This window comes from Telopea speciosissima, chromosome 8 (assembly GCF_018873765.1).
Source record: "Telopea speciosissima isolate NSW1024214 ecotype Mountain lineage chromosome 8, Tspe_v1, whole genome shotgun sequence".
NCBI lineage: Eukaryota > Viridiplantae > Streptophyta > Magnoliopsida > Proteales > Proteaceae > Telopea > Telopea speciosissima.
The window spans coordinates 25,859,391-26,112,089 of record NC_057923.1 but is presented as its reverse complement, the minus strand read 5'-3'; the positions used below and the strand labels follow the sequence as shown (position 1 = coordinate 26,112,089).

The 252,699-nt window shown below is 41.0% G+C and overlaps 4 protein-coding genes across 6 annotated transcripts; 2 read left to right on the top strand and 2 right to left on the bottom strand.

The window, feature by feature from the left end:
- Positions 1–18,599: 18,599 nt before the first annotated feature.
- On the bottom strand, positions 18,600–20,158 carry LOC122672203. The gene is made up of 3 exons (XM_043869701.1): positions 19,973–20,158; positions 19,692–19,829; positions 18,600–19,583 (listed from the first exon to the last, which is right to left on the bottom strand). Exons 1-3 carry the CDS (start codon positions 20,156–20,158, stop codon positions 18,600–18,602), a joined length of 1,308 nt encoding a protein of 435 aa, XP_043725636.1.
- Positions 20,159–38,812: 18,654 nt separating this feature from the next.
- On the bottom strand, positions 38,813–42,042 carry LOC122672846 (pentatricopeptide repeat-containing protein At1g15510, chloroplastic-like). The gene has a single exon (XM_043870342.1). It carries the CDS (start codon positions 42,019–42,021, stop codon positions 39,397–39,399), a length of 2,625 nt encoding a protein of 874 aa, XP_043726277.1. The 5' UTR covers positions 42,022–42,042; the 3' UTR covers positions 38,813–39,396.
- A 7,604-nt stretch (positions 42,043–49,646) lies between these two features.
- LOC122672890 (glutathione S-transferase zeta class-like) lies at positions 49,647–170,707 on the top strand. 3 transcript variants are annotated; one of them, XM_043870398.1, is made up of 11 exons: positions 49,647–49,688; positions 49,866–49,974; positions 50,336–50,392; positions 51,104–51,189; positions 51,326–51,397; positions 85,803–85,856; positions 85,948–86,023; positions 131,052–131,113; positions 155,330–155,389; positions 169,869–169,970; positions 170,539–170,707. In XM_043870398.1, the coding sequence occupies exons 1-10, from the start codon at positions 49,686–49,688 to the stop codon at positions 169,968–169,970; spliced, it is 681 nt and encodes a 226-aa protein (XP_043726333.1). In that variant the 5' UTR covers positions 49,647–49,685; the 3' UTR covers positions 170,539–170,707. The 3 variants fall into 3 exon arrangements, 2 of the variants coding, with proteins under 2 accessions (XP_043726333.1, XP_043726335.1); XR_006334503.1 differs by lacking the exon at positions 170,539–170,707 and having other exon boundaries at positions 131,052–131,150; XM_043870400.1 differs by lacking the exon at positions 155,330–155,389.
- Positions 170,708–227,286: 56,579 nt separating this feature from the next.
- On the top strand, positions 227,287–227,976 carry LOC122672202. The gene has a single exon (XM_043869700.1). The coding sequence runs from the start codon at positions 227,287–227,289 to the stop codon at positions 227,974–227,976; it is 690 nt and encodes a 229-aa protein (XP_043725635.1).
- Positions 227,977–252,699: the final 24,723 nt, after the last annotated feature.

Below are 252,699 nucleotides of genomic sequence, written 5' to 3'. Positions count from 1 at the left end.
ATTTTACCCGTTATATTTGATTTTATCCCCTTAAGGCTAAATTCGATGCCTTCAATATGTTTAAAGAATTTCAGGCTTTGGTTGAACGTCAATTTTCCACTCAAATTAAAAGTGTGCAAACTGATTGGGGGGGAGAGTTCCGCTCTCTTCATTCTTATTTTGCAAACCTTGGTATTCACCATCGGATCTCCTGCCCTCATACCCATGAACAACAGGGCACCGTTGAAAGGCGTAATCGCCATATTGTTAAGACTGGGCTAGCTCTTCTGCATCACGCCTCAGTCCCTCAACTTTATTAGGATTATGCCTTTGAAACGGCGGTCTACTCAATAAATCGAATGCCCACTCCCACTCTTGGGACCCTTTCCCCCTATCAGCTCCTCTCATCCCATCCACCCAATTACAGTTTTCTCAAGGTGTTCGGATGTCTCTGTTTCTCTTTTCTTCGTCCTTATAATAAACAAAAAATAGATCCACGCTCCGCTCCTTGTGTCTTTCTTGGGTATAGTTTTCATCACCACGGCTACCATTGCATGCATCTTACATCACATCGCATTTATATTGCACGACATGTACGGTTTGATGAGCATAGATTCCCATTTCATGAATCCCAATTAAACCCCCCTCCCATATCACCCACACCCACATGGGCTTCTTTACCCCTCATTGTCTTACCCGACCCACCTGCTCCAACTATCTATCCGGCCACTCCATCAACCCAGCAAACACCTATACCCCACACCCCCATACCTGAGACCGATCCCATGTCCCCTAGCCCACTACCCTACCCTAGCCCGCTACCCTCCTCATCCCCTACCCCTCCATCTCCCCCACATCGCACACGTCTTCTAAGTGACCTGTATGCCGACCCAACCACAGCTCCTCATGCCCATTTTACACCACTCACCTCAAAACCTTCCCCACCCATTGAACCAATATGTTACACTCAGGCTGTGACAGATTCCAATTGGCGCCAGGCCATGTCTGATGAGTTTGCGGCCTCGCTTAAAAATGGCACATGGTCATTGGTGCCTCTCCCTACTAATGCAAATTTGGTTGGTTGTAAGTGGGTGTACAGGATCAAAGGAAAGGTTGATGGGTCTATTGAAAGGTACAAGGCGAGACTAGTGGCAAAGGGGTTTCACCAACAGCTAGGCTTGGACTATGATGAGACATTCAGTCCTGTTGTCAAACCTACAACCATACGATCAGTGCTAACCTTGGCTGTCTGTAATGGATGGGGTGTTCGACAACTTGATGTACAAAACGCCTTCCTACACAGTGTTCCAAATGAGGACGTTTATATGACTCAGCCTCAGGGGTTTGAGGATGCCACTCGACCAGCCCATGTATGCCGCCTACACAAATCTTTATATGGCCTCAAACAGGCCCCTCGGGCCTGGTTCAGTCGACTGTCCCAGTTCTTGATCCAATCTGGTTTCCGGTCTTCACAGACGGACCCATCACTATTCATCTATACACAAGGTCCCACGACCTCCTTTGTACTGGTGTACGTCGATGATATTTTGGTTACTGGAAAAGCCCGTATACATTGACACTTTACTACAGCAGCTTGCGTCGGAGTTCTCAATCAAGGATCTAGGCCGGTTGAGTTTCTTTTTAGGGATCGAGGCCTCTTATCAGCCCGATGGGCTCACATTATGTCAATCCCGCTACATCAATGACCTTCTACAACGGGCTGGCATATCCGATTGCAAGCCGGTCCTTACCCCAATGGCCACAACCTTCAAAGCATCTGCTACAGGAGGTGTTCAATTCTCTGATCCTACCAAGTACAGGTCAATAGTGGGGGCACTATAGTATATCACTCTTACACGCTCGGACGTGGCGTTCTCTATGAATCGTGCATGCCAATACATGCACAATCCAACTGAGGAACATTGGACCATGGTCAACCGTATTCTACGCTGCCTCAAACATAGTAAAGATTACGGGCTGCATATATCCAAGTCCTCTTCACTGGATCTACAGGCCTTCTCTGATGCTGACTGGGCCGGTGATGGTGATGACCGTAAGTCCACTGGCAGCTATGTCATCTACATGGGGACAAATCTGATTTCTTGGGAATCCAAAAATCAGAAGACCGTGGCCCGGTCCTCGACTGAGTCCGAGTACAAGGCCCTTGCTGATGCCTGCACTGAGCTCACCTGGCTCCAGTCCCTCTTTGGCGAACTTGGGCTGACTACATCTTCAGCCCCTGTATTGTGGTATGATAATATCGGCGCCACGTATCTCTCAGAAAATCCGGTTTTCCATGCCCGGACCAAGCACATGGAAATCGATTTTCATTTTGTACGGGACAAGGTTGCCAAACGTGATCTTCAGGTCCGATTTATTTCCACTAAGGATCAAATTGTGGATATCTTGACCAAGGGTCTTGGTACGGCAAGATTCACTTTTCTTAGAGACAAGCTAAAGATTCGCCCGCTCACATCTTCATCTTGAGGGGGTGTAACAGACCATATCAACCGTACCCGATTTCTTTCTTACCTATCATTGCTTGGGAATCAAGTTCACAATCTCATGCAATCCCATGCAATCTTCTATGATATCTCTCTCAATCTTCCACGCATAGTATAATATAATATTGTAATCCTTTATTCTTGGAATGTGTATTATAGGTGATTGAGTTTCCAACATGTGGATTCCTTCACCTATATATACACATATTATTGCCTTTCAAATGTAATGAATCATCACATAAAATCATAAGATCTCAACCTATTAACATCAAAAAAAATAAAATGATAAACCAAAAGCAATGGCCATTTTTCTTCAAGATACATCAAATTTTAAACTCAAATTCAAATAACAAGATTGTTACCTCGTCATTGGTAACATGTTCATCTAGAAACAATCTGGAATACTTAACATACAGAGTTTGGAGATGAAAACCGCAAATCAGATTGACAGATGAAGACAAAGAGAAACCCCAAATCAAAGAGCGCTGAAAAATTGAAGCTGAAAAAACCCCCCTTTCAGATCAACATTAAAGAAGCAGAGAGAGAGAGGAGTGACTTACCTCTGCTAACTCTCATACTCGACAACGCCCAACAACTGAGATCAAACAAGGGGGAAGATATCACTCTGTGACTGACCAACGAAGCTGTCTCTGCAAAGATGGAGGACGGAAAGGGGGAGGGAAAGAGGAAGAAATAAAAAGAGAAAATGAGACCTACAGAGATGAGCAACTGTGAGAAGGAGTGCTGGGTTCCATGAGAGGGAGATGAGAGAGTGGAGGAAGAAGAGGGGTTACAGGAAGAATGTATGTGTGTGTGTGTTTGTGCATGCATGCCTGAATGTGCGTGTGAGAGAGAGAGAGAGAGAGAAATTGTTTTTCTCCTCTTTTTTCCCCTAGAACATGACAGTTTTTTCATGACAGTTTTTTAATCACATCTACCTAAACCTTTGAAACATAATGTGGTTTGTAACCTACCCGAGAAAATTGGCTAGTTAGATAAAGTGATAAACATGAATGTACTCGATCAATATTTAAATCTGTATACAGACATTTTCCAAGAACAGGGAATTGTCTATTTCTTTTTTGATTCCTTTTTTCTTTTGGGAGTGGGGTTAGATCAGATAATATCTTATCATGTGGATATTTACACTGGAGAGTCAATAAAATAAGCTTAGATCACTACCACATTGAAGGATAACCTAGAAAAGGATAAGAAGATCGTTAGATACGTAACTAATAAAATATAAGAAACCCATATCTGTCTCCGTTTCAAATATCATGAGATAAGCCTCTAATATATGTACTGCACTATATGTATTATCTGTTAGTCAGTGAAATAGCAGCCCAAAACAGCAAGAACAGAATAATGTAATCATGAAAGTAAAACCTAGTCAGTAAACTTAAACTAATTAAATAGAAGTAATCCATATTTGTCTTCCTTTCAAAGATCATGAGATAAACCTCTATTACATGTATTAAATGTTACAGAGACTCAATCCAATATATCAATCAATATCCATTTGTGAAAATTCCACCAAAAAGAGTTACAATGAAATTAAAATCTTAACAAACCATTATATCTCCACCAAGAAGTTGTCATTAAATCCAGCAAATTAAAATTGAGCTGATGGTAGTTGCCAAAGAGCTAGAAAATCCCATGTACGTGTGGTCCTACATTCTTATCCACTGTCGCATCCATTCTTGAAAAGTGATTTTCTTGATAAGGCTATATGATAAGGGAGAGGATTCTCTGAGCAAGCAGCATAGAGGAGCGCACCAATGAGATGTGACAAAATGGTTTTGTACTTAGGAGGGCACTGAAGTCCTCATGTGAAGAGAGAAAGAGAGAGAGAGAGACCCTATAGTCCAACTTTGAGGGGGGAAGATGTAGGATATGTGTATCCATCAAACCTGGTTTGTTCAAGTTTATTCCGGTTTATACTTTATTGAACCATTTATACATTTTAGTTTAATGTTATCACATACGATATAAACTTTTTGAGCAATGTATGTCCGTAAGTTTACACTTAAAATGGTAGGCACGACTAGGGTTTGGACTGGGCACCCTTATCACATGGTCGTCACATGTTGATATCAGGGTACAAATGCGAGTATACATATTGTTGTGTATCGGCAAAGAATCTGCTTGTGTCAATTCCCTCATGTATTACTGCTAGATGTAGGTTTGGGATAGACATGTGTCACCGAGACCCAGTAACTGAGAGGGCCTTGTCACTACAAAATGTGAACACATTCTTTGGTTCATCAATGACTAAGGTTCAAGGGAACCAAAGCCGGTGTTCTGGGAGTACGCGAACATTTTGTGAGTGAAAGAGTCATTCAACATGGTCTCCATTGCCCGATTGGGGAACATCAAGGACTGTAGATGGTCGAATGAGAATCAGGATCCTGTATCGTTTTGGAAATGGTTTTGCAAAACTTATATTTACGTAAAATGATATATTATATATATGTTTTGATTAAAATATTTAAACGTGTTTTACGGATTCCGATCACGTACACAGATGCTCTGATATGGACATGTACTATGGAATGGGGTTTGACAGTATTAATATACATGCTCTACATTCCATAACAATGATGTTGATTAGTAGAGGGTTAGTGCATAATATGCAAGGGTATTTTTAGGATTTGTTAATTAATAATTGATTTATTTAATTTTCTTACATGTGATGCAATTATTTAATTATCCATTAAAAATTAAGTTAATTAATTATTTACTTTCCCTTTTAGATTCTACTTCTTCACAAATTAGAAGCACATCAGGAAAGCCTTTATGATTTCAAGTCAAAGTTGAGGAGAGAGAGTTACGCTCTCACAAGGATTACATGGGGGCTCTTTAGAACCCCAACTATTTAAACACAAGGGGGGAGTTGGCTAACATGCTTGGCTGAATTTTCTCCCCTCCCCCTTGTACCCGAATTCTCTCTCCTCCCTCTTCTCTCTTGCTCTCATACTAGGTGGTGAGGTTTTGGCTTTTGTGAAACCCTAGTTTTTGAAATGATTGGATCTTAAATCTTTTCGTCGAGAAGTTTGTTGCTTTGACTTGGGGAGTCTTCGGTTGCATCAAGAAGGTTCAAGAACCGTTTTCTTGAAGTGCTCATTGGGAGAAGAACAATTATCTGGAGGAGGAGCAACACTTGAGGATCTCCAGGTTAGCGAATCTTGATGTTTTATTATCATGGATTAAGGTTTTAATTATTTGTATTCATGGGATGTGAAAGGGAACCCAAATCGATCTCTTTCCACTGCGCATTCGGGTATGGGATGGTTTCCTCTTTTCATGTGATGGAAAGAGATGATTCTTTCTTTTCTTGTCGCTTTCCTGAATTGACATGGTACAAGAAAGAGAGGTTCTTTCCAAGGAATTAAAACTCGGAACTCGACCAGGTTTCAACCTTGGGAAAAACCGAGTTGACTCGAGCGAGATCTCAGTGTTGAGTTGGTTATGCTAACCTCCCCTAAGGTTTGACGTAATATTAAGAACCTCCCCTTCTGTTTCAAAATTAACCCTACCTCCCCTACTTTCGAAAATTAATTAACACTGCACCTAATCAATTAGTGAATTATTGTGAAGTGGTGACGTGGAAGGAGTAAATTTTATTGAAACCCGAAAACACCCTTTTGATGTAGTTAAGTACCAATTCTACCCTTGTACACTATAATCAGCCTTCCTTCTCTTCTCCGTCCCAACCGAAAAACTCTTCCCAGACGAAGAACCACCAACCTACAACCTTACCTCCGCTGCTATGATACACTCTGGCCACAACTGAAGAGGCTTCACCCCGGCGACCATCGTAATCACTCCGGTGAACACCGACGGCGGCCCAAGAACCGTGAATCCTTGAGAAGGTAAGTGACGAACCTTCTTTGCTATCTGCCATTCGCTCTGAAGTCTTCATTACACAATTTTTCTTTTTCTTTTTTCCTATTTTCTTATCTTCATTCTTCGCCTTCTTTAAGGTTTCTTCTCCGGTTCTTTCTTCTTACCAATTACCATACCAAACCTTGAGGAGACAAAGCTAGAAGACCTGTTAGATATGGGCCAGAATACCGTGGGGGTATTCTGGACCTTTTTCCCTTTATTTATTTGATTGTTTTGTATATGGGTTTAGCCCCACATTGCTCATGTACAACCTTTTATGTTTTATTTACTCTTATAAATAAAGTGAAGCTTGGAGTGAATTAATCATTCAAGCCTTTCCCTAATTTTAAATCTCTCTTCATGGTATCAGAGCAGATTTCGAATTAGGGACCTATAAATTTCGATTTCAGTTTTTTTTTTCTCCCTCTCTCTTGATCTCCTTCCTCTCTCTTTCTCTCAGTTTCTTCCCACTCCCTTTCTTTCTCTCTCTTTCTCCCTTGTTCTCTATCCCATATAGGGCAGCACTAATGAGGTGATCATGCGATCCAGTTGCTGCCCCCATTACCTCAATTATGCTCCATGATTCTGCTGCTGCTCGATAGGAACAAACCAGACTTGCCTGCGATATTGGTCCTTCAGCCTTTTTTTGGGGATTGCCTCTACAACAAAGGAATCACCACCTATCTTTGAAGACCACCACCTGCTGCAAGATATTTTTATTGGTTCTGTTCTTATCCCACAGATTTGAAGATTTCCTTAAGATAGATTTCACCATTACAGGGTTTTTTTCAAAACCCTGACAATTATCGATCTTAGGGTTCCTGCTGTCTTTTGGACCTGAATTTCTGCAGGCCGCTTCTCCACTTCTAAAGCTCCACTCAACAGCAATTGGACTTCATCAGTTCAGTTTTTTTGAAGACCCCTGAGATCGATCCTCCACCATCACAGGGTTTTTTAAAACCCTAACACATCGATCTTAGGGCAGCTGCTGCTTCTCTGGATCTGATTTTTACAGGTGTTTTTCTCAGTTTTAGAGGCTTCATCGACTTCAATTTCAGTCCATTCACTGCAGTTTTTTGGCCACTTGTTTCCTTCATCGATTTCAGCCATTCAGGGTCTCTTCAACACCTTGACAGAATCGATTAGGGTTTTTTCACTTGGTTGCTGGTTCTGTTTTTGGAGACTTATTTAGTCAATATAAGGGGCTTCTCCTCCATTTTTCAGCCTGTAACTTGGAGGATTATTGGACTTCTTTGCTGCCGGTATGGGGGATTCTTCCAATTCCACAGCCACCTCAGATCATGATGGCCACAGCAAGCTAGACTACCACAGTTTTTCACCCAAAACTATTAAATTGGATGGCTCAAATTATCTCCTATGGTCCAGATTTGCCTCCTTTGCTATTGCTGGCCGTGGTCTCACCAGCCATATTAATGGCACTAGTGTTATGCCCACTGACACAGGGCCTGCTCAGGAAAAGTGGCTTGCTAATAATGGTGTTCTAATGTCTTACCTGATAGGCTCTATGACTTCAGATTTACAGCATAACTTCCCTCTCCTGGACACTGCCTCCCAGATTTGGACCGCTTGCAAGGAAACGTATGGGCAGCTTGGCAATGATGCCCAAGTATATGAACTTCGGCAGAAGGTTCTTTACACCACTCAGGGAGACCTTTCAGTCTCCAAGTACTATGCTACTCTCCGTAGTTTGTGGCAACAGTTGGACCATTTCTCTGACTTCCACCCTACTACAGTGATTGATATTGCTTCCTACAAGAAGCACGTGGACAAGATCAGGGTATATGACTTTTTGGTTGGATTGAATGTGGAGTATGATCAGATCCGTGTTCAGGTGTTGGGCCATAAGCCTTTTCCCACACTTGAACAATCTTATGCATTGGTGTCATCTGAGGAGAACCGTAGGGCTGCCATGTTGCACCCTCCTATTACCGATAGATCGGCTCTCAAGGCTGTTGCCCTTGCCACTCCTGCTCCTAGTGGCAATGCTTCTCTTGGTGATTCTGCTACAGGGACTGTTGTTTGTGTGCACTGTCACAAACCCTATCATACCAAAGAGAAGTGCTGGAAACTCCATGGGAAACCAGCTGATTTTGAGGCTAAAAGGGCTGCCAAGAACCAGAATAAGACAAAGACAAAGGCCCATCATCAGACTGAGACTGTTACTGCAACCCCTGCCACTGACCCTGGTCTATCCCAGGATGATCTACAGGCACTCCTACGTATGCTAAGGTCTTCCGCTACTGCGGCCTCTACTACATCAGCTACTACCAGTTCCCCTGCTCCTTCAGGTTCACACTTTGCCCGGTCAGGTATTGCATTTGGGGGTCATTGTGCTTCTGTAGCTTCCCATCCTTGGATCACAGATTCTGAAGCTACAGATCATATGACCGGTTCCTCTAGTTTGTTTCATAGATACTCTCCCACTTCTGGGAAAGACAAGGTCTAGGTGGCTGATGAATCTCTTTCTTCCATATCTGGAAAGGGGATCATCAACTGCACTTCCTCTCTTCCCTTGTCTTCTGTTTTGCACATTCCTAACTAATCCCTCTCCTTTCGACCTACCTATTGCTCATCGCAAAGGTACTAGGACTTGCACTTTACATCCCATATCTCGCTTTGTTTCGTATAGTTCTCTTTCTCCTTCTTTCCGTGCTTTTGTATCCTCTCTTTCTTTTGTCTCTATTCCGAAAAATTGGCAGGAAGCATATACAGATGGAAAGTGGAAGGCTGCAATGTTGGAAGAAATGAGAGTACTACACAAAAATAACACGTGGGATCTTATGGCTCTTCCTCCAGGGAAAAAACCAGTGGGATGTAAATGGGTCTTCGTAGTCAAACAGAAGGCTAATGGTTCAGTGGATCGGTATAAGGCACGTCTGGGTTCAAAGGGGTTTACACAGACTTATGGAGTTGACTACCAAGAGACCTTTGCACCAGTGGCAAAGCTCAATACTATCAGAGTGTTATTATCTTATGTTACAAATCTTGGGTGGGATCTTCATCAGTTAGATGTAAAGAATGCCTTCCTCCATGGGGAGCTTGAGGAGGAGGTACTTATGGACATTCCACCAGGCTTCTTTGATGACAGGACTAGGGGCAAAGTCTGTAAGTTGAAATGTGCTCTCTATGGGTTGAAGCAGTCACCTAGGGCCTGGTTCGGCAAATTTCATAAGGCTATGATTTCAGCAGGTTATAAGCAGAGCAATGTTGATCACACCATGTTCATCAGACGAGTTGGTGACAAGGTTACTCGACTCATAGTCTATGTGGATGATATAGTGGTGACTGGTAATGATGATGCTGCTATCAGGGATTTGAAGCTTCTCCTTAGCCGTGAGTTTGAGGTCAAAGATCTAGGCTCTCTAAAATATTTTCTAGGGATAGAAGTTGCTCGCTCTTCAAAGGGCATCTTTCTTTCTCAAAGAAAATATGTCCTTAATCTATTGACTGAGACAGGGCTGCGAGGTTGTCATCCTTCAAATACTCCTATGGATGCTACTACAAAACTAAAGGAGAAAGAAGGTGAACCTGTTGACAAGGGTGGTTATCAGCGGTTAGTGGGCAAACTAATCTATCTTTCTCACACCAGACCTGACATAGCAGTTGCTGTAAGTATGGTGAGCCAATTCATGCATGACCCCTATTCCTCTCATATGGATGCAGTTCGTCGTATTTTGAGGTATTTGAAGTCTGCTCCAGGAAAGGGAATTCTCTTATCTCCCAATGGTCATCTCAAGGTTGAAGCTTATACTGATGCCAATTGGGCTAGTTCTCCTGACATAAAATCTATCTCTGGTTACTGTTCCTTTGTGGGTGGGAACCTTGTCACATGGCGTAGCAAAAAGCAGAATGTTGTGGCAAGGTCCAGTGCTGAAGCCGAGTTTCGTGCGATGGCCCAAGGCATTTGTGAACTTCTATGGCTTAGAGGGTTATTACAGGATATTGGTGTGGCTGTCCATCTTCCAATCTGGTCACAATAAAGCTGCCATTAGCATTGCTCATAACCCTGTCCAGCATTATCGCACTAAACACGTGGAGGTTGACAGACATTTCATCAAGGAAAAGCTTGAAGCTGGCCTCATTTGTGTTCCCTTTGTGAAGTCTACTGATCAACTAGCGGATGTGTTCATTAAGGGGTTGAATGGCAAGTTGTTTCATCCTATCTTAGTCAAGTTGGGCATGCATGATATATATGCTCCAACTTGAGGGGGAGTGTTAGATATGGGCCAGAATACCGTGGGGGGTATTCTGGACCTTTTTCCCTTTATTTATTTGATTGTTTTGTATATGGGTTTAGTCCCACATTGCTCATGTACAACCTTTTATGTTTTATTTACTCATATAAATAAAGTGAAGCTTGGGGTGAATTAATCATCCAAGCCTTTCCCTAATTTTAAATCTCTCTTCAACCTTCATGTCAAAATCTTATGCAGAGAGAGCAACTTAGGCGAGCATCTATGCTGGGCAAGGCGACTACGCCTGCAACCTCAAGAAAACTATGGAATAACTGCAAGGCTTGTTTGGCTTTATCAACAGTCCAATCCTACCGTGAAACACACTTTCCATTCACAGCCTTTCCCCCACCTGATCTGTACTTTAATCTAGCGATAAACCTCATAGACTGAAGTCTTTAAGGGACATAGAAAATGCTTCGATCGGTACTGACTTCAAGAAATCAGAGCCATTAACATTCAAAATATGGTCCACTACAAACGCCATCCGATTCGACAATGGGTTTGATCGCACTGCTCTCACAGATTTTTTGAGTGGGTTCCGTCAGAAAAAGGTCGAGGGAGCGGGGGAGTTGAGTGAGTTAAGAGAGGACTGAGGGTTTCAGTTGGGTGAGATTTCAAAATGAAAACAATAATTAAAAAACAGAACAGAGATGACTAGAAGGGATTAGATGAGAGAGAATGGGAAATGGTGGTTATGATTATGGGTGAAGAATGGGGAAAAAAAATGGAGATGGTTGGGTCAGTTAGGGCGTAGCAGCTCAAGAATCCAGAGAAATGGTGGTTGATTTGTTGTAAAAGCTTTCCAACAAATCCAAGATTGCTTAACTCTGATTTATATTGAAGGAGTTATGTACCTGTCAAACTTAATTTGGTGTGCGCAAATGCTGTCAAAATCGCTCTGAATGAAAATGTTTTTTTGGACATCAAAACAAATGAATATTTTACCATACTTTTGGTTTTTAGCAATGTTTTACCATATTAAGATTTATGGAAATTTTAGATTTGAGAAAAACCCCAGCATTAGAAAGTTGAAAATTGCACCTACCACCACAGTTATCAAGGCATCGCCATGGCGGCCGGTGTCACCTTGATTTTTTACCCTCTAAAACGCCATGGCCACCTTCCCGCCTTGATAACTATGCCCACCGCCGAAAATCCAATTTTTGTTCCTGAACTGGGGGGCTGACTTTTTTTCCTTTTGAAGTTTGATTTTTAACTATTTTTATTGGATTCAAATAGGGAGTATTTGCTTATTTATGAATAATATCTTAAGTAAATGAAATACAAATACAAAAACATTTATTTAGCTGATATTAGGCATCAATAAGTATCTGTCCTGGTTTCTGGCATAAATAAGTGTCTGTATACCAAGGTTTGCATAGATAAGTGTCTATATACTAAGATTTCTCACTGAGATCTCGAGATCTAACACTCATATAAAGGAGTTTGGGTCGAGATCTCGCCAGCATAAATAAGTTTCTGTTCTGGTTTCTGGCATAAATGTCTATCATAGAACTAAATCTCGCGAGATCTCAATTTTTTCCAAAGTCGAGACGAGATCCCATCCGAAACAAAAAGTGCAATATCTCGTCACCCGAGATCTAGGGTCGACCCAGATCTCGACCCAACTCACTTTATAAAACTTCCAGGTCTCGAGATATCTCAACCTGTCTCGAGCTATCTCGACCAAGAGGCTATTCCATGAGCTGCTATTACTGGTTTTTCACCAGCCATACTCATAAATGCCTCAGTATGACAGTAGCAGTGGATCTCACACCTCATGGCAACCGGCTCTTCTATACCCTAGGATAGGGGACATGGCATATGTTGATGACAACACTTAACTTATGTGCAACACTACAACAACACTATTCCATGGGAAGACTATATGGCACAAGTTGGGACTAAATGCATGATTCAATCAAATTTTATGGGATGATAGATGTAACATTGTTAAACAGATTGATGTATTGAGCATGTAACAGAACAAAACCTTAAGTCTGATCAGCAGTAAAGAACAAAGAAGAAGAAGAAGGTAGAGAAGAGAAGAAAAGAAGAAGAAAGAGAGAGATCGATTGAGAGGGTAAACTCCCTTACAATTTTGTTGAGAACAAATTGTGGGAGGACAATCTTATTTATAATATCAGTAGCAAAGGAATTACATATAAACTCCCCAAAATACCCCTAAGACAATAGAATAAACTAGAAACATAAATAAGACTAAAATACCCCCAGAAACCTATAAACCTAATCGACAACTCTTAACACTCCCCCTCAAGTTGGAGCGTAGACATCGCCGAGATCCAGCTTGGAACAACCACTCAAGAACTGAGGTTGAAATAAAGCCTTAGTAAACATATCTCCAAGCTGAAACTGGGAACAAACAAAAGGAGTAGTAATTAGCTTCTTCTGAACAGCATCTCGAACAAAATGACAGTCAACCTCAATGTGCTTAGTCCGTTCATGAAAAACGGGGTTGTTGACAATATAGATGGCAGCTTGGTTATCACAGTATATCTCCATGGGCTAATCACTGGAATAACCAAGCTCCCGAGCGAAAGAATGAACCCACATCAATTCTGCAGCTGTATGAGCCATAGCTCTGTACTCAGCCTCAGCACTGGAACGAGCAACAGTGGTTTGTTTCTTGCTCTTCCAAGTAACCAAATTACCTCCAAAGAAAGTACAATAACCTGCAGTTGATCTTCTATTGCCATCAGAACCAGCCCAATTAGCATCAGAGTATCCAACAATGTTGGTATGACCATGGCGACAATAAACCAGCCCCGTACCTAGTGCACCCTTGAGGTAGCGTAAAATGTGACAAGCAGCATCCCAATGTACTTGCTAAGGTGTCTGCATGAATTGATTGACAACACCCACAGCAAAAGAGATATCGGGACGAGTAACTATAAGGTAGATAAGTTTACCAACCACGCGTCGATACTGATGTGGTTCACTAAATTCCTTGTCATCAGAAGCACCAAACTTGAAATGGGGATCCATAGGAGTATCAATAGGTTTGCAACCCAACATTCCTCTCTCATCAGGTAAATCAAGGACATACTTCCTCTAGGATAGGCTAAGACCTCGAGAACTGCGAACTACCTCAATACCAAGAAAGTACCTGAGATTACCTAAATCCCTGATCTGGAAGTTATCATGTAAATACGTCTTCACCTGTGCAATTCCAGAAGCATCATTACCGGTAACAATAATGTCATCGACATAGACTGCTAAGATGACCACGTTAGACCCTTGACATCTAACAAAGATAGAGTAATCAAAATAGCACTGATAAAAACCCACAATCAGCCACAACACTGTTGAATTTGTCAAACCATGCACGGGTAGACTATTTCAGTCCATAAATTGCCTTATAAAGACGACAAACCTAGACACTATCCTCCCCCTGAGCAACATAATTAGGAGGTTGCTCCATGTACACCTCCTCCTGTAGATCACCATATAAGAAGGCGTTCTTCACATCCATCTGAAAGAGAGGCCAATCAAGATTGACCGCCAAGGAAAGCAAAATACGAACAGAATTCAATCTTGCAACAGCAGAGAAGGTCTCGAAATAGTCGACCCCATAGATCTGTGTAAACCCCTTGGCAACTAAACGGGCTTTGACCCGCTCCACAGTGCCATCTGGATTGTACTTAACCGTGTACACCCAACGACACTTCACAAGATCATTACCAAGCAGTAGATCAACTAATGACCAAGTCTTACGAGAGACTACGGCATCCATCTCCACATCCATAGCATGTTTCCACTCAGGGTGGGATAAGGCAATCGTATCAGAGGTGGGAATAAAAGTAGAATGTAATGCAGTAGCAAAAGTACGATATTGGGGTGGGAGATGAGAAACAGAAACATAATTGGCCAACGGGTAAAGGGGATTCTAAGTGCAAGTGTGAGTACCTTTCCTCTTTGCAATAGGTAGATCATCAATGTCTAAAGTTGCATCCGTAGGCGAGGAGTCAGCTGGTGGCGATGGAGGGGCAGCCAAAATAGGTTGAGGTGGTAGTGGCGGCCGCTGCTGTTGGGTACAGCGCGTATAGAGTTGTATTTCCGGGGAACCAGGATTGGCAACAAAGGGAATAGGAGGAGGGACAGGCTCAACAACAACACGACCAACATCACCAATATCAATATCAAGATCAACACCAATGGAAGGACTAGCAAAATAAGGAGAGTTTTTGAAGAAGGTAACATCAGCAGAAACAAACTGTTGGCAAGAGACAGGATCAAAACACCTATAACCCTTCTGGGTACGAGAATAACCAAGAAATAAACACTTGATAGCCCTAGGAGATAATTTACCAAAACCAGGGCGAAGTACATGAACAAAACATTGGCAACCAAAAACACGAGGGGGGAGAGAGAAAACAGCCCGATCAGGAAAAACAATATTAAATGGAATTTGATTATTAAAAACAGAAGATGGCATACGATTAATCAAGAAACAAGCAGTTAATACTGCATCAGCCCAATAGAGTTTAAGGACATTCATATGAAACATCAAGGACCTAGTAATGTCTAACAAATGGCGGGTTTTGAGCTCGGCCACACCATTTTGTTGCGGGGTGTAAGAGCAACTAGTTTGGTGAAGGATGCCATTGACAGAACAAAAGGAGGATACCTCACGTTGAATTATCTCTAAGGCATTGTCAGTACACAGAATTTTTAAATGAACACCAAATTGAACACGAATTTCATTATAAATTTGTTTGAAAATAGAAACAAATTCAGATCGATCCTTTAAGAGGTACAGCCATGCCATACGAGAATGATCATCAATAAAGCTAACAAAATAATAAAAACCTAACCGACTCTTGGCGCTACAAGGACCCCAAATATCAGAATGAACTAACTAAAACAAAGAAGTACTGCTAGACTCTGGACTCAAAGGAAATACAGTACGATGATGCTTACCAAGCTCACAAGCTTCACACTGAATGCGAGAGACAGATTTACAGCTAGGAACTAGATGACACAGCTTGGATAAGGAAGGATGTCCTAGCCGATAGTGCCAATGTAAAGGAGATACACCAGAAGAAGTAGCAACCGTTGAATTGGAAGTAGATGCCAAATCAAAATAATAGAGGCCCCTTCTCATGCCCGCCACCAATCGTCGTCTTTGTTGGAAGATCCTGACAGACACAATGCGCAGGATGAAAGATTATAGAACAATTTAAAGTCTTAGTTAATTGACTAACAGATAGGAGGTTAATAGGAAGCTTAGGTACATAAAGGACATTAGACAACGAAAGATCAGAAGATAAGGCGATGTCCCCATAACTAGTGACAGGTATAAAAGACCCATCGGCAATAGAAATCCGAGATGGGATAGTAGATTGTGTAAAAGATGAAAATAAATTAGGCTTACCAGTTGTAACAGAACAGAACCCTAAGCTTGATCAGCAATGAAGAGCAAAGAAGAAGAAAATAAAGAACAGAAGAGGAGAAGAAGGGAGAGATCGATTTAGAGAATGAGACTCCCTCACGATTTGATTAATTCCAAATCATGTGGAGGGGGATCTTATTTATAATATCAGCAATAAGTAATTACAACCAAACACCCCAAAATACCCCTAAGACAATAGAATAACAAGACCAAAATACCCCCAGAATTTGGTAAACATAAAATGGTAACTCCTAACACTCCCCCTCAAGCTGGAGCGTAGACATCACCAAGATCCAGCTTGGAACAACCATTCAAGAACTGAGGTTGAAATAGAGCCTTCGTAAACATATCTCCAAGTTCAAACTGGGAACGAACAAAAGGAGTAGTAATTAGCTTCTTCTGAACAGCATCTCGAACAAAATGACAGTCAACTTCAATGTGCTTGGTCCGTTCATGAAAAGCGGGGTTGTTGGCAATAAAGATGGCAGCTTGGTTATCACAGTACATCTCCATGGGCTGATCACTAGAATAACCAAGCTCACGAGCAAAAGAACGAACCCACATCAATTCTGTAGCTGTATGAGCCATAGCTCTGTACTTAGCTTCAGCACTGGAACGAGCAACAGTCGTCTGTTTCTTGCTCTTCCAAGTAACCAAATAACCTCCAAAGAAAGTACAATAACCTGTATTCGATCTTCTATCGCCATCAGAACCAGCCCAATCAGCATCAGAGAACCCAACAATGCTGGTATGACCATGGCGACAATAAACCAGCCCCTTACCTGGAGCATTCTTGAGGTAGCGTAAAATGCAACAAGCAGCATCCCAATGTATTTGCTTAGGTGTCTACATGAACTGACCAACAACACCCACAGCAAAGGAAATATCGGGACAAGTAACTGTGAGAGAGATAAGTTTACCGACCAGGCGTCGATACTGATGTGGGTCACCAAATTCCTTGTCATCATCAGAAGTACCAAACTTAAGTACTTAACATGGGGATCCATAGGAGTATCAATAGGTTTGCAACCCAACATTCCTGTCTCATCAAGTAAATTAAGGACATATTTCCTCTGGGATAAGCTAAGACCTCAAGAACTGCGAACAACCTCAATACCAAGAAAGTACCTGAGATTACCAAAATCCCTGATCTGGAAGTTATCATGTAAATACGTCTTCACCTGTGCAATTCCAGAAGCATCAATACCGGTAACAATAATGTCATCGACATAGACTGCTAAGATGACCACGTTAGATCCCTGACGCCTAACAAAGATAGAGTGGTCAGAATAGCACTGAGAAAACCCACAACCAACCACAATACTGCTGAATTTATCAAACCACGCAGGTCTTACGAGAAACCAAGGCATCCATAGCATGTTTCCACCCAGGGTAGGACAAGGCAGACATATAAGAGGTGGGAATAAAAGTAGAATGTAATGCAGTAGCAAAAGCACGGTAACGGAGTGGAAGATGAGAAACAGAAACATAATTGGCCAATGGGTAAAGAGGATTCTGAGTACAAGTGCGAGTACCTTTTCCCTTTGCAATGGGGAGATCATCAGTGTCAAAAGTTGGATCCGCAGGCAAGGAGTCAGCTGGTGGTGGTGGAGGGGCAGCCACAATAGGTTGAGGTGGCAGTAATGGCGGCTACTGTTGGGTACGGCGCGTGTAGACCTGAATGTGCATGGAACCAGGATTTGCAAATAATGGGATAGGAGGAGGAACAGTGGCAGCAACAATACGACCAACACCACCAGTATCAATATCAAGACCAAAGTCAACAGAAGAACCAGCAAAATAAGGATAATTTTCAAAAAAGGTAAATCAGCGGAAACAAACTGCTGGCAAGAGACGGGATCAAAACACCTGTAACCCTTTTGGGTACGAGAATAGCCAAGAAACAAACACTTGATAGCCCTAGGAGATAGTTTATCAAGACCAGGACGAAGCACATGAACAAAACATTGGCAACCAAAGACACGAGGGGGAAGAGAGAAAACAGCCCGATCAGGAAAAACAATATTAAAAGGAATTTGATTATTAAGAACAGAGGAAGGCATACAATTAATTAAGAAACAAGCGGTTAATACTGCATCAGCCCAATAGAACTTAGAGACATTCATATGAAACATCAATGACCTAGTAATGTCTAACAAATGGCGGTTTTTGCGCTCTACCACACCATTTTGTTGCGGTGTAAGAGCAACTTGTTTGGTGAAGGATGCCATTGTCAAAACAAAAGGAGGAAACATCACGTTGGATTATTTCTAGGGCATTGTCAATGCGCAGAATTTTTAAATGAACACCAAATTGAACACGAATTTCATTATAAAACTGTTTGAAAAATAAATACAAATTCAGATCGATCCTTCAAGAGGTACAGCCATGTCATACGAGAATGATCATCAATAAAACTAACAAAATAGTAAAAACCTGACTCTTGACCCTACAAGGGCCCCAAATATCAAAATGAACTAACTAAAACAAAGAAGTACTCCTAGACTTCGGACTCAAAGGAAAAATAGTATGATGATGCTTGCCAAGCTCACAAGCTTCACACTAAATGCGGGAGATAGATTTGCAGCTAGGAACAAGATGACGCAGCATGGATAATGAAGGATGTCCTAGCCGATAATGCCAATGTAAAGGAGATACACCAGAAGAAGTAGCAACCGCTGCCGTAGAAGTAGATGCCAAATCAAAATAATAAAGGTCACCCTTCTCATGCCCGCCACCAATCGTCATCTTTGTTGCAAGATCTTGAATGACACAATGAGAAGGATGAAAGGTTATAGAACAATTCAAAGTCTTAGTTAATTGACTAATAGATAGAAGATTAGGAGGAAGCTTAGGTACATGAAGGACATCAGACAAAGAAAGATCAGAAGATAAGGGGATGTCCTCATGACCAGTGACAGGTATAAAGGACCCATCGGCAATAGAAATCCGAGATGGGACAGCGGACTGTGTAAAAGACGAACATAAATTAGGCTTACCAGTCATGTAAGAGGAGGCACCGGAGTCAATGACCCACGGAGAGGATGAGGAGGCAAAACATGCAGTAGATGTACCTGGGTGAGCAAGAACAGCTGTAGATGTAGAGGAGGATGCCTCAAGTTTCTGAACTCGTTGTAATAGCTGAGAAACCAAGTCATTAGAGGAACTACCACTACCAGTGGAAGACCCATGAGTAGTGTCAGGAGGATGCACAGAATCAACCGCTCCATCAGAAACTGCAGCGTTTGCAAATTGCTCTCGTGCCCATTGTGGTTTGCCGTGTTTCAGCCAACATTTGTAAATAGTGTGGTTAGGACGACCACAATGAGAGCACCATCGAGAGCCACTATCACCAGAAAATGAACCAGCAAGGTGAGAACCAGTTCCACGACCACCAGAACCAGCTCCACAACCAGATCCAGAACCACAACCTCGAGAAGAGGTACCACCACCACGACCATGCCCTCCAGTAGAAATAAAGAGGGCAGAATTATCCTTGGAAACAAGAGTAGGATCAGATTTCACCACCGAAAGGGAAACAACTCTCTGGATTCAACAATATGCTTCATTCATAGATGGGATCGTCTCACCAGCCAATAATTGGCTTTTGATGGATTGAAGATCAGAGTCCAATCCAGAGAGAAACTTAGCAACCAAAAATTCAGAACGTTGGGATTTAATCACAGAGGCATCAGTAGATATAGGCTGGTACACATTGAGTTCTTCCCACATCCGCTTCAGTGAACTGTAATATTCGCCAATAGACTTTCCTTCTTGATTGAAAGAGAAAAACTTCTCATACAAATCATAAATTCGAGACAGATTGGTATCTTGAGAATAGCTCTCCTTGAGTTCTTCCCAAACTCCCTTGGCAGTGAGGCTATGGAAGGTTCCATGCTATTCCAAAGCCAACAAAGAAGGGTTGCATTTTCGGCCTTCCAATCGTCATATTTGTCATCAGTAGGATCTGGTGGTGTCATAGCGAGATAAGACATCTTCCGGCGAGCAGTAACGTAAACTTCAAAGGCTTGAGACCAAAGGACGTAGTTGGAGGCACCATTCAATTTGATGGTAGTAATCTGAACATTAAAGTTGTCCGTAGGAGGCTTAGAATCAGCCATGAGATCAAATAAATATTGTTAAACAATACCTGGGATAGGTAGAGAGCAGAGACAGCCAACAATAACAGGGATAAGGCACAAAATCGATTTCAGCCTAAACCCAGATTAGGGTAAAAATCGACAAACTTCAGAAGGAGGCTAAACAGCCCAATATGCGATCAATAATTGGTGTAGACAATCACCAAAAATAAAAAGGAATAAAGATCCCCAAACTAGCAGCCAATATGAAGAAGAAATCCCAGGAGAAGAAGAAACTAGATTTCACAGGGTTTTGAGAAATCGATTCCTCAGATGGAGACAAACATCATTTCAATCTGCAGTAATCTCGAACAGCATCAGGTGCAAGATAAACACGATCAATCTTCAGCATATCAGGGAACTCTAGTCCTTCATTAGTGTATGACTAGGGTTCAGACAAGAATATACAGCATTTGGTTGTTGTGGACCACGGCAAGAGAGCAAGGGGAAGGAGAAACCTTCAAAACCGCAACACCAGGAAGAACTGTGGATCAGAATTAGGGCTTTGATACCATGTAAAAGAACAGAACCCTAAGCTTGATCAGCAATGAAGAGCAAAAAAGAAGAAAATAGTGAACAGAAGAGGAGAAGAAGGGAGAGATCGATTTAGAGAATGAGACTCCCTAACGATTTGATTAATTCCAATAATTCCAAATCGTGGGGAGGGGGATCTTATTTATAATATCAGCAATAAGTAATTACAACCAAACACCCCAAAATACCCCTAAGACAATAGAACCAACTAGAAACATAAACAAGACCAAAATACCCCCAGAATTTGGTAAACGTAAAACGGTAACTCTTCACACCAGTCATGTGAGAAGAGGCACCGGAGTCAATGACCCACGGAGAGGATGAGGAGGTGAAACATGCAGTAGTACCTGAGTGGGCAAGAATAGTTGTAGATGTAGAAGAGGATGCCTCAAGTTGCTAAACTCCTTGTAATAGTTGAGAAACCAAGTCATTAGAAGAACCACCACCATTAGTGGAAGACCCATGAGTAGTGTCAGGAGGATGCACAGTGTAAATCAAGTAGTAGAAAATAGAGAAGGAAGAAGAGGAGAAAAGGAGGAGAAGAGATGAGAGTTTGAGAGCCAAGAGCAGCTCACTCAATTAATGAGAGAGGGCTGCAATATCTTTACTCATAGGGTTAGAGATTTATAAGGGTAAAAAGGGGAAAACAAAAAGCATAAAGCAAAAAGCGTAAAGTAAATAGGAGAGAGAATATCTCTCGGTATTAGCGCCAGAATGCTGACGCTAATCCCGAGAGTGATATTCCTCTCTCTTAACACTCCCCCTCAAGCTGGAGCATATATATCAATCATGCCCAGCTTGTTACATATATAATCAACCCTCCCACTTCCTAAAGACTTAGTAAAAAGATCTGCAAGTTGCTCTCCTGTCTTGATATGCTTCGTAGAGATTACTCCTTGCTGAAGTTTTTCTCGAACAAAGTGACAATCTACCTCAATATGTTTGGTTCTTTCATGGAACACTGGGTTGGAAGCAATGTGTATTGCTGCTTGGTTATCACACCATAGTTGCATTGGTGAAGAATCCTCAAACCCAAGCTCCATCAATAACATTTTCAACCAAACAAGTTCAGAGGTTGCATGTGCCATGGCTCGATATTCGGACTCCGCACTTGATCGAGCCACTACACTTTGTTTCTTACTCTTCCAGGAGATAAGATTACCTCCCACAAACACACAGTAACCTGTAGTTGATCTCCTATCAATAGGTGACCCAGCCCAATCTGCATCTGAAAAACCTTCTACTCTCCCATGTCCATGATCAGCATAGACTAATCCTCGTCCTGGAGCCTTCTTAAGATATCTCAAAATTCTGATAACAGCATCCCAATGAGAAGTGCGAGGAGATGACAAGAACTGACTTACAACACTCACCGGAAAGGCAATGTCGGGTCTGGTGAAAGTCAAATAGTTGAGCTTTCCAACAAGTCTTCTATACTTCTCTGGGTCTACAAGGACATCTCCCTCATCAGCAACAAGTTTGACATTAGGATCCATCGGGTTATCAAGAGGTCTACACCTTAACATCCCAGTCTCTGTAAGCAAGGTTCGAGAACTCGCGAGATCTCGCCGAGTTTCTCAGTTTTGGGCCATACCGAGTCGAGTTAGCAGTCGGTTCCTAGAAGTACGGTGATATCTCGAGGCTCAAAAACTCATTATTTTCAATGCAAAAAAAGCAATATCTCGCCGAGATATCGGTTGGGCCCAAAAGTGCTATTTACTTGTATTCAGCCCATTTTTCACCCAAAAACCCATTTCCAAAGTAAGAGAGAGCAGGGACAGAACTCGATAGGCTCTAAACCAAGGGGAAAAACACCTCTCCTTCAAATTTCTTCTTCTTTCTTTCGATTCTTGGCTGGAATGCACTGTTTGGAGTTAGATTCAAGTGCCAATTTGGAGCATCATCACCTATTTGCAAGATTTCGAAGGTATTTTCTATTTCTTCCCCAAATCTATTTTTTCCAAAAAAAAATTTGTAATCCTTGTTAGATTCATGTGGTTTTAATATATGTTGAACATCTTTGCCCGATCTATCACTTGATGGAGTCGGATTTTTTTTTCAGTTAATAAATTATTTATTATAAATTCTGAAAAAATAAATGATTTATTTGAAAAAAGAAAATGAAAAAAATAGGATGAATAGTGATTGTTTGAAAATGATTTTGATATATGTTAAACTACTTGGGTGCTCTACAGCCCCATGGATTAATTTTTTATTTTCACCCATTAAAAAAATTATTTTATTTTTTAGATTTAATAAATATATTATAAAAAATATATATAATATTAAGGAAAAATACTTATTGCATATGAAAAATTATGTACAACATATGTACATAATATTCAACTTCAAATGGTGTCAAATTCATCATTACATTATATTTTTCTTATACTTTAAGGTATAAATAGTTTTATAAAAAATTCAAAATATTATTTTTACTTAACAAATAAATACTAGGGTTAGGGGATAAATAAGAGATAGATATTTCATAGTTCTAGTAGCTTGACATTACGTTTAAGAGTTATGAATAGCATTTTAAGTCTTGAATACCTTACTTTAAGTGATTCATGGTTATTAATACATGCTTTTTTATGTAACAGTGTAAAACATAAGACATTTTGTATACAATATCTGATATAGCATGGCAACATGGAGTCCCTATGTCCGCAGACAAAAAGAAGTCCAAATGCAATTATTGTGGGAAGTTGCTATCTGGAGGAGCCACCAGGTTAAAGCAACACTTTTCTGGTACAGGCAAGGATGTTTCCTCATGCCCAAATGTTCCTATCCAAGTGAGAGTGGCAATGGCACAACATTTGAAATGAGGAAGATTAAAAAAATCTGAGAGGGAAAAAATGCAACAAGAGTTTAATGAGGCAATACTAGAGGGTTGGTGTAGAGGTTCGTGGCGGAGATGATACTGACATTGGGCCTCCACCTGGTGAGTTTCAATCAGAGGCTGAATAGAGAATTCACCAGCAGACTTTGGCTGAGAGTAGACAAAGTTTTCATTTTGATAATATAAGAGCATATGAGCAAGCAAGAGAAGCTGGTGGATCTGGCTCAGCTGCACCAATGCAAGAAGATGAGAGGAGGAGAAGCACTGGGACAAGAAATATACCACGACCCCAAACCCGACCACGAGTACAAGGTCCCGATCCCATTTTTGAGCAGGATCCTACAACTTTTAGGCAACAAGATGCCTACCAGCCAACCATCCCACAAGTATTTGGTGGTAAACAAGAGGAAGCACGAAAAGCCTTCAGCAAGTTCATGCTTTACCATGGCATTCCAGCCAATGTAGCACAAGGAACATATACTATAATGCATTCCTTGATGCTGCAGGGAGGGCTGGTGCAGGATGGAAGGGACCTTCACCATTTGAATTATACAATGTATATTTGCCTCAGGAGGTAGAGGAGCTAAAAGAATACATTGATGGTTTGAAGCCAATGTGGGAGACATATGGGGTTACTCTTATGGCTAATGGTTGGACTGGACCTACTAGGCTGTCCATTATAAATTTCATGGTGAGTTGCAATGGAAAGACTATATTCTTGAAGTCTATCGATGCATCAAAGCATATAAAGGATGCATCATACTTGTATAAGGAGTTGAAGCAAGTGGTGGAGGAGGTAGGACCAAGGAACGTTATCCAAATTGTGACGGACAACGGTTCCAACTATAAAAAGGCTGGAGAGAAGTTGATGAAGAAGAAGAGTAAAAGGATCCGGCTCTTTTGGACCCCATGTGCAGCCCATTCTATTGATTTAATGCTGAAGGACACGGGAAAAAAGACTTTGGTGGCGGGTATGGTAAATAGGGCAAGACAAGTGACAACTTTTGTGTACAACCATTCTTATGCTTTAGCCTTGATGAGGGAGAAATGCAATGGAGATTTAGTGAAGCATAGTGTCACTTGATTTGCCACCAATTACATTGCATTGAAGAGCTTTCAGAGTAAGGCGATAGGTCTAAGGTGTATGTTTGCAAGTCAAGAATGGTTTGGTTAGCAAGGTTCTAAGTCAAAAGAAGCAAAGGCAGCACAACAGACCATTGCAAATGATGGATTTTGGAAGGACTTGGGGAAAGTGGTTGGCATATTAGAGCCAGTGGTGGCAGTACTGAGGATGGTTGATACAGAGAAGAAGCTTACTTTGGGCCACATTTATGTTGCCATCCAAAAAATGAAGGAAATGGTTAGAGCTGCTATACCTCGAAGTGCAAAATCCTACACTACCATCATTGATGAGCGGTGGGAGAAGCACTTGAGTCATCCATTGCATAAAGCTGGTGAGTTCAACATACTTTATACTTTAAATGTTATAACTTTTTTACATTTACATATTCAAAACCCTAAAGGCATTAAAGCCATTAAGTCACTAACAAATCATATTTGTGGTGTTTACTTTACCAGCATACTATTTGAATCCAAAGTATCACTACTCCCATGATCTTGGGTTAGACATAGAATTGTTAGAGGCAGTTCAAGCTGTTACTCAGAAGTTGAAGCCCCATCCAAAGACACAAGCTGCTTGCAATGATGAGGTGAGAGTATGGGACTTTGGTACTTTGGTAGTTAGTTTATGAATGTAATTACTAAATAGGAAATACTAATGCCTCAAATTGAAAATAGATCAAATACTTCAGAGAGGCCTCAGCAAGTTTCGATCGACTAGCTGCAGTGGAGGGTAAACAAAAGTCAGACCCTGGTAGGTGCATGATATTACATTTTTGAATTATAATTTTATCTCTTTAGAATGTACATATTCTTACTATTCAATATTTGTAATGCAGCCGACTGGTGGGTGCTTTATGGTACAAGTTCACCCAACCTGAGGAAGGTAGCAATGGAGTGCTCTCACAAACTTGTTCATCCTCTGGATGTGAGCGCAACTAGAGTACATTCTCATTGATACATTCAAAGAGGTGGAACAGGTTGGGTAGCGAACGACTGGAGCAACTTATGTATGTGCACTACAATATGAGATTAAGGATGAGGCACATACGTGAAAGAATTAAGGCCAATTATAAAGAACCCATTGAACTATCCAACATTTTTCAAGAGGACTCTGATGACGATGAGGATCCCCTATTCCAGTGGGTGAGGGATGGTGGTACACCTGATATGGATCAGCCTGGGGGTAGGCCCGACCCCACCATTGCGTCTATAACCGGCACTGACGTTGATGAATACATGTCGACGCAAGAGGGGCGTGCACATGCAGAGTCACCGAAACCTTTTGAGCCTGCTGTAGGAAGTCCTGCTGATGATGATGGTGGTGGTGGTGGTGGTGATGACACTGGTGATGCTAGTGATGGTGATGGTGGTGGTGGTGGTGGTGAGGTTGCTGCTGCTAGTGGCATACGGAGTAGCGGTTATTATGATGATCGTCATGAGGGGATGCGCGAGCAGTACGAGCAAGAAGTTGGAACGCAAGGGGACCCTATGCGTTTCACCGGTGAGTCTCAGTTTACGCATGCCACTCAAGATCAAGACCATGGTGGCCACTCTAAAACATACAACAGAAAGAAGGGTCGCAAACACTTACATCAGTCATATGCTCAGGAGGAGGATAGCAGCAGTATGAACACCAAGCTTACAAGTTTCGGAAGCATGAGTATAGATACTACTAGTGAGCATCAGTCATGGCAATCATCTCAGCATCATCATGGCTATGACTATGGCCAGCAGAGCACCAGTTCTGATTATAGTGCCTATGGTCAGTATGGGCAGTCAGCAGCTAAGTATGACAGTCAAAGCTTTGGGTCAGGTGTTGGGTACACATTCCTAGTCCCAAACCAGCCATACATGCCTCAAACTCAATATGACAGTAGCAGTAGATCTTACACCTCATACCAACAGCCTCCCATGTATCCTAAGATAGGGAGATTGGTATATGTTGATCAGAAGACTTATATGGAAGCCTTGTCACACTATCTGCAACACTATAGCAATTCCATGACATGGGAATTCTATGTGGATCGATATAGGGATGAATTTCTTGTTCAATCTCATTTTATGTAACAAATTAAGTGAGCATTGATGTAATGTACATTTTATTTGAATGTTTTGATTGATGTGTACTAATTAGAATGTTTTGATTGCTAATTTGCAATGTTTTACTAAATTATATATAGATTAGGTTGTTTTAGTACGACTCATCGCCTACCAACCTATGGTCCAAAGTGAAACTCATATTTGGACTTGTTTTTTGGCAAATCTGGGCATGCCATTGTGTTTAAATGGCTTTAAATAGGCTGGATACCAAGTTTCAGACCCAAAATATGTGTACAACCCACCGAGTTGGGGGTCCGAGTCCAAAAAAAAAAAAATGCAACAACTCGCCGAGATCTCGGCTCGACTCGGTTTCTGGCCTGGCCGAGATGCCTCCGAGACCCGAGTTTTCGAACCTTGTCCGTAAGTAGATCAAGAGTGTACTTCCGCTGCGAGAGAGATATAACTTTCCTTGACTAAGCCACTTCAGCCCCCAAAAAATAATTTAATTTTCCCAAATCCTTAGTTTGAAACCTCTGTTACAAGTGAGACTTCAAACTCTGAATGCCTTGAAAGTCATCTCCAGTAATGACAATATCATCCACATACACAAGAAGGAAAATTCTGGCTGTGGTGGTCTGACGATAAAAAAGGGAATGGTCACTGTTACATCGAGATAGACCAAACTCAAGAACTACTTCTGTGAACCGACCAAACCAGGCCCTGGGAGACTGTTTCAGGCCGTACAAGGACTTCTTCAACTTACAAACCATGCCACACTCCACCTGAGCAACAAACCCGGGAGGTTGCTCCATATAAACCTCCTCTTGGAGATCTCCACGAAGGAACGCATTCTTGACATCAAGCTGGTGTAAAGGCCACCTATGAGTAGCCGCAATAGAGATCAAAACCCGAACAAAAGTGTGCTTAGCAACAGGAGAAAAGGTGTCGGAATAATCCACACCCATAAATCTGAGCATAGCCTTTAGCCACCAGGCGGGCTTTAAGGCGAGCAAGAGAGCCATCTGCATTAACCTTGACAACATACACCTATCGACAACCTATAGCAGACTTCCCAGGAGGCAATGGAACAAGATCCCAAGTGTGGTTATGTTCCAAAGCCTGCAATTCCTCCTCCATAGCTTCCCTCCAGCCAAAACTAGACAATGCCTCTGTAGTGGTCTTAGGAACAGGATGAGATGCAACAGTAGATAAACAAGTGCTAAAAGAAGTAGACAAACCAAAATAGGAAACATGAGCAGAAAGAGGATGGCGAACACAGCGACGCTTACCTTTGCGCTGAGCAATGGGAAGGTCCAAATCGAAAAGTGGAGTAACCAGGGTAGGACCTCCAGACGGTAAAGACGTGGCAGCAGGGAGAGGAACAAAAGGGGCAGCGGCTTCTTCTCTTGAACGACGGCCATAAACTTTGTGAATTTCAGGCCGAGCTTGTGTAAGGACAATAGCAGGTGGAGGAGGTACCGGCACATGAGTATGAATAATATAAATGGGAATATCCTCATCCAAATCAGATGAAGTAACTGGTGTGGTGGAATACGGCCGAGACTCAAAGAAAGAGACATCAGCAGTAATAAAATATTTCCGAAGAGTTGGAGAATAACACCGATACCCCTTCTAAAGACAGGAGTAGCCAACAAAAATGCACTTAAGAGATTTAGGGTCCAACTTGGACAACCCAGGGGTGTGATCCCGAATAAAACAAACACACCCAAAGACCCGTGGAGGCAAAGGAAACAAAGAGTCAGAAAGAAAGAGCAAGGAATGCCCCCTTTCAACAAAGAATAGGGCATTCGATTGATGAGAAAACATGCAGTCAAAACAGCATCCGCCCAAAAGGGTTTGGTCACCTTCAATTCAAAGAGAAGGGACCGAGTAACCTCCATTAAATGACGATTCTTCCGTTCTGCCACACCACTTTGTTGAGGTGTGTCAGGACAAGAAGACTGATGAATAATGCCATAAGTGGTCATGAAAACATTAAAGGGAGCAGAAAAATATTCGCGGGCATTGTCACTACGCAAAATCTTAATAGAATAACCAAACTGATTTCTTATTTCAGCAACAAAAGTGGAAAAGAGAGAAAACAATTCAGATCGACTTCTCATTAAATATAACCAGGTAACACGAGAATAGTCATCAACAAAAGTAACAAAATACTTAAATCCAAGAGTGGATGTTACAGGACAAGGACCCCATATATTAGAATGAACCAAAGAAAAAGGGGCAGTGGCCCGTTGATTGACTCTAGGAGGATAGCTCACACGGTGGAGCTTTTCAAACTGACAAGATTCACAATCTAAAACTGCAAGAGAACGAAAACTAGGATAAAGTTTCTGCAAACTCTGTAAAGAAGGATGTCCCAGCCGACAATGTATCTGGTGAGGGGATGAAGTACTTGAACAAGCAACAGAAGCCGTGTCCTCAAGAAGATATAGCCCCTCTAATACCCTGCCTCTACCAATCGTCTTCTTCGTCTGGAGATCCTGAAAGACACAACCATCAGGGAAAAAGGTTACAGAACAATTATAAGCCTTAGTTAGTTGGCTAACAAACAAAAGGTTAAATGGGAACTGAGGCAAATATAAAACTGAAAATAAAGAAATGGTAGGAGTGGGTTGAACAGTACCAATACCCTTAACTGTAGCAAAGGAACCATCAGCAAGGGTAACAGTAGAAGAGGAGTTATGTAAAGAGGAAAAGATACCGACATCCCGCATATATGATCGACGCCCCGTAATCAATAATCCAGGGCCTAGAGGTGGAGAAGCACACAGTGGCATTACCTGTCTGGACAAAAGTAGCAGTGGAGGAAGCCTCCTGAGAGGCCTTTCCCTAGCTGTACTAAGCATACTCCTCCTCTGTCATGGTTAAAGAGACCCGGCGCTCCTCCGTAGGTACAAACGAGGCAGCGGGGTCAACACTAGCAGTGTTGGCTGTCCTGGGCTGAGATGGTTTGCCATGTAACTTCCAACAAAACCGCTGGATATGCCCAGGTCTACCACAGTGGTGACACACCATTCTTGTAGAGCCACTCTTCTCGATTTATCGGGCAAGCCTCGGAGAATGAGCGAAGAAGAAACAACAGAGGTGGACTTAGGAGGACCACGTCCCCCTGCACGGCTACTGCTCACAAGGGCAGTACTATCAATAGTACTCGAGTCTCAGGTAGTGTCTCGTGACACACGAAGAACCCTAGAAAATGTGTCTGCAAGAGATGGAACCTTGTCACCACCAAGGATTTGAGAGCGAACTGAATCAAATTCGGGTCCCAAGCTACCCAAAAAGCTCATAACAGCTAACTGTTCCCGCTGGTTCTGCATATGTGTCACATCAGAAGTAATGGGCAGCAATGTATTCAACTCCTCATACATACGCTTGAAATCAGCAAAGTGTTGGGTAAGTGGATTACCCTTCCTATCAACCCGATAAAATTCCTGAGATAACTCATAAATCCTCGAAAGGTTGTTGTGTCCAGAATACAACACAGCCAAGTAGTCCCACAGTTCCTTGACAGTGTTGATATGGGTGACTAAATCAACAACATGGCTGTCCATGGAATTCAGCATTTGTCCCAAAATTCGAGCATCAGTAATTTCCCATGAAGAGTCATCAGTACCCGCAGGCTTCACCCCGGTCAAGTGATTTTTGTCCCCCCTTCCAGTCAAAACTAAGGACACAATCTTCTGCCACTGTTGGAAGTTGTGACTCCCTTCCAACCTCTTAGACGTAAGATATGTGGATGAGGAGGATACAACCTCAGTCATCAATTTAGGAGTGGCATCTTTTGGGGTTTCTCCCATTCCGATCAATATAAAGAGAAACCAGAAATATCACTTAACAAAGGCCAAAAACAGTAGGAAAGTAGGTCAAAGCACTCTAATAAAGGCCAATATGCTGCAGCCAATAAACCACCAAAACAAATCCAAACAGCAGAAAAATAGTCCAAGATGCTTCAACCAATAAAACCACAAGACAGATCCGAATAGCAGAATAATAATCTCAATCAAATAGACAGATATCCATAAACATAAAGCTCAATCAGCCCAACCGAGAACCAGGCAGCCATAGGAATGAATCTAAGAATATTCTTCCTTTAATATCGAATGCAAACCACTCTCAGAGTGTAAAAGAGCAGCAAAAATCGAGTCCCACAAGCACCAACAGAAACAGAGCATAGAATCGAGTATTATGCTTCAGAAATCAGCCAAAAAGGGAAAGAGAACATCAAACCTGAACAAGATGTCATCAATCCATCATAAAAACAGTCCTTAACCACACTAAAAATGGGGTGAAAGCACCCCCTGCTTCAGAAACTGAGTCGAGAGCCCAAAAGAAGTCGATTACAGCTGCACCTTCTTATTTCGTGGGGATGAAGGAAGCTATGGAGAACCAGGTGAAGAAGCTTAAGCTTGTATCCAGTAATCGAACAGCTCTGATACCATGTAAATCAAGTAGCAGAAAATAGAGAAGGAAGAAGAGGAGAAGATATGAGAGTGAGAGCCAAGAGTAGCTCACTCAATTAATGAGAGAGGGCTGCAATATCTTTACTAATAGGGTTAGAGATTTACAAGGGTAAAAAGGGGAAAACAAAAAGCATAAAGTAAATAGGAGAGAGAATATCTCTCGGTATTAGCGCCAGAATGCTGACGCTAATCCCGAGAGGGATATTCCTCTCTCTTAACACACAGGATCAACCGCTCCATCAGAGACTGCATAATTTGCAAATTACTCTCGTGCCCATTATGGTTTGCCATGTTTCAGCCAACATTTGTCAATAGTGTGGTTAGGATGACCACAATGAGAGCACCATCGAGAGCCACCATCACCAGAAGATGAACCAGCAGGGTTGGAAACAGCCCCACGACCACGACCACGACCACGACCTCGAGAAGAGGTGCCACCACCGCGACCACGCCCTCCAGTAGAAGTAGAGAGGGCAGAATTTTCCTTAGAGACAGGAGCTGGATCAGATTTCACCACCGAAGGAGAAACAATTCTCTGGATTCGACAATATGCTTCATTCATAGGGGGGATCTTCTCACCAGCCAATAATTGGCTTTTGACGGATTGAAGATCAGAATCCAATCCAGAGAGAAACTTAGCAACCAGGTTTTCAGAATGTTGGGATTTAATCACAGAAGCATCAGTAGAGATAGGCTGGTGCACATTGAGTTCTTCCCACATCCCCTTCAATGAATTGTAATATTCGCCAAGGGACTTTCCTTCTAGCTTAAAAGAGAAAAATTTCTCATATAAATCATAAATTCAAGACAAATTGGTATCTTGAGAATAGCTCTCTTTGAGTTCTTCCCAAACACCCTTGGCAATTTTATGAAACATAACATTAGAGGCTATGGAGGGTTCCATGCTATTCCAAAGCCAACAAAGAAGAGTTGCATTTTCAGCCTTCCAATCTTCATATTTGTCATCAGTAGGAGCCGGTGTCATAGTAAGATAAGACATCTTCCGGCGAGCAATAACATAAACTTCAAAGGCTTGCGACCAAAGGAGGTAGTTGGAGGCACCATTCAACTTGATGGTAGTAATCTGAATATGAAAGTTATCCGTAGGAGGCTTAGAATCAGCCATGAAATCAAGTAAATATTGTCAAAAAAAAAAACCCTTGGATAGGTAGAGAGCAGAGACAGCCAACAAATAAGGAAGACAAGGCAAAATCGATTTCAGCCCAAACCCAGATCAGGGTAAAATTGATAAACTCGAGGAAAAAGGCTGAACAGCCCAATATGTGATCAGTTTTTGGTGTAGACAGTCATCAAATAATGAGGAATAAAATCCCCAAGCCAGCAGCCAATATGGAAGAAGAAATCTCAGGAGAAAGAGAAAATCGATTTTCACAGGGTATTGAGAAATCGATTTCTCAGATGGAGGCAAACATCACTTAAATCATCAGAAATTCCGTACAGCATCAGGCACAAGTACAAATACGACCAATCTTCAGCATATCAGAGAACCCTAGTCCTTCATTAGGGTACGACTAGGGTTCAGACAAGAAGGTACAGCATCTGGTTGCTGTGGACCACGATAAGAGAGCAAGAGGAAGGAGAAGACTTCAAAACAGTAATAAAAGGGATAACTGTTGATTTAATTGAATGTTTTAATAAAAAGGAGAAGCCTTTAACAATACACTTTAACATTTCTAATGCTTATTTAAGTTGTTACATTAATTGATGTTTTGATTGCTTTCTATTATTAAATTATGTGTAGAGTAGGGTATTTTAGTACATCATCGCCCACCAACCTAGGGTCTAAAGTGAAACTCCTATTTGGACTTTTTTTTTGCAAAATTTGATAGTGCCATTGTGTTTAAATGGCCTAAAATAGGCTGAGTACCAAGTTTCAGACCCAAACTAGGTCTAAAACCCACCGAAACCAGCCTTCGAGTTGGGAGAAAAAAAAAATACACCAACTTCGAGTTCAACTCGGTTTTTCTCAAGGTTGAAACCTGGTCAAGTTGCAAGTTTTAGTTCCTTGGTGCCTGTATACCAAGGTTTGCATAGATAGGTGTCTGTATACCAAGATTTCCCACTGAGATCTCAAGATCTGGCACTCATATAAAAGAGTTTGGGTCGAGATCTTGCCAGCATAAATAAGTGTCTGCCATGGTTTCTAGCATAAATAAGTGTTTTGTATACCAAGGTTTGCATAGATAGGTTTTTGCATAGCAAGATTTCCCACCGAGATCTCGAGATTTGGCACTCATATAAAGGAGTTTGGGTCGAGATCTCGCTCAAGTTGGGGTACTTTGTCGTATTGCATGAGATCTCGTCTCGAGGTCTTGAAAAACCAAGATCTCGCGACTTTTAGTTCTATGGTTCTTTCTCTCATTGTTTTTGCCCTAATTCTTGTGGGATGACAAAAGAGATCGGTGTAATAAATTTTTATCATACCATAAATTTTCTTTGATTGATTTCCCATGGGCAACCATAGAGATGATCCCATGACTACAAAACAAAATAATCATAACCATAGAACTGTAGCTATGCCTGTTTTCTCCCTGCCACCTAATAAATGTCCAAACGTGAAAATATACCCAAAGTTCGGGGGAAAATGTTGCAAATTCTAATTGTGATGCTCATCTTGTCCTCTACCCCAAAATACATTTGCAAGAGACCCAAAGTTTGGGAAAATATTCAAAAGCAACTCTAGAAGAAAGCCAGAAAGTAGGGGGGAGGGGGTGGGAGGTGATGCAGGTTCGTCACCAAAATAGGCTTATTTTAATGGGAATAAGTCTAGGGTTGGGTTATATACATGTTGGGCCTTTGATCCCATACGTTTTTTATGTAATAGGTCACTTTTAAGGGCCTAAAATATGGGTAATTAGGTTGCAGGAGGGATTAGTTGTTTTAGTTTCATAGTTAGTTTTATTTTGGTGTTTTTGTTCATAAATTGAACCGGTTCAACCAATGGTTCTATTTAAGTGATTTTCATAGTTTTCTTTTAAGTGTTTAGTGGGGCTAGATTAGGACTCTGTTTTGAGTCTATTTCAGTTTCCTAGTCAATTTAAGTTACCTAATAAGTTAAGATTAGGTTATGTCTTTCCTTTTAACTATAGGAGTCTACTTTTTAGTCTTTTATACAAGGTTGTAAGGGGGGCAAGTATTGAACACGAATTTAACATTAATGTTTGACACCTTGCGGTGGGAAGCCCGGGTGGTTCGTTGGTGGGATTGGTGTTTGATCCAATCAATACCTTGTGGTGTGAAGCCCGGGTGGTTCTTTTGAAGCACTCCTTCAAATTCTAGTTAAAGATTCAATTTTTATTCAAGTTTCTCAATCAAACAAGCTGCTGCCAAGGAAATTCTGCAACAACAGTGAGTTTGATTCATCCCAACCCTAACCGTTCTTCTTCTAATCCTCTAAACTACCAAGCCCTTGTTATTGCTGAAGCCTGATCAGTAGTCCAGAAAGTGTTGTGGTGATTCTTCGGCGAGCCGTTTCGCCTTCAAAACGCACCAGAATGGCCAAAAAGTACATACATCAGCTCTGTAGCCCTGTAGAGCTCGTTGAGATCTTCGAATTGATATGTATTTCGCCCTATGTTGGTTCAGGTCTGAACCAAACCGGGTGGGTCTCTAGGGGCAGTTTTGTACTTTTTGGGTTAGGGTTTTCCTATATATTGTAGTTATCTCTTTGAAAGATGGGAGAGTGAGGGTTTGTATTTGCTTCACAGAAATAGTGGATTCGTTCTATCGCTTGGCCATGGATGTATCTTTCCTTCTTGGGGGTGAACCACGTAAATCTTGTCTTGTGTGCTTGATTTCTCTTTCTCTTTGCATTTCTTCTACAAAATCACCATTTTGATGCATTGTTTTTCTAACAACCCTAACATCCCCTCCATCTCTGAACATCATTCCCATAACCCAAATTCTACTGACCAAACCAGCCCACAAAATCCCTCCTTTTTTGGATCAAATTTCCCTCTCATTCTCAGGAGAACTCGATCCAAACCCCTGCCCTAATCTCCCATTCTAAACCCTAGATTCCACGATTATTCCTTTTTCAAAAACCCGAATCCCTAACCTTGCTGCTGATTCTAATTAAAGACCTAAACTTGTTAAAACTTAATGTAACCTTCACTGATAGACTTCCCACCATTAACCTAGCATAACCCTACAATCAAACCCTAACCCTAACCCTAATTTGACCAAAAACACTATTTTTGGCCTATCTGATTGGTGTTTATAACAGATCCTGGTTGATTGGCTCCTAGTTTGACCTTTCAAATCTAGGACTACATTAGGAGGACTGTAAATGGTAACCACTGAAGATGGATACCATAGCTGAGCTATCAAATGTCAACCACCTGACCCCGTTCTGCAAGCTTCCCTTGAATCCATCTCTTCAGCATCTCCAAGGCAGCTGTGGGCTAATCCATTGGGACCATGTAACCAGCATCATGGACATGTTATAGTCATCACAATGACCGACTCTTAAGCAGTAAAGAAAAACTATTGATATAAATAATCAATTTATGGAGGGAAATTTCAGCAGCAATGTGAGATAACAAGCTAAGAGAGTGACCTTGAGGGAAGTGAGAAGCATGTGGTTTCTCATTAGTCCTGCTTCTCCACCATCAACCACGAAAGAGACAGTTGAGCCGCGACAAATTCTTTCTGACCAGAACATTCCATGGCATGAATCCAAATTGAGTTCCCTACACAGCAGAAACATATATACAAATGGTGTGAGAATTTGGGTACTCAGAACTCATAATGAATAAGCTAATAAACTGAACCCATAAAACTCACCATATATGATGGATCACATATATAATGGATCACATAGTACAAAATTAAGAAAGGGAAAAGAACATTTTCAATATAAGATGGATCACATAGTTGAGGCATACAAAATAACTTGAAGTGCAGATGGCCCTTATGGATGATGTGATTAGCTAAATCGTACCCCCAACACTGCATGAACTCTAAATTGAAGATCACCTCACGTAGAAATTTAAGTCACCCACCTAAAAAATAATCCCCCAAATACATGCATCATTTTATGAATCAAAATATGTTAGAACCAGGAGAAGGGGACATATCTATATCAATACATATATAAGAATAACAAACCACCCTCACCCTGAGTGCTGCCCGCCCAGTGGGTGGAAAATGTTTGTGTTTATCTTTAGGGATCCCATAAATTATTTAATATAAATATTCATTATGAATATAATATCAGAGGATTAATACTTCATAAAAATGGCAAAACTATGCAAAACCATGCCTGTGAGTACACATGAAACAGAAAGCAGATTTTACATACAAGTGGTCTTAGCTGATTCCAGCAACAAGATATATAAATATGTACACTACATTGCATGAAAGGAAAACTTTTATGCGCACTAACCTGAAGAGGTTTCTTTCGACGGTCTTGGTTTTGTACTTTTGTCACGTGATAGGTGAGACGGGGCCACAACTTGTTTAAACCAATAGAGAAGGAGAGAAACTGACAGACTAACTAACGTGTTTCTCTTATTTGGCTGTGTCAATAGGTGAGATCAAGAAGTTTCCTATTGCTGTAGCAAATCTAAGAAACAGAGCAACAGAAACAAATTTTGATTTCAGGTAGCAACAGATAATTGCTTGGTTTAATGGACAATATCAATCAACATCTAAGAGCTAAATATCCCAAATGGAATCAAATTGTAACTACAATATTTTACTAAAGGAAATAGCAGAAATCAACAGAAAATTAAATCGCAAGTTTTTTTTTTTTTTTTGGGTAAATAATTTGATCGCAAGTTACTTACTTGAGCTCAGGTTGCAACGAAGGAAGAATAAGATAAGTAAAAATACAAGGACTGGTTACATATTCTAAGAGAAGGTTAATGAGTGAGTGGAGGATTTAATTACCTGCTGGGGTTTGCAATAGGGGCGATACCTGAAACAGCACGGTTGAAGAGAGCAGCGAAGAGAGAGATGCCTCCAACGTAGATGGGGAAGCTGCAAACAAATCAAACTCCAATATTAAGAATAACATAGAAAATACTGAAATTACTGAAATCAAACTCCAGTATTCAGCACATGGAACTTTCAATTAAAAAAAAAAAAGGAAATTACTGAAATCACACTCAAAAAGAATAACTTACAAAATACTGAAAATCTGAAATTACTGTCTACAGATTTGTAAAACAAATCAGCACATGGTCCTTTCAATTAAAAAAAAAGGAAATGAAGCATGTAAATATGCAGAAATCAAATTTCAGTTGCTTACCTTGATGAAATCAGGTAGATCGTCCAGTTGCAGAAATCATATAATTATGCAGAAGTCAAACAGAGGAAATTACTGAAGGATGAAACCAGGTAGATCGTCCAGTTGCTTACATTGATGCGAAATAGAGATGTAAGGACGGAGGCAGGGATTGACTATTATGAAAGAGAGAGAGAGTTAGGAACATTCAGCAGCGATGATGGAGACTTCACTGTGATCCAAGGCTTCTGTTCATGCTGAGAGAGAGAAGAATACAGTGGGAGAAAAGAGAGAAGAAGGAATCAGGACGTTAGAGATGGGATCGAGGGCTTCTGTTCACACAGGAGAAGAATAAGATTTTTCATTGAGAATGGAAGGAGTTTAATGGAAAAAGGTTTCTAGGAAAGGGTAAAATAGTGAACAAAAGGGATTTTATTGAAAAAAGCTACCAAAAAATAGAAAATGATATAGAAAAACAATAACGAGGGAGAGAGAATAATGAGGGGCACTAATGAAGTTTTAGATAAAAGTAAAGAACAAAGAAGGTAAAGGAAAAATTTGCCACGAAACATGAGTTAATGATTTTATATAATAGTATGATATATTTATATATGATCATCACTTATATTCAATGCTCCCTCATGGCTCTCTCTCTCCCTTAGACAAAGAAACCTTAGCAAGTATATATTCATTAAGCAACCCAACCCCCCCCCCCCCAAAAAAAAAAAAACAAAACAAATATATACACCCACCCACCTACACACACATGTAGTATTTAACTGAACTTTGGAGCTTCTATCTCAGGCATGTCACCTAGTTTCCACAGCCAAGGATACCTGCAATTTATGCATACTATTGCATCGTGAATTCTCAAGAGTTTGGAGTCCCTGAGCCTTGGCTCCATTTAATACTTTCTTGATACTGACCAGCCAATCCATGCATTGATCGGGTTGTTCCAGCTGTGCCAAAAAGAACTGCCCAACATCCATGAGGAAACACCTGCAATTTGCAACTGGTTACCATTAAGGAGCTAGAAGGGTTTAGGTAGTGAGAACCCATCTCAGAACGTAGAAAATGACCCAAATACTTCACGATGGCAAGCAATCTCTACTTGTGGAGTAACAAAAACGGTGTCTGACAAGCAAGCACACCTGTTTGGTCATGCAGTGACAAGCAAATCTAGGCACCACTTATTGAACATGACAATTATGTCTCCATGGGGAAGGGAGTATTGTTTAAAGATGTTTTAGCACACGACAATGCCTTGGGTCTTCATTAGCAGGAATATATGGATGAAGTATTAACTAGTTGAAATGCTTCACACGGATAAATATCTCTCAAAAATGTGATCATGGAAGTACAAGTGGAGATAACAAAAGCTATAGAAGGACCCTGCTACCTGCTAACTTCATAAGGTTCGAACAAGAGTCAATCAGTACATTCATTTCTCCCAAATACAAGTAAATCTGTCATGCCCATGTGCAACAATAAATATAATTTTCCTTTTATTCTCTGTTCTCCCCTAATATATTCCCCTTCAAATAAAACATAAATATATCAGAAGCAGAGATCAATTAGCAGTAAATTGATGCTGGTGTTTGTTATGTGTCATAAAAGAGAGTGAAGTCGAGGTAGAATCATACAACAACAATACAACGCAGTTTTTATGAGAGAAGCGATAGGCCGCCTTTCCTTCCCTGTCTTACCAGTCACAGTAATGGAAAGTGAACATCCAAGCATCCCGGTTCTTTGATTGCATGGCATACGATTCTGTAGCATCTTTCACAACCAAGCTGTAGGAGGTGTCAGTGTTAAAATCCTATAATTCTCTCACCAGGCTATAGGTAAACCATAGGAATCTCTCTTTTTCCTGTTTCTTAATTCTCATTTTGTTTCACAACCTTGATACCATTGGAAGGGGTGCAAACGGAGGATGGGGATTTCATCCAATTCTCTAGTTCTGTAGCCCCCAACAACCCTTGTCTCTACATGAGCAGATTCCATCTTTGAAATGATGAAATTGTTCGGTATCTCTAACAGTTATCTCCCGCCGAACAATCTTAGAGATAAACTTGACGATATTATGGCAGCTAGTACACATGTAGAGGTTCTTTGTGACCCAAATAGGGACCCCAGGCAAAGTATTGATGAGCCCAAACGCAATGGCTAGTCTTTCACTGTGCCCACAAAAGATATCTGCCTTTGATGTTCCAGTATCATTTACTGAACTGCTCTCAAGCATATTAAGATTAATAGTTTTTATTCTCTCATACAAGCCATTTAGAACTGCATTAATCTCTTTAATTTGTGGATGGGAACTATCACCACTAAGGAATGCGTGAACTTTTCCCTTAACCTCCACCCAACTGCAGCCAGGATCAAACATAACGTCTCTTTCTCTCATTGTCCTTCTCACTCTCGAAACTTCATCCCATCGACCATTGTCAGCATAGAGGTTACATAATAGAACATAATACCCAATACTCTCTGAATCCATTTTGAATATGAAGCGAGCAGCAAGCTCACCAAGCTCAACCTGTCGATGTATCCTGCATGCATTCAACAAGGCTCCCCAGACAGCGGAGTCTGGCTCCAAGGGCATGTTTTCTATAAACTCATAGGCAACTTCCACTTGCCCAGCGCGACCAAGTAAATCCACCATGCACGCATAGTGCTTCAGATTTGGTGTGACACCATAACTCCGTTCCATGCCATTAAAATACTCCAAACCTTCACTCACCATTCCAGATCTACTACAAGCACATAGGAGGGCAATGAATGTGATTTCATTAGGATCCTCTCCTTCATCTATCATTCTATGAAACAGATCAATAGAAAGTGTTCCACATCCCCGGCGGGCATAGCCGGTTAACATAATATTCCAAGATGAAACATCCTTGTCTTTATAGCTGTCAAACTGGGTCCTTGCATATTCTATCCTTCCACACCTTGTGTACATGTCTAAAAGTGCATTTGGCAGGAACCCCTCAAATCTAACTCCACTCCTTAGCGCATGGGCATGAATCTCCTTTCCACACATCAAGGCTCCTATCTTAGCACATGTGGAAAGAGCAGCAATCAGTGTAACTGAATTAGGTTTTAGACTGAATCTCATCTGCCGAAAGAAGCTCAAGGCCTCCAAGCTCCGGTTGTTGATCCGAAATCCGAAGATGATGGATGTCCAAGATATCACGTTCTTCTCGGGTATCTGTTTGAAGACCTCCAAAGCCTTATCAATGCAGCCACATTTGGAATACATGTCAATAAGGGTGTTCCCAACTTCTGTGTATGCAATAAGGCCCATCTTATTAGCAAACTCATGGAGCTTGATTCCCAAATCAGGATGTCGTAGAGAAGCGCAAGCAGAAAGAACACTGACAATAGTGATCTCATCAGGCTTCACACCCTTTAACTCCATCTGCTGATAAGCTTCCACGGCTTTGTGAGGTAGCCCATTTTTCTCATAACCAGAAATCATTGCAGTCCATGACACCACATCCTTGAAACCCATCCTGCAGAAAACTTTCTCCGCTTCTGACAAATTCCCAGCACTAGAGTACATCTGAATCAAAGCATTACAAATTGAAACATCTTCCCTGAATTCCTTTGTGCTCACATACCCATGAATCACCTTCCCTAATCTGGCATTATCGAGAATCTCACACGCAGAAATTATATTGGTCATGGTAATCAAATCTGGGTCTATAGAACGATCTCTCATCATAAAGAACAACTTCAAGCCCTCCAAACACTCCTCATTCTCAACATATCCTGATATCATAGCATTCCACGAGATTTGATCCCTGCTGGGCATTCTATCAAACAATAACCTTGCACTACGAACATCCCCACACTTAGCATACATAGTAATTAAAGCATTAGTTACATCAACATCTGCTTCAAACCCAAATCTAATAACATGAACGTGAACCTCCATACCCCTAGCCAAATCGGGAACACCACCGCACGTCCTCAGAACACAAGGAAACGTATACATATCGGGTTTGACTCCGACCCACAACATCCTATGGTACAAATTCAACGCATCATCAAAGAAACCCGATTTAGCGTACCCACCGACCATGACGTTCCATGAAAAGACATCCCTCTCCTCCATTTTGCCAAATACGTACCAGGCGTCGAGCAAGTTACCCAGCCGCACGAACATGCTCAACAGAGCATTTCCCAATCGAATGCTTAAATGGGCCGTCGAACTAGAGACATGAGCATAAACACGAGCTCCCTGGGAGGCTGCTCGCTTCCACTCGCACAACTTTACCAAAGCTATGTACGTGTCCTCCTCGACAGGAAACCCGCGTTCTTCCATAGAGTCTAAGTGACGCAGAGCTTGCTCTAAGTTCCCGTGGAGGCATAGTACACATATATCTGAATTCAAATTTACGGTATCAATGGAGTTGGTGTTGAGAGCAGAGATTTCTGGGATTCTTTTCAGGGATATGTGGAGGTTTTGGCGACTCGCAGAAGAATTTATAGTTTTGGACTGGAACGGTTTTAAGCGAAGACGGTAGATAATGTCTGTTAGGAGTGGGAGTCGAGGATTTCTAGCAGAGACCGACATTTTTTAAGGAATAGAGCATTATTTCCGCCTTTCCTTAAGGTGTCTCGCCAAGGCCTTCGGTGTGAGGTCGTTCAAGTTCCAACTGTACTGCTACTGCTACTCATCATTGTCCGGTATAATCGGTTTCTTATCCGCAAAAAATTTTGCGGCGTCTGTAGCAGGAGTGCAGGACCGTTCCTGTTACCCTGCTGGCAGCCAAGGAAATGGTATCTTAATGGGTATTTTAGAAAATACTAAACCACAATGGTCGGAACCCTCTACTGCCGAGCTGCCCATACTGCAGCATGTGTCCCAGACACAGCAAGGCGGCGAAAAGACCATCTAACCCTTGCCCGAGCAGGGGTAAGGTGGTCTTTCCTGCCTTGCTATGTGTGGGGCACACAGAAGTAGGGGCAGCTTGGAAGTAGAGGATCCAGATCCCGAACCAAAGAGGGTATTTCCTTGACAGCCAGTAGAGTACCACAAACATTCTTGCTACAAGTGTAGCAACAAAATTCCGTCCATCTTATCCAGTCGTTTAAAACCCGAGAAGACCCAACAACTCGCGAATTGATCCGACGTATCAATTGGGAAGGACTTCGCAGGGGGAGCAGATCACCTCATTATGCCACATGGGAGGTGATGTGGCTATTTCACCCAATGAATAGAGAGGACATAAACAGTAAAATTCACATTCAAATTCCTGATAATCAACTGCCTTCCCATATATGGGCAAGGGACTCGGCTCCTGTCTAGCACCCTGCCTGGGCTGCATGTGCAGCACCGGACACAGTGTGGCAAGAAAAGACTACCTTACCCCTGCCTGAGCGCCTTGCCCGAGCAGGGGTGAGGCGGTCTTTTCACCCCTCACCAAGTTCGGCGTTGCACATGCAGCCCAAGCAGGGTGCTGGCACCTAATGGTAATCAATGCTTTAATGTGTTACATTTTGGCAATTCTGAATTTTTAATGCTTCAAACCTGCCACGCGCCGATCAATGACTAGCAAATGCATTTTTTTTCTCCTCCCTGTGAGTGGTGTTCCCCTCCTCTGGTAGTGAGTGCTCCAACTCAATTCCCAAAGCCCCACCTGCTCCAGCTCTCTTCCCAACCCCCTCTCTCATTTCCACTATACAAAGTGGGGTATGGCATAAGTACACCATCACAACAAAGGGCGAAATAGTGCTCAACACCTAAGATAGCCGGATGAGGATCCTCCTGATAGAAGGAACGAAGATGGTCTAGATGAGGGCGAAGATGAAGACATTGTGGTCAGTGACAGGAGTGAAGATGGAGAGATGTTGTCATGGAGCAATACCCTGGTGGGTTACATTTTACCTGGAAAACCATTTCGAAAGCAAGCCGTTTCTAAAGCCTTAACAGCCACCTGGAACACCAAACACCCAGTGGATATCTCTCCATCATCGAAAAACCGATACATATTTCGTTTCCACCACCCACTGACTTGTAGAATGTTATCATTGAAGGGCCATGGACAGTATCAGACAACCTTCTACTTCTTGAGCGATGGCGGGACGATGAACAATGGGCGTTTAATCAAGTGGACTTTTGGGTCCAGATGCACGATATACCACCTGATCTTATGACCCTGGCTTTAGCTCATCAACTGGGGGCTAAACTAGGTATTCCAACCATCGCGATGGTGATTCAGGGAAACCAATTTGGGAAAAAGGTTCAATACCTCCGGTGTTGGACTATGCTAGATATTACCAAGCCTCTGAAACCCTTACTCCCCATTAAACGTAAATCCAAATCTCGTATGACGGTCGCGATGAAATACAAAAGGTTACCCCTCTTCTACTATATTTGCGGCCATATAGGACATAAAGAGACCAGATGTGGAGCATTTTTTTAATACAGAGAAATCTAGATCCCTGTCAGTTGCCATTGGTCACCATTTGTTCCAACTGAGTTGCGAAAGTTTGGTCCGTGGCTAAGAGAATCTCCTCCAGACACCAGACTATTGCAACAAGCTCTAAGGCAGTTATTTGCCACACCTGCAGAAGATTAGCATGTTTCTAGTGGGGCAGCTAGCTATCCGCCGGGGCGGAGTAATACCGATGATGGTGAGGATGCCTCAACCCTTCCAGATGTGACAAACTCCCTGACAATCGTGCCACTTCCTTGTGTCTTCTCCCAATTGAATCGCACCTTCCCACCTTACCAAGACCGCCATGTCTCCTCTGACATTCAGCTGGCAACCCTTACCACGCGAGGTAACCGCTTTTCCCCTACAAATCTGGCCACACAGAGCCCAAATCAGGTACCATCTCTGAATCTTCTGCAGTAGCTCCGAGGCACAACCATCCATCCTCCTACCTTTCACCAATAGTAACCCACGTCTAATTGCATTCCTGCTCTCCCAGCTAAACAACAATCCCAGCGACCCCACCACTTCACCTCCTTCTCATTCTTCACAAAATGACCTCTCTAACCTGCTCTTAGCCATCATTCCCCATCTCTCTAATGTTTCCTTAAATAGCCCAACCTTAGAATCCCCAAACCAAACCGGGTTGAACCTGTCTTCAAACAGTTCCTCTATCCTAGAAGCCTAAAACTCAAACCACATCACAATTCTCACTCAAGGCCCATCTACTCTGAACACAATTAGCCAACTTCCCCAACAGGCCCATAGCCCACCCCCTATACAAGCCCATACCCCACCCCAACCGATCATTGAAGGCCAAGGCCCACTCCCTAATGTAGATACAAACTACTCTCCCAAGTAGGCCTCATCCCCTGTTACCTAAGGTAACCAAGTCCCAAACCGCGGCACCTGGAACAAGGACCACAACATTCTCCCCCTCACAGATACTCCACCAATCCCCCTACCCTCAAGCTCCGCTTTTCCTCAAGCAAGAAAATTGCCCGTGAACAACTCAATCACAAGGAACCATCCTCAAGGGCGTCAAGTAAATCCAAGCCCATAAGGTAGCAGCTTGCCAGCACTTCCTTGCAGATGAAAGCCAAAACGAAGAAGCAAAAGAGTATTGAGGACTTCCATCAATCACAGAATATCAAAGAGCAGGTCTTAGAGCATTTTTTAATGGACACCCCCGTGGAAGCTACAGACTTGTAGCCCCACAGGAAGCAATGAGAATTTTGAGCTGTAACTACAGAGGAATGGGGAGGCCTCTGACAGTTTGGTCCCTCAAGCACCTTGATGAGCACATTTATGTGTGAAATTTTAGGGCATAAAGCATACATTTTATCACATTGGACAGAGTTACTCGGTGCTTTCTTGTGCTTTTCAGGTTGTAGGTGATTTCTTGTGAAAATGGAGGAGATGATGCTAAGAAAATGTTTTTAAGCTGTTTAAAGGTGTTAATGGCTTGGATGTGTAGCCCATCGAGTCAGCTTCGTAACGGTTCAAACGGCACATGATTCCGAGTTGAAACGAAGAAGTTATGGCCGTTTCCGTAACGACGCGTGAAAATGGTCTGTAGGGGTTTATTTATAATTATTGACAGTCGGATGGGGACAAAGTGAAACGGAAGTTCGGATTTTAGGGGTCTTAATGAAATTATCAAAAGTTACTTTACTGTACCCGAAAGATTCCATTTGGAAGGCTCTGGACAGTCCAACTTCAACTTGAGATATCTTGGGCTCCCCAACTCCGAATTGGATGAAATTTGGGTCTATTTTGTGTGATTTTTCGCAAGGAACACAATGGTGAGACCTATATAAGCACCCCATGCTCCACGTTTTCTGAAGGATAGAATGGGTATTTTATTTATTCTTGAAGGAATCCTAGTCATCACCCTTACTCTCTCTCTCCTCCAACTTCTCAAGGGCACTTCTGGAATTCTACTTGGGATAGACTTATTTTGAAAGATATTCTCACCTATGGAAAGTTGAAAAATCAAAGATGCTTTGATTTTATTGCTTGGAGAAGATATCTACAAAGAAAAGGAAGCACTTGTTAGAATTGAAAGTTTACTTTTCTGAAATAGAAGTCTATGTAAACAATTTTCTCTTCTTCTTCTTTCTATTTTTTTCTTTTTTCTTAGGATTCAATGCATTGTAAAAGAGGAAGGAGAAGAGAATATTCTCTTTTCTTAGGGAATATTTCTCCTACACTTCCCTCTTCTCTCTTCTCCTCTCTTCCTCTTATAAATACCCTTTACCCTCTGGGTTGTAAGGAGTGAGTAGTTTTTTAGTTCAGTTTTTAGTTAGTTTCTAGTTCAATTTTAATTCAGTTTTTTAGTGTAATTTTTATTTCATTCACTTAGTGAAATTTTCTCTTCTTTTCCTATTTTTGGCTTAAGTTCTTAGTTTTGATTTCATAAGTCTAGTTTAATGGTTGTAATAGTTTTAGTTTAAAACTTCCTAGTCTAAGTTCCTATGTTGATGACAAGACATGGAGATTTAGAAGAGGAAGCCATGGTGAGTTTATTCAAGTATTCAAGCACATCAAGGTATCTCATTCTCTAAACCCTTAATCTCATTCTCCCTTTCCTCTATCTCTCTCTATCCTCTTCTTCTTCTCCCTCTATTTCTTTTATTTTTTTTATATGGTTGTAGTATGTGGATGCACTTTTATTCCCTTATTTATTTTTATGTGATTATGAAGTGTGGTTGTGTTTTTGTTATTCCTTTCAATTCGCTTTAGTTTGATAGGTTAGATGTTCATGTGTTAGGACGTCAATTTAATCCCTTAATTTTGTTAGATGCTTATGAGTTAGGATGCATTAATTTTCATTAATTTAATTAGTTTAATTTAACACTTTAATTTGGTTCACTTTGCATTACTTTTAAGTTAGTTAAATAGAGTGGCACATATCTCCTCGTGTTCGACCCGTAGCTACGATTGACCCGTACGCTTGCGGTATTATTTTAACTCAAACACACCTCTCCAAATCGGAGAAGGCAGAGGTGATTTTTTTAATGGAAACAAAGAGTGATGACCGAAAGATGGAGCGGATCAGGAGGAGTCTCAACTTGAATGGTATTTTTACTGTCCCTCCCACTAGAGCAAAAGGTGGCCTGTGCATTCTGTGGAAAGATTATTTTAAGATGCAGGTTTTGTTTTCTAATTCTAGAGTGATCGACTGCTTAGTCTCTTATTGTTACGTCCCCATTCCAATAAAGGATAAAGTATAAGAAAAGGGGTGACTAGGACGACAAATGTCATCCAAAAAACTACCAGGATCATAGATACAGTGTCCCAATCCATAGTCTATAACCAATATTAAAAACATAATAATATCAGAGTGCGAAAACCAACGGAATGACACATTCCAAGATAGATCAAAGTCAGCGAAAGCGTAAATCAATTTAAAATCAATTAGTTACAAGGTGTTTATTGGCTAATGATAGCGTATACAGTAGTTACAATTTTCCTTTAACCATCAAGTAATTACTCCAAGGTATGCACAGACTTTGTACACGACGAAGATAAACATGGCAAAGAGTAAGATTATGCCCCAAGGGCACCATCCTTGTTCATCAACATCCAAGTCCAATCACTAGCTCCACTCGATTCACATAAAAAAGAGCACATCAAAAGATTACTTGCATATCAACTAAAAGAGGTTGCGCAACGAGGTTAGCTCCACAAGCTAGTGAGAGAGCAAAGGGGAATGCACATAGACACCACACACAATTACAAACAATTTATGATGCATGCTCACGTTAAAATTCATTTTTTCCACATAGCACACAAATCTAAGTTAGGTATATGCTACTATGATAACTTGGGAGACACTGTGAGTCACTTAACTTATCGCGACAATGAAACTTTAATTATCACAAGGGAGATTACACCGGTCGAAGCCACCAAAATCACCCAGTGACGGACCCCGATAGCCATTACTACCCCTGACCTAGCCTCTCTCCCCCCACAGGCAACAGGTGCTCTGACTATCCAACACATAAACATCTGTTGGTAAGGGTTGTAGCATAAGGGAGCACAAATCCTAACCACAAATATACTACACGCGAGTCCTATCGCCCCGAGAGGTATTTCGAGTGCATCAATGTTCCATTCCATCTAGTACCCGGATACCAGCATGGCATGGCACATATAGAGCAGGATGACAGTCAATGATTTCCATAAACATTTCAGGGGTTCCAGTACCGGTACACCCGACACCGTAACCCGATACAGTTAAAGCTATTCACATATCCATATTCGAATTAGTTCACACAATTTAGACAAATAATGCAATTATGCAAGATGTTTAGTAATCATGGTATGAAAATGAATATTTACTATTTAACAAACCCAAATAATCACCCAAAACCCACTCACAATAATTCGGATATTGTTCGATGTGTTTGGTATGGATTGCCGCTAAATGCCAGTAAAAGAAAGATGTTATATTGAAATGAGGATGGGTGCCTCGTATGTTAATCCCAAAGGGTTGGTCGGGTTGATCTTGGTGACTGATGTGGGAGCTAATCGGTCCTCTTTGACAACTCAATGGGTGTATCGCGGGAAGGGGTTAAAAGCCCGCACCAGGGATACATGTATCGGGGATTGTAGTAGCACTTTACCCGCCTTAGTTGTGATGTTAGGTGGCTAATAGATAAAATGAACTGCATTTCATGTAAGACTCATATGGTTGTGCTTGCCTGTGCATGCATGGTTATGTTTCATTCACGAGCTCGGTGGAGCTCACACTCTTTTGTATATGCTTTTGTTAGATGATCCTACAGGTGGATGTCTTTGTGGTGGGGAGGCTCATCTCGCGGAGACGGGCCATGGTTATTATGACAGTATTGGTGTGGACACAGACGGAGGTCATACCACTGGTGCAAGTCTTTTAGGTGATAGTTGATGAGGACCTATGATGGGTAGGCAGTTGACTCTATTTCTGACCATGGGATTCTTTTTGGTTATATTAGGGATCCCTCTTTTATATAGCTTTGTTTTGGGGTTCGGGTTGCCTTGTCCTATTTATATTCTTTTATAAAGCTTGGTTGGATAGAGTTGGGACTGCTATTGTTGAGAGAGAGAGAGAACTAAGACAATGATGGTTGTATATATGCTTTCCTTTTAGTTTCCTTAAAAGCTTAATATAAATATTAGTTTTCCGCAACACTTTGTGTTTTACATTTTGCATTATTGTGGATGTGTGTATGTTTGTGAATGGATTAACAACTTTTAGATCTTTGGGGTTTGGCGGATCGCTACTGTGTAATTCGGGTCACCTACCTAATCCTCCTAGGGAATGGTTTGGGGTGTAATAAGAGTGGATCCCAGCAATAAAGGAGGGAAGCTCAAGACCTCACATGAGTGACGACAAACAAAAAACCCTAAAGAAACAAAAAAAGATAAAGAGGACCGCCATTCCCAAAAGTCGGTTAACCTTTTGGGATTGGTGTGTGGTATGTGTGATTACACTTTGTTTCATAAAAAAAAAAAAAAAGAAAGAACGAAAGAAAGAAAACAATTAAACGGAAAGGTGGCTACACAATGAGAGAGGAAAAGCTGGTTAAGGGTGAGCTAAGCAAAAAGGGAGGGGGGATATCTGGGCAGTACACAGACACAGCCAACTTTGAGGATCAGAAGTAGGGAGGAGGGAGGAAGACGGTAAGGGAGAACATGGTTCATAATGAAAGTTTTTAAGCGCTTGAAATAGCTGACAATCTCGATTTAACTTCTATATCGTTTCCATTGATCCCTTCCAGGTAGCCGCAGGCCTGCAGCAGAGGAAATCACCATGGTACGTTATACTCTCACTCTTATTATCTCTCTCGCTCGCTAGCGTTCCTTTTCCCGCTATCGAGCTGCGGCTTAGGTTTCCTTAGATTAAATTCTAAGATTTGAATGTCTAGTTTGTTATTCCCTCTCGTTGCTCATTATCAGGCCGTATATATGGTTTCTTGTTGCTTCTCCTTAGGCCAAGAACGCTGGCGTTTCGATACTTCAAGAGCAGACGAAGCTGAAGCTCTATTCCTACTGGCGGAGCTCGTGCTCCTGGCGCGTGCGCATCGCACTTAACTTAAAAGGTGAAAAACCTCTCCTCGGCACCACTAATCTACGCTTGGTGGTCCACTACATATGTTTTCCAGTGGGAAACTCTTCGTTTCGCGACACCAATTGATAGCCATACTGCACAATCGACCAGATTGTTAGCTTTTAACTAAGAAGAACCCTAGTTTTGGTCCATTTGTCTGTTAATATTTATCTCAATCGTTTGTTTGATTAATGATCATTTTTCTTTAGCCTTGACACTATCCTGTTATTCTTTTTCCTCTTCTCCCTTTTCTCACGGAGAAGAGAAAAGGAAGATTGACTTCTTTTCTTCTTTTACTGGGTTATGATGACTAAGTTTGGTTCTTTTCTTTTCTCTATTTCGGGCGGATAAAGGGTTGAAGTACGAGTACAAGGCAGTGAACCTGTTGAAAGGAGAGCAATTCAGTTCTGGTGAGGAACTTATATGTTTCTTTCATTCAAGTGTGTTGCATTCGCGTATGTATTTATGCATGTAAGAATGCCTGGCCTGCATGAGCATTGACTTCTCAACCTATGAAGGGTAAAAGCATTTCAATGTGGTGTCAAAAGAATCAATGTTGAAAATTGTTACAATTATATCCATTTCTCCTCCCGCACTATAGAGCTCCAGTTTCCTCTGAAACTTAGCCCATTACTTCCTTGCATACACATGCCAGTCTGTCAGGAGAATAGATGGATGCGTGAAACGTTATTGTAATTGTGATTGGTCATAGAAAAATCTGCTGCTGCAGTCTTTTGAAACCCCCCCATCTGATATGAAAAGCAGCATTCCCCATAAAATGTATCCATAAGTGCTGTTTGAAAATCAGGCCAGACCCTAAAAGTTAAAGAAGTTTATCTTGGAGTCACCTGCATTATTTTAGAATGATTCTGAAAGTAAATCCATGTTATTGCTCATTTGCACCAATGATGCGAAGACATGGTATGTTTATGTTAGCACTTATTATGCATGGATATCTTGGTCATACTCATTTTTTGAGGTTGTTTCTGTTTCAACTTCACATTGCATGATTGGAAGTTATGGCTTGAACTTATTGGATACACGCTGGTTCCTTTTGCTTTATTTATTTATTTCTCATTTCATATAAGTTTCTGAGTAATTATTCCTGTGCTCAAGTGTAGATTATTCGAAGTTAAATCCTCTTAATTATGTGCCGGTGCTGGTGGATGAGGACATAGTACTTGCCGACTCTTTTGCCATCTTAATGGTCAGTGGACACTAATATTCTCGTCTTACTTTAATTGTACCCTGCTTTTTTGCCATATTTATCTTAATACTTTGTCATGAATGTAGGCTCTGACACTTCCATTGGAATTTATCATGGTTATCCTTGTGTTTTACAGTATTTGGATGAGAAATACCATCAGCATCCACTGTTGCCTCAGGATCTTCAGAAAAGAGCTATCAATTTCCAGGTAAGGATGCAATTGAAATGGTCTATATTATGTTGATGTGAAGCATTAATTTTTCAGTTTTTTAGTGGTGAGGGGGTTTGGGGTGGAGCTGCTAGTCTGTGATACTCTAGTCTCTAGCTTGCTTCTGGAACTCACTGTTGTTAAATTAGCAAGAGTAGGCTTTCAATCCCAGAGGCTAGCTGAAAAACTTCATGCATGCTGAGACATATCGGCTTAACTATATTCTACCCAATCGGAAAACCTAGCCAAAACTATTAAGGAAGAACGTACAATTACAAGCACTTACTTCCTTCCCACCATCTTCTAAATTAATTTCAAAACATTACTAAATGGCATTTACGATTTTAAAGTTGTCGCTATTCGATAGGTAAAATCTTAACTAAAGGATTTTTTAAGCATGGAAAATTTTATTATGATTCACTTTACCATTTAGGTTCCCCGCCATAATGCTGTCTGCTACGGTGCTACCTCTATAGAATTTGTAGCATTTTGAATATGCCAAATCTCATTTACCCATCAGAAGATTTTCAAAGTTACTTAGATCTCAATCCAAAGCATATTGTTCAAGGCAATTCCCATGCAAGAAATTTCTACATGACTTCCCCCCTTTAAATTTCTCAAATGACAGCTTCACAACCAGGTAGTATGGATCATAGTTGTCAAGGCGTCGCCTAGGCGCCGCCTTGGCGTCCAAGCGGGAATCCAAACGGCTAAGCTATGGTACGCTTAATTAGAGTCACGAAAGGCATCCGCCTTGACCAACTAGGCGTCGCCAAGGCGGTTAAAGCGACGCCTTGGTGCGCCATGTGGTCAAGTCGGCTGCCTCTCTTGAGTGGTTTTTTTTTCATGCATTATTCCTTTATTCTGTTTCTTTGCTTTTTATTTGTTGATGTAAAAGTATTTCGTGTAATGCTGCTACATGGGATCATACAAAACTGAAATCCCTAAAAAGCTAAAAGTTAAAAAAAAGTGAAAATCCTCAACCAGTTTTTTCTCTCTGCGAAATCTGCGCAAACGAAGGCGGCAAAGCTTCTTCCTAGTTCCTCTATTCCGGCACTATTCCGGCAACTAGACTTAGACAAAGGCGGCAAAGCTTCTTTCATCTCTGGCAAGGTAAGCTTCTTCCAACTCCATAGTCGTCGTCTTCTTCTTCTACTCTTTTTTTTTTTTTTTTGGTATCGCCGGCTGCTGCTTCTCTTTTTCTTTTTTGCCTTGATAGCTGCTCTGCTTCTTCTTCACTTTAAAGCACTAACCTGCTGCTGCTTCTCTGTTTTTTTTTTTTTGCTTGAATGCTTGGTTAACTGCTCTTGTTCTTCTCTGTAGTTTGTAACGCATGCTGCTGCTGCTTCTCTGTTTTTTTTTCTTTGCATAACTGCTGCTTCTTCTTCTCTGTTTTGTTTAATTTTTTTTCTTTGTTTAACTGCAGCTTCTTCTTCTCTGTAGTCTGTAACGCCTCCTGCTGCAGCTGCTTCTCTGTTTTTTTTTTTTGCTTTGTTGAACTGCTGCTTCTTCTTCTTCTCTGTAGTACTAACACCTGCTGCAACTATGTCTTTTATGAAATGATGATAATTGTTAGTTTTTTATCTAGGACTTAGTGATTATTGATTAGTGATTAACTGATTAATATATAAGAGAATGCTGATTATTCATTTTTGACTTTGTGTTTTTTCTTTTAGATTTTTAAATAATTTATGATGTTTGATTATTCTGAATTTTAATGTATCATGTATTATTTTTCATTTTGATGACTTGAGGTGGCTTAAATTTAATTTTTAATGATATAAGGCACATCATGCCATCATGTATTGAGTGTTTGGGGGGGGGGGGGAGGGGGAAAACTAACACTGGACTGCCTTTACCGCTTAGGCGCCGCTTAGGTGGCTGCTTTACCGCCTAAGCGCATAGACATGCCTCCACCGCCTTGGACCGCCATGCCGCCGTGACAACTATGGTATGGATACAAACCATCCACCTCTTGAATCCATTCAATTTTTGTTCTATATCATTCTCATGCATACAACAACAACAAACTCAGCCTTATCCCAACTTAATGGGGTCGGCTACATGGTGTTAGAGTTTAGGTAACAAGGGTAGTTTGGGTACTAATTTAGTATTTTGTTGTCTTATGTTGTAATTTACTTTTTTTACCTTTTACCTCCTTAGGGAGCTGTCTGTAATTCTCTCTTGATGTGAATAAATCAAATATGGGAGATGAATCTTCTCTCCCTAACATTCGGTGCACATCTTCTTCTCTTCTTCTCTTCTCACCTTCTACCTTCTCCTCTCCTCTCTTGATTCGATCCTCACACCATTTCTAACTTGGTATCAGAGCACTCTCTGGTTCTGGTTTGAGAGTCGTCCTACAAGCTCTCCGCCTCCTCTATCTCTTTGGAACCCTAGGTTACAAAGGGGTTCCAAGGAAGGGGCTGCTATGTTAAAACATTGAAGGGATCATGCCATATGTCTTGATGAAGACTATGGTAGCACAGGTATTCATGCGAAGATTTGGCTGTTTGAAGCTCAAATCAACAAGGAACAACAGTTCAAACTGGGTTACCGCCAGCTCTTGAGTTCACAGCTTCTTTCTCTTTCATCCTGCATCTGTTGAAGTTGGGTCTTGGTTCATTGTAGTCACCATAGGCTTCTTTTTCAACCCCCCAAAAGCTTGCTTGCTAGGGAGGAAAGCTCAAGGACTGCAACTCCTTTTTATACTGCTGCTACAGTACCACCAGTTCTGGGAAATTATTCTGATTTCTCCTCCATCGAGCAATATATGGGAATGGGTCTAGGCTTGCTAGAGTCGCCCAAGGGGTGGCTTTCAACCCCCCATGGCCTAGGTTACTGAAGAGGTGAGTTGGTGGAGAACAACTCATCCTCCTCCAAGCTGCCAGGTAGGGATGTAAGCAGATCGGATTCGGCTCGGATAGTGCTATATCCGCATCCGCATCCGCATCCGATTAGCTTTCGGACGGATTCGGATAATGCTAAACGGATACGGATCAGATATCTTATCCGTTTACATGTAAATATAGCTTTTCGGATAGCAATAGCCTATTCGTATCCGCATCCATTTAGCTTTCGGACGGATTCGGATAGTACTAAACGGATACGGACACGGATTCGGAAACGGATTTCGGCTATTCATTTACACCCCTACTACTAGGTACTGCCAGATTTGTATTTTTGCCCAACATTTTGCTCAAAACATTTTTTATGGTGAGTTTAGTTGCTATTGGTTGGTGATCATTTGGGACCTATATATGGTCATGGAATGAAGTTAAATCGTGAAGGGTATGTGTGAGTTGTTTTTCTTCAAGTTTTTATGGTTACCTATTTGCTGGAGTTTTTTTTCTGCATATTGAGAAGAATTTTTTGGGTAGAGTGTACTTCCCATTTGGTTGGGTATCATCCCCACTTTCTACGTGTGTTCCTACATTATGTCAAAGGTCAGAGGAAGAGGCCAAGTGCCATCCCGAGGGATGTGATCACTATGGGAAATCTGGGCACACTAGAGAGAGAGAGAGATGTTGGATACTTTATGGCTTCCCCCTTAGTATGCATGGCAGCAAGAGAGGGGGAACTAGAGCACACACTATGATAACTGAGGTTGAACCTATGGGATATCCATTTGGACTACAAACAAGCGCCAGTTCTCTCAGTCAGGATGATATTTCAACATTTCGCAAGGTTATGTCATATCTGAATGGCTGTTCTTCTACACCGACAGTGCCAGATTCTTTAGCTTCCACCTTACAAGCCTCTACATCTGCTCCTTCCGTTGCCTCTTCGTGGGTCATTGACTCCGGAGCCATTAACCATATGACCGACATATCCCAATGTTGTGACTCCTACTTTATCTGTTATGGTAAGGAAAAGGTTAGGGTCGTTGATGGTTCTCTTTATTTTATCTCTGGTATGGGTAGTGTCCGCGTTTCTTTTTCTACTTCCCTCGACTCCGTTCTTCATGTTCCTAAGTTTAACACTAACCTTTTATCTGTGAGCCACCTAATCAGATCCTTATATTGTTGTGTTACTTTTTTTTTTCCATCTTATTTTGTTTTTCAGGATTTGGTGACAAAGAGGATTATTGGCAGTAGACGTGAGAAAAAGGGACTCTACCTTCTTGATCCAGGAACATCCCCTTTACCTATTGCTCAGTCCTACGCGTCTGGGCTTAGTGACTCTCGTTCCATTGACTCTGTGATGTTGTGGCATCAACGTTTGGGCCACCTTTCTTTTGGTGTTATGAGGAAAAAATTGCCACACTTGTTTTCTTCCATTCCTCCTTCCCATGTATTTAAATGCGAACCCTGTTTGTTTGCTAAACATTGTCGTTTTCCTTATTCCTATCCATAGTACTATATCTCGCGATATATCGCTATCTCGGGCCTACCGAGATATCCGAAATATCCGAGATATCGCGAAATATGACCGAAATATTGCATTTTTTCTGCAATATTTCGGGGGTCCATCTCGGGGGTTTTTGGCCATATCTAGGCCTGAAACTTCATGGACAGCCTTATTGAAGCTTAATAAACACATTTAAACCATAAAATTGTAAAAATGTGAATTCAAATTGGTGTTTTGGGCTTGCACCCTTGATTGACATACGGTCGCCGACCCTAATGTATAAATAGTTAAATACACATAGATTAGGCAATTAATATTTAATAATAGTATTTAACTTCATCACATATCAAGTTAAAGCCAATACACATTGATGAGTACCATGATTCTCATAAACTCCATAATATTCAATAACTCGCTTAAAGCCTTAAAGGCAATACACTAAGTGTCAAAGTTAGTAAGTCACAAGACTCGCAACTTGCAAGTCACAACTCACAAGTTCATAGATCAATGAAATCACAACTTAAGTTACAAATTACAAGTGCTAAATCGCTAATAGTAGTTCTTGTGCCTCCCTGGATCAATCCCACTCATGCCTCGCTGGAGTCGACGTCCATTGCTCTCTCTGTTTCAAGGACATATGTGGACCACGATATAGAATCGGAGAAGAAACAAGTCTAGTCATCCACAAGTGTCACGTAAATGGAATCAACATACTGTAGGTAACCTATCCTAGGATATAAACTAGGGTTACCAATCGATCCAGTCCGTGAAGAAGATGATCCACTGTGATATGATGTTGGCGCCGGCGCAAGAGGCGATGGCATTGGCTGCATGTATGGCTGGTGAGGTTGGTAGCTAGGTCCGCTAGGGTATGCAAAGATGTTATCTACAAAAGATGATCCAATATGTCCCTGGGACTGGGACTGGTAGTCATAGTCCCCTACCCCACTAAACTGCCCATATGATGATGATCCATATCCATATCCACCGTAAGGTTGTGATGCACCATAATCCGATGCCAATGGAGTGGTTTGTGCGTCAAAAGATGGGGTACGCCAATGCCCAGTCGGTCCTCCCTCCCTATCACCCATACTCAAACCACCAACAGAGCTAGATAGGTTATCAATGTCCATGTGATCAGTTGCGAACGTGTTTGTCGACCCCTACGCTTCTGTTGTATGTATGTAGGGGCCTCTCGAGGTGGGGGTGCGGGGCACGTGCTCCGTGGTCCGTATCTTGTGTGGCATGATCGAACTGTCTCTCCAGGTGAATCGGAGTGGCTCTACAGTGCCGTATCCTGGGCCTCCTGGCCTACCACATAACGCCTCGCATGCCGTCAAATTCTTCACCAAAGATCACCACCACCAACATCACCACCACCAAGATTACCACCACCAAGATCACCATCACCACCACCAAGATCACCATCATCACCATCATCATCATTTGAGGACTTAGACCAGTCTTCATCATCGCAGAACATTGCCACCAGGGCTGGAATGGTATGGGTGAGGCTTCCTCGCATCTATCGACCTGTCGCCACCATATACTCGCTCACATCAGACCAATCTCGGTATCATGGGTCGGGCCTACCTCCCTCCTCATCCAACACTGGCTCACCTCTATCCCTTACCCAATCCACAATAGGGTCCTCATCGCCCGAGTCAACTTGAAAGATGTCGCTAGATCAATGGTGCCCCTCTGTCCCTCATGTCCCATGCGTATGTGTTGCGCTTTCAGCCTCAAGTTGTAGAGCATATACACCATGTCGATAAACGTTGAGACCCCAATCGTCATGCGCTCTTGGAGTGGATGAGTGCAAAGGTACTCTAGTTCCTCTCACAACCAGATGCAGAACATGTTTGGGCAAGGACTTTAATTGCTATTCTTCTTAAGTTTTCAGCCGATTCCCCATACAACACCCACCATTCAGCTGCATTACAAGTTTACAACAAAAAAGACATGTGTCAAATGTTGTTTCAACTTTCAACTTTCAAATTTCAATACATATGTAATTTAAAACTTAAAAGAATTACCAGCATCACCACGTGCTCTGCCTTGTATCGCAGCCTCAGTTCCAAAACTTCCCAATGCATCCCTAAATACCTTGATCTACACCCATGTGTAAAATTAGTAAGTACTTCTTCACTACTTATTTGAAAGCATCAATAAGTTGAGTTTCCAAATGAACTCACCTCATTGTTGCAAATTGCTTGTAGTGCACCATCTGGCTCCAACTTCTTTACTACTTGTTTCACAGCATCAATAAGTTGAGTTTCCAACCCAAGCCTATTGTTATATTGATATTTAGGGTTCAAGTAGTATGCTGAAATATGACATATAGAATAGAGGTATTGTCAAATGCATAGGTAATTAGTAAATAATAATACTATGAATTGGTAAACATAAAACAAATTTACTCACCAGCCTTATGCAGTGGATGCATAAGTTGATTCTCCCAGCGAGCATTTATGATATCTAAGAAGTGTTTGCTACTGCGAGGAGCCACACTATAGACATTATCTTTCATCAAGTCTATTGCAGCATATAGGATTGGCATGGTTGGGCCCTTTAGAGCGGAGTCAGCAACATGTAGAACTTTAACTCCTGGCTCTAAAACTTTCACCACTTTGCTTAGTTTGGTCCAGAAATCCTCAGATGACATCGTTGCTTGTGTTCCCTCCCATTTGCAGTCTTGGAACCCTTCCATTCAAACCACTCCTCAGAAGCAAACATGCTTGTCAGCCCGGCCTTCTTTGTCTCAATGCTTTTGAGGGCAATGTAGTTGGTGGCAAATCTTGTGATGCCAGGCCTAACCAAGTCACCCCCACATTTTTCCCTCAATAGATTGAATGCATAGGAGTGATTGGATACAAAGTTGGTGACTTGTCTTGCACTTTCAACCACAGTCTTCACCAATTTTAACTTTCCCATATCTTTTAGCATTTAGTCAATGCAATGGGCTGCAAAAGGAGTCCAGAAGAGCCGATACTTACTATTGTTCATCATCTTCTCACCGCCACTTGAAGTTACTTCCATCTCTGCTATAACTGGACAACATTCTCAATACCCACATCTTTTTCCACTACTTCCTTTAACAATCTGTAAATATATTTTGCATCCTTTATCTCTTTGGATGCATCCATAGATTTGAGGAACACTGTCCTCCTATCACAATAAACCATGAAATTGATGATGGACTTTCTTGTAGGCCCAGTCAATCCATCTGCCATTATAGTCACCCCATGTGTCTCCCACATATTCATCATCTCACTAATGTACTCATTAATCTCACTCTTTTGTTGAGGTAGATAAACATTCATTACCTCATATGGGGTAGGGCCCTTGAATCTTGGGCTAGCCTCTGCAATGGTATCTATCATGGTATCATAATGGGGGCCTTGTGCAGTGTTTGCTGGGATGGTATGGTATGGTATGGCATCCACTTAGCTATTGATTGTTTAACCAATCCCTTCATCCCCTTCCATGCTCCTTTGATTCTGGGTTGACTGCTTCCTTTCTTCTTATGCAATTTAGGATTAGATGTTGATGGTGGTACTGGTACTGGTAGAGGTGTTGGGGCTGCCCTCACACTTTGTGATCTTTTAAAAGGATTCAAAGTTCTAGGACCTCCAGAACTGCCAGCTCCTCCACTACCCCCTACTCTTTGTCCTCGCGATCATCTTGAAAACTTACTCTACTCCTTGAAACAGTCCGCCTAAAATCCCTAGCCTCCTCTGCTTGTTTGTATGTCATCGTGCACGCAATGTCATCATCATCATCATCATCATCATTGTATTGTCTTCCTCCTCCCATCGAACTCCTCACTCGTATCCTCAAGTTGTTCTCTTATTCTTTGCTTGTCAGCCTTCCTCTTCTTTCTTCCCCTCAAACTATCACCAATCTCCCTGGCTACTTCAGTAGGGACCATATGACAACCTACAACATCTTTAGATCCTCCAGTCAGATGTTGTTTAAGTCTACTGGACCCACCTCCGATAAATTGCATGTGACAATAGTTACATATAGATTTTCTCTTATCCCCATCAATGGGAGTGCCATGTAACCATGCAATGTCACCCCTATCTTTGGTGGCAGTCTCTCTTGTTCCCTCTGTTCTCTTTGTTCCCTCAGCCCCCTTTGTTGACTACTTTCCCCCACCTTTTGCTTGCCCTTCGCACGTTGTCTATCACGATCCGCCATAATGGTACTTGTTTATTGCAATATAAGTAACACAAATAATTAAAATACTTAATGCAGATGCACTTCAATTGACACTTTTAGATTACTAATACACTTGTATAGTTTTTTAATAGTTTTCCCCTAACCCTTATATTTTTCACATAATTAAAACCAATTTTTTATATATAATGTTAATATAAGTATTGACCTAACACAATAAAACCAAAAATTAGTACACATAATATACATGTAATGCATTTCAAAACATATAGAAATAACTTTCATATCTTTTCATTATTTTTTAAACTTAAAACTCATATTTTTCCTTATTTATTTCTGTTTTTTTTCTTCCTTTTTTATATATTTTTCTTAATTTTCGAAAAAAATAATTATTTAAGAGTAGAAAAATAAATCCGACACCGTGAAGCCGTAGATCGGCCATTGGTGTCTAACATATATTTAATTCATTACCATCCAAGTCATATTATCCCTAATTATTTCCTATTTTAAATGTAGGAAAATGAATTTTTAAAACTAGAAAAAAAAAAAAAAAAAAAATACATATGGAAAAAAAATTTCGACACTGTGAGCATAGTTGTCATGGCGTCCTGGCGCTGGAGAGGGCTGCATGGCGACCTACGCCATGGCGACCCTCTTTGATTTCTTCTTCCTGACTCTCTTTCCCTCTTCGATTTCTTCTTCCTGTCTTCGATTTCTTCTTCCCTCTTCGATTTCTTCTTTCCCTCTTCAATTTCTTTCGATTTCTTCTTCCTGTCTTCTTTCCCTCTTCGATTTCTCCTTTCCCTCTTCGATTTCTTCTTCGATTTCTGAATTTTCTTCTTAAAACTTGAGAAACAATAGAGAAAAAATAAAACATGGCTTGAGTATACATCTATTAACACATTAAAAATAGAGAAAATAAAAAATAAAACATGGTCGACATGCTCGCCATGGCAACGCCATGGCGGGCGACATGTCGATATATCGACGTGACACCCCTCCACCGACTTGGATCGCCGTGACGCCGTGACAACTATGACTGTGAGGCTATAGATCGGCCTCCGGTGTCTAACATATATTAATATCATCACCATCCAACAAAATTTGTACATAGTCTTTTCAAAAAAATAGTTTTAGAGGAATAGAATTTATCTTAAATAGTGGAAAAAGGCTTGGATGATGAGCTTAGATGACCCTCCGATGAGTTTACCGGCGAAAATCCGACAACAATGTGCTTGAACAATGGCTAGAGTGATGGATGAGAGCTTGAAAGAGTGGAAGAATAGGCAAAAGACTGAAATTCCTTAGCAAATGCAGCTCTTGGTCGAAATATGGACCGAAATCTGCGAAATATTGTATTAAAGCCCCCCTTCACGTGACACTTTAAGCCAAAATACCATATTTCGTCGATATCTCGTGAGATATTGAGATATCGACGAAATATGGTATTTTTTCATTTCGACCTGATTTCGCATCTCGGTAATCTCGAGATATACGAAATTAAGCGATATTTCGAACCATGTTCCTATCATGGTAATAGATCTAATGTTCCTTTCCATATTGTGCATTCGGATGTTTGGGGGCTTGCTCCTACTACTTCTTTGTTTGGTTATCGATATTTTGTTTCATTTGTTGATGACTTTTCCTTGTTCACTTGGACTTATTTTATGAAACAAAAGAGTGATGTCTACGATGCCTTTATCAGCTGATTTGTACTCATTTTGGCACTCGAATTAAAATTGTTCGTTTGATAAAGTGGGGGAGTATATGTATGGTGGACTCCAAAACTTTTTTTACTACCAATGACATTATCCATCAACTTGCTTGTGTTGACATACCTCAACAGAATGAGGTAGGTGAGAGAAAAAATCACCGTTTGTTGGAAGTCACCAGGAGTCTCCTATTTGGCATGCATATCCCCAAAACCTTTTGGTCTGATGCCCTTCTTATTGTTGCCTTTTTAATCAACTGTGTGCCTAAACTTCTTGGCTCCAAATCCCCTTTGGAAACATTGTCTCCTTAGACTTTTGCTTTCTCTCTTCCTCCCTAAGGTGTTTGAGTGTGTTTGTTACGTCCGTGTCCATAAATTTGCTAGTACTAAGCTTGATCCCAAGGCCCTTAAATGCGTCTTTCTTGGGTATTCATTCTCTTCCAAAGGCTATAAGTGCTACCATCTCTCTTGTCGCTGACGACTTCTTTCCAAAGATGTCACCTTCTTTGAGTTTGTTACTTTTTTTGCTCTTTATCAGCATCCTCTTCAGGGGAGAATAGTAGGAGTTAAGAGGCTACTGATGCCATCCCTCTTCTTCTCCCCATGCCTATTCATCTATTTCAACCAGATGTTGGGAAACATAAAGAGTTGGATATTGTTGATACTTGTGATAATTCAGGTGTTGGTTCTGGTAAGGAGAAAGTATTAATTGTGTACAAAAGAAAGGGAAAGAAGAAAAAGACCTGCCAAGAGTCCTCTTTGGATCCACATTCCTTAGTCAGCTAACACTCCTCTTCCCTTTGAGTTAGATCTTTCCATTGCTATTAGAAAGGATCCATATCCTGAGATCCACATTCCTTACTCAGGTAACACTCCTCGTCCCTCTGAGTTAGATCTTCCCATTGCTATTTGAAAGGGAAAGAGAGTTTGGACTAACCCTATAGCCCAATTTGTCTCCTATAATGCTCTATCTCTCAGAGTTGTTGCTTTAACTGTTGCGCTTTCTCCATTTCCATTCCCAAGATTGTTACTGGGGCCATGTCTGAGGAAATGCTGGCAGTTGAAAAGAACTGCACTTGGAAACTGGTTGATCTTCCCAGGGGGAGAGTTCTAGTTGGATGCAAATGGGTCTATACAGTCAATTACCAATCAGATGGTATAGTTGAGAGATACAAGGCCATGTTGGTTGCCAAAGGATATAGTCAGGTGTATGATATTGATTATTGGGAGACATTTGCTCCAGTGGCTAAGCACAACTCAATAAGAGGTCTCTTATCTTTGTCCGCTAATAAAGATTGGCCATTGTATCAGTTGGATGTGAAGGATGCTTTCCTCCATGGTGATCTAGAAAAGAAAGATTGATTATTAGGAGGCATTTGCTCCTGTGGTTAAGCACAACTCAATAAGAATTCTCTTATCTTTGTCCGCTATTAAAGATTGACCAAATTATCAGTTGGATGTGAAGAACGCTTTCGTCCATGGTGATCTAGAAGAGAAAGTGTACATGCAGACTCCACCCATCTTAAAGTATCCCTCAGCTGAAGGGAAACTGCCTCCTCAAGAAGGCACTATATGGTCTCAAACAGTCCCCGAAGGCTTGGCTTGAGAGGTTTAGACAAGCCATTTTGAAGAATGAATATTCTCAGAGCTAAGCTAACCACACTTTATATACCCGACGAGGTAATGGTACCATCACAACCCTTATTGTTTATGTTGATGAAATTGTGGTGACTGGAGATGACAGGGTTGAGATTGCTAGACTGAAGACCTACTTGGCCCAACGGTTTGAGATTAAAGATTTAGGATCCTTGAAGTATTTCTTGGGAATTGAAGTATCAAGATCTAAAAAGGGAATCGATATATGTCAAAGGAAATTTGTTTTGGACTTATTGAAGAAAACAGAGATGTTGGGTTGCAAAACAACATGTTTTCCTATTGAGCAAAACCACAAGCTAGGAGAAGACTATGGCCCTTCTTTTGTTGATGCAGGAAAATACCAGAGGCTGGTAGGGAAGCTGATCTATCTCTCTTTGACTCGCCCATATATCACCTATGCAGTTGGGGTTGTGAGTCAATTTATGCATGCCCCCAGGAGTGGGCATTTGGATGTTGTGTATTGTATCCTCAGGTACTTGAAGTCCACCCCAGGAAAATGACTATTATATGGCAGGCACAATCATTTAAGGATAGAGGGCTACACTGATTCGGATTGGGTTGGTTCAGTTTCTGACAGACGGTCTACATCAGGATGTTGTACATTTGTGGGAGGTAACCTGGTCTCATGGAGAAGCAAAAACATGTTGTGGCCAGATCTAGTTGCAGAGGCAGAGTTCAGGGCTATGGCTTATGGAGTGGTTTACTTCTATGGTTGAGACGGCTGGTCCAAGAGTTGGGATTTGATACTAAGGCACCATTGTGATAACAAGGCTGCCATAAGTATAGCACACAACCTTGTGCAACATGACAGGGCAAAACATATTTAAGTGGATCGACATTTCATCAAGGAGAATATTGACTTTGGCTACATTTTTACTCCTTTTGTTAAGATAGACGATCAATTGGCTGACATCTTTACCAAGGGCTCATCCCTAATTAGTTTAGTGCCCTTACATACAAGCTAGGAATGTATGACTTTTATTTTCCAGCTTGAGGGGGAGAATTAAAGTTTATTTAATAAGGGTAGTTTGGGCACTAGTTTAGTATCTTGTTGTCTTATGTTGTAATTTTACTTTTTTTAACTTTTACCTCCCTAGGGAGGTGTCTGTAATTCTCTCTTGATGCTAGTAAATCAACTAGGGGAGAGGAATCTTCTCTCGCTAACATTTGGTTGCACATCTTCTTCTCTTCTCACCTCGTACTGTCTCCTCTCCTCTCTTGTTTTGATCCTTACACCATTTGCAACTTATGGATCCAAACAAAACAAAGTAGGGATAACTGAGGTCTAAACAGAAAAAGGGGAATGAAGAGATGGGAAATGAGATGAGAAATGAAAACTGTAAAATGACAAATGAAAGATGGAAAATAAAAAGAAAAATGAAAGATGGAAGTAAGAGGAACGAGGCACATCCCAGCAAGTCAGGAGAATCTCAGCTAAATGGGCCTGCTACATTGATCCTTGCCCTCCAATAGGCTCCGTCTAAGGTCATACTTTGTACAAGACTTAGACTATGCGTAGTGCATGTCCTTCCTCACAACTTCTTGTATAGTCATTTTAGGTCTGCCCCTAGCTCTTTTAACTCCTTAAATCGGGATCGTATTACTCCTCCTTACTAGGGTGTCCCTAGGCCTCCGTTGAACATGACCATACCACCTCAAACGACTCTCTCGGAGCTTGTCATTTATCGGGGCAACTCCCAAGTCAGCTCTAATACGCTCATTCTTTACTTTATCCTTCCTAGTTTTTCCGCGCATCCATCTTAACATCCTCATCTGTGCTACACATAGCTTCTCAATATGATACTTCTTAAATGCCCAACATTCTGCCCCATACATCATAGTCGATCGTTCAACAGTCCTATAAAACTTTCCTTTAAGCTTTAAAGGAATACATCGGTCACACAAAACACTCCGGACGCACCTCTCCGCTTCATCCATCCCACTTTAATTCTCTCTGAAACATCATCATCTATGTCATCTTCCTTATTATGATTGACCCCAAATATCTAAAATAGGTGCTTTGCGGCATCTGTTTTTCCCCAATTCACACCATGTCAGTATCCATCATAGTATGACTAAAATTACACGTCATATATTCCGTCTTCGCTCTACTATTCTTAAAGCCTTTGGTTTCCAAGGTTGATCTCCATTAAGCATTAATCTCTGCTTTTGTCTCATCCACCAAAACAATATCATCGACGAAGAGTATACACCACGAGATCTCATCTTGAATGCTCTTGGTTAGGTCGTCCATGATAAGCGCAAATAGAGAAGGGCTTAAGGCTGATCCCTGATGTAAACCAATTATAATTGGGAATTTCTTGCCTTGACCTCCCACAGATCTCACACTAGTCACCACATTCTCATACATGTCTTTAATTATATCCACATATTTACTTGACACCCCTCTCTTCGCTAAAACATGCTGGATTAAATCTCTAGGCACTCGGTCATAGGCTTTTCCAGGTCAATAAATACCATATGAAGATCCTTCTTACCATCTCTATATCTTTCAATGAGCCTCCTCAATAAATAGATAACTTCTATTGTGGATCTACCTGACATAAAGCCAAATTGGTTCACCGAGATAAGAGTCTCTCTTCTCAAACGGGCTTCAATAACCTTCTCCCAAAGTTTCATAGTGTGATTCATTAGCTTTATACTTCTATAGTTATTGCAGCTTTTGATATCACCTTTATTTTTGTAGATTGGGATTACAATGCTTCTCCTCCATTCATTTGGCATCTTCTTTGTCTTCATAATCTATTAAATAGATTGGTTAACTAATATACCTCACAGCCTCCTATGGTTGTCCACACTTCAATTGGAATCTCATCTGAGCCTGTTTTCTTGCCTGCTTTCATCTTTTTTAAGGCTTCTTTAACTTCCACTACACTAACCTCTCGTACATATGTATGGTGTGTGGTTCCTTGTTGAATAATGCAATCGTCCGGGTCATTTCTACTCGACCTACCTCTATTTAGTAAGTCACAAATATACTCATTTCATCTCTTCACCTATCTCCATTTAGTTCTCATGCATACAATATTTGTCATTAACTCAGAGCCAGAAATTAGGAAAAATGAAACATATGAGTAGGCAGCTTGCCTCAAAGGCCCATAGGCAAAAATTAGGAAAGAAAAACTTGGTTAGACAGACTGGTTTCAAGGATCAACTATCTAGATATTGATCACCCTGTTGACTTGGATTGGCATCAATCCTGTCCGATGCAAAATCCCATTGAATTTCCCAAGTGACTTGTTCAACCTTGCTAGTGGATCAGGTGATTTCCTCCAATCTTGGCTAGAATTGGCTGGCACTCTGATCCTTGAAATCATGACTATGGATGATTCTATTGAATTTCATAAGTTGTTTGGCATTGGCTTGTCCAAGCTTGTTAGTGGATTAGGCAATTCATCCAATTGGCGTCAGGATTGGCTGGCATTCTGATTTATGAAGGCTATACTCGATCCAGGGAAATTCCTGTGGGAGATTAGCTCATCAGGATTGCAGTAAATTGGGAAAGAACCAGAAAAATAGAAAATTTAATAACTTGAGCAGAAGAGTTCTGATGGCCTGAAACTGTAATTGAAGGCTCAGTCTAGTAATTAGAGAAGGCCTGTAAAGTTTGATTCAGTCCTGACAGTAGGCTCTTGAGTTATAGAGTAATCCTACTGCAACTAGGAAACCCAAAAACTGCAGAATCGATGAGGAAACTTTAAGAGTTTTAGTCAGAGATGCACTCGGAGGATATAGCAATAAACTGAGATCAGATTTCAGCCAAATAAATCAGAATTGAAAATAAGCTTCTAAAATTCAACTCGAAATGTAGGGTGTGTGAACAGAATTTATGCCTGTGAATAAAAGACAATTTGAAATAAAAAATGCAGATTGTAATCAACAATTCAATTCAGCAACTAAGATTCTTTGTTAAAATTAATTCTAAACTGGAAAATATGGTAAACAGTATGCTGCAGGTAGCCAGGTACTATGGTTAAAAATTCTGATCTGCAGAAGAAAGAGAAAGAGAATAGAAGAATAGATAGGATGATATGTTAATGGGGCATGAATCCACTTAACCCGTGGTTTTGGAATCCACCAAAAGCCAGTGAAGAGAATCCACTCTTCCACTAAGGAATCCACCAAGTAACACCACTGAATCTACACCAGCAAGTACTGAATCCACAGAGCCAAAATTCAGAAAACTCAATATCTTTATTTCATAAATTGGTGTGCCTGAATGCTGGCTACATAATATATAGACTCTCAAAATATGACTCCTAACATGACTAGAATTGGCCTAAACCCAACTAGTAATCAAACTTGCTATTTAATTGACCAATAAAAGACTTGAAAAAATCTCTTATTCTACCTTGGACTCCAGCTTAAATTAAATAATAAATTAAATTCTGTTCCTCGTCTTACCTTGATTTTAGGCCCATTACAGAAAGGTCTGTTATAGTGAAAACCCATTGGACCAACATGTATAAAACCCAACCCAAGTTTTTTTCCCACTAAAATAAGCTCATTTATGTGATTTCCCTTCAATTCCCCCCCCCTATTAAAAAAAAAAAACTTCGTCCTTGAGTTTGGAAGTGACGAAGAACCAATACTACACAATCAATGTTCATTTTGAGTTACATTTCTGGCTTCACTTGAACAAGAAGAACAAAATCAGCAACTTTTGAACCTGTCTTACTGAAAAAGTAATGGCTCTACAGTCCTTCGTTAGAAACCTTAGCTCTGATACTAATTTATGAAAGATTAAACTCGAACCAGGGAAATTTCAGTGGGAGATTAGCTCAACAGAATTGCAGGAAATAGGAAAAAACCAGAAAAATAGAAAATTTAATAATTGGCAAGGCAGCAAGGCGATGGAGAGATGCCTAAGCGCTTAGGCGACAAGGCGCCTGCCTAGGCGTCACCTAGGCGACCAAGGCGCTCTCAAGTGTTATTTTTTATTTTCTCTTTTTTCTAACATTATTTAGTGTGCTACAATATTTTAGTATGCTACAATTTATACCTTATACCATCAAAAATCAACATTAAGCCTCCTCAAGTCATAAAAAATCAACATTAAGTCACCGCATGTCATAAAAAATCAACATTAAGCTACATCAAGTCATAAAAAATAACATTAAGCCACATCAAGTCATCAAAAATCAATATTAAGCCACATCAAAGTCATAAAAAATAGCATAGAACTAGAAGACAGCAGAACTGAAGAGGCAAGCTATTGGAAGTTTGAAACAATCAAGACATACATTTGGTTTATGCTAGTCTTAGAAAATATGATCTTATCTATAAGTAATTTAATTGTTTTGATTTAGAGAGATGTTCTTATTTTCTAAGAAGTTTGACTACTCAAATGATTTTATTTTTACATAAGACTTTTTGTATTAGTTAGAGCACAAAACCAGCTTTCCAACAAATCCAAAATTGCTTAAATGTGATTTATATTGAAGAAGTTATGTTTCAGTCAAACCTTATTTGGTGTGCACGAATGCTGTCAAAATCGCTCTGAATGAAAATATTTCTTTATATATCAAAACAAATGAATATTTTACTGCACTTTTGGTTTTTAGGAGTAGTCTTGGAGTCAACACACGTCATGGACATCTACAACGAGTTGGCGAGGCCAAAGTTAAAGAGGCCCTACGAAAGATGAAGGTGGGTAAAACACCAGGACCAGATGAGATCCCAATTTAAGTGTGGAAGAGCTTAGGAGTCCGGGGGGTATCTTGGCTAACCAAGCTGTTTAACAAAATTTTGAGTACAAAGAAAATGTCAGATGATTGGAGGATAACCAATTTATAAGAATAAAGGTGATATCCAGAACTGCAATAACTATAGAGGCATAAAACTAATAGTCATACCATGAAACTCTGGGAAAAAATCATTGAAGCACACCTAAGAAGAGATACTGATATATCGGAGAACCAATTTGGTTTTATGCCAGGGAGAACCACGACAGAAGCTATTTACCTTCTAAGAAGACTTACGAAAATTTTTAGAGCTTATAAAAGGAACCTTCACATCATCTTTATTGACCTAGAAAAGGCCTATGACAGAGTCCCTAGAGAACTCATTTGGCATGTCCTAAGGAAGAGAGGGAGCTTAGGTAACCTTGTGGATATAATCAAGGACATGTATGAAGGCGTGGTGACGAGTGTTAGAACTGAAGAGGGCCAAAGTAATGAATTCCCAATTACAATTGGGTTGTACCAAGGATCAGCTCTAAGCCCTTATTTGTTTGCACTCATCATGGATGCCCTAACTAGGCACGTCCAAGATGAGGTCCTTCGGTGTATGCTATTCGCGGATGATATTGTTTTGATAGATGAGACAGTCGAAGGGATTATTGCGAAACTAGAGTTATGGAGATCCAGCTTGGAATCAAGAGGTTTTAAGTTAAGCAGAACCAAGACAAAATATATGATGTGTAACTTCAGTCAAACCAGTAGAGGTGATGAATTGGTGAAACTTGAGGAGCGAGAGCTACTACAAAGTGTTTGCTTTAGATACCTGGGGTCAACCTTTAACAAGAAGGGCGATATAGAAGATGATGTTTCCCCACAGAATTAAGGTAGGATGGATGAAGTGGAGAGGTGCATCAGAAGTGTGATCTGACAAACGCATGCCTGTTAAGCTCAAGGGGAAATTCTACAGGACAGTAATAAGACCAGCTATGACATATGGAGCGGAGTGTTGGGCAGTTAAGAAGAGTAATATAGATAAGAAGAGTAATATAGATAAGATGAGTGTAGCGGAGATGAGGATGCTGAGGAGGATGTACGGCAAGACCAGGAGAGATAAAATAAGAAATGATATTATTAGAACCGAATCGGGTGTTGCACCAATCCAGGACAAACTCAGTGAGAGCTGCTTGAGGTGGTATGGTCATGTACAAAGGAGACCCATGGATGCACCAGTAAGGGGTGACCAAATTTAGTTTGACGAAGCTAAAAGAGGTAGGGCATGCCTAAAATGACTATTGGAGAAGTGGTAAGAAAGGATATGCGTCTAATAGAGCTCAATCCTACTATGACTGCAGATAGAGTTGTTTGGAGGACAAGGACCCGTGTAGCCGACCCACCCTTGTAGGAGGATGTCTCTGGGATGTTGCTTTAACTTTTTTATTTATTTATTGCTTTTTACTTCTTTTTTTTTTCTATTATTGTTTTAATCTCTATCAGATCCATTTAGCCGACCCCATTTAGTTGGGATAAGGTTATGGTTGTTGTTGTTATCATATTAAGATTTATAGAATTTTTAGATTTGAGAAAAACCCTAGCATAAGTTGAAAATTTCGCTTACCGTAGAAAATCCAGTTTTTTCTTGAACTGGGGGGTTGACATTTTATCATTTTGGAATTTTACTTTTGAACTATTTTTATTAGATTCAAATAGGGGGGTATTTGCTTATTTATGAATAATATCTTAAGTAAATGAAACTACAAATATAAAAACATTTAATTAAATGATATTTGGCATAAATAAGGGCTAAAAACTATTGCAAGGCGCCCTACAATAAGGCGGCTGTCGCCTAGGCCCCAACAAAACTGCCTGGACGCCTAAGCGCCGTTTAGGCGACACTTTGACAACTATGGTTGCTAGTTTTATTTTTCTTTTAATTGTGGTTCAATTTGTGGTTTCGTTCAGTAGTTTGGGTCAGTTTAAGTGGTCATGTGGCTATTTAATTGGTTATGTTAGATTTCCAATGTAGGATAGTAATTTGTTGCTATTTTTTTTTCTTCTTTCTATTAGGGAGTCATGTTAGAGATAAACTTCCATGCGTGGGAAGAGTTATAGTCTGTTTTAGAGTCCTGATTTCATGTAATGACTTGTTTATTTTAATAAGATGCAGGGCTAACAAGCCCCACGATGAGATTGAATACAAGTTTGTTTGTACGTTGCTGTGTCTGCTACTGTATGAAGCTTTGGTTATCCAACTAATTCTCCCTCTTCCTCCCTCTCTCTTCAAATCAGGTCTGAACACTCTTCTTCTTCTTTCTTTTATTCTCCTCTCTAGTTCTCTTCTTAAGGTATTGATCCCTTTCTGTCACTGGAATTTTTGCCATCAAAGTTTTGGCATTTTTTATTAATTCTATGCAGCCCCAGATTGCTCGAGGCTACCTTCTATTGGATTCCACTGCTAAGATTTGGAAGGCTGCTCAGGACACTTATTCCCAGGTTGGGAATGATGCTCAGGTTTTCGAACTCTACAAGAATGTTCATGAACTGATGCAAAAGGAGCCGACTCTGTCACAGTATAATTCCAAGTTACGTTCTCTATGGCAGGAGTTGGATTTTTATGAGTTTAAGCCCACTACAGCCACCGATGTCGCCAACTTCAGGAAACGAGAAGACAAGGTTCGGGTTTATGATTTTTTGGCAGGCTTAAATGTTGAGTAAGATCAGCTTTGTGCTCACGTTTTGAGTCGTGACCCTTTCCCCACTCTGGAGTAGGCCTATTCTATGATTCAGCTTGAAGACAGCCGTCGTACTACTATGTTACCACAATTGGTTTTAGCCCCTCCAGAGCGGTCATGTATGATTGGGGGCCGGGACCCCAAAGATGCTTTTCACAAAACTTAATCTCTGTGTGTGACTGACCCTCATACCCATATGTAGAGGGTAATGATGATGAAGAGCCGGCCTACCCAAAGGCCTCAAACTGACCTTACCCAGTATAATGACTATACTCAGGACCGGTGCTCCTCGTGCCATATGTGGATTATGGTGCATGGCACTGCTCCCCATGATGATACCACTCTCCATATTTATGCCTCCAATACTGTCAGTTAAGCTCCTGATTGTGTCATCCATGCTATCTTGCTTTTCTTCAACTGATGGTGCGAATCGGCGACGTGAGCCTCTCCTATAGGTAAGTCCACCATGGTCCTCATCCTATGTGGCATGAATGTACCAAGTCTCTCCTGTGAAGCGCACAGACTCACGCTCTGGCTCCAACTCTTGGTAGTGATACCTCTTGCGCATAGCCTCATCATCCCCATCACCACTGCCAGTACCCAAACTGAACAACTCAGGGTTTTTCTCATCAACCCCACCAGCCTGAGACTTGAAAAGTCGGGGTGTTTGTGAATGTACACGGTCCTCACGAGACGACATATACTCGTCCACGTCAGTACCCATCTGCGTAGCTATCTTTGGGTCGGGCCTACCCCCAGCTTGATCCATAAGTAGCTCACTTCGATCCCTCACCCACTGATATGCGGGATCTTTATCATCTGTGTTGATCTGGAAATCGTTGGCAAGCTCGATTGGTACGTTATCACCCTCCATGGCTTGGTGTATGTGTTGCATCTTCAATCTCATGTTATAATGCACAAACACCAACTGCTCCAATCGTTTGTGACCCAGTCGGTTCTTCCTCTTGTTGTGGATGAGTGAGAATGTACCAAGGAACTAAAATTCGTCTCGAGTATAGGTTTCGAGCTGGCCAAATAGCGAGTTGGGTCGAGATCTCGCCAATCTAGACGAGTTGGGGTATTTTTATTTTATTTTTCAATTCGATGGCTGGTTTCGCTGGGTTTTAGACCTATTTTGGGGCTGAAACTTGGTATTTAGCCTATTTTGGGCCATTTAAACACAATGACACTATCATATTTTGAAAAATCAAAAGTTCAAATAGAAGTTTCACTTAGTGGGAAACCATGACAGACACTTATGCCAGAAATCAGGACAAACACTTATTTATGCCTAATACCATTTAAGTAAATGAAATAATTTACTTTAAGATATTATTCATAAATAAGCAAATGCCCCCTATTTGAATCCAATAAAAATAGTTAAAAAATCAAATTCCAAAAGGATAAAAAGTCAACCCCCAGTTCAAAAAAAAAAAACAAACTAGATTTTCGATGGTAGGTGCAATTTTCAACTTTCTAATGCTGGGTGTTTTTCTCAAATCTAAAAATTCCAATATGGTAAAACATTGCTAAAAACCAAAAGTGTAGTAAAATATTCATTTGTTTTGATGTCCAAAGAAATATTTTTATTCAGAGGGATTTTGACAGCATTCACGCACACCAAATTAAGTTTGACCAGTACATAAAAAGCTTTCCAACAAGTCCAAGATTGCTTAAATCTGATTTATAAGGAAGGAGTTATGTACCGGTCAAACTTAATTTGGTGTGCGCGAATGCTGTCAAAATCGCTCTGATATGAAAATATTTTTTTGGACATCAAAACAAATGAATATTTTACCGCACTTTTGGTTTTTAGCAATGTTTTACTATGTTAAGCTTTATGAAATTTTTAGATTTGAGAAAAACCCCAACATTGGAAAGTTGAAAATTGCACCACCTCCGAAAATTCAGTTTTTGTTCTTGAATTTGGGGGTTGACTTTTTATCCTTTTGGAATTTGATTTTTTAACTATTTTTATTGGATTGAAATAGTGGGGTATTTGCTTATTTAAGAATAATATCTTAAATAAATGAAATACATTTACTTAATTGATATTAGGCATAAATAAGTGTCTGTCCTAGTTTCTGGCAAATATTAGGGTTATTTATAGGTACATGATTTAAATGGAGACAAGATGACATCATGACAAATATTGCAGTGGACCTACCCAGGGTATACGGTTTGTCTATTATTCATTGCGGCTTCACGATTGAAACTACCACCTGCATCCCTAAAGATCTTTGTCTATGTTCATTACAAACCTGCCTTGGATTAATACACAATGTAGTGGATTACTATTAAATAGTAAGTACCAAGTACTAACTCTCACCTCATTGTTGCATTTTGACTACTCTTTAGCTGTAGGGACCAACATTGCCACCACTAACTCTACTGCTTCTATCAGTGCATCATCCAACCCAAGGTTATACTTGTACTAATACCTTGGATTGAGATAGTATGCTGAAAATTCCATAAATAATTTGTCAGTGTTTATGAATATGTAAAATTGTAAAACGATGTAAATTAAATATCTTGGGCTAAACATATAGAAGTTTAAAACTCACCAGCTTTATGTAGTGGATGGGACAAGTGCTTCTGCCATCGGTCCTCAATAATTTTGATATATGCCTTCCCACCTCTAGGTATTGCTGCTCTCACTCTTTCTTTCATTAGTTGCATGGCAGTACACACGTGGCAAGGTCGCCGTTTTCTCTGTGTCTACCATCTTCTGGACCCTTACCACTGGATTCAATATAAAGATCCTCTTCAAATCATGCCAAAATTGGTCACTAGAGATGGTAGTCTATGCTACCCTACCCCCTAGTGAACCCGACTCTCTCCAACCAAACCACTCGTCTTTAGCAAATATAGATCTCAGGGCAACCATCTTATCCTGAAAGCTTTGCAATGCAATAAAGTTGGTGATAAATCGAGTAATAGCCTCACCAAAGCCCCTCCGCATTTGTCCCTCAATAATTGTAAAGAATATTAATGGTTATACACAAATGTTGTCACATGTCTTGCTCTCGCGACCGCACCTGCTACCAAGGATTTCTTACCCATGTCTTTATGCACAAGGAACTAAAACTCGTCTCGAGTACAGGTTTCGACCTGGCAAAATAGCAAGTTTGGGTATTTTTTTTTCCAACTTGATGGCTGGTTTCAGTGGGTTTTAGACCTAGTTCGGTAATGAAAGTTGGTACACAGCCGATTTTGGGCCATTTAAACACATTGATACTATCAGATTTTGAAAACTCAAAGTCCAAATAGGAGTTTCAGTTAGTGGGAAACTAGGATAGACATTTACTCATGCCTGAAACTAGGACAGACACTTATTTATGCCTAATATCATTTAAGTAAATGATTTCATTTACTTATAATATTTTATTCATAAAGTAAGAAAATACTCCCTATTTGAATCCAATAAAAATAGTTAAAAATCAAATTCCAAAAGAATAAAAAGTCAACTCCCCAGTTCAAGAACAAAATTGGATTTTCGGCGGCAGGTGCAATTTTCAACTTTCTAATGCTGGGTGTTTTTCTCCGATCTAAAAATTCCATTAATCCTAATATGGTAAAACATTGCTAAGAACCAAAAGTGCGGTAAAATATTCATTTGTTTTGATGTCCAAAAAAATATTCATTTAGAGGACAGCATTCGCGTACACCAAATTAAGTTTGACCGGTACATAACTTTCTAACAAATACGAGATTGCTTAAATCTGATTTATATTAAAGGAGTTATGTTCTGGTCAAAGTTATTTTGGTATGCGCGAATGTTGTCAAAATGGCTCTGAATGAAAATAATTTTGTAGACATCAAAACAAATGAATATTTTACCGCACTTTTGGTTTTTAGCAATGTTTTATCATATTAAGATTTATGGAATTTATAGATTTGAGAAAAACCGCGACATTAAAAAGTTGAAAATTCCACCTACTTTCGAAAATCTAGTTTTTCTTCTTGAACTCGGGGGGTTAACTTTTTATCATTTTGGAATTTGATTTTTTAATTATTTTTTATTGGATTGAAATAAGGAGGTATTTGCTTATTTATGAATAATATCTTAAGTAATGTATTACAAATACATAAATGATATTTGGCATAAATAAGTGTTTGTCTTGACAACTATGATTCTCAGTACACTATGCGTACACTGGTAAACTTGGTTAAAAACCACAAGCACCATTTTGAGTGTGTTATTGTTTTTGAAAATATTTCATGCATTTTGTTTAGAATGTAAAAAATAGGCTGTAAACAAAAAATAGGAAAAAAAACATTTCTGAGCCTCGAAACCACCAGCTTGAGTTGGCTGGGAAAAAATCACAGGTTTCGACCAGGTTTCTACTAGTTTAAAAAATATCTCGGTTTTTGGCTGGGCGAAACTTGGTCGAAAAACGAGTTTTAGAACCTTGGTTGACATACCTACCCAAAATGGTGTTGCTGAATGCAAGTACAGTGGTTTTTTGGAAGTTGCCCGGTCCTTGTTATTTAGGATGCATGTTTTGCTGCAGTATTGGAGTGATGCAGTCTTGACCACTGCTTATATTATCAACCAAATGCTGTCTCGGGGCCTTGCCTTCTGTTCTCCGCTTGATGTTCTTCAGGGTTCTTCCTTTACTGTTCCTCTTAAGGTTTTTGGTTGCGTATGCTATGCCCGTAATCATCTTCCTCACGGTAAGCTTGATCATCTTGGCTTCCGATGCATTTTTATTGGTTACTCCGCCACTCAAAAAGGCTACAAGTGCTACCATCCACCTTCCCGGTGCCTGTTTGTTACTATGGAAGTGGTTTTTCATGAATCTGTACTGCAGCCTACTACCATGGGGCACCTCTTTAGGGGGAGATTTCTACTACTTGGGAAGATGTGCCACCTCTCCAATTCTCACTGGACATGCCTCCATCATTGCCGGATACTGTACATGAAACTGTTTAGGGGGAGAATGCTATCAGACCATCAGGACCAGATTTGCATGTTTACGTGAAATCTAGTAAACAGCAGACAGATACTACTACCACCATGCTGCCTACTCTACCTAGGCAATCAGCCTGTCTAGATCCAAGTTCGACTTAAGTTCCGCTGGCTTCACTGATCTATCTAGTAATATTCTTCCCTCTAGTGCTATTGATCCTTCACTTGACCCATCTTTGGATTTACCTATTGCTGTCCGCAAAGGTAAATGGTATTGTACTCAAAATCCCATATCTCAAGTTGTTTTGTATAGTTTACTTTCTCCTTCCTATCATACTTTTTGATCTTCTTTGTCTTGTCTCTATTCCTTAGAATTGGCAGGAAGCTCTTACAGACCCATGGTGGAAGGCAGCCATGGTTGAAGAGATGCAGGCATTGGGAAAAAATAATAGTTGGGATTTAGTTAGTCTTCCTCAAAAGAATACTGTCAGTTGCAAGCAAGTTTAAAGTATTGGTATCGGGTATCGTATCGGTCGGGCAATTTTAAGAGATTATCGTATCGGAGATACATATCGATCAGTGCAGAAATGTATGAAATGATCAAAATACACATGAAAATACACTTTTGGACACAAAAAACAATATAAACAAGCAATTTATGTCATATATCATGCATATACACTAAGAATTGTGAATAATCAATAACCAAACAAGTGCGGCACTTTGAAATTGTTATAAAAGATTAAAAGATGAGATTTCTTACATGTAGAGTCACTCTATTGCCATGACGAATGCCGGGATGGATCAAAGTCGTGTCTGTTAGTTTAACATATTCCCTTTGAACCATGGCAAAAAAAGGACCAAAAATCCAAGATTTTCTCAAAAAAATCAAGTTTTTTTCAAAAAACCTACTTTTCCCTTCAAGAACACCTTTTGATTTCGAATGTGGGTGTTGGATGCAGCAAATGCTTGGATTCCAGCTCCTTTAGGGTCGTTTTTTAGTAAGGAATCGATGCCCTAAAAAATCTGCTCGAAAAATTGGGTTTGAACATGGATTGTGAGGGTTTTCTCAAGGCTGGATCTGCGTTTTTTCCGCCTGGAAGCTCCTATTTCGAGTTTCTACTGCTAAGAATGAACATTGCCATGTGTTTTTTAAGTGGGTCGAGACGTCTCGATACGGGTTGATATGTATCGATATGTACCGATACATATCGATACGCTAAAAAATATTAAAAAAAGGGTCAAAAGGACGTCTCGGCTGTATCGATACGTATCGGTCGATACATATCGATACAGTTGAGATAATTAATTTTAAAAAAAATTAGACGTATTGGCCTGTCTCGTCTCGACATCGACCGATACCGAGAAATATCTACTGTTACGATACGAGACGGACCGATACTTTAATCCCTGGTTGCAAGTGGGTTTTCACAGTGAAGCAAAATGCTGATGGCACAATGGATCGCTATAAAGCTAGGCTCGTTGTCAGGGGATTTACCTAGAGTTATGGGATAGACTATCAGGAGACCTTTGCCCCAGTTGCAAAGATGAATACTATTCATTTCATTCGCTCTTGTGCTGTAATAATGGGATGGGAACTACAACAACTTGACGTAAAAAATTCATTTATTCATGGTGAACTTGGAGAAGAGGTTTATATGGAGATACTCCCATGCTTTGCATGTCATAAAACTCACGGGAAGGTTTGTAAACTGAAACATGCTTGGTATGGGTTGAAACAGTCTCCTTGTGCTTGGTTTGGAGATTTCACTAGGCTATTGGTGTCTTTTGGCTACACCCAAAGCTATGCTGATCACACATTATTCATTAAGCGATCTGGTGATAACATTGCACTCCTCATTGTATATGTTGATGATATTGTCGTCACAGGAGATGATACTAATAAGATTTCTCTTCTCAAGGAATATCTAGGCAAGGAATTTGAAATTAAAGATCTGGGTAAGCTTTGTTATTTTCTTGGCATTGAAGTTGCTCGATCTACCAGAGCAATTTTCATATCCCAACGCAAATATATCCTTGATCTTCTGTCAAAGACTAGTATGTTGGGGGTGGAAGCCTGCAGATACTCCTCTTGATGCTAATACCCATCTTGTGAGCAAAGATGGTGAACCAGTGGATAAAGGACGATACCAGAGGGATGTTGGGAGGTTAATTTACCTCTCTCACACTCGACCAGACATTGGTCATGCCGTTAGTTTGGTAAGCCAGTACATGCTTGATCCATACTCCTCTCATATGGAAGCTGTATTCCGTGTTCTTTGTTATCTAAAGTTAGCTCTAGGACGAGGGGTTCTTTACTCTCCTCATGATCATCTACGAGTCGAAGCTTTCACAGATGTAGATTAGGCTGGTTCTCTTGATGACCGCAGGCCTACATTTGGTTATGGTACGTTCGTAGGGGGATACTTGGTTATTTGGAGAAGCAAGAAGCAAGCTGTTGTAGCTCGATCCAGCATTGAAGCGGAGTTTTGGGCTATGACCCATGGTATTTGTGAACTTTGTGGCTCAAGAGTCTTATAACGGACCTAGCTGTTCCTGTTACTCTTCCTATGATGCTATACTGTGATAGCAAATAAGCCATTAGTATTGCTCATAATCCAGTTTAGTATGACCGAACGAAGCATGTGGAGATCGATCATCACTTAATTAGGAAAAGCTGGACTCGGGTCTTATTTGTGTTCCTTTTTTTAAGTTTGGAGACCAATTGGCTGATGTGTTTATGTAACACCCCCAAACCCGGTCTAGGGTTTTTGGACATTAATAGTCCACACGATCATAATGTCATAGGAGATATGAACCAGAGTAGAACTTAAACACAAGAGTTATATAAGTGCGATTTGGGAAATTTTTAAAATTAATTAAAAGTCTAAAGTTGCTTATTTATTACATCTCCAAAACTTAAATAAAATAAAATATATCTGAAATTAAATTACAACCCTCAACTTAAAGTAAATCCAACAAGTCCTAAAGATATCAAATTCAATAATAGTAAATGTCTTCATTGTAACCATACGCCTCATCCTCTTGATTCTCTACAAGGGTCTCATCTTGATCATATGTCTGCTTATCTGAAAACATGGTGAGGGGTAAGCCTTGGGAAAAGCTTAGTAAGCAAGACAAACAATACCACAAGTTTGAAAACATGCATATCTCAACCAAACAATAAAGACTTACATACATATATGGTATCTATAATCCTACAGTGAAAACATATGGTTCTTACCACCTCTACCAAATATTGCAAACACAATGATGAGGTAAACTTGGCAAAACCCAAGAAGAAGATTTCCCAAATAAGAGAAATAAAAGTAAGGCAAAATGTCACTCCCTGATAGACTGGCATGACAACTAGCCGCCACAGACTGATATAAGGCCCTCGTAGTAGCGGCACTTGCACTACAGTTATGATGCACCATTCCATACTGTCCCCACTCAACATAAAAAAACAAATGGAGAAACTAGTAACCAAACTTGCCCCAGACCGAGTCAAAGCCCTCGAAGGTTTTACCAGCATTGCCCTCCTGGAGAGTTTTTGATCATCTCCCTCTTTCTAGTAGTCCATGTAGTTCTATTAAAGATAAGCCCGTAGCTCAAAAACCAGCCGACTCATCCTTACCTCAACATATATCACCCATGTCAGTAAGGTAAAAGAAATGAACATTCATGACCGTATATAGATATGCAAACAATTTTGGAACATAGGATTTGCAACTCCCAATTCCACCCTAATAGTGACTTAAAAGAATTTGTGAAAACAAAATGAAGTTTTAAAAACAAATAGATTTAGCAACATATCATAGCATAGAATCATACATGAATCATAAAGATTAATCATATTCTTCTCATGGAATCGATGATAGCATCTCTAATGGAATTGGAATGTAAAGAGATAAATCCCAAAATAAAAACAGAAACTATGCAACACGTAAAATATATGCAAAGTATTTGAATTAAGAAGAACAATCAATGAACTTCATCATACAATCATCACACATGTTGATTTTATTATCTCATAAGCATGTCATACTTTTAAAAAAAATCCAACATGCACATATCTCATTAAATCATGAACATTCAATTTCTTCTCATTCCATCATATGCATACTTTAATTTAGGTTAAAGTAAAAGTTTGAACTTAAGAGAAACATGATAAATCATAGATAAAAATGAAATTTCAGATTTGTTTTAAAGAAGAAAATTAATTTGATTTTATAGAACATAAGTATATAGAATTGCAGTCTTACCTTGTTTTGAATAATGAAATTTCAATGAGGAAAACCTCAAATCTAGAAATAAATCTTCAATTGAAGTTTGAATGGTGATGATCCTCCTCTTCTGAGGTTGAAAAGCTTCAATGGAGTCCAAGGAGCCAAGGTATGCAGCCCCTCTTCTTCCTTTTTCTTCTTCTTCTTCTCCTTCTCCCTCTCCCACGATTTTTCTCACTCTCTCTCTCTCTCTCTCTCTCCTATATTTTTTCCTCTCTCCCTTCCTCTCTCACGATTTTGATGAAGGGGAATAAGGTTTGGGATTTGGTTATTAAAATTAAATCCTACCAAGAAAGGAGGTGGGAAGAATCCGATTTAGTCTCTAACTAGTTCTCTTTACTTGCCCTCCAATGAAAATATTTTAAAAAGAATCTTGACTTAAGGTTTTTGAATTAAAATTTTAGATTTGGTAGTTTAATTTTTGTTAAATTCTTTCTTATTTTATTTTATTTTTTAGTTGCTTATAACCGACTAGACCCTTCTTGGTTATCTAATTTACTCTCAAACCTACTGTCCACGGTTTCCCTTATTTATCCTCCATTCCCTCTCTCATGCGTGGAACCTCTCTTGCTATCCTACATTCTCTCCTCCGGTCCTCCCTATTTTCTTTCTTTCACTCTAACTCCCTCACTTTCTTACCTTTTTTTTATTATTATTTTTAAACGTGGGAGAGTTCCCACATCTCCACGGTTTCCTATTTCTCCACTTAGATCCTTAGTTTGGTTGCTAGAATGCTCGTTGTGATGTGGGGCCCACCACAAGGTAAATTCCTAAAATAAAACCTCTTTAAATCCTCCAAAATGAAAGTAGGGGAAATTGAATCTAAGGCCTTATAACCTATTGAACTAAGGGTCCAACCACTAGACTAGGTTATTATTTATGCATTATTTTCCAAATCAAATTATATATGTTTTTAACAAACCCTAATTCTACACTTAGGCAAGGAATAAATCAAATTATGGGTGTTACACTAGGATATACTACTTACCATGCATGCATGTGTACACCTCCAGCTAGTCCAAGCTCCTATACTTCAGCTTGCCCTAATCCTGCATTAGGTAGAAAGACCAAATTACCCCTAGTCCAAAATCAGGGTATTACAGTTTACCAAAGGTCTTTGTTGTTCTGTTTTTCATCCTATTATGTGCAAGTTGGGGATGTGTGACATCTATGCACCAACTTGAGGGGGAGTGTTGTAATACGAGTATGAGGGTAGAATTGTCCTTACGGTTTCATTAGTGTTTGCCCTATACTTCAGCTTGCCCTAATCCTGCATTAGGTAGAAAGACCAAATTACCCCTAGTCCAAAATCAGGGTATTACAGTTTACCAAAGGTCTTTGTTGTTCTGTTTTTCATCCTATTATGTGCAAGTTGGGGATGTGTGACATCTATGCACCAACTTGAGGGGGAGTGTTGTAATACGAGTATGAGGGTAGAATTGTCCTTACGGTTTCTTTAGTGTTTGCCCTAGGGGCATTATTGTACTTGTACCTCATCTTACTCAATTTTAAATGAAGCCTGGCTGGTGTCTCATTGACAAGTCAGATTTCCCCAATCAGCACCCACAAATCGTGTTCAACCTTAGCAGCAGATCGAAGCAATTAGCAGAAACAAGGTTAGTGGTATTGGTATCGAATCAGATCGAAGAAACACTTAGCGGAACCTTGCAGCAGAACAACTTTCAGTCTTCAACCTTTCTCTTAAACCTTCAGCAAAAAGGTTCGATGGCAACAAAACCGTATCAAATAGCAGATTCCAGAGAACCCGTTAGTAAGAAAGCCTAGATGAGAAGAAACTTCCTCAATAAATGTATGCAGCAACATCAGATTGAATTCAGTAATATCAGACGTATGCAGCAATTGAGGCCAGCTATAACTCACGATAGCAGCATATTCTACTACCATGATTCAGGTATGATCTTATAAATGCAATCTTCATCAAAACCATAGTTCTTCTACTAATTAGTGTTTCGCAAGGTAGAATAGACCAAATCTCGTGAAATCTCGGTTGAGATCTCGAATATTTCAAGTATCTCGACCTGACCGAAAAGAAACAGCAGCTCGAATAAAAAAAATGCAAAAAAAACTCGGTTGAAATTTCGCCCATCTCGTGATATCTCGAGACAAAATCAAAATCTCGCGAGATATCGTGATTCCTTTTTCAAAAGTAGCTTTATAAATATCAAAACTCGTTAGTCTCGGTCGAAATTTCGATCGAGACTTAACAAGCTCTAGTTTTTTGGGTTTTTTTTTCTCGTTCTTCTTCATCCTTCCACTTCTCCTTGCTGATTCTTGCATCGGCCTTTGAATCTTTGCCGCATCTACGCCGGAGAATACACCATTAGCACATTTGTGAAGCTTTCCCACTATTTAGGTTAAACCAATTTCTCCAAAAATGGTTTTTTGAAAGAAGCATGATCAATACTTGTTTGTTTGTGATGAAATTAATATATGTTAGATATCGGAGGCCAATCTACAACCTCACGGTGTCGAAATTTTTTTTCTATATATATATTATTTTTTTATTTTTCTTCAAAATTTTGATTTTCTTACAACAACAATGTAAAAAAAATAGGGGTTATGTACATTGTATGGTGATCAATTAAATATCTTCTCCATCCATTCCCAGTTTTGAGTACGACTCCCACTCACCGGGACGTAGTGCATCATCTTTTGTAGATGACATCTTTGCCTACCCAACCCAACCCAACCAGCCGTACCCGTACATGTTCCCAGAGGCGTCATATCATAGTGGATCAGTGGGTAGTACTTCTTCACAGTTTGGTGACCCATATCCTAGGATAGGTTACCTGCAACATGTTACATGGCCACTGTGGATGGCTACACTCGTTTCTTCGCCCATACTATGACGTGACATTCATTTGTCCTATAGTTGAAGAACAATGCACGTCGGCTCCATCGGACTATGAGTAGGGTCGATACTAGACGTCGGAGTAATTATTATTAGAATATTTGTAAACATTTGAGTCACTAGATGACTACTTGACTTGTATTGGACTATTGGGGATATTGTCATATTGATATCATCTTCTTAACTTGTTATTTACTTATTGTAATTAATATTATGACTTAAGTTATGACTTATGAGTCATTCACTTTATGTTTCCAACTTTCAAGTCAATTTACTTGTTTAAATTGCTTATTAATCATTAATTTATTATGTCCTCTAGTACTTAAAGTCTTAAACAATGTGTATGTGTAATTAACTAAGTTATACATTAGGATTCGACCGTACATTGCCAATCAATGGTGCAAATCCAAAACACCACTTTGGGTGACTATTTTTGCAATTCGAACATTTAAATGTGTTTATATAACCTAAAATAGGGTTTCCATGAAGTTTCAGGCCTTAACTTGGCCTAAAACCCACCGAAATGACCTACCGAAACATAGCAGAAAAATGCAAAATTTCGGATATTTCGGTCAGCCCGAAACACTGAAACGAAACAAGTTTTCGAACTATGGAATAGACAACATAGGTGGTTGTACACCATAAACCAGAAAACCTATACAACACTCAAAACAATTATCAAGGAGAAGGCAAGTACTGGTTACAGCTCTTATACCATATAATGAAACCAGGACCTGAAACCAGTACTTGCGGTGGTGACGAGAAAGAGGAGAGCAGAGAGAGAACAATGGAAGAGGATGTGGTGAACCACGATAGATTCAGCTTGTTCTATCGTGGTTATGCTTTGTTCTATTCATAGGAAAGTAAACTGACTCTTAGTAGGAATTCTACTAGAGTCAAAGTACAGTTATAATAGAAAACGAATTGAGACTTAAACTAAATTTAGCCTAAGGCTCAATTACTAAGTAAATCATTATACGGTAGGGACAAAACCCGTTATTGTGACAACCAGTAACAACTAATGTACCGCAAGGTACATTTCTTAACACATATATACCAAGTACAATCACTTAAATGAATAATCTTAATACTCTAATGGTGGGTGCTCTATGAGAGTGATGCACCTATGACCCTAACTTTAGAATAGAAGCACCTGATTTGCAATAGAATGCAGAATTAGAAGAAGAGAAGAAGAAAGCAGTAGGTGAAAAGAAGAGCCTTCACCCACGTTTGCAGAGCTCAACAACTCAAAAATTCTTGAAAACCCTTCAATTCTATTATTCAAACATCTGTTATTGATTGGAAAGGGTTGTGCATATATATATATATTACTTTTTTTTTTAATTTCCTAAATTGACTCATAAGAGGACTCCTAATCACTCACTCACTGACTTAACTCAATTGACTCAAATAGAACTTTTAAAAGCTGTTAAGTATCCTGATCTAACCCAAACACTTGTAACTCATAAGTTAAGAGACTCCCTACTACTATTCTCGTGATGACTTGAACACACCTCACCCCCATCTTATGGGCTTATAATTTAGGCCCGTTACAAGATTTACCCCATAAACAAGTGATCTAAGGCCCACTGAACCCATCCATGGCTCAAAGTATGGTATGTCTAAAGCCCAATTGGGCAGGTTTAACGGCATCAGGGTTGTTTGTTTTCAGCCCTGTTTTTATTATTAAAATATTTCCTGCCCCCATTAATATCCATCAAGTCCATTGGATTTGCTTCCATTTGAAGCAACTGAATTTTGGACCAGAATTGATTTTAAATCCGGTTTGGTACGTTAATGATTTTTATGAGAGGTTGCTTTTGTATTATCTGATCCCTTTTGGTTGCACCTGTCAGCTATGGTTGTCTTTGTCTGCGACAAGGTCAAGAATTTTCTAACCACCCCTCCCACCCAGAAAAAAAGTTTTTGAAGATATACTCTTGAGCATACGTTTCAAATTGGTATATTGTTGAGTTTTTTTTATCATATCATCGTTTGTTTGTAGGCTGCAAATATTGTTTCCTCGAGTATACAGCCTCTTCAGAATTTGGCTGTCCTTGTAAGTACCTGAGTTGTATGAATTCTTCTGTTTCCAAAATCATTTGATCCTTTAGTGTACCGTGGTTTTTACCGTTTGGTGTTTCATTCAGAAATACATTGAAGAAAAAGTTGGTCCGGACGAAAAATTTGCTTGGACTCAGCATCATATTGGAAAAGGTTTTGCAGGTCAGCTTTGTAATTTACAGTTATTTCCTCAAAAGATTTGTGATTCATATATTATAATTCCAGTCAGTTACATTTTATGTATGTTTTGTTTGTGGTAGCCTCAGATCATTCTGAAAAGTATGGTTGGTCTAATAGCCAACCCAACAACTTGGTCTGGCATGGATTGTTTAGAATCTCCCTTAAAATTTTAGTGGCATACACCTCATTTATAGTTGGGAAAAGACTTGGTACGCAGATCAGGGAACACTCCACAAGTGCCTCTCTTGTTATCCACCTAGCTCTAATTCTATTGGTAACCATGGTTCAAGATTTTGGTGTAGTGGTTCGAAATATGTTGAACTATCTCGGTTCTGACCCAGCTTAAGACGAAACACAGTCGACTTTGCAGGCATTCCAAGTTTTGGTTGGAATTTCGGCATCTTCATACCGTTTCGCCTAGACGTTACAAACATGGTTTTTAAAAACCATATTTGGTTCGAAATGGTCACTGTTTGACCCATTTTGAATGGTTCCAATAGCTTTTGTTTGAAACCTCTACTTTCGACTCCAGCTTGTGTTTTTGCATGATTTTGGCCATTCCACAATTCTTGGTGGAATAACTTTTTGGAAGTTTGTACAAGTCATCTACAATGAACATTTGGTAGATTTGAGGGAGATTTCTTGAAGATAGACAATTTGAGGTAATACCATTTTTCCCTAAAGTAACTTTTTGTAAAGAATAAGGTAAATATGTAGTGGTTAGGATTCAAGGTCTTTATATATTAGATAGCATAAGCTGATTTACCACTTCACGTAGTCGGTTCAATTTTCTGGTTTTAAATTATTTTTAGATTTTCTTGTTGAACATTTGATTTTCTTAGTGGTTGGAACTCTATTTTATAAATGTTAGACACCGTTGGCCGATCTACGACCTCGCGTGTCGCGTTTTGAATCTTTAAAACCATAAAAATTCCAACAAGCTCTCTTGGTCTCTCCTGACACACACACACACACACACACACACACACACACACACGCACACACACTTGCTTGCCTAGTAGTAGCCATTGATAGCTAGAGTCATAGAGAAACCAAGTAGATGCAGTTGGACCTTGTACACATGGTGTGAGGGACCCAAAAGATACCTACGCATGTGTCTAAGCTTACCGTAACACGTGCATGAGGCAGACGTAGCACGTAAGTGGTGGCGTTGGGAAATAGCATAATTGGTACTTAATTACAATAAATGCCCCTCCTTTCGATGTTCTCTCTCTCGCCCTTAATTCGTTATTGTGGAATTTCGTGAATACTGGCTTGATCAATATGACCATAGCCATGCTTTATTTATAATATAGAGAGCATTCTAGAATAGGTACAAGGACACAATTACCCCTAGCACAATTTTACCCTTGAACCCATATTACAACACTCCCCCTCAAGTTGGTGCATACATATCAAACATGCCCAACTTGCTAATTATAAGAAAAAATAACTTAGTATTGATTCCTTTGGTAAGGACATCAGCCAGCTATTCACTAGACTGAATAAATGGGATACAAATTATTCCTTGTTCCAACTTCCCTTTGATGAAGTGCCGGTCCATCTCAACATGTTTGGTACGATCATGTTGAACCGGGTTGTGAGCAATGCTGATTGCGGACTTGCTGTCACAGTAGAGTCACATAGGAAGATCAGCATGCATCTCCAAATCTTGAAGAAGCCCCTTGAGCCAAAGAATCTCACAAATACCCTACGCCATAGCTCTCGGAACTCAGCTTTAGCACTAGATCGAGCCACAACAGCTTGCTTTTTGCTTCTCCAATTAGTTAGGTTTCCTCCAACAAATGTGCAATACCCAGACGTTGACTTCCTATCATCAGGACTGCCAGCCCAATCTGCATTAGTGTACGCCTCTATCCGGAGATGGCTATGTGGAGAGAGCAAGACTCCTTTCCCAAGAGATGACTTGAGGTAACGGAGAATTCTGTATGCAGCTTCCAAGTGAGAAGAGTGAGGATCATGCATGTATTGGCTGACAAGGCTTATAGCAAATGTGATATCTGGCCGGTATGTGAGAGATAGATCAAACGACGAACTAACCTCTGATAACTGCCTTCGTCCACCAGTTCACCTTCCTTACTCTTCATGTGTTGGGCTCCAGAGGGGTATCTGCTGGTTTACACCCAAGCATACCTGTTTCTTTCAATAAATCCAAGCTATATTTCCTTTGAGAGAGAGATATGCCCTTAGCTGAATAGGCAACCTCAATCCCTAGGAAGTACCTTAATCTAACCAAATCTTTGACTTCAAATTCGGTCCCCAAATAAGTCTTCAAATTCTGGATTTCTTGTGCATCATTGCCTATGATCACTATGTCATCAACATAGACAATTAACATTGTCACTTGCTGTCCTATCCTCTTAACAAATAATGTGTGATCAACATTGCTCTGCTTATACCTATAAGCAATCATAGCCTTATGGAACCGGTCAAACCAAGCCCTTGGTGACTGTTTCAGACCATAGAGGGCCTTTTTCAGCTTACATACCTTTCCCTGAGTTTGTGAAGAAGTAAAACCAGGAGGTATCTCCATGTAGACATCTTCTTCCAAATCTCCATGTAAGAAGGCATTCTTCACATCAGGTTGCTGGAGTTCCCATCCTTGATTCACAACACAAGAGATAATAACCCGTACAGTATTCATCTTTGCTATTGGAGCAAAGGTCTCTTGATAGTCAATTCCTTGGGTTTGAGTAAACCCTTGGGCAACAAGTCTTGCTTTGTACCTTTCCACTGAGCCATCAGCCTTGTGCTTTACAACAAAGACCCATTTACAACCAACAAGTTTTTTTCCTAGTGGAGGACTCACCAAATCTCTGGTCTGATTTTTCTCAAGGGCATGCATTTTTTCATTCATTGCATACTTCCATTTCTGTTCGGCTATTGCCTCTTGCCAATTCTTAGGGATGGAAACAGAGGATAAAGGAGATACGAAGGCATGGAAAGCAGGAGTTAGTGAGTTGTATGACACAAAGTTAGAAATAGGGTGCAATGTACAACCCCTCTTTGATTTTCGAACAGCAATGGGTAAATCAAGACTGGGATCAAGAGGAGGCTTACCAGAAATCTGACTAGGAGCAAGACTTGGGGTAGGAACAAAAACCGATTGAGTAGGATCAGTGGTGGGTCTCTTTGTACGGAGGGTCGTCCAGAGGAAAATCATTTCCCCGAGTATACACATTTTCCTTTGCCTGTTGTTGCTGTCCCACTTCTTGTTCTTGACTTGTAACTCCATCTTCAAATTCAACAGAAACATCCTCTATAGTAGGTATTTCAATGTCTAGAGGAGCAGTCAGTGGGACCTCTTCACCACTTATAATCTCCCCCTGCAGAGGTTCCGACTGTTTAAAGTAAGCCTCGGACTCCCGAAACACTACATCCATAGTGACAAACATTTTTCGAGTAGGAGGATGATAGCATTTATACCCCTTCTGGGTAGCAGAATAACCAACAAATATGCATCACAGCCCCTTGGGATCAAACTTGCAGTGTACAAGGTGATTCCTGGCAAACACAACACAGCCAAATACTTTGGGGGACACAACAAAAGTCGATTTCCCACAGAGCACATCCAGTGGGCAGCGCCCATCCAAAACGCGGGATGGAGGTCGATTGAGAAGATATGTAGCTGTAAGGACATCATCACCCCAAAAACGAGGAGGAACAGCCATAGTGAACATAAGAGACCGAGCAACCTCCAAAAGATGTCGGTTCTTGCATTCAGCCATCCCATTTTGAACAGCAGTGTCAACACAAGAGGTTTGATGAATGATCCCATGGCTGTCCAAATATGATTGAAAGGCACCATTCATATACTCCTTTCCATTATTTGACCGGAGAATCTTGACCTTGGCATCGAACTGTGTCTCGACCATCTTATGAAATAAAGTAAAACATGTGAACACGTCAGTTTTACCATGCATCAAATACACCCAAGTCATCCGGCTGAAACAGTCAATAAAAGTGACAAATCATCGAAACCCAGAGCTAGAGTCACAACGGGCAGGGCCCCACACATCAGAATGTATCAAACCAAAAGGATGCAAGCTTCTATTATCAGAAATTGGAAAAATGCTTCTAGTTTGCTTTGCCAAAGTGCAAGCATCACAAGAAAAATTATGTTTATTACATCGTTTCACTAAACTGGGAAATAAATTTGACAAAACACCAATCGGAGGATGGCCCAAACGACGATTCCAATTATTCAATTCAGAAAGTACAAAATCAAAATCAGAGGATGTAGTCTAAGATGTCGAAGCTACCAGGGAACCGTCAAGCATGTACAGATCACCAACCACCTTACCACATGCAATCGTACTGTCCGTTGCCAAGTCTTGAAATAAACAATGGGTTGGAAAAAATGTTACCTTGCAGTTTAAATCCTTAGTTATGCTTCTAATGGAAAGCAAATTAGTGGTGAACTTCGGAACATGTAACACAGATGAAAGGGTAAGAGATGAAGAACACTACATAGATACCTTTCTCGAGATAGGAGAAAGAGATCCATTAGCAACACGAACCTTACTATGACCAGATAAAGGAAAATATGTGGAATAAAAAGATGAGGAACCGGTCATATGGTCGGTTGCCCCTGAGTTAATTACCCAAGAATCGGGCATGACCGAGGTGCATTTCCCACCAGATGAAATACCTGTGGAAGAAGGTGTATTGTGAGGAATAGGTAGAGACAGAGCCAAGGCAGCCATTGAAGGAGATACCCGAAGAAGATGTGTCCAAACGATTCACCATACCCCGTAAATTTTGCAAATCCGTCATAACTTGTGAAAGAGAAGGATCAGGCTGGTCCTCAGTAGTTGCCTGATGGGAGGGCGATCACCAGATGTACGATAGGTACTAGCAGAACGAGAAGAGCCCACGGGAAGCCTGTGAACCAGAAATAAGAGCCGAGCGCTCCTGAGTAATAGGGTGAACCATGGCTGTACGTCGACTATCCTCAGTCAAAAGAATCGCATAGGCCTGTTCAAGAGTTGGGAGAGGTTCCCGATTTAAAATATTCGACTGGATATGATCAAACTCAATATTCAGGCTGGCCAAGAAATCAAAGACACGTAAACCATCCTCCCACTTTTGGTACGCCGTGGTGTCAACATGAGTGGTTGCAGTGAAGGTGCCCAGAAAATCCAACTGCTGCCACATCGTACACATGGTATTGTAATATTGAGAAAGTGTAAACTCTAGCTGTTTTGTAGAGTGAGTTTTTTGACGGAGTTCATAGCATTGGGCGGCGTTCCCAACCTGAGAATAAGTATCTTTGGCTGTCTTCCATATTTTTGCAGCCGAATCAAGGTGGTATCGCCCAGCAATTTCTTGGTCCATGGAATTGATTAGATACGACATGACCAAGAAATTAAAATCCATCCAGCGATCCTGTGTAGAACCAACTTTTGTAGGCTTGACTATGGTACCTGTGATTTAGCCAGACAGGCCACGGCCCACGGGAACCAATAGCAAACAAACACGAACCATTAGAACTGGAAGAAGCAGAAGTGATCTCCGAAACGTCAAGCATGTTGGCTGGAAAAAAATCGCAGAATCCAAAAACAAGGCCTCCAAAAAAGAATTAGATCATAAGGAGGGGAAAAATGGACCCTCGATGGGAGTCAACTCACCACTAAGGGTGGGGAAAAATTAACGGCAAGGGGAGAGCCTCTCGCAAGAAAAAAAGAAAGGTGAGAGGCTTGCGGGTCTGGTGGTGGAGGCAGAAGAAGGTTGGAGGCCTTGCGGGGGTTGGCAGTGGTGGCGGAAGGAGTTGGGAGTCCCTGCGGGGGCTGGCGGTGGCGGCGGCATGGTACAAAATTTCGCTAAATTTTGCCGATATCTCAGTAAAGCTCAAGCCTACTGAGACGAAATGGCATGGTGAAATGAAAAAAGTCCATGTTTCGGCGATATTTCGGACCATCTCGGCATATTTCGGCGATATACCGAAATATCGCCGAAATGTTACAATTTCCCCCACGTGACTCATTAAAGGCCCCTTATAAATGCCACATTTCGCTGCTAAAACGGTCGAAATATCGGCCGAGAGCTGGCTGAAGCACATTTTGGGGTTTTTTTTCTTCTTTTCCACTCTTTTAACTTGGATTCTAAGCATCTTGTGCCTTGTTCTTCATCTTTTTCGACGGAGCATCGTCGAAAACATGTCGGAAACACCTCCCACCAAGATTGTGAAGGATTTTTCACTGTTTAAGGTAATTTTTTTTTCCTCTAAAACTATTTTTTTGAAAATACTATGTTTAAGAGTTGTTGGATGGTGATGATATTTATATATGTTAGACACCGGAGGCCGATCTACAACCTCACGGTGTCGAAATTTTTTTACAGCTGTATTTTATATTTTATATTTTTTGATTTTAAAAATTGATTTTCCTAGAACAAAAATAGGAAAAAATTAGGGGTAATATAAATTGAATGGAGATCAATTAAATATATGTTAGACACCAATGGCCGATCTATGACTTCACGGTGTCGAAAATATTTTTCTGCTCATAAATAATTATGTTTTATTTTTCGAAATGAAGGAAAATATTTAAAAATTTAAAAAAAGAAATAAATAAGGAAAAATATTAGGTTTTGGGTTGAAAAATCATGAAAAAATATGAAAGTAATTTCAACATGTTTTTGAAGTGCATTAGATATATATTATGTTTAATCATTTCGATTTTGTTGTGTTAGGTCAATATTATATTAAAATTATTTATAAAAATTTGTTTTTAATTATGAGAAAAATATAAGGGTAATATTTATATTAAAATTATTTATAAAAGTTTGTTTTTAATTAGGGAAAAAATATTAAATAGCTATACAATTGTTTTAGTATTCTCAAAGTCTCAATTGAAGTACTTCTACATTAAGTTTTTAATCATTTATTTTATAAACATTGCAGTAAATAAGTATTATTACGGCGGATCGTGAAAGACAACGTGCGAAAGGAAAGCAGAAGGTAGGGGAAAGTAGTCAACAGAAGGAGCAGAGAGAGTAGAGGCTAGCCAGGCAGCCTAGGGGTGACATTGCATGGTTGCATGACACTCTAATTGATGGGGATAGGAGAAAATCCCAATGTAACTACTGTCACATGCAGTTTTTGGGAAGTGGGTCCAGTAGACTTAAACAACATCTGACTGGAGGATCTAAAGATGTTGTTGGTTGCCATATGGTCACTACTCAAGTAGCTAGGGAAGTTGGTGACAGTTTTAGGGGAAAGAATAAGAGGAAGGCTGAAAAGCAGAGGGTAAGGGAATAACTTGAGGAGGCAGTAAGGAGTTAAATAGGAGGAGGAGATGGAGAATACCATGATGATGATGGTGATGACTCTGATGATGATGACAGTGATGACCCCATCTATGTGCCTGATGATATACAAACACCACAGGAGGCTAGGGACTTTCAACGGTCTGTTTCGAGGAGTAAAGTTAGTTTTCGATAAGATCAGCAGAGACGAAGAGTAGGGAGTAGTGGAGGAGCAGGCACATCTGGAGGTTCTAGAGTTGGTGGGTTGTTGAATCCTTTGAAAAGATCACAAAGTATGAAGGCAGCTCCAACACCTCTATCGGTACGAATATCACCATCAGTATCGAATCCTAAACTACATAGGAAGAAGGGAAGCACTCAACCAAAAATCAAAGGAGCATGGAAGAATATGAAGGGGTTAGTGAAAGAGTCAATAGCTAAGTAGATGCTATACCATACCATCCCAACAAACACCGCACAAGGCCCCCATTATGATACCATGATTGATACAATTGCAGAGGCTGGCCCAGGGTTCAAGGGGCCCACCCCATATGAGGTAATGAACGTTTATTTACCTCAACAAAAGTCGGAGATTGATGAGTACATTGGTGAAACGAGGAGTCTATGGGAGACATATGGGGTGACTATAATGACAGATGGTTAGACTGAGCCTACAAGAAAGTCCATCATCAATTTTATGGTCTATTGTGATGGGAGGACAGTTTTCCTCAAATCTGTGGATGCATCCAAAGACATAAAGGATGCAAAATACATTTATAGATTGTTGAAGGAAGTGGTTGAAAAAGATGTAGGAATAGAGAACGTTGTTCAGATTGTAACAGATAACGAAAGCAACTTTAAGAAGGCCGGTGAGAAGATGATGAATAACAGTAAGTACCGGCTCTTCTAGACTCCTTGTGCGGTCTATTGCATTGATCTAATGCTGAAGGATATGGGGAAGTTAAAGTTGGTGAAGGCTGTGGTGGAAAGTGCAAGACAAGTCACCAACTTTGTATACAACTACTCCTTTGCACTAAATCTATTGATCGAAAAATGTGGGGGTGACTTGGTGAGGCCGGGCATCACTAGATTCGCCGCAAACTACATTGCTCTAAAAAGCTTTGAGACAAAGAAGGTCGGGCTGAGATCTATGTTTGCTTCTCACGAGTGGTTTGGATGGAAGAGTTCCAATATCGTAAGTGGGAGGGAAGCACAGGCAACCATGTCCTCTGAGGAAAACTGGACAAAGCTAGGCAAAGTGGTGAAAGTTTTGGAGCCAGTAGTTAAAGTTTTACATATAGTGGACTCCTCTCTCAAGGGCCCCACCATGCCAGTCCTATATGCTGCCATTGACTTGATGAAGGATAGTCTCTGCAATGTGGCCCCTCGTAGTAGCAAGCACTTCATGGATATTATCAATGCTCGCTGGGAGAATCAACTTATGCATCCACTGCATAAGGCTGGTGAGTAATTTTGTTTATATAACTAATTCATAACTTAGTTATATTCCTAATTACTTATGCATTTAATAATATCTCATTTTTATATGTCAATTTTCAGCATACTACTTGAACCCTATGTATCAATATAATAATAGGCTTTGGTTGGATAGTCAACTTATTGATGCTGTGAAACTAGTAGTAAAAAAGTTAGAGCCAGATGGTACACTACAATCTATATGCAACAATAAGATGAGTCTTATAATTCATTTGGAATATAATTAGTAAGTAGTAATTAGTTAACGAGTCATTACTAATTTTCCACATGGGTATAGATGAAGGTTTTTAGGGATGCATTGGGGAGTTTGGAACCGATGCTGTAGTGCAAGGTAGAGCACGCGGTGATGCTGGTACTCAATTCAATATCTTGTTCTTTTAAATTACATATGTATTGAAAGTTGAAAGTTGTGAAAATTTTGACATGTCTTTTTTTGTTGTAAACTTGTAATGCAGCTGAATGGTGGGTGTTGTATGGGGAATCGGCTGAGAATTTAAGCAGAATAGCAATCAAGGTCCTTGCCCAAACATGTTCCACATCTGGCTCTGAGAGGAACTGGAGTACGTTTTCGGTCATTCACTCTAAGAGGTGCAACAGATTGGGTTCCGAACATCTATCTGACATGGTATATGTGCACTATAACTTGAGGCTGAAACTACAACATATACGCATGGGATATGAGGGACAAATGGGCACTATTGACCTCACCGACATCTTTCAAGTTGACTCAGATGATGATGACCCTATTATGGATTCGGTGAGGGATAAAGGTGAGCCGGTGTTGGATCAGGAGGGAGGTAGGCCAGACCCCGTGATAGCTTCTGAGATGGATGCTGATGTGGATGACTATATGGCTGACGAGGGTCAGATATACGTACAGGAAGCATCACCCATGCCATTCCAGCCCACAGTGGGCAATGCTGATGAGGATGATGACTGGTCCGGGTCCTCAGGTGGTATTGGTAGGAATCAGACTCAGACTGGAACTGATGGAAGTGATGGTGATGGTAATGATGATGGCAGTGATGATGATGATGGTGGTAGTGGTGGTGGTGAAGCATTTGATGGAATGCAAGAGTGTTATGTGTTAAGCGAGCAGACGGCGCCTGTAGATCTAGTCCGATTCACTGGAGAAACATAATTTGATCATGAAACACAAGATACGGACCACGGTGCACGTGAGACCGTACCCGCACCCGCACCCTCACTTACGCCCTTATCATACACCAAGAAGCGTAGGGGTTGGCAGACGCAGGCTGCTGATTATATTGATATTGATGAGTTATCTTGCTCTGTTGGTGGATTGAGTATGGGTGATAGGGAGGGAGGATCAAGTGGGTATTGGCGTGCCCCATCTTTTGACGCACATACCATTCCATCGTCATCGGATTATAGTGCATCACAGCCTCAAGGTGGATATGGATATGGGCAGTTCGTTGGGAACTATGACCCCCAGTCCCAGTACCAGCCCCAGGGACATACTGGATCATCTTTTGTGGACGACATCTTTTCATACCCTAGCTACCCAACTCACCAGCCATACATGCTGCCTGCGCCGACATCACATTATACTGGACCAGTGGGTAGTCATGGGTTCTTCACAGTCATAGATTGGTCACCAATATCCTAGGATAGGTTACCTTCAGTATGTTGATGACTCCATTTACATGGCAATTGTGGATGACTACACTCGTTTCTTCTCCGAAACTATACCGTGGTCAGCGTATGTCCTTTAGACAGAGAGTAATGGATGTCGACTCCAGCGGAGCACGAGTGGGGTCGATACAGGAAGGCATAGAAATTATTATTAGGATTTGTTTCATGACAGTTGTGAGTCTTGTGACTTGTGAGTTGAGTTGTGAGTTGTGACTTGTGAGTTCTGAACTTCTGACTTTGTGTATTGACTATTGAGTATTGAACTAATGACTTTATGCACTTATGAATTTTTGAGTTTAAAGTTTAAACTAAAGGCTACATTTGACTTTATTTTTGATTCATTACTGTGTTTCAATTTGTTATTATGTCTTTGAGTACTTATACAATGTGTATTTAACTATTTATATCTTAGGGTCCGACCGTATATTGTCAATCAAGGGTGCATACCCAAAACACTACTTTGAGTTCATTTTTTGGTAATATGAAGGTTTAAATGTGTTTATTTAGCTTAAATAAGGGTGTACATGAAGTATCAGGCCTTAATATGGCAAAAAACGCACCGAGATGGAGTGCCGAAATATGGCAGAAAAAATACCATATACGGAAATTTCGGTAAATTTCAGATATCTCTACCAGCCTGAGATACCGATATATCGCGAGATCTTGAACTATGGGTGGTGGCAGGAAGTGAAGGGCCTGGCGGAGGTGGCGGTAGGTGGTGGAGAGACCTACGGGGGCTGGCGGAAAGTGGGGAAGGGCTGGTGGTGGTGGCGGAGGGCTTGCGGAAGGTAGAGGAGGCTGGTGGTGGTGGCTGTCCTTAGGGCAGAATCACAAAGGAGAAGAGAGAAAGGGAAAAAAAGAGGAAGGAAAAAAATTTCAATTCCCATATTCCCGGAATATTTTTGGCTCTGAAATCTTGTGGAATTCCGTGAATATTGGCTTGATCAGTATGCCCATAGCCATGCTTTATTTATATTATAGAGAACATTCTAGAATAGGTACAAGGACACAATTGCCCCTAAGACAATTTTGCCCTTGAACCCATATTACAACAGTTATTAATCGTGTTTGAACCCAACAAGTGACTCGGTCCCTCTTTCCATCTTCCTCTGTAGCTTATAAATAATTACTTTTCTGTTGAGTGGGTTCTTCGTTGAAGCCATAGCAAGTGATACAGCAAGAAGACTTTGATATTTGGATCATCATTTACTAGGGCAAAGAGCAATATGTAGGCAGCATAGGTGCTGGAACTAGAACCAAGAGTAGCCTTTGAATAGACTATCAAAACAGCTTTTGATTGGAGGTGATTACTAGTTATATAAGCTCTGATACCATGTGACCATATCAGAATATAAAACCAGTAATCACAGCAAAGAAAACACAGAGAGTTTGAGGAAGAAGAGAGCGAAGGCTGCTAAAGAAACTAACAGCTAATAGGTTCAGTCTCCTCTCCTATTGTAATATATAGTGTTTCAGATTACAAGAGAGCAAGACTTCTAAGTCATTGCGATGGACTAAGACAACCTAATCAGACTAGGAAAGTATATAACAAGTATTCCTAATAGTTGAGAGAAAGAGAGAAAAGAGAGAATGATTTGGCTTGTCAATGAGACAGAGGCCACCATAACACCACTTTATTTATAAACTTGAAAATATTACAAATATGGTATGATTGCACAATCACTCAATCACACAATTGACACAGTAAACATGTGCATAATGATTCTAGACACTCCAATGCACCTTGTTACATTACACACTTTATCAAGAGAACCAAACCAGAAGAGAGTTAGAAGTTAGGTATAGATTGATTCAAGTAAGTAAGAAGATATGAGGGTTTTGGAAAGGAAGAAGAAGAAGAAGAAGAGAAGAAAGAAGAAGAGAAGGAGAGATGAGAGGGAAATCGTTGGTGTTAGGAAAATAGTCTCCTAACACCTATTTGCTTCATTAACAACTATTTTGGAATTACAAAGGTGTCCCTAGGGAGGTAAAAGGAAAAAAGACATAAAAGGGTAAAATTACAACTCTATGACTTATATAAGAAACAGAGATAAATATACCCCTAACACATAAACTCTAACACTCTCTCTTAAGCTGGAGAATAAATGTCATACATTCCCAGCTTGCATAGAAGAGTGCTAAACTGGTTAGGGATAAGACCCTTAGTGAAAATGTCTGCCAGTTGATCATCGGTCTGCATAAATGGAGTACAAATGCAACCTGAATCCAGCTTCCCTTTGATGAAGTGCCTGTCAACTTCAATGTGCATTGTTCGGTCATGTTGCATGGTTTTATGAGCAATACTTATAGCAGCCTTGTTGTCACACCCCCATTCATGATAAGGAATATATTACAATATGAAGGGTGACTAGGACGACACATATCATCCCATTAAGCTGTCCTGATCATAGAAAAAGTGTCCCAACGCACAGTCATAACTAATATTAAAGCAATATAATATCAAAATGCGGGGAAAAGGAATATTACATTCAAATTAGATCAGTAGTTTATGGAAGCGTATAATCAAATAGTTATAAGATGTTCAAAGGTTACATGATAATGTACTGTAGATAACACATTTCCTGTGACCATCAAATAACTACAAAAGGGTATAATAGTAAATGTTTATACACGGGCTTTAAGCCCCATGATAATAAAAAAGGGACCAAGGCCCAAGTATCATCACGGCCCGTAGGCATAATCATCACAAGGACATCCGTCACCGTGTTCCTCTGACACAGCTTCCGGCTCCTCAGTACCAATATCATCGTATCCCGAGGACTAGACTTCGAGTCCCGCGAGATATCCACCATCTGCATCATAATCTAAAAAGAGTGTACACGAAGGGGTTAGCTCTACTGAGCCAGTGAGGGTATGGGGATGCATAAACACACAGTTCACATATAGTCCATGATGCATGTATATGTTAGTAAATTTTCCACCTATCACATAGTCTAAGTCAATGGTATATGGTGCTATGACAATTCAGGAGACACTGTGGGTCACTTATGTTATCGCCACAATGAAATCTCAATTGTCACCAGGGGGCATATGTCGGTTGAAGCCATCAAAACCACCCGATGATCAGTGGTCATCCCTTACCTGGCCTCTCTCCCTCATAGGCAATCGGAGCCTTGATCACCAAACACCTAAACCCCTGTTGGTAAGGGTCGTAGCATGGAAAAATAAAGATCTTGACCACAGTTATACTACATGCGAGTCCTATCGTCCCGAGAGGTATTTCGGGTGCATCAACATCCCATACCATCTAGCACCCGGGTACCAGCACGATACGGCGAATACAGTTCAATATGACATGAAATAAAAGATCATATATATTCTTGGGGTTTCGGCACCGGCATTTCCCGGCACCGTAACCCGAATACAAAGATGGAAAGCAATCACAACATCGTTATATCAATCAAGTATTATAAAGTATGTAAGATATGCAATCATGCTTAATAAAGAATACTAGTAGCATGGTACAAGTACAATTAGTAATAACAAACCCAAACAATAACCAAACCAACTCACAATATAGATTATGCCCCATTGTTATGTTCGTTGCCGTGGTAGATTAATACACCTGAAGATAAGAGTCTTAAGCCTAGGGAAAGAATGAGAATAAGGTTAAATAAGTGATGAAGAGGATCCCTAAAGGTATCCCTTAAATCACCCAAGGCAGGGCGGTTTATGGGTGGTCTTAACCCAATCCTGAAGCCGCATGTAAAACCTCTCAAGTCAGTAGATTTAAAGCTTGGCGGTTTTACCCAAAACATAAAACCGCATCTAAAACCTTACTAACCAGTAGCTCATATTGGGGGGCGGTTTTAAAGGTGGTTTCACCAGGGTCTCAAAACCGCATGTAAAACCTTACACATTCAGGTCCGAGATTCAAGGGTTTTTTCACCTAGGGTTTCATTTACAAGGAGTTTAAGGGCATTGGAACACTAAAGGAGCTTCCCCCTAGGTTCCTTAGGGTCTTAAGACCTTATTAGGTCCATACAACCAAAAGATCCAAGAGGAGAATCCAAAAATAGTCTAAGCTAAGGCATAATAGGATAAAACTCTAAGTCTTACGAGTTACAAGTAGGGTGAGGTGGCGAGTCTTAGGGGTCATGAATAGAGGGTAAAGACCTCAAAATAGCACAGGGTGGAGGTTCCAATCGATCCTTGGGTTCCAAGTGGAACCCTAGGTCAAGGTCTTCGCATCTCCGAAGTCCCCAAACCCAAAAATAGAAGAAGAGAAGAGAGTTTAATGGCCTACCTGACCAAGATAGAGGAGCTCCACGTTTAGGACTCCAAGGGGTGGGGTCTTAAGCCTTCAGCCCATCCTCTTCACCCACCTTCTTCCTTTCTCTCTTCCAGGATTTAGGGTAGCTTGGAGGAGTTATGACAAATGAATGCCCATAAGGTTCTATTAGTAAGTGGGACTTAAGGTCCGTTTGGTTGGGTAGTAATTAGGTCAAAACCCATTTTTGGGTTAAACTAGGTTAAATGGGTCTATCCATTGGTCCCATAAGAAAAAGAAGATTGTGGATGGGGTCCACAAGATATGGGAACACAAGTTTCTAGCACGTTTCCCAAGGTAAGTGGGACCCATAACAAAACACTCCATAAACAACTAAAAGAGCCTAAGCGGTTTTATGGATGGTTTTACTCAGCACCCAAAACCATATGATAAACCACCTAAGCAAAGATGGGTTATACCTCACCCTAAACATCCCCAGCTTTGTCTCGTACTTCGAGGACCTCAAAGGGAAGGGTAAACAAATAAAACAAGTGGCTAGCAACTTACCTCTCAACCGTCAAGGTGTGTCCCCCATGACCCCGAAGAGTTTCCCCACAGCAATACCAAGTTGATCACTGAACAAAGTGTCCAAATGAGGCGACGCTCCAGGGTACTCTCTCCGAAATTCTTCGCATCCCGGGCTGGTACTAGGAGGATAGTCGACAAAGTCGCCATCAACAAATTTTCCCCCAATGCCGGTTGAGGAATCTTTCCTCCACAGGTAAACCCGTGCCATGGTCAATGACCTTGTAGCTAGGTTTGACCACCATCGAGAACAGCTCACCAACATACAGGGTAGCAGTATCTACACGTCACGAGGAAGAAATAATAATTAATTATGATCTCGGCTGCGGGTATAGCACTTGTTGTCACAATAGAGCCACATAGGTCCCTTACAGTGAAACCCCAATTCTTGAATCAATCGCTTCAACCAAATGAGTTCATACACCCCATGAGCCTTGGCTCTAAATTCAGCCTCCGCGCTGGATCTAGGAACAACTGGTTGTTTCTTACTTCTCCATGTAACAGGGTTACCACCCACAAGGGTACGATAACCGGATGTAGATCTTCTATCAGAAATAGAACCAGCCCAATCTGCATCAGTGTAGCCCTCTATCCTTATATGACTATGTCTAACATATAAAAGGCCTTTTCCTGGAGAGGATTTCAAGTACATGATGATGCGATAGACAGCATCTAGGTGTCCACTTTTGGGAGCATGTATAAACTGACTCAGAACTCCAACTGCATAACTGATGTTTGGCCGAGTCAAGGCGAGATAGATCAATTTCCCAACCAACCTCTGGTATTTCCTTGCATCCACAAGAGGGGAACGCCAGTCTTCATTAAGTTTGTGATTCGGATCAATTGGGGAGTTGGCTGGTGTACATCCCAACATTTCTGTCTCTTTCAATAGGTCCAGAACAAACTTCCGCTGGCAAATATTGATTCCCTTCTTTGACCTTGATACTTCAATCCCCAAGAAATACTTTAGAAGTCTAAAATCCTTAATTTCAAATTGTTCGACCAGATAAGATTTCAATCTCTTTATCTCATCTTTGTCATTCCCAGTTACAATAATATCATCAACATATAAAATAAGAGCAGACTGTATCATTTCTACTCTCCGGATAAACAAGTTGTGGTCAACCCGACTCTGAGAATATCCATTCTTTAGAATGGCCTGTCGAAACCACCCAAAACCAGGCCTTGGGAGACTATTTGAGACCATAAAGTGCCTTCTTGAGGAGGCACACTTTTCCTTCTGTTGAAGGAGACTTGAAGCCAGATGGAGGTTGCATATACACCTCCTCTTCCAGATCACCATGAAGAAAAGCATTCTTTACATCTAATTGATATAATGGCCATTCTTTGTTGGCTATCACAGATAGGAGGACTCTGATTGAGTTGTGCTTGGCCATAGGAGCAAAAGTCTCTTGATAATCAATGCCAAACTTGACTGTACCCTTTGGCTACCAACCGAGCTTTATATCTGTCCACTGTCCCATCTGATCGGTACTTGATTGTATAGACCTACCTGCATCCAACTAGAACTCCCCCCCTTGGGAGATCAACAAGAGTCCATGTACCATTCTTCTCTAGAGCCATCATTTCTTCTGACATGGCCTTCTTCCATTTCGGGTCAGAGATAGCCTCAGTAAGATTCTTGGGAATAGTGGCAGATGAGAGAGCAGTGGTAAAGGCAAGACCTGTAGGGGAGATAGCATCATAGGAAAGAAACTGGGTAATAGGATTAGTGCAAGTTCTTTTTTCTTTTCTAGTAGCAATTGGGAGATCTAAATCAGAAGGAAGATCACCTGACTGAGGAGGATGGAGCTCAGGATGTGGCTCCAAAGAGGGCTCTTGGCAGGTCTTCTTTCCTGTACCGTTCAAGCATGCACCTTTTTTGTACTAAATGAGGTAATCCTTTTCCTTACTAGAACCACTTTCAGCAACAGCCTCTTAATCACCAATATCAATAACAGCCCCTTCTTTAGGTTTCCCAATATCAAACAGAAGTAGGCAAAGGTGGGAGGAAAGGGATATCAACATCGTCTTCATTCTAACTATTCTCCCCCTGAAGAGGATGCTGATGAGGAGTAAAGAAGGGTATAGACTCAAAGAAGGTGACATCTTTGGAGAGGAAGCGCCTTCGAGAAGAGGGATGGTAGCACCAAGGTTCGAAAACTCGGGTCTCGGAGCCATCTCGGCCTAGCCTAAAACCGAGTTGGGCCAAGATCTCGGCGAGTTTGTGCACTTTTTTTTTTTCCAACTCGGAAGTCCATCTTGGTGGGTTTTAGACCTCTTTTGGGTCTAAAACACAATGGCATTATCAGATTTTGTAAAAACTTTGTTCAAATAGGAGTTTCAGTTAGTGGGAAAGCAGGACAGACACTGGTGCAAAGGTCTCCTGGTAGTCAACTCCATAAGTTTGAGTAAACCCCTTTGCAACCAGACGTGCCTTATACCGATCCACTGAACCATCAGCCTTCTGTTTTACCACAAAGACCCATTTACATCCCACTGGTTTTTTCCCTGGAGGAGGTGCCACAAGATCCCACGTGTTATTTTTGTGTAGTGCTCTCATTTCTTCCAACATTGCAGCCTTCCACTTTCCATCTGTATATGCTTCCTGCCAATTTTTAGGAATAGAGACAGAAGAAAGAGAGGATACAAAAGCACGGAAAGAAGGAGAAAGAGAACTATACGAAACAAAGCGAGATATGGGATGTAAAGTGCAAGTCCTTGTACCTTTGCGATGAGCAATAGGTAGGTCGGAAGGAGAGGGATTACCAGGAGATGAAGGATCCGGGTCTGGAGTCGGCAATTGGATGGGTACTAGTGCTACAGTGGGTTGCAACTGCCCTCTGTTGGATCTGCCCCTTGTATAGGTGATGATGTTGGAGTTGTCGATTCTCTTATGAAATTCACCAATAGTCCTCTGGACAGGAGTCGGCTCCCCTTGGATAGGAACATTAACAACATTATTTTCTATGGTCTCCCCCTGTAAAGGATTCCCATCAGGTGAGGGAGGAACAGTCAGAGGAAGTTGGGCATCCAAAGCAGGCTGGGCAGCAGCCGTGGGTGGTTGTAAATTTAGCTGGACAGCAGCCTGAGGAACCTCTGGTAGAGGAATCTCAAAAGGCACATCTTCACTCGAACTCTCCCCCTGAAGAGGTGGCGAAGAATAGTAAGAAAGGGACTCATGGAAAATAACATCCATACTAACCATGGTCCGGCGGGAAGGGGGATGGTAACACTTGTAACCTTTTTCGGTCGAAGAATAACCCAAGAAAATACAACGAAGTCCCCAAGGTTCCAGTTTGCCAGGGGATCTAGTATCCCTAGCTTAACACACACAACCAAAGACCTTGGGTGGTACAATAAAGGAGGAATTTCCCATTAAAACATCAGAGGGGCTACGAGAGTTAAGAACCCTAGAGGGCAGCCGATTTATGGGATAGGCGGCAGTGAGTACCGCATCCCCCCAATATTGAGATGGGACATTCCTTGCAAACATCAAAGCCCTGGCCATCTCTAGCAAGTGGCGATTTTTCCTTTCTGCCACACCATTCTAGGCAGGGGTATCAACACAACTAGTTTGATGAAGGATGCCATGGTCAGCCAAATATTTTTGAAATTGTGACTCAGTAAACTCTGTTTCATTATCACTTCTCAATACTTTGAGAGTAGCCTGGAACTGAGTTTGAATCATCTTATGAAAATGCTGAAAACGTGAAAAAACTTGATTTTTTGTATGCAAAAGATATACCCATGTATGCCTATAATGACAATCAATGAAAGAAACAAACCATCGGTGGCCAGAAATAGAAGGTTTACGACTTGGGCCCCAAACATCCAAATGCACCAAATTAAAACAAAAAGAACTCCTTTTATTAGAAATTGGATAATTTGAACGTGTTTGTTTGGCCAGAACACAAGCCTTACAAAAAAAGTCATCCTTAGTATGAAGGGTGACCAGACTAGGAAATAAATGAGCTAAGATTCCTAAGGGGGGTAACCTAACCTAGAGTGCCATTGGTAGAGTTCAGAAGAGACCATGGAGTTCTGGTGTAGTGGAGAATGTAATGGTGGTAGAGAGAAGCGACCGTCAACAAGCAGATACAACCCACTGTGCACTTTACCCAATCCAATCGTCTTCCCAGACTCCAGATCCTGAAACACACAATGAGAAGGAAAAAAAGTGACCTTGCAGTTAAGATCACGAGTAATATTACTAATGGAAAGAAGGTTAGTAGTAAAATTAGGAATGTGCAAAACAGAAGTCAAGGGAAGAGAGGAAGTGCAGTTGATGATTCCCTTTCCAGATATGGAAGAAAGAGAACCATCAGCCCCTTTGACCTTATCTTTCCTAGAAGTGGGAGAGTATTTATGAAACAAGCTAGAGGAACCGGTCATATGATCTGTAGCTCCAGAATCTATGATCCAAGGATGGGAAGCTACAGAGGCACAATGACCGCCAAATGGCATACCTGACCGGGCAAAGTGTGAACCTGAAGGAGCAGAAGAATTGGCAGTAGCTGATGTAGTAGAGGCAGCGGCAGCAGAAGACCTTAGCATACGTAGGAGTGCCTGTAGATTTTCCTGGGATAGACTAGGGTCAGTAGCAGGGGCTGCAGTAATAGTCTCAGTCTGATGGGCCTTGGTCTTGGCAGCCCTTTTTGCTTCCAAATCAGCTGGTTTCCCATGAAGTTTCCAGCACTTCTCTTTGGTGTGATAGGGTTTGTGACAGTGCTCATAAACAACATTCCCTGTAGCAGAATCACCAAGAGAAGCAGTGCCACTAGGAGCAGGAGTGGCAGGGGCAGCAGCCTTGAGAGCTGATCTGTCTGTAATAGGAGGGTGCAACATAGCCGCCCTCCAGTTCTTCTCAGAAGACACCAATGCATATGATTGTTTAAGTGTGGGAAAAGGCTTATGGCCCAACACCTGAACACGGATCTGATCATACTCCTCATTCAAATCAGCCAAAAAGTCATAGCCTCTGATCTTATCCACGTGCTTCTTATAGGAAGCAATATCAACCACTGTAGTAGGGTGAAAGTCTGAGAAATGGTCCAACTGTTGCCACAGACTGCGGAGAGTAGCATAGTATTTTGACACCGAAAGGTCTCCCTGAGTGGTGTGAAGGACCTTCTTCCTGATTTCATATACTTGGGCATCATTGCCAAGCTGCCCATATGTTTTCTTGCATGCAGCCCAAATCTGAGAGGCAGTGTCCAGAAGAAGAAAGTTATGCTGTAAATCTGAAGTCATAGAGCCTATCAGATAAGACATCAGAACACCATTATTGGCAAGCCACTTTTCCTGAGCGGGCCCTTGTTTAGTTGGCATAACACAAGTGCCATTAATATGACTGGTGAGACCACGGCCTGCAATAGCAAAAGAGGCAGATCTGGACCATAGAAGATAATTCGAGCCATCCAGTTTAATAGGATTTGGTGGGGAGCTGTGGTACTCTGTCTTGCTGTGACCATCATGAAGTGACTGGTCTGATGTGGCTGAAGAAGTGATCGAATCCCCCATAATGGAAGCAAATTAAACCAAAACTATCCTCAAATTAAAGGCTGAATCACCTCTCCAAAAATCAGAGCCAGCAGCCCAAGAAGAACCCTATATGGTTATTTGCAGGGTTTTGGAAAAAACCTGAATTGTGGAAATCGATAAAGGGACAAGAGAGGGATAAAACTGCAGGTAAATAGCAGCAACTAAAGTCGATTGACCCTGTATAATGGAGAAAATAACCTGTAGAAATATAGGTCCAATAGGCAGCAGCAGCCCCCAAGATTGATGGATGTCAGGGTTTTGAAAAAACACCTGTGTTGGTATATCGATCTTAGAGAGATCTTCAAAACTGAACTGTGAAGGCCCAAATTCCCGTCGAGTGTGTTCTTGTAAGTGTAGAAGTAGCCCTGCAGAAGTAGAGCCAAAGTGTAGCAGCAACAAGCAGCCCCACACCCAAAGTCGACAATTGTCTGGGTTTTGGAAAAAACCCTGAAGATGGAGATCGATTGGGAGTGGACGTCTTCAATGAAAGAGGATATATATGCTGAATAGATGCTGGAAAGGGTGTTGAAGAAGCTCTAATAAGGGAAGAACAGCCTGCAATAATGGTAGGGGCTGATCTTCTAAAAAAAAAACTTGAAGACATCAAAATCGCAGGTAGAGTCCAGCAGCTATCGAGCAGGAATTGATCATGGAGAAAACATAAAAAAGAGGTTGGGAGGGGCAGCACCTAAGTCATACGGCCACCTCTTGTAGTGCTGCCCTTAGGAAAAAGGGAGAACAAAGGAGAAACAAGGAGGGAGAAGAAGGGAAAAACGATGGAGGAGGGAAGAAGGAGAAAAAAAAAATCGATGGGGTTGGTCCCTAATTCAAAATCAGCTCTAATACCATGTTGAGAGATTTAGAATTAGGGAAAGGCTTGGATGATTTGAGTCACCCCAAGCACCTCTTTATTTATAAGAGTAATAAAAGAATAAACATATGTACATGAGCAATGTGGGACTAAACCACATACAAACAACTAAACAAATAAAGAGGAAAAAAGTCCAGAATACCCCCCACGGTATTCTGGCCCATATCTAACACTTTCTCCTCACGTCCACTTCCAATAATCCTCTTTGTGACCAAATCCTGAAAGTGACAATGAGAAGGAAAGAAAGTGACACAACAGTTCAAGGATTTGGTTAGATGACTTACAGATAACAGGTTAGTGGCAAAATTAGGAACATAAAGGACAGAATCAAGGGAAATGGAAGAAGTAACTTGAACATTACCCTTACCAGAGATAGAGGAAAGAGAGCCATCGATAACTCTAACCGTATCTCTACTGGAGCAAATAGAATAAGAGTCATAACACTGAGACATACCAGTCATATGATCTGTAGCCCTAGAGTCAATGACCCATATGGGAGCAGTGGAGGGGGCAGATGTAGAGGTCTGCAAGGCCGAGGCTGAATCTGACGCTGCAGGAGCAGTAGAAGAATGGCCAAGTTGGGACATCATCCGACGTAGTGCTACAATATCCTCTCTGGAGAGAGAATCAGGATCAGTCTATGGTCCAGGTGACTCAGTATCAGCCATAGTACTATATCTCGCGATATATCGGTATCTCGGGCCTACCGAGATATCCGAAATATCCGAGATATCGCGAAATATGACTGAAATATTGCATTTTTTCTGCAATATTTCGGGGGTCCATCTCGGGGGGTTTTTGGCCATATCTAGGCCTGAAACTTCATGGACAGCCTTATTTAAGCTTAATAAACACATTTAAACCATAAAATTGTAAAAATGTGAATTCAAATTGGTGTTTTGGGCTTGCACCCTTGATTGACATACGGTCGCCGACCCTAATGTATAAATAGTTAAATACACATAGATTAGGCGCTTAATATTTAATAATAGTATTTAACTTCATCACATATCAAGTTAAAGCCAATACACATTGATGAGTGCCATGATTCTCATAAACTCCATAATATTCAATAACTCGCTTAAAGCCTTAAAGGCAATACACTAAGTGTCAAAGTTAGTAAGTCACAAGACTCGCAACTCGCAAGTCACAACTCACAAGTTCATAGATCAATGAAATCACAACTTAAGTTACAAATTACAAGTGCTAAACCGCTAATAGTAGTTTCGTGCCTCCCTGGATCAATCCCACTCATGCCTCGCCGAGTCGACGTCCATTGCTCTCTCGTTTGAAGGACATATGTGGACCACGGTATAGAATCGGAGAAGAAACGAGTGTAGTCATCCACAAGTGTCACGTAAATGGAATCATCAACATACTGTAGGTAACCTATCCTAGGATATAAACTAGGGTTACCAATCGATCCAAATCCGTGAAGAAGATGATCCACTGTGATATGATGTTGGCGCCGGCAAGAGGCGATGGCATTGGCTGCATGTATGGCGGTGAGGTTGGTAGTTAGGTCCGCTAGGGTATGCAAAGATGTTATTTACAAAAGATGATCCAAGATGTCCCGGGATCGGATCGTAGTCATAGTCCCCTACCCCACTAAACTCGCCCATATGATGATGATCCATATCTATATCCATCGTAAGGTTGTGATGCACCATAATCCGATGCCAATGGAGTGGTATGTGCGAAAATTAAAATAATTATTTAAGAGCAGAAAAATAAATCCGACACCGTGAAGCCGTAGATCGGCCATTGGTGTCTAACATATATTTAATTCATTACCATCTAAGTCATATTACCCCTAATTATTTCCTATTTTAATTGTAGGAAAATGAATTTTTAAAACCAGAAAAAAAAAAAAAAAAAAAATACATATGGAAAAAAAATTTCGACACTGTGAGGCTATAGATCGGCCTCCGGTGTCTAACATATATTAATATCATCACCATCCAACAAAATTTGTACATAGTCTTTTCAAAAAAATAGTTTTAGAGGAATAGAATTTACCTTAAATAGTGGAAAAAAGCTTGGATGATGAGCTTAGATGACCCTCCGATGAGTTTACCGGCGAAAATCCGACAACAATGTGCTTGAACAATGGCTAGAGTGTTGGATGAGAGCTTGGAAGAGTGGAACAATAGGCAAAAGACTGAAATTCCTTAGCAAATGCAGCTCTCGGTCGAAATATGGACCGAAATTTGCGAAATATTGTATTAAAGCCCCCCTTCACGTGACACTTTAAGCCAAAATACCATATTTCGTCGATATCTCACGAGATATCGAGATATTGTCGATATCTCACGAGATATCGTCGATATCTCACGATATCTCACGAGATATCGACGAAATATGGTATTTTTTCATTTCGACCTGATTTCGCATCTCGGTAAGCTCGAGATATACGAAATTAAGCGATATTTCGGCGAAATATCGCGAGATTTTGAACCATGGTATCAGCTGTCACAGAGTGGGTTCTAACTCCCCCTGTCCTACCACTGCGGGTGCCAGATGATCCACCATGCACACTAGGAGGCTGCCCATGAAGGGTCCAACACCTGTCCTTGGTGTGTCTTTCCATAATGATCACATTTGAATCTATCTCTGTGATCTCCACGGTTTGGCCCTTGGCCTCTCCCTCCACCTCTCCCGTCTCGGTGGGAACGGGAAACAAGAGAAGATCTCTCCAATGAGGGTGCAGTATCCATGGATCCCTCTTCTAGTTTCCTCACTTTCCAAGTAGCTACATACTTCATCCAGTGATGGAAGAGGGGACCTCCCTATGATCTACAAGCGAAGAGGCTCATAATCCGGGATAAGACCACCAAGAAGAATAAGGATCCTTTCCTTTTCTTGTTTCCTGTAGACCTTGACCTCATCTTAAGAATTGGACATCTGGAGATTGCTGTAGTGATCATATTCCTCCCACAAGCTAATAATAGTGTTATAGTAACCAGATATGCTTCGTGCACCCTGTTTCATATGGATGATTTTCTGGAGGATTTGATACACCTATGGGATCGACTATCAGGAGACATTTGCCCTAGTTGCAACCCCACTGTTCGGGTATTACTCTCATGTGCTATCAACCTTGGTTGGGACTTGCAACAATTGGATGTAAAAAATGCATTCCTTCATGGAGAGCTGGAAGAGGAGGTTTATATGGAAGTTCTTCCAGGTTTTTCTTCTGGCGAGACTCATGGCAAGGTTTGCAAGTTGAAATGGGCATTATATGGGCTGAAGCAATCTCCTCGGGCTTGGTTTGGCAGGTTTCATAAAGCCATGATCTCTATAGGATACAAACAGAGTAATGTTGATCACACCTTGTTCATCAAGTGAAATGGAGATGAGGTCACTCTTCTTATAGTCTATGTCAATGACATAGTTGTGACTGGTAATTATGCAAATGAAGTTTCTCACTTAAAGACTTTCTTGGGACAAGAATTTGAAATAAAAGATCTAGGATAGCTCAGGTACTTTCTTGGGATTGAAGTTGTCCGTTCTTCCAAAGGCATTTTTCTCTCCCAAAAGAAGTTTGTTCTAGACTTACTTTCAGAGACTGGTTTGTTAGGTTGTCATCCTTGTGACACTCCTTTTGGAAGCTACTACTCCAAAATCGATTTCTCTCTCCCATGCCAAACCAGATATTGTTGTTGCAGTAAGCTTAGTTAGCCAGTTCATGCATGATCCCTACTCCACTCACATGGCTGCTGTCCTTTGTATTCTCCATTACTTGAAGTCAGCTCCAGGAAAAGGGATCCTTCTGTCTCCGCATGATCATCTTCGCATTGAGGCTTACACAAATGCTGACTGGGGTGGTAATCCTGACAAGAAATCCACTTCAAGCTATTGTACTTTTGTTGGAGGAAATCTTGTCACATGGTGGCGAAGTAAAAAACAAAATGCTGTGGCAAGATCAGTGCTGAAGCCGAATTCCGTGCTATGGCCCAGGGCATATGTGAGTTATTGTAGCTTCAAAGTTTGCTTAAAGATATTAGTGGTTCTGTTCATTGTCCAATGATGTTGTACTGTAACAACAAAGCAGCAATCAGCATTGCCCACAATCTAGTGCAGCATGACCGTACGAGGCATGTGGAGATCGACAAACACTTCATCAAGGAGAAGTTAGAGAATATGAATGGAAAGACTAAGGTGATTGGACCAATCAGCAGCAGTGCCATCCTAAGCTGCTGTTGCTACTGATCGATCGAAATTCCCACTGGCATCCCTTAAAGCTTTCATCTGTAGCTATTTTAGTTAGCATCGATAAAAAACAAGTATTATTGTATAAGTTTCTACCTACTGAACAATGGCTGATTCTCACCTTGGCATTGATAACCCATTGTCTAGTTGCATTTGGCTCAAACCTTTCAACCATTGCGTGAACTTTATCTATCAAATCTTACCTCATCCCAAGTCTATGCTTGTATTGGTACTTAGGATTTGGATAGTATGTTGAACACAACAAAGTACCACAATAAGAATCTAAATGACAATCACAAATTGACAACTTGAATTGAAGTTAATAAAGTAACAACTTACCAGCTTTATGTAGTGGATGCATGAGCTACCTCTCCCATCGATCCCGGATAATTTGAATAAACTTTCTATTACCCCTTCTATAAACTGTCTCTACCTGCATCTCATCGTATCAATAGCTGCCCACAAGTGTGGTAAGGTGGGCTTCCCGTATTGGTCCACCATATTCAACATGATGACAGTTGGGTCTAAGATCTTTATGACCTTCTTAAGATCATCCCAGAATCTGTCACTAGAAATGGTGGCCTGCGGTGTCCTGCCTCCACTAGAACTAGACCCCTTCCGGTCAAATCATTCCTCAGAAGCAAACATTGACCTAAGTCCAGCCTTCAACTCAAAGCTTTGAAGAGCAATCCAATTAGTTGCAAACCGTGTAATCCTTAGCCGAACTAAGTCACCACCACACTTATTCCTCAACATTTATAGAGTAAATCCATGATTATAGATGCAGGTTCTCACTTGTCTTGCATTTTCTACTACCCTTTTCACAAGTTTCAAATTCCCCATATCCTTCAACATGAGATCGATGTAGCGGGTAGCACATGGTGTCCAAAAGGGTCGGTACCTAGGATTGTTTGTTAGTTTTTCCACTATTTTCTTGAAGTTGCTACCATTGTTAGTGACCACCTGTATCATATTTTCCACTCCCACTTCCTTCACTTTACTACTTGAAGTCTCATGTCCAATCATATATTATATGGATTCTTTTATCTTTTCTCTCTTTTCTTGAGTTCTTAGTTTTCTTGTTTCATGGCTTCTCCTTCACTTCCTCTACTATTGTTGATGGATCTTCCACATCCCTTTGGCTTGACCCCTGATACCCTCTTGGGGTCCTCTATAATCTCCTTAGGGCCAAGTCAATTTACTCCTCTGGCATTCCCAAGTCCGCCCCTCTCCTCAATTATCTCTCATGGTTCTTGGTCCCCCCTCCCCCCTATTCCCATCCTTTCCCAAATCTAGCCAACCCTCCCCCCCTTTCTCATTCGGATAAGGTTATTTAGCTCACCTCCTCTAATCGCATTTTTAGCTTCAGGTCTGCCTAGAATTTTGTTAGCTTCCATGCCCCTACTGTCCTTTGGCACAAGCTTTTCTGGTTCAAAGGCCACATTCCTCCCCATAGTTTCCTAGCCTGGAGAACCCTTAGCCTTTGCCTTTCCACCCAAGCCTTTGCCATCTATCGTAGAATCCCCGCTACCCCCTCTTGCATCTTTTGTTGGTCTGGAACCGAAGATATTGAACAGCTCTTTTTTGCTTGCCCCTTTACGTCTACCATTTGGATAAAAGCCCTTTCGTTCATTTGGCCCCGTAGTAGGAGACCCCACGCCTTTGCTAGAAAGTGGCTCGTGCTGGTCATGACTTACCCCGGCTGCTCTATCTGTGACACTATTGGGAAATTGGTGTTTGGCGCCACTCTTTATCACATTTGGATGGAGAGTAACCTTAGGAGATGGACCTCCAATTCTCGGTCCTTCGACTTGATTTGGAAAGCCATCTCCTTTGATGTCTCCTCGAAGCTTAGCTTCCTTCCTCACCAGCCCATTTTGGGTTCCCCAAGGAATAGGCATATTGTTATCTCCTGGGATTAGATAGTTCTATTTTACGGCCCCCCTCATAGTTGGTTTGGGGTTTGTATTGTTTCTTTCCCCCCATTTTCTCCCCTGCCCTTCTCGGGCTATGGTAATACATTTTTATTCACTTAAAAAAAAAAAAAAAACTCGCGAGATCTCGTTTTTTCCCAGGGTCGAGACAAGATGGCATACGAAACAAAAAAGTATCCCAACTTGCTCAAGATCTTGCGTCTCGACCCAAACTCCTTCATATGAGTGCCATATCTCGAGATCTCGGTGGGAAATCTTGGTATACAGATACCTATTTATGCATTCCTTGGTATACATACACTTATTTATGGTAGAAACCAGGACACACTTATTTATGCCTAAGTTAATGTTTTTATATTTGTATTTCATTTACTTAAGATATTATTTATAAATAAGCAAATAACCCCCTATTTGAATCCAATAAAAATAGTTAAAAAATCATGAACAAAAACTGGATTTTCAGTGGTAAGTGCAATTTTCAACTTTCTAATGCTGGGGTTTTTCTCAAATCTAAAAATTTCATAAATCTGAATATGGTAAAACATTGCTAAAAATCAGAAGTGCGGTAAAATTTTCATTTGTTTTGATGTCTAGAAAAATAAAATTTTAGGGGCTTCCTCGGGTCCTAGATTAAAAAAAAATGAGCCATACGATGAAGTTATGGGAGAGGGTTATTGAAACCCGCTTGAGAAAGGAGACTACTATTTCGGAAAACCAATTCGGATTTATGCCAGAAAGATCCTTTTTGGAGGCAATTTTCTTACTGAGGAGACTCATGGAAAGATATAGAGAGGGCAAGAAAGATCTCCATATGGTCTTTGTAAATCTGGAAAAAGCCTACGACATAGTCCCTAAAGAACTAATTTGGAAAATTTTAGAGAAGAGAAGGGTGTCATGTAAATATGTTGACATTATTATAGATATATATATGCTAATGTGGTAACTAGTGTTAGAATGGTGGGGGGGGGGGGCAAGGTAGTGAATTTGCAATCTCAATTGCGTTTCACCAAGGATCAGCCTTAAGGCCTTATTTGTTTGCTCTTATCACGGACAACTTAACAAGAGACATACAGGATGAGGTCCCGTGGTGTATGATCTTTGCAAATGATATTGTTTTTGTAGATGAGACTAAAGCAAGGATTAACGCCAAAGTGGAGCAATGGAGAACTACCTTGGAATCAAAAGCTCTGAATATAAGTAGAACTAAGACCGAATATATGGTGTGTAACTTCAGCCATTCTGAGACGGAAAATAAGGTGGTGAATATTGATGAGAGGGATATCTCGCAAAGTGACCACTTTAGATATTTGGGATGAATCGTAAACAAGAAGGGCGATGTAGATGATGACATTGCCCAAAGGATTAAAATAGGGTGGATGAAGTGGAGAGGTTCAACCAGAGTTTTGTGTGATTGGCTTATCCCTTTAGACCAGCTATGATGTAAGGGGCAGAATGCTGGGCGGTGAAGAAGTGTCATATAAATAAATTGGGTGTTGTAGAGATGAGGATGTTGAGATGGATGAATGGGAAAATTAGGAAGGATAAAGTAAGGAATGACCATATTAGAGCTGGGTTGGGAGTAGCTCCGATTCATGACAAACTTAGAGAGAGTCGTATGAGGTGGTATGGCCATGTTCAACGGAGGCTTCCAGATGCCCCAGTTCGGAGGAGTGAGCTGACCTTTATTAAGGGAACCAAAAGAACCAGGGGTAGGCCTAAGATAACCATAGGAGAAATGGTGAAGAAGGACATGCACACACTAGGCTATGTTCCTGGAATGACCTCAAATAGAGCTGATTGGAGAGCAAAGATTCATGTGGTCGACCCTCTTTAGCTGGACCATGATGATGTGATGCTGTTGTATTACACTTCATCTCGAGACCTAGAGAGGAATGTTGGGTAGATAAGAAGCGGTACATAGCTAAGAAGGGACGATGCCCTAGAATTTGTGTCGATGTTGTATGCCTCCCCTTACTTCGTTGTTGTTATCTTGCTGACTCCTCTAGGATCCATGTAGCCGACCCCATTAAGTTGGGATAAGGCTATGATGTTGTTGTCTTTTTCGGGATGGATCAACAGACTTGAGGAAAAGTCCTCCTAATGTAGCTCTAGATAGGAGAAGGAATCCTACTAGAGGCCAAGCAATAGGATCTCAAAGAGGGCTGTTGGTTCGAATGGGCAGAATTGGGGTTCAGCTTAACATTATATGGTTTTAATGGGCAGGTCTAGGAGAAGCTAATGGTATAGGCATGGTATAAAATCTCGCGAAATATCGGCGATATATCGCCATATTTCGTGAATCTCGATATGTCCGAGATACGAAACACTTCCGAAACATAAAAATACAATATCTCGTCGATATATCGTGGATCTCACGATATATCGCGAGATCTCACGATATATCGCGAGATCTCACGATATATCGCGACATATTGTAAAAGTGACAAATAGTGTCACATTAAGAGCCTTATAATTCCATATTTCGCAGCTCTTGGTCGATATTTCGACCGAGAGCTGCTGAAATTCAAATTTTCTCTCTTCTTCCTCCCTTCCAAGCCTCATCCAAGCATTGTTAAGCTCCTCGTCGCGGGAAGACGTCGAGGGTCATCTAAGCTCATCATCCAAGCCTATTTTCATTATTTAAGGTAAATTCTATTTCTCTAAAACTATTTTTTTTAAAAAATTTTTGTACAAATGTTGTTGGATGTTGATGATATTAATATATGTTAGACACTGGAGGCCGATCTACAGCCTCACGGTGTCGAAATTTTTTTCCCATATGTATTTTTTTTTATTTTTTTTCTGGTTTTAAAAATTCATTTTCCTACAATTAAAATAGGAAATAATTAGGGATAAGAGAAAATCTATATGTAACTATTGTCACATGCAATTTATGGGAGGTGGGTCCAGTAGACTTAAACAACATCTGACTGGAGGATCTAAAGATGTTGTAGGTTGTCATATGGTCCCTACTGAAGTAGCCAGGGAGATTTGTGATAGTTTGAGGGGAAGAAAGAAGAAAAAGGCTGACAAGCAAAGGACAAGAGAACAACTTGAGGATACAGTGAGGAGTTCGATGGGAGGAGGAAGACGATACAATGATGATGATGATGATGATGATGATGACTCCTCTGATGATGATGACATTGCAGTACCTATTGACATACAAACAGTAGAGGAGGCTAGGGATTTTAGGCGGACTGTTTCAAGGAGCAGAGTAAGTTTTCAAGATGATCAGCAGAGACAAAGAGTAGGGGGTAGTGGAGGAGCTGGCAGTTCTGGAGGTCCTAGAACTTTAAATCCTTTTAAAATATCACAAAGTGTGAGGGCAACCCCAACACCTCTACCAGTACCAGTACCACCATCAACATCTGATCCTAAATTGCATAAGAAGAAAGGAAGCAGTCAACCCAGAATCAAAGGAGCATGGAAGGGGATGAAGGGATTGGTTAAAGAATCAATAGCTAAGTGGATGCTATACCATACCATCCCAGCAAACACTGCACAAGGCCCCCATTATGATACCATGATAGATACCATTGTAGAGGCTGGCCCAGGATTCAAGGGCCCCACCCCATATGAGGTAATGAATGTTTATCTACCTCAACAAAAGAGTGAGATTGATGAGTACATTAGTGAGATGAGGAATATGTGGGAGACATATGGGGTGACTATAATGGCAGATGGATGGACTGGGCCTACAAGAAAGTCCATCATCAATTTCATGGTTTATTGTGATGGGAGGACAGTGTTCCTCAAATCTGTGGATGCATCCAAAGAGATAAAGGATGCAAAATATATTTACAGATTGTTAAAGGAAGTAGTGGAAAAAGATGTGGGTATTGAGAATGTTGTCCGTTGTAACGGACAATGGAAGTAACTTCAGTGGCGGTGAGAAGATGATGAACAATAGTAAGTACGCTCTTCGACTCCTTTGCAGCCCATTGCATTGATTTAATGCTAAAAGATATGGGAAAGTTAAAGTTGGTGAAGACTGTGATTGAAAGTGCAAGACAAGTCACCAACTTTGTATACAACTACTCTTATGCACTCAATCTATTGAGGGAAAAATGTGGGGGTGACTTGGTTAGGCCTGGCATCACAAGATTTGCCACCAACTACATTGCTCTCAAAAGCATTGAGACAAAGAAGGCCGGGCCGAGAAGCATGTTTGCTTCGAGGAGGGTTTGAATGGAAGGGTTCCAAGACGCAAATGGGAGGGAAGCACGCACAACGATGTCATCCGAGGACTTGACCAAACTAAGCAAAGTGGTGAAAGTTTTAGAGCCGTAGTTAAAGTTCTACACGTTGCTGACTCCGCTCTGAAGGGCCCAACCATGCCAGTCCTATATGCTGCAATAGACTTGATGAAAGATAGTGTCTATAGTGTGGCTCCTCGCAGAGCAAACACTTCTTAGATATCATAAATGCTCATTGGGAGAATCAACTTATGCATCCACGGCATAAGGTCAGGTGAGTAAATTTGTTTTATGCTTACTAATTCATAGTATTATTATTTACTAATTACCTATGCATTTACAATACCTCTATTCTATATGTCATATTTCAGCATACTGCTTGAACCCTAAGTATCAATATTACAATAGGCTTGGGTTGGAAACTCAACTTATTGATGCTGTGAAACAAGTAGTGAAGAAGTTGGAGCCAGATGGTGCACTACAAGCAATTTGCAACAATGAAGTGAGTTCATTTGGAAACTCAACTTATTGATGCTTTCAAATAAGTAGTGAAGAAGTACTTACTAATTTTCCACATGGGTGTAGATCAAGGTATTTAGGGATGCATTGGGAAGTTTTGGAACCGAGGCTGCGATACAAGGCGAGCACGTGGTGATGCTTGGTAATTTTTTAAGTTTTAAATTACATATGTATTGAAATTTGAAAGTTGAAAGTTGAAACGGCATTTGACACATGTCTTTTTTGTTGTAAACTTGTAATGCAGCTGAATGGTGGGTGTTGTATGGGAATCGGCTGAAAACTTAAGAAGAATAGCAATTAAAGTCCTCGCCCAAACATGTTTTGCATCCTGTCGTGAGAGGAACTGAGTACCTTTGCACTCATCCACTCCAAGAGGCGCAATGATTGGGGTCTCAACGCTTATCCGACATGGTGTATGTGCACTACAACTTGGGGCTGAAACTGCAACGCATACGCATGGGACATGTGGGACAGAGGGGCACCATTGATCTAGCTGACATCTTTCAAGTTGACTCAGACGATGAGGACCCTATTGTGGATTGGGTGAGGGATAGAGGTGGGCCAGTGTTGGATGAGGAGGGAGGTAGGCCCGACCCCATGATAGCTTCTGAGATTGGTGCTGATGTGGACGAGTATATGGCTGACGAGGGTCAGATACATGCAAGGGAAGCCTCACCCATACCATTCCAGCCCACTGGTGGCAATGTTGCTGATGATGAAGACTGGTCTAAGTCCTCAAATGATGATGATGATGATGGTGATGATGGTGATGCTGGTGGTGGTGATGGTGTTGCTGGTGGTGGTGATGTTGGTGGTGGAGATGCTGGTGAAGAATTTGACAGCATGCGAGAGCGTTATGTGGTAGGCCAGGAGGCCCAGGATACGGCACCTGTAGAGCCACTCCGATTCACTGAAGAGACACAGTTTGATCATGCCACACAAGATACGGACGACGGAGCACGTGCCCCCGCACCCCCACCTTCGAGAGGCCCCCTACATACATACAACAGGAAGCGTAGGGGTCGACAAACACAGTTGCAACCTGATCACATGGACATTGATAACCTATCTAGCTCTGTTGGTGGTTTGAGTATGGGTAATAGGGAGGGAGGACCGACTGGACATTGGCGTGCCCCATCTTTTGACGCACATGCCACTCCATTGGCATCGGATTATGGTGCATCACAACCTTACGGTGGATATGGATATGGATCATCATCATATGGGCAGTTTAGTGGGGTAGGGGACTATGACTACCCCTCTCGATCCCAGGGGACATACTTGGATCATCTTTTGTAGATAACATCTTTGCATACCCTAGCGGACCTAGCTACCAACCTCACCGCCATACATGCAGCCAATGCCATCGCCTCTTGCGCCGGCGCCAACATCATATCACAAGGATCATCTTCTTCACGGACTGGATCGATTGGTAACCCTAGTTTATATCCTAGGATAGGTTACCTACAGTATGTTGATGATTCCATTTACGTGACACTTGTGGATGACTACACTCGTTTCTTCTCCGATTCTATACCGTGGTCCACATATGTCCTTCAAACAGAGAGCAATGGACGTCGATTCCAGCGAGGAATGAGTGGGATTGATCCAGGGAGGCACAACAACTACTATTAGCAGTTTAGCACTTGTAATTTGTAACTTAAGTTGTGATTTCATTAATCTATGTGTATTTAACTATTTATACATTAGGGTCGGCGACCGTATGTCAATCAAGGGTGCAAGCCCAAAACACCAATTTGAATTCACATTTTTACAATTTTATGGTTTAAATGTGTTTATTAAGCTTAAATAATGCTGTCCATGAAGTTTCAGGCCTAGATATGGCCAAATACCCCCCGAGATGGACCCCCGAAATATTGCAGAAAAAATACAATATTTCGGGCATATTTCGCGATATTTCGGATATTTCGGATATCTCGGTAGGCCCGAGATACCGATATATCGCGAGATATAGTACTATGGGTATAGGTTTGATGAAGTTTTAATTAAAAAATTAAAATTCAGAATTTTAGGGTTAGGGTTTCGGGTTTTGGGAATTAGGGAAATAGATGAAATTAGGGTTTAGAGGTGGGGTTTTGACCAGGGGTTCCTGTCGAGTGCTAGACGGGCTAGGGGAAAGGTTCGGCCGTAGTAGGAGGGTTTTCTGATGGCTGAATTGGGCTATACATAATTTAGGGTTTTTTTGGTTTTATGTGAATTAGGGGAATTGGGGTTTTGAGGACTGAATGGACCTGCAGTGAAGGCCGAGTGGAGGGAAGGCTGTGAAGGAGTTATGTTTGAAATTTAAAAAGATTTGAGTGGTGGAATTGGTCTGGGTAGAAACTAGACCACTTAGGGTTTTGTAGATCGATTGAAATTGATGGAGGGAATGGTACGTGTAAAGAATCCCAGAACCTGTAACTAGTGCCTCGCAAAGAGAAGAGAGAAGACAAAAAGAGATGGAGAAGAAGAGAGAACAGTGGGAGAAAAGGGTTGTGTGATAGAATGTATATTCTACCATACCAACCAACACATATTTATATTAAACCAAAACAGAATTATAAAAGGAATATAACTCTTAACTAATTAAGCCTAAAGCCAAAACAGGAAACTTAGACTAGGAAACTAACAATTAAAGATATAAACTAATAAAGGAAACCACGATAGGGGGACTCCCCCTATCGTGTTACATATCTCTTAACACTCCCCCTCAAGCTGGAGTATACACATATGAAAAGAAAGCTCCAGCTTGGACCAACAAGAACAAATATGAAAGGCAACACCAGTCTTGATGATGTAGTCCTAGACTCCTAGGTAGGAGTAATCCCACTAGGAGCTAGGGTAATGGGTTCACCTAACAAGGCTGGCCGCTTGGGACAGCTTAGGCTAAATAGGGCAGAAATTAGGGTTAGGGTTAACTAATGATAAGTGGGTTTATAGGGTTTTAATATGCAGGTTTTTAAGGTCTTAATGAACTAGGTTTGATTAGGTTTGAATAAGTTTTTCAATTTCAGAAAAACTGGGATTTAGGTTTAGAGCTGGGATTAGGGCTGGAGCTTAAGGTCGAGGCTTCTAATGGTAGAGGAGAGGATTCGGCCAAGGTTTGATGAGTATTGGGGGGCTGGAAGTAATGGTTCTGGAATCTAGGGTTTGAAGGGATTAATGAGTGATAAGGAACTAGGGTTTTTGATGGGAGAATGGACCTAGGGTTAAGGTCGAGTGAAAGGGTTACTGAGCAGGAACTGTGGTTGAAATTTGAGTGTAAACTGATGAGGGAATTGGGCTTAATGAATATAGAAGAAGCTAGGGTTTATGTGATCAATTGGGGAATGTAGGTCTAGGTTAGAGGATAAGAAGAAGAAGGGTTATTTGCAGAGTTCTGTAATAACTTACTTGTAATGGAAGAACTTCAATGGCAGCTTGGAGAAATTTGATTTAAGAAAAAGAAGGGCCTCCTGATCTACAAGATGCAAGGAGTCGCCGGAGTCCACCAGCCCTCACCTTGATATTATTCACAAGGCAACCTTGATATTACTCACAAGGCAATTCTCTGAGAAGAGAAGCAGCAGCAGCAAAGGCACGATTTTTTTAAACATAACTTGGTGGGGGAGCCTCTCCCACAGTTTCTTATTAAATAAGAGGCCAAAGGCCTTATTCCTAAATCTATTACAAATCAAATCTCTCACTTAAATCTGGGAGAGGTGGACCAATTTAAAAACAACTTAAAAACTTAAAAGAAAAATACTTATCTACCCCTAATGACTTAAGACAACTTAAAACAACTTAAATAAAAGAAGATTCCCTACTAGCCAATAGGATATAAGAACCTCTTAGCCAATAGGATCACTTCACTTAAATTAGACCAATTGAACCAATTGGATGCAACCAATTTAAACCGGTTCAATTAAAAACACAAAATAAAAACGAAGTATAGAAATAAACTAAACTAAGCTCCTACTAAAACCCTAGGCTTAGGGTAGCTTCTTCAATTCGAGGAGGCTAGGATCTGCATCACTTGAACACATGTAGTAGTCGCCAGCAAGCTCAAACCAACACTCCAATCAATTATCATAAACCCATCAACAATAGCAGCTCAAGCAAATCCAATCAGCAACACGCCAACACCAAAAGCTCTTCCCAAGGAAGATACAAAAATGCAGCACCCAACGGCTACATCAAACGTCTTTCCCAATGAAGGCAACAAAATGCAAGTAGTAACTTGCTCCAACAAAGACAAACAAAAGTGCAATTCCAATGGTTACACAAAATTCCACAAAAATGCAGCTCCAACAACAACCAGACTCACTCTTGAGTCCTGAACAAGTTAAAAAGTCTCAGATAAAATTGCAAAGTTGCTTGCAGTAGACATCTTCAATCTCCCCCTCACGTGTAGCATTACATGTGAACAAAACGACTTTTCAAAGGACGAACATCTCAACAAATCTTATGAGCAAGAGCACAAGCAAATAATATCCCAATAAATTAATCTTCAATCACCCCCACACGGTAACAAATAAAATCCCAATAATAATTTTCAATCTCCCCTCACGATAACAAATAATGGTCACGCAAGTGCCAATCCTCAAAAATTGGAACCCAAATTGATATGATTGGAGCCCACCAAATAAATATGACAAAAATAGAAGCCCAATGCATAGTTGTCATGGCGTTGGAGAGGGCTGCATGGCGACCTACGCCATGGCGACCCTCTTTGATTTCTTCTTCCTGACTCTCTTTCCCTCTTCGATTTCTTCTTCCTGTCTTCGATTTCTTCTTCCCTCTTCGATTTCTTCTTTCCCTCTTCAATTTCTTTCGATTTCTTCTTCGATTTCTTCTTCCTGTCTTCTTTCCCTCTTCGATTTCTTCTTCCTGTCTTCTTTCCCTCTTCGATTTCTTTCGATTTCTTCTTTCCCTCTTCGATTTCTTCTTCGATTTCTGAATTTTCTTCTTAAAACTTGAGAAACAATAGAGAAAAAATAAAACATGGCTTGAGTATACATCTATTAACACAGTAAAAATAGAGAAAATAAAAAATAAAACATGGTCGACATGCTCGCCATGGCAACGCCATGGCGGGCGACATGTCGATATATCGACGTGACACCCCTCCACCGACTTGGATCGCCGTGACGCCGTGACAACTATGGCCCAATGGCTATTACATAATTACTCATGCAATCTCCAAGTGATGCGAAAATCAGGTCAAAATACCTAATTGGGTTTGGCATGGACCCATCCAGGTACACAATAGGCAATAGCAAGGGGTTAATGGCAGAATTGTAAATATGTCAAAATCACAGGGGGAAATTAGTATTTATTGATGGGGGACAAACTTGGAATGAATGTTAAAATATAGATAAAACAAAATTACTAAATAAGAGGAGGGCAAATGGGTCAATTAAATAAAAAAGGAAGAAAAGGAGGGTTGAGTAGATTGAAATAAAGCAAGGTAGAAACGGAAGTATTGTGACTTGTGAGTCACGCAACTAACAAATCCTACGAGATAATGAATTACGAGATGACTACTACATGTGTAGGACGAGAATCAAGGGAAAGAGGGGGCTGAAACCAAGCAACAACAAACCAGGGAAGGACGTGAATCGTGGAGGAAAGGGAGAGGTAGTTACCACACAATCAATCAGAGTAGTCTTCTTCTCAATAACGTTTTCAACCCTTCGACAGATTATGGTTACGGCAGTAGAACAACAGCAGCGAAAGAGAATTTGGAGAACTCCTCAACGAGAAAGCGACTCCAAAAGAACAAATCTCAAACCAGGGCAGGGAGTATCGACAGAAACTACAGGCGGAAACATGGGTCTGTTCCATCGACTCCATCCAAAAAAAAATAAAAAATCCCAGATAAACTTCGATAGCAGAAATCATCTGACGGTAATATATAACTGTAGCAGTAGCAGTTGCAGTAAACAAGAGGCGTGTATAATAAAACCAGCAACCAATTGCAAAGCGGCAGATTGCAGCAAGTGCCAGAAACGACACCATGCGAGAGCAAAGCAAATCGATTACAAGTCTTCAACCCTTGCGCAACAATGATAACTCCAGAAACAATTGATAGCACCATGATTTGGGGATAACTTCATTAAACAGAAAACCCCAGTCCTAGGATCTGCAAGTCGACTTCAATGGATACACACCACAGAGAGACAGTCCAGCGGAAGAATAGACAACAATGCCAGTACCCCCTTCGAGCCAGAAAACCTTGTTCAGGAAACCCTTGCTCGAACAACAGAAATACTCGATCACTCTCAAGAGCGGAAACCCTTGTTTGAACAACTGAAATACTCGATACTCTCAATAGCAGAAGCATATCAATAGACACATGCTTCATCATACAAGATTCTTCATTAAAACCAAACAAACCCGAAAACTAAAAAACTACTCTCAAACCGGCAATTGGTTATAGCTCTGATACCATGTAAAGAATCCCAGAACCTGTAACCAGTGCCTGGCAAAGAGAAGAGAGAAGACAGAAAGAGATGGAGAAGAAGAGAGAACAATGGGAGAAAAGGGTTGTGTGATAGAATGTATATTCTACCATACCAACCAACACATATTTATATCAAACCAAAACAGAATTACAAAAGGAATATAACTCTTAACTAATTAAGCCTAAAGCCTAAATAGGAAACTTACTTAGACTAGGAAACTAACAATTAAAGACATAAACTAATAAAGGAAACCACGATAGGGGGACTCCCCCTATCGTGTTGCATATCTCTTAACAGTATGGAAGATCGGCTGGGTTGGGTAAGAGGATGAGAAGAAGAAGGGGATGAATGAAACTAAATAAATAACTTACTGGTTTAAGAAGATCTTCAATGAAGGCAGCAACTCTGTGATAGAAGGATAGAACCATCTTCCAGATGTAAAAGATCCTCCCATCCGTCAAGGCATAAGGAGTCGATCAGATATCACCATTCACCAATCCCTTTCCACCTTGATAGAACCACAAGGATGCACGCTCACAAGGAGCAAAGGGGCAACAACAATGGCAGCCAACAATTTTGTTTTTCAAATATTCAACTGTGGGGGAGCCTCCCACGATTTAACTTTATTGTGTTAATTTCACGGACACCCCCTGTAAGCATACAATATATCATGGACATACCAAACTTCGAAAAAATATCACAGACTACTTTTACTTTATGTTTTTATTTCAACTTAGTCCACTCCGTTAGGTCTGTGGAGTTAAGTTGATGTTAATTCTTTTATAATGGAGAAATTACCCTTACCACCGGTAAACTTCCCATAATACCCTTTAAGGTATTACACAATGGGTTTTCTTGTCAAACCAATATGAACCGGTTCGATCAGACCAAAAGGAAAGAACCGATCTTGAATCCCATGACAAAACCCTAAGTCATCCATTGTCTTCTTCCTCTCAGATGAATGCGTTTTCTTCGAGAATAACTAATTCCTTCTTCTGTCTCTTTTGTCCACCACCCCTGTACTCCACTCCCCTAATTAAATTTTTTTTTTTTTAACTTTCAGTCGGTTTATTTGAACTTTGAATCTTAATCTTACTGTTCCGGGTGAGGATGTTTTGTATATATAGATTTGGTGCTTTGCTTTGGTTGGCGGAGATCCCTTCTGCTGTGGTAGATTGGAGATGAGTGCAATGCAAGGTGGCTCGACTCTACTGTTGCTATGAAGAGCTGCATCTTAATGTTGTATCAGGTGAAGTGTCACTGAATTTTCTGTAAGGACATTCCTGAAAGAAATACAATGTATGGGGGAGCTGGATTTGATAGATTCAAGAAAGCTCAAAAGGTAGAGCCATTCTCTGTGACCCTTAATTCAGCTCCTAAAGCATCTGGGGAACCCATTTCTAAGGCATCTACCCACAACTCTGCTCCATCCTTTAAGTCTCAACCACTCCACCCACAGACGCAATTGCAGCAGCAACACCATGTTCCTCAAAAACCATCTCGAATGGGATAGTTGTGGCTTTCTTCACCGCCTCATGTGCCTTGCTCGTGAAATTCTTGATCCAATTGTTGCAGAGGAGTGAAGATTAAGAGGAAGAAGAGTCAAGGAGTTCCAAACAGCAAAACAAATCTGAAATTTTAGGGTTTCAAATCCTTCGTTCAATGACTGTTTTAGAAAACCAAAACGGCGGTGGTGGTTGGAGTTTGGAGTAGGACTAACCTTAATAAGGCACCTCAAACATCACTTTTCAAAGTTAGGATACCTCAAATGTTATTTTTCCAAACTTAAGGCACCTTAGATGCAATTTATCCATTTTTTATTTATATAACTAAAGGGTAAAATGGACATTTCAACTTTGAGTGCTAACTGTGCTTAACGTCAGGGGGAAGGTTGATATTTTGACAAGGTTGGGTATGTCCGTGATATATTGTATACTTATAGGGGGTGTCCATGAAATTAACCAAACTTTATTTATAATAAGGCTAATGGCCAAATCCTAGTACAAACTAAATACTTCCTTCATAAATCATGGAAGGGTGTTGCTAAACTTAAAATAACTTAAAGTAAAAAGATCTAATTGTCCCTACTAACTTAAATTAAAAGACATTTGACTAAATCACTTAAATTGAACCAATTGGATGCAACCTATTTGAACCGGTTCAATTAAAAAACATAAAAATAAACTAAGTATTGGGCTAGTCCCGTATGCAACCTATGTATCCCTAGTTTAGGCTCATTAAAGTGGCCTATTATATAGAAAACCCTTGGGACCAAAGGCCCAACATATATATATATATCCCAACCCTAGACTTATTTCTAAAGAAATAAGCCCATTTCGATGATGAATCTGCATCACCTCCCATTACAATTCAACATGAAGTTGATGATGGACTGTCTAGTGGGTCCAATCCAACCATCTGCCATCATAGTCACTCCATAATGCTCACATTGTCTTCAACACATCAATATATTCCATCAAGTCTTCCTTGTGGTGGGGCAAGTAAACATTCTACATCTCATAAGGTGTTGGACCCTTCACTCTTCGGTAGCCGACCCTATCTCATCTAACATGTGTTGATACTATGGCCCTCGGGTAACATTGGTTGGAATGCTGTGGTAGAAGGCCCACTTGGAGAAAGCAAGCCCCACTTTCTCCTTCACATTAGTCCACGTTTGTTTCAAACTCTCCCTCGTAACTTACTACTCTGCCCCTCAGATGTGCTGCCATAACAGTCTATATCTGACTTGGAACTTGAGGGCAGCCTGTGACATTCCAATCTCCACTAGCAAGATTCCACTTCAATCTAGTGGCTCCACCTCCCATTATTTGCTTCTTATAGTAATTACACTATGACGTTTTGATGCAGATTCATCCCCAAATAGGGCTTATTTCTTTAGAAATAAGTCTAGGGTTGGGATATATATAAGTTGGGCCTTTGATCCCAAGGGTTTTCTATGTAATAGGCTACTTTAATGAGCCTAAACTAGGGGTATATAGGTTGCATACGGGATTAGTCCAATACTTAGTTTATTTTATGTTTTTTAATTGAACCGGTTCAAATTGGTTGCTTCCTATTGGTTCAATTTAAGTGATCATGTGACTTGGTTAAGTGGTCATGTGATGTAAGTTGGGCTGGATTAGGACTCTATAAGTCCAGCCATGTTTTGAGTCTATTTCCTTTAGTATTCTAGTTTCCTAGTCAGTTTAAGTTACCTAATAGGTTAGGGATAGGGTTAGGCCATTCTTTTTTAGTGTCTAAGTCTATTTTTGAGTCTTCTATATAGGTTTGTAAGGGAAGCCAGCATTGAATACGAATTTTGATTTATAAAAACTCAGCTTTATGCTTGTTGCCTTTGCTCCATCGTGAGTGTGCCTTGTGAGTAATATCAAGGTAAAGGGTGAGTGGACTCTCACGACTCCTTGCGTCTGTCCAGTACCGGGAGGTTCTTCTTCTTCTTCAATCGAGCTTCTTCAAGCTGCTGCTACTGCCTTTGAAGGAGATCAAACCAGTAAGTAATTTTAATTTCCTGCATATATCCTTCCCCTCTTCATCCTCTAACCTAATCCACATCCCCCTCCCTCCAGCAAACCCTAATTCTCCATTAAACTTGCAACTCCTACCTCCACTAGGATTCCCCCATAACTCTAGATTTAGCCTTCACTTTCAAACCCTACTTCCAGCCTACATTCCCCGCATCACTCCCCACACTCAACCTTAACCCTAGCCCTTAGTCTCCACTATAACCCCTTCATTCCTCCACTCCATTAAAACCCAAAACCTGCAACTCAATTCTGTCCAGAATTACAGAATTTTAAAACCTTTCCAAATCCTATTATTTCTATGCCATAAAAGCACCTTAGACCGGCATATTAAAGTCATATAAGACCCATTCCCAAATTCCCATCCTAAACCCTAGAATTAACCTAAAACCTAGTGCTGTCCATTCGAACCAACAACCCCTTTTGCTATTGATCCTATCATCTGGCTCCTAGTAGGTCTCCTACCTATCTAGGACTACATTACGTCTTCTTGTCAGTTGAAAGGGGTCTCCCATGCATCCATGCAATGTCCCCCATTATGCAACACTAGCAATTACCAACCTGTTGCAACAAGAACAAATAGATTATTAACAAGAACACTATAAATATGAGTCCTAAACAATAACAAGGCATATTCTAAATTTCCCCCAATGTATGCTATTTTTTTGCATTTTTTAAAATATTTTAACGATTACTAATTAATTAATTAAAGAACATAATATTACTAATAAAATACAGCGGAAAACATATTTTACAAAATAACTATTTTTCTACTTGTTTTAAACTAAAACAGAATATTTCTCCTATTTATTTTCAAATTTTTTTTATAAAATTTCAGCAATTATTTTTCCAAAATCAGAAAATATAAATAACTAAATAAACACAGAAAAAAATTTCGACATTGTCACGCCATAGATCGGCCAACGGTGTTATATTAAATTGGTGTCCATCCTTCATATATAAATCATTTTTTTTCAAAATTATGTAGGAAAATAGAAAATAAGAAAAATAATTCACCTACCAAAAAAAAAAAGGGGGCTCCGTAGAGTCGTAGATCAGGTCATTGTAGCTAACATATATAAATTTTAAAGAATTCTACCATGTATTGTACAAAAAATTTGATTTTTTGGAAAAGAACACTATTCCTTTGATATTGAAGGTTCAAACACTCTTCTAGGAAGCTTGATATAGCTTGTAAATGCACAAAACGTCACAGTTGCGTGAAGAAATCCGAAGTTTTGGGCCAAAATCACCCTCCCTTTGTTGAAACCACCGAAACTGCTGCTCTCGGTCGAAACTTGTGCGAAATAAGCAAGTTTCCATCGAAACTTGGTATTATTTAGGCATGATTCAACCTGGTTCAACCAAGTTTTGACTGAAACTACTGTTTCTATCGAAAGTTGGTCAAAACAGGTCAAAACTTTGTATATTTAAAACTCCCCAGTCATATCGTCTCGATTACGTGTGAAACCAAGACATCTCTGTTGAAACTTGCAGTTTCGACTGAGATTTGTTTCCATGATTTCAAATTTTTTTTTTTATATTTATTCCGTGTTGGTTAAAAAAAAAAATAATAAGCAAGTCCGAAGAAAGGTCTACCCATATTTTCTGTTCTTGAAACCCGTAGGACTTTCCATTCTTACCCATAGTTGTCACGACTCACGTCGCCACGGCGATCCAAATCGGTGGAGGGGTGTCATGTCGATATATCGACATGTCGCCCGCCATGGCGTTGCCATGGCGATCCTATCGACCATGTTTTATTTTTTATTTTTTCTATTTTTATTGTCATTTAGTATGCTATATATATACCCTATAACATAAAAAATTTACATGAAAGTGTATTACTAGTCTATTATGGTTTAATTCATGAAAGTGTAATATCCATTAGTGTATATGAAATCATGGATTATCAAATAATTGATAGCAATAGTCTTGCTGATAATAAAGTTGAAAAATCATGAGAGTTGAGATATGATTCATATGAAAGTGACTACAAAAGTAACAAAACAAAAAAACAATTACAAGAACGTAATTTATATTGAGTGAATAAAGCTAATAAACAACCCATCTAAATAAAAAAAAAATTTGCTGATGTGAATATGTATTAGTCAATAGTGTATTAGTGTTTTCTGTTTGATGTTTTTTTAGTTTGTTTTATGTTTAAGGAAAAAGCATTAAAATAAAATTTGGTTAAAAAAATAATTGTTAAAAAATTAAGTTTTATAATTTCAAACAACCATGTCACCCGATATGGCCATATGTCGTGGTATGGCGTCCATGGCGGTGCCATGGCAACGACATGGAGGCCATATCGGTCGATGTTCTTACATCGTCCATATCGGTGGTTGATATGCCCACGTCTCCAGCGATATGACGCCATGGCGACGCCATGACAACTATGTTCTTACCTGAACCGATGTCTGAGAACCTAGATTGTTGTTTTTTTTTTTGTTCATATACTATAATGACATGAGAACTGATTTGGTTTTGAATATGTTCCAGCACTTGAACAATTGTTAAAAGAATTTGCGGGAAGATATGCCACAGGAGATGAAGTCTTCCTGGTTCTCTCTCTCTCTCTCTCTCTTGGACATACTTAATGTGATTAATGCATTCACACACAACACTAATATTGCTTTTATTCACTTTTTCTTCCCCATTTGACTCGAATCAACAAATGCATAAAAGTACACCCCCTTGAAGTTCCCCTCCCCTAAAAAATAAACCACCTGGGAAAATATTTTATTATAATGAATATTGTCTCTTTTTCTTCTTCATTATATTCTGGAATATTCATGACTGAATTTAGAAATTGATATCCATGTCTTGCTTCAATTATGAATTTAGAAATTGATATCCGTAGTAGGAAACCCCTTCCATTTGCAAGGGAGTGGCTTTGGTTGAGTAGGGTTTTTTTCGGATAGTACAATCTGTGATACTGCCAACAAGCTTGTGTTTGAGGCTGCTATTTCTCACATTTGGATGGAGCGGAATCTTCGAAGATGGACCTCCAATTATCGCTTTATGACATGATTTGGAAAGCCATCTTCTTCGATGTTAGCTGTAAATTATACATGTTTCCCCATAGACCTCTTGTTGATACCCCAAGAAATAGGTATATTGTTGTATCCTGGGGCCTTGATGTTTCTCTTTTTCATTCTGACGGCTTCTTAGGGCTTGAGTCTTGTATAGCTCCCCCTCCCCCTCCCCACCTTTTTTTTTTCTCGTTGTGTATTCTCCCTCCCCCTCTCTAGGGTTTTGGTAATGAATTTTCATAGAGTTTCTAAAACGAAAGCTTGCTTCAGCTGTAGAAGAAAGTCAATCTATTTGTGGATCATGATGTGTGATAAAAAACAATGAAAACAGTACGTTAATCTTCCAAACCATTAGTACTAAAGTAACTCATTTATATAATCTCTGATTATTTGGGAATTCGAAAATCAACCTATCAGTGTTGTGCAAGTCTTCTTTATGGGTACAGTTATGGCTGCCATGCTTGGACTCAGACATGTTGTTAAACACAATAACCACTTGTAATATATTATAAACTGGAAAACAACCCACGTCATAATGAATTTTGTCCATGTTGTTCTAACAATTTCAAATTTCCCTGAAAAATAAACCAGTCACTTTCTTTTGTTTTGGCAGTTCTCTTCATGGACAAATTGGTCCTTGTTTCTAGGTAGAGGCTTATCATTGTCCTTTAAGTATCCAAATTATGTTGTTACCATAGACTTAGTAATACAACCAGTCAAGGTTTAAAGTATCGGTATCCGGTATCGTATCGTTTGGGTGATTTTAAGAGACGTATCGTCGTATCGTATTGGAGATACGTATCGAACAATACAGATACACATAGAAATGGTCAAGATGCATATGGAAATATACTTTTGGAACAAATACAATATAAATAAGAAATATATAACATGTTTCATGCATAAACACTAAAACGGTGAATAATGTATAACCAAACAAGTGCATTAAATTGAAATTGTTATAGAAGATGAGGTTTCTTACATGTTGTAATCGTCTATAGCCATGAAGAGTATTGGATGATGCAAAGAATGATGTTGTAGCACTCATTGATTTGTTTTTTATTCTAAAAGTGTGAAAACCAAGATTAAATGCAAGATTTTAGACTCTTGGTTGAGAGTTTTCCTTCATTTTTTTATTAGATTAGGAGTTGTATTGAGTCTGTGAGTGAAAATGGCTTTTTTATGGATTATATCGATGGTATTGGTATGTATTGGTCCGTATCGGTAATGTATTGTTATGTATCGAGCCGTATCGGCTGATACGTATCGATAAATATCGATATGTATTAAACCACCCACATAACCCTTTATTGGACGTATCGATATCATCGATACATATCGGTCGTATCAAATTGTATCGGCCGATACATTTTGTTAAATTCAAGACAGTTTAGTTAAAAAAAAGACGTATTGGTATGTGTCGTATCAGTATCGACCGATACTGATACGTATCGGTCCGTATCGGTCTGTATCGTATCGTATTGGTCGATACTTTAAACCATGCAACCAGCTATACCCTCTACCACCAATATCAATTGATTCGAGACTCGGGAGCTTCTCAAGCGTCAATAAGTGATACTCCTTATTTGGGATGTCAATATTCAATCCGAGGGAGGTTGCATATGTGTGAAATTGATTGGCAAATGTTCTTTTGAATTTTTGGGTAATTATTATGCCCTTATGGGTCATCCATCATTTTCCTTTGGGTTACTTTTTGAAGGTGCTTATCCTTTTAATGTGGTTTTAGTGCCGTCTGAAAGCTTATTCAGTTACCTTTTCAGCACAACTGAGATGTATAGTTGTCAAGGTGTCACTTGGGCGGCCAAGTATCTTTTTTGGGGTCTAGGCCACTGTCGACTTAGTGCAAGGCACAGGTTTTATTGGTATCGAGCTACGTTTGCACTTATTTATGCTAAATATCATTTAAGTGAATGAATATTATTCATAAATAAGCAAATACCCCTATTTGAATCCAATAACAATAATTAGAAAAATAAAATTCCAAAACGAGAAAAAGTCAACCACTCAGTTCAAGAACAAAAACTAGATTTTTTGGCGGTAGATGAAATTTTCAACTTTCAAATATTGGGGTTTTTTTGTCAAATCTTAAAATTTTATGAATCTTTCTGTACCAAAACATCACTAAAAACCAAAAGAGTGGTAAAATAATCTTTTTGTTTTGATGTCTAAAAATTTATTTCCATTTAGGGTGATTTTAAACAGCATTCGCAGACACCAAATAAGGTTTGACCATGACATAAGTCCTTTAATATAAATCAGATTTAAGCAATCTTGGATTTGTTGGAAAGCTGGTTTTGTGCTCTATCCATGGTTCAAGATCTCGGTTTCCAAGTTTTTTAGATGAAACCTATAGGCTATATGTGATACTGTGTCGACCAGGTTTCAACATATTTTTGACAATATTTGGATTATTTCGACCAAAAAATACCAAGTTTCGATCAATTTTAACCAATTTCAACCAGCCTAGTGTCGATAGTTTCGACCAGTTTTAACCAGCCCATGACATGTCGAGTTTTACCCAAAAAATACCATGTTTCGACCGACAGTTGGGAAATCTAGTTTTCTTGGCTGGTCGAAATCGGCCTTGAAACCCAGATTTAGAACCTTGGCTCTACGTTATACAAAATGTTTCATGTGAAAAATAAAATCATTTGACTAGTCAAACTTATTTGAGAACAAGAACATTTCTCTAAATCGAGAGCAATTAAATATGTATAGACAAGATCATGTCTCCCAAGAAATAAACCCAATGTGAGACTAGGTATACCAGGACAATGATCATTTGCAATAACAATATTAACCAAATGTATGTTTGTTTGTTTCAAACTTTCAATAGCTTACTTGTTTTGTTCTACCGTCTTCTAGTTCTATGTTGATTTTTGATGACTTGATGTGGCTTAATGTTGATTTTGGATGATATAAGATATATATTGTAGCATACTAAATAATGTCAGGAATGAGGGGAAATAAAAAAAATAACACTTGTGCGCCTTAGTTACCTAGGCGGGCTCCTTGTCGCCTAAGCACTTAGGCACCCCTTCACCGCCTTGGGTCGCCTTGACAACTATGCTGAGATGATGCAATTCTGATATGCTTTGGGATGTTATGACTAACTTACTAACAGGGTGTTAGTTTCAAAAACTTGTCTCCATGTCCCAACAATACAATATTGTGACTGTCCACTAATATGAACTATGACATGGTGGATCGAGTCCACTCATGGTCTGATGGAGTGGACATGCATTGTCCCACGTCATAGTGTGCTAGATTAAACTAGAGTAGTCCTCCACAATTGCATTATAAATGGTCTCATCTACATACTGTAGGTAACCTATCCTAAGGTATAGATCACCGTAATGTGAAGAACTAGCCACTTTCACAAGATGGTGTTGCCTGCATGTACGGCTAGTAGGCTGCGTAGGAGAAGTTGTTGACAAAGGACGATCTAGTATGTCCCTGTGAGTGGGTGTCATACTCAAAACTGGGAATGGATGAAAAAGATGCATGCTCCCCGACGTTAGTGAAATGATCATATGAACTGAACTCTGAGTGGGGGCTGTCTCTGGTAAAGAATGGGGCACGCCAATACCCACTTCCTCTGTTGTCCCCTATACTAATCCCTCTTAGAGTGCTAGACAAGCTATTAATGTCCATACTGTCAGCCTGCTCATCTACTCCGAACCGGCGACGAGGGCCTCTCATGTAGCCTGTACGTGGGGCTACACGTGCACCGTGGTTCGTATCCTGTGTGGCATGATCATACTGGGTCTCCCCAATGAATCGAATCAGTTCCGGCTCCTGCACCACCTGTACCTGGTCATACTCATATAGATACTGCTCTTGAAGTCCACCATCACCACCCTCGTCGCCACTACCATCATCGTCGACTCCATCACCTCAATGAGTAAACGGTGATGGTATGCGAGTCTGACCACCTTAGGAGGTGTACTAGTAAGGTGCTCGTCATCAGTGTGGATACGAACGGCCGGGATGTCTGTTAGTGTATCTAACCCTCTGTAGCCATGTATTTATCCACAACAACACCCATCTCACTGGCTATATGGGAGGCAAGCCTACCCCTAATCTAATCCATCACCGGATCACCTCTATCACTCACCTATTCCACCAAGGGATCCTCATCATCTAACTCGATCTGGAAAACGTTGAAGCTCGATGTGGCTAGTGTCGTTTTCCATACCCATGCGTATGTACTGCATCTTCAGCCTCATATTATAGTGCTCATACACCAAGTCATCGAGATGTTAGGAACCTAATTCGTTGTGCCTCTTTGAATGGATGAGCAAAAAATACTCCAATTTCGATCTCAGTCGGAGACGTTACATGTCTGAGATAGGACCTTGATTGCTGTCCTCAAATTTTCTTCTGAACTCCCATACAATACCCATCATTCAGCTGCATTACAATATGGAGCACAAATTCAAATACATATGTAAGTAAGAGAATATACTACTTAATTGCTTACCAGCATCACCACTATTTCGGTCAGCCTCTACAGCGGGGGTTCTAACACTCCCAGTCTATCCTTAAAAATTTTAATCTATACTCATCTGGAAAATTCTATATGTTAGGAACCCATTTGAATTAATTACTTGTTATATTCTGTTATTCCAAGGCTGACACTGTGAGGGGGTGTGAATCAGTGTATTTAAACATTTTTCTTCCCAGGTTAAAACCAAACTGTCCACACCACAACCTACTGATGGTACAACCTCACACACACCCTTGATACTGTCAATGGGCACTCACAAACAATACTGCATAACATTCACAGGGTTTACACACAAGTAAACTGAATCAGTCAATAATGGCATAAACTCAATATTCTTGGCACTGGCAATTTCACAGACATACTGGTTGGCACTATCCTCACTCTTGCATACGCACCAATAATCACTGGGCTCCCAATACTAGCACTGGCACTCAACTGGCTGTCTCAAGCACAAATCGGACTGGCTGGGGCAATCCCAAGTTTACACGTCCTCGCACACACACTGTCACAATCTAATATACATAGTTGTGTGCACATCCACCTCGCTGCCAATAATGGCCAGGTCTACCGGAATGTGCACATTCATCCTGTAATGGACATTGCACTCCAATATCCACAGTAATAGAAATAAAATGCACAGGACACCAAGTATACGTGGTTCGACAGTATGCCTTCATCCATGGGGTAATACCCTACCAAAGTTTTGTATTATATCCAATACAGAGGGAGGCATCTTATTTGATTCTGTTCGCGATAACTTCCGGATCGGAGAAGCATTCGGATCGGGCTCCGAGTTCATTTTGTTGGCAGAAACGATCCAATCTATTTGGGGCTTTGGGGAACCCAAAAACGAACTCTTGTGACTTGATTCGTGGATAGAATCAATGGATAGATAGACAAGAGATAGATCAACGAGATATCTTTTTTTTTTTCTATAAAATCTGGAGGACAGAGAAAAGATTCTACTGAGCTTGAGAAGCTGTAGAGGCAAAGAGAAGAATTAGAGAGAAAAAGGTTCAAATCCGACCGGTTTCTATAGCGCCACACCATTCCACCCATCATTTTTTTTACATGGTTAGTGGATAGAACGGGGGCTCCTGGATCAAAGGTTCAAAGCTGAGAATTCTTGGAGTGTTGTGTGAGTACCAAGAGTTTGATATCCAAGTACAGATGCTATGGAAGCTATATAGCTAGTTGATTTACCATAACTATTTAGGGCTTCTAGGTGAATCCCTAAAGTCGATTAGTTCGATCAGCAACCCCTGTCTCCGTAGCATACATAACTCACAAATTTGACCGCTGCAACGGCCCAGGTGCTTCTACACCTGCTTCAACTCTTGATGTACAAAGGCAAGGGTTTCAACCCCAAGGTTTACATTGCCTCAACAGTGAAGGCGTTGCAACGCCTGTGTGTCCAGTTGCAATTGAACATCCCAATACAATAAAAGTGAGCTTATAACAATGCCTTATAATTTAAGCACAATATCACATGCAAATCCCCCAGTTACACTACAAACGTTCATATTGGCATATTTACAAACATCTAGCCTACATGTGAAATACAACTTATTGTAATATGTACAAGGGTAATTTTGTCTATAAGGGTATTATGGTCATTGTATTCATTGTGGAATGTTCTTCCTCCTATTATAAATAAAGAGGCTGTGGCCACATTGTTCACAAGCTAGTATTCACAAAATTCCACATGGTATCAGAGCAGGAATTCATCCGGGAGTCCTAGAAATAATTTTCGGTTTTCCTCTCCCTTCTCTCTCGCGATTGTGACCTAGCCCTACCACCACCACCGCCTGCCCCCATGCTTCCACCTCCCCTACCCCTTTTTTTTCGCCCTTTTTTCCGCCTCCCACCACCCTGAGCCACCACCCAGGCCTTCTGCCACCCCTCTTCCGCCTTCCCAAGGCCCTCTCGACCACCCCTCTTTCTCGCGGGAGGGTTTATCCACCTTTTTCCTGCTACCGCCTCCCTTCTCTCACCCTTGGTGGTGAGTTGACTCCCACCAAAGAGTGATTCAGCTCCCTATGTCTTAAACCCCTTTGCAGATTTTTTTAATCATCCCCGGTGTTTTTTTGTTTTGAGTTCTTCAATCCAACAACCATGCCAGGAGATTCTGACCTTACCAGTTACCACTGTATCCTCTGGACACAAAGGCACGACTCAACGTGATTTCCTTTCGTTTCCCTACAAGCTCCATTAAATTAAATGGTAATAATTACTTGATGTGGTCTCGCTCCTGCCTCTGCGCTATCGGTTCCCGTGGCATCTCTAGCTATATTATAGGAACGGTAGCCAAAACAACTGAAGCTGGTTCTGCATAGGACAAGTGGGTGACTTCTAATTTTCTTGCGATGTCCTATCTTGTTAACTCTATGGAACAACAAATCGCCGGGTGTTATCTTCTTCTTGACACGGTTGCTAAGATTTGGAAAACAGCGAAGGATACTTACTCTGAGATCGGCAATGCTGCCTCTTGTTATGAGCTTTGCCAAAAAATTCTTTAGTCCAAGGAATTGGAGTTGACTCTTTCTTAGTACTATTCCAAGTTGTGTACCATGTGGCAAAAACTGGATTTTTATGGGACATTTATTGCTTCCTGTGATGTGGATATTACTGCTTTTCAAAAGTGGGAAGAGGACTTGCGTGTGTTTGATTTTCTTGCTGGTCTCAACATTGAGTTTGATCAGATCCGGGCCACAATACTCAATCGTGATCCCCTTCCAACTTTTGAACAAGCATATTCCCTTGTTGTTGCTGAAGACGATCGCCGGATAGCAATGATTCAGCCTGTTACTCAAGAACAATCTGCTCTTCTCTCTGGCTCGCAACCTACTGCCTGAGGAAATTCTATTCGTGGTACTGGGACTGATCGTATGACCAGTGATCGCCCTTCGGTCATGTGTGATTACTGCGGTAAGGAACGTCATATCAAGGACCGCTGTTGGAAGCTTCATGGGCGCTCTGCAGATACCCGGGGACGTGGTTCCAATTGTTCTGCCCGGGCCAACCAAGTTTCCTCTGATGAGCATTTTTCTGATTCGACCGGGCCTCTTTCCCAGGATGAGATGCAACACCTTTGCACTTTGATGACCAAGTTGGATAGTAATGCTTCCTCTGCTTCTTCTACGGTTGCCTCTGCCATTTCCTTGCCCGAAAATTCTAGTTCAGGTATTTCTTTTAGTGGTAGTTACTCCTCTGTCGATTCCACTTCTTGGGTAATTGACTCTGGCGCAACGGATCACATTACATGGTCTCCTTCTAATTTTTTTGACTTATTCTCCTTTACCTGGTAATACCAAAGTTCGTGTTGCTGATGCTTCCCTTTCCCCCATCTTTGGGAAAGAGACAGTGCAATGATTGCTCTCATGTGTATTTCCTCTGTTTTACATGTTCCACAATTCTAATCTCTTGTCTATTAGTAGTCTCACTCGGGACTTGAAATGCAAAGTAACCTTTTTTCCTTCTCACTGTTTGTTTCAGGATTTGGAAACGGGTCATATGATTGGTAGTGGTAAGGTGGTCAGTGGTCTTTATGTGCTTGACGGATCATCTTTAGCAAACTCTGCTTTGGCCTCTCAAGCATCTACTTCTGGCACTTCAGATTTTGCCCTTGTTGAACTCAATAAATGGCATCGTTGTCTTGGCCAATCCGTCTCTTGGCGTGTTATCTACTTTGTTTCCTAGTTTGATTAAAAATTGTAATCCAAACAATTTTAGTTGTGATGCGTGCACTTTTGTTAAATAAACTAGAGCTATGTCTCCCATCTTTGACAAAAGAAGTTTAGTTCCTTTTGGTTTGATTCATTCGGATGTGTGAGGCCCTGCCGGGTGTGTGTCGACCTCTGGGTTTAGATGGTTTGTTACTTTCATCGATTGTTTTAGCAGAACCACTTGGGTATACTTGATGAATCAGAAGAGTGATGTCTTTACTTGCTTCCAATTATTTCATAAAATGGTTCAGACTCAATTGGATGCTTGTGTGAAGATTGTGCGCACTGACAATGGGAAGGAGTACATGGACATCCCCCTTCGCACTTACTTTGACTCTCAGGGGATTATACACCAGACTTCATGTGTTGACACACCGGCCCAAAATAGTGGTGTTGTGTGAAAGAACCGACATCTATTGGAGGTTGCTCGCTCTCTCAGGTTTACCATGAATGTCCCTCCACAGTTTTGGGAGATGCTGTTCTTGCAGCTTCGTATCTCATTAATTGCCTGCCTACTTAGGTCTTGGATGCTCGTTGTCCCCTTGAGGTCCTTTGGGCAATTCATCCGTTGTTGTCCCTCCGAAGGTGTTTGGGTGTGTTGTTTTTGCCCGTAATCATCACCATGTTGGAAAGCTTGATCCTCGGAGATTACGGTGTGTTTTCTTGGAATATTCTGCCACTGAGAAGGGCTATAAGTGCTACCATCCCCCCACCCGGTGGATGTTGGTAATTATGGATGTTGTCTTCCGTGAATCTGAGGCCTATTTTTCACCCACTACACCTCTTCAGGGGGAGCCTAGGAGTGAAGAGGTGTCTCCTCTTATTGCGCCATTGGAAGTTGAGGTTCCCACTGTTGAAGAATCATCTACAGAAATAGAACTTCCAAAAGGGATCATTGGACAAGAACAGGAACAACCTCTAATACAAAGTAAAGTTGAGCAGCCTCTAGTTCAGGGGGAGACTGGAAAATATCGCCATTTCGATGAAACATTCTCCAAAGGAACATGGCACAAAAAGACTACCACCACTGAACCATCTCCACCTATACTTTCTGCTCCAAGTTCTACTCCTGGTAAACCTGTCTATGATCCTAGTCTTAATTTACCTATTGCTGTCTGGAAACCTAAAAGGAGTTGTACTCAACATCCCATCTCTAATTTTGTGCCTTATGAATCTCTATCCCCTTCCTTTTATGCATTTATTTCCTCGCTATCCTCTGTTTCTATTCCTAACTCTTGGCAGGAGGTAATTGCCAAGCAGAAGTGGAAAGAAGCAATGAATGAGGAGATGAGTGCTCTAGGAAAAAATAAAACCTGGGAATTGACATATCTCCCACCTAGAAAAAAAACTGGTTGATTGCAAATGGGTCTTTGCCATCAAACAGAAGGCTGATGGGTCTATTGAAAGGTACAAGGCCAGATTAGTTGCAAAAGGGTTTACCAAAACCCATGGCATTGATTACCAAGAAACATTCGCCCTAGTTGCGAAAATGAACACAGTTAGAGTGATAATCTCCTGTGCTGTTAACCAAGGTTGGGAACTTCAACAACTAGATGTAAAGAACACCTTCCTCCATGGTGATCTAGAAGAGGAAGTTTACATGGAAATTCTACCTCGGTTTGCTACTTCAAAGACTGAAGGAAAAGTTTGTCATCTGAAGAAAGCACTGTATGGCTTGAAGCAATCACTGAGAGCTTGGTTTGGGAGATTTCACAAAGCTATGGTGTCAAATGGCTACAAGCAGAGTAATGTAGACCACACTTTATTTATAAAAAACTTGGGGCAGCATATCACAGTGCTGATTGTGTATGTTGATGACATAGTGATCACCGGGAGTGATACTGAAGAAGTGGAGAGGTTGAAAAATTATCTGGGAACTGAATTTGAATGAAAGATTTAGGGAGACTTAGATATTTCTTGGGAATTGAGGTTGCTCATTCAGCTCGTGGCATCTATGAGTCTTTGTCTCAGATGTTCTATCTAAAATTCTGTCATAAATCATTTTCTTCTGTAATTAGCAAGTTGGGCATGCTTGATGTATATGCACCAACTTGAGGGGGAGTGTTGTAATGGGTACAAGGGTAATTTTGTCTATAAGCATATTATGGTCATCGTATCGATTCTAGAATGTTCTTCCTCCTATTATAAATAAAGAGGCTGTGGGCACATTGTTCACAAGTTAGTATTCACAGAATTCCATACAACTAAATAAGGAAATGCAAAGGTGGATTACCTCAACTGGAGTAACCCAGAATCCTTGGAATTGCTAGTGATGGACGTGTCCAACACAAAAATGCAATTCCCCTCTTCTTCCTCTTCCTTCTCTTTTCTTCTCTTATCTCTCTTTTATAGCAAACACCTCACCATATGAGCATTCAAGCACAAATACCTTGCTTTAGGTCTTCAATGGAGCCAAGCAATCACCAACAATGCTCTCCAATCAATGTAGGCATCCATCATCACCTTTCTTCCTTTTCCTTACAAAACCCCTCTTTGTTTTCAATGGAGCTCACCAACCACCCACTCCCCTTCAATAGAGCTTCAACAACCTAGCATGGTGGTTGGAGAAGGATTAATGTAACTCACATAAGCCAATCAAACCTCTTTATGATTTTCTTCCAAAACAGGGGTTTGAAGGTACCAAAATCCCAATCTCTTTCCCCAGCAACATTCTCCTCAGAATTCTGGAACTGCAGCAAAAAACCAGGCCAAAACCGGACTTAAAATGAGCAACTTATGGCATTTTTAAGTTCGGGGGCAAAACAGTCATTTGCAAGGGTGGAATTGATTACTCGTGACAAGGGAACTGTCACTTACGATCGGATGGAGCTTCAAAAAATCAGATTAGATTAGAGCCATTAGATTTCTTGGTGCACCATGTGTCTATCAATACACACTATCTAAGGACCACATGGTTCTATCAAACTAGGATAACTCAAGACCACTGGATTTGAATAGAAGTCGATGGTTCAGATTCTTTATAAGGGAATATACCAGGAATCATAAACGTACCAATTGAGCATGTGCTAATTATCTAAGAAAACTGATTCCATACTTCGCGGTTCATGAAGTGTTATATATCAAGTCACCTATACTCCTTAAAGGCATGTTTTCAACTTCATATGTTAGCACCAAGGCCCCTCCACCTTTTGAAGTCATTTTCCCCAGTCCTTCCGACTTTTGAAGTTTTTCATGCCCATAGTGGGGCATTTGACCGGTCACCACATAGGTACTTGCGCCCGTGTATGCCTGGTGCAGTGCCCAGGCATGCGAGTTGGGTCATTATGTGGCTGCCAATCTGAGACTCTCATGCATGCTGGTGCGCATGGCCAAGCTGCTGCCGAGCTCCATTATACTCCATGCCGGTTCATGATGTGTGTTTAGGCCTTGCTGGCCCCTGTGCCTGCCTGCCATCAGCACTTGAGTAAGGCCGCAACCTTGCCACTTCTCTTGGCCCTCAAGGCCTTGCACTCGTGTACCTTGGCCCATGGTGGTGGTGCAGTCAATACGTGCTGCTGGGTACCATATGGCTGATCCATTAGCTCCTTGGTTGCATGCTATTGCAGCTCTCTTGCTTTGATATCAATGTAGCTTGTTGAAAAGCTCATGTGGCTTGTGACTGCTCGGTTCATGTGGCTTGCTACATCACAAGTTGATGACACATCATGTTGAATATTGCCATGTCAGCGTATATTGCCATGTCATCTTAGCCATTATCATCAACATGCATCCCTATTCCTTCCAAGCCATTTACCTTCACATTATCCATCCTCATGACTTGCATATCAAACAGCATCATGATTGTATCGCTACGACCATCATCATTAATCTACATTATACAACATGAATGTACGAGTCTATCACCATAGCTTCACTAGGTGGAGAATCCTTACCCTCTGCCTCCCCACCCAAGCCTTTCTCCTCCATAGACACATCCCTGTGTCCCCCTACTGTGTCTGTTGTTGGAATGGCCTTGAAGACATTAACCACCTTTTTTCTTCTCCATAGACACATCCCTCTTGCCTTTTCAACTGATATGTTGATGGGATTGAACCTTGTAGGCTTTCCCATGGACTTGAAGTTGCACTGATTTTTATTCTACCAACCAATACATCTTTGTCGTACATCCTTGGTCGGCTTAATAATACATCTGTCAGTTTGATAGGTATCACATCACACCACACCTCCTCATATGCTTGAGGCTTCAATTGAACATAACACCTTTGATTTACTTCCAAGGTGTTTCCATTTAGGAGAGAGACTTTGATGCTTATTTGTAGGTACTTTAGCCCAATCAATAAAGGCTTTAGATAGCATGTTCACACAACTACCGTTGTCGATAATAACCTCAGCAGTCTACGTCCACTCGCCATGTGTGTTTAGACGATAGAATGTTGCCTCCAATCTTGTCTTTTAGTTTCAGCCAACAGAATTTTGCTCACTGCATGAACACTGTAGGCTTCTTGTTCCTCCTCATCCTCATTTAACTCTCGCTCTTCGTCTAGAGGATAGGCATCATATTCTTCAATTGTATCATCTTCCTCAATGTTAATGGTGTCTGTATTGGTCTTCCTCTTCATAGGACAAAACTTAGCAGTTGGTAGTATCATAGGTGCCTTGTTCTTGGCTCTGCTACCAAATAATGTAAACCAGTTTCTAGGCCAGAATAGTTTAGCAAAACCTAATTTACAGAAGCATCTGAAACAACCATATTTCGGAGAAACTTTTTAACAAAATACGGTAATTTCGGAATGATTCCAAAACACTAATTGATTACTATTAGATTAAGTGAAGAAGAAGAAGAGAGGAGAAGGAGAAAGAAGAACTGCACAATTGGGACTGCAGCCGTTAAAGTGACTGCTCCCTAATACCATAAATTAAATAGGGTAAACAATAAAAACCCATAGACAAAAATACCCGTCATTAGAGGAGTCGTGAATAGGAGCTGACGCTAGCTCCCTATTCACGGCTCCTCCTTACTCCTAACACTCCCCCTCAAGCTGGAGCATAGATGTTACTCATGCCCAGCTTGGTACAAATATAATTTACTCTCATACTTCCCAAAGGCTTGGTGAACAAATCAGCAAGCTGCTCCCCAGTGCGAATATGACGAGGAGAAATAATCCCTTGCTGCAGCTTCTCACGAACAAAAGGACAATCAACCTGAATGTGTTTTGTTCTCTCATGAAACACAGGATTCTCAGAAATATGAATAGCCGCCTGACTATCACACCACAACAGCATAGGAGAATCATCACCAAATCCAAGTTCAGTCATCAACTGTTTAATCCACATTAGTTCACAAGTGCCATGAGCCATAGCCCGATACTCCGACTCTGCACTAGATCGAGCTACTACAGTCTGTTTCTTGCTCTTCCATGAAACTAGGTTCCCTCCAACAAAGACACAATAGCCCGAAGTAGACTTTTGATCAATAGGAGATCCTGCCCAATCCGCATCAGTAAATCCATCAATCCTTCTATGACCAAGGTTCGAAAACTCGGGTCTCGGTGCCAACTCGGATCCTTGAAAAACCGAGTCGAGTCGAGATCTCGGCGAGATCTCGCTGAGTTGTTGCACTTTTTTTTTTCTCGACTCGAAGCCTCATCTCGGTGGGTTTTAGACCTAGTTTGGGTCTGAAACTTGGTATTCAGCCTATTTTAGGCCATTTAAACACAATGGCACTATCAGATTTTGCAAAAACTAAGTCCAAATAGGAGTTTCAGTTAGTAGGAAAGCGGACAGGCAACTTACTTATGCTAGAAACCAGGACGGACACGGACAAACACACTTATTTATGCCTAATATCATTTAAGTAAATGATATTGCATTTACTTAAGATATTATTCATAAATCAGCAAATACCCCCCTATTTGAATCCAATAAAAATAGTTAAAAAATCAAATTCCAAAAGAAAAAAAAGTCAACCCCCCAGTTCAAGAACAAAAACTGGATTTTCGGCAGTAGGTGCAATTTTCAAACTTTCTAACGCAACTAGATTTTGACAGCATTCGTGCACACCGAATTAAGTTTGACCGATACATAACTCTTTCAATATAAATCAGATTTTAGCAATCTTGGACTTGTTGGAAAGCTTTGTTTTGAAAGCTTTCCAACAAGTCCAAGATTGCTAAAATCTGATTTATATTGAAAGAGTTATGTACTGGTCAAACTTAATTCGGTGTGCGCGAATGCTGTCAAAATCGCTCTGAATGGAAATAATTTTTTGGACATCAAAACAAATGAATATTTTACAGCACTTTTGGTTTTTAGCAATGTTTTACCATAATAAGATTTATGGAATTTTTAGATTTGAGAAAAACCCCAGCATTAGAAAGTTGAAAATTGCACCTACCACCGAAAATCCAGTTTTTGTTCTTGAACTGGGGGGTTGACTTTTTTTCCTTTTGGAATTTGATTTTTTAACTATTTTTATTGGATTCAAATGGGGGGGTATTTTCTTATTTATGAATAATATCTTAAGTGTCTGTCTTGGTTCCTGGCATAGATAGGTGTCTGTATACCAAGAATTTCCAGCCAAATCTCGAGATTTGGCACTCATGTAAAGGACCTAGATGGGCATTTTCCTATGTCAAACCGAGAAACTCGGAGATCTCGCCGAGAAAATGCACTTTTAGAATGCGTATGTGATCTTGACTCGATATTTTGAAAAATTGAGAAACTTGGCGAGATCTCGCGAGTTCTCGAACCTTGTCTATGACCATGATTAGAGTATAAGAGACCACGCCCTGGATCCTTCTTAATATATCGCAACACCCTTGTAACTGCCACCCAATGAGCTGTCCGAGGGGCGGACCTAAATTGACTCAGCACACTGACAGGAAAAGAGATGTCAGGTCTAGTCATAGTCAAATAGTTGAGTTTCCCTACAAGCCTTCGATACTTCTCTGGATCATCCAGAACATCCCCATCCTCTGCCATAAGTTTCACATTTGGATCCATAGGAGTATCCAAAGGCCTAGATCCCAGTAATCCTGTCTCTGAAAGTAAATCAAGCACATACTTTCGCTGTGAGAGCGAAATCCCTTTTCTTGATTGAGCTACCTCAATACCCAAGAAATACTTCAGTCGTCCCAGGTCCTTAGTCTGGAATTGCTGTCCCAAATATGTCTTCAAGTTCTCAATGCCTGAAGAGTCATCCCCTGTGATAACAATATCATCTACATAAACTACCAAAAATATCCTTCCTGCATCTGACTGCCTGAAAAACACTGAGTGATCACTCTCAGACCGAGTCAAACCAAATTCCAACGCAACATCTGTAAAACGGCCAAACCACGCTCTCGGTGATTGTTTCAGCCTATACAAAGATTTCCTCAACTTACATACCTTACCAGACTCCCCCTGAGCAACAAAACCAGGAGGTTGCTCCATATACACCTCCTCAAGAAGGTCCCCATGCAAGAATGCATTCTTGACGTCGAGCTGAAACAACTGCCAATGATGTATAATAGCCAATGAAATCAAAATGCGGACAGAAGTAAGTTTTGCAACTGGAGAGAAAGTATCCAGATAGGCCACACCATAAACCTGGGCATAGCCTTTAGGAACAAGATGGGCCTTCAACCGAGCCACAGACCCATTAGGATTAACCTTCACCACAAATATCCAGCGGCAACCAATAGCAGACTTACCAGAGGGTAAAGAAACAAGATCCCATGTCTGATTGTCCTTCAGAGCAGATAACTCCTCATTCATGGCAGCCCGCCACCCAGGGTGAGCCAAGGCCTCTACCACCGACTTAGGAATAGGATAACTGTCAATAGTAGACAAACAAGCAACAAAAGAAGAGGACAAATGAGCATAGGACACAAAACGATTAATAGGGTGTTGGGTACAACTCCGAACCCCCTTACGGGTAGCAATAGGAACATCAAGATCAGAAATAGGAGGTACAGTAGCCGAGGAGGAATTACCTGGAGGGGGATCTGAAGGTGAGGAGGACGTGGGAGATGGTGCTGCCTGGGTGCTGTATCTCTCCACAGGTGTAATGCGATGTGTCGGCTCATCGAGTGGGCGACGGCGAAAAACAGCCAGTGGTTGTGTGGGAGGTGGCACATGAGGCAATGGATCCTGCACAGTAGAAGAAGTGTGGACAACATAAAGTGGGAGATCATCGTCCAACTCTGAAGCAGGCAGCGAGGATGCAACAAATGGAGTAGATTCAAAGGAGACATCAGCGGTAACAAAGAACTTCCTTAAATCAAACGAATAACAACGGTAACCCTTTTGGGTTTTAGAATACCCCACGAAAAGACATTTAAGAGCTCTAGGATCCAACTTAGAGCGACCAGGACGATGATCCCGAATAAAACAAACACACCCAAAAACACGGGGTGGTAAGACAAACAATGGATGGGAAGGGAACAACAAAGAATATGGAATACCACCACCCAAAACAGAAGACGGCATGCGGTTAATAAGATAACACGCAGTCAAAACAGCATCAGCCCATGCTTAACTAAACACCTTGAATCTTCACAGAGCAGTCTCGGACAGAGGACAGCAAGCACTTCTCAACTTGCAAACACTTCTGAAAGTACAAACAGTTCTGTAACTGTAGGACAGCAGGGTGATATGATCTTCAATCACTCACAACCAACAAACACCAGCCAGCAAGAAGATAAGAGCTTCAATCAACCACGAAAAATTCTGGAATTGATTTTTGTAGTGAAATCAATACACCAGCCAGTAAAATAAATACCCTCTAATAAATCGATTCAGAAAAAAAAAGAACAATGTCAGTCTCTAAATTGCAAAACAGCACCTGAATCGATCTCAACCTTCATACATACCAAAAATTGAGACCTAGTTCTTTTATGTAGACATGAACTAGTCTCAAACAGTTCCACAAAGTTGCAGCATAGGTTGCTGCATCCCCTTCACAGTAAGATCACGAAAATCCTCAAAGCTTTAGGTCTCTAAAGTCGCAACCTTGTTTTGATCCAAACGAAGAGAATGGAGAAGGTTCGAGGATGTTAGATTGACTCCTACAGTCCTAGCTCTGATACCATATTAGATTAAGTGAAGAAGAAGAAGAAGAAAGAAGAAGAGAGGAGAAGGAGAAAGAAGAACTGCACAATTGGGACTGCAGCCGTTAAAGTGACTGCTCCCTAATACCATAAATTAAATAGGGTAAACAATAAAAACCGATAGACAAAAATACCCCTCATTAGAGGAGTCGTGAATAGGAGCTGACGCTAGCTCCCTATTCACGGCTCCCCCTTACTCCTAACAATTACCCTATTCTATCAACAAATTCAGCCTGCGAAGTTTGAGCTCAATCTAATAACAGAATTAGGAGTTTTAGAGGAGTCCTAGTACCCTTAAAATTGATCAGAAAGTTAAAAAATTGATAGCAGATTCTCAGAGAGTTGAATAACAGAAATCACTGTACGAAATCTGAGCACTGGTCAAGCAATTTCTTGTATGATTTGTAACAGCAACAAAACGGAATTGACTGAGCAAACAAAGGTGGAGGGTATAGAAGTTGAGAAGATTTGACCTTTGATCATGATAGAAAGATAGATAGATAACCAGGCTTGGGGTCCACCTAAGCCCCACTTGGAATCTACCAAACACACCATTGAATCTACAACAGCTATTGAATTCAAATCAGCAAAAGTTTCAGAAATACTGAAATCTATATTTCATAAATTTGTGTGCTGAATGGCTAGGTACATAGCTATATATAGATCTCAAAATGTGATTCCTGACATGACTTGAAGTAGTCTAAACCAACTTAACTACTTAATTGACCAATAAAAGACTTCAAACAACTCCTCCAACTTAAACAAACGGATAACCTAATTCTCGTATTCCTATCTCCTACCCTTATTTTAGGCCTATTAAAGTGACCCATTACAATGAAAACCCATTGACCAAAGGCCCAACACATATGTAACCCAACCCAAAGCTTATTTCCACTAAAATAAGCCTACTTTTCTGATTTATTTGCATCACCCTCTCCCTTAGCTTCTTAAACAAGTCAAGCAGGTACTTGTTGAGTATAAAAGGTTGTATCACAATGTGTATGCTGTTGATGAACTGAATGAAAATCAGGTTTTAAGCAAGAGGTGCTCTTGGATATCTTCTCTGCTTCTCTCTCATCCTATTCTGTATTAAAAATTCTTCTATTCATTTCACCTTAAGTTCTATTCTTTTTATTCTCTCCTCTTTCCATCAATATCTTACCTTCTACAAATCTGCTTTTTCTTCTTAGTTATAATTCTTATTACTCAGATCTATAGGAGCCATAGGCAGAACAAATTCAGTGCATCAGAACAGCATATGTACTGTCACATAACAGGTCAGGCATCGCCATAGGTTAAGTAATAACTTCCATTGGCAAGTAGGCCCAGTACTTCTCTCTTTCTTTCTTTTTGTTTTTTTTTTTAACCCGAATATTACCTGTGACCTAGGCCAGCCCCTGAGATTTTATTAATAATAAAAAATGAATAAAGAATACAAGGGGGGGGGACATACCACCTTACCCCGACCCAACAGAGCAAACCTCTCAACTCACAAAGACCCAATTCCAAACAACCATGTAGGAGAAACCTATACACTACCTCCTTAAGACAGGCAAGCTAGCTCTATCTTCCCGAAGAATGCGTTGCAGCTCCCCTGGCGGCTGGCTTCCAAAATGGAACACAATGGAAGACCCTGATTCACATGCTAGATTTGCCATCCAGTCAACCGCCCTATTACTTTCCCTATATGCAAAGGAAATCAGAGGCCGAGTAGAACCAATTAGGGCCATGATTTCCTGGAACCAGTACCATCCTCTCCAAAGATTTCACTTTTTGAGATTGACCATTCTAACCGTGGAAGCAGAATCCGAATTAACCACAAACTCCTCAAGGCCCAAGTCTTGGCACAGTTTCAAACCATCTCTCAAAGCTCTTAATTCAGTAATCGAATTTGTGCAATCACCATAGAAATTCGAGAGGGCTGCTAAGACAACACCCTCTTTATCCCTGATTACCCCTTCACCCCCTCCTACTCCAGTATTACCTCTACAAGCTCCATCCACATTAAGCTTAACTGCCGCGAAAGGCAGGCACCAATAAACTGGGATAGGCCGTTTCAGCCGGAGGGGAGGAGCCAATAAACCAAAACACTGCAAAATCAGACCATCTTTGGAGGAAGTCGAGCATTTGATCTTGGGCAGGTACGGAAGGCGTATCACCCATGTTTTGATGCATTCAATAGAATCAGCAATGCACCTTCGTTCCCCATGCCTCTTGTTATTCCTTTCCTTCCAAAGCTCATAAACAACCAGGGAAGGTAAAAGCCCTGCAACAAAGGCACTGAGGCTGCTACAGCTCGCCGCCTCATGCCAAAGAAGGATACGACTTCTAACGTCCTGTGAGGGCAGCACCTGAACATCAAAGACACTTGAAAAAAACCCCCAAACCTTTGCCGCAGTGCCTCCTGAAACCAGGCAATGATCTGTGGTCTCCCTCTTTGGATTCCCGCAACAATCGCTTCTAGAAGCCTGGGGAATACCCACAGACATTAAAGACCCATCTGTAGGAATTTTCCCATTAAGGAGCTGCCAAGTAAAAAAGGCTATCTTCGTGGGCAGTGTGGGGTTCCAAATCCATTTGGCATAGGTTACCCCGGCCGACCTGTGCCACACCTCATTCCAGGCTGATTTGGCTGTGAAACGGCCGTCACTGGAGCTTGACCACACCAAAACATCTTCCTTATCAGAAGTAGCAACATTACCATTTAAAATGCTTTGCCTTAACCCTGCAGAGTCAATCTAGTTCATCAAGTCCTGCCTCCATTCCCCCTCCTCATCTACCGCATCCTTAACTTGCAAGCCTGTATCAACAAGAAGAGGGTTATCCACATAATTAATCAAAGGACCGTCCCCCACCCAGTTATCTAACCAGAAAAAAATATCGCCTCAGCCAAGTAACCATCTTAACTTTGCCAGCATGCACTCCTTATGCGCCAGAGCATTTCTTCATGACTTCGAGCCTAATCCACATTACCCTGCCAATGCAACATGGTTATTTTTTAAAAACTTAGCCTTGAAGAACGCACTCCACAGAGACTGTTCAGAAAAGATCCTCCATAGCCCTTTAAGCCTAAGAGCGAGGCCAAAATCCTCCATCAGCCTAATCCCTAACCCCCTTCTTCTAAAGGCCTACAGACCTTCTGCCAACTCACCTAATGCCGGCGCTTTCCCCACACTGAACTCCCCCAAAGGAAGTCCGCAAAAATGCCATATATCCTCCTTAGGACAGTTTTAGGGGGCTCCAGGGTGGCCAACACGTGAATGGGGATCAAGGTAAGAATGTGCTTCAGCAGCGTCACACGCCCCCCAGCAGATAAAAGCTTTCCTTTCCAACCCGCCACCTTGTTCCTTATTTTTCCAACTAAATCATCAAAGAAACAAATTTTAAGCCTTCCAGCATGGAACGGAGCCCCCAAATAGGTAATCGGCAGCGCCTTCCTTGCAAACCCTATAACAGCCCCCACCATCCAAGCCCTAACCGCCAAAACCTTATTGCTGAGCATAAAACAACTTTTTTGTTTAGTCACCAACTGCCCTGAAAAGCCTTCATACCTGCTGAGAAAGCCCAAAACTTGTTTCAAAGAGCTCTTCAAGCCCCTAGTGAAGATGATGGTATCATCTGCAAACAAGCAATTTGATATTCCCGGACACCCTCTAGGAAGCAGGACATACAAGGCACGCCCCTCTGATAACAGATTTTTTAGCCCCGTACTAAGAACTTCTTCTGGCAAAATAAACAGAGCAGGCGATAAAGGATCTCCTTGTCTCAAACCCCTGGAGGACTTGAAGAAACCTGAAGCTTTGTCCCCCATTACTATAGAAAAGCAGCAATTCTCTATAGTCTTTCTAGTCAGATTGATCCAAGCATCTGCAAAATCAAATTTAGCGAGAACCAAGTAGAGGAACTTCCACTCTAGACGATCATACGCTTTCGCCATATCCAGCTTTAGGATCACATTCCCCTCCCGAGCCTTCCTATTCAAGTCTTGAGCCACCTCTTGAACAATGGAAATGTTATCATGAATACACCTGCCTTGCACAAAAGCTCCCTGCTCTTCCGTTACCAAAGAGGGGAGGATCACAGCCAATATGGAAATAACAATTTTGGCAATAATTTTATAGGCAAAATTACAGAGACTAATGGGTCGAAAATCAGACATTACCTCCGGGCTGTCCTTTTCTGGAATAAGCACCAGGTTAGCAGAAGTGAAGCTTCTTGGAAGAGAACCCCCTTCAAAAAAAAGTTTAACTGCTGCCTAGACGTCCTTACCAACTATATCCCAGCCGGCCATAAAAAAATATCCAGAAAACCCATCAGAACCCGGAGCACTGTCATACAACAAGGATAAAACAGCCACCCTCACCTCTTCAAAGGTGGGTGGAGCCAACAGGGAGAAGTCATCTTTCTCAGTCACAACCTTTGGGATATGAGACAGTAGCCACTCATCCACCAAACATCCTTGAGAAGCGAAAATGTCCGAAACATGACTCGCTGCCGCTGCCTGCACCCCTTCCTGGTCAGTGATCCACGATCCATCCCCCTCACTTATTTTGTAAATACCACTCTGCTTCCTTCTGACATTAACCATGGCTTGGAAAAATCTAGTATTTCTATCCCCCTCCTTTAATCAGGTCCAGTACTTCTCTTTTTGGGCTAGCTAGTAATTAATGTAGGCATAGTTGGCAAAGCTTTGTTGGATCCCTTTAGATCGTACATAGTTCTAGTGGGTTCTTCTTCATGCAGATTACTTTGTTTCTCTACCTCTCATCTAAATATTACTGAACCTGTCCATCCATTAGTTCTGTCATAAGAATATCATACTTATTCTCTTTCCTCTACTCATTTTGTTTCTGATGATCACATGTTTGATACAATTTTTGTAAGGGTCAGCTCATCATGGCAATAGGATTTTGATACCCCATTCCATGCTACTTCACCCAATCCTGTAGTTATATATATGGTGTATTTGTGTCTCTGTTCACCTATTCACATAGCTATCCATAACCCATAACCTCCATTATTGCCTTTACTCATGCATTTTTATAGTGACACTTGTCCACATCATCATCTATTTATGGTCAAAATTTCAGACCAGTTTGACATCCCCACATGTCATTATAGATGTTTTATGAAAATTTTGAGCTGTCTATGATTGAAAAATCAGGGTAAAAAACCCATACATGAAGAGGAATATGGTTGAGATAGCCACCAAATTTGACATGTAGCATCAGGGGATCCCAAATCTATCCAATAGTCGGCTTGCCAAATCATCAATCTGCATGGCTGTAGCCGTGTAGGTTTGATTGCAAGGGTTCCAACTACTTCCAAGTATGGGTGTGATGGAACCTTTTTATATATACATTATTTGGCTGAAATTACACTAAGATAAAAATAAAGGTAATGTACCGATCAATAGATACATTATTCATGGGGTGATAGAACTACTATTACCTGATGACTTTCTGTACACCAATACAGTATGTCATAAGATTTGTTTTTTTTCTAATCTGATTGTTACATATAAATAAACAAAAGAAATAAAGTTGTACTTATTCATTGGAGATGAAGGGATCTGGTCTCATAGCATTCATCTACAAACTAGAGTTATTTCAATGCAAATTATGTAAAAATAAAATCTCAGTATTTGGAATAAATTTAAGGAATAGCAATACATAAAAAAAATTAGTAAATCTTTGTGATGAAGTTCAACATGCAAAGATCTAACAGATACTTTGATCCCCAACAGTAATCAAAATTACACCAATTTATCTCATAAATTACAAATGAATTTTGTAATTTTTCCATAAAAAGTAGCAATAAATTCAACAAAACAGGGAAAACCACACAAATGCATGAAGACCTAACATCTATTTGTGCTATTCTACAGTTTCTTGCCAAAAAAAAGGTCCGAGTGTGGAGAAATGTCACCTTAGAAGGGGGAAAAAAAAAGAATCTGACTCATTGATTCTATACTGTTACAGCGATGGATGTAGTTTTTCTGCTGCACGTATGAGCACCGGATCCATTCCTGCTGTGAAAGCCAGCGGTGCGATATTGAATACACACCACTGATTTTCACAGCAGATTTTGGTTTCTCTGTACGCTCCCCCCCTCCCCCATTGCTGAGCTCTCCATATATCTTGTGGTCTTTGTCTTGATCTAGTGATTTCTTTATTATTATCCATCTAAGAAAAACACAAAGATGTTCCCTTCTCAAAAGCTTGACAGAAAATAATGTACAGAATTGTGTTATACTCTTTACAAAACAAATATATATCAACATGCTCGTGCTATTTAGTGGTTTGTCCTTCAGATATTTGTGCTTATGTACAATTTTCCATAATTGAACTTGTAGCTCTGCTACACTTGGATATTGGTTATATTTTATGCTGGTAAAAAGTATGATTGAAATTCAATGGGGTTGACCTAATTGCAGGCAGATTTATTTCTGGCACCCCAGATTCACGGAGCTATTACACGTTTTAAACTTGACATGGTAATGCGAAACCTGAGATATTGGTATTTGGTACATGTCTAGGCATTGTGTTCTTTCCATTTCATTTGCTTGAGGAATTTGGTGTAAACTTGTATTTTCAGTTAAATGAGTTAGATGCATCTTATTTCAAGTTTTTGACTCCTCTTTCCCCCTTGTTGAAAGAATGTTCTGGTGGAGGATAAGGATTTCATGTTTTTATTAATCATGTCTGCTTCTTCCCTGATAACACCAAGCACACATCTTAACTCTCATGGTAACTTGTAATTGATTTTTTTTTTTTATCTTTAATTTTTAGTGTTTGGGGATGGGGTCATCCTTTAGTATTTTACTGCTTGGCAGATAAGTCCGCCTTTCACATATCTGATAATACTGAAAGTTTTTCTGAGATCAACAGCATAATACTATCTTGCATGCAGATTTATATAGCCATTGTTTCTTTCAATGACCTGGCAATAAAAATAGACAATTGTTTACTAGTTTTTTTTGGGGGGGGGGTAAATTACACAGACCTACGCTGATGAATGCCTAAATTACATTTCCTCCCGTGTCTTAAAAAAGTACAGCCGTAACCCCTGGTACCCCCCTTGGATCCAAAACGTTAGAATAAATGTCTATATGACCATATTGCCCTTTCTTCTAAATGACTTCAATCCTAACTGCAACCGCATTCGACAGTACAACCCTAACAGGGTAGTCTTCACCCACTACGACAGCTCCCTCCAGCTCCTCTATTCTGGCACCAGGTGGGCTTCATGTTCATCCACGCCGGAAATATTGACGCCAGTCCCTCTGCATCTCTAATCTCTCCCTTGTCCCCACCCTAGCCCCCTCCCCCACCTTCGCCTCCAGCCTCCATCCCCACCATCTTCTACCTCTGCCCTCCATTACCCCATGACTCTGCTCCCTCCCATTTCCCCTCTCCTTTTCTCCCCCTCCTCACCGTCTTATGTCTTGTAGTTTTCCTTGAAATGAATGAGCCTGGTTTTCATCATCTTTACCAGATCAAACGGTTGGCCATCCACCACTGGCAGCCACACCGTTATTTGCTCAATTTTTTGCAGCAGCTACGCCTTCCAAGTCTCCCTTCTCATTCCAACCGAGGAATCCCCACCCACACCCCAAAAGGGGGAAGGAAAAAGTAGAACGAATTAAAAGACTTTCATCCACCACCATAGTTACCTCTTCATTTGCTACAGATTCCTAAAGCTGCGAAAATCGGAACTCGTTGAAAGAAAAAAAGGGGGGCAGAAGTTAGAATTGAAGGATCATAATCAGACATATAGAGAACAAATAAAGAGGAACCCATGTGATTTTCTATCGGAACATAAGATTGGAAGAGCGGTGATATCCTTCTTCAAATTCATCGATAAAAACGAGATGCAGTACATACTGACAAATAATTTTTGAAGTAATGAAGGAAGAAGTTGCTGGACAATTGGAAATTCGGCGGATATACGAATGGATTCAGAAATCTCATGATGCAGGAAAGTGAGTCCAGGCACAAAGAATTGGCTGGAAAAACCAAGAGAAATTTAAAAGCTATGTAATAGAAGAAAATTGAGAACTGACACAAGTGAATCGAAACAGAGTTGCACAACATCTAAAACAAATCAGAACGAGGACTTGTAAAGTGAGAAACTGAAGCAGAATAAAAGTAAAGCGAACGAAAGAGAGATCAAAGTATCAAACCCAAAGGGCACAGAGAAACAAATAGATTCAGAGAGAAAAAGCCAGTGGAATCCGGTCGAGGGGACGCGGCAATAATTGGGGGCCTCTCTGGGGCCCCTGCCCATCACTCAGCACCTGCAATCACATCACCCATGTGTAATCCTTGCAATCGCTCAGCCTGTGTAAAGTTGACAACTTCCACTGTTTTTAACTCTCTCACAGATCTGGGCTCTTCGCTCCTGCAGTCCTGCGTCGCAGAACAGAAGCAGAAGCAGTAGCAAATGGCGTCGGATGGTCCATTGGAGGTGAAGGTGAGCATCATTCACCCTCTCAAGGGTAGAATGGTCATAAATACCCATTAAAAACTCTTGACGTTAGCAACTAACTGAATTCTCTAATGGCATGGGTTCAAGTGTTAACAACAACAACAACAACAACACACTCAGCCTTGTCCTAACTTAATGGGGTCAGCTACATGGATCCAAACAAAACAAAGTGAGGAAAGATGGGGAAAAGAGGGATGGGATGAGAAAAGAAAATTGAAAATGACAAATTAAAGGAGAGTAAAAGGAAAAATGAAAGATGAAACTAAGAGGAAAGAGGCACAGCCCAGCAGGTCAGGAGAATATCAGCTAAATGGGGTATGGTACATGGATCCTTGCCCTCCAATAGGTCATACTTGGTACAAGACCTAGACAATGCATGTCCTTCCTCACAACTTGTCCTATGGTCATTTTAGGCCTGCCCCTAGCTCTTTTAGCTCCTTCAATTGAGATCATATCACTCCTCCTTACTAGGGCATACCTAGGCCTCTGTTGAACATGACCGTACCACCTCAAACGACTCTCTCAGAGCTTGTCATTGATCGGGGCGACTCCTACGTCAGGTCTAAAACGTTCATTCTTTACATTATCTTTCCTAGTTTTTCCACACATCCATCTTAACATCCTCATCTCTGCTACACATAGCTTCTCTATATGTCACTTTTTAACTGCCCAACATTCTGCCCCATACATCATAGCCGGTCATACAACAGTCGTATAGAACTTTCCTTTAAGCCTTAAAGGAATATGTCGGTCACACAACACTCCGGACGCACCTCTCCACTTCACCCTTCCAACTTTAATTCTTTGTGAAACATCCTCCTTATGTCACCTTCTTTATTTATGATTGACCTCAGATATCTAAAATAGTCACTTTGTGGCATCTCTCTTTCTTCAATTTGCACCATGCAAGTACCAATCATAGTGTGACTAATATTAAAGCCTCTTGTTTCCAAGGTAGATCTCCATAGCTCTAACTTAGCGTTAATCCTTGCTTTTGTCTTGTCTACCAAAACGATATCATCGGCAAAGAGCATAGACCATTAGACCTCATCTTGAATGCTCTTGGTTGTGTCGTCCATGATAAGCGCAAATAGGTAAGGGCTTAAGGCTGAACCCTGATGTAACCCAATCGTGATTAGGAATTCCTTGCCCTACCCTCCCACAGATCTCACACTAGTCACCACTCCCTCAAAACATATCTTTAATAACATCCACATATATACTCGCCACCCTCTCTTCACTAGAACATGCTGGATTAAATCTCTAGGGACTCGGTTATAAGTTTTTTCTAGGTCAATAAAGACCATATGGAGACCCTTCTTTCTTTCTCTATATCTTTCCATGAGCCTCCTCAGTAAGTAGATAGCTTCTGTCATGGATCTACTTGGCATAAAGTTAAATTGGTTCACCGAGATATGAGTCTCTCTTCTCAAATGGGCTTCAATAACCTTCTCCCAAAGTTTCATTGTGTAACTCATTAGCTTTATGCTTCTATAGTTATTGTAGCTTTGGATATCACCTTTATTTTATAGATCGAAACTACAATACTTCTCCTCCATTCAATAGACATCTTCCTTGTGTTCATAATCCTGTTAAAGAGATTGGTTAACCAATAAACCTTACTACCTCCAAGGGTTTTCCACACTTCTATTGGAATCTCATCAGGGCCTGGTGTCTTGCCTGCTTTCATCTTTCTTAAGGCTTTAACTTTTGCCAAACTAACCTTTTGTACATACCTATGCCATATGGTGTCTTGTTGAATAGCGTAATCGTCCGGCTCATTTCTACTTGACCTATCTCTTTATTAGTAGTTTACAAATATACTCATCCTATCTTTTCAAAATATCCTCGTTGATAACTATGCTCGTTACTTACCAACACTTGTCCATCCTCACCTTGATCTACCTCACATGGTCGAAATCTCTACTCTTCCTTTCTCTCATCTTAGCTATCTTATATATAGCTTTTCCCCCTTCTTTTTTGTTTAAGTTGGGTTGGAATATATAATCCAAAATATTGTGGGGGTATTCTGGTTGTTTTGTGGTAGTTTTATTCCTATGTTATTAGGTTTAAGTAGCTGCTCTTGTAGAGTCAGTTAGTTAGGGGTAATTATGTCTATAGTTGGCTATGTGGGTTTAGTCCCACATCGCCTAGTTCAGTCCTTTGTAACTTTCCCCTCTGTTGTAAATAGAGGGGCTTACCTATCAATGAAATATAACATTATTATTTCATTCTCTCATTCTCTCTTTCTAGCCCACGATTCTGCCAACATGGTATCAGAGCCAAATCTAATCTAGGTTAGAAAGAAAAAAACCCTTCTTCTCTTCATTCGACTTCTCCCTTCTTCTTACCTTTCTCGGCTTCGCCTTCTGGTTTTCTTCTTCTCATCCTTGTAAGGGGGCAGCACTAATGAGGTAAAAACCTTAACCAATGATTTAGTTGCTGCCCTCCTCTTTTCAATCTCTTTTTTTCAATTAAAATTCTGCTGGAACCATCTTTGCGAATTGGTGCTTTCCAGAATTTTTTGGAGATCAACTTCCTATCACACTATTGAAGGTTGACCTTCCACCATTGGAGCTCCCTTTGCTCTCTTTTCCAGCACCTTCCTACCCTATTTAAATGACCTCCTTCCCTTTTTTTCTATTTCTCCATCATCCATTAACCTTTCCAGCCCCTACCCTAATCGATCTCAACTTGTCAGGGTTTTTCTAAACTCTGACTCCAATCGATTTTAGGGTTTCCCTTTTTAGATGCAGCTGATTTTTGGGGGCGATTCCCTACTACTACAAACCCTACTCGACCTAAGTTTGGACATTTTCTGATGGCTGGATTTGTTTTTACAGCAAAGCTTCCTTAACCTGCTAATTTGTTTACCTGCTAAAACCCTGACTCCAATCGAAATTAGGGTTACAGGTTTCAGCTTTTGTTGATTTTTGGAGGGCTGATTACTTCCATTACTAGGACAACTCGACCTCAATCTTGCACCTATCCAAGTTTTCTAGAAGACCCCTATGCCAATCGATCTCTACTTTACAGGGTTTTCCAAAACCCTGACATAAATCGATTTTTTGGGTTAGGGTTACCTATTGCTTCTGGAGTTTTTAGGTGTTTCTACTATCAAGGGAGGCAATTTACTTCAATTATTCATGGCTTGAAGAAGTTCTTTTACACAAGATAGCTGCTGCCATATTTTTTTTTGCGCTTTTCGGTGTTTCTCCCGCTTGAAGATCAAGTCCCAAATCCTGCAAGAGATTGGGTGTTTGTATTAGAGATCCAATCCAGCAGCTGTGGACAGCATCTATGCCAAGAAATCATCACACTTTGACAAGCATCATCAGTTTTTTGAAGTCCCCTTACCCTAATCGACCTCAATTTCAGGGTTTTCCAAAACCCGTACAAAAATCGATTTTAGGGCTAGGGCTGCCCTATCAAGCTAATTTTTTAAGAGGAGTCTTATACATACTAGAGGAGTTCTCAACCCAAATTTCAGCATCATTCATGGAGTTTCTTTGAAAAAAATTCAGGTTTCATTCTTATGGCTTGATTTCATAAACTATCAACCTATTTTTTTCTAGTTCCTATGTAGATGGCTTCTTCAACTACCTATGGATCTGTCGGGTTATGTATCTTCTATTTGCTGGTTCTATTGAGCTTTACTACATACCTTGCTGGTTTTATTGATTGGCTTCTGTAAGCATGACTGGTTGACATGTTATTGCTGCCTTTATGTGGAATACTGCTGCCCTGTTCTTGAGACTGAGTATCCTACTATTGGAGATCGAATTTCTTTCACATTGTTGAAGAGTCAGATCTACTACCTTGGAGATTGGTTTCTATTTGGGATTACAACAGTGTGTTCCATGCTTATTGGTTGCTACTATGAATCTATTCAGTTGTGTGAAGTTTTTCTACAAGTTTACATCCAGTTTACTTTGAGAGCTTGATCCTAGCATTGTTCACTAATTTAGATCTGATCCAAGTTTTTTTGAAGATTATTACATCAATTCTGTCCAGATATCTTCGTCAGTTATATTTAGCATGTGGGAGCTTACAAATTGGAGTTTAGCACACTGGTTCTTCCTTGTGTGACGATCGATCAAGTTTTGAAGAATGGTGCCTTCTCCTTATAACCAATCAGACCTGTTTTTTTATTTAATTCAGATCTAATCATTGGAGATTGGTGTTTCAGACTTAGTTTGATCGATTGAAGAAGGTTGAAGATTGCTGTGTGTTGTTTTTATCCATGGTTCTTTATCCCACTGCCTTTTTCCAATACCCATCTCCCATCCCATACCCTTGGCACTTACCAATCACCATCTTGGAAGCATGGTTTACTCTACTTTGCCATTTCTTCTTTTTCCATTCCCATAGCACCTTTGGAAATTCTAGAAGATTATACTTTTGCACTATCTCTTACATCATCTCTGTTATGTCCACGTGTACTACTACACGTGAGGGGGAGATTATGTATAGTACAGCTGTAGACATTGCAGAAGCAGAACTTGCAGGAACACTTGGTGCAAAACATAGAAGATCAGTGTTTCCACCATTGCCATTGGGTATCCTTCGTTATTGGGTTGAGTTTGCCGTAAAAGAGAGATTGAAGTATTAAAGTATTGAAGATGTTTGGTTATTGCCTGCCTATATGAAGTTTTACAGTTGGTTTGATTATTTCTACTGCTTGATTTATTTGTTTCCGCTGCTTGCTGCCCTAGTTGCTTATCTTCAAGATTATCAGTCAGAGATTCATCACTGGACAGCTGTTGAGGATTGGTGAAAGTTTGCTGATCAAGGCTGCCTAGGTTTTGGAGATCAATTATTTTCAAATTCTTGAAGGTTTATTTGGAAGCTGCATTCATATGTCAAGCTGGATTCTGCTGCAACTTAGTTTCTTCCATTTTGTTTAAGTTGGGCATTAGTACCTTGTATGCGTCAACTTGAGGGGGAGCGTTATTATGGAGTTCTTTTTTTATTTAGTTCGAGTTGGATTTTCCTTCTTCTCTTATTTGTATAATCCAGCATAAGGGAGAGTGTTGGAATATATAATCCAGAATACCGTGGGGGTATTCTGGTCCTTTTGGGGTAGTTTTATTCCTATGTTATTAGGTTTAAGTGGCTGCTCTTATAGAGTCAGCTAGTTAGGAGTAATTATGTCTACAGTTGGCTATGTGGGTTTAGTCCCACATCGCCTAGTTCAGTCCTTTGTAACTTTCCCCTCTATTATAAATAAAGGAGCTTACCTATCAATGAAATATAACATTATTATTCCATTCTCTCTTTCTAGCCCACGATTCTGCCAACAAGTTGGTATAGAGGTCCTCATATTTCTTCGCCCTAGCCATCCCCACAATCTTCCTAGCTTCGTTTCTGGCGTCATTATACCTCTTTTTATCCTCTGTATCTTCAGTCTTTTGCCATGTCTTAAAACAATCTTTCTTAGTCTTAATAGCTGCTTGGACCTCCTCGTTCCACTACCAAGTCTCACTAGGGGCCTGACGACTACCCTTCGCTTCCCCTAAAACATCTTTGGCAACCCTCTTAATACAAATCATCATCTCGTTCCACATTGCATTGGTGTCTCCCTCAAAGTCCCACTTTCCTTGTTTGACCACATTATCAATAAATGTCCTTAGGGATTCCCTTTTTAATCTCCACCACCTTATTAGGCTACAGAAGTTCCCTCCTCCTCCGCTTCTGGGTACTGAGGCACATATCCAAGACCACCAGTCTATGTTGGATGGTTAGGCTCTCTCCAGGTATAACCTTACAGTCCTTACACACCATTCTATCTGCCTTTCTTTTTAAGAAAAAGTCTATTTGGCTGGTAAGATTCTCACTTCTATAGGTAACTAAGTGCTCCTCCCTTTTTTCAAAGAAAGTGTTCACAATGGAAAGATCGTAAGCTACCGCAGAGTCTAGGATTGACGTCCCCTCGTTCCTCTCCCCAACCTCGTAACCACCATGGACACCTTCATATCCTCTACGATCGCTACCAACGTGTCCGTTCAGGTCACTTCCAATAATAATCGATTCATCCTGGCCAAAACCCTGCATTAAATCATTCATGTGTTCCCAAAACTAATGCTTATTACTTTCATCCAATCCTAGTTAGGGTGCATAAGCGCAAACAATATTGACATCCTCTTTCTCTAATACCAATTTGATGGACATGATCCTGTCTCCCAGTCTTTTGACCTTTACTACATCATTCTTTAGATCTTTGTCCACAATTTTTCCCACTCTGCTTCTATTACTATGAACTCCCAAATACCAAAGTTTGAAGTCATCCAACACCTTAGCTTTGTTACTCTTTATCTTGTCTCTTGGATACAAGCGATATTTATCCTTCTTCTCCTCATAACATCTACCTACTCCAGGCTCTTACCCGTTAAGGATCCAATGTTCCAGGAAGCTAATCTAATCCTACGCTTTTGGGTTAACAAATTTCCTCTCACTTGCCCTTGTTTACTTATCACCGCGTTTGGGCGTCGGCACGGCATGTCGCTTACGGGAGACGCCCTAGTAAAATGAGGACGGAGAGACATGAGTGAAGAGAAAAGACTCAAAACACAAAAGGATCTATGCAAAAGGTGATTTGGCAGAATATATTAAAGTTCTGGCTACCGACCTGACTCACCACTATAAGAGAAAAATAAATAAATAAAAAAAATATATATATATACTAAAGGGCCCCTGCTCAGCAAGAAAATGGAAGGACATTTAGTTTACTGAAAATAGAACTCTATCATACATAGATAATCCAAATGGCAATCTTTCTTCAAGTGAGAGATCAGATCGAAAAACCATCGACCAAAGGGTGCTGCTTCGGTCACCGGTGGTGTTCCAAACCTCACTCGTTAAGCCTTCAACAAAAGCCATTTGATTCAGGACTCCGCAACAAAGATTCCAACGATTAATTGCTTTTTTCAACGTACCTTTTTTTCCTCTCCTTTTGCTCTCTGAACAGATTTCTTTATGTATTGGCTTTGCCCCCTTTCTTCCATTTCTGAGGTTTCTTTCAGTTTCTTAGTGACAATAGGTGACGACATTCTGCCTAAATAGTAGACACAAGTGATAAATAAGAGAATACTAAAGATTCGAGCCATAGAATTTCTCAATTCTGACACAAGCATATATATATATATACTAGTAAAATTGCGCGTGCAAATGCACGTGTTTGCTTTTTTTCATGTATGAATCACCGAAATGAACACCCAACATTTTAGATGTTTTACTTAAATAATAAAATTGTTTATATAAACAAACATTACAATAATCCATTTTTTCTTTTATTTCTTTAAAACTTCTTTTCATTTTATAATATATACATTTTTAATTATGTCTTGTAATATATATATTTTTAAAATAAGATGTTATTAATGGCGGAAGAATTGAATTTAGTTTTAAAATCATGAGAAAACTAAGTAGTGAAACGAATGGTACCTTAATTTTTATAAAAGAATAATTAATGCAACATTGAGGGGGTTTATCATGGATAATATTGTAATAGTTATTTATTTATTTTTTAAGATAAGATGTTATTAATGGGGGAAGAATTGAATTTAGTTGAAAATTATAACAATTAATTGAGGGGGGGGGGTTTATCGATTGTTCAAGGAATAATGGATAATATTGTAAATTTTTTTTTTGGTAAGATAAGATGGGATTATTTTATACATTGGAAAGTGGGGTTTTATAGATTGTTGAACGAAAAAATAATAAAATTGTTTATATAAACAACATTACAGTAATCCATTTTTTCTTTTATTTCTTTAAAACTTCTTTTCATTTTATAATATATATATTTTTAATTATGTCTTGTAATATATATTTTTTTAAATATAAGATGTTATTAATGGCGGAAGAATTGAATTTAGCTTTAAAATTGTGAGAAAACTAAGTAGTGAAACGAATGGTACCTTAATTTTTATAAAAAAATAATTAATGCAATATTGAGGGGGGGTTTATCATGGATAATATTGTAATATTTTTTTTTTTAAGACAAGATGTTATTAATGGAGGAAGAATTGAATTTAGCTGAAAATTATAACAATTAATTGAGGGGGGGGTTTATCGGTTGTTCAAGGAATAATGGATAATATTGTAATTTTTTTTTTTGGTAAGATAAGATGGGATTATTTTATACATTGGAAAGTGGGTTTTACAGATTGTTCAACCAAAAATGAGATTATTTTACTCCCTTTATAATTTCTAATTTCTAATTAATAATTAATAAGAATTATCTCTTATTGAATTTATCTGAAAAAACCGTGAGAAAATTGAGTAGGGAAACGATTGGTCGATTAATTTTTATAAAAGAATAATTAATGTTACATTGAGGGGTGGTTTATTAATGGAGGAAGAATTTAATTTAGCTGAAAATTATAACAATTAATAATTAATGAAGGGTATTTTTTTAGGTTTATTGATATTGTTGAAGGGTATTTTTGGTATGAAAAGATTTGCCATGACTTTTGAGTTTCTACATTTATAATATAGTATGATGATATATATATTAGGAGAAGGGTATAAAGGAGAGGATACACCTAATCCATTAAAAGACACTCTCAAAAGGTAAAATAATGTGCATAATCAAGCACAGCAAGGCACAGAGATGGTAAAGCAATGCTTAAACTAAACAAATAATGTTGATAGATTAAACATGTAAATCAGATTAGCATCAATATGAGGGGGCAGGTAGTACAATATGACATAAAAAATGCTAGCATGGCTGCAGCAGCTCAGGCCAAACAAAATGAAAAAACTGGATTCAATAACAAACAGAAATATAATGGGTTTTATGATACAACTCAACAACAAACAGGATCAGCAGCAAAGTAATAATATATAATCCAATGGAGTGATGACTATCCAAAACAGAGAGTCTGCTTGAATCAGCAGTCTTACAGCAATAATATAGTTAACCTCAACACTTGATGTAAAAAAGCATGACAGGATACATAACCACCAGGAAACCTGAAGAAGTCATACAACTCAAGCAGAACTTTTCTAGATAGACCTAGTCGAATAACTGATGCAGAATTAATCAAAGCCCGAGGTGTGGAACTAAGAATATATAACCATATCTCAGACAACATGCAAGCAAAAGGGGTAACTGAAACAAAATGGGTTAAATCAGCTCAGAACAGTACCTATGGTAGATGAGAAGAAGAAGCTAAACTTGAATCAATTATCTTACAGAAATGAAGGTTTACAGTGAAATCAACTTGAAAATTACTTTCACATCAAGAGATTTCAGAAAACAGAGAGGATAATCCAGTACGTGGTCAACAATAAATGGGGGGACAAAGAAAAAAAAAGAGATCAACAATAAGAGATTCAAGAGCCAAGAGAAAAGCGAAACCTACAACCAGAGGATAATCCAGAAACTCCAAATGCATTAACACAAGGATAAACAGTAGGGCAAACAAGCAAAAGGAAAAGTAAGCAAGCCTGTAGAGGTGTTCAGATAGGATATACCATCAGGCCAGTATGCACTAGCCCCAAGCCGCTGGCACCAGGTCTCCCAGAGAAGTGGAGAAGATGAAGAGGTCGTTGCTCTGTCGCTGAGAGAAGCCCTAGGCAGGGGTTTCCAAAAGGACAATGAGAACGACAACCAGAAATTTCTGGGTCCTAGCTCCCTTTTTTGTAATCGAACTAAGTTCAGTACCCAGACACAAAAATCGATCAACCTCCCTGTCTGAGCTGTCTTATTGCAGCCTCCTTCAAGCCCCTCGAGTTATTGTCATCATAAATCTGAGCTCGAATCTGAGGCTGCTACAGAAGCACCGCCAGTGAACAAACGGTATGCAACAATGAGGGCAACTTCGCCTTCACCTACGATTGCAATCCGGGGAGACGCCAGTGAACAAACGGTATGCAACAATGAGGGCAACTTCACCTTCGCCTTCCTCCATCACTGTGCATAATGGCAACACATACTCCTTTGAGAAAGATATTGTTTATGATTGGAGCCCTCCCCATTGCTCGGTTTGTAAGCTGTTTGGTCACAACTCTGTCTCTTGCTCTCTAAAGGCTACTTCTGCTAACATGGAAGAGCTTCCAGTAGCCACATCTGAGAATCCGATTGTCTCCGATTGACCACACTGCAGGTCACCAGAACCTACCGATGGTCCCTAACCCTCCTTTACCCAACTGTAGCAACCAGTTTGCAGCCCTGCACTCTGACGATCCTGAAGCTTTCAGCACTGTCTCCAAGGAATCCTCTGGTGCTATCGCAGTGAGATGTCGCTCTCTCTCGAGCTCCCAAGTAGTCGACCCTGGCAGATCCACCTCTGTATCTCGATCTCCTTCGACTGTGTTGTCAGACAGTTCTCTCCACTTGCAGCTCCCTCCCAAAAGAGATGTAAACATTAACACCACTTTAGCTGTCCCCACCTCTAAACCCTCCCCCTTTGCTAACTTTCTAACCTCCATCCGAGATATCTTTTTACCCGTGGGTCCCACCATTCCTGTCATTGCGCATGGAACCCCAGGATCCCCAACTCTTTGTGGGCCTTTGCCCAATGTGCGTACCCATGTAACCCCAACTCCTTGTGGGCCTTCGCCCAATCCCTTGGCCCATTGTCTCTTAGGCAACCTCCCTTGTGGGCCTTTCGTGCCTATTTCCCGCCCATCCCCAGGCCACTCCAGCCTTCTCCCATCCATCGGGCAGGGCCTTTCTGGGCAGGTTTTTGCCCATCTCCAACCTGGTCGATGGATCTTCTCCTCCCTCCCAATGGGCAACCCTTGGACTCCCCCTCCCTCAATACCCCCTCAGGCCTTTGATGCTCCTCATCGCCCCATTCTTGTCTACCATCGACGTGATTTAAGTGCCCCTCCATTCCGCAAGAAGCTGCCTATCCGGGACTATGCTGCAACCAACATTGAGAAGCTTTCGCCTTTAAGTATGGATATCCGTAACCATGTTTTTTGCCGAGATATTTTGCTATGACATAATGGTCTCCCTTAAATTGAGTATGTTAAGTTGTATTTAGTTTGGGGCTTTTTGGCCTCTTGAGGTTTCGGGTTTCTCCGCTTGTATAGGGTCGGCCTTGTTTTTGGTTTCCTCCCCCACTCCCTTTTCTTTCCTTTGGTGTTGAATTATTTATTCATCCCAAAAAAAAGGAAGAGTTTTCAAACTAGAAAGTAGGAGGAGCTTATAAGAAATAGCAATTAGAATCTTATAAACTAAGTTAGCTAAGTAATAAAGTACACACGACCCCAACATGTAGCTGGAAGATCTCAAAAGAATAATTTATACACAAATCTCCTCTAGATTGGATGATCTGAATAGAATATTCTCCAAATATTCTTGGTCGATCTCCTCTAGGTATCCTCGATATATGTTTTGGTCAAGCCCCAATCTTTTAAGGAGACCAGAAATCTCCAGCTAGGAATCCTTGGAATAAATGGCCCACTAATACTAAAATAAAAGATTCAATTTGAGCATCCTTGGGCTTAAATTTGGGCCTTATAATTAAGCCCATTACAAATAAAAACATTTAAAACACAAGCCACAAGCCCATAACCAAGTACTACCAAAACATGCCCTAATGGTACACCGAAACTGCATGAGTCTTATTCTGGCTGTAGGGTCGTCTTCTTCCTCCTTTGATACTTGAGCTAGTACTTGGATTCTACATCAATGTTGCTATCATCTTCTAGGAGCTCCATGTGTCTAATCCCATCTCCATCCATCCATCCACCAGAACTGAGTCACCCTCAATGGTGGAGGGCCGCCTGCCATTAGAAAGTGCAATCTCCAAACCTTCAATCCTTGCTAGACCTGGAGTACCCTGTGTTCTCCCATCTACATTCAACTTGTATGATTATGGGGCTGGGGAACAATTGAAGTTGTTATAGAGGAGGATGCCTCTGTTGTCTACTGCCTCATAAATTGTTAACCGTAATCCCCAGAATCTGTCTAAAGTGGCAGCCCCTCTTGCTGTCTCAACATGATGACATAAAATATCCCTTTTAGCTCTCTCAAACCTTTAAACATTGTAATTTCTTTCTTGCCAATTTTTCCAAATAGAAACCACGAATAGACAATTTCACATGAGCTTTTCAGTTTGTAATTTGTTGACACCAATTTATTGTGCATCTGCCATAACAAATGTCATTTATGCTTCTGCCCCCCCCCCCCCCACCTCCAAAAAAAAAAAAAAAAAAAAACTTTTCTCTTCATTCTCTATGTAGCTCCACTGGGTTTCTTTCAGGATCATATTTAGCTTGATAATTTCTCTTAGTCCTTTCAGTTTATTCTGTTCATTAAACTAGTCTTCTCTTCTTTTTTCTTCTGTTTCTTTTTAGCACTTGTAAGTTGTAATCATGCTCCCCTACTCCCAAGAGACAAATCTAGGCAAGCATATTTTTTATTATTATTGTGTTCGATTATACTTAAACCTCATCTTGCTATCTGCATATTCTGTTCACATTGGTTAGTGGCCTCACATTCCCTCTTGTTACTTAATTTTTTGCAGACTCAATTCCCTCTTTTATCCAGGCTCCACGAGGCATATGGTGAGCTACCGGCATTCCAAGCTGCTATGCCAGAAAAGCAGCCCGATTCTGTGAAAACATAGGTTTGCTCCATTTTACTTTTGTTAAAGGTTACTGTGAGGAGTGCCCCCGTCGTTGTGTTATGTTGAGTTATTGTTAATTGTAGTTCCCTTCTAATATTACTTTTAGTTATTGACTTTCATTGTAATTAGACTTAGACTTGCAGTAGGTTTCCTAGTAAGAGTAGATTACTTGAATGAATATAATATAAGTGGTGGAGTTGACCACGTTGGATACATTCTCCACACAACTCTTTCCAAACTTCCAATTGGAATAGGTGTACTACCCTTGGAAAACAGAAGGCTTTGGGCTTGACATTAGCCTAATAAAACAAATTAGGGACCTTCATTCCTTGGAGCAAAGACCATGATAGGATTACTAATTAAGTTCTCACCCCAAAAAAAAAAGGAATAATAATAAAGTGGTCTGTTCTTTCCCTCTTGGTTTAAGAGATGAAGCGTATCTATGGACTGAGATTTAATCTTTTACCATTGCTTATGTTGATTGAAGTTTTGTTAGGGAGAAAGAGAAAGGAGGGGGTTGCTTTTAGTTTCTTGGTTTGTAATTCTGATAAATTCTTGGTTTGTGCAGAAGATGGGCAAAAACAAAAACAAAGGCATCAAATTGTCAAACGTGTCTAAGCATATGCCATTACTAGCTAGTAGTCTCGTGCGTGCTAGGAATAAGCAGTTGGAGAATGTGACCATCGTTTCTAATTCCTTATTAGTGTTGGAGGGAGTCTGGGACTCATTCTGCTTTTTCCTGTGTCCATCGACTAATGGGTTTAGCTCATACAATGACTCATTGTACTTGGTTTTTGGGAATTTTTATTGGTCCTTTTCTTTTTTACTTTCCTCTGATGTAGTAAATAAACTTCTGAGAGAGAGCATTTCACCATGCAGCTCTACACTGGCTCATGTTCAACTTGCAGTTCTAGACTTGCTCATATGTCCAAGATACTCCCTAAATAAATTGACCTTTCTAAGCCTTGTGCAATGAAATTATATCATCTGGGCACATGCTAATGATACACAGTTCTCCATGGTAGCAATCATGAATTCTACCAAAAAGGAGCCATGACTAGTTCATTCCTTAGCTGTCATGAGTACATGGAAGATGAAGAAAATACATAAAGATTAGTGGTAGTTTCTGTTGGATGTGTGTCCATCAAACCCGGTTCGGTCCGGTTCAACTCAGTTTATCTTTGTATTGAACTTTTATACATTTTAGTTTAATATTATCACATACGATATAAACTTTTTGAGCATTATGTTTCCGTAAGTTATACTTAAAATGGTAGTCACGACTAGGATTTGGGCTGGGCACCCTTATCATATGGTCGTCGCATTGGGTATGTCTAGACATGTGATGTCAGGGTACGAATGCGAGTACTCACATGTTGATGTGTGTATTGGCGAAGAATTTGCTTTGTCGATTCCCTCATGTATTATTGTCAGATGTAGGAAGGGATAGACATGTGTCACCGATACCCTTTTGCCTGAGGGAACCTTGTCACTACAAAGTGTCGCATTCTTTGGTTCATCTATGACTGAGACTCAAGCGAGTCAAAGCCGGTGTTCTGAGAATGCGTAAACGCTTTGTGAGCGAAGGAGTTACTCAACATGATTACCACTGCCCGATTGGGGAACACCAAGATAGAGATTGTCTGTGTATGGTCGGATTGGAATCTAGATCCAGTGTCGTTTTGGAAAGGTTTTGCAAAAATTTATTTTACATAAAATAATAGATTATTTATAATTATTTGAACAAAGTGTTTTATCGAGTTTTGCGGGACCCGATCAGATGTACAGACGCTCTTATATGGACATGTACTATGGATTGGGGTTTGACAGTACATGTGTACATGCCTTAGATTCCATAATGATGGTGTTGATTAGTGGGGGGGTTGTATATGATAAATTGTTATCATATAGTGAGTTATTTGAAATTTGCTATTTTAATTGGTTCTTTATTTAATTATTGGATATGGTGCTAATTGTAATGATCCATAAATATTAAATAAAGTAACTAATTAATATTTTCCCTATTAGATTCTGCTTCATCACCAAGTAAAGGACTTTGAGATAAACAGATAAAACTTATCTGAGATAAACAGATAAAGTTTATCTCAAATAAACAGATAAAGCCAATCAGGAGAGAGAGTGTCAGACTTTCACAGGGATTCTTCCCATCAGGGTTTTAGAAACCCATCTATAAATAGAAGCCAAAATGTAGGAGGGGTAGCAGGGCTTCCACGTTATCACTGCCACCCCCTCCCACGTTTTTGGCTCTCCCTCTCTCTCTTGTGATCTCTTCTTCTTGCTCTCTAGTTTTGAGAGCTAGGGTTTTAGAAACTCAGGTCTGGTTGGAGATACATTCGGATTGGCTTGGAGAACCTTGGTAGCACCATTGGAGGTTCAGATCTGTTTGCTTGGAGTGCTTCTTGGAGGAAGAACAACTGTCTATTGGAGGAGCAACACTTGAGGCTCACCAGGTTAGTGATATTCTGTTAATTTCTTTTGATTGTTATTAATTTTTAATATTCATGGGATGCGAAAGAAACCCGAATCAATTTATTTTCGCTGTGCATTCGGACATGGGATGGATCCCTCCCTCCATGTGATGGAACGGAGATGTTTGTTTTATTTATGTTGGGATCCCATAATTATGGCGAACATGAAATAATGAATTTAGGGTGCACCAGGGTTTCATGGGCAACCATGTAAAACCCTAAAAATTTAAATAGGGGTACCCATGGCTTCCCATGGATTAGCCCCAGGGTGCAAAACCTTAATTTTCAGTATATTGATTTTGCAGGGGTGTAAAACCCTAATTGGTTTATAATCGGTTTGCTTTGGTGAATCGTTCTGATCCCATGGTTTGTAGTTTTGGCCTACAGTTTCTTAGTTGGACCCCCGAGGAAGGGCCTCTTGTCAGGCGTGGGATCAAATTTTTAGATGGAATACTTGTGCTCACACTCCAAATTTAAGCTCAAGCGGAGATGGTCATCAACCAAAATAAAGCTTGGAAAATCCAAGGATACCAAGAGGATGCCTTTGATGTACAGGGGGTGGTTATTTGATTAAATGCCAACCCAAACAATACTTTTTTTATCCAAGGGTTGGAGTAGATGGATGTGGGTCATTTAGGAACACCTTTTAAGTAAGGGAAAATTCCTCCTGTTTTATGCGTGAAAGCTCACTCCGATGTTTTATGCCAACCCAAACAATACTTTGTTTGTCCAACGGTTGGAGTAGATTCACTAAAGTCTAGGAATCTAAAATGTAGATGTAATAGAAGAGCAGTAATCAAGATATTAGAGTCTATAACATAATAAGAACAGACTCAACTATTCCTATCAAGATAACAAATGTGGGTACTTCTCCGGGTATTTGTCCATGGATGAGCCAAGAGAATTGTCTCGAACCACCAAAAACAATCCCATGATTGGTGTAGGACGGCGTCAGCCCTTGAGGCTGCCTCACTACTGTGACTTAGATGTAAGTTGCCTTTATCTTCTTAAGGCTCACTGGTGCTGGTATATGACGGTGTCAGCCCTTGAGGCTGCCATTGCAAAAACAAGTCTTTCATCCAGGTAGGTCTAAAGTTATGGGCTGGGAAGGTGTTAGGCACCCAGTTTTACTATTTGCATCGTTTCTAATCTTACTAATCCTACTAACGATGATACATCATCTCAACAAAAATCATGTAAAAAGTAGCTCATAATCTTTCTTTTATCAGAAGATTAATCAAGAGAAATGGATACTTTCCATCTAAAGACCACCAGTTACTAATCTTTATGTACCGGAGTAAAGTTGAATTGAATCATAGAAGCCCCCCTACACGTAGGCAATATATCTGGAATTCACAAGGATATGGACATCACCATGGATTCTGGTTCAATAGGAGATTTACAACTTATTTTATACGAAAAATGTGCAAGAAATTCATGTCAAGTTGGAAAAAAAAATTAATCCTATCCAACAGTGAGGGCAGCTAGAAACTCGTCAAAATGTACAAAACAACAATGCCAAGATATTTTAAATTCCAAGTACATGAACAAACAAGCTATACTTAATGAACATTTCTAAATTTCAAAAATGGGAATTTCAAGCATATATTAAAGGGACGGGCTAGGTCGGACTTGTAATCGGTCTGTCTGGTCGTGCATCCGACGAACTAGTACCCCACACCAAGAACGATCTATTATTAAAAAGTGTCAAGTGTAAGCCCGATACGTTTAATAATCAGGCCGATCTAGGTTGGGCTTTAACTGGTCGGGCTTGCCTAGCCGGGCCTAGAATTGACACCCTAACTTGGGCTGAGCTAGGAGGACTCAGGGTTAAGTTAGGGTTTAAAAAAATTGTCAACGTAACCTCTATCATATCTTTTTTTCTTTTTGGTAGAAAAGTCATCCATTGCATAGATCGGAACAAACTCCTGAAACATCATCTTCAGACAAACAGGGATTGGAGTTGGGCCAAACAATCCTTTTCGAAACAGATAGGGCCCTCCTGGAAAGGCAATCTGCTACTGAGTTAGCAGACCTTGAAACATAAGAGAAATTACACTCATCTAAATAAGACGAAAGATGTCTTATATCAGCAAAAATGGGAAACACTGCTAGCCCTGGTCTTTTTGCTGGATCCCGCAGGTAGGAGATCACCTCTAGATTATTACTCTACACAGTGACAGAGTAGACTCCTTCTGATATGGCCTCCAATAAACCCTCACGGATCCCCACGGCTTCACCTACAAGCACCTCATCGGAAACTACTCCTCGCCAAATGATCATGTATAGGAAAACAAAGACCACTTCTATTATTCCTGGGGTCGTAGGAAGCATCACAATTTAGTTTAAACACAGCAGGTGAGGAGGGAAGCCATGTCACACTAATCGGTTCTCCATCTGATGCTACTTATCGTTGTGTGAGCTGATTTTCTACCTCCTGGAATTCATGACAAGCATGCTTAGCCGCCTGAACCACCGACCTTCCAATCTCGTTTACCAAATAGTGACTCATTCTGTGCACACCAGAGAGACCAAAAAACAAAACAATATTTTGCAGTTACCTCCTTGTAGAAAGCTTTCCCTTGCATGGATAAAGTCGACCATCCTTATAGAACTTGGAAAAGTTTAATTTCACTTCCTGGTTTAATAAGCCTCGTGAGCTTATGGCTGAACCAAATCGCACGCGCAAAGGGATAGTGTAGCAGAATATGATCAACTGTTTCCTCCTGTGCACCACACCTACGACATTGGGTCTCAACTGGTACTTGTCGCTAGTGCAAGGCTGCTGCTAATGCTAATCCTCCAGCACAAGCCCTCCAAAGTAGTGTCCTTATCTTCGGTAAAGTGTGGCTCCAACAAATAGCTTTCCAGACCATACTTGGAACCACATCCCAAACATGTGATGTGGTGGTGGAGGCTTTGGCAGCTTCCTGCTTCACCAATTGGTTAGAGAGCAAGTGATAAGAACTCTTAACCGAATATTGGCCATTTTTTGCTGCCCCTGCCCCCCCCCCCCCCCCCACACACACACACCTGCCATCGTCTCCAGGAAATAAGCTTAGCTATAACTTGTTTATGGCTGCTTTGTCACTAGGACAAAAATACTTTGTAAGGACATCCTCCTTCCAACATCTAGTATCTTGATCAATCAATTCAGCTACAAGCTGAGGCGGATCCTCCTCCAAAGGTGGGTATGCGGACAAAAGTTTGGCAAATGTGGGATCCACTTATCACTCCAGATCTTAATATTATTTCCCATGCCAATCTTCCACACCAGCCCTTCCTTTAGCACTTTACGACCTTCTAATAAACTTCTCGAAGCCCATGATGGGTTTGATCCAAGATTTGCAGATATGAACTCTTTCTTTGGTGTTGTAATATGGGTCCAAGGGTAAATCTATCCATGGGAGTATTCTTGTATGTGGGTTTTAGTCCCACATTGCTTAGTCATATTTTTGTCATATGATTTCAATATTATAAATAAAGGTTGGGCTGTGATCACATTGATCAAGCGAGTATTCACGGAATTCCACTTGGCATCAGAGCAAAAAATATTCCAGGGATATGGGAAGTAAATTTTTTTCGTTTTTTTCTCTCTTTTTCTTTTCCTGTTCCGCCATTCTGCCCTAAAACCACCCACCGCTAGCCCCTCCACCACTTCCGCCACCTACTGCCAGTCCCTCCACACTTTTGCCAGCCACCAGCACCCACTGCTAGCCACCACCAACCCTCCACCGCCTCCGCCAACCACCGCCGAACCCCGTCGGCCCTCTCCCTTTCTCCCGCTACCTCCGTAGGTCCCTCCCTCCTTTTTCCGCCACCTCTACACACCTCGGGAGGGCTTCCACCTTGTTCGATTTTTTTTTCCATCCCTTGGTGGTGAGTTGACTCCCACCAGGGGTTAGTTTTTCCCCTATACATGTTTTGATTTTTTTGGGGATTTGTCTCTGCCTATTTTTCTCCAGCCACCATGCCTGACGAGTCTGAGATCATGACTGCTTCGACTGGTTCTGATGATTCCAACTAGCGGGACTTTGTTCCCTTTTCGGTGAATCCTATAAAGTTGAATGGCAGCAATTATCTTCTGTGGTCTCGTTCCTGTTTATTTGCTATTGGTTCCCGTGGGCTCTCTGGTTATATCACAGACACTAAGGTTAGGCCTACAGAGGCTGGATCGGCTCAGGATCGATGGATGAATTTTAATTTTTTGGTGATGTCCTATTTGGTTAATTCCATGGACCAGACCATTGCTGGTCGTTATCTGTTCCTTGACACCGCTGTAAAAACTTGGAAGATTGCTCATGACACATACTCTCAGGTTGGGAATGCAGCCCAATGCTATGAACTCCGTCAGAAGCTCCATACTACCAAGCAGCTGGAGTTGTCTCTGTCCCAATATTACAATACCATGTGCACCCTATGGCAGGAATTGGATTTTTTGGGCACATAAGGCTACCACAGATGTTGACGTGACGGCCTTCAGGAAGTGGGAGGATGGTCTACGGCTGTTTGATTTTTTGGCTGGCCTCAACATTGAATTTGATAATATCAAGTCCAATATTTTAAATCGAGATCCTCTTCTCTCTTTGGAGCAGGCCTATGCCATACTTTCAGTTGAGGACACGAGGTGCACTGCCATGGTTCATCCTGTCACTCAGGAACGGTCAGCCCTTGTTTCTGGTTCTCAATCTTCCCGTGGAAATTCCTCTTGTCCTCCTACTGATCGACCATCTAGTGATCGCCCACCTATTAAATGCGATCATTGTGGGAAGGACTGGCACACTAAGGACCGATGTTGGAAGCTTCATGGTCGTCCTGTGGATACTCGTGGGCGTGGAAGGGGGGTTCCAATCGGCCTAGTTCCTCTCGTGCTAATTAGGTTGCCACTGAAGATCCATCTGAGCAGTCTCTTTCCTCTATGATGGCTGAGTTGCACAATCTGCGGGATATGATGAATCACTTGGACACATCTTCTTTGGCATCTGTATCTCCTTCCATGGCGGCTTCGGATTTGTCTCTACCTGCTCCTTCCAGTGCACCTTCTTCCATAGGTATTTCTTTTGGTGGGAATTACACCTCGGTCATGCCTGACTCTTGGGTTATTGGCTCAGGAGCAACTGACCATATGACAGGTTCTTCCTCTGTTTTTACCACATATACTCCTCTTTCAGGCTAGTCAAAGGTTCGGGTTGTTAATGGGTCTCTTTCTTCTATTTCTTGGAAGGGATCCGTTCAGTGCTCCTCCTCTCTCACTCTTTCCTCTGTTTTACATGTTCCTAAGTTTACTACTAACTTGCTGTCCATTAGTAGTCTGACTAAGGATTTGAACTGCAAAGTAATATTTTTTCCAACTCATTGTTTATTTCAGGATTTGGAAACGGACAGTACGATTGCATGTGGTAAGGTGGTTGGTGGTCTGTACGTGCTTGAAAGTTCCCAGACAGCATTGACATCATAGCCGACATCTTCTAGTTTTGATTCTGCATTGCTTGAGTTAAATAATTGGCATCGTCGTTTGGGTCATCCCCCGATTGGGGTTTTATATACTTTATTTCCTAGTCTGGTAAAACAATGTAATAAACACAACTTTTCTTGTGATGATTGCACTTTGGCAAAGCAAACTCGGAGTATTTTTCCTATTTCAGACAATAGAAGTTTGACTCCTTTTGGTTTAATTCATTCTGATGTTTGGGGCCCTGCCGGTGTGTTTCTACCTCTGGGTTTCGATGGTTTGTCACATTTATCGATTGTTTTAGCCGGATGACTTGGGTATATTTGATGCATAGCAAGAGTGATGTGTTCAATTGTTTTATGTTATTCCACAAAATGGTCCAGACCCAGTTCGATGTTAAGGTGAAGATTCTTCGCTCATATAATGGTAAGGAATATATGGATGGTGCTTTCCGTTCCTATGTGGATGGCCTTGGGATCATGCACCAGACTTCTTTTGTTGACACTCCCGCTCAAAATGGAGTGGCTGAACGCAAGAATAGACATCTACTGGAGGTAGCTCGTTCCCTTATGTTCACCATGTCTGTCCCTCCTCGTTTCTAGGGTGATGCCATGCTTATAGCTACTTACCTCATCAATCGACTTCCATCTCGTGTCTTGGGTGACCACTGTCCATTGGAGATGTTGGTTAGCAAATCCACTTTTGTGGTACCCCCAAAAGTGTTTGGTTGTGTTGTGTTTGCACGAAATCACCACGTCCATGGTAAGCTTGATCCCAGAGGATTACGGTGCATTTTTCTTGGTTACTCATCGATTCAGAAGGGCTATAAATGCTACCATCCTCCTACCAGAAAGGTGTTGGTTACTATGGATGTTGTCTTTCGGGAGTCAGAGGCTTACTTTGCACCGTCGGTACCTCTGCAGGGGGAGACACAAAGTAATGAAGAGGTCCCGCTGAGTGCTCCTTTAGATGTTGAGATACCAACCATTGAAGATGTTTCTATTGAACTAGAGGATGGAGTTACAGGTCAAGAACAAGAAGTGGGACAGATTGAGCAACAGATGTAGGGGGAGAGACTTGTGAAACAGAAATACACTCGGGGAACTGATTTTCCTAAAGATGGTCCTCGGTACAAAGAGAAAGAAACCACCACTGCTGCACCAGCTACGCAATCGGCATCTGTTCCTACTCCAAATCTTCCTCCTAGTCATACTTCGGGTAAGCCCCCTCTTGATCCTAGTCTTGATTTACCCATTGCTGTTCGAAAACAAAAAAGAAGTTGCACTCAGCATCCTATCTCAAACTTTGTGTCCTACAACTCTTTAACTCTTGCCTTTCATGCTTTCATATCCTCTTTGTCCTCTGTCTCTATACCTAACACTTGACAGGAAGCAATAGCCGAACCAAAATGGAAGGAGGCAATGAATGAAGAAATGCTTGCCCTTGCGAAAAATCAGACTTGGGATTTGGTAAGTTCTCCACATGGGAAGAGGCCTGTTAGTTGTAAATGGGTCTTTATTGTGAAGAACAAGGCTGATGGTTCTGTGGAGAGATACAAGGCGAGATTAGTCGCTAAAGGGTTCACTCAAACCCAAGGAATCGATTATCAAGAGACTTTTGCTCCTGTAGTGAAGATGAATACTGTACGGGTCATCATTTTTTGTGCTGTAAATCAAGGATGGGAACTTCAACAACTCAATGTGAAGAATGCCTTCCTACATGGAGACTTGGAAGAAGATGTCTACATGGAGGTACCCCCGAGTTTTACCTCTTTAGAGACTCAAGGGAAAGTGTGCAAGTTAAAGAAGGCCCTGTATGGTCTGAAGCAATCCCCAAGGGCTTGGTTTGGCCGATTCCACAAGGCTATGATCGCATATGGGTATAAGCAAAGTAATGCAGACCACACATTGTTTGTTAAGAGAGTGGGACAGCAAGTTACCCTTTTGATTGTCTATGTTAATGACATAGTAATTACAGGCAGTGATGCACATGAGATTCAGAAGCTTAAAGCTTATTTAGGCATGAAGTTTGAAGTCAAGGATTTGGGCAAATTGAAGTACTTTCTAGGGATTGAGGTTGCCTATTCAGCTAAGGGCATATCTCTCTCTCAAAGGAAATATACCTTGGATTTATTGAAAGAAACAGGGATGCTTGGGTGTAAACCAACAGCTACCCCTCTGGAGCCCAATACACATTTGAAGAATAAGGAAGGTGAGCCAGTGGACAAAGGAAGCTATCAGAGGTTAGTGGGTCGATTGATTTACCTCTCACATACCCAGCCAGACATCACCTTTGCTATAAGCCTTGTCAGCCAATACATGCATGATCCTCACTCTTCTCACTTGGAAGCAGCATACAGAATTCTCCGTTACCTCAAGTCAGCTCTGGGAAAAGGAGTATTGTTCTCTCCACACGGCCATCTCCGGATAGAGGCGTACACTGATGCAGATTGGGCTGGCAGTCCTGATGATAGGAAGTCCACATCTGGATATTGCACGGAGGTAATCTAACTACTTGGAGAAGCAAAAAATAAGCTGTTGTGGCTCGATCTAGTGCTGAAGCTGAATTCCGAGCTATGGCACAGGGTATTTGTGAGCTCCTTTGGCTCAAGGGGCTTCTTCAAGACTTGGGGATGAGTGCTGATCTTCCTATGCGACTCTATTGTGACAGCAAGTCAGCAATCAACATTGCTCACAACCCAGTCCAACATAATCGGACCAAACATGTTGAGATTGACCGGTACTTCATCAAAGAGAAGCTGGAACAAGGAATTATTTGTATTCCATTTATTCAGTCTAGTAAACAGTTGGCTGATATCCTTACCAAAGGAATCAGTACAAAATTGTTCTTTCCTACTGTTAGCAAGTTGGGCATGTTTGATATGTATGCACCAACTTGAGGGGGAGTGTTGTAATATGGGTCCAAGGTAAATCTGTCCATGGGAGTATTCTTGTATGTGGATTTTAGTCCCACATTGCTTAGTTATATTTTTGTCATATGATTTCAATATTATAAATAAAGGTTGGGCTGTGATCACATTGATCAAGCAAGTATTCATGGAATTCCACATTTGGAAAATATATGGCTTTAATAAATTTACCCCACATTGAATCCGGGTCATTCCGTAATCTCCATGCCATCCTAGAGTAAGGCTTGATTATGCAAACTTGGATTTCTAAAACCCAAACCACCATTCTCCTTTGATCTACATAGACGTCTCCAGGAGATCCAGTGTATTTTCTTCTTGTCCAACCCATCTCCCCAAAATAAATTAACCGCCTCTTTATGCATCCTTAAGTGGTGTGAAGAAAGAAGTTTAAAATGGTAACAAGTATAGTTCCACGTTGAGAAGGTCAACAACTTGAGCATAATTTCCTTTCCTACATGTGAAAGTAGTCGGTTCTTCCATCCTAAGAAACACCTTTCAACCTTATCAGATAGGTCTTTAAAGAGAGCAGCCTTGGAAATACCAAACTCTATAGGTAAGCCAAGATACTTAGTAGGGCCTTTGCCTTAAGCAACCTTGAGAATGAGTGAAAACCACCGCTTGAATCGTCCTTCTACGTTTGGGCTGAAAGAGAGTGAAGATTTCTTATAGTTGATCGCTTGACCACTTGCCTTACAGTACACTTCAAAGAAGTCTTTAAGATGAACTTCTGATAGCTTCATCTCAGAAAAAAGGAGGTGTGTAATTGGTTCAGTGCGGTTCCTTACCCTGACTCCTTTTATGAGGCCAGCACGCTCCGATTGTGATATTACTGCAGTCAGAGCTTGTGAACACAGAATAAAGAGTGCAGGTGAGAGGGGGTCACCCTATCGGATTCCCCTTGAAGGGATTACTTCACCGCTAACCGCACCATTAATCACCAACTTGTATGTAATAGATTTCAGGCAGGCTAACACCATTCGAACCCATTGATTGCAGAAACCAAACCTGTGAAGCAGCACGTCCAGGAACTCCCACTCGACACGATCATATGTCTTCTTTATGTCTAGCTTTAAAGCTAGAAAATTCTGCTTGCCTTTCTTCTTGTGGTTGATGTAATTGAACAGCTCGTGTGCCATAAGAATATTATCTAAAATAGAATGCGCAGGTACAAAGGCCGATTGTGTAGGCGACACCAATAGATCCAACACCTCCTTCAATCTTGTGGCCATTATTTTTGTTATAATCACCACTACAGAACACAATCAAATAGGTCTGTATTGATTGACACTGACAGGGTTAGAAACTTTTGGGATTAAGCATTATAATGTTGCATTACATTCAGGGGAAACTTCTGATAAAAAAATTACAAACAAAAGAATAGAGATCTGGATGAGTAAAATCCCAGTATTTTTGAAAAAAATGTTGGGGGCAAGCCGTCAAGTCTAGGAGCTTTCAGGGGTGCCATACAATATAAAGCTTATTTCATCTCCTCAATAGTAGGAATTGCACACAAATTAGAATTCATATCAGATGCTACCTGTGGCTGATAGTAGCCATCACCCGTTGGAGAGCCGTGTGGTCCAAATCCTCTGTCTGGTAAATATCTTGGTAGTAGTCGATCATAATCTTGTACACCTCAGCCTCATCTTGCGTTTAGGTACCACTGGGATTCTTAAGTTTAAGAATCCTATTATGACTACGCCTCTGCACCGTAGTCAAATGAAAGAAATGGGTGTTTCGGTCTCCTTGTTGAAGCCAACTAACCCTTGACTTTTGCCTCCATAGCTCCTCCTCCCTCTCTAGATCTTCATTGAGAAGCATTGTTAATTCCATCTCCCTTTCCTGGTTAGCATCTGAGACCGCCCCTTCTTGCACCAAAGCCAATTCCTGCTGCAAGTTCTTAATCTTCGTTTAAATGTGCCCAAAGACCTCCCAGTTCCACCGCCTAAAGACTGGTTGGATCTTTTTCATTTTGTGATGCACACACAAGGAAGGCCATCACTGTCAACAGATGGAGACCAAGCACGTAGAGCAGTCTACCTGCTCCCCGGGTGCCTGAACCATGCTGACTCAAACCTGAATGGACGTTGCCCCTTAAAATGTTCTCCCTTTGTGTCAATGACAAGTGGGGTATGATCTGAGTTCATTGCCAGTCAGACAAGGACTGTAGCATCAAGGAAACTCGTCCTCCATGAAACATTAGATAAAGCTCTATCAAGCTTAATCCTAATGTTTTTTTTGACCCCTACGCCTATTACTCCAAGTAAACATTGGCCCATGCGTTCCAATATCCTCCAATTCACAAGTCTGAATCATCTCACGAAACTGTTCAATATCCATTTTCGTAGATTGATATCCACCCTCCTTTTCATGCCATGCGAGAAAGGAATCCAAGTCGCCACAACATACCCAGTCAATGTTTCTACCACTCCCCAGTTAAACAATCTTGTCCCACACAGCTTGTCGTTGAGTTCTCACTAGGTTTCCATAGAATGAGGCCACGAAAAAATTTAGGCCATTCTAATCAATCACATGTTGATCTGAAAACAAGATATCCACCTTAATGTTATTCCAGCAAAACAAAGCCAGACCACCCGATGCCCTTATTGAGTCCACAGAAAAACAAACATGCATACTAAGCCATCTACGTATGCGATCAATTCTATCTTTCACACTTTTAGTTTTGATCAAGAAAATAATTTCTGGATTCTCAGTACGGGAGAGATGCAGCAAAGTTCGAATTGTGGGGGGTCTCCCCAAAGCCCGATAATTCCAAACTTATTATTTTCATAAGTTCCCGTGGAGCTGTTCCTCCCCAGCTTCCACGGGTTTTATCAATAAAAAATGCTCCTTGGTTTGGGATGCTGATTCACTAGTAGTACCTTGATCTTGATCTTCAAGCTCAATCCGAAGTCTCTTTCGTTTTCTTTACTAGGAGAAAGGGCCATAGGCTCATCCTTGATAGTACAAGGGAAAACATAATTCGAGGTTTCCATGGTAGAAGGTAGAATACTTAAGAGACACCTCTTGTGGCATTTGGATGGGCGGGTGGGTCTGGTTTGTTGGTTCTTGGCTGGGTTGACCCATTAGTGGAGGTTGGTTAGGGCGACATTGGTTCTCAGATTGGTTAAGAGTCGCGGCCGAAAGATGGGGGAGTAAGGTCATGAGTAGGTTAGACACATCAGGGTGGTGGATGATAGGGCTATTTTGTAGGATTTGTGAGATGTTTAGGTTGGTAGAGTGGGATAGGGAGTTGAATAACGGTTAGGATCAATATGTGATTGAGTGGAATACGGGTGTGGTTGGTAGTTAGCAGAAGTGGTAATGGGATATTAGGATAGTGCCTGGTTTGGGATAGTGGGACTAGAAGAGGTTATGCCACGTTTTCCTGAAGCCACATTGGATTGTGGAGCTCTAGTAACTGTCCTTTCGTCGTTCCCAGCATCAGTGGAAGACTACCGGATCCCTGGACTTGGAGCTAAGCAAATGAGGAGCATACCAAAGTTAGGAACCGTTGAAGCATTCTGCTGCTCTGCTGTTTGTACCTTGTTAGTAGCCCCATGGATCATCAGAGAAGGCATGCTATCGAGTTGCCTGGCATCTGGCATAGAGGCACATGTTTGTGAACCAAAACAAAATGGTGGAAAAGCAGGGCAAGTAGAAGCATTCAAACATTCATGATGAGCACAGTGGTTGTTCTTAGCATCATACAAACCAACACACCTTTTAACTTCATGATCAAACAACCCACAATAGTAACAGAAATTCGGTAACCTTTCATACTTCAGAACCACTATTGCCTTGCTCCCTGATCTTCTCTTAATTGTAATGGAGGGACGAAGAGGTTTAAGGATATTCAAGCGCACCTTGGCCCATATATATCGAACTTGTGTCCCAAATCGAACTCCTTGAAAAAGAATGACCTGCATCGGGTCGCCTAGTTTGGCGGCAAGTTGTGAGGCAACCTCCAAAGTAAACAACTCCATTGGGACCTCATAAATTTGAATCCAAAATTTTGTGAAAAGGAACTCCCATTCTTCTTCAGCGTTCCATTTTTCCAGAATCATCAAGTTACCCGTACTGACCAAGGGCCCTCCTCAAGGACGTTGGTGATGTCCGAGAAATGTTGAAACTAGAAGACGTGTAGTAATGATAGGAAACCTTGGGTTCCATGCATTCATAAGAGCTTCAGATACGGCTTGTCGTCAGTATGGCTTGCATGCTATTATCTGACCTACCAAGCATAACTCTCCATTCATATCCAAACAATCTTCTATGTCACCTTCCAATGAGAGAGAGTCGTCATCCTCTTCCACCTCCAACTATGCAGTTCAATCGGCAGAATCAGTAGAAGTTGAACCACCTTGAGCAAGAGCCATTGGAGGTGGTGAGGGTTGATGGGTAGGGTGGATAGGGTATGATATTGGAGGGCTGGAGGGACTAGGTTGTGGAAACGGGGGTGTAGTAATGGTTGATTGGCTCTGTGGGATATCGTGACGAGGAAGTGAAATCTTTTGGTTATTTCTGGTAGAGGGTGGAGGGGAGGGTTGATGAATGGTAGGAGGGACAGAGGAGTCCTGACCAACGGCTATGGGTGGGGCAGGAAGGCTCGGTGGTGGTTTAGTAGGATTACCGTTCATATTGCCGAAGATAGAAAACGGAGAAGAAGCACGCACTAGGCAGAGAGAGAGAGAGTTGGGCACACACAAAGGCAAAGATATCATTTTATACTCTCTCATTATCATATCACCCCAAGATGTTATCTACATTTCTAGAATTAGGGACTTAACATCTAACTTCCCTTAACTCATTTTAAGTTATGTTGTGATGGTCACCTAGTTAGGTTGTTATGATATCTTGCTCTCCAGGCTTAAGTTATGTTGTGATGGTCACCTAGTTAGCTTGTTATGATATCTTGCTCTCCAGGCTACTGGGACTATTTGTGATGATCTACCCACCATTATTTTGGTACATACTTCTAGTTTTTTATAGAATTATTTTTTTCATATAAAAAAAAAGGGAGAATGTTCTCTGTGCCGTAGCGCATGTTGGACCCAGGCACATGGGTAGCCCGTGCAAAGGGGTAGGGTGATCATTGTGCCCACCCCCATGTTCTTGGGCGCAGTCTGCACTGCGACATAGAGAACAGTGTCCCTAAAAAAAAATATATCACCTTAGATATGACCATAATTTTTTTTTGTCAGAATCCAATCTTTGCGTCGCGTCAGCAATAATGGAGGATAACTTAATCCTATTTGTAATAGTTTAAAACTATAGTTTAGTTTTAAAGTTTACAAACAGGCGGTAGAGGTTGTCCCACGCGACCATGAAAAGGACGAAGTTAGCCTTGCGTTACGTGTGATCTCCACCTACTCCCGACGATAACAACCATCGTATGATTCGTCATTGCTTGCAGTTTGCATATTCTCCTCAGATATTTGGTTCCTATTCCCAAATTTCCAAAGAGAAAGGAAGGAAAATTTAAAGCAAAAAAAAAGAAAAAAGAAAAAAATTGACACGACAACAAGTGGTCCTCGTTAGGGTGGGCTCCACATCTTCAACGGCTCAAACACCTTCTTCAGTTCTTCTGTTGTTTAATGAAAAAAAAATTGTTCTTTAATGTTAATCAGCCACTTGTTTCTTTAATCCCAAAAAAGAGCAATGTACATGTGGCTCCCTTGTAGTTTGGTTCAATTATAAGCAAACCCCCGTTGTTTGAACAATTATATGCATCTCTCCTAAACTATGGTGGGGCTTACAAATAACCCTAGTCCATTAAGTTGAAATCGTTAGTTGAAACCAAAAATCATAAATGATCATATTACCCTTCATTAGTATAGTTTTACCTTTTTACTCTTACATTACAAAACCCAACCCAAACCCATCTCCTCAACTGTCCATCATTCCAACCTCATCTTCCATCCACTTCTTTATTCTTCGGCGAGCTACGAGGAGCTCACTCTCCAATCCAACGATAGCATTATTCACCCACTGAAATGGGTTCGATGAAGGAGTGCATGGAGGGGTTCTATGAAGAAACAGTTACAGTTGCCGAAAGTGGGTTTCAGCTCTATCCCTCCAGCATCGAACCTATTTCAGCTCAAGCTCTTGAAATGTGCTCCCATAAGAAGGGTCTGGCAATTGGTTTTTTCAATCCAATGTTTTAGATTTGCCCAAAGTCATGCCATGTAGCAAAATCCTGGTGATGGAATTACACTACTATATTGTTGGGCTTGCTGCTGCAAATAGGATCTTTTCACAAATAAGATTTTACCTTCTCCATTCTAGATTGATAGATTCTAATTGGAAGTATGCTCAGAGGAATGAATTCAGATCCCCACAAGAATTAAGGAAAATTCTTGGTTTTGTAGCCAGAAATTACAGGATCTACTCTTAAGGTGTGATACTTAGGCACTTTAGCAAATGTGCCACCACCCTAGCAACGTCTACAAATTTTTTTACACTGCTGATATTGTTACTGCAATTTATTACTGTTGATACACCACCTGATCTAATCTCCGAAGTCCTGAGTTGACCTGCAAAATTGCACACGAGTCAATGCTAGCCGATATGGGCCGGCCGATTGAGCTCCGATGCCTAAATCAGATCGCGCACACACAGATAAATCAAGAACTTAAGAAGGCTGAACTTCCAAAAATCCTCCTTTTGAACTGTGACATACCTGGCTATTTATAGGTTCTGTGCCGCGGACCGTCATAGGCTTTCATTGATAGTAGATCCTTACTTCGGTCTAGGAAGTGTTCAGGTGGAGTCCTATTTGAATGGACACCTGTCTCGGGGGGTCATGCCGAACGCATGACCCTAGCTCACATGTTTAGCGCGATCTGGGTGGAGTGATTCTTTCTTCCCCGAAGCCTCCTCAATCCTTGGCCTCAGTATGCTTGGCTCGGTCGACACCTAACCGAGCACTTTTTGTGGCTGGCAGGATATGGACCGTCCTCGATATCAAGCCATTCCTAGGAATTTCAATTGGACCTTCCAACTCGGGCCGCCTTATTCGAGCATGGTTCGGATCGGTCTGGCCGATCCGTTCTTGAGGGACGACACGTGTCACCACATCACTGGTGGGGTGCCCATGGGTATATCATATGCCCCCCACTCGCCTAGTCCATTGATGGTCTGGGCATGTATGGTATGAACTTAGCCTCAGTCTGTTCTTTCCATCTTTTTGGCCGCTCTGAAGTGCGTCGAGCCATGCTTGGCTGGAGTTCTATCTATGCTATCGGCCTTGGGCTTTGCGCCTTCAACCAGCCACTTGTCGAGTCGTCATGATTATGCCTCGGGTAACCAGACCGTCGTCGAATCACGTTCGTCCATTGCGCCCTTTCTTGACCGTTGGATATCTGCGTCCCCCGGCTATAAATAGGAGAACAGTTGGGTCTCATTTTTCATCCACTGTTTGTTTTTAAAGGTCGCGCTGCTCTTTTGCTCGGTGATTTATAAGGTCGGTGCGGTGTCTTTCCTTCGACGAGGCGTTTTCTGATCGCGTCTGCCACAAGTAAGTTACTCTTCCCCTCCATGGGCTATAGTGGTAGTGAATATAAATTGCCCGAGGTAAGTCCCTCAATCAAAGGCTATAGTTAAGACTCCGACCCGGACACGTCCAGTACCCTAAATGCTGAGGATCTCCTCAACCCGGCCTCTGATGACCTCAGCAAGGTTCGACCCGACCAAAATGTTGCAGTAGAGCCCAATTGTGAGATCCATAACACTTTGATTTCACTTCCCGATCCAGAGACGCACATTCAAACTGCTGGCCCGACTGCGGGGGCCGAGGAAGAAGCGGAGATAGACACTTTAGCCGTGGAAAGCCAAGGCTCCATCGATCATGGAGTTCAAAATAAGGTTGTTCCTGAAGATCGGGTCGGCTTCGAAGAGGTGGATGAAGAGGACAGCGATGCCGAGGATGACGAGGATGACGATGATGCAGACGATGATGATGGCAGGGACGATGTTGTACCGGGCGAACTAGAACAGAGTGTATACAACGTAGCTAGCATTCTGCACCCGTCCGACCTAGCTCGGTTCAGGAAGCAGTATTCCATTCCTGATGAGGTCGCCCTGAGACGTCCCTCGAAGGAGGAGATGGCATGTCATACTCAAACCCCATGGGTCAGCCTGTATGAGATGTTCTTTTATAATGGGCTGAGGCTCCCTGCCTTAAGTCTTGTGAAAGACATTTTTTACCATTGGCTTCTCACCCCTTGCCAACTGGTTCTGAATTCCTGGAGGATCATCTTGGGATTTTACGTGTTCTTCAAACGGATCGGTTTTGAGCCGAGCTTATCCCTTTTTTCAAATTATTTCATGCTTAAAAAATGTAACTTGGACAGGTGGTATTACTTCACCCGTCGTAACCTGGGAAAGAATAGGAAGGGAGTCTCCTTCTTTGTGGCCATGCCCACATCTGTCAAAAAGTGGAAAGATCGGTTCTTCTATGCCGATATTCTCGGGTTGCCCTTCAGGTCAGAATGGCTCGAGGTCAAATTGAGAGTCGTGAACTGACCTCTTCCCTTGAATAGCGAGGAAGAGAGGGCTATCGCCCGAGCCGCCAAGGCCAAAAAGTTTGACGTCCGGAAGCTGAACTCTGACGAATTTCTTCAAGCAATGAATTTGGGTGAGTTTAAATTAGCTCGGTCCTTGGCGCCTCCTCGGCCTCTTATTTGCGTTCTGACATTGGTTCTATCACTTTTGCAGTGACCTTTAAACTCGACACAGAAGGGCTCGCTCGTGCCGCCCTTGAGAAGAAAAGAAAAGCCGCCGGTGATGTCGGGAAGGATAAAGACAAGGGGGAGACGAGCCGACCACTGGCTCCAGTCAATAAGGAAAAAGGTGATGCTAAGGTGCCTCCCCCCTCAGGCATTGTCATCATTGACTCGGAGGGCGGCCTCGGAAAAGCGAGCGAAGGGATGGAAAACGGAAGAGGGATGAGCTCCCTTCCCCATCCAAGACTACCAAGGGACAGGAGAAGTCGACCCTTTCCCCCTCTGACAAGGACAAGAAAGAAAAGTTTAAGGGTAAGGACTCCGAGCCGAATTATTCTATTCGGTGGAATTTGAAGACAGGTAACTCCGCTATGGATGACAACGCCATTGCTCGAGAGTGGGTCTCTAAGTGCCGTCTTCCACGGGACCGGGACGAGCTGAGGAGTTTTTCTCACGGTGCCTTTTTCGCTGATTTTTATAAGGTTTTGAGCACGGTACGTCTTCGAACTCTCTTTTTAACTAGTCTTTTCTACCGATCCGATCTTTGAAGCACTTGTGTCCTCCTTCCTTTTCTTTTTTTTTTTTTTTTAGAGTTTTGCTTATGCGGCCGAGGCTGGCTTCCGAGTGGAAAATCTGTCTCATAAGCAATGGGAGACCAGTCTCAGGATCGGCTCAGCCTTGGGCTAGAAGAAAGCACTTGAGAAGGAGAAAGCTGCGTAGATGCTACCATAGCTGAACTTCAGAACAAGCTTGCCTCCCTCTCCGTCCAAACCACTCGTCTTATTGAAGAGCGTGACCGGTATCATAATCAAAAAGTTGATTTGACCAAGTTTTTAGAGGATGCCAGCGCCGAGCTGCGCGAGACTATGAGAATGGCCGACGAAGGCCGGCTTTCAGTGAAGATGTTTGTCATTGAGGACTTCAAAAGCTCGAATGCATTTGGTGCAATTGTCACATCCTATAATGCCGAGGCTTTTGAGATGGGTGCAAATCACGCCTGATGCCATATGGTGTCAAAGCTTCCGACCTTCAATTTCTCTGATTACGACTACTATACTCCTACCGATGAGACCATTGTAGTTGACGGTGTCGCTGGTCAGGTTGAGGTCGGTTTGGAAGTCGATCAGAAGCTGCAAGGTGGGGGAGACGATGTGATCAAGCGTGATGACCCCGTAGGTGGTAAAGAGGACGGAGAGCTGTAATCTGCTGAGCTATTTTGTTGATAGTGCAACTGATCTTTCTCTCTTCTTTTTTTTTTGTTAGATCTTCTCTTGTTTCTTTCTCTCTTTTTTGTTTTGATGTATGGGATATTTTGATTTTGATTTTTGTCCGATCCTGCTTTTGGTGTATGGCACCATGCATTCGAAGAAATGAACATGTGATGAGTGTATATATTTTTATTATAATTGTGATCCTCTTTGCTCCCTCAAAATTTCTTCAGCCCCGGAGGTCGGCCTCGTCAACTCACGGATGAGGATGATCTTCGTTGATGCCTCGAAATTGAGGTCTTTACCAACCCGGAGGTCGACCTCGTCAACTCACGAATGAGGACGATCTTCGCTGATGCCTCAAAATTGAGGTCTTTACCAACTCGGAGGTCGACCTCGTCAACTCACGAGTGAGGACGATCTTCGCTAATGCCTCGATACCAACCCAGATGTCAGCCTCTTCAACTCATGAGTGAGGACGATCTTTGCTAATGCCTTAAAATTGAGGTCTTTACCAACCCGGAGGTTGGCCTCGTCAACTCACAGGTGAGGACGATCTTCGCTGATGCCTCAAAATTGAGGTCTTTACCAACTCAGAGGTCGGTCTCGTCAACTCACAGGTGAGGACAATCTTCGCTGATGCCTCAAAATTGAGGTCTTTACCAACCCGGAGGTCGGCCTCGTCAACTCACGGGTGAGGAAGATCTTTGTAGATGCCTCGAAATTGAGGTCTTTGATTTCATTTATGTATAGCTGAACAAAGTGAGGGAGATGGGGTATCCCATGAACAATTCGTTGCTATTCATTGATAATATTTCTTCATGTTCTCCGAATTCCAAGGCCTGGGTAGCTCTTCTCCGTCCATTGTCTTAAGGTAATAGGTTCCGGGTCGGACTATTCTGGAAATCACATAGGGGCCCTCCCAGTTAGGAGACAACTTGTTGACATTTCTCGGATCAGAAGTGCTGGCCTTTCGTACTACAAGGTCACCGACCTGAAACAGTCGTGGCTGAACTCTACTGTTATAATACCAAGCCGCCCTTCGTTGATAAGAATCATTCCTGATCCTTGCATCTTCACAGACTTCTTCTAAGAAATTAACATTTGCGCGGAGTCCCTCTTCATTGAATTGTTCATCAAAGCATGCTACCCGATGCGAAGTTGCCACCACCTCGACCGAAGCCAGAGTCTCGGTCCCGCAAGCCAATCGGAACAACGTTTCCCCTGTAGACGTTCTAACGGTTGTCCTGTAAGACCACAACATGCTGGGGAGCTCCTCCACCCATTTTGCCTTAGCATCCATCAACCTCTTCTTCAAGCCATCTTTAATGGTTCGGTTCGTGACTTCCACCTGCCCATTACACTGCGGGTGTGCCACCGAGGTTTTACGAAACTCGATCTGGTACATGTCACAAAAAGCTCGAAACGCCTGATTGTCAAATTGTTTCCCATTATCCATAAGCAGGACCCGAGGTAAGCCGAACCGATAAATGATCTTATCCCTAAAGAACCTCTCCATATTCTTCTCGGTGATGGTCGCTAGGGTTCAGCCTCGACCCACTTGGTAAAATAGTCTATTGCGACGACCAAATATTTCCTATTTCTGGAGGCGGGGGTAAAATTTACGAGCAAATCCATTCCCCACATGGAAAAAGGGGTCGGGTAGAGCATGGGTGTCAAATATGTAGAAGGTCGGTGCGGCACCAACCCGTGCAACTAGCATTGCTCACATCGCTTGACATAATCCTTGGCTTCTTGCTGTATCCTGGGGCAATAAAACCCTTATCTCAGTATTTTATAAGCTAGGGATCTTCCTACCATGTGACTACCGCAAATCCCCTCATGCACCTCTTCTAATGTATATCGAGCCCCGTTTGGTCCGAGACAGCGTAGTAAGGGGCTCGAGACCGACCTTTTGTACAATACCCCGTCTATGTACGTATAATTCACTGCTCTTCGTCGGACGATGCATGCTTCATTGCTTCATTCCTATCCGTTGGTAAGACATCATCCTTCAAGTATTGAACAATGGGATCCATCCAGCTCGGTCCCTCTTCTACACTGTTAACTTCATCGGTTCGGTATGATGGTTTGCTTAGCTCTTCAACATAAACAGTTTGGTTCAGCGGAAGATCCTTAGCCGTCACTAGCCTTGACAGTGCATCAGTCGAACTATTCTCCTCCCGTGGTATCTACTGAATTTCAAAGCTCTCAAATTGACCGATCAGTTCTTTGACTTTCTCTAGATACTTTGCCATTCGATCTTCTTTGGCCTCATAGTCGCCTCTTACCTGGTTCACAATCAGCTGAGAGTCATTGTGGACTATTATTCTCGATGCTAAGACTGCTCGGGAGACTCTTAGCCCTGCTAGGAGTGCTTCGTACTCGGCTTCATTGTTAGAGGCCGGAAATAAAAACCGTAGCGCATAACGGATCTTGAATCCTTTCGGGCTAGTCAGGATTAGCCCAGCTCCGCTGCCATTCATCCCGCTTGAAGCGTCCATAAATAGCTTCCAACACGGCTCCCTTGGTCGGCTCGGCCCTAGACTCAGATCGTTCTCGGGGAAAGTACATTCTACCACAAAATCTGCCAATGCTTGGGCTTTAATGGCGGGTCATGGCTAAAACTCTATCTGATGTTTGCTTAGCTCCACTGCCTAGCCCACGAGTCGCCTGGATAGATCGGGTCGGTGCAGGATCTTTTTCAGAGGTTGATTCATCATGATGATGATCACATGAGCCTAAAAATATGGACGCAATCTTCTTTCCGCGGTGATCAGAGCGAAAGCTAGTTTTTCGATATGAGAATATCTCACCTCCCCATTCACCAACACGTGACTAATATAGTATACTGGCCTCTGATGCCGGGCTAAGCAATCTTCCTTTACTAACACAGCACTTACCGCAACCTCCGACGCGGCTAAATACATTTGTAGGTCTTCTTCATGATCTGGTCAGACTAGTAACGGGGGGTTCTTCAAGTAATTCTTTAAGGCCTCGAAGGCTTCCTGGCATTCATCCGTCCAACTAAAGTCCCGTGGGTCCCTCAACCCCTTCAGAGCTTTGAAAAATGGATGACATTTATCTCTGGCTCGTGACATGAATCTGTTGAGGGCGACGACCCTCCCGGTCAATCGCTGGACCTCCCTCATCGTCCGTGGCGATTGTATTTCTCTGATTGCCTTGATTTTTACAGGATTAGCCTCAATGTCGAGCTTGGATACCATAGCCGAGGAATTTTCCCGATCCGACCCAGAACGCACATTTTGTCGGGTTAAGCTTCATCTCATGCTTCCTGAGGATGCCGAACACCTCAACAAGGTCGATGATGTGATCTTCTGACCTCTTGCTCTTGACTAGCATGTCTTCAACATAAACCTCCATATTTCTTCCAATTTGATCTTTGAAGACCGTGTTGACCATGCGTTGATAAGTCGCTCCGTCATTTTTTAAGCCAAAAGGCGTTGCTGTATAGCAGAAGTTTCCTTGCTCGGTTCGAAATGCTATCAAGGATTCATCAGCCTCGTGCATCTTTATCTGGTTATAGCCCGAGTAAGCGTCCATAAAAGATAACATCTCGTACCTTGCTGTCACGTCGATAAGCTGATCAATTCGGGGTAACTGGTAATTGTCCTTTGGGCAGGTTTTATTAAGATCAGAGTAATCCACGCACATTCTCCATTTCCCATTTGCTTTTGGAACCACAACTACATTTGCTAGCCAAGTAGGGAACTCAATAGGACGAATGAAGCCCGAGCTTTTCAGTTTTTCGATTTCCTTCTCTATCACTGTGACTCTATCCGCGGTGAAGTTTTGACGCTTTTGTTGTACTGGATTTTTGGTCTGGTCGGCCCACAGCCTATGCTCGGCTACATGGCGAGGTATTCCTGGCATGTCAGTTGCCGACCAGGCGAACACATCGGCATTTGCCCTGAGGAAATCAACCATCTATTTTCGCTGCTGCAGGTTCAGCTGGCTACCGATGTGTATAGTCTTGTTAGGGTTCGTCTCTAGTTGTACTGCGATAAGCTCCTCCACCGGTTCGCCCCTTCGCTCGTCCGCTTCGTCTCTTTGATCGGGCACTTCAATGCCGCAAGCCATTGCTCGGCAATTGCCTTTTGTCATCTTCACTAAAGCTGCATAACATTCCCTTAACTTTTTTTGATCGGCTCGACACACTCCCACCCCGTTCTCAGTTGGGAATTTCATCATCAAGTGTTTTGTGGAGACGATCGCTCCCAGAGAATTCAAGGACGGTCGGCTGAGGATCACATTGAAAGCCAAGACGACCTTCACTACCATAAAATTCACCCTTATGGTCTTCGTATTTAGGTATGTTCCAGCTGTCAAGGTCATCTCGATCGTCCCCTCAATGGTTGCGGACGCACCAGAGAATCCATATAAATTGGTACCATCTGGTTTGAGATCAGCATCTGTACGTCCAAACTGTCGAAACGCTTCATAGAACATCATGTCAATCGATGCTCTCGTGTCCACCAGGATCCGATGAACCGGCTTGTTATCAATCACTGCCTGTATGACCACTGCATCGTTGTGGGGCTAGCTAATGTTTTCCATGTCAGCATCAGAAAAGCTGATGATAGGTTCTTTCTTTGCCTATTTGTTTGCTGCCTCCATGACCCCAACTAACCAAGCATGAGCCTTTGCCTTCCTGACCGATTCTGGTCCCGGTCCTCCCAAAATAGTGAGTATAGAGGCACCCGACGTGACCTGGCTTGGTTCTCCTTCCTTTCTGCCATCAGAGCGCTGCTCTCCGATCCGAACTGAATCGCGATCGGTTCTTCGCTCTTTTCTGTCTCCCTGGAAATCTTCGTTCCTCTTATCTCTTTTGTTCTCCCTTCTGTGTTCACCGCGGTAGGGCTGGTTTTCTCTCCTTTCCACCTTCGCTTTGTTCACGTATCGCACGAGGTGTCCTTCGCTGATGAGCTTCTCTATCCATCTTTTCAGCTGCCTGCAGTCATCGGTGTCATGTCCTGTGTCCTTATGAAATCTGCAATATTTGTTTGGATTCCTATCTTTTGCATCAGAGTACATCGGGTCGGGCCAATTAAGCAATCCTCGGTTATGGATTTGCAACAATATCTGCGAGCACCTTGTATTGAGTGGAGTGTAATCCGGGCTCGGCGTTCTCTCCCTCCGATCCGACCTCGTTCTCTTATCCTCTCTCCTTGATTGATGGTCGTCGCGGCAATCCTTGCGATCTTCTTCATCAGTGTTCTTCTTTTTATCTGGCCCTCCATAAACTTCACCCTGCGCTGCTAATACATCAGCCATGTTGGCGTACTGGTTATATCGTTCCATCAGCTCGGGCATGGTAGTTACCTGGTTCAGGACCAGGGACTTAACTAACTCCATGTCAGTCACTCCATTGTGTAAAGCATTAAATGCCATCATCTCATCAAGGTCTTCCACGTCTAGCGATTCATTCATTAACTGGGTTAAAAAATCTCTGATCAGCTCTTCCTTTCGCTGCTTTAACGTAAAAAGGTTAGCCATTGTTTTCTTTTATCGAATGCTGCTCTGAAAGCGGGCCATGAAGGCTTCAGCCAACTCCTTCTAGCAATTGATTGACCTCGGCTTTAGCTTTGAGAACCACAGAGTTGCCGCCCCTTTAAGCGAGGCCAAAAAAGCTTGGCACAGTACTGCATCTGTCCCACCATATATCATCATAACCGAGATGTAATAACTGACATGTTCTATAGGATCAGTCTTTCCTTCGTACATGACAAAGTTGGGCAACTTGAAACCTCGGGGCAAATCGATGTTTAGAATTTTGTCAGTGAATGGATGATGCTGGGCTAAGTCGGGTGCTCCATTCCCCTTCCTATCCAAGCTTTTTACCCGCTCATCCAACTCCTGCAACCTCTTCTCCCAAATGTGGTTAGGAGAGAGCTCAGGATTCTTACATTTCGATTCGCTGACCTCAATCTCGCTGCACATTTTGTTCTTCTCGGCCTGCGGGCTCTCCGACCCGACGTGCTTCCCTACTTCTTTGTTCCCTTATCGGGCGCTTCACTGGTATGCTCTTCCCCCCTCTTGAGCGTGATGCCCTGCTTCAGACCCCCTGGGACTCATCGACTGTCGAATCGAATCTCCTACTGGTGGTGGGGGAATGACCTGATCGGGTCGGGCCTGCAGGGCTATGGTATCCAGCCGTTCAAGGCACGCCCAGAATAGTATCTGGTTCTCCTGGATCTGGAGTTGTAACTACTGGACCTATGCATTGGTGGCTGGTGCATTTGGGTCCAGACCATCGAGTTCAGGTAATGTGGGCTGCAGAGGTGGAAATAAGGTTCCCAGGCTTTCCTGAGCCGTTGGGGGAATACTTGGTCCCCCCTGTTCAACAACCCCTTGCCGACCTTCAACTTGGGGTAGTTGCGCCTCCTTTGAGGCCCCACCGAGTGTTGGGTCGTCCACCTCGCCCCAAGGCTTGACTCGACCTGGGTCGAGACGTTTTCGATCTATCAATTGCCATAGCTTTTTGTTTATTTTCCCACAGACGGCGCCAATCTGTTGATACACGACCTGATCTAATCTCCGAAGTCTCGAGTTGACTTGCAAAACGGCACACGAGTCATTGCTAGCCGGTCTGGGCCGGCCGATTGAGCTCCGATGCCTAAACCAGATCGTGCACACACAGATAAATTAAGAACTTAAGAAGGCCGAACTTCCAAAAATCCTCCTTTTGAACTGTGACATACCTGGCTATTTATAGGTTCTGTGCCGCGGACCGTCATAGGCTTTCATCAATAGTAGATCCTTACTTCGGTCTAGGAAGTGTTGAGGTGGAGTCCTATTTGAATGGACACCTGTCTCGGGGGGTTATGCCTTCCTCACATGTTCAGCGTGATCTGGGTGGAGTAATTCTTTCTTCCCCGACGCCTCCTCAATCCTTGGCCTCAATATGCTCGGCTCTGTCGGCACCTAACCGAGCACTTTTTGTGGCTGGCCGGATACGGACTGTCCTCGATATCAAGCCATTCCTAGGAATTTCAATTGGACCTTCCAACTCAGGCTGCCTTATTCGACCATGGTTCGGATCGGTCTGGCCGATCTGTTCTTGAGGGACGACACGTGTCACCACATCACTGGTGGGGTGCCCATGGGTATATCAATTACATATATCCTCATTGCGGTCAGCAAGGAACAACAGATGAACTGCAACAACCCATGTGTTTTCATCAAATAAAATTTTGCAAGGAAGAAGAAGAAATTAAGGGGTTGAAGTTGGAGTTTAATAATGGTGGAACCGGCAACAGGGGGTGGGGGCAAGGATGGGAGGTGGGACTGGGATCAGGGGTGGGGCAGAGTTGCAAGAAAAGGGTTGCAGGAGGAGGAAGAAGGGGTAAACTGTCTTTTATATATCAAAACTAAAACCTTACTAACACCGTAAACCTTCTTGGGTACGGATGTAATTGTTCAAACAACAAAGGGTTTCTTGTAATTGGACCAAACTACAGGGGAGGTACATGTAAACTGCTCAAAAAAAATCAATCACTTCCTAATGGGTTACTTTTGTTGGAAGCCATGGGATCATCTCAATTAAATCCCGTGAGAAATCAATCATAGGAATTTTTTATTCTTGAAATCATAAAAAAAAAAAAAATCTCTTTCTTATCCCATAAGAATTAAGGTAAAAACAAGAAGAGAGAAAAACATCTTTTCCCATTATCCTATAGTAAGAGGAAACCATCCCACACCCAAATGTACAACGGAAAGAGATTGATTCGGGTTTCTTTCGTATCCCATGGATATCAAATTAATTAAAACCTCAATGAATGATAATAAAACATCAAGATTTGCTAGCTTGGAGAGCCTCAAGTGTTGCTCCTCCTCCAGATAACGGTTCTTCCTCCATTAAGCACTCCAAGAAAGATGTTCTTGAACCTCCTTGATGCAACCATGGTTCCTCAAGCCAATGCAACAATCTTCTCTAAGAAAAGATCCAATCTTTTCAAGAACTAGGGTTTCACAAAACCTTAAATCTCAAAACCCCAAAAACTGAGTAAGAGAAGAGAGAGAAGAGAGAGAGGAGAGAGAAATAGTGCCTGGTTTGGGACAGTGGGGCTAGAAGAGGTTATGCCATGTTTTCCTGAAGCCACATTGGATTGTGGAGCTCTGGTAACCGTCCTTTCGTCGTTCCCAGCATTGGTGGAAGACTGCCGGATACCCGGATTTGGAGCTAAACAAATGAGGAGCATACCAAAGTTAGGAACCGTTGAAGCATTCTGCTGCTCTGCAGTTTGTACCTTGTTAGTAGCCCTATGGATCATCAGAGAAGGCATGCTATCGAGTTGCCTGGCATCTGGCATAGAGGCACGTGTTTATGAACCAAAACAAAATGGTGGAAAAGCAGGGCAAGTAGAAGCATTCAAACATTCATGATGAGCACAGTGGTTGTTTTTAGCATCATACAAAGCAACTGATGCGAACCAGGGAATAGCTAGCTTCGAGGGCTAGAACCTCCAGAGAAGAAGACGAAGAAGAAGAAGAAGAAGGGAAGAGAGATTGGAAGATAATATTTTCATTCCTCTTTCATAGCTTTCTACACCCTTTTTATAATATCTTTCTAACGGTTATAATATTCTCTGACATCCACTATACCTCCTAACCTATCACAAGCTACCAGCTCCTCTCATTACTAACAAACTCTGTCTTACGCTTTCATGCTTTCCTTACTACTACCAGCTGTTGCATTACTCATAAACATCTAATGCTTTTGGTCGTCTACAGTTCCTGGTAGACCGGTGTGGCACCCCATCTATCTCTCCAGAAGCTGCTGCCACCTCCCCAGTCGACGTGTCTCCGATGTCATCTGCCAACACGATCGTATCATTGCCTTCCCCTACGAAAGGAACCTTGTCCTCAAGGTTCAGACCAGGGAACTGATGGAGCAGAGTGATAATATCTACCCAAGAGGCTTCTTCAAGTGGGAGGTCTTGCCACTGAACCAAGGCTTGCCGGACCTTTGAACCACACCGTCGCAAGGAACGGAACCGCAGAATAGCTATGGGCCGTGGAGAAGCTTGGTCCGATAGCAAAATTGGAGGTATAGGCTGTAGTGTTGCACCTGGCTGACCAACACAAGGCTTAAGGACTGAGATATGAAAGACAGGATGAATCTGGGCACCAGGGGGAAGATCCAGCCGATAAGCCACCTTGCCAACTCGGTCCACCACCTGAAATGGGCCAAAAAACCTTTTGGAGAGCTTATGATTGAGACGCAGTGCGACTGAGACCTGCCTATAAGGCCGGAGCTTGACAAAAACCCAGTCGCCCACCAAAAATTCCCTGTCCGTTCTCCTCTTGTTGGCCTGTGCACGCATTCGAGCCTGTGTCCGTGCCAAATTCACCTTTAAATTGCGGATAATGGCGTCACGTGTCTGCAGTTCTTCATCCACTGTCAAGTTGGGCGAGGAACTTGGTATGTATCTCTGCAGGGACGGAGGTAAGCGACCATACAACGCCTGAAATGGGGTGATACCAGTGGATGAATGATAGGCCGTGTTGTACCAGTATTCGGCCCAGCTTAAGTGTTGCACCCACCGTGTTGGCTCATCAGAAACAAAACTACGGAGATACATCTCGAGGCATCGGTTAACCACCTCCATCTGGCCATCGGTTTGCGGGTGATACGACGTACTCATCGAAAGAGTGGTGCCTTGTAACTTGAAGAGATCACGCCAAAAGGAGCTCAAAATTAACGGATCTCTATCGCTGACTATAGAACGTGGTAATCTATGTAATTTGACAACCTCTGCCATGAATGCCTCAGCCACACGCAGGCTTGTGTAGTTGCTTGGCAGTGGAATGAAATGGGCATACTTTGTTAAGCGGTCCACAACCACCATGATCGCCGTTTTCCCACGTGAGCAGGGCAGCCCTGTAATGAAATCCATCGACACATCTTCCCATACTTGATCTGGAATGGGCAATGGTTGAAGGAACCCTGCTGGAGACGTATGCAACGCCTTCATCTGTTGGCATATTAAACATGCAGCCACAAACCCTTTAATATCAGAGCGCATGCCTTTCCAATAGAGGTTTGCGGCAACGCGCTTGAAGGTCCGAAGATACCCGACATGCCCTCCCTGAGGGGAAGAATGGTATTCCTGCAAAAAGGAGTATCGCAGGGGAGAATCCGATGGCAAGACTAGCCGTTGGTTATAGAAGAGGAGCCCATCTCTAAGAGTGTAACATTCATATAACTGTGGTGTAGTAACCATGCCTTCACAGATTTGGGTAAGTTCTGGGGACTGCGACACTGCTTGTTTAAGTTCTGGTAAGAAGGTAAAAGTGGGCACAGAAATAGCAAAGAGGGAGGGAGGTGTATCAGGCATCTGGGACAGGGCGTCAGCAGCCTGGTTCTCACGGCCAGGTTTATAAGTAATTTCAAATGAGTACCCCACCAGCTTAGATAGCCATTCTTGCTGTTCTGGAGTCTGGATGACTTGTGCCGTGAGCTCACGCAAGCTCTTTTGATCTGTTTTTATAAAAAACTTTCGCCCCAGCAGGTATTGTCGCCACCGTGCGACAACTTGAGTTATAGCATACATTTCTCGGTGGTAAGTAGATGATGCCTGCATTCTTGGTGAGAGCTTCTTGCTAAAATAAGCGATTGGATGCCCTTCTTGTATGAGGATTGCTCCAATCCCTACCCTTGAAGCATCAGCTTCAATTGTGAAAGGTAAAGAGAAATTGGGTAGGGCTAAAACTGGTGCGCCCATCATAGCCTGCTGTAACTATGAAAATGCCTCTTAGGCCTCTGCAGACCACTGGTAAGCCCCTTTTTTTAATAGATCTGTTAGTGGGGCAGCTAAGTGGGCATAACCTTTAATAAAATGTCTGTAATAGCCCGAAAGCCCAAGAAAACCACGGAGCTTTCGAATATTACGTGGGCTGGGCCACGACAAAATAGCAGCTATCTTAGATGGGTCAATCGCCAACCCATGGGCCGATACCACATGACCCAGATACTCAATAGACTGCTGCCCAAAGGCACACTTGGAATTTTTGGCATATAGTTTATGGGCCATCAACGTATCCAACACCATTTGTAAATGTTGCATGTGGGCTGCCCAAGTTGGGCTATAGACTAATAAATCATCAAAAAAACTAGGACAAAATGGCGAAGGTAGGGCCGAAAAATTGAATTCATCATAGCTTGAAATGTAGAAGGGGCATTAGTGAGACCAAAGGGCATTACCATAAATTCGTAGTGGCCATCATGCGTACGGAACGCCGTTTTGGGCACGTCCTCCCCGTGCAAATGGATTTGGTGATATCCCGATCGTAGGTCCAACTTAGAGAAGAACTGGGCCCCATGCAACTCATCAAACAGTTCATCCACGGTTGGTATGGGAAACCGGTCACGCACGGTCACCGTATTGAGTGCACGGTAATCCACACAAAACCTCCACGTACCATCTTTCTTTTTGACTAGCAAGACTGGTGAAGAGAAGGGGCTGGTACTGGGGCGTATAACACCCGTAGATAACATCTCAGCCTCTTGCCTTTCTATCTCACCCTTCTGGAAATGTGGGTACCGATACGGCCGCACATTCACTGGTTGTGTCCCTGGGATCAAGTGAATTGCGTGATCGTGTTGGCGCAAGGGGGGCAATCCTTGCGGTTCATGAAACACTGTATCATATGTGGTTAATAGAGTAGAGAGATCAGCATCTATGCACTTGCTTGCAGGCTCTGTAGGCTGTAGCAGCTCCAATTTGTACAAGGCTACATAGGAGTGGGTGGTCAGAATGTGACGCAGAGCATGGGACTGCAACTGAGTTGGGCATTGGCTTGCATCCCCTATCAACGTAACTCGCTGGCCATTCTGATGGAACTCCAGCGTCAACCTGCCGTAATCAAATGTAACTGGCCCCAATTGAGCGAGCCACTGAACCCCGAGGATGAGATCGGCACCGAAGAGTGGTAGGACATAAGCATCCAACGAAACGGTGTAATCTGCAATCGTCAAAGGGAGTTGGGAAATCAGTCCTTCGCAGATCAGTCTGCTGCCACTGCCAACCATTACTATAATATTTGGAGCTGCTTCAACGGCTAATCCTAGATAGCGCGCCACTCTGCCTTGGATGAAGTTCTGTGTGCTACCCCCATCTACCAAAATTTGAATAGGCTTGCCGGCAATGTGCCCTGTGAGACGAAGTGTGGTTGGAGAAGCTATACCTGTCATGGAGTGATACGATAACTTGGTGGTGGTGATCTGGTTATCATAGGGTGGTCCCTTGGGTTCAGGACTGATAGGGGTATCTACCTCAACGCCGGCTGCATCATCGTCATCGTATTCGAGGAGAAATAGCTGTCGAGATTTGCATCGGTTCCCCGGCGAGAACTTCTCGTCGCAGTTATAACACAAACCTTTCTCTCTCCGTTGCTGCATCTCTGCTGGCGTGAGACGCTTAATCGGAACAGAGGAGACAGGGGTTGGAAGCAGAGGTAACTTCGAATTGACCGGTGGAGTGGGTGATGGCGGTGATCGTGACGACAATGGTGAAGCCCGTGTGAAGGATCGTCGTCCCTCCCAAAGTTTGGCTTCCTGAAGGCGAGCTAATCCCACTGCTTCGGCCATGGTCGCCGGCCGGAATGCCATAACTTCATTTTTGATATCCGATTGCAGGCCGAAAACAAAACAACTGATCAAAAACTCGGGTGGAAGATTGGTAATGCGATTCGCCAACGCTTCGAACCGAGACTGATATTCCGTCACCGTAGTGCTCTGAGTTAACTTTGCAAGCGCCGCCTGAGGATCATCGAATTCTGATGGACCAAATCGTATCTCCAGCGCCTTGGTGAAGGCAGCCCACGTTGAAAATTGCTCCGAACGATACATCCATTGGAACCATTGGAGCGCCTCCCCGTCCATATGGAACGATGACACCAACAGCCTTTGCTCATCCGGAGTTCCATGATAATCAAAGAACCTTTCGGCTTTAAAGATCCAGCCGAGTGGATCAGTACCATCGCATCTGGGAAATTCCAAACGGACTGTACGAGTTTGGATCGGAGCAGTAACCGGAGTGGTGGACGATGAGGCACCGGGAAGCCCCAGCACGCCGGATCATCGATCTACTGTCGGTGAGTTGAGACGTAGAGCCTGCTCTAGATGGCCGTCCATCGCTGTGAAACGAAGCACCAGATCAGACATGGTGCATCGTTGCTCCTCAACGGCGCCCTGGAGGGAGTCCAGCCGTTCTACTTGAGCCGTCGCCGTGGTTTCTAAGTTCTTGATGGAGTCATCCATTTGGCGGAGGCGAGTTCCCTCGGCCATGTTCTCTCAATGAAAGCACCAAAAATGATGCGAACCAGGGAATAACTAGCTTCGAGGGCTAGAACCTCTAGAGAAGAAGACGAAGAAGAAGAAGAAGAAGGGAAGAGAGAGATTGGAAGATAATATTTTCATTCCTCTTTCATAGCTTTCTACACCCTTTTTATAATATCTTTCTAACGGTTATAATATTCTCTGACATCCACTATACCTCCTAACCTATCACAAGCTACCAGCTCCTCTCATTACTAACAAACTCTGTCTTACGCTTTCATGCTTTCCTTACTACTACCAGCTGTTGCATTACTCATAAACATCTAATGCTTTTGATCGTCTACAGTTCCTGGTAGACCGGCGTGGCACCCCATCTATCTCTCCAGAAGCTGCTGCCACCTCCCCAGTCGACGTGTCTCCGATGTCATCTGCCAACACGATCGTATCAGCAACACACCTTTTAACTTCATGATCAAACAACCCACAATAGTAACAGAAATTCGGTAACCTTTCATACTTCAAAACCATTGTTGTCTTGCTCCCTGATCTCCTCTTAATTGTAATGGAGGGACGAAGAGGTTTAAGGATATTCAAGCGCACCTTGGCCCGTATATATCAAACTCGTGTCCCAAACTGAACTCCTTGGAAAAGAATGACTTGCATCGGGTCGCCTAGTTTGGCGGCAAGTTGTGAGGCAACCTCCAAAGTAAACAACTCCATTGGGACCTCATAAATTTGAATCCAAAATTCTGTGAAAAGGAACTCCCATTCTTTTTTCAGCATTCCATTTTTCCAGAATCATCAAGTTACTCCTAATGACCAAGGGCCCTCCTCAAGGATGTTGGTGATGTCCAAGAAATGTTGAAACTAGAAGAGGTGTAGTAATGATAGGAAAACTTAGGTTCCATGCATTCAGAAGAGCATCAGAGACGGCTTGTCGTCGGTATGGCTTGCAGGCTATTATCTGACCTACCAAGCATAACTCTCCATTCATATCCAAACAATCTTCTATGTCACCTTCTAATGAGAAAGAGTCGTCATCCTCTTCCTCCTCCAACTATGCAGTTTGATCGGCAGAATCAATAGAAGTTGAACCACCTTGAGCAGGACCCATTGGAGGTGGTGAGGGTTGATGGGTAGGGTGGATAGAGTATGATATTGGAGGGTTGGAGGGACTAGGGTGTGGAAACGGGGGTGTAGTAGTGGTTGATTGGCTCTGTGGGATATCGTGACGAGGAAGTGAAAGCTTTTGGTTATTTCTGGTAGAGGGTGGAGAGGAGGGTTGATGAATCGTAGGAGGGATAGAGGAGTCTTGATCAGCGGCTATGGGTGGGGCAGGAGGGCTCGGTGGTGGTTTAGTAGAATTACCGTTCATATTGCCGGAGATACAAAACTTGCAATGAAAAACAGAGATAAAGCACGCACTAGGCAGAGAGAGAGAAGGGCAAGCACGAAGGCAGAGATATCATTTTATACTCTCTCTTTATCATATCACCCCAAGATGTTATCTACATTTCTAGAATTAGGGACTTAACATCTAACTTCTCCATAACTCATTTTAAGTTATGTTGTGATGGTCACCTAGTTAGGTTGTTAGGACATCTTGCTCTCCAGGCTACTGGAACTATTTGTGATCATCTACCCATCACTACTTTGGTACATACTTTTAGTTTTTTGTAGAATTGTTTTTTCCATTAAAAAAAATTTATCACCCTAGATATGACCATAATTTTTTTTTGTCAAAATCCAATCTTTGCTTGGACCCACCACCCCGACTTCCCTAGGTTTTACAACACCTTCTGGAATACCCCTTCGTTGGAATCTTTCCCCTGTCGCCTCATTGCTTTTTCTAACTTACTCAGGGTGTGGAATAGGAATGTGTTTGGTAATATTGAGTGTATTATGCAGCGGCTGGTGTCGCAGTTTGGGTCTTTGGAGGATAGTATCTACCCCCTAGAAGTTGATCTTGGATGCTGAGGAGTGTTTCTGGTTTCAGAAGTCTAGACAAAATTATATTACCTCTGGAGATAGGAACACTCGTATTTTCCATTCTATGGCTAAGCATCATATACGGAAAAGAAGGATTGAATTCTTATGTTTGGATTCTGGGGAAAGACTTACAAATCCTAGCTCCATCACCCTGGCCTTTGCCAATTACATGAGTAAGATCTTTACGACTTCGGATTCTTTGGATGCTAGCTTCATGGAATGTCTTTTCTCTCCCGTTATGAATGATACTTTCACTGACTCCCTGTGTGCGCCACCATCCTTGGAGGAAATTAAGAACACTGTGTTTTCCTTGGGCCCTTTTAAAGCTCCTGGTATTGATGGTTTTCAGGCTTGTTTTTTCCAAAATTTCTGAGAGCACCTCAAGGATAGTCTGGTCCGTTTTATTACTAACTGCTTTACCTCTCTTACTGTACCTGAAGGAATTAATCATACCCTTATTTGTTTAATTCCTAAGTGTAAGACTGCTTGTAAGCTAAACGACTTTAGACCTATCAGCATGTGTACGGTGACTTACAAAGTCATTGCCAAGATTATTGCTAACAGACTCAAAGCTTTCTTACCTCTGTTTATCTCTCCTTTTCAAGGTGCCTTTGTGAAAGGTAGGCAAATTTCAGACAAAATTGTTATTGCTCAGGAGGTTTTCCATTTTTTTAATCACAAGAAAGGAAGGGATGGTTTTGTAGCTATTAAGATTGATATGTCTAAAGCCTATGATAAAATTGAGTGGACTTTTCTTGTCTCTATTTTCAAATTCCTAGGCTTTGGACATCGTTGGTGTGACTTTATTCTAAATCTTATGTCTTCTTCTTCTTTTTCTATCAAATTGGAGGGGAGTCCTTTTGGATTCTTTTAGGGTTCCAAAGGGATTCGACAAGGTTGTCCGCTTAGCCCTTACCTCTTTATTACGGGTATGGAGGTTCTGTCCCGCCTCCTCTCAACCTACAGAGAGCATAACATGTTTCGAGGTGTGAAGGTGACAAGCGATGCTCCTGAAATTACCAATTTACTATTTGCTGATGATATTTTCATTTTTAGCATAGCTAACTCTGAAGATTTGCTTACTATTAAGGCTACTCTGGACTTATTCTCCGACTTGTCCGGTCAGGAGATTAACCTCTCAAAAAGTGGGTTGCATTTCAGTAAAAATGTCCCTGAGGTTGAGAAATCCCGATTGAACTCCCTATTGGGTATCTCTGAAATGCCTAGTGATGCTTCCTACCTAGGAACTAAGTTGTTTTATCCCAAATCGAAGTCTAAACATCTGATGCCCCTTGTTAATAGAATAAATTGCAGGCTATCTTCTTGGAAAGCTAACCTTCTCTATTTTGCAGGACGGAGTGTACTAATTAAATCGGTTTTAAGTTCCTTGCCGGCTTATTTGATGAGTTGTTTTTATTTTCCAACTTCTATATGTAGGAAAATTGATTCTATATGTTATAATGTTGGTGTGGTGGTTCTGATAATAACAAGAGAAATTCCTTAGTCTCTTGGAAGCGTATGTGTTTGCCTACGGCTCTTGGGGGCCTAGGCTTCCGACCTTCCCGAATCCAAAATAATGCCCTTCTTCTTAGGTTAGGGTAGAGACTTTTAGTTGATCCAAACTCTCTGTGGACTAAAGTTCTTAAAGCCAAATACTTTCCCAATTCCTCTCTTTTTGACCCCAAAACTAGGATGAGGTGAGGATCTTGGGTTTGGAACAGTATCACTAAGATTCTTCCTTCCCTTCGATCCTTTAGTCTTAGGAGAATTGGCAATGGGCTTGACTCCTATTTTTGGACTGACCCTTGGATCCCATCCATACCGTCCTTCACTATCAAACTAGAGGAATCCTAGAGGACTTACCCTGAAAAAGTTAGTCTGTTTATCTCCACTGATAGCTGGAATCTGGAACTTCTGAGGAACTCTGCTCCCTCTTATCTCTCTCATATCATTAGCATCCCGTGCTCTGATTCTCCTGATTCTTGGTGGTATACTCTTACTAGAGATGGGCGTTTTAACGCTAAAAAGGTGGCTAATTTCATTTCTTGTTCCTCTTTTTTTTATGTTTCTCTTACCGCTTGGTGGAAATTTTTTTGGAAACTCAATTTTCATCCTAAATAAATTTTTTTTTTTGGCGTGTATTAAATGCAGGAATTCCAGTTAAGGATACTATTTCGAAATGGACTCAGATCAACCCCACTTGTGCTTTCTGTGGCACTTGTAATGAGACCCTTTGGCATTTACTCCTATCTTGTGACTGGGTTAAACATATCTGGGCAGCTGGTCCTTTGGGTCTGAGGACAGAGTTCATCTCATTCCCATCTCTGAGACAATTCTGCATTTCTACTTTTCTAAGTCGCAAGCTTGATAACCCTCTCTTGTCTGGTTCTTTTCTATTTTTATTATAACTTGTTATTTTATTTGGATTTCCAGAAACAATTATGTGTTCTGTTCTGTTAAACCCCATCCTCTCAATGTGTTAAAGAGGATTGAACTTTGGATGAAGGACCTCCATATTACCCCCCTCTCTTAAGTCGAATATTGTGTTATCTAATAATCAAGTTATGCATGCTATTCCTAGGTTTCATTTACCTACTTTAGATTTTCCTGTTTTGTTATGCGTAGGGCTTGATTCCACGGACATAGACCATTCCGGATGGACTTTTGGCATTTTGTTAGATGGCAAATTCATTTTGTTAAATGCAGGATGGATTAAAAGCAACCATAAACTGGAACCTGAGTTGTTGGCTATTCTCAATGGCTTTGATTCGGCTAAATCGAGAGGTTTGAAGCTAAAAAAATCCTAGGCTTCTTCCAACTCCATCCTGTTCTCCTTGGTCCTTTGAAGTGTTGGAATATTTTCTACAGATTTTGGATCGTTCTGAAGGCATTTTGTTCAAACCCTTGACGGATTCCCTTCTCTTAACTTGGTTTAAATCCTTACCTCAACAAACTATGACTACTAATGTACCCTGGGTTGACGAAATCTGTACTAATTTGTCATCTTATTAATTCAAACGATTTCCTTTTCTCAACAAAAAAATAAAAGTTTACAAACACGCGGTAGAGGTTGTCCCACGCGTCCATGAAAAGGAGGAAGTTAGCCTTGGGTGTGGCAATACACTCAGTCTTATTGCGTTACGTGTGATCTCCACCTACTTCCGACGATAACAACCATCGTATGAGTCGTCATTGCTTGCAGTTTGCATATTCTCCTCAGATATTCGGTTCCTGTTCCCAAGTTTCCAAAGTAAAAGGAAGGAAAAATTAAAGCCACAAAAAAAAAAAAAAAAAGACTCGACACGACAACAAGTGGTCGTCGTTAGGGTGGGCTCCACGTGACCAGCTCTTCAACGGCTCAAACACCTTTTCAGTTCTTCTGTTGTTTAATAAAAAAAAAATTGTTCTTTAATGTTAATCAGCCACTTCTTTTTTAAATCCCAAAAAACAGCAATTTACATGTATCTTTCTTATAGTTTGGTCTAATTACAAGTAACCCCCATTATGAACAATTATATGTACCTCCCCTGAATTATAGTGGGGTTTACAAATGACTGCAGTCCATTAAGTTGAAATCGTTAGGTGAAACCAAAAATTCATAATTGGTCATATTACTCTTCATTAATGTAGTTTTTACCTTTTTACTTACATTACAAAACCCAACCCAAACCCATCTCCTCAACCGTCCATCGTTCCAACCTCATCTTTCATCTCACCTCTTTCTTCTTCAGCAAGCTATGAGGAGCTCTACTCTCCAATCCAACGATAGCATTGTTCACCCACTGAAATGGGTTCGATGATTGAGTGCATGGAGGGGTTCGATGAAGAAACAGTTACAGTTGCCGAAAGTGGGTTTCACCTCTATCCCTCCATCATCGAACCTATTTCAGCTCAAGCTCTTGAAATGTGCACCCATAAGAAGGGTCTCGCAATTGGTTTTTTCAATCCAATGTTTTAGATTTGCCCAAAGTCATGCCATGTAGCAAAATCCTGGTGATGGAATTACACTTCTATATTGTTGGGTTTGCTGCTGCAAATAGGATCTTTTCACAAATAAGATTTTACCTTCCTCCATTCTAGATTGATAGATTCTAATTGGAAGTATGCTCAGAGGAATGAATTCAGATCCCAAAAGAATTAAGGAAAATTCTTGGTTTTGTCGCCAGAAATTACAGGATCTACTCTTACGGTGTGAAACTTAGGCACTTTAGCAAATGTGCCACCACCTTCCAGCGGGGTTATTTCTACAATTTTTTTTTACACTACTGATATTGTTACTGCAATTTATTACACATATCCTCATTGCGGTCTGTAAGGAACAACAGATGAATTGCAACAACCCATGCATTTTCATCAAATAAAATTTTGCAAGGAAGAAGAAGAAATTAAGGGGTCGAAGTTGGAGTTTAATAATGGTGGAACCGGCAACAGGGGGTGGGGGCAGGGATGGGAGGTGGGACTGGTATCAGGGGTGGGGCAGAGTTGCAGGAAAAGGGTTGCAGGAGGAGGAAGAAGGGGTAAAACTGTCTTTTACATCTCAAAAGTAAAACCTTACTAACACCGTAAACATTCATGGGTACGGATATAATTGTTTAAATAAAGAAGGGTTTCTTGTAATTGGACCAAACTACAGGGGAAGTACATGTAAATTGCTTTAAAAAAATCAATTACTTCCTAACGGGAAGCCTTACTTTTGTTGGAAGCCAGGATCATCTCAATTGAATCCCATGAGAAATCAATCATAGGAATTTTTTATTCTTGAAATCATTAAAAACAATAAAAAAAAAAAAAAAAAAAAATCTCTTTCTTATGCCATAAGAATTGGGGTAAAAACAAAAAGAGAGAAAAACATCTCTTCCCATTATCCTATGGCAAGAAGAAACCATCCCACACCCAAATGCACAGGGGAAAGAGATCAATTTGGATTTCTTTTGTATCCCATGGATATCAAATTAATTAAAACCTCAATAAATGATAATAAAACATCAAAATTTGCTAGCTTGGAGAGCCTCAAGTGTTGCTCCTCCTCCAGATAACCGTTCTTCCTCCAATGAGCACTCCAAGAAAGATGTTCTTGAACCTCCTTGATGCAACCAAGGTTCCTCAAGCCAATGCAACAATCTTCTCCAAGAAAAGATCCAATCTTTTCAAGAACCAGGGTTTCACAAAACCTTAAATCTCAAAACCGAAAAACTGAGCAAGAGAATCAAGAGAAGAGAGAGAGGAGAGAGAGGAGAGAGAGAATTTCGGTCAAGCATTCTTTGGCCGTTGGTAAAAATAGGTGGGGCTCTAAAGAGTCCCTGTTGTATTCCTGGTGGGAGTTTGACTCTCTCTCTCCATCAAGTTGACTTGAATTCCAATATTCTTTCGTAGTGTGCTTCTAATTAATGAAGAAACATAATCTAAAAGGGAAAGTAATTAATTAATTAATTTAATTTAATGAATAATAAAAATAATTACATCAAATCCATTAAATTAAATAAATCAATTATTTAATTAGAAAATTCCAAAATTACCCTACATAATAACATCTTATTATGTACCAACCCTCCACTAATCAATACTGTTGTTATGGAATCTAGGGCATGTATTTAAATACTTTCAATCTTCATTCCAGTCTATATTAGAGTGTTTGTGTATGTGATTGGATCCGTAAAACTGATTAAACAATTTAATTTAAAACATACATATAAGTATCGTTTTACGTGAAAATATGTTTGCAAGCCATTTCTAAAACGGTATTGGATCCAAATTCTAATATGATCATCCATAGACAATTTCTCTCTTGATGTTCTCCAATCGAACAGTAGAGACCATGTTAAGTGACTCTTTCACTTAAAAAATGTTTGCACATTCCCAGGACATCGGCTTTGGTTCTTAGAACCTCAGTCTTTGACGAATCAAAGCATGTGTTCACATTTCGTAGTAACAAGGCCCTCTCAGGTACTGGGTCTCAGTGACACATGTCTATCCCATACCTACATCTGGTAGTAACACATGAGGGAATCAACACAAAAAGATTCTTCAATACACATTCATATGTGTACTCGCATTCGAACCCTAACATCAACATGTCTAGGCGTACCCAACGCGACGACCATATGATAAGGGTGCCCAGCCCAATCCCTAGTCGTGACTACCATTTTAAGTGCAAACTTAAGGACACATAACGTTCAAAAAGTTTATATCACATGTGATAATATTAAACCAAAATGTATAAATGGTTCAATCCAAATTAAACCGGTTTTGATTTAAACATAAATCCAACAACTATGAGTGTTAAGGTGCCCTCATTGGCTTCATCAACAAAACTATTCCTTGTTTTTATTCATTTTTCTCTTAAAATTTAATTTATTATTCAAATTTCAAATCATATCCAATAAAAGAAAAATCGTATCGACCAAAATGGTGAATTAAGAAAAGGGAAAGGAATGCAACCCTGTTGCGTAGCTCACGCTTCCCCTACACCTTGACAAGGGGCGCACAAAATGATGACCGTCGTACCCCTGGTCATTTTCGTGCATCCCTGTGTCAAGGCGCAAGGGTGGTGTGCCTAGCACGACTAGGTGGCGTTCTGTCTCCCTTAAGAAAATGTAAAATTTTTTGCCTTTTTAAAATAACTCATTTTCTAATGAGAGTAATCATGTCATTTCACATAAATATTATATTAAAAGATTTTCAACCTTTTAAAAACTTTTTCACGCCTACCTTGAATGTTGCATTAAATAACTTCTGGTATTGAAAAAAAGGGACAATTAAAAGAAGGCTACAAATTCTTAATTCATCACTTTGGTGACGAAAAATTACAGGATTTGGATCCTCTACGGCCTGGGGTTGAGCTACCATCGCGCTGCACTCAACTCACAGGCCACCATGTGGATTTTATGCTGATCCAATGTGTAGTATTGTGTGTCTAGAATTTTAAAACCATGAATCGATGACGGAATTGGTCTCTGTCAATTCCAATTTCAATTCAGATCGGGCCGGAATCAGCTAGAATCGATCTCAAGAATCTTAGAAACAACCATTTGATCCGAAAACTCACCGATTCAATTGAATCTTGATGTGAATAATCTTATTCGAAACAACAAAAATCAAGATCGATCCCGGCCGATTCCTGATCTGAATTCATTTTTGGAAACCCTGAGATTGTGTCACTGGTTATAAAACCTTGTTGTCTCATCTCTCAGAAACAATAAAGATAATAAAAGTGATCATAGGCTACAATCTCAAGTGGATGGTGTGGGTCTGCAGCTCAAAGAATCTTACAATCTCCATATCCTAATTCTTAAGCTGATGTATTCAGTTGTGTTGGATTTATGTGTTCATCAAACCCAATTCGGTCCGATTTACTTTGTATTGAACCTTTTATACATTTTGGTTTAATATTATCACATGCGATATAAACTTTTTGAGCATTATGTGTCCATAAGTTTTACTTTAAATGGTAGTCACGACTAGGGTTTGGGTTGGGCACCCTTATCATATGGGCGTCGCATTAGGTATGCCTATACATATTGATGTCGGGGTACGAATGCAAGTGCATATTATGATGTGCATTGGTGAAGAATCTACTTTGTCTATTCCCTCATGTATTACTACCAAATGTAAGATGGGATAGACATGTGTCACCAAGACCCTATACCTGAGAGGACCTTGTTACTACGAAATATGACCGCATTCTTTGGATCATCAATGACTGAGATTCAACAGAGTCAAAGCTGGTGTTTTGGGAATGCGTGAACATTTCATGAGTGAGAGAGTTACTCAACATGGTCACCACTACCCGATTGGGGAACATCAAGATAGAGATTGTCTGTGGATGTTCGGATCGGAATCTGGATCCAGTTTTTGAAAATGGTTTTTACAAAACTCATTTTACATAAAATGATAGATTATATGTAGTTTTACTTTATCGTGTTTTGCGGGATCCGATCATGTACACAGACGCTCTCGTATGGACATGTTCTATGGAATGGGGTTTGGCAGTACATGTGTACATGCCCTAGATTCCATAATGGTGATGCTGATTAGTGGTGGGTTGGTACATAATAATTAATTATTATGTGAGGGTATAATTGGAATTTTCTAATTAATTAATCGTTTATTTAATTTATTGGATAAGATGCTAATTTTTATTTATCCATTAAATATAAAATAAATAATTAATTAAACTATTCCCTATTAGATTCTGCTTCTTCACCAATTAGAAGCCCATCAGGTTTAAACAGGATCAAGTCAAAGAGGAGAGAGAAAAACATATTCTCACTGGGTTTATTCAAAATAGGGTTTTAAATAAAATAAAATTAAATAACCTCATTATATAAACATTCAAAAACGTCGAGGGGGCACCATGTTTTTGAACCTTGAACGGTTTTGGGTGCTCCCCCTCTCTCCCACGTTTTTGTCTCTCTCTCTCTCTCTCTCTTTTGGTCTCTTCTCTCTCCTTCTTCTTGCTCTCTAGCTTTTGAGAGTTAGGATTTTGGAGATCCGGATTTGTGCTTGAAGATCTGAAGAGATTTATTGGATTGACTTGGAGAACCTTGGCTACACCATTGGAGGTTCAGATCTGTTTACCTAGTGTGCTTGTTGAAGGAAGAACCACTGTCTATTGGAGGAGCAACACTTGAGGCTCATCAGGTTTGCAAGTTTCTGTTAATTACTCTTGTTTTAATTATATAATCATTCATGGGATGCAAAAGAAACCCGAATCGATCTCTTTCCACTGCGCATTCGGGTATGGGATGGATCCCTCTTACCATGGGATGGAAAGAGATGAGTAAAACTCTTTGTTATGGATCCCAAAATTTTATGGGACATGAAAGAAAAGGATTGGGTATTGGTTTTTCATATCAATCCCTAATAGGGTCACATTAGGGCACCCATGGGCGACCATGGGTAACCCTAAAAATTAAATAGGGCGCCCTAGGGCAACCCAGACTTTCCAATTCTTGTGAACCTAAGATGATGCTTCTTATTGGTTTCCCAGGGGAACCAAGAGATGATCCCATGGACTGCTAATTGACTAACAAGTTGAGTGATCACAACTGTAAAAACCTCTTTTTTTTTGTGTAAGAAAATTATTTTATTGAATAGGATGGCATGTGGAGATCAAGACTGCCTGATTAAATAAATCTTGGAGCCAACGAGTGGAGTGAAGTGAAATTGTCTTTTTTTTTTGTTTTTTGTTTTTTTAATAAGAAGTGAGGTAAAATTGTCTTACATGTCAAAGACAAAGCCTTCCCCACTAGCTTGTAGTAGGCTCCTAGCTACTCCGCCATATTGTAGACCTTTCTTGATCCTATCAGAAAGGGTGCTCCTAAACTGGCTCACAACAGTTCTCTCCTGTAGCTTCAAGCTCACAAGATCTGGTTTTTTATTTACTTCTCTAGAAACATAACTAAAGGAACATACATGGAAATAATTCTTCAACTAAATGATGTCTTGTATAATTGGGGCGGTATGAGAGGTTGGGGGCTTGCTGGGAGTTTCATATATAAGGAGGTTCTTCATATGTTTTGTATGAAACATATTCCTTTTTTTTATGAAACATATCTTTTGTATTTTGTGGAAAATACAAATTAATGCAATTACTAGGTTTCATAAAAAAAAAAAGGGTAAATTATTTATTTTTTGTCTTTTGTGGAAAATACAAATTAATGCAATTTGTAGGTTTCATAAAAAAAAAAAGTAGGTAAATTACTTGTACACCCCATGTATTATGGCCCGATTGCTTGACACCCCTATTTTTTGAAACTATTACTTGAACACCCCTTGAATTTTAAGATTTCTTACAAGTAGCCCCATGTCCATTAGTCAGTCACCGTTTAGTGATGACATCATTGGTTAAAAAAATCTTAAATGCCCAAACTACCCTTTAAGGGTAGTGAAGTGACTGTTTTAACTTTGGCCATAGTAAAGGGAACCTTCCCTTTCATCGTTGAACAAGCCCTCCACTTTGCTGCTATTGTGGCAATTTGCAGACATTGGAGAAGATGAAGCAAGCACCCATGGTGATCCTACCGCCAGTCATTAAAAAACCCCCCAAACCCCTCTCTCTTATCTGAAACCCTAACCTAGAACCCTCGACCACAAGCACTACCGCCACCCACCACTAACCACAACCCTAACTTGCAACCCTCTCCCGCAAGAGAAATAATGGAACCTCACCAATCATTTTTCTTCCTAGTAGCGGCGGGTTTTCAGCCACTATTCTTGGGGTTGTTTTTTAGATTAAAATCGGGGTCCATGACGGTTTTGGAATTTCAAACTAGTGAGATCCTAAAGGAACCGATTAGTTCTAAAAAACACTAGGAATTAAGAGTTGAGATTATCTGATGCTGTCTTAAGCAGGTTGAAAGGCAATACAGTGTTGCCTTCTTGATTAGTCCAGTTTAGAAGCCTTTCCATTTTAAGCTGTTCAATCCATCCCAACAAGGCTTTAACAGTTTCCAATTGGCCATGTTTCACGGCCAAGTGACGAGTTGTCTCCTTTTGAATCGTCAACTTGTTATATAATGACTACGGGCTGAATGATACAAAAGTATAAGCAATAATATAAAATTGTAAATGTATATGATCAAACAACATACACTTACTTGTAACCGATAGTTTATTGCAAATGAAGACAAAAGTTGGATTGAGTCGTATCAATTCGACACTCTCCTTAAGGTCTTTAATTGCCCTTTATTAGTGCAGACTGGGTTGACGTGCGATTACACCTCCAAGATGAAACAATCCACTAATCACTTAAGGCAGCACTAGTAATATAATTACAGAAGGGATTCAAAAGCTATACTTAATGCTCTTTGAATAAGAATACAAGAAGAAGGACCAAATGCAGAGGAAGAAAAAAACTCTGGTTTTAGAACTAAGTATGGAACACTCTCTATCAGGGACAGAACGCAGAACACACACTCTGTTATGTCTCCAAAAGTAGATACTCTCCTTCTGTCTGCTCTATGGTATTTATAGAGATGTAGGGGTGAGTCTGTACGTACATAGGCATCCCTGTATACATACAAATGTGATTGTATATACTTGTATCCATGTATTTATACATGTACCTGTACTGGTGCCTCTACGTTAAGGTATGTGTATGTTTGAAGGTTGAAGTTCGAATTTTAAAAACTTAAATCCGAAATTCAAACTAACCATATATAAAAATATATGTATGTAAGACCTTACACACACCCACACCCACACCCACATCCACACCCACACCCGCACCCGACCCGGCTCGGCTCGGCTCGACGCGCACTTGTGTGAAAAGCACCCCGGACCCCAACCTCACACATGAGAGAAGGGAGACTTCCCTTGGAACCCTATGTCCCTTAAGGACTCATGAATACTTATATACAAGTTCACCTCTTTGAAGCTAAGCAATGTGGGACTACAAAGAAGTAGATTTCCTTACCCATTGCTTGCTTTTAGCTCCAACATAATAAGTGTAAATTCAAAACAAAGAAAAGGAGGGAAACAAAAGTGAGGGAAACAAAAAAGGTAAGTGATATCGAATCTTTTGAATTAAAAAATTCAACAATCCCCCTCAAGATTCAAAATGACGATAGAGTGAAGAAGTATTGAGTATATTAAACATAATCGGATACAACGTTGCTGGTGTCTTTCAGACTTGAAGTTACACTAGGTATGAAGAACTTCGCTATAGAGTACGGGTGAAGTTAGACTTCTTAAACCTTTCCTCATTGGTGTAACCGGCAAGCTCACCATCCATATCCTATCAGTCGACTTTACGTGACGTACCCTTATACATGACAATGGATATTTTTTTTTAATAAAAACCAGCCTTGTCCCATATCTTGGTCTCATGGATGTGTAGAGAGTTCTCCCTTAAAACTCTCATAGTAGGCGGCCTTACCTCCTACATTAATTTAGGTCAGCCCAAAGTGTGTACCACAGTTAACACACCCCCACATTTCGTGAGATCCGGCTTGATTAAGAGTTAGCATCTCATCATTTTTTCATTTTGGTGGTACTACCTTTCCATCTAACAGAATGAGTAGCTTTTGGTAGTACTCAACAAGTCATCCGGTGATTTCATTTGTGCCCTTTGAACCTAATTAAGGAGTTAAACCTCTTCACATAGGTTGGGTTTCCATCACATGACCTTTGCCACAGGCTTTAGGCCCATTCCCTTAGATGACTTTATATAAATTTGTGTAGGCATTGGCTTTGTGAACATGTCTGCTAAATTGCATTCCGACTTCACAAAATTGATAGCTATTGTTCCCTCATTTATATATTGCCTTACAAGATTATGTCTTAGGCGGATATTTCTCCGTTTTCCATTATATACCCTACTTTTGACTTTAGCTATAGCTGGATCACAATGAAGTGATATAGAAAGATACAGGTTTTGGCCATAAAGGAATATCCGCCACTAAGTTTCTGAGCCATTCGGCTTTAATTTCTATCTTTTCTATGGCAATAAATTCTGCTTCCATGGTGGATCCTGTTCCATGGGACTGTTTAATCAATTTTCATGAAATCGCTCCACCGCAGAATGTAAATATATATCCACTAGTTGCTAACGATTCATTTGTATCTAATATCCAGTTAGCATCACAGAATCCTTCTAAGACAGCTGGATTGTCGCTACAGTGAAGGCCATAATTAATTGTACCCTTTAGATACCTTAATAGTCATTCAATAGCATATCAATGTTCATTGCTTGGGTTATGAGTATATTGATTCAATTTCCCAACAGCTAATGTAACGTCCCAAAACCCACCCTAAGAGTATGGGTCATCACGATAACCAAGATCGAAATACGGGTTATAATCGTGAACAATGATAAACCCCCAATCAACTCAAAAGATAATCTCACATCATCAAGTCTTAGAATAAATAGAGAGAAAGTTTTAATAATAATAAATCTCATTAGGATATGAAAATCTATGGTTCAATGCGCTGGTGGCACCACAAAGTAAAGATAAACTACTAAGTCTCTATTACAACCCTTGAAAATTCTAAGCTAAAAATTAGTATCATCTTAAAACTCCAAATACTGTCAAATTTTAATTTATGCAAACTAAAATAAATGAAATCATCACTGCTAAATCAAAGTCTTCAGAGATCCTCTTCAACTGGTTCAATATAATCCTCTTCAACAGTATCGCCATCATCATCAACATTCACCAAACACTCATTGCATTGGCATGGCTCTTGCGCAACAACATCATCTAAAAAAAAACTACGGGGTAAGCTCGGGAAAGCTTATCGAATGAGGGGAACACTATCCACATAATAGCTATAAAATACATGCTTTTCAAGATAAAAGAAGTATTTCAAATCATACAATTTATTATATAAAATAGATTTTAAATCATGTCTTTGAAACATCAAAAGTCTATGTAACACAATCCATATTCCATAGTAAATTTTTTCACTCATAAGAGTCTCAAAGTGGTACTACTATCACATATAATATATCAAATCAAACACTAGGAAGGAACTCAGGCTCTTGGCTCACAGAATCGGATACCGTGTTCCTATGATGGGGAAAACACGTTCCTTAACGTATGCTCTTTCCTCACCCCCCCAGTTCACATACCCACAAAAATAGAAATGCGAGCATCAAGCTCTTGGCTCCCGGAACCAGAACAAAGTCCTCAACGTCACGCTCTTGCCGCACTCCTGTGCTTAACATTCCATCCCAACAACACAACGCCCTGTTGGAAGAGTTGCAGTCCAACAAAAATATTTCATCCATAGTTCATAAAATCATAAAACCATAGGTCTCATCATACTTTAAATATCATGTTTAAATCACCATGCTTTAATGATAGAAAATCAAATCATAAAGTAAAATCATTCATGCATTGTCTAAACTTAAAACATGTTTAGAAACATCATGCATGTCATTCAAATCATAATTTTCTCATAAAACAGTAAATCATGAAGATTTATAGAAAATAATAGATAATGGAATCGTGTAGTCTCACTCACCTTGATGATGCCTAAATTAACGATCTCGTCAACGCCGATATAATTCAATGGCCACCTCGATTCCCCAATGATCCTCCCCAAACAAGTCACGTTTTTTTAAGCATGTGTATAAAGGTATTCAACATCAGTATTACTCTTTAGTTAACCTTATCTTATCACACATATATCCCTTCCCTCTCCATTCTATACTATACCATTAGATCTCAAAATTCTGCTGTAACACTATTCTGTCCATAGCGGAAGAAAAATACAAAAAAATGCTTCTGGAACTCGAAAGTGAAGTTGGTTAGTTTTCTTTAAAATAAAACACACATATCTCAATACCATAAATAAATCTAATACTCACCAAGTTAATTCTCCAATCACTTTAACACAGTGTTTCTGACTGAGACAGAATCTAAGTCATTAAATTGTAAAATTTATATCTCCCCTTTTTCGAACTCAATTTAGGTCAAACTAGTGAGAATAGTTAGAAGACTCCTAAAGGTTGTTATAGTAAAAATTTTAGACTAAAATAAATTTTCTAAATATGTCTGCTCTTATTGTCAAATTCGGGTACAGAAACTGCCCTGGCAGCAACCTATCCTAGTACACGAATTGTTTGACATATCAATTCAATTTTAAAATTAATGAATTTTTTAGGAGGTCATCTACACTCATATATGAATCCCCAATAAAAATTTCAAACCTTGAAACAATTTATAAATATGGTCAATAACAAGAAATATTTTGGATTTTTTTGCTGTCCAACATAGCAAATACCTTTGACATGAAAAAAATCCTATTTCTCTCTCATCACTTCCCAAATCCGAATTTGAATGTTTTGAAATCATGATCCAACTTATAAGACCACTAATATACTTATAAAATCATGATGTATTCATCCATGGAAAATTCTTAATACAACCTTAAGCATTAAACCTAAAATGTTACATATCAAAAATTCAATTGGAACATGGTGTAGTTCAACATACCTCTTTTGGAAGATCCAACTCCAGTCCTACCCCTCTTGCTCTTTTATATTATTCCCTTAAGGCAAATATGTGGAACAAAGTTGCAGTAGCAACAACAAAGTACTCCTCTTTCTCTCTTCTCAAATCTCCAAAGAAAACAAAGCTAATACTCCAAAGAAGAAGGTGCGGCAATATGAACAAAGTCCCTTTTCTTCTTTACATGTTTTTGAGTAGGGAGAATCCTTCCCAACCAACTTCTCTTATCCCTCTCTCTCCCACAAGATTTGGGTAGATGTTCTCCAAAACTGTTCTACTTTATTTCTCCTTCTAAAACTCTAACTTCTTCTCTTTCTTTTATTTTTTTTTACTTGCTGTCCACGGTCTCTCCTCCCTATATTCATTCTTTAACTCCAACTCCCCTTCTTTCCTATTTCTTCTTTGACTCCATGATCCTTCTTTCTCTCTTCTCACCATAATCTCCTTTTTTTTTTTTTCTTTTCCTAGATTCTAGGTTTCACTCTATCTTTCATGTGGTTGAGTTCTTCCCCCATGGTTTTTTTTTTCTTTTATTTTCTTAATTTTATTTTAGTAGATCAATTGGGCCCACCTATAAGCCCAAGGTAAAAAATACAAAAAATTACATTTTAATTGGTTTCCTCAAGAATAAAGCCTTAAACCATTTTAAGTGCTTATAGGATTCTAACCACTAGGCTAATTATTAACTTATGAAAAATTCTCAATAAAATAATTAATTAATAAAATTAATCATCTTACCTCAAATTTCAGTGATCACGCATCCAAAAATTCAAGATCCACAGTTGGCCGTCGATTCATAACCTACGTCAAAGTATGAAATGTCCAAATTACCCTTTTATTTTGGGCACGGGTATTACAGCTAAAGCTATATCAAGCCTAATTCAATTCATTACATAAGAAACAGAACCTATAATTTGTGAATATGTTTTCTAATTCATAGGGTCACCCTTATGTCATTGTAAATGGCATCCCATTTCAAAAGGTGTTTTGACTGACGATAAGTCAAAGTAACCATACTTTTTAAGCATGTTTTCTACATAAGATAAAATAATCTCTTTCTCCTTTCTTATGATTTTGATTCCCAGAATCACATCAACCTCTCCCATGTCATTGGTTTCAAAATTAGACATTAAGAGATTTTTAGTATGTATCACTATGTCTAGGCTTGTGCCCATAATCAACATATCATCTACATAGAGTAAGATGAACACACCTTTTCCATGATGAAACTTACTATATAAACACCTCTCAGCATCATTTACAAGAAATCCATTTGATATGAGTACCATATCAAGTTTTTCATGCTACTGCTTTGGTGTTTATTTTAGTCCATACAAAGACTTAACAAATTTGCATACCTTATTTATTTGTCCAGGTACAGAATAACCTTCTGGTTGCTTGATGTATATCTCTTCCTCTAAGTCTCCATTAAAAAATGTTATTTTTACATCCATTTGATGTATTACCAAATTATATACTGATGCAATGCTATCATTACTCTTATAGTGGTGATTCTAGCTACTGGAACAAATGTATCAAAGTAATCATAATTTTTCTTCTGTCTAAAGCCTTTGACTACTAGTCTAGCTTTAAACTTATCAAGTGATCCATCTGGTTTTAATTTCTTCTGAAATATCCACTTAATATCTAGCACTTTAGAACCTTGAGGCAAGTCAACCAATTCTCAAGTATGATTGAATAATATTGAATCAATTTCACTTTTTATGGCCTCTTTCTAAAAGACATCTCAGGATGTAACTGCCTCATTAGACGTAAGAGGGTCTTTGTCTACAAGATGGACAACCCAATTATACGATTTAGGAATCTTATTTATAAAATAAATAATCCAATCATTTCCAAAGTACTTAGTTTTCCTCTGTCTTTTACTTTTTCTTAAATGACTTGCATCATCATCACTAGATATAAGATCATCTTGATATACAATATCATTCGCTACACTCTTTGATACATCACTTTTGAAGATTAAAGCACCATTCTTATTAGTAATATCTATTTCTTTCGACTTATAAGGAAATATATCTTCAAAAAATTTTGCATCCCTAGATTTTATTATATTATTTTTTTCACAAACACCATTTATGGTTTTAAGGACCATAAAACGATATGCAGAACTATGCAAAACATATCCTATAAAAATGCAGTAAAAGGTCTTAGGTCCTAGTTTCCTTTTCTTTGACTCAGGTATTAATACTTTTTCTAAACAGCTCCATACCCTTAAGTGCTTTAAGTTAGGTTTTCTATCAAACCATAACTCAAAAGGTACCATACTAGTTTTCTTGTGAGGTGTTCTATTTAAAATATAGCAAACCATTAAAATAGCTTCCTCCCACATATCAAGGGGTAACAAAAAATAGATAAGGAATGAGTTCATCATTTATTTCAATCCAGCTTTATTGAGAAGAGGATCTGAAACCAAGTTTTGCCTGATATCTAGAACATGAAGCACATCCTTCAAGATTAGTGTCTTACCCGAAGTTAGCTTTAAGGTAATGGTTCCTTTATCGAAAACATTAGAAGACTGGGAGTTGTTGGATATGTTACATATTGATGTGTGTCCATTAAACCCGATTTAATTAAATTAAATTAATAAATTGATTTACTAATATTATATGCTTGTCATAATTGTTCTTTAGTGCAACTGCCTACTTTATACCGCTTGTTGTTCATAACTTTGGACAGAGTTGGGCAATCTGTTCTATGGTTGCCGTATTGTACATTCGTTCAATAAAGATTGTGCAAAAATGTAAATATGGACACATCTAGTGTTGAACATTGATCCACAGAGATTCCTGGATGATTCACCGTCGTATTTTGATCTGCGACGAAAATCTCTGGTAGTCACTTTTTTCATACCTGAGAGACTTGCTATTTTATTCGTGTTGTATGCATTTGTGGTAGTTAATGGTTGATGTCTACTGAAATGACTGACTATATATCGACTGCTTGGTGTATGCAATCCAGTTAGTAATAGATGTGATGCTCAATAGGATTTCTACTGTTCGTATAGGAAGAACATCCAAAAGAGAGTTGTCGGATTTGATTGCGCCAAATCCAAGGCCTTGGTATTTGTAAAGTGTTTGTAAAAGAGAATTTTATTTTATTATTATTAAATTAAATTATTTTATAAATAGTTTTCAAATGTTTTTTGACCATTCAAAGTCCTAGACACTCTCGTGATTATAAAAAACCAGAATCATGGTGGTGAATTTTATTCCATGGTTGTGGGGGTCTATTATGGATGTTAGTAGTGTGGGAAAAAGTGTAATAAAATATCCACCGATTGGGGGATTTTAGGTTACGCATTTTGTAGAGATATCCTTTTATATAATTAAAGAAAACTTTGTTATAGAGATTTTCTTATGTGCAAATGTAGATAACTTAAAGGGCTACCCTTTAGGATCACACCAATTGGGACGATTTGAACCGTTAGATTGTAATCTCCAAAATAAGCATTCTCTTTAAAAGAGAAGGCTTATGTCAATTTTAAGGACTAATCGTTAGTTCCTAATTGTTAATAATTTTAGAGAGTTAAGAGTTGAAAAGAGAAGAGTCTCCTTCTTCAACCTCAAGCTTTGGCCATTGGAGAGCAAAACAAGCTTTGGTGTTCATGACCTTGTGCTGCATTCCTTTGGAGGAACACGTCACTTGTGTGTTCTAGGTGACCATTCCATCCCCATCAAGGTTAGTATGATGTTTCTGTATTCAATGAGATCTTTGTGCTTAAAATTTTTAAACTTGATTTTGAATCAATTCTCTTCCGCCACCGCAACAATTGGCATCAGAGCGATGGTTCTTCATTGAATATATTAGATGTTCTTGTTTGAAATCTAAGTCATGGCTTTGGGCTTCTATTTTTTGGTTCCATGTTCTTCTTTATCTTCTTCCTCTTTTTTTAATCTTTTCTTCCATAGGATTTTTTTGTTTTAAACAATAAAAATCAAGCATTTGAACACCCCACATGGGGCATCATTTTTGCAAAAAGAGAAAGAGAGAAAGAGAGCGGCGCAGCCAGGTGCACAGCCACGGAAGCGACTGTGCACCTGGCAGTGGGTGTACTGGGCGCGAGGAGGGAGTGGGGGTGGCAGCCTGGCACTGTGCATCGCGGGCAGTAGGCTGCTGCCTTGCGTGAGCATGGGGCAGCCAACGGCAAAAGAAAAAAAAAAGAGGAGGTGTGGGAATTGGGATTTGATTTTGGTCATTGTCTTCTTCTCCCATATTTTTGTTTTAGCTCCATTAATGGAGGTCTTGTTTGAAGGTCCTTCAATGGAGGTTGGTTGATGATTCTCTAATGGTGTTTTGAACAAATTAGGAAGCTTTCATAGTTTTCTATTTAGAATAGAAGAGATCATTAATAAATTAATTTTGGAAAGTGTTTCCTAAACTAACTCAAAATCTAGATTTGTTTTGTTTTAAAAGGAAAGTTGAATTGGATTGTGATTCTATAATACAAGAGTTGTATTGAGTTTCTATTTCTAAGAGGTTTACTTGGAGACAAATTAATCTTAATTGCTAATCTTAATTTCACTCTTTTATCTTCTCCTTTTTATTTTTGAATTAAAATTGAGATGGGACCCACATTGAAATCGAACCATGGGTAAGACCCATGGATCGAGCCATAGTGATCAAACCATGGGTAAGACCCATGGATGGAGTCACATGGATCGAACCATGAGTTAGACCCTTGGATCGAGTCATGTGGATCGAACCATGGGAAAGACCTATGGGTTGACCCATGTTGTGACCCACATGGGGCGACCCACATGGGTATGGGTCCATGGATCGATCCACATGGGTTTGACCCACATGGATTGACCCAAATTCTTGTAATCCTGTTCTTGCATTTTATTTTTGAAATTTAAAATCAAAATTGAGATTGATTGATTTTGAATTAATCTAATTTTTCTTTATGACCAATTGCATGCATTTGTTTTAAACTTTCAATTAATTAAGAAAATTCCAGATTTGCATATGAAATTGGGTAATTAAAAGATGTGGTTTGAAATAGCAATTTTACCTTATTGTATAAAGTGCTATGATATAATGCTTGGGATGCAATAAAATTTTGTTTTTCAAATGTTAAGTGTTTAAACCAAAATAGCCCTTATACCTTGTATAGATTTCTCATCCAAGTGTTGGGTGCTCTTTTGATGTTTAGATTTTTTTTTAAATATTAAAATATAATGCCATGGGATGTATTTAGTGCTAACAAATTTTTTTTTTATAGCATGGAATGGTCATGGGATAGTTGCGTGGTGCATATTTTAATTTTATGTCACTTTTCTATTCCCCCCTCTTCTTTCCCCATTTAATGGTTGTATTCCCCCTTGAGCAGCCCTATTTTTGGAGGGTTGGTTTCTCAAGATTTTCACAAGGGTTATAATTATTAAATTTATTTTTAAGTTCATTGGATGTAACTGGTTGAAGACATATGATGTACTTTGAGATGGAGAAAGAGGAACTACATCTCCTTGGAGGATGCCGAATTAAGTGGGAGCTTCTCAAGTTTCAAGGCATTGAAAATTACTGGAAAATCCCATGACCATGCCATTTAGATTTTTATTAATGTTTATATGGCTTAGTGCATGCTAGTCTATAAGGTAGCTTATTAATTTTACGTGTTTCTAGATGCATATGATGTGTGGATGTCAAATGTAACATGTGCGATGCATATCCATAATAATTTACCTTATTACCATCGACTTTAAAGCAAGTATTAATACGAGAATCTTTAAACGATAAGACTCTCTTGGCTTCCTATCACGATGGGTGTAGGGATTGTTTTGAAAGCCCTTTGGGAACTCCGAAAGGCTAACCTCAGTGAGTGATGAATGAGTCGCTTACTCCCATCTCCGGTGTGATAAAGAATGAATTATGGTGGGTAAGGTATGCCCCTGAATGTGGGTATTATCTCAAAACCATGATTTATTTTGAGTGATAGGTACATTCTTGACTTGAGTGTGCAGTGAACTCCGAAAGGCTAACCTGTCACTCAGGTGGCCAATGTATTGGAGGTCAATACTATACGTAGTTTTTCACAGAAAAGAGAGTGCATAATGAATTCCGAAAGGCTAAGCTGTGTACATTCCAAGTGCTTAGTAGACTCCACTGCACATTGTCGAGCGAGAGGGATGTTGATTCTGTCAACTACCATTGAAATAGTATTGCACGTTTTCCTTATTTCTTTCAATGGTAGCTTTATTAATTAATTGTTTGTACATCGTTTGTAAACTTACTTTCTCAATATGACGAACAACAATACCCTTACCTCCCTACTGAATAACAATAGACTAACCGGGTCTATTTACCTAGACTGGAAGCAAAAGATTATACTTGTTCTGAAAGCAGAGAAAATCCACAATGTTCTTACTTCTGATGTACCTCATTTACCCAAAACCACTGATGGGGATGACTATATTGCCTGGGAGCCCTTCAGACAGAAGGATGCTTTAGCCACCGACTACATACTTAGTTCTATTGACAAGAGCATGCAAAGTTCATGTGATGACATGGAGACCGCCAAAGAAGTGATGAAACATCTGGAGACAACCTTTGGCAAGCAAGATCCTCTTGTGCACCAAAGGATATCCTCAATGTTATTTACATCAAAGATGGCTGATGGCACCACCATCCTGGATCATATGATAAAGCTTAATAAGCACTTCAAGGACCTTGAGGGTTTTGGCACTTTGTTTGATCTCGATTTTAAAATTGAGATCAATTTTGCCTCACTCTCTGATGCATATGGGTCATTCATTATGTATTACCATATGAATAAAGTGGTGATTAAGAATGTCTCTGAACTTACTAACATGTTTGTTGAAGCAGAAAGTAGGCTCAAGAAGAGTAAAGTTGTAGCTCTTGTCACTGAGAAAAGTTTTCAGTCTTCAAAGAACAAAAAGAAGAAAAGAACTAATAAAAGGGAAGAAATGTAAGTCTACCACAGTGAAAGAGGGAGGGGTACAGAAGAAGAAGGCAAAGGCTGAAAAGGGAAAATATTTCTATTGCAGTAAGCCGTGACATTGGAAGAGGAACTGCCAAGAGTGCCTTGCTTCCATGAAGAATGATAAGACAGAGACAGGTATTTTTGATACTTTTGTTATTGAATCACTTTTGTTGGTAGGACCAACTGACATGTGGTGCTTGGACTCTGGATCCACCGCACACATTTGCAATATGTTGTAGGGGTTTCAGGAGAACAGAAGGACAAGAAAGAATGAGATCACCCTCAGAGTAGGAACTAGAGATGAAGTCGACGTAGTAGTTATCGGAACATATTTTATTCGTTTTAGTAGTACTAGAACTTTAAGATTAAATAATTGTTATTATGTGCCAGGATTTAGTGGGAATTTGATTTCTATTTCAAGACTCATAGATGATGGCTATAAAATTTCTTTTGATAATGATATGATCATTAGTTATAGAGGCAAACATGTTGCTTCTAGTTTTAGAATGAATGGCCTTTACTTTCTTAATTCTGTCTTGAATCAATCCGGTAGCTCCAGTATGACTAGTAGTGCAACGAAACGAAAATATTCTCCAGATAATCAAACATACCTATGGCACCTCAAGCTAGGCCACATAGGAGTAGATAGGATAAACAGGTTGGTTAAGGATGGACCTCTCGAAAGTCTTGAGGTGCAACCATACCCTATCTGTGAATCATGCTTACGAGGAAAGATGGCTAAGCAACCTTTTCCCAAGAAAGGAGGGAGAGCCACCGGTACGTTAGATTTAATCCACAGACATTTATGGCCCATTAAATATCACTGCTAGGCAGGAATATCAATACTTTGTCACTTTCATTGATGATTACTCACGATATGGATACATTTATCTAATGCACCAAAAATCAGAAACCTTTGAAAAGTTCAAAGAGTTCAAAGCCGAGGTTGAAAACCAATTAGATAAACGTATCAGATGCCTCTAATCTGATCGAGGTGGTGAGTATTTATTCAACGAATTCTTGGATCACTTACATGATAGGGGTATCTTATCGCAGCTGGCTGCACCAGGCACACCATAACAAAATGGTGCATCAGAGAGAAGGAATCAAACTCTGTTAAACATGGTTCGATCGATGCTCACATACTCTCAGCTACACTTGTCATTTTGGGGTTTTGCTTTGGAAACGGTGATATATATTCTGAATAGGGTTCCGAGTAAGTCTGTACTCAAGACGCCATATGAGTTGTAGACAAGGCGCAAACCTAGTCTACAACATCTTAGGGTATGGGGTTGCTTTACACATGTGAAACAGAAGCATGCAAAAAAACTAGAATCCAGTGTTGACAGATGTCATTTTCTAGGCTATCCCAAAGGCACCATTGGGTATTATTTCTATAACCCAGTGAAGAAGAAAGTGTTTATTAGTAAACACGTAATGTTCCTTGAAGATGATTAGATTATCCCAAGATCTGAGCCAGTAATCATCCAAGAGTTGGAAAACCCTAATGCTCAGACAGTCCCAGTCACACCCACCACTAAACCACCACCATCGGTGGTAACTCTTGTAGAACCAAGGCGCAGTGGAAGGACAATTAGAGCTCCTGATTATGAGGACTGATCGCATGGCGGGGGATCACCACGTGTCCTCCATCTCATCCTTCTTTTATGGAGAACCGAGAAGTGAATCAAATGTTGGAGTCGCCACCTAAAGGAGGGTCTAGAACCCAAGATTGTAATGTAATGACTCTCATAAAACACCCTTTTTGGGACAAATGGTCCGTTGGTTTGGGTACAGGTCAAGTTACGGTCCGGGGAAGGTATTAGGCACCCCTGTCTGCCCGAACTTGCCAGTCTTCTATTGCTAGGCATTATGGAATGGCGTAACATGCTTTGGTAGAGTAAAAAATGCAAGTAAAATTATGGGAAAGTAATATACAAGGATGGAACGAAGGGAATACATACCCGGAGGTTCGGCTGCAAGGCAAGGGTTAGTACACCGGAATGTAAAAGTATAGAAATCTAAATATGATCGACTCTAAGTTAAGCATGATGATGCGATGAATGCTTATGAACAAAGATGGTAATTTAACACATGCATGGAGAACATAGGAATAGGGATAGGGATCATGTGAAGATACATGCATGAGATATAACATAATTCAAAACAAAAGAACAACAGGGAGTAAGGTGATCGCCACCTAGAGAGGTGGGACCACTTTCCTCCGACGATGCAAAATGAAAAAAAGCAAAGGCAAAGTACTTTGAATAAGATTAATAATAAAGAGAGACCTACCTAATTTAAAGAGATCAAAATGGAGATATGGAGGTTTCCCTTGTGTGACTCAGGAGATTCGTACGTAAGAGCAAGTTTCGCCGCTTGTTGTGGCTTCTCTTGTCTCTTGTACTTGAATGCTTCGTTGACCAAGCACTGAAACTTTTAGTTTGGTGTCTTCAACTCTTGGTGTTGGGGGGTTTCAATGATGGATTGTGGTGTTTAAGTGTTAGAGAGACAATGGACTAAGGCTAAGTCAAGGCCAAGGCAAGGGAATCCCAAAAACTTGAGAGGGGGAGCAAGCAAGGTGTATATGGCCAACTCTAGCTTATGCAAGGGTTATGTAACCCTCCTCAATGTGAGAGGGGGTGTATTTATAGATGTAGAGGGGTGTGTGCTCTCCCAAATTCATGTAGGTATGGTTGGGTTAATCCGGATTGTTCAACGGGGGTCTCTTTGCATCGACGATAGGTGTAAAGTCAAGGTAAAGACCAATGGATGGATGAAAAGTGTTTTGTTGCTTTTGGGGGTGTTTCTTGGGGCCTAAGGGAGCCAAGATTGAGATCCAAAGTGCCAAAAATAAGCTAGGATGCGAAAGGAATCGTAATCAAAGTAAAATATGGAAGGTTTGGGCTTCTTAGAGCAGCAGTTATTCGACAGTGAAAGTGCCCGAGTCGACATCGAAGGGGGGTACACCCGACATTGAGTGGCTATCGATGAATAAGACTCAACATTGAGGGAAATGGATCTGGTGTCAAGTGCCATAGGCTAAATGTCAAAGTGAGATAGAAAGTAGAAATGCACTATTCGACAGTGGGAGGGCATGGCTCGATGTCGAGGCTAGGTAGGCTCGGTGTGGACTCGGGGCCTTTGAGTGTCGAGGTAGGTTTAGGTGTCGATGGGCATGGTTTTGACTATTTGGGGCTAGGTTTTGGGCTAGGCCAGGCTGATTCCAAGGGATCTGGGTCAGGGCTAGCCTTCTGGGGGTACTTGGAGGGCTTGGAGGCTTTGGTTCGGGCTACGACAAGGGGAGTGAGTGATTGGTAGACAGATTCAGGCAGTGCACACTGACTCTACATCCACAAATATGCTAGCTCTAGGCCTTAGAGGGTGCTCATCATCTTTACGGGAAACCTCCAGGAGGAAAGATAAAATGAGGTGTCTACAAATGCCCCTTTTCGACTGAGACTGTGCATAGTTGTAAGTCAAAGAAGTGATTTTACGAACACTTTGTCTCGTCGACTTGAGTGAAAACTCGCTAGTGTCTTACTCAGGGGCACTAGAGTGTGGGGGATAGTGGTGTACCTGCATAGGTGGCTCCATTGGTTGAACTGTAGTAATGCTCGTGCTGCCAATAGTTTGAGCTGCACTGGCTGGGGTGACCGGCTGGTAGTGCGAGCTCTTTCGTCAAGGTTGTAAACTTGTCATTGATAGGGCAAGGGTGTACGTGTTGATCGCCAATAGTACGGGTGCTCTGGGAATTAATCTTTCATTGAAAGGGTGAGGTGCATTTGTTGGCCACCGATAGTTCGGGCATGGAAGTTTGTAAACGATCGCCAATAGTATGGGCACTCCTAGGAATAAATTTACCATTGATGGGACGTGGTGCTTTCTTTGTAAAGGGGTAGTTTTATAACTTTGCAGGTGCTTGTGCAACGCCGGTCATGGTGAGGGTAGTCTGGTCATTTTATCGATATAGGGGCGTGCGTGATACACTGATTGAGATCCCAAGTTGGTAATCACAGATTGTGCAGGTGTGATTGGAGATTAGGAATCTTGCCTAATTACGTGTGGGGGTCACATGTGAGGTGCGCATTGGCAGGTTAGGGGTGCCAAGTCACCATGGGGGTGGACCCACTTGCCCAAAATTTGAACTTTGGCAGCAAGAAGCCTGGCTTGACATTGAAAAAGGATTCTTTGATATTGAAAGCCCACATCAACATCGAGGTACTTTACTCGACAGTGGTTCAATGTCGAGGGGGAGATTGTTCGATGTTGATTCTGTGTGAAAAAATCCGTTTATGAAGACGAAGAGTCTCATTTCAAATCGACTTCTATCTTGATTTTCTTCAAGAGCTTAGGGTTTCTAAGTGGATTTTCCATATTTTTAGGTCGTGTGACCTTGTTAGTGGATCAAATCATGCGTATTAGTGCTTGAATCGATCATCTCTGCCCTGTCTTAGTTTCCATCCATGTGGATTTGTGAGAAGTGCCAAAGTTTCCTTGGATTTTTTGTTTTTCCATTGCTTTTCTTATGTTCTTCACCATGTCTGGGAGAGACAAAGGCAAGAGACCAATGGGGTTTGATGGTACACCTCTTCTTCCTAAGAGGCCGCAGAGTTCGGGCGTCGTGATTCGGGAGGGAGACGATTTGGCTCACCATCTGGAGATTAATCCTGATGAGGATGTATTGAACGATTGTGAGGAAACGTCGAGGGCTCCATGGTATAAGGGTCGTCTACTCAAAGAGACCCCCATGCACATCTGCAACAATGCGTGGAAGCCACCCCAGGTAATCAAACTTGCCCTGCTTGATTGAACTCCCATGGGGATTTTTAGCATAGGTTCATTTTCATGGGTCTCTGTGTATAGGATTAACCCATCTTGATGTCGAACCAATAAATTTGTCTCCTGATTTGGTTGTCATGTGTCTGTGTCATTGCTTGTCTTGTGCTATGTGGGATTGATCTATTTCAAAACCATTGCTTGTTTTGATCCGCTGGGGATTTTAGGATTGATCTTAAATTGTATCTTGCTCTTAATGTGCACGTACCTGTGACCTATCATAAGTATGGGTCTCACTCCACTGTTCTAAGCTAGAATGACCAGCTATGCAGGGCTGTCCGATAGTGAGTTTTGGAGGTTGGCTTCGAGGATCTAGCTCTGTTGTAGACTAGGTCCTTCGACACGTCTTTGGCCTAGGCCTTGGCTGAGAGGTGGTGGCCTACTACCCATACTTTCCACCTGTCCATTAGTGAGATGACGATCATGCCCTTGTGCTATTTCCTGTACACGGGGCTTTCTTTCTGTGGTGAGGTAGTGGTTGGGCGTCCGGGTGGCTGGACATTTCAATGATCAGGAGCTGACGAGGCTGCTTGGGTCTATTCCCCCTGAGTCTCACACGATGGTGCAGTGGTTCTATCGCGAGTGGGATGGGAAAACAGTGAGCAACTCGTCCAACCATGAGGAGCTGTATCAGCAGGCGAGGTGTTTCATCCTCTACCTTTTGAGGAACACCTTGTTCAATACCAACGGGATGAGGATCCACATCTCCATGGTGGGGTACCTCAAAGATTTGCTAAGGGTGAAGAAATTTGACTGGGCTGGCATGCGCTATGTCCATATGCTGAGAACGTTGGATTCCTTTGCCATGTGGCGCACCCAGTGCATCAACGACACTTGGTTTATACCAGAGGTAATCCAAAATTTCCATCTTGTATTTGCTTTACATTGTATCAGGTCATATTGCTTGTACTGATGTCTATTATCTTGATTGCAGTGCTGGTGCTATAATCACTTGGGGGTACGGGCTCCCAAGTTGATAACCAGAGACAATTCTTTCTTTCCTACGGCGGGGATGTGGTTGTCTGACAATACCTATCCTAAGGAGAGGAGAGTTCCTGAGTAAGTGGTGAGGGAGGCATTGAATGGGCTTTCCCCATAGGAGGTGAGAACTTGATTGAGTGTTTTGCCTGTGTTTCTTTGCATTTGATTTGATTTTAAATTGGATGTGCTTTGTTGACAGGTTGTATGGCAGCCGTTCGAGTCCCCCGAGCTGGGAGTGAAGACAATCTAGAGGCTGCGAGGAGGCTCGTGCCACGGCATATGATCTTTGCTAGACCATCTGGGTACGCCTAGTATCTAGGGGATCGGGCTTTTAGGCAATGGCCCAGTGTCGAGAGACCTTGTATTCCCATGAGGCCTCCTCGCTTCATGCTTGAGCCGGAGAGACTCTCTAAGTGGGAGATGAACCGGTTCATGAAGGGTTTCGACGCTCGGCCCTTTGTTGAGCCTAACTTGTGGGGCCGTTACTATGGGTATCGGGTGAAGGAGCTGATGTGTATACGGCTCACTCCTTCGGGTCTGTGGGTAAGCTTTGAATCTCTTTGCTTCTTTATTTCTCTAGCTTCCAATTTACGTCTTGGTTGCTGACTTCAGGTGTGCTTAGGCTCTGACCGGCATCGAGCCTTATGAGGTTGGGGAGACCACTGCTGCTGCTAGTGGTGCTGGCACCTCGGCTCGTGAGGCCACCTCATTCGAGTCTGCTCCTCAGGTGGTACTTTCCCCTTTTGGCGAGGCTAGCACTAGGTCATCGTCAGTACCCATATGTTTTCACAAGGTACCTAGCACTTTCTTCCCGGCGCCTGGGTGGTCTCTTGTATGTCAGGGCAAGGAGGTGCTTATCCCTCGTCCTTCTTCTTTTATGGTCGGCTATCAATGCGGCTTTGACTTTGTGAGTGTCTGACTTTGCTTTGGGTTTACCTTTTCTTTTTCTCTTTGTAACGGATGACCATCGTCGTTTGGTGCAGGTCCTTGGTTATAGGTATGATGACCTATTGGGGATGGTCGCTGGCTTGAAGGAGATGGTTGTCGGTTTGAAGGAGTTGACTGCCTCGCAGGGCGAGAGGATCCTCCATTTGGTAAGTAATAGTTCTTATTATACTAGTACCTGTATAGTTTATATATATGGAAATACATGGATGCTAATTGTTATGTGATGCAGGAGGGCGACATTCTGGGGTACGAGGAGACTGCTAATTGGGTCCAAAAGGAAAGGGATGAGGCTTTGGCTGCTGCCCAGCCTGCCCCAATTGCAGAGGTTCTGGTGCCATGATCTTTGGTGATCTAAATTGATGATCCAGTTGGTGTCCACGGGGCACAGGTCGATGATGATCGGGAGAAGAGTGATGAGGAGAGCGATGGCGATGATGATGATGATGATGGTGATGAGTCTGAGGATGAGGCGGACCAGTAGATTTTTCTTTTTTTTTTGGATGATGAACAATTTCGGGCCTTTGAGCCTTGTAAATGTTTTGGATGATTTTGGATGTTTGAATTGTTTTAATCCAAGTTTAGGATTTTTGATCAATTGACTATGAATGGTGAAAATGGGTTGCGTGGATGTGAGTGTGTTGCGGAATGGTCCATCATGACCCTAGGGTATAGGATGACTTGCGGGGATGGCAGGGGGCCACTGGTTCGGTACGGACTGCCCAAAAATGTGCAATCTTAACACAAGCTATAAAAGTACAGTACCAACATCGAAGTAGTGTCGATCGACATTGAAAGGGGATCCTTGGACATTGAAGATGATTATGTGAATGTTGAGTACTATTGATTGACTGTCGACTCATGTTAGATAGTAAAGGTACACTGTTCGACAGTTAACCCTCTGGGCTCGACATCGAAGTGGTTCCTTCGACAGGGCCTCGATGTCGATGGGGACATGGTTCGCTGTCTAATCAGGGTCTCTCAGTGTCGACTCTATGTTTCCAATTCTGATTTGTTTCCTTTTTGGAATGCCTAGTTGCGAGATTTTTCGATCTCCCTTCCCTTCTTAAGTCCTTGCTCGTCCTTAAGGCTATATTAAGGGACTTGGGGAATGTTAAGTACCTTGTTCTTGTTCTTTCTTTGCTCTTAGGTATTTCTTCTCAAGAAGTTTTCTCTTCTCCACTATTTTGGAGTTTTTTTGTGTTATTCTTCAAGTAATGGACAAGGCTTTGAGTTCATGGATGGATTCCATGTTGAGGGATGATCATGAAGCCTTGGGGAGATTGCATCTCCAACCTCTAATGGGTTTGAAGAACATAACGCTTGCATGGGACTTGCTTCGAGGTGTCTCTTACTATTGGATCCCTGAGGTGCACGTGTTCCGATTTGGCGTTGCTGAGGTATGTCCAATTTATGAAGAATTCTATGCATGTCTTCTTTCTCTTCGTTATGGTGCTATGATACGTCCCCTTTTGAAGGATGACTATTCCAAAGACATGATGTCCTTTTTTGGGTTGGAAAAGGGACGTCTTCCCCACTTTATGCATGGTCACCGTATTGATGTTCTGGCGATCATTCGCCTCTTTGCGGATCAACTTAAGGTTGACCATGGTTTATGGAGTGTAGGAAGGGAGCCTCTCTATTTTGTGTGATTGCTCAATTTCTTCTTCGTTCTGGCACTCGAGGTGCCTCTCCTGTGCTAATGGAGGTAGTTAAGCAAATCCAATGGGGTGGTGACATTATTCCTACCATCTTGGCAAAAACAAGGAGGGGGTTGGATATCTTGAGTGGGAGTCATACTCCTTGTAGTGAAGATTTTGCTGGTAGCCCCTATTTCCTATAGGTATTCCTCTCTTTGTGATTTTCTTTCTTCTCTCTACCATGCGTTTAGAATTACCCTTACTTCCATTTGTATGGCAGGTTTGCCTTTGTGAGAGATTGCAATTTGCGAAGCCGATGAGGGGAGATTTTAGGATCAAACATTATCGTCTCCACTCAGTAGTAATGGAGTATCATCATTGGGACTCTTGGGAGCATGCTCTATCCCACATTTCTTCTGGTGATATTCGTTGGCGATGTTCGCGATGGATCGTTGATGCCCTTGTGTTGAATTCTTTTGGGTGTAACTATGTGCACCTGATGGGGTTAGGTCACACTTCTTTCTACTACCCAATCGACTGCGTCGACAGTTCGGACTGACTCAAGATGTGCCTGAAGACTTGGTGAAATTCCATCCTCCAGAATAATTGGACAAGGAATTGGTGGGGAGGATTGCGAGTTTATGGCGATCAAAGACAATGTTGAAGACTATGGGCGCTATTGATGATGGTGGGACAATTGCAGGATATGAAGACTGGGTAAAGTCTCAAGGAAAGAAGAAAGAGAAGACTGCAAGGAGGCAATTGACATGGGATCGGAAGGAAACTTCAAGCTCTTCAAGTTCCAAACGTTCCAGAGAAGTGGAAGAAGATGGTGATGAAGACACGGATGATCCAGTGGTTTTGAAGGCAAGGATTGTAAAGTTGCAGAAGAAGGTGAAAGACTTGAGTTATTAAGATGTTTTGATTGCCAAGAGTAGTGCTTTACTTTCTTTTTTTTGTTTTTGTTTTTGTTTTGAACATTGGTGTGGGCTCCTGAACTTTGAAATTGTTATTGAACTTTAACTTTGATTTGACCCTTTTTTTTTCATTATGTGATGTGAGTGGTCCTGATGTTATTCCACCAAGATGCCTACGTACCCTTAAGTTTTTAAGGGATCAGGTCGAACTTAGTTCCATTGTTTAGGAATTTCTAGACATAGTATTTCTTGAGCTGATCCATGTTTGTTAAGTAGGAGAGCCTGATCCCGTCTAGATCTACTACTCATACTGCTTAGCTGGGTAGTATCTCCTTGATCATGTAAGGGCCACTCCAATTAGGCCTAAATTTGCCTCGTGGATCATATATAGGGGCTCGTTGCTCCTTGATTACTAGATCACCAACTGACAGTTGGTGTGGCACTACCTTCTTGTTGAATGTTTGTGTCATCCTTTGTTGGTATTTTCTCATGTTATCGATGGCGCGCATCCTTTTCTCATCAATGAGGTTTAGTTCTTGGAATCTTGTCTTGACCCATTCTGCTTCTAGGATTTCACTATCCATCATGACCCAAAGAGAGGGTATCTCCAATTCGATTGGAAGGACTGCTTCCATTTTGTAGACTAGTGAGTAGGGTGTTGCCCCAGTCAAAGTTTGGATGGATGTTTTGTACACCCAAAGTGCATAGGGTAGCTTGTTGGTCCAATCATTGTACTTATCAGCCATTTTCTATATTATCCGCTTGATGTTCTTGTTGGCGGCTTCCACTGCACCATTAGTTTGAGGTCTGTAAGGTGATGCTGTATGTCTTTGAATGTTCCTCTCGTCACATAGTTTCTTCACTTATCATCTGAAATGAGACCCTTGATCTGATATGAGTTCGTGGGGGACTCCATACTAGCACAAGATGTTATTGCTTATGAACTAGGCCTCCTTAGTTACCGTTAGCTTGGCGTAGGACTGTGCTTCTACCCATTTGGTGAAGTAATCAATGGCTACCAAAATATACTCATGACCATTAGATGATTTAGGGATCACTTGGCTGATGACATCGATACCCCAAGTGGCGAATGGCCAAGGAGAGCTTAGAGTATGTAGCTCTAAAGGTGGTGTATGTATAAGATTGCCGAATATCTGACATTTGTGACATTTTTTCACATATTGCGCGTAGTCGGCTTCTATGGTATTCTAGTAGTACCCTAGTCTGAGGATCTTTTTGGCCATCATCCTTGCATTCTTGTGAGGCCCACATATATCTTGGTGAATTTGATCCATGATTGATTTTGACTATTCTTCATCAACACATAACAGTTGTACTCCGTTGTGTGACCTCATGTACATGATGTCTTCTAATAGAATGAATTATGTAGCGTATCTCCTCAAGAAACACTTTTCTTTGGTCGTAGCATCTTCAGGGTATCGTCCCTCTCTGATGAAATCCACTATGTTTACATACCATGGTCTTCCATCATCCATCAATGTATGGATGTGACTGATGTATGCCGGTTGATGTCTTAGATTGATCGAGAATGGGTGAACTTTTGTTTCGAATTACATCTCAACCATGGATGCTAGTGTAGCCAGTGCATCAGCGAATCGATTGTTATCTCTTGGCAGGTAGGAGAAGGTAATCTCTTTGAACTCCCTTGATAGCGTCTTAATGTGTTCCTGATAGGGTATCAACTTCTCATCTTTAGTTTTCCATTTTCCTTGCATTTGGCATATGACCAAGGAAGAATCTCCATAGACTTCTAGTCTCTTGAGTCCTATGGATAAGGCAGCCTCAAGTCCTGTGGCGCAAGCTTTGTGTTCAGCCATGTTGTTTATGCATTCAAAGTTTAGCTTAAATGCCCAGGGCATATGGGTTCCATCTAGAGTAATTAGTAATATGTCGGCTCCACAACCCTTGTGATTTGTTGCTCCATCAAATAGCAATTGCCAGATCGTATCGGTATTTTTTTTTTATTCCAATTGTGCAATGTCCTCGTCGGGGAATATATCTTCCAATGGTCTGGTTTCAAGGAATGAATGTGTTGATAAGTGATTAGCGATTGCTCGTCCTTTAATTGACTTTTGTGTCACATGTTTGACATCAAACTTTGATAATAAGAGCAACCATCATGCTAATCTCCCTGTTAAGGTGGGTTTCTCGAATAGGTATTTGATCGGATCCATCCTCGAGATAAGAAGTATTTGGTGGGCTATCATGTAATGCCTCAACTGCCTTGTGGCCCAAATCAAACCGGTGCAGACTTTTTCTGTAATAGTGTATATCTAGTCTCATAGTCCACAAATTTCTTGCTTAAGCAGTAAATGTCCTGTTCTGTCTTGCCATCATCTTGGTGTTGGGCTAGCATGGCTCTCATGGATATGTTTGTTATGGATAGGTACAATAGCAGTGGTTTGCAAGATATCGGGGGTGCCAATACCGGTGGGTTGGCCAAGTATTCTTTGATTGCATCGAATGCAGCCTGACATTGCGCATTCCATTCCTTTGGTTCATTCTTTTTGAGTTTGAAAATTGGATCGCACACCATGGTTAACTAGGAAATGAATGGACTGATGTATTGGATTCTCCCAAGAAAACGCTGATTTCTTTTTCGATTTTGGGTAGTGGCATGTCCACAATCGCCTTAATCCTGGTAGGGTCTACCTCAATGCCCCTGTGGCTGACTATGAATCCTAAAAGTTTTCCAGTTGTGGTTCCAAACACACACTTCTGGGGGTTGAGCCTTAGTTTGTATGTCTTAATTCTTTCGAAGAATTTTCTTAAGGCTTTAACATGTCCTTCGCGTTCTTTTGACTTGACGATCATATCGTCAACATAGACCTCGACCTCTTTATACATTAGGTCATATAAAAAGGTGTTCGCCGCCCTTTGATAGGTTGCCCTGGCATTCTTAAGTCTAAATGACATTACTTTGTAATAGTATCTTCCCCACTGAGTTATGAAGGATGTTTTTGCATGTCTTCGGGTGCCATCTTGATTTGGTTATACCCTGAGAACCCGTCCATAAAAGATAGAAGGGTGTGTTTGGCTGTATTGTCCATGAGTATATCAATGTGTAGCAAAGGAAAGCCAACCTTTGGGCTTGCTTTGTTCAAATCCCTAAAGTCTACACACATTTGGACTCATCAGTCTTTTTTGGGTACCGGCACAATGTTGGCCAATCGTTCAGGGTATTCCGTCACTTCTAAGAATCTTGCTTCGAGTTATTTAGTGACTTCTTCTTTGAGTTTTAAGATCCATTCCGGTCTCATCCGTCTGAGTTTTTGCTTTACTGGTTTAATCCCAGGGTATAAAGGTAGACGGTGTGTGACAATGTTGGTATCAATTCCGGGCATGTCATCATATGACCAAGTGAACACTTCCATGTATTCCTTTAAGAGTTCAATCAGAGGTTAGACCTCTTGTTCGTTCAAAGTTGAGCCGATTTTTATTTCTCTTGGCAATTTTGGTGATCTTAAATTGATAATTTTAAAGTTTTCAGGAATTGGTTGACCTCTTTCCTCTTCATCTTGTTATATTATTTTTAGGAGATCAGGTGGAGGATCACTGAACATTTCATCCTCATCAATGTAAGCAAGAAGAGGCACCATGTAACCAGAAGAAAGTAATTCATGGAAATTAAACTCAACATCTACATCGGACTCAGACATAGACTCAGAAGAACTAGAAGCAGAACTGGACTCAGACTCGAACTCAAACTGGAACTAGAAGAATTGAAATGTAAACTAAGAATAGGGCTAAAACTGTCGACGCCTTCGTAGAAGCGGTATTCTGAAAACTAGGTCCAATTGGGGATGACTCATTCAGCTGGGTAGATCATTGTTTGCGGATCTAGGTTCCAATCTTCAGGACTGTCTAGTGTAGCGATCACTCCTTCAAATAGGTCTTCAAGTTGGAAAGAAGCCGCTTCATCTTGCCAGTCTTTGTCGAAGTCCACACGACCTTCTTGAAGGATCTCCAACCAATTTGTTTGATATGTAAAGAATATTTCAAGACCTGGCATTAGTCATTGAGAAATTTCATCGTACCATGGTTCGTTAAATCCACAATAAGGGAGGATATCCCCTTCTTTGATGAAATATCCGTTAAGAGTTGTGGGGTAAGGTGTAATGACGTTTACCTAAGCTTTTGGGCTCTTTGACTTCTTCACCCTCTTGTACTTCTCGGGGTCCTCTTTGTTTAGCTTTTTCATGTAAGCTTGGCTCATCTTCTGTTTCTCTTTATGGACCCGTTCGAAGAGATCCTCTTTGGTTGGGTTGTAACCTAGACCATGGTACTCTTTATTATGAGAGGATAAGATGAGTTCTGACATTTCTTGGTGAGACTTTCCAAGGCCCATACCCGGAAAATACCCCATTTTCTTAAGCATGTTTGGAGCTGCTACATTGTGGCTGTTCAAATGGGTAAGGGAAAGTTTTTCCCTCAAGGGTCATGCCGGGTATGTAGCACACATAGTGTCGAACTAAAAACCGGCTAGATGGGAGTCTGATTCGTTGCTAGTCTCTACATTGGCCAGCATGCTTATCATTTCAAGATCGACCAGAATGGTGACGACCTTATCATTGGTTATGAACTCGAGCTTCTGGTGGAGAGAAGATGGTACTACCCTGGCTGCATGAAGCCATGGCCTTTCGAGGAGCATGTTAAAAGATGAAGGGATGTCAATGACTTGGAATTTGGTTGGGCCCATAGTAATCTCAGTGCTTATAATTCCAATTACATTCCTTCGAGTGTTATCATAGGCTCTCACTCTTTGTGTGAAAGGTTGTAGCTTTGATGGGTCGATCCCTATGTGATAGATGGTTCATAGTGGGCAGACATTTAGGGCTAAGCCATTGTTCACTAAGACATGAGGGATTCGAATCCCGTTGTAATCAGTGGTGACGTAGAGTGCCTTGGTATGATTTGGTCCTTTAGGTGGAAGATCCTTGTCAGAGAACATGACGGCCTTGACCGCATAGAGAGCTCCTACTATATTGGCTAGCTGGGTTGGTTCAATTTCAATCGGCACATGTACGCTAGCCAATGCTTTCAGGGCTACCTCTCTATGGGTTCGAGAACCTGTTAACAACCCCCAGATTGAGATATTGGCTTGAGTTTTCTTGAGTTGTTTTAGAACCTCATTTTCTGGCTCGATGGTAGCATGTTTTTAGTTCTAGTTCTGGTTTCTTGCCAATTCAGCGGGGTTGTCAACATTGAGCTGGGCTGGTTTGAAATTCTTCCCGCTTCTAATGTTGGCATTGTTACATTCTTCATCAGATGGGAAACAAAGCTTGGAATCAAACTGGGCTAGGAGGTGGTCGACATCCTGATTAGACTCATTTGATTCCCCATCACTAATGATGATCATTTTAATTTCGGGTTCATCGGTAGTCGGAGTGAGTTCTTGAAGCTTGTCGCTTACTGCCCATACCATAGCTTCGATTGTTTGGGTTTCCTCATCTAATTCTTTGAGGTGATCAAAGATCTCATCTTCATGGCAAGGAAAGGGTAGACTAGTTTATTGCCTCGAGGTTAAATTAAGTCTTCCAGGCACATTTCTGCGAATGTATGCATTGAACCCTTGGATTAGTTCATTGATGGCCGTGATTTGATCTCGGACACTGTTCCAAAGGTCAGTGTGCCTATCCCATAGTCTCCAATATCGTTCGTCCATCCTTCGATTGACATCACGGAGTTCTTCCATTCGCTCTTTTTGGGCCGCAATAATGTTCCGGCTCTCTTGAACTAATTCCTCATTTTGATCCCGGTGTTCTTTAAAGAATGTTCGCATGCCTTGCCGGTGATTGTCCATGTCCTTAGTATGTCATCAAATGAATTGGGCCAGATTCTTTAGTTCTTGAGCTATCCCTGGTAAGGACCTTATGCGCTCATACTGCCAGTATACTCTCCGATTATGGTGTCCAAATGGATGTGGGCTCTTTGCAACATGGGCCCTAAGAGATGAGTCGACTTCTTTTATGATGTGGTAAGTCCTTTCTAAGATATTGTTTAGATTCTCATCTTGTTTGCGATGACCATGATTGAGTGCTATGATTGCATGTCTCAGTTGTTGGACGGTTATGGCAAGCCCATCCCTTTCTTGGGTATGATCATATGACAGAGTAACTTCAATTGGACCAGAAGGTGGATCACGAGGTGGGTCATAGAATTGCTAGTCAGTAGTAACATCAACATAGTAGCCTTCTTGGCCTTCCTCGTTTAAGCATCTTTCTGGTTTTGACTCATCGGGGATTTCTTCCTCTGGATGGGAAAGCTCTTCATCAGATTTGTGAGAATCTTCATCACTATCAACTCCTATGTTTATCATGAGGACGTCATCAAGTAGAACTTCTGCCAGAATGAGAGCGGTTAAGGCTTGGACCAATTCTTCAGTCCATTCTATGACAGGAGGATCAGGTTGGTTCTCGACCGGTGTGATCAGGGGTTGCAAATTAATGGGCCGGTACTCCTCTTCAAGATTGTTAGTGGACTTGGAATTTCTGTCATTCTGTGGAAGGGGATTGTTTTGAACATTGGGCTGATTTGTCTAAACCATAAACTTCCCTTCACTAAGTAGATCTTGAACCGCATGTTTCAGTTGGTAGCACTCGTCGATTGAATGCCCATTTTGTTGATGGTACTCATAGAAGAGGTTAGGCTTGTACCATTTTGGTAATGGGTTTGGAAAGTTAGTCGGCTGGATCTTGGTTAGGAGTCCTTTTTGAGTCAACTTCTTGAGGACTAAACTCAAAGGCATGCCTATGTCTGTAAACTGTCTTCTCTGTCGGTTCGCTCCTGCCCTTGGGGCATTATTCTCAATCACAAGTGGAGCCTCTATGATCAGTGCTACCGCATTTACCTCAGTATTCTTATTTGGGAAAGTCTTCTTTCCAACCCAGTTCGTTGATTGTTCAGAGTTACGACTTGTTTTGGGTTCCCTTGAATTAATTCAGGAGGGTTCAAAGCGTCTTCAACTTGCTGACCCGCTTCAAACAGGGCCTCAAAGGTAGTCAAAGGTTGAGCAAACAGATGAGTCTTGTAGGACATTTGGAGATTCTTGATGATCATTTTGACTTGTTCCTTCTCCGTGGGCTGGTCCCACATCAACGCAGCCTTGGACCTGAACCTCATCAGGTATTTGGTGAACCCTACGCTAGTCTCTTGTTTGGTAGTTTCCAAATCTCGACGGGTCAACTCCATCTCAGTGTTGTATGAATATTGGTTCTTAAAGGCTTTCACCATGTCATCCCAAGTACGGGTTTGAGATGAGTCCAAGGACATGAGCCATCTCAAAGCGGGCTCGGTCAGAGACATTTGGAATGCTTGGCCCATCTGTTGTTCAGAAAAGTTTTGGCAGACGTACACTCTAAAGTAGGCTCGTGGGTCTCCAGTTCCGTCAAACTTCTCAGATTTCCACTTTAAACCCTCAGGTAATCGTGTCTCGAGGAAGAAACAGAATCCCTCAGAATCGATCATTTGGTCTTCCACCCCTTTCAATTTTTTCATGGCATGCTCTAGTTTCTTGACCTTTTGTTTCAATAGTCGGGTTTCGACTGAGTCTGCAGTAAGTTGTAGTCCAGAAGTAATGATCCTCTAAGGCCAAATTAGGGCTTTGTGAGAATCCTCCATGAAGTCGAGTACGACTTTAGTCTGGACTAGCTGGAACAGGAATACTTGTCGATAGCTTCATCACTAGGCCCATTAGTTGTTGCATCTGGGTCTTGAGTTCCTCAATATTAGCTCGGATGGCTTCGTCAGGCATTTTCGATTCTAGGGGTTTTGAAACACAGACTAGTCTTCTTCCGACTTTGGTCCAACTACTTGTAGAACTGGTATCTTGCCATCCCAAAGTAATGGTTCCTAGTGAATAGGGTCACGATTAGACCAAAAGGTAGGTTGGGAAAGAACTAGTTCCATGGCAAACCTCATACCCCTAGCATGTCATCTTAAGGAGGGTATGCTATGCCACATGATGCGCACAAATTCACAACAAACACGCCAATCCCAAACAAGAGTTAGTAAGTGTGGGCGCTAAGTTGATCAAGTTCTAAGTTGGTCCAAATGTCAAAAGCCACGATATGACGAAGCAAGCCCAAGACAAAATCAAGGTTGATCAGGCCGATTGAGAACGAGTTCAACAAAGTGCCGGTTCGGTTCTCAAACAATATTACAATTAGTGTGTCGTGACCTAGGAGTTGGGCTCTAGATCCCTATATGATGCATGCTGGTTTAGAGGATAATAGGACCGAAAAAAGGGTTCCCCTAGCAAGGTGCTCCTATATACCTCTCACCACTCCTACGAGTAAGATGATCAAATGGTACAGCGGTGCAAGCCTATTTAATATACCAAACGGTACGGTGCTAAGAGTTGTAGTTTCACTAAAGGTAAGCCGTATGCCTACACACCGGGCCCAGGGTTACGATACGAGGTGTGAGTAATGGGGTTGAACTTTGCAGTAGTTGGATGACCAATGGTGTGCAATAGTATATGCAAGTATGATGCAAAGTTAGTGCATAGAAGTTAGCATCCAAATGCACACAATAAAAGAAAAGGCATGTTATTACAGTACAACATATATGCCAAGCACATCAAAGTCTGATCTATTTTACATAAGTAAAAATAATCCCCAACGAAGTCGCTACTATGAGGACAATGACCGTATGGCGGGGGATTGCCATGTGTCCTCCACCTCATCCTTCTTTTGTGGGAGAAGTGAATCGAATGTTGGAGTCGCCACCTAGAGGAGGATCTAGGACCCAAGATTATAATGTAATGACTCTTATAAAACGCTCTTTTGGGGAAAAATAGTCCGTTGGTCTGGGTACGGGTCAAGTTACGGTCCGAGGAAGGTATTAGGCACTCCAGTCCGCCCAGATTTGCTGGTCATCTATTGCTAGGCATTATGGAATGGCAAAACATGCTTTGGTAGAGTACAAAATGCAAGTAAAATTATGGGAAAGTAAGATACAAGGAGGGAACAAAGGGAATACTTACCCGGAGGTTCGGCTGCAAGGCAAGGGTTAGTATACCGGAATGTAAAAGTAAAGAAATCTAAATATGATCGACCCTAAGTTAAGCATTATGATGCGATGAATGCATGTGAACAAAGACGGTAATTTAGCACATATACATGGAGAACATAGGAATAGGGATAGGGATCATGTGAAGATGCATGCATGAGATATAACATGATACAAAATAAAATAACAATAGGGAGTAAGGTGATCGCCACCTAGAGAGGCGGGACCACTTTCCTCCGAAGATGCAAAACAAAAAAAAGCAAAGGAAAAGAACATCGAATAAGATTAAGAAGAAAGAGAGACCTACCTAGCTGAAAGAGATCAAAACGGAGATGTGGAGGTTTCCCTTGTGTAACTCAGGAGATTCATATGTAGGAGCAAGTTTCGCCTTTTGTTGTGGCTTCTCTTGTCTCTTGTACTTGAATGCTTCATTGACCAAGCACTGAAACTTCCAGTTTGGTGTCTTCAAGTCTTGGTGTTGGGGGTTTCAATGATGGATTGTGGTGTTTAAGTGTTGGAGAGACAATGGACTAAGGCTAAGTCAAGGCCAAGGTAAGGTACTCCAAAAATCTTGAGAGGGGGAGCAAGCAAGGTGTATATGGCCAACTCTAGCTTATGCAAGGGTTGTATAACCCTCCTCAATGTGAGAGGGGGTGTATTTATAGATGTATAGGGATGTGTGCACTCCCAAATTAGTGTAGGTATGGCTAGGTTAATCCGGATCATTCAACGGAGGTGTCTTTGCATCGACGGCAGGTGTAAAGTCAAGGTAAAGACCAATGGATGGATGGCAAGTATTTTGTTGCCTTTGGGGGTGTTTTTTGGGGCCTAAGGGAGCCAAGATTCAGATTCAAAGAGCAAAAAATAAGCTGGAACACGAAAGGAATCACAATCGGAGAAAAATACGAAAGATTTGGGCTTCTCGGAGCAGCAGTTATTCGACAGTGAAAGTGCCTGAGTCGACATCGAAGGGGGGTACACTTGACATCGAGGAAAATGGATCTGGTGTCAAGTGCCATAGGCTGAATGTCGAAGTGAGATAGACAGTAGAAATGCATTATTCGATAATGGGATGGCATGGCTCGATGTCGAGGTTGGGTAGGCTCGTTGTCGACTCGGGGGCTTTGAGTGTCGAGGTAGGTTTAGGTATCGATGGGCATGGTTTTGACTATTTGGGACCATGTTTTGGGCTGGGCTGGGCTAATTCCAAGGGTCTGGGTCAGGGCTAGCCTTCTAGGGGTACTTGGAGGGTTTGGAGACTTTGGTTCGGGCTCCGATAAGGGGAGTGAGTGATCAGTAGATGGATTTGGGCAGTGCACACTGACTCTACATCCACAGATGTACCGGCTCTAGACCTTAGAGGGTGCTCATCATCGTTACGGGAAACCTCCGGGGGAAAAGATAAAATGTGGTGTCTACACTAATTGTTTGGTTTACTTTAGCGATGAATCAAACGAATTGGAAGAGTTCTATGGTCATTGACTCTTTGGATTTGAATCCTAGCACCTACCAGGAAGCTATAGGAGATGTAGATATAGCTAGATGAATAGATGCCATGAAAAACGAGATGGACTCTATGTATACCAATGGTGTTTGGACTCTAGTGGATCCACCTGAAGGTATTAGACCTATTGGGTCTGAATGGATCTACAAGAAGAAGAAAGGCGTCGATGGAGGCATAGAGAGATTTAAGGCAAGGCTGGTAGACAAGGTCTATACCCAACAAGAAGGCATAGACTATGAGGAAACCTTCTCACCGGTCACAATGCTAAAGTCCATACGGATTTTACTTGCCATAGCAGCACACTTGGATTATGAGATCTGGCAGATGGATGTCCAAACAGCTTTCTTGAATGGACATCTTGATGAGGACATTTATATGTCCCAGCCAGAGGGGTTCACCACTTAAGGAGAGGAGAACAAAGTGTGCAAGTTGTTGAAGTCAATCTATAGACTTAAACAAGCATCTAGAAGTTGGAACATCAGGTTCGATCAAACACTCAAAGAGTTTGGATTTGATCAAAATCTTGATGAACCCTGTGTTTACAAGAAGTTCAATGGGATCACTATTTGTTTCCTTGTCTTGTATGTAGATGACATACTTCTCATCGGGAATGATGTAGGAATGCTATCTTTTGTAAAGATATGGCTATCTATAAATTTCTCAATGAAAGACTTAGGTGATGCCATATACATACTAGGCATCATAGTAGTCAAAATTTTAGGATTGTCCCAAGCAATTACAAAGAGAAAATTCTTGATAAATTTAGAATGCAAGATTCTAAAAGAGGAAACGTTCCTTTCAGACATGGCATTACACTTTCTAAGTCACAATGTCCACAGACTCCTGAGGATATAGAGACTATGAAAGGGATTCCATACGCTTCACTGGTTGGAACCCTTATGTATGTAATGCTATGTACCAGATCGGATATATGTCATGCAGTTGGTAGGGTCAGCCGACATCAATCAAATCCTGGACAGGATCACTAGACTGCTGTTAAGTGCATCATGAAGTACTAGACAAGAACAAAGGATCATTTCCTTGCTTATGGTGCAGATAACTTATCAGTAGTAGGATACACAAATTCAGATTTCTAGTTAGATAAAAATGATAGGAAATCGACTTCTGGAATGATCTTCATATTAGGAGGAGGGATCATAATATGGAAGAGTACAAAGCAGAAGTCAACGACAGATTCCATAACTGAGGTTGAATACTTGGCAGCATGTGAAGCAGCCAAGGAGGGGTTGCGGTTGAGAAAATGTCTCACCGACCTGGGGATTGTACCTGACCTCGTGAAGAACCCTATAAGTCTGTTATGTGATAACAGAGGAGCCATTGATCAGGCTAAGGAACCAAGAGCACATTAGAAGAACAAGCATGTGGAGCGCAAATATCATCACATTCGGGAGATCATACAATGAGGCGACGTATCCATTGCCAAAGTTGATTCTACAGATAACTTGTCTAACCCCTTGACTAAGGGACTTGCACCTGTAGAATTCAATGGACATGTTGAAAACATGGGTATAAGAGTACTTGGACATTGGATTTGATGTACAAGTAGGAGATTGTTAGATATGTTACATATTGATGTGTGTCCATCAAATCCGATTTAATTTACTTTAATTAATTAATTAATTTACTAATAGTATGTGCTTGTCATAATTGTTCTTTAGTGCAACTACCCACTTTATACCGTTTGTTGTTCACAACTTTGGACAAAGCTGGGCAATCTGTTCTATGGTTGCTATATTGTACATTCGTTCAATAGGGATTGGGCAAAAATATAAATACAGGCACATCTAGTGTTGAACATTGATTCACAGAGATTCTTGGATTATTCACTATCGTGTTTTGATTTGTGACGGGAATCTCTGGTAGTTACTTTTTCCATACCTGAGAGATATTTGCTATTTTATTCGTGTTGTGTGCATTTGTGGTGAGTTAATGGTTGATGTCTACCGAAAGGACTGACTATATATCGGTTACTCGGTGTATACAATCTGGATAGTAATAGATGTGATGTTCAATAGGATTTCCACTTTTCGTACAAGTAGAACATCTAAAAGAGAGTTGTCAGATTTGATTGTGCCAAATCCAAGGTTGTGGTATTTGCAAAATGTTTGCAAAAGATAATTTTATTTTATTATTATTAAATTAAATTATTTTTGAGAATAATTTTCTAATATTTTTCGGTCATTCAAAGTCCTAGACACTCTCATGATTAATTATAGTAGACCGGAATCGTGGCGGTGAATTTTATTCCATGGTTGTGGGGGTCTATTATGGATGTTAATAGTGTTAGGAGAAAGTATAATAAAACATCTATCGATTGGGGGTTTTCAGGTTACATCTTTTGTAGAGATGTCTTTTTATACAATTAAGGAAAACTTTATTGTAGAGATTTCCTTATGTGAAAATATGGATGGCTTATAGGGCTACCCTTTAGGATCACACCACCTGGGACGATTTGATCCATTAGATTGTATTCTCCAAAATAAGCATTCTCTTTAAAAGAGAAGGCTTAGGTCAATTTTAAGGACTAATTGTTATTTCTCAATTGTTAATAATTTTAGAGAGTTGAGAGTTGAAACGAGAAGAGTTTTCTTCTTCAATCTCAAGCTTTGGCCATTGGAGAGCAAAGCAAGTTTCGGTGTTCGTGACCTTGTGTTGCATTCCTTTGGAGGAATACGCCACTTGTGTGTTCTAGGTGATCATTCCATCCCCATCAAAGTTAGTATGATGTTTATGTATTCAATGAGATCCTTGTGCTTAAAGTTTTTGAACTTGATTTTGAATCAATTCGCTTCCATCGCCGCTAATAGGATTTTCCCATAAATACTTGATCACCATAATTAATAACAGAATAGGTACTAAATGCATTTCGATCTCTACAAATATGTCGAGTTGCACCCGTATTAGGTATCCAATCCTTTGGTTTGTCAACCAAATTTACTTCTGTAATCATTGCGGTGAAAATGTCTTCCTCCAGTAAGTTAGCCTTCATCTTCTAATTTCATGAATATCCTGTTCCGACAATTTTTTTTTATATGACCCAGCTTTCCACATGCAAAGCACTTCCGCTTTGGTTTCTTGAAATTCTTGTCTTTCTTTACTTGAAGACCTCTTTTGAAATTACCTTGTTTGTTTGATTCGACGAGATTAACTTTGAGCTTAGTATACCAATGAGGCTTTTCACCATTGTCCTAGTTTTTGTTGTTTTCTTCAATATTGATTCTGACCACAACATGTTCTAAGGTCCATTCCTTTCTCTTGTGTTTCAGATTTTTCTTAAAATCATTCCAAGAGGATGGGAGTTTTTTAAGAAGGGAACCTGTAACAAAAGCATCTGGAAGAATAATATTCTCGTTAGACAACTTCCCCCATTAAGATTTGAAATTTATTAAATTAGGAAGATATGCTTTCGTCTTCTTTCATTTCAAAATTCAAGAAATTCGCAACCACATACTTCTTGCTTCCTGCATCATCAAGATTATACATGTTGCATAAAGCATTCCAGATCATATATGCATACTCGAAAGAGTGATACACATTATATAGATTAAGGAAGAAAACATTCAATATCTGATTTTTACATTGAAAATGGGCTTGAATCCATGCAACACGTTTCACATCAAGAACCATATCCTCGCTTTGTGGTGGTTTAGGATCCATCAGTGCAAAGGCAACCCCTATTTGGATTAATGCAAAAAGAAGCATTTGACTCCACCTCTTGAAAGTCTGATCGTTAAACTGTTCGATCTTGTCGAATTCTCCAACAATGCTCATCTTCTCCATTGCAGGTTGGAGAGTGGTAACAGTAGGAACCACGTTAGTTCGAATAGGATCAACATTGGATGTTTTCTTTTCACCAAGTGTATTCGTTCCAGCCATAGTCTTATATCTGTTTTAACAATATTGATAACCACTATTAGAAATAGTCAATACCAATTAAAGACCTTAATCGGTATACCGAAAAGGCTTTCCACCATTGTCCTTATTCCTATTCCTTTTTTCAATCTTGATAAGTGATTATTGGATTGTTTCATCTTGGAAGTATAATCACATGTCAACCCGGTTTGCACTAATAAGGCGATTAAAGAACTTAAGGAGAGTGTCGAATTGATACGACTTAATCCAACTTTTGTCTTCGTTTGCAATAAACTTCCAGTTACAATTAAGTGTATGTTGTTTGATTATATACAATTACAGTTTTGTATTATTGCTTATACTTTTATATCGTTCAGCCCATTGTCATTATATAACAAAACTTTCGAAGAGAATTGTTGCAGTTGAAGATCAATTCTGCAATGCCCTACTTTCCGGTTTGGGAATTAGGCCGTTAACAGTTCAAGGATCGACGCGTTTCAGGATAATGAATCGGATTTAATCACAAGTGTGGTAAAAAAAATGATTTCTCATAAAATCATCACTAGTAACCATTTTTCATAGATATTTAGCGGAAGTCTTATTCAAACCATCAAACTAACTTATTACAGTCATCTCCAAAATTTAAAGTAAAACCTTATCAAAATTCTTCCATAGAGTCTCAAAATAAAACATTAATTCTAAAAGGTTCTAAACTAATACCAGTCCCTAATAATCTCTAACAACAAATATAATAGGGTCCATCAATGTCTTCACGAGACTCCTCTTCTCCACTCGCCCATCCACCAAGTAGGGTTTCAGGTTCAATTTCTATAGGCACACCATCTAAAATCATATAAAGGGGTAAGCTTTTGGAAAAAAGCTTAGCAAGTACACATCATACAACCCTTCAAGTATTAAATCAAGAGTCTTGAAACAAATGTCAATAGTCAAGAGTAAATTATGATTTAAGACAACAAATC

What these genes read in the sequence shown, in the direction of transcription:
- LOC122672203 (XM_043869701.1), bottom strand. Translation starts at nt 20,158, where the DNA reads ATGGCTGATTCTAAGCCTCCTACGGACAACTTTAATGTTCAGATTACT. An exon ending in ACAAATATGACGATTGGAAG is followed by an intron (nt 19,830 to 19,972) that starts GCCGAAAATGCA and finishes TTGTATGAGAAG; the next exon opens with TTTTTCTCTTTCAATCAAGA. An exon ending in CCCAACGTTCTGAATTTTTG is followed by an intron (nt 19,584 to 19,691) that starts GTTGCTAAGTTT and finishes TGTTGAATCCAG; the next exon opens with AGAGTTGTTTCCCTTTCGGT.
- LOC122672846 (XM_043870342.1), bottom strand. Translation starts at nt 42,021, where the DNA reads ATGTCGGTCTCTGCTAGAAATCCTCGACTCCCACTCCTAACAGACATT.
- LOC122672890 (XM_043870398.1), top strand. An exon ending in TTCAGAATTTGGCTGTCCTT is followed by an intron (nt 85,857 to 85,947) that starts GTAAGTACCTGA and finishes TGTTTCATTCAG; the next exon opens with AAATACATTGAAGAAAAAGT. An exon ending in CAGGAGATGAAGTCTTCCTG is followed by an intron (nt 131,114 to 155,329) that starts GTTCTCTCTCTC and finishes ACCTAATTGCAG; the next exon opens with GCAGATTTATTTCTGGCACC.
- LOC122672202 (XM_043869700.1), top strand. Translation starts at nt 227,287, where the DNA reads ATGACGAACAACAATACCCTTACCTCCCTACTGAATAACAATAGACTA.